At 35.5% G+C, this 288,358-nt stretch overlaps 18 protein-coding genes, 3 long non-coding RNA genes and 1 other non-coding gene across 24 annotated transcripts in view; 12 read left to right on the top strand and 10 right to left on the bottom strand.

Moving 5' to 3' along the window:
• LOC136801504 (sushi, von Willebrand factor type A, EGF and pentraxin domain-containing protein 1-like) overlaps nt 1–6,579 on the bottom strand; it is a gene marked incomplete at its 3' end in the record, with an annotated part of 11,254 nt that extends 4,675 nt beyond the window's left edge. Inside the window, exons 1-6 of the mRNA XM_067058143.1 lie at nt 5,696–6,579; nt 5,002–5,166; nt 3,463–3,639; nt 2,620–2,832; nt 2,074–2,286; nt 1,377–1,595 (exon numbers count right to left, since the gene is read on the bottom strand). Of these exons, the coding sequence (XP_066914244.1) occupies nt 1,377–1,595; nt 2,074–2,286; nt 2,620–2,832; nt 3,463–3,639; nt 5,002–5,166; nt 5,696–6,470 (1,762 nt within the window). The remainder of the gene's footprint in view (nt 1–1,376; nt 1,596–2,073; nt 2,287–2,619; nt 2,833–3,462; nt 3,640–5,001; nt 5,167–5,695) is intronic.
• Nucleotides 6,580–8,133: 1,554 nt separating this feature from the next.
• On the bottom strand, nt 8,134–12,191 carry LOC136801397 (uncharacterized). Its single transcript, XM_067058037.1, has 5 exons — nt 12,040–12,191; nt 11,335–11,809; nt 10,819–10,977; nt 9,537–9,723; nt 8,134–8,454 (listed from the first exon to the last, which is right to left on the bottom strand). Exons 1-5 carry the CDS (start codon nt 12,166–12,168, stop codon nt 8,262–8,264), a joined length of 1,143 nt encoding a protein of 380 aa, XP_066914138.1. The 5' UTR covers nt 12,169–12,191; the 3' UTR covers nt 8,134–8,261.
• A 5,181-nt stretch (nt 12,192–17,372) lies between these two features.
• Nucleotides 17,373–33,344, top strand: LOC136801388 (electron transfer flavoprotein subunit beta-like). The gene is made up of 8 exons (XM_067058029.1): nt 17,373–17,542; nt 28,499–28,585; nt 29,145–29,216; nt 29,513–29,671; nt 30,209–30,271; nt 30,463–30,581; nt 30,839–30,878; nt 31,955–33,344. The coding sequence occupies exons 1-8, from the start codon at nt 17,486–17,488 to the stop codon at nt 32,129–32,131; spliced, it is 774 nt and encodes a 257-aa protein (XP_066914130.1). The 5' UTR covers nt 17,373–17,485; the 3' UTR covers nt 32,132–33,344.
• A 7,457-nt stretch (nt 33,345–40,801) lies between these two features.
• LOC136801379 (dual specificity tyrosine-phosphorylation-regulated kinase 1A-like) lies at nt 40,802–59,959 on the top strand. Its single transcript, XM_067058021.1, has 7 exons — nt 40,802–41,069; nt 47,444–47,626; nt 48,550–48,697; nt 49,570–49,856; nt 58,240–58,386; nt 58,619–58,759; nt 59,001–59,959. The coding sequence occupies exons 1-7, from the start codon at nt 40,827–40,829 to the stop codon at nt 59,829–59,831; spliced, it is 1,980 nt and encodes a 659-aa protein (XP_066914122.1). The 5' UTR covers nt 40,802–40,826; the 3' UTR covers nt 59,832–59,959.
• Nucleotides 59,960–63,516: 3,557 nt separating this feature from the next.
• LOC136801369 (ubiquitin carboxyl-terminal hydrolase 15-like) lies at nt 63,517–88,636 on the bottom strand. The gene is made up of 22 exons (XM_067058011.1): nt 88,556–88,636; nt 80,056–80,287; nt 79,636–79,787; nt 79,370–79,498; nt 78,871–79,094; nt 78,340–78,403; nt 77,984–78,077; nt 77,266–77,326; nt 76,749–76,896; nt 76,285–76,417; nt 69,237–69,406; nt 68,618–68,905; nt 68,168–68,244; nt 67,987–68,053; nt 67,558–67,695; nt 67,197–67,334; nt 66,762–66,853; nt 66,314–66,430; nt 65,852–66,006; nt 65,085–65,164; nt 63,811–63,874; nt 63,517–63,605 (listed from the first exon to the last, which is right to left on the bottom strand). The coding sequence occupies exons 2-22, from the start codon at nt 80,249–80,251 to the stop codon at nt 63,598–63,600; spliced, it is 2,595 nt and encodes an 864-aa protein (XP_066914112.1). The 5' UTR covers nt 80,252–80,287; nt 88,556–88,636; the 3' UTR covers nt 63,517–63,597.
• A 15,179-nt stretch (nt 88,637–103,815) lies between these two features.
• On the top strand, nt 103,816–109,532 carry LOC136801349 (cAMP-dependent protein kinase catalytic subunit 3-like). Its single transcript, XM_067057991.1, has 8 exons — nt 103,816–105,286; nt 105,748–105,943; nt 106,476–106,739; nt 107,378–107,497; nt 107,905–108,003; nt 108,397–108,457; nt 108,810–108,887; nt 109,190–109,532. The coding sequence occupies exons 1-8, from the start codon at nt 103,846–103,848 to the stop codon at nt 109,328–109,330; spliced, it is 2,400 nt and encodes a 799-aa protein (XP_066914092.1). The 5' UTR covers nt 103,816–103,845; the 3' UTR covers nt 109,331–109,532.
• On the bottom strand, nt 109,422–124,640 carry LOC136801359 (endothelin-converting enzyme 1-like). Its single transcript, XM_067058000.1, has 15 exons — nt 123,896–124,640; nt 122,563–122,616; nt 121,962–122,102; nt 119,456–119,533; nt 119,162–119,298; nt 118,190–118,511; nt 117,673–117,750; nt 116,631–116,734; nt 113,429–113,542; nt 112,731–112,798; nt 112,351–112,544; nt 112,138–112,212; nt 111,757–111,852; nt 110,330–110,406; nt 109,422–110,061 (listed from the first exon to the last, which is right to left on the bottom strand). Exons 1-15 carry the CDS (start codon nt 124,526–124,528, stop codon nt 109,962–109,964), a joined length of 2,271 nt encoding a protein of 756 aa, XP_066914101.1. The 5' UTR covers nt 124,529–124,640; the 3' UTR covers nt 109,422–109,961.
• Trnastop-uca (transfer RNA opal suppressor (anticodon UCA)) lies at nt 119,856–119,942 on the top strand. Its single transcript has one exon. It is a non-coding gene; the product is annotated as a tRNA-Sec (tRNA).
• Nucleotides 124,641–143,522: 18,882 nt separating the features above from the next.
• LOC136801294 (uncharacterized) lies at nt 143,523–158,315 on the top strand. The gene is made up of 8 exons (XM_067057931.1): nt 143,523–143,682; nt 144,850–144,957; nt 145,351–145,509; nt 154,732–154,865; nt 155,256–155,352; nt 155,669–155,933; nt 156,456–156,596; nt 157,056–158,315. The coding sequence occupies exons 1-8, from the start codon at nt 143,587–143,589 to the stop codon at nt 157,154–157,156; spliced, it is 1,101 nt and encodes a 366-aa protein (XP_066914032.1). The 5' UTR covers nt 143,523–143,586; the 3' UTR covers nt 157,157–158,315.
• Nucleotides 158,316–163,291: 4,976 nt separating this feature from the next.
• On the top strand, nt 163,292–182,483 carry LOC136801280 (rhoGEF domain-containing protein gxcJ-like). The gene is made up of 9 exons (XM_067057911.1): nt 163,292–164,722; nt 169,765–169,941; nt 178,308–178,595; nt 178,739–178,918; nt 179,307–179,411; nt 180,247–180,342; nt 180,641–181,172; nt 181,409–181,474; nt 181,648–182,483. The coding sequence occupies exons 1-9, from the start codon at nt 163,328–163,330 to the stop codon at nt 181,992–181,994; spliced, it is 3,186 nt and encodes a 1,061-aa protein (XP_066914012.1). The 5' UTR covers nt 163,292–163,327; the 3' UTR covers nt 181,995–182,483.
• A 110-nt stretch (nt 182,484–182,593) lies between these two features.
• LOC136801287 (uncharacterized) lies at nt 182,594–183,521 on the top strand. Its single transcript, XR_010845831.1, has 2 exons — nt 182,594–182,992; nt 183,230–183,521. It is a non-coding gene; the product is annotated as an uncharacterized lncRNA (long non-coding RNA).
• Nucleotides 183,522–187,594: 4,073 nt separating this feature from the next.
• LOC136801269 (histone-lysine N-methyltransferase, H3 lysine-79 specific-like) lies at nt 187,595–191,055 on the top strand. Its single transcript, XM_067057899.1, has 2 exons — nt 187,595–187,886; nt 190,015–191,055. Exons 1-2 carry the CDS (start codon nt 187,865–187,867, stop codon nt 191,004–191,006), a joined length of 1,014 nt encoding a protein of 337 aa, XP_066914000.1. The 5' UTR covers nt 187,595–187,864; the 3' UTR covers nt 191,007–191,055.
• Nucleotides 191,056–191,401: 346 nt separating this feature from the next.
• On the top strand, nt 191,402–193,163 carry LOC136801257 (mRNA export factor GLE1-like). Its single transcript, XM_067057890.1, has 2 exons — nt 191,402–191,498; nt 192,004–193,163. Exons 1-2 carry the CDS (start codon nt 191,450–191,452, stop codon nt 193,059–193,061), a joined length of 1,107 nt encoding a protein of 368 aa, XP_066913991.1. The 5' UTR covers nt 191,402–191,449; the 3' UTR covers nt 193,062–193,163.
• A 4,861-nt stretch (nt 193,164–198,024) lies between these two features.
• On the bottom strand, nt 198,025–226,266 carry LOC136801327 (tetratricopeptide repeat protein 12-like). Its single transcript, XM_067057973.1, has 22 exons — nt 226,146–226,266; nt 225,686–225,852; nt 225,402–225,432; nt 224,937–225,136; nt 219,092–219,151; nt 214,802–214,873; nt 214,465–214,525; nt 214,241–214,293; nt 212,876–213,020; nt 212,267–212,321; nt 212,031–212,104; nt 211,048–211,219; nt 209,701–209,793; nt 206,437–206,500; nt 203,919–204,080; nt 200,431–200,535; nt 200,183–200,248; nt 199,468–199,569; nt 199,206–199,308; nt 198,860–198,949; nt 198,451–198,586; nt 198,025–198,239 (listed from the first exon to the last, which is right to left on the bottom strand). The coding sequence occupies exons 1-22, from the start codon at nt 226,195–226,197 to the stop codon at nt 198,161–198,163; spliced, it is 2,142 nt and encodes a 713-aa protein (XP_066914074.1). The 5' UTR covers nt 226,198–226,266; the 3' UTR covers nt 198,025–198,160.
• LOC136801317 (uncharacterized) lies at nt 215,245–218,912 on the top strand. Its single transcript, XM_067057963.1, has 3 exons — nt 215,245–215,343; nt 215,528–215,696; nt 215,935–218,912. Exons 2-3 carry the CDS (start codon nt 215,555–215,557, stop codon nt 218,175–218,177), a joined length of 2,385 nt encoding a protein of 794 aa, XP_066914064.1. The 5' UTR covers nt 215,245–215,343; nt 215,528–215,554; the 3' UTR covers nt 218,178–218,912.
• Nucleotides 220,166–222,969, top strand: LOC136801340 (uncharacterized). Its single transcript, XM_067057980.1, has 3 exons — nt 220,166–220,517; nt 221,234–221,938; nt 222,340–222,969. Exons 1-3 carry the CDS (start codon nt 220,178–220,180, stop codon nt 222,696–222,698), a joined length of 1,404 nt encoding a protein of 467 aa, XP_066914081.1. The 5' UTR covers nt 220,166–220,177; the 3' UTR covers nt 222,699–222,969.
• Nucleotides 226,267–226,482: 216 nt separating the features above from the next.
• LOC136801302 (universal stress protein Sll1388-like) lies at nt 226,483–241,948 on the bottom strand. The gene is made up of 4 exons (XM_067057943.1): nt 241,758–241,948; nt 227,734–227,826; nt 227,447–227,524; nt 226,483–227,161 (listed from the first exon to the last, which is right to left on the bottom strand). Exons 1-4 carry the CDS (start codon nt 241,942–241,944, stop codon nt 226,857–226,859), a joined length of 663 nt encoding a protein of 220 aa, XP_066914044.1. The 5' UTR covers nt 241,945–241,948; the 3' UTR covers nt 226,483–226,856.
• On the top strand, nt 230,037–230,569 carry LOC136801312 (uncharacterized). Its single transcript, XR_010845833.1, has 2 exons — nt 230,037–230,347; nt 230,532–230,569. It is a non-coding gene; the product is annotated as an uncharacterized lncRNA (long non-coding RNA).
• Nucleotides 235,867–236,632, bottom strand: LOC136801251 (uncharacterized). Its single transcript, XR_010845827.1, has 2 exons — nt 236,344–236,632; nt 235,867–236,049 (listed from the first exon to the last, which is right to left on the bottom strand). It is a non-coding gene; the product is annotated as an uncharacterized lncRNA (long non-coding RNA).
• Nucleotides 241,949–245,407: 3,459 nt separating the features above from the next.
• Nucleotides 245,408–258,923, bottom strand: LOC136801236 (rap1 GTPase-activating protein 1-like). Of its 2 annotated transcripts, XM_067057868.1 has the most exons (17): nt 258,122–258,923; nt 257,643–257,823; nt 257,160–257,444; nt 255,261–255,413; nt 254,993–255,064; nt 254,628–254,714; nt 254,290–254,402; nt 253,956–254,000; nt 253,561–253,682; nt 253,020–253,077; nt 250,993–251,278; nt 250,602–250,784; nt 250,130–250,201; nt 249,821–249,925; nt 248,302–248,362; nt 246,754–246,852; nt 245,408–246,648 (listed from the first exon to the last, which is right to left on the bottom strand). In XM_067057868.1, exons 1-17 carry the CDS (start codon nt 258,808–258,810, stop codon nt 246,623–246,625), a joined length of 2,637 nt encoding a protein of 878 aa, XP_066913969.1. In that variant the 5' UTR covers nt 258,811–258,923; the 3' UTR covers nt 245,408–246,622. The 2 variants fall into 2 exon arrangements, with proteins under 2 accessions (XP_066913969.1, XP_066913976.1); XM_067057875.1 differs by lacking the exon at nt 253,956–254,000.
• Nucleotides 258,924–266,912: 7,989 nt separating this feature from the next.
• LOC136801217 (ubiquitin-associated domain-containing protein 2-like) lies at nt 266,913–283,163 on the bottom strand. Of its 2 annotated transcripts, none has more exons than XM_067057854.1 (10): nt 283,063–283,163; nt 276,941–277,000; nt 275,946–276,073; nt 272,418–272,540; nt 272,142–272,251; nt 271,228–271,363; nt 270,917–270,970; nt 268,684–268,929; nt 268,236–268,427; nt 266,913–267,806 (listed from the first exon to the last, which is right to left on the bottom strand). In XM_067057854.1, the coding sequence occupies exons 2-10, from the start codon at nt 276,984–276,986 to the stop codon at nt 267,696–267,698; spliced, it is 1,146 nt and encodes a 381-aa protein (XP_066913955.1). In that variant the 5' UTR covers nt 276,987–277,000; nt 283,063–283,163; the 3' UTR covers nt 266,913–267,695. The 2 variants fall into 2 exon arrangements, with proteins under 2 accessions (XP_066913955.1, XP_066913962.1); XM_067057861.1 differs by lacking the exon at nt 283,063–283,163 and adding an exon at nt 279,630–279,717 and having other exon boundaries at nt 267,454–267,806.
• Nucleotides 283,164–287,201: 4,038 nt separating this feature from the next.
• On the bottom strand, nt 287,202–287,888 carry LOC136801208 (uncharacterized). The gene is made up of 2 exons (XM_067057844.1): nt 287,764–287,888; nt 287,202–287,571 (listed from the first exon to the last, which is right to left on the bottom strand). Exons 1-2 carry the CDS (start codon nt 287,803–287,805, stop codon nt 287,272–287,274), a joined length of 342 nt encoding a protein of 113 aa, XP_066913945.1. The 5' UTR covers nt 287,806–287,888; the 3' UTR covers nt 287,202–287,271.
• Nucleotides 287,889–288,358: the final 470 nt, after the last annotated feature.

The raw sequence follows: 288,358 nt of genomic DNA, 5'->3' as shown, positions 1-288,358 counted from the left end.
AAGTTGTTATCTATTTGGCCTTGTTGATGGTTGATGTTATCTGGTTTGTATAGTAACAAAAGAGGAAGTGCTTTTAATGGCAGACAAATTACTCTCAAAGGAAATATGAATACTGTTGCAAGTTAAGTCCATGTTGCAAGTTATGGCCGTTTACGGTACTATTCTTTTCACTTTTGATAGAATTATGCTACAAGTGGCAATACAGACAAAATTTGTAGGACACGTTTTTGTTGGAATACTCCTGATGTTGTGAATCTGTTCATCAAAGATCAACCGATCGGTTCATGACATGATACGATGCTGTTACAAAGCTTGGGCAATTTTTGAATATAAACTAAATCTTAGACTGTGTTGTATATAATCATCAAGATTTCGTGAATGGGCTATCCGTTGAAAAAACCATATTTTATAGACAGTCAACGGGGAAAAATTATGGATTATGTACGGATAAATTTGCTCTCACCGCAAATTATAAAACAAATGATCGTGGTTTTTCCTCACAAAAATTTACTTCTGAATAGCATACCCAAACTTATTCCTCCTTTTAGTTGAATTTCAAATATATCATCAAATTTTTTACACCATTGTTCTCCTAATTAATAGATCTTATTTTTTATATTTTTTATTGAGCTAAAAGCAGTATTTAGCAATTTGTTTTGTTAATCACAAATTCATGTTAAATATATAAAACTCTGTCCATAACAAAACAATAACAAACTGATGTATAATTAGCAAAAATGTTCTGATATTATTTATCTATCATTGCTTTGATGCATGGGAATTTCCAATGGAAAATACCTAGAAAAAAGGGAATCAGAACAATTCTTTAGGAGACTCCTTTTGTTTGATCATGATCCCTGTTTTCTTTGATATGATTATATAGAAAGACCCTAGTACAGCATTGTTTTTTTAAATGTGAACAATCAGGCGAAGAAGAATTGAGGACTTTTGATAGCTAAAAACCAGAAATATTTAGGTTTGTGTAGTAACATCCATGATAGATTTAGTTCTAAGTGGAAAATTATATTTTGACTGTTTGAGGATGAGTTTCAATCGAATTTTTAAAGGTTTGTTTACTTTTTGTGTAGACACGACGAGGGAGTGCTGGAGGAATCACCCTAGGGGGCTTGTTTTGCTCCGTCTCAGTCGGGTACAACTCGATAATAGTCCGAGGTCGTAGCTTACGGCTTTCCGAAATGATTTTCTAGTTGAGGCCGACTGCACCCCCGCCATTAGATATGCTCCGCTTACAAAATGGCGTCGTGAACCCCGAAAAGGCGTATAGGCAGGGAAAAAAGTGAGCCGTCTAAACTAGAACTTATGAACGTCAGATAGACGCTGTTTTGACATTGTATGCCAGTTGGTATAATTAATACCTTCACATTTTGGTAAATTCTTATCAATATCTTGTGACCATTTTCCAACAGCCAATGATCCAGGAATACATTCAATGAGTTGTTGAGTTAACTTGAACCCGGTATCGCATTGGAAAGAACATTGTTGTCCAACTTCAATTTGAGTATTGAAACAATCTGTGGAAGTGGCCTTCACACTGATGTGAGCACTTGAACGTTGAATCGTTGGACATTTACTGACTAAGAATTAAAAAAAAATAACAATTAGCAGCCCATTTTCCACTTTGAAACCCGTCATATTATCGCACAATTATCCACGTCGCGGTTAATTTTCACCTGGCCGATTGACCCGAATTAAAGACTTTCATAATAAGCCTCTAGAACAAGATTTCCGCACTGATACTCACTCCTGCAACTGTAACTTTTACTCAGGCGGAGTAAAAGGAATAATGCGGTAAAGGACCCACCAGGAGAAGACCAAAAAATTTGGTCGATCTCAAATGATGTCAACACAGCGGTATCAATTGATTAAAGGACCGAATTGTTATTTCAAGGGTATAGAATAGAGAATTTTTAGTTTCACACAACTTCCACTTTTACGGAACCAAACATTCGAATTGCGTAAGGGATCGCCTCTACAAATCTGAAGATTTGCTTCCATAATGGCAGATATTCCTTAAGTTACATAACTTTGCAAAATTAACATGTCATAAAATACCTTCACAATATGCTCTTTCATCGTCCCATTGACCATTAGGTTGACACGTGACTCTTGGAGAACCACTCTTTCGGTAATACTTTGATTTACATTCAAAATCGCAGAAAGTGCCGCTGCCGTATTTATCGTCGTCAATTCGTGTGTTATTACATGAAACCTTTTCAAAGCGAGGATAATCAGATGCTAATAACCATTCCGCAACACAAGTAATCCCTAAAATGTAAATTAAAAAAAAAATCGAATTGCCCCTAGTTGGAAACCTATATCTGTCTAGGTACAGTCCAGTGTGAAGGTACCGCTTACTAAAGCTGTGTATTCACTGGAAAAAAAAGAACTTGTTTGTCAACAAAAACACTAGACACACGTCTGGAATTAAAAATTGGAATTGGTTTATTTACGATATGGCGAAAATAGATAAGTAATGATTTTTGAATTTTTTGAAAAGGTTTTTTTGAGTCCTTAAAAATTCATCCATTCAAAATTATCCTTCCAACTAAGTTTATTTACAAAAGCAACGCAAATTAAAAGTATATTTGTATAACTTACTTTCACATTCTGGTTGGGGTGAGCTCCAGAAACCAGTGGATGTGGCAACTCCTTTCGATGCAGTGCAGGTAACGGTATTTTCTGATGGTTTGACCATTTTATAATTATGAGCACACTCATATTCACATTGCTGTCCGAAAACTGCATTTAAACAACTTTTTTCGTCTACTGGTCTGGCATTGTTGATTTTTGGGTAGGACCCACATGGGATTGCTATAATATAAGAAGTAGGGCAGATATAAGAACAAAACCTGCCTACAGAATTTAGGAAATACAAATACAATTCTTTGCCACGGACTTTGTCAAGTGACATCTTTTTCAACCAATAATATTTAATAATTTCGAGGGTAAAACATACACTATGGTTTAACTCACTAAAAGATTATGTTTACTGAAAACACATAATTTATCTTTAGTACTGTTCTGTTGTACCCCAGTACTGACGTGATGAACATAATTTCATTGTTCAATTGTCATTTTGAAATACGGTTAAAACTCTCTTTAACTTGTTTTTCAAGCGACCAAGAATCTTTTTCGAATTAGACAGAGATTCGAATTACAGAGATGAGTTTTATCCAACTTTACAGTTGAGAGGACAAATGTAGTAGTTCGAATTACAGAATTTCTAAGGTTCGAATTATAGAGCATTGACTGTTCCACTTTACAGGACATTTACGAATCAAATGTTCTGTTAGTAGTAGCAAAAAATTAGTTGCTTTTCCCAATGTCTTTCAAAAGTATCAAACTAAGGAAAGTTTTATACTGAAGAAAAAACACAAGGAAATTCCCTAAGAAAAAAGCTTCCAAAAGTCCATCTAGATCGAAAGAAAAGCAATAGCTGACCTGTGCATGCGATACCAGCAGCTGGGTTTCCAGAGTAACCAAATTTACAGGAGCAATATCCGACCGATAATGCCAATTCACCATCCTTCAATGTAGTTTCCGAGTTTGCGGGACATTTTTTACAATCTTCAGGTTTTTGATAACCTCTTCGTTCACCATAGGTGTCAGCAGGGCATCCTATGATGTAATCATGAATTTTCGAAAACTTTCTACAATTTTCTTGTACCCAGTTTTCCATGACATTCTTTTTTTTTTAAGTTAAAAGTCTTTCGTTTGTTTCAACAGGGTCCAAAGAGGAACGAAAATCTGAAATTTCTAAAATTATTTTCTGAGTTTTCTTGGCAAAAATACTTGGAACGCTAACATCTCGAGTTTGGAAAAGAGTAGGATTGAGGAAGTTTTGTCAAGGAAGTGGAGAGTGGTCATAGAGTGTCTACTAGAGGGGATGGAGGATTGGAGGGTGAGAAATGTTTTTGCCATCCTTAGGTGGGGGGGGGGGGGGTGCGAAATTTTTTTGACATCCCACCAGATTGATTCAAAAATGAAGTCTTTTATAACCATTTATCAGAGCCGATCAACTTTAAAACTTTGCACCAATCATAATCTATTATTTGTCTTTATTTGTCAATTTTCAAGAAATATAGCTTGAAATTTTAGTCTTATTTTCAATAACTTCCGCACTAACAGGAAGCCTCTAGGAGGTGCATTGTCGCTGAACTGTAGTCATTTTTAAATTTTGTGATAGGCTTTTCAAGAACATAAAATTTCAGGTTTTAGCTAATTAAGATGGTTAAAGATTTAAAATATTCTCTGTCGGCGCAAACCGGTTGCACCTCAGTTATAACACTCACAACGATAAAATTTGCCAAAAAAACACACAAAAATTTAAGTATATACAAATGAGATTGTAAAGTTCAGGAAGCGATTTCTGAAATCCAATTTCATATTTCAGCTACTTTCATCTAACTTATGAACAAGGCAAGTCAATTGCACGGAGGGGGGAGTGTTAAAGATTTTTTTCAGGGGGAGGGGTGCCAAAAACTTTTTGGCTTGGTTAAGAAGGAACGAAATATTTTTGGATATGTCTAGGGAGGGGGGGGGGGTGCAAAATTTTTTCCTGATTTTTGGAAAATCCTCCACCCTCCTCTAGTAGATACTTTATGACCATCTGATTGTTCGACTCTTCCGCACCGTTTTTTCTTTGTTTGGAAATTTTAACTTTAAAAGAGTTCTACGTCACTTATCATTTTCGGAAATACGGTATTTAACAAGACAAACTAATTCTGCAGACAACACTAAACGTAACGCCAGTCGGGCTGGAACGGTATTACGCGGTAAAAGTGAGCGTAGGAATTAGGTAAGCGTGAAAATAAAATTTGTTGGCGTCAAGGGCTTAAATCAGCAGCCTCTCGCTAACTTTTGTTCGTTCTCCTACGCAGCTCCTATTTTTTAACAAACGTCCACCGCCCTTAAAATCCCACCATCTGACATGATTGATGAACAGACTAGTGCGCTAGTCTAACGTAAAAGGAGTCTTACGTTTACATCCATCTTTTTTGTCTCCCGTTCCATAAAAACCACGCCTGCAAACACATCTTGGTTTTCCTTTCAATAAATGACAACCACAATCGGCGTTGGGTGAACAGGTTCCACAAATCTTACGATCAATATCACTGACATCATCATAATCTCTCTCATGAGGGTCTGGATATTGAAGAAATGTAAATTAAAGTTTAGAAAGTTGATTGATATTCCTACCAAAACACCTACACAACTTGATGAAAATCACCTTTTAGTGGTAACTATTCCGAATAAAGATTCTATTTATGGTAAATTAACTGAAATAAGAAATTCTTTTCAGAAGATAATTAAGCTCGCAACGTTTATATTGTTTATGTTGTTGCACATAAGATTCATCTAAAAATGTGCTAGAGTAAGGGCGCGAATACATTCACACGCCGTATCAGATTTTGATAAGCAAATTCTAATTTCTCCTTATATCCCCTGATTTCCCACGAATAGACGATATCGGCTTTCCAAATTCTCCCCGAATGATTACCCATGATGCATTGCGCAAAAAATTCACAGAAAGTCAATATCGTCCGTGAATTTTTTGACACAATGCATCATGGGTAATCATTCGGGGAGAATTCGGAAAGCCGATATCGTCTATTGCTATAAAACAGCGGAGGTTAATCGCAAAATCTCTTTGGTTAGAAAAATGTACACTTACCACCACGGATATTATGAGCCAGAGTTGCCATTCGACTAAAATCAGTGATATCTAAGAAAGCACTAGGATGACTGGCCCAGCTTTTCATTAGATTTTTGCCAAAATCACCGGCACCGATTGTATACACTAAACGGTGGGTATTACGTAACTGATTAGCTTCGTAAGATGCGTCCGAAGGTTTCCCAGGATTAGGACCATAATAAACGTTTGCATTACCATCTGATAGAAGGAGTACCACTTTATTTGATTTGCGACGATATCTATGGTCCTGAGGATTATCATCGAGTTCGGCAAAGATATCGTAAGCATCCTGCAATGCAGCTTTGATGTTGGTTGCGCCTGAAGGCCCTTTAAGTAATTTGTATTCGTTCTCGAACTTACACCTATTCTTATCATTTGTAGGGTACCAAATATAGTTAATATCTCGATGATACGAGTTCGTGAATGTACCAAGAGCTATTCGAGTCGCATTAGAAGAGATACGAACTTCTGATAACAATGCTTCGATGAACTTCTTTGCAATATCATAACGGGTTGTCCATGATCCTTTGAACTGAGATGAAGACCACATACTACCAGAACGATCGAGAAGAATGACCAGCTCAGATTGTCCGCTCTCAACGGTTTGGCCCAAACAATTGACAAAGTTCTTTTCACCAGTTTTCAAATCCTTCGTTACCTTCCGGTCATATTTCAAACATTGTGCATCTCCACCTGTAGCTATTGCCAATCTCAAACTCGCCAACAATAGCAGCAAAGCATGAAAACAATACATGTTAGCCAAGATTCTAAACCATCAAAAATTTCATATACATTTGACAACATAAATTCTAAATAACGTATTCACGACCCGATGGTCAGAAAAAAATTACTTCTTCAAAAACCCATTAGAATATCATATACTTTATCGATAGCTTACTATTTATTCAGATGCCAGGCTGACTACATACACTTGACCATCGCGTTTACTTTGATTCAAACTAATGTTTGTTGATTTTGAATAGAAATCGTTATGCTGTTACTGGCTTTCGTACATACATTATGTAAACCGATCTTTGTCATTTTTATATTGTTGTGTGAAAAAATAAAATATTAATACTATAAAACAATTGAGTATCTTAAGAAAGCTTTTTCAATATTGAGAGCAATGGAAAAATTTTGGATATAGGTAGTGCCGAGTAGGCACACTTCTTTCTGGAAATGTTGAACAATTTCTCGTTTTTATGTATTGCTTTGAATCTCATCTGAGCAGCAAAGAAGCGAAATAAAAGCAAAAAGGGGTACCAAGAAATGTACAATATGATAAAATTGGCGAACAGCATATTCTTTTTTATTAAAACAGCTGTTTAAAATTTACAAAGGCATTAAACACCCCCGTTTTTCTTTTGTTAACATTATTGTGAGCAAATAAAGTAACTGAAAACAATATTTTTATAACTTTGTCACCACTAAATTACTTTTTCCTTTTTTTTTAATAGATGAAAGCTATAATTACTATCCGACTCGAATGATATAAATCTGAGTCCCGGACGCCGAACTTACTGGTGGCGTCTCAAGATGATTCGTAATATCTATATAGAGTTAATGACCTACACGTTTTTTTTTTATTAGAACCTAGTTTATAAGAACATATAGGCTGAAATTCGTCGAAAAATTAAGAACATCTTAAGAACATGCCCAGCCTCAGTTTGGAAAAAAATGACAAGAAACTACTGTATAATTTTTTCCTCTTTTTAAGCAGTTTTAATTTAACCGAATTTAGGGGTGGATCTTCAAAAGTCGAGAGTCAAATATTGTCCAAATTTTGCCAAATTTAAGTGCTCTTTATTTTGTATCATATTGTTGATTTAGAGTAGTCTGAAAAATTAAGAACGCATTTAAGAACATTTTAGGCTGAAAATTGCTAAAAAAAATAAGCACATCCAGGCTCAGCCAAATTTTAGGTGTTCTAATAAAAAAAAAAACATGTATTGGCCAGAGAGAAGAAACAATACAATCGGTAGTCACTTTTTATACTTGATTGAGCATTGAAGTCACCTTGACTATCGTTATTCATCGAATTAAATCATCACATGATAATTACGTAGGCTTTTTTCCGAAATTTATGATCCTTTTGGCCAAAAATCAATATTAGTCATAGATATTTTGACGAAAATTTCTCGAAGTACCCCTAAATGGACAGTTAAATACATGATACTTTAAATGAATTTCAATTCCCAATATTATTAGGAAATTAAAAGGTGTAATTCTTAGAAAATAGCATTTTAAGAAACTGAAACATTGAAAAGAAACTTTCCGTGTTAAAACAGCTGAAAAAGGAAGTTTACTCCAGACCTCAAATTGGTCTCTCGCTGAATTCTGTAAAGAAGAACAACGTGAAGATTTATCCTTAAAATGGGACAAAATAAATTTTGGTAAAGAAAAACAAGCAATTGGTATTTTAAATCGTTTTGCGTATGTAAAAGACAAACACGATATATTTTTATAAAAAATTACCTCGCTTTATAGCAGAGACAGCAGTAAAATATCAAGGAGTATACAAGGTATATTCCTTTCGATTCTACTTTTAGAGTTCCACTGAAAGTCGTTTCCACACGTTCGAATCAATAGGAATCTCTTCTGTGTTACGAATTTTGTTTTGGATGAGCGAGCACAATTTGACTTCTAAGGATGGGTCATTTTGAGCAAACTTTGACAAGTGACTTTGCATCAAGAAAAAAAAGTATTTGCACAATTGTTCGTTCGCATCCTTATCCCTCCTGAAGAGATCAAAGTAAAATAAAAAATATCATATTTTATCAAGACAAACTCTAGGATTCTAAAACTGTCAAAGGTCTTGGTCCAACTTAAGATCATGGTTCAAAAGATCCCGTTTTCCGATTTAACTGAAGTGAGGGTGGTCAAAACTCATTCTTGTTTACAAAACTCTTTTAGTGGGCAGAGAACTACCGTATTACTTCGAATAAACGCCCGGGACGTTTATTCATTTTTTCAATTTTAGGAGGGGCGTTTATTCGAGGGGGGGAGGGCGTTTAAAAGAAGGGGGCGTTTATTGAATTATTTTAGTCTAAAGTCGAATATTTAGAGCAAATATACCCTTTTTTAGTTCTTTATCAGGATTTAAGTGCAAAATTTCTTTGGTTCAACGATTGAAATTGCATCGAAAACTGCTTTGGTTACAAGAAATGTCTAAAATCTTCCTTTTCAAACCCAATCAACACTGATATTGAAGTATTAAAAAGTCACAAGTTTCTAATAAACGCCCCTCCCCCGGAGGGAGCGTTATTCGAAGGGGGCGTTTATTTGAGGGGGGCGTTTATCAAATAATTTTCCTTTTAGGAGGGGCGTTTATTCGAGGTGGGCGTTTAAAAGAAGGGGGCGTTTATTCGAAGTAATACGGAATTTTGTTTAATTTTCCAATACGTTAGTAGAATAAGGTAATATTTGAGGCAAAAAAAAGACAAGAAGAAATCTAGGCTACATCATATCTTCCTTCGTTTCGAGCGTAAAACTCCTTCTACTCTTCGGGATATGCGCACTGCGCTTGTTTTGAATATTGAATTTTTCCGGATACATCGCATGCGCACTGAGGTTTTAATGAAACATAGAGAGCTTCGAAACCTAAGCCAATCAGCTGTGTTTTAAACATTCTTTTATTTGAAATTTCTATTGATAAATAAGCCTTTTAAAAAGCAAATTTCCGGTGGAGGCCACTAGTGGTCGCCTATAGCAGTGCCTATAGACCAAGAGTAAATACTAAAAGCCTGAAGCTGTATATTATGTAGACTACAAGAAACATTGCTGATTTAAGGAGTTTTAGAAAAGGGGTTAGTCTACTCACTTTCCAAGTAGAAGAACATAGTTATTCTTTACGAGCAATTCTTGAATACGATCTCCACACAAAATCAAAGTATCAAGATATGCACCACAAAATGCAGGATGTTTCTCACTACACAGACCATATAGGTTGGATAATGGGAATTGTAAGAAATCTTTCCAGTTAACCTTCCATTTCGGTACAAGAATATCTAAATGACAGATAACAAAAAAGTAAGGTTATGGTTAACTTTCAAAATGTATAATTCCTAAGTTGATATTATTGTTATAAATTTGTAGTAGAAGCATGTTTCATTTTCTTAAATCTAAATAAGTAGTTAAAAAGTACACATAATTTTACAGATAGAATTGTAATTACAGTTGACGCTCTCTTAATCGACTTTCTGTTATTCGATACTCCATTAATACTCGAAGTCCCAATCGACAAGAAACTCTCACAAACGACGCTCTACTATTCGATGCGCTCCCTTCCCTCCCATCTCATGGTTGATTGAAATTCGATTGACGTTTTTGCTTACGTTAATTTGTATTTCCTCCTAGCTTTTGTAATTTTGAATACTATTCAATTAAAACTCGATTCGCATTTTATGACTTTTTTGAGACCTCTTTTTAAAATTTCAGATTGATTTCAAGTGTTCAAGTTAATTGACGTCTTTCAGAATTGTTAGAATTTCAATCCAAACCATGAGATTAACCAGGAATCCCATGCATATTTTTATGAAATTCTGGATATAAAATTAACCTCGGTCAAATTTCCAAATTTCAAAAAATTTCAAAATTGACCTCGGGAAATTTATCCCGAGTTTTCCTCATAACCATTAGATTACTACATTATTTGAGACAAAGGGGATATCACGGCGAAATTTTAAACACCACAAATGATTTTCAAGCGCCTTAAACTACAGTTTGAAAGTAGAGTTTTAACATGAGACTTTAGACTTAGGACCTTAGGATCTCAGTACTTAAAAGCTCAAATTTGCTCCAATAAGGATTATAGCCACCTAACCCCTCTAAACTCGAAATATTCAATGAAAGAAAGTGGAAGTGCTAAAATAGCAAATCACACCCGAAATTTAAATTCTGAAAAACGTTAAAATACACTAAAATCTCATTGTAACCTCCTTCGCTCAAAATTCCCTACAATAATAGTTATATTTGTTTCAGCCCCACTGAAAAAATAAATCAAGTGCGTTCTAAAAGTCACAACAAACAGGGAAAAGCAATTAAGCTGCTTCCCTCCATGAAAGTTTAAACCAAATTTTCTTCTTTAAAATAAATTTACCAACCTTCAACAAATTCGAGTATGTATTTGGTAACATTTTCAAATTGGTCACTGTCTTCAATTAAAAGTGCTGAAAGTAATACATCCAACCCACACTCGTGTTTCAACATGCTGTCTAGTTTTGAGTGAAGTTGATATTTCTTTCTTTGAAATGCTGAATAATCTGAAAAGCGAAAAAATGTTTTAATTTATAAAATGTAAGTGGATTAAGTAAGAAACTTCTTCAAAAATTTTCAGATAATTAGCCCAGGTTAAAACATGTTTCATATTACTACAATAACATCTTTAAACATGTCCGCTTTAAGTCTCCTTAATTTCATTTCTGTTGAACCATAAAAAAATCAACCCATTCTATCAAAACAATCACTGTGTTAAAACCTTTTTCTTTCTTTTTTATTTGAAATTTACGTTGAGTTTTTTTCTAATTTTGGTATTATCTTTTTTTGCCATACCCGTACTTTTAAAGACTATGAATAAAGTGGTAAGGCTTAACATAAAATGGGGAAATTTTGAGCGATACCTGATCCAATGACATTGAGTAGACATTTTCTAAGGAGGGATGCGTTTGCAGTGATTTGTGATTTCTTATTGCCATGGTGATGTAGACAATCACTAGCAACACATTCATCTTCATCTTCATCATCCTCCTCTTTCAATTCTTCATCCTTCTTCTCTTGTTTCGATTCAAAACGTTTTTGGATCAATTGTAAAATCTGCAGAGTAGCTTTCAACTTTGACAATGTTTGCAACTGTTTCTTGTAAGTCACTTCCTGTTGTAGCGGGTCTTTCAACTGACTGATTAATTCAAGATAGAATTCGCTATTCAAGTGAGGGTTTTCCAAGAGGTTTTTGCGCAAGATTTGACTGACGTGTGGTAGATCCTCATACCGGATTGGTTGTAGGCCACACTTCACATCCACCTCACTGCATAGCATATCAAGCTGCTTAGAAATCTTTTCCATGATATTGGGCTTCGACCTTGTTTTCTTGTAAACCTATAAAAAAAGTTTTTTAGACAATATTTAAAACACATCCTTTCTCAAAATGCTGGAGAAGATATTTGACAAATCAGGACAAATTAACAAAATTCTTTTTTGTACTCTTAGGTTTCTGTCTTTGCAGGCTCCAAAAAATGACACAGGATTCAGGTGTCTCGGTGGGTGGTATCCAAAGGGGCTATCATAACAGAGAAAAGAATCAAGCTTGCACAAAAAATGTTTTTTACCTGTTCAAAGTAATGAGCCCATCTGAAAGCACGTTGGAAAGCTTCATGATCCCACTTTTGAACGGATGATGTCCTTGACATACCCATAATGCTGATGAAAAGTTCTGTATTTTTTACTATGTCATTCATTTTTGCTCTGAAACCAAAATGAATAAATGTTATAATATAAAATAACTTATTGAAAGAAATTCAAGGCAAGATTTTTTGATAAGGCGGTATAATAAATTATCCATACGAATCAACTAAAGCAAAAAGGCCTAAAATAGAAAATAAGATTTGAGAATAATGTCGTACTGGGAATTCAAGTCAGGAAATGGCTACAATATGGTGCATTGTTATTTTCTCCCTAATATAATACACACTACACAAAAAAACTAAAAATCAAAATAAAATCAAAAGTAAAAAATAGGCAATTATTCATTATTTATAAGAAAAACAAATAACTTAGGCAAGTGAAAATATTTAATAAAGTCGTAGAGTGTGATCTTGATTTGAATGACTGGATCCAATATTGAAATAATCTGCTTAGTCATCATCGTCATCAGGGACAAAGATATTCCATTCTTCCAAGAATTCTGCTCCACTTTTAGCAACCATTGCACCGAAATATATCATTGGGACAGAAACCAATGTAACAGGAAGCATGCCCCATTTGAATGTGTATGGACGTGAGCTCACATATTGACTTGTATTTCTCTTGTTGACAGTGTTTGCAATAACTTTTGAGGTTGAACCCAATGATCGCAGTCGACCAAACATTTTTGGTACTTTTTTAATATTTTTTACTGGAAAAGACAAAATATACATTAATTTGAATTAAAGGTTTTTTTTTCTATGGAAAATCCAAAGGTTGAAAAAGATACCATAAAAAATGAAGCTCAAAATTAAATTTATCAGGTTAACACAGAGATGTTTGACCAGTAGAACCGGTAAAATATCTTACAGAGGAATGAATGAATGAATTTTTTATGAGTGAAGTAAAGACAACATAGTTTATATCAATTTTATTTTAAAATCAATTTATGAAAATATATCTACAAACACACAAAAAAACACTAAGCTATTCAGAATCTTCAGTGCCTTCTATTTCAGCAATTCTTTTGAAAGCCTCTCTTCTTCCCCACACCAATATGCTTTCATCGGGTCGATAATAAGTTCCAACTGCTAAAATCAGTGCTGATGTTGACCATCCAACATACCAAATCTTTTGCCAAGGCTCCCATTCTCTTTTTTCTCCAGGTTTTAATGGTTTACGATTAAAAAGAAATCCATTTGGAGGTTCTCTGTATTTAGTAAAAATTCCTTCATGTCTAACAGACACTTTATTTAAATCCACAAGTTGTTTCTTTACCCTTTGAATCAAAGCACGACTAGCCATTTTTTCAAGATTTTGGCTAAAGATGATAACATACGATAAAATTATTAAATCCTTAATTAAAGTTGAGACATTAATCATTATTGATGGAGTTTAAAACAAGCAGTTAACTGACCAAAGGAGGAAAATTTCAAATCAAAATAATAAGAACTATCCATAATCTATTGAACATTTTAAAATTTCCATGATTTTAAGTTTGGCACTCTTCAGATAGGTATACTTATTATTCACTAAAATGTTCTTGAGTCTTGCCTAAATTGATGATGAAACATTGTGAAGTTTTTGCATTCAACAATTTCTCAACCGAGTTCACCTGTATTACCCTAAATAGAACAATCAAGGATTGAATACATCAGTGGCCTTTTTTTTCAGAAAATTGGGAAATAGCAGGGGGGAAATTTGTTTGATTTTTTAGGTTGCTCGACTTTTTTAGTCAAAGCACTTGTTATACACTTTTGGAAAGCTAAGGGGTAGGGGAATCAAAATAACATGGGTGCCAATTTTTTTCGGACACTTTGGTGTGTTTTTCGGACAAATATGACGGTCTTAGGCAAAAAAAATGTTTTCAAAGTTGAATGTTTTGTTTTTGTAAAGAACCATGGATAACTGGATAGAAAAGAAATAACAAGCCTTAAATTAGAGGTGAAAAATAACCAATCAATTTTTGCAATAACTAAAGTAGAGCAGAGAAAAAGTGTCTTGACTGTTTCCGAGTCTTTATCTAGAATAGAGAGATATACCCCAGGTTCATTGACAGCTTAAATAACCAGAGTTGGCATTTAGACCCACTCTCTGAAACGAATTCCAAAATAAGCCTAATTTAGGTGGTCACTATGCTAAAATGTCAAAAAAAAATTTAGTACATATGTGTACTAAAATTCCTTTTTCAAAAATTAGGTGGGGTATGTCAAAAATCGTCAAAAAAGCTTTTAGTACTCATGCGTGTCTTGAAGTTTAGTACCGACCCCCCCCTGTTTTAAACACCCAAGTCCTTTTGAATTTTTACTATGGTCATTGGTCAAAGCAGTTTTTTTCTGTGAGACGGAAAAATTCTTGGTAGAGATATTTTGGTATACAGTGCCACCCGCAGGCCCAACTATGGTTGGGGGCCGAGAGTCAGAAAACTTTCAGATTTTTTACCCCCTAGATTGGCTAGAAAGGTACTAAATTTGTTACCCCACCTCTCAAATTTTGATCTTCTGCATTTAAGGAAACAATATCAATCATAAAATCTCTCTGCACAAGCTGCGGCACACGGGAAGATATAGTGGTCAACTGCTCTAACTTGGGACTATTGACAAAACTAGGACGGCATTCGGCCATCATTTAACCAAACCTCCAAAGTCATTTGATTTCAGTTATGAAAATAGCGCATTAAAAAATACAGGATTTCTCTTTCGCACCGAGTAGGCTTTTAATTGAAAATTTGAAAAAAAATCCATAGTGGAACACCGCGAGTGTCTGGAACGAAGAACAAATTAGTGGCAAAATGATGTAGCATTTGACGTCACTTTGCGCTGCAAGTTACACACTCTATTATTTGTTAATCCATCGGGTGATAGGCGGTTAGGCGAGCGGTCGGTCTCTCTAATCTCCAAGTGGCGTCCGGGCATTTTGAAAAAAAAAAAAAAAAGTTTAAAAGGGCGCGCTATCAGTGAAAGTTATCATGACATATGATGACAGAGAAAGTATGATCGATAAACGTGGTAGAGTTATCAAAAAAAAGTTGTTGTCAAAGAGATTACAGTAAGTGAAAATACAGGCCAGATATCAACAGTCCCATGTTTCGACCAATTGTCCCAAGTTAGAGCAGTTGACGGTGGCCTCTACTATAATGAAATCAAAAAGGAAACCTAATTACACTTCACCATCAGGAGATAAAATTGAAGAAAAAGATTTTGTTAAAGAGTCCTAATTTCCAACGTTTGTCACTTCAAAAATCATATTGAAACAACTATTGAAGCAAAAAATCTCATTTCTTAGATATTACGAACCTTCACTTGCCGCTCATCTCATACTATGCTTACTCTATATAAATTGCTTGTTATCCCAATTCTGGAGTACTGATCAGTTTTATGGAACCCTGGTGCTGTTAGTGTGATCGTGTTACAAAAATACAGGTTGTTTGTTGCCTTATTTTGGTTTCACTTTCGACATAGTGGGGTCGTTGAGCATAATTTACGGGAAAAAAAATAAGCTGAAACTTTCTCCAGACCTTCTCTATAGGATGCTTATACCTCAGGAAAAAATCCCCTAAAATCCCACTGGTGGAACATCCCTTTTTTGGGCAATTTCTATTTTCCCCAGGCAAAATCCTAAGGGCAAATTTTTTTGAAAATTTCAAACTTATTTCCAGACAATATCATGCATACCATTCGAAAGCTCTCGAAAAACTATATAGAAGACTTTTAAACGGTTATAGCCGATTTCCTTACCTAACTCAAGATATTTCATGCGCAAGTTCCACTTTTCGCCACATTTTGGTCTAAATTTGACCATAAATAGCATCTTCTGCATTAATTATCTTGAATTAGGTAATGAAATCGGCTATAACCGTTTAAAAGTCTTCTATATAGTTTTTCGAGAGCTTGCGAATGGTATACTAATTGATAATGTCTGAAAATGAGTTTGAAATTTTCAAAAATTTTTGCCCGTATCGATCATCGTATATATAGAGCACTAAAAAATACCCCTATATGTTTAGTTTGTTCTACCTTGGATTATAACTGAAAATATCTTCAAATAACCTTTGTCCGCTATCAGCCCGCCCGGTAATCTTTGCCCATTCCAATTCTTAGATAATCAATAAGAGAGGTGCACTTAGCTGCGCTAAGCCGTGCTATGTTTACTTCTCTTGTATATTTTAGTGGTATTTATCCAATGAAAAGGATGTTGCCGAAATATGCACAGGCGCTGACAAAATATGCACGGCATTGATTATGACATCATTAAATATGTCAATGTCGATTCAACGCCCGTTAAAGAAAATAATTTGTAAATAGTTCTTTTTATCGTGAAATTTAGAAATACGAACAAAAAAAGAATCAAATTTAATATTTGTTTCCTATCTAGATTATATTAGCGTTAGAATACGGTAAATTTTCACGAAAAATATTTCGCGATGGCGGTACGCCCAATCGCGCCCACGCCCAATCGTGCCCACGCCCAATCGTGCCCACGGGAAAGTTCCAATTTTTAATTATCGGGAAACCGGTTCACCACGTTGATAAAAAACGTACTGGTCATTAAAATACAAAGTTAAATCAAAACAAAGATGGTAGAGTAAAGCTGCGAGCGGAGCTGCATAATTCAGTGACTGCAAATAACGGCCGGTGACCGGTAATTACCGGTCATTTTAAGCTAATATGTGTGTTTTTTCCCATGAAATTTTGATGGTTTCATTATTAGTACTTTCTAATTGAGTAATCACCGGCCAACTTGAAATTCTTTATTTGCAGCACTGTAGTTGTATTTTAATGAACAGCCAGGTCATTTTAGGGCCGATAGAAAAAGGAGAAAAAAATAAAGTTTACCTTGCATTTCTCACTCTCCTCATTTTTCTCACAAAAAGAGACTGGAGCCAAACCAGGAAGATAGAAAGAGTTCACAAAATTTAATATTGGTAATATAAAAACTAAACTTTGAACTAAACAATACCAAGTCATTTTGAAAGTAACTTGAATGCCTCTAAAAATATTTTCGAGTTCTTCTTCAAAAATTTTTCGCTTTGATTCAGGAAAAAAATGCACGGATGGCGATTGTTGTTGCAAAAAAAGTGTAAAATACAGACCATAGAACTTCGCGGCCTTTCGATTCGACGCTGAAAGAGATTCCATCGAAAATCCGTGGGCCGCATGTTGAAAAGATCAGTCTGTAAATTAAAATTTGCCACGTCAAAAGTGCGACTTTGCTTCCCGGCGACTGTTTTCTAAATTTTACGGTAGCCGAGCTTCGGTTAAAGTCCGCGAAGAAACGAAGCGACTCGGATTCCAAGCGAGTCAGGCGAAATTGCCATCAGGATCAGAGGACAACCCACATTACTCTTTCAAAAAGCTCAAATTTCCAATCAAAATGACTGGATTAAGAGTTTTAGTCGGATGTAAACGTGTAATTGATTATGCAGTGAAGGTAAATCTTTTTATATATCGTCTCCCTGAGTCGACCCAAAAGATTGCAAAATTTTGAAATCTGCATCCGAACACACACACACACACACCCTCTCCTCCCACCTACCTTTCCCAACAACTTTAAACAGGGGTTCCATTTTTACATGTGCAGAATTATTCATAAATCATAAATTTTCCGCATTCTTTGGCCTGTGTTGTGTCGAGTGAACTATAAAGTGCTTTCCAATATTGGGAATTTTGGCTGGACGCAAGTCAGACGAGGATTATACTTTAGATACCATCAACTGCTCTAACTTGGGACGATTGGTCGAAACATGGGACCGTTGCATATCTGGTCTGTATTTTCACTTGCTGTAAAATCGAAAGAGAAATCGTGTATTTTTTAATACGCCGTTCATTAACTCAAATAAAATGACTTAGGAGGTTTGGTGAAATGGTGGCCGAATTGCCGTCCCATGTTTTGTAAGATAGTCCCAAGTTAGAGCATTTGACGGTAAGAGAATGCCCAAAATAGAGGATTACCTATTCCTTTTTTAGTCTCCTATACTGTAGGCGGCGGCATTCACAAATATCTGCGTTTCGCGTCGCCCGACGACTGACTCTCAAAAATTGAGTTGAATTGAGTCGGTGAGTCGGTAAATTTGTCGGACTTTTTCTGTCGATGAGGTTTCCTTCATTCAAAAATTTTATTATTGCCAATTTTTTGCGAGCAATTTCTAGCGCATTTTCAGTATTTTGACATTGTTTATCATTACATGTGCTATTTTGGGTCAGAGGTCACAACACAGTGTTCAAAGGTCATAATTTGAAACCACCCTGGCTGGCAGTTTCCTTCAAGAATACACTCCAAAAATGGATGATGGAGGTCGGACGAGAAGAAGAAATTCATTCATTTTTATGACCGACTGACCAACTCATTTTTTAGACCCAACAGGGACGCGAAATGAAGATATTTGTGATTGCCACCTTAAGAGAACCATTCCTAGACTAGGAGAATCTGGCACATTTGACTGATTTGCTTTACGGTTAACTATTTGCGCAATATGACAGTATAGCTCTAACTTTTCATGTAAAAGTTATTACGGGGAATGTCTTGGACTTTGCACCCAATGCTGCACGCACGCACTTAAAAAGCTAAAATCAGTTTTTTTTTGCAAAAAAACGCCACATAGAAGGTCTTTCAAATTCAGTACAGTATGTTAATAGAGCAGTATGGTAGAGCGGTATGGTCACCTAAACTTCGAAAATAATGTTAATTTGATCGTGGGAGTACAAAGATGCGCCACAAGACTCGTGCCTATCTGCAAAGATAATGTCCTATGAAGAACGCTTGCGCATTGGTCTCTCCACACTTGAATTCAGGAGACTCTTTTGTGATATGGTCCAAGTATACAAACATCTCCACTACTACGATAAAAATACTCTCCCAAGTAAATTATCGACTCCAACACGTCTGACCAGGAGACACAATGATGAGCTGATACCAAATTTTGGTAAAGATGGATTCCGAGGCGCACAAACCAACTCGTTCTTTTACAAGAGTATACCAAACTGGAATAGACTACCAAGATACGTTGTAGAGGCAAAGACTGTCAAAATCTTCAAAGAAAGACTCAACGAAGCTTGGAAAAAACATCCAAAAAGATTCGAGACAAGACAATTGTAATCAAGATCCGGTTCTCAGAGGCCCTCGTGTGCCTTGAACTTGTATACATTATTATTATTAGTTAATTCCCGCGTCTCCAAGAATAAGTAATAGATCGAAATGAGAAGCTAACGAGGCAAAGGGGTCAAATCAAAAGGGGTGAAAGAAACAGGAGACATAAGGAGTGCCGAAAGAGAAAATTATATTTCGAAAGGTGAATGAAAGGGCAAATTAAAAATTGTACAAAACGGAATTTGGGATGACATTGGGGATGCATCAAGATAAGCTGTGACTAAACTTAACGCCTAACCCGTGTAGATGACGGGTACGACCTATGCCCGTGTAGATGACGGGTAGCACCTAAGCCCGTGTAGATGACGGTACGCCCTAAGTCCGTGTAGACGACGGATGCCTGACCTTAGAATAAGTATCTGGATAACTGACTAATAACTTGCCAGAGGTTACGTAGTAACCCAACACCCCTAAACTAACTGAACGCCTAACCCGTGTAGATGACGGGAGCAAGCTTAGCCCGTGAGCTCACGGGAGCGAACTTAACCCGTGTAGATGACGGGTGTGAGACCATAGCCCGTGTAGACGACGGGAGCAAAACTTAACCCGTGTAGACGACGGGATTGAACTTAGCCCGTGTAGATGACGGGAACGAACTTAACCTGTGTAGATGACGGGTGTGAGACCATAGCCCGTGTAGACGACGGGAGCAAAACTTAACCCGTGTAGACGACGGGATCGAACTTAGCCCGTGTAGACGACGGGATCGAACTTAGCCCGTGTAGATGACGGGAGCGAACTTAGCCCGTGTAGATGACGGGAACGAACTTAACCCGTGTAGATGACGGGTGTGAGACCATAGCCCGTGTAGACGACGGGAGCAAAACTTAACCCGTGTAGACGACGGGATCGAACTTAGCCCGTGTAGATGACGGGAGCGAACTTAGCCCGTGTAGATGACGGGAGCGAACTTAGCCCGTGTAGATGACGGGAGCAGCTTAGGCCCGTGTAGATGACGGGTAATTGACTTATAAACAAGTAGCTGGATAACTAACACAAAAAAACTTGCCAAAGGTTACGTGGTAACCGGAAACTAATTGGTATCTCGATGCATCCCAAATGGCCTAATCTCTCTGGTCGAAAAACCTTGCCTAGGGAAAAACCGTGAGATTAGGATCCAACGCTGCAGCTGCGATGACCACGCCTTGATAGCAGGATAAGATCTGAAAAGAAAGGAGAGAAAGGCAGAACCACAAACAAAACAAAGATAAAAAGGGGCAGGGAAGGGAGGGGAAGCTTAACTTGCAGATGAAGAGATAAGCTCAGGGCAAACACACCCTTGGAATATATATACGGGAACTCAGATAACCGGCAGCCGAGAAATACCTAATCCTAACCTTTTCCGCAACCCGATGTAACTCAGTCGACTGGGAATTAACCTTAGCTAAAGATTAGCTCCAATTAATTCCCGCGTCTCCAAGAATAAGTAATAGATCGAAATGAGAAGCTAACGAGGCAAAGGGGTCAAATCAAAAGGGGTGAAAGAAACAGGAGACATAAGGAGTGCCGAAAGAGAAAATTATATTTCGAAAGGTGAATGAAAGTGCAAATTAAAAATTGTACAAAACGGAATTTGGGATGACATTGGGGATGCATCAAGATAAGCTGTGACTAAACTTAACGCCTAACCCGTGTAGATGACGGGTACGACCTATGCCCGTGTAGATGACGGGTAGCACCTAAGCCCGTGTAGATGACGGTACGCCCTAAGTCCGTGTAGACGACGGATGCCTGACCTTAGAATAAGTATCTGGATAACTGACTAATAACTTGCCAGAGGTTACGTAGTAACCCAACACCCCAACATCACCCAAAAACCGCAGAGAGGAAAAAAGGTAAAGGGGGGCTATCTAGGGCAAAGCACAAGGTAGAGAGTGAGACGAGAAAAGGCAGAAAACAAAACCTTATGATTAAACGTAATAGCGTATTAGTATTATTTCGGTAGCAAAGAGCGTATTAAAATGTTTTTATGATTATTATTACTATTAATAAAAATAAAGCAAGCGATATTGTGAAGACAATCAAAATTAATACGAGCAATATATTGATAGTGCACTCAGCAAAAATAATAGCATGGTATGAACTAAAAAGACCGGGTAGAACAAACAAGTACCATAAAAAAATACATGACATTGTAGACAAATTACCACTTGTCGGGGTCCCAAGTAGACGACACATGAGATATCTTGGCCATATTAGCAGTGAATTTTTGAATATCAAAATCCGAAACACGAAGATAACGAAGGTAACAGTCACTGGACCACCTGCCCATAATGCGAATCATTGAGTCGGAGGCACCTGCGCTCAAGGCGGCAGAAGCACCACCAATACGAAAACTATGGGTGTTCAAGTCGGAAACAGACGGGAGGGATTGCTCGAGTAAGGCGTATAATGTTCGGCGGGTGAGGAGTTTACCATCATGAAATTGAAAGAGGGGGCCCGGTTTTGAACTTCGAAGGGCTAGGTAGTTTCTCATAGCGCCCACTGGGCAAATATTGTTGGAAGTAGCAGCAATCCTAATATTAACACCTTGGCGGAACGGATCGGTTTTGCTTCCTTTAATACGGATGGTCATTAGGGAGTGGTTGAGGTTGAAGGTAACATCAGACTTCATGAGGTGAATTGACGGGTCATATCGACTTTGAGAGGGACAGGAAAACTCGGACACACGAAGAAGGCCAAAAAAGGCGGTTAGGCATGCGGCTAAAAGCATGTACTTGTCTTGAGTGGGATGGCTGCAAAGTAATAAGAATCTTGAAATGACTCGAAGATGGGAAGTGGTGATGGGTTTACGTGGTCTGCGGGTAAGTGAATTTCCTTGGCGTCTACGAATGCCTCGAATGACACGGTGAAGTATGGGCATAAGGGCAAGGGGCAGACTTGAGCCAAGCATTGAATTTTGGTGTAGTACTCCAGTGATATAAACTTTTATTGTTTTGCAAGCAATGCCACGGTTAAAAGAAAACACGGAAAAGAAACACAACAAAGCTTCAGAACTAGGGAAAGGTATTAAGCCATGTGAGTCGCAAAAGTTGATGTAAGAACGGATACCACTCATGTATGTAGCTTGAGTAGATGGTGCAAGAGAATCCTTCAGGAGCCCAACAAGATCGTGGCCAAGAGATCCATTACAGAGTTGGGAACAGTTGACGGGAAGGGACAACACCCTGGACAGACTGATTTGAATTCTTCGACCTGCAAACGAGATAAAAGATCAGCAAAAACATTCTCAGAGCCAGGGACATGACGAAATGAAAGGTGGATGTTGTTTCGAGCAGTTAGGAAGAAAATCTTGCGAATGAGAACCATCATAGACTTATCCTTGGAAGAGGAAGATGACCAGACCGCGACGGTGGGCTCGTTGTCTGTGGAGACAACGATGCGGCAATTGCTGAAAGACTTAAGCCAGGTATTAAGAGATGCAAAAATAGCAAAAAACTCAAGGAAGGAGATGTGAGTGAGAAGAGAAACGTCAAACGGCCAAGCCTCAGAAATCCAAAGACCCTGGAAAAAACAACCAAAACCAAGAAAGGACGCATCAGTTGAAATCTCAAAAGGAGCTTGAAGAGAAATAGGTGTAGGAATAAAGGAAGAACCGTTCCAAGAATCGAGAAACTCAGACCACATCTCTAAGTCAAGGCGAACATCAGAAGTTAAGTCAATGTGATGGTTAAGGCGAACAACCGAAGAAGACAAGTCAATGAGACGACGCAAAAAGATACGACCTGGACGGATGACTTTACAAGCAAATGACAAAGAACCAATCAGAGACAACAACTCACGTTTAGTACACTTCCTCTTTGAACGCCAAGCAGAAACCATACCTTTCAATTCCACAAGCTTACTGGTAGGCAGACGAATAGAAGAGGAAACAGAATCAATCTCGATGCCCAAATACGTCATCACCTGGCTGGGGCCCTCCAACTTGTCCAAGGCAACGGGCACACCAACATCCTTGAAGAGAGCTTGAACGACATCCATCTTAAGCTGGGCTTCGTTAAAGGAAGGAGCACAAAGGATAAAATCGTCAAGATAGTGAGAGATAGCAGTGATAAGGCATTTCCGGACAAGGATCCATTGCAAGGCATCAGCAAACATATTGAAAATGCAAGGAGAGGAGCGACTACCAAAAGGAAGGCAAAGATCGAAGAAGTACTTACCCTGCCAGCAATATCCCAGGAGGGGCCAATCGTCGGGGTGGACTGGGCAGAGGCGAAAGGCGTGCTTGATGTCGATTTTTCCCATGTAGCAACCAGGGCCCATCAAACGGATCATGTCAAGGGCTTCGTCGAAGGGGGTATACTGGACATGGGTCAGTTCTACAGGGATGCCATCATTGACAGATGAACCAGGGGGGAAGGACAAGTCGAGGATGATCCGTTTTGTTCCATCTTTTTTGGGGGCAGCACCGAGGGGGGAACAAAAAAAAGAGGGGAGGGGGTGGGTGTCAAAAGGGCCAGCAGTATGCCCACGCTTCAATTCCTTCAGGATGGCTGTAGAGACAGCCTCGCAGTTGGAATCTGCTGAAAGGTTGTTACGTTCAGGGCCAACTGGTGGTGGACCTTGGAAGCCAATGTGAAAACCTGTAAGGAACCCAGACACAAGAAACTCAACGATCTCAGGGTCATACCCGTCGAGGAACTCAAACAAGACAAGGGGTTTAACAGGGGAAGCTGGCTTGAAGGAAGAAGGGAGAGAGGAACCTATTGGGAGGTTGAGAAGAATTTGGTGATCACTGGGGGCGGTAGGGACATTGCATGACAGGATGGGGATAGTTGCAGATGAGGCAACTGTGGAGATATCGACAGGAGGGTCGACACTGGATGTTGGAGTTAAAGTTGTGGCAGAAGTTGGCAGGTTTGGCGGCAGAGGCAGCTTGCTGGGGGGCAGGAAAGGGCTGACGAAGGTTAGGGTAGGGCTGGTAGTACTGAGCACGGGGAAAAGATGGGGGGCGAGGGCGGGGTCCAGGCTGAGAAGGCATCCGTGGGGCAGGAAAATGGTGCGCTGTCTGAGAAACAGAAGAAGGGCGGGCAAAAGAGGTGGAGGGGGCAGAAGAGGGGCAGCGGGGGGCGAGATGGTCCTTGCTCTGGCAGATATAACACTGGCTCGGCTGCTTGTGACCCAAGAGGTGCAAGTTAAAAAGATTTTGGTTGGACGTATCCCATCTAGCTACCGGGTTGTTGGTCAAAAATGTTCTAAAAGCCTTGTCGTAGGAGTACCAGCCAGCAAAGGAATAGTCATTAGCCAAATGGGCAATATAAATCTGATATGCAATCATCTGATTGGCCAGGTTGGGTCTAAAGACTAATGAAGCTTGGAAAAATCTGGACCATGCCATTAACCAAGAATTTAGGTCAATAACCTTGGCTTTCTTTGAAAATTGTTGAATGGCAGTATCGTTTTTTTGTAAAGAGATGTTGCCCTCCGAATCGAAGGCCAGAGATACAGCAGAATTAAGAGGCCGGCCAATGTTGGAAGGTAGAAGAAAATCAAAATCAACAAACTCACCACTCTTAATTTGTTTCAATATTTTTGCAGGTATCGCAGGGAGCTCGTTGTTGCAATTGTTGACAAAGTTGAAAGTGTTTTGATTTTGACCAGCAAGGTGTGGTTGCGAGGAAAGCGTGATGTTTTGATTGCCCATAGCGAGGGTACCATTATTAGCCGTGAGAAGGGCGTTGATAAGGGCGGAAGAACTATTCATGGGTGGCGTGTTGGTGGTGGGAGTTGAATCTTGTTGACTTGACAGGCTTGACGACGTCGCAATGGTCGAGAGAAGAACGTTGTCCTGTGATGTACTGGGCAGGACAGGGCTGGCCAGTTGGCTTGAAGATGATTGTGATGAAGCAAAAAATGAGTTCAGGCGGCTGTCGACTAATGAATTGACCAATGATAAAAGTTGCGTACTTTGATCAGTAACAGTAGTAATTGTGGACTGGACGTCATTATTTTGAGTGTTAACAGGAAAGATAGGTAAGAGTTGTTCCAGATTGACTTGGTCAGATTCCATGGTAAAATTTTCACTGAAGCTTAACTTGCAGATGAAGAGATAAGCTCAGGGCAAACACACCCTTGGAATATATATACGGGAACTCAGATAACCGGCAGCCGAGAAATACCTAATCCTAACCTTTTCCGCAACCCGATGTAACTCAGTCGACTGGGAATTAAACCTTAGCTAAAGATTAGCTCCAATAAAAAATACAACTTTTATATTTTTCCTTTTTTTTGCAAATGTTCCAAAAATGAAAATATAAAGCAGCCCTGTGAATTCAGACAAAATCATCATAGTTCGCACCCCCCCCTTTATAAAGGGGGGGGTAGCGATGTTCAGAAAATCTCAGAAAGGGGGGGTAAGAGAATTTTTTCTAGAAAGGGGGAAGTTTTCAGAAAGGGGGGGTTCATCAAGAAAGGGGGGGGGGTAAGAAAAAAAGAAAGTTATTTTCAATTTAGTGTATATATACCAGTTCTGGTTACACAGTCTGAAAGAAGTTCATTTTTACCTTTGATCAAAGCGTACACCACCAAATTCAGATTTCCTAATTATTTGCTTATTTACACTGAATGTTCTTGCTTTTTCACCGGTAGAATTATGGTAGGATTTTAAAATTTTGAGGGGGGTAGCATCAAATTTTAAAAGGGGGAAGAACCTAGGGTAGGGGGGGTAGCTCTAGGGTAGGGGGGGTAGTGACCCCCTTCCGAACTATGATCATATCGGCACGTGCCGACCAAAACCGACCTAGAGGTTATTTTAGGTCGGCAAAGCCGTCCTAAGTAGCTTGTTTAGGTCGGCAAAGACAATAAATTTCCTACAGTTAGTTTAACTATCATTAATAATTGTGTTAATAAGTTTTATGTTTTATAAAGAGAATGGAATGAGGCTCGATTATCATGTGTTATCAAATGATAACACAATTAGATTAACCTAACAAATAATATTTTTCCTCTTTAGGTCGGCTTTGCCGACCCAAAACATTTCTTTTGTCGGCACGCCGACTTAGAGTGTAAATTACCTTGGCAATTATTGCCGAATGCCGACCTGGATTCACAGGGCTGTATAAAGGGATAATCATAATTTTAAATACTATTGTAAAGCTAGAGTTGCTTTGGGTCTCTTCGCTTGAGAAAATGATTGACAGATTAAAGTTTTTTCACCCACTCAGGAGTGATCCCAATCAAAAATAGTGTGGCATTTTGACATTTTGAAAGTGCCCAAAAACAACTTATATATTCAAACACCTATATTTCACCTATTGACCTATATTTCCCTTGTTAAAGTCACATTTTTGCCCACTTAATAAACTGTAAGCCACAAATCAGTGCAGCTAATGAAAAATTTAGCCCTTTGCTGGCAATGCTGAAAAGAAAGTTTTTTTCTGACTGTTTCCATTACTGAGAACTCAGCCTTCAAAATTTCTTGGTAGGGAAGCCACATGACCAGTAAGCCACATTTTTTGCCCACACTTTATTTGCTTTTAACTCCCCTTTAAGTAAGCCACAAAAATTCGCACTTTATGTAATGGATAGCTAATTTCCTCAGCTTAACCATTCAAAGCAATCTTAAGTGTAAGCCACGTAATTTTCCCAAGTTATGGTCAATTTAGTGGCTGACAGTAAAAATGTCACAAAACAGGGGTTTATTTTTTATTGGGATGATCGAGTTCGAGGGCATTCTCGGCTCAATCCTCAGTGAGGTTAGAACTTCGATACTTGAGGATTACGATTTTACCAGCTTTTTAGCAGTTTTTGTCTTGCTAACACAAATCTTGCAAGCTCTTTACCTTAAAGGAAGATCGAAATTTCAGCATTCTGAAAAAAAAACGCATAGCAGAAATTTTTTCATCTTCACAGGATCGATTTTCAACAACAAAATACAATGGTCAATGGTTTTTTTTCTGACGTTCTTCTTTCAAAGAATATTGATCACTCTCATTTTCCCCTCGGGCACGCAAGAAAAAAAATGATTAGCTCACGTTCTCGCGTGGATGATTAAAGATGAAGGGGCAATCTTGTCCCGAGAACGCTACTTAGTTTCCACCTTATTTTGCACCCACGATAGAATGGTCCAAATACGAGGGTGTTACAAATGATAAATTCAAACAAATAAACAACACCAAAATTTTGATTTTATTGAACTAAGCTTTTCGAGTCTTTACTAACTCATCATCAGGTAAAAATGAAATTTCTAGGTTGAAAGATGTATCTACATATCAGACAAAAATTGATTCTAAAGTCTGTTTACGATAAACGTGTGCACTCTTTTTTCTTTTACCTATAACTTTTGAAGAAATTCTTCAATCTTTATAAATTTGGTATCGTTGGAGAGATATTTGTGAGTGGAACAATTTGAAATAAAAAAGTCTTTAAAAAAATTCTAAAAACAAAGATGAAAATAAAGAAGAAAAGATCTTGTAGAAAAGTGCTATAACTTTCATTTTCATTGGAAAGATTCTTTGACCTTCGGAGGTCATCAATATGTAGAAATTTCACTAAAATATTTATTCAATATAAAGTTATGATACAAAGTTAATAAGTGATTGACCCCAAAAAACAGCAGAAAACAGCGTTTTTAGACGTCAATTAGCTTATAACTTTGTTTGATATCTTTTGACTGAATGATTATTTTTGATTAAAAAACTACAATTGTTTAGAAATGGTATTACCTAGAGATAAATTTGCGCCATTGCGTCTTTTACGTCATTGATTCCCCAATGTGTTTTAGGCAATTATTTACAATTTGTTGCCTCCTTTGAGAATTCTTTTATTGTTTTAATTTTAGAGTCAATCTATAAAGTTAAAAACTTGCGCAAAATGATTGAAAAGCCAAAAACCAGCAGAGTAAAAAAAATCTCTTTAAGGTAAAGATATCTTCTAATGAAGAGAACTCTTCTCTTAGATAGAATATATCTCTTATAAGAATCCCCGCCTACTAGTGTGACTAACTTATATATCATAACTGTCTTTTTTGGGCAACTTGCGTAAATTGAAAATTAGGTAAAAAGGAATGAATGAATGTAGAAGTTGAGTGGGATAGTTCAGTGACTCCAAAAAGATGTATTTAGAAAACTAATTGGAAATTTATAATGCTTTTGGTTAACATACTAAACAGGATAGGATATACTTGTGTTTACTCCTATACTTAGATAGGTGTATTGTTGCATGAGGCAAAGAAAGTAAAGTATGAATTACACAGAATTACAAAAATTATATTCAAACCTTGTTATTAATTTCATTTTTTAGATCCGAGTCAAGCCTGACAAGAGTGGTGTTGTCACTGATGGAGTCAAACATAGTATGAACCCTTTCGATGAAATTGCAGTGGAAGAGGTGAGTCAAATTCATTGCATCATAAGCTTTCTTTTACGATTGTTTTCTTAATTTTTATTTTCCTATGAATTTCGTTTATGATTTCCCTCCGAACTTCTAAAAACTGTTACTGCCTAAAAAAATTATGTCGTCATTTTTATTTTGGAGCTCAAAACAGGTTAGGTTGTCTCTCAAGACCAAATTGTTAAAAAATAGTATCTGCCTGTTGCACTGATTTGATTTATTTTGAGAAATGTTGTACAGGGTTTTCAATATAAGTAAAGCGATTAGATTACAGTGTTTGAAGTAATATTTTAGACATAAGACTTTTTTCCAATCCAAAGTTTACCCTGACTAATTTGAAATTGCTCTTTTTTGCCTTAGAATAGCTTGTATATTAATGTTTCTTTTCCATCTTTTAACCTTATTTTAAAAGAGATGTAAATGGTGATTTAAATAGGCTTCTTTCTCTGCAAACGGGATATGGTTCTTATTGTTATTCAAACAAAATGTCCAAACATGAAGAAATTCAATTCTTCTGCATCAATCCTTGCTATAAGATCTTTTATTTGCATTCTAGGCAATCAGGTTGAAAGAGAAAAAGGTTGCCAGTGAAATCATCGCTGTGAGCTGTGGACCTAAAAAATCAGAGGTTTGTATTCCCTACCTATAAATCTTTAGTTGATAGAAATAGTTTTGGATTCTAATGTTGATTTCTAATGTCTCTGAAGAATTCCTCAGAAATAAAAAGTGTCTTCTTATAGCATATTTGACATGTCCATGCATTCAACTCTTTAGTATTTAGTACACATTGTTAGAGGTGACAAACTTCCACGATCAAAAGCCTTCACAATTTCTTTACCTAAATCTTTCTTTCCAAAACAGCTCTCTTCAGTACTTAGCAGTGCTCTAGCTACACGATGCTTAACTTTCCACTCTTCTTTAAAGGAAACCCTTAGAACTGCATTAGCCATGGGCATTGATCGTGCAATACATGTCGTTGTCGACGATAAGGAATACAGTAAACTTCAACCTCTGGCTGTCGCCAAAATCCTGGCTAAAATCGCCGAAGAAGAGAAAGCAGACATTGTTTTACTTGGAAAACAAGTTAGTAATCTTTCTTTCAATTATTTTTTCAAGAGCACAAAGTACTTAGTTTTATGTTGAGAAAGTGAAAATAAGACGAGATTTGCTCTGGAGCTTAATCTCAATGTTAGTAAAGTATACTTTGGACATCAGCTGCTTTTTACAGCCCTTGTTCCTTGTATACCCATATTATCCATGAACAGGACATTTTTTACGACCTTTTATTGTGTCCAGTAACCAGACGCTGTCCTTCTTAGAAACACTTAAATTTTGGTAAAAACAGCCTTTTTAGCGGAAAACACTAGAAAAAGTGATCTACGGACGCTGCCCTGTCTCTTTAGAATGTGGCCTTATCGAAATTGTTTTCAAAGGAAAACATTAAAACTAAAAAAAACATCACTTATAAAGGTATGGCGCAAAATTGGTCTGTTTATCAAGGTATTATTATCTTGTATGTATTTCGATAAAAAAGCTTTTTTCCGCTAAAATGCTTGGCCGAAATGAGTTAAGAGAAAACATGAACCAATATTTATCGCTATCTGCTTTTTTTGTGTCCAGGCTATCGATGATGATTCTAACCAAACTGGTCAAATCTTATCAGCTTTACTCGACCGTCCTCAGGTTAGTCCGGTTTTCTAGTTTTCCCCTATGATTTTCTTATAGGGGGTTCTCGCATTTTCAACCAATTTGATACTCTTTTTATAATAATGACATCTTTTTTTGAGCCATTTAACCGTTTTTCATACGACTGAGTGTTTTATGTTTTTTTCTTTTATAATTCACACACTCAAACTTTCTCTATGTCTTCTCAGGCTACATGTGCCTCAGAAGTTAGTGTGGAAGGAGACCGCGTGAAAGTCACCCGTGAAATTGACGGAGGTCTTGAAACTATCAATGTCAAATTGCCGTGTGTCCTAACTGCTGATTTACGGTTAGTATTATTTATTTAGTGCTCCGCGTTTTTACGTCTCAGCAAGGTACAAAAAGATTTTCTATTTCGAAATTCAGCAAAATCTCGGTTGGTTTTTCATTTTGAGCCCAGACAAAAAAACTTTGCCTTGACTTCACTCTTCATTAAAATGGATTTGGATGGCAACTGCAACCGAAAGGTAGAATCATGGTTCGGAGCGAGGGGAAGTAAACACTGTATTTTTTTTAAATTATGTAAGGCTTTTTTCAATACCTTAGATTGAACGAACCAAGATTTGCTACTTTACCGAATATAATGGTAAGATGGCTTTCCTTTTCCCTAAACTTTCCCTTCCTAAGTTGTTTTCTCATTTCTAAATAGACGATATCGGCTTTCCGAATTCTCCCCGAATGATTACCCATGATGCATTGCGCAAAAAAAATCACGGACGATATTGACTTACCGCACAATGCATCATTGGTAATCATTCGGGGAGAATTTGGAAAGCCGATATCGTCTATTGCTTGACTGTAAGACTGAAAAGAAGAAGGTTATTTGACACCTACAAAATTCACGGGAATGTCAGCTTTATTTTTTTCTCGCAAGTATCTTCGCTCGTTTTTTGAGATTTGGTTCCTCCATTTTGTCCCCACTGAAAAAGATTCTCACCAGGGCAGTGAGACAGGGGTGTTATATATGCCCAATGATAGACTCCTAATGCCTAGATGCTCGAAAGAGGTATTTTGTCCTACTATGTGCATAGTTCAGGGTGTCGCGTTATTATTTGAGTGTTCTTCTCCCTTGTGAACAGAGTACTGCTAAAGATTCTTGAATGCCCCTAAATCTCATAACAGATATCTGTTTGATTGTTCCTTTTGCATGACTAAGAAAGCAAAATTGAAAGCAAGTCGGTTTTAATGTTTATGATTGACGTTTTTTTTGTGTCAGCGATAGTTTTGTTATAGCCAATCAACGCGTTCAAAAGCTCATTTAAATTCATCAAAAATCTTGTTAAAAAATACGCTCTTGTGGAGCCATGGCCTTCAGAGTCCATACCTGCCAGCGCAGAGTAGTTAGAATCTAAGATTAGAATACACCTCCTTTAATGGTACAGAAGCCGTGACTTTTTTATCATGAAATTTGGTTGGTTGGGAAAAGGTGCGCGTTAAGCCTTAGAAGAGTTCATCTCCAGGTCTATGAGGTTTACATCCAGATTTGAAAGCATGATTTAGGGAGGTTGATCTAAAAGGGAGTGTTATTGAACTTTTAATCAATAGCAATATATCAATATAGCAATATTTAACTTTTTTATGTATATATATATAAGGATAAAGGACTTTAGCTGACGATGTACTATTCCCATAACCCTAAACGAACATTTATTTCGTTCATAGAAAGCGAAAAAGAAGAAGTTAGACAAGAAACCAGTCAAGGATTTGGGTGTCGATATCACGCCACGGTTTGACGTGTTGGAAACGTCGGATCCTCCAGTGCGGGAAGCCGGTATTGTTGTGGAGGACGTCGACTCGTTGGTAGAGAAACTGAAGGAACAAGGATTCGTCCAATCTTAGAGCTAGCAAAGGATTTTCATACAGAATCTACGACTTTTTTTAGCAATTGTTTATATAGAGTTTTGCATTTTCGTATCTTCCAATCAAATTGTTTTCAACATTCCAACGGGGCCGGTCCTTAATCACATTTCCAAAAAAATGAGACTAGTCTTCTTGGAAAACATCCCTATGTTACAGACCCAGTGGGACTCCCTACCCTCTGGAAATTGTGGTTCAAATTTCGTCCCCGGTGGGAAAAATACCCTACAATTTCAAACAAACTGGAAAATTGCCTTTGTTTTCATCCCAATTTTAAATTCAATGGAAAAGATTACACTCCAAAACCACCCCCAATGGATTTCTTGACTTAAAACAACCTATTCTCATTGGGGTTTTAATAGAATTTTTTATCCCCGCGGTGGGAAGAAGCCCCGGGGAAGAAGCTCTAGTGGGGCTGTGAGATGGGGGTGTTGGAAACTTCACCTTGAACCGTTCATTAACGGCATTGACCGTTTTATTCCAAAGCATCTCTCTCAGTTGACACTCTCCTTTTCTTTGAACAAATTGTTCACATTTTTTGCTCTAGCCTTCTCTTTGAGCAGAAATCTTGATCAAGTAAATTATGAGAGTCTTTCATATTTATTAAACAAACCCAACTCTTCCAAAGTTAACAAGTCTGAAGTAGCACTTTAACATAGAATATGCATTAAAAACGAAAGTTAAAGGTCATATTAAACCGTTCATGTTGTATATTATAAGAGCGTCGAAATCTCCATGAACACTGATATGTAATATATACAGTCACTTGTTAAAGCAGAATTTTTAAAAAGGATAATATCAAATGTGGATAATGATATATTTTACTCGATTTTTTAAGTTCAAATTTTCCTTTTTTCAACGATATTGTTAAAAATATGATTTTTTTAGAGAAATGTATATTTCGTATCTTCTTCCTCGACTCGCAGTTCCTTCAAAATGAAAGCGAAAGTGTGATTACAACATCCTACATTTCGTAGAATTAGACAACAATATTCAAAAGACACAAGTTTTTCTCTCGGAATTCATATTTTTTTTGTAGAAGCTGCAAGTAGAAAGATTTTCTACCTTGGTAACATGATTTTACATGAGACCTGGTTTCTATCCGTCTGGAAGTTTTATGTGGATCAGTTTATTTATCAATTAACGGCTGTAATCCATTTTATCGTTTTTGTTTAAAGAGACTCTAGTAAAACAACTTATTAAAAGAGTTTGTTTATAGATCTTCCGTTCATCATATAAAACAAAGAGGGTTTTCCCAGTCGAACAATTGTTTAGTAGAAACCAGTCTGTTTTATTTTTGTTTGCCGCGGTTTGTTTTGGTTTCGATTGATCAAATGTTGAATTCTCCCAACTTTCCCGGCAGTTTTGATTGTACGGCGCGTCATCGAACTATTTCTGGCGCGCTTTTTTGCCTTGTGATTTTGGAAGTAAATATTTTTGAACGAATATTATTACCTTATTATTGCAATTTTTTGGAATTTTGGATGATGTAAGTGTTTGAAATTGATACTCCTGGATTTCTTGATAAATTTTACGTGTTTTGATTATTTTTTCTAGAAATTAGGACAATTTTTGATGAAGTATTTTATAAAAAATACGAGACTATTTTGATCATGCTTCAGAACTTTTTTGAAAGTTTTTGACTGATTTCTCTCAATATTAGATTGTTCATCTGGTCAAATGCTGGTTGTATTTTAATGCTATGATAGGAGGAATTCTTTGGACTGTATTTCTGTAAATTAAGAGGTTTTCAGTTAATTTTTCCAGTGTTTACAACATAATTTGCTTTGATTTCCCTTTTTGTTGTCGTGCTCTGCTATTTGATACTTTTTGCTGATCATGACTGGTAAAGTCAAAATTAATTATGTTAGCTTCTGTCTTCCCATTTTGACCTTGAAGTCTGTATTCACACTGAATGATGCTGAGTTGAGAGGGAGCCAGTTTTTTCATGCATGCACTGACACTGTACAATGGCGATAATGTACGGCTCAAGCAAATGATCAATGTTATCATAATCAGCTCAGTAAATCGAGATGTTTTACCTTACATTTGCGCATACAGTAGTTATTAATGTAATACTTCGCAGCTTTACCGATGGATAATTTCGCAGCCCTGGCCTATGGACCAAAACCGGGGTCGCAGGGCATGGACCAGGGTCCCAAATAATGTGCATTTTGAAGAACAACCCAAAAGGAAACTTTTCACCCTAGCATTTTAATTTCCTACCTAGCGATTATTCACAATCATTCTTGGAAGAAATACTACTTTGTTAAAATACACCAGCCAGATTTTGCCTAATTTTGCTTCTATTTGTGAAAATTGGTCGTCATATTTGGTGTTCATAATCGCACACTTCCATTGGGAACGTTGCGAAAAATTGCAGCACATGCTGACGGAATGAAGCGTTGCGAGAAATACAACATTGCAGAATTTTGCAGCGTTCCGGATCTATGCAATTTCCCGGACTGATATTATGGAAATACGACTCAAATACTTTATAGCATGTCACGGGAAGATATGCAGAGTTATCACGTGCAAATTCGGGAGAATACTATCGTGCTGAAGTCGAGTAACTTGCATCAGTGGGGGGAACTTGCATAGCCCTCAAATGAATGACCTGGCTGGTAAAAATGCAAAGTTCAATCAAAACAAACCCGATTTACAAAAAAATTGTAGCTGGTAAAATGTAAAAATATCTCCTAATCATAAGTGGTGTCATGCATAATAATGTTTAATCATAGAGGTAATAAAAGTTAATGGAGTAACAATTTTTCTGTAATAGCCAAAGAAGTCAACTGTTTAGAAATTTCTTTCAAATCGGTCTCCTTTGATTACCAATCATTGATAGCAAAAATCAGTCAATATATAGACTATAAGAACTAAAAAGTTATTCTGTTCAACAAAACCTCATATTTATAGGTAAAATGTGAATTCTTTTGAGTAACAATTTCAATAGTTTTAAAAGAAGTTTTTCATTTTACTAGGGAACTTTCGAGAGGTAAACTTCTTCAAATTTTGCAACCTCTTAGTTGTTTGTGGCAGTTTCTCTGCTATAAATATCTTTAGATCTAAAATAGCAGTCGCCTCAAAATTTTGATGGAATATGGTTGAAAGATTGGCATTAGTAAATATGTGCAATAGTTTGCCATCAATGATACAATACAATCAAATAGTAGGAGTGGTGTCTCCATCTATATTTTTATTACCTCCATGGTTTAATATCGTTATTAAATTTGAGGTTACATACCATCAAGAAATGTCTGAATTCCTGCCATCTTGCATGATTTTTTATCATCAAACCACGCTGTTTTATTTACCTGCGATTCTGTCAGCGTGTAACTCACCAAAATACTCACGCAGCAAATATAAGATTCTAGAGTAGAGTAGAGTAGAGCTGCATAGTTCATTTTTTTTGGAATTCTGCTGCTTTGATCGGGCAGGCAGTTGATGGCTTTGCAAGTTTTCCTCCACTGATGCAAGTTACCCGACTTAACGGTAACCTTAATAATTGTTTTGAAGAATGCGACGGCCTATTAAATAACAAAGACAATTACAATAAAGACTTCAACTGGCGCGTAAGAGGAAGCCCAAGAACAAAACTACGCATTGTTAAAAAATTACAAAACCAAACAAAAATATCTTCAAATTATAAACCAAAATACTCTACAGAAGAAATCAACAGCGATTGGGCATCAACAGATGATGTAGACTATTCGTCTACATATGGTGATGAATGATTCATTTTGTAAATAGGCAGTCAAACTCTATTAGCTTTAAAGCTAGTACAGATTTGTACACATTTTCCGACTTTAAAGAATATACACATTAACATTAACATAACAAATTACTTCACATACATACATTACTTTCCCTCAGCCAATAAAATGTGCATAGTGTCCTCCCTCCCCCCTTTATAAAGGGGGGGGATACCATAAATTTAGGAGATTTTGACTGGGGGAACTTCACTGATCTCAAGGTGATCTTGTTGCAAAACCTGTTTAAGCAATAAAATCAGCAAATCTTTTGGGATAAACCAACTTTTCAGTACAATTTCATTTTTCCAGCACTTTCAAGGCTATTTTTTCAAGCTTTCCAAAATTTCAAACTTGATTTAAGGCATTTTTATGTTAACCATATGGGGAACCGCAAAATCTTCAAATAGCTGGGGGAATTCAAAAAAGAGGGGGGAATGGAGAAAAATTTTGATTTTTAGTGGGGGGAACCAACCCAGGAGGACACTTTGATGTGATAAATTATCTTGTCTCTAGGTAACTGTTGTGGAGTAATTAGTTATGAATAGGCCGTCACGTTCTCCAAAATAACTATTTGAACTAAACTTATTTACAAGGTAATATCTAATTTCCTACTGCAAGATCTGGTAACTTGCATCAGTAGAGGGAAACTTGCATAGCCATCAAATGCCTAACCAAACAAAGCAGCAAAAGTCCAAAACAAATTTTTTTGCTTGCAGCTCTACTCTACCATTTTGGAATCTCATATTTTGCCGCGTGAGTATTTTTGTTTGAGTTAGTATGGCTCCGCCCCCCCCCCCACTTATTTGGGTGGGGGTGTAAATCTAAAATCAGCCTAAAAGTGGGTGGGAGCTGTCTCATTTTTTAAACTAAGGGGTTGCCTAAAAAAGTGGGGGGACCTGAAGGGCTGCACTAAAGTTCTGGGGGCTAATTACAATAATTAAGAAATTGTAAAAATATTTTTTAGTTTGGTTCTAATATTCTGTTTTTAAATATCCTACCGTTTTATTTTTATCTGCGTGCGAGAGGGGGTGGTACACACACTACAAAAAGAAGACATTCCATTGTTGCGAAGCGATTCAAATGTTTTGCTTTGTTGACATTCTATTGTTGCGAGCGAAGCACTTTAAAATGTTTTAATTTTGATTTGATGGCGATTTATTTTTCTTTGCTGGGACCTGAACCTTGAAAGTATTTTTTGCAGGGACCTGAACCTTTAGATTTCAACTGGGACCTGAACCTTACTGAAAAGTGGGGGGACCTAAAACTTAGGGGGGACCTGGAACCTAGGGGGGACCTGGAACCCCATTCAGAGCCATGGTTAGTCAACAGAATCTCAGGTAAATAAAACAGCATGGTTGGGTAATAAAAATCATGCAAGATCATAAATTTCAAGATGGTGGGAACTCTGATGTTTCTCAATGGCTGTTGGACATGTAATCTCAGATTTATTAATGGTACTAACATCATAATTATGCATGACATCACTTTTATGATTAGGAGATACATCTTACTCGCAAGTTTTGTCAATCAGGTTTGTTTTGATATAACTTTCTATTTTAATGACCAGCCAGGTCATTCATTTTAGGGCTATGCAAGTTAGCCTCCACTGATGCAAGTTAGTTGATCTCACAGTACTGTTATTACTTCTATCTATCTATATATCTAAGTAGCATTAAACATGAATGTTCATTATCACTACAGATAGAAGCATTTAAAAATAAAAATAAGGGTGGTGAAAAATATATAGTCATGTTTTTTATTTTAAAGAATTTGTGAGTATTCTATTATTATTTGACTCGAATCAGGCAATAAAGTTTAATAAATTTGACGAAGTGTGATTAAAAATACAGTTCAATTTATTTGATTAAATTACATTTGGGGTGTTAGCAAATGATAAGCAAATATATAACTTTGAGATGACATTTAGGTCAATTGTTGCATTGGTTGATATATACATACTTTGCCTTGCTCACAGTTTAGCAGTGAGTCTGATGGTTCTGAACCAAATCCAGTCGGGTTTAACTGTAGCATAATAAGACCACAGAGCAGAGTATACTGTGGCTGTTTCAATAAATTTAGATTTTATAGTTTTCTATTGAAGAAGCTTGTAGTCTGGGATGCCTGCCTTAAGCCTTAAGTGTTCAATATTGTAGATTATGTAGTTATTTTGTTTCTAAACAACAAAAAGGGTAAATTTTGCGAGAAATTATTTCTTTATTTTGGATTCACTTTAAAAAACAAATCTTCGATTGAGTATTTTGGCTGGTTTACAGAAAAATTCCTGGTGGTAGTATACTAACAGGTCGTAGTATGCTACTCTCGGGTACCTAATAGCCGGGGGGGTTGGAATAAGCAGGGGGGTTGGAAAAAATCTCAAAATTTAATAAGCGGGGGGGGTTGGAATAAAAAAGTCCTTGGTGGAAAATGTTTGAAAAGGAGGCTAGTACAGCAGAATTAAGACAAAAAAGGTAACTTTCAAAAACATTTTCGAAAAATTAATTAGCGGGGGGGACAGCTATTAGGTACCCGAGAGTAGGTGGTTGATGGTGCTCCTAAGAGCGTGACAATTTGCTCAGTGACAAGACTTCTTAGGAGTCAATTTAGGTATCTTTTTTATATAGAATTACCTCTACTCAAGCAGAGAGCACAGAGTAGTTTGTTCAGGTAGAGCCGATCTTTACGCTGCAATCCTTAAACAATAGTCTTATGTCGCATCTTTTAATAAGTAGCACCTAATTATAGTGATCATTTTAAGAGACAAAGAAAATTTTCTCCAGAATCACTAATTTTTAGATTTAAGGATGCTTTTCCTTTTAATTAAAGGAGTAAAAATTTGTTTACTGGAATTTTTCAATGTTTAGGGACCCCTAAAAGGTTATGTTTGTGAATTGAATGTCATAAAGATGTTATAATGATGTTTTGTCTTAGAATACTAAGCTATACAACAAGGTGTTAGTATGCTTCAGCTGAACGTAACTGAATCAAGGGAAACCTTAAAGGTTTAGGAAACTCTTGCATATAAGTTATAAATTTATAGATGGAGAGTCAACATCTTTTTATTCTTTTTTTGACTTATCATCAAAAGCAAAACCGTTCTGTTTAGACATAATTTGTAGATTATGCAATATGAAATTGCAATAAAAAGACCTGTTACAAGTTCTTGCTCTGTCTTGCTCCACAATTTTGTCTAAAAACTTCTGAAAAGACTTAACCATCAATACAATGATTATCAGGCGAAAATAAAAAAATGTAGTGTCTCCGGAAACCGGCTGGGTGAAAAATGATTTTTTTCTGACCTGGCCGCAGGCTAGCAAGGTTCATCGATATGGTTCATCATAATAAAAATCAAGTTGACCATTCAAGCTATCAAACGTTGTTTGGTTAGATATTCCCGCTTGTAGATTAAGTTTTGTTCGTTAGTAGTTGATACATTAGTATTCAGGGCTTACTTCATACTGTTTGATAAAAGTTATCTTTAAAGTTCTATTTCAATGATCTTAAGTTATCAAAAATAGCAGTTGGGCCTTTTCATTATTTTATTTTTTGAATGTTTTTGTGTATTCAGGCATTATAAATGCTTTTCTTTATGCTGTAAACATTTTTTCCTTTGACTTATTAGTCTTTTAGCAGGCTAAAAAGTGCCATAAAAGTTACATTTTAAATTCAAAGTTTGAAGTTTTACAGATTTTCTATTTTGTCAAGAATTTTTTGTGAGCATAAACTTTCGCGAATGGCCCTTCCTAGAATTTTTAAAGACATTTACTTTCGCGAAAAGGGCCAAAATTTGCGAAAATCGCGAAAGTTTCTACGCCTAAAGTATTACCTATGAGCAAGTTTAGTTCAAATTTGGCACGCTAACATTCTCCCAAATTAGAACGTGATAACGCTGCAAATCTTCCCTTGTGACGTCCTATAAAGTATTAAGCTTGACAGGCCATATTTTGAAAAAGCTTGTGGGCCATTTTTCAAGCCCTTTTAGCATCCGGTTATCGGACGCTGCCCCTCCTGAATTTGCTAAAATTTTGGTTAAACAGCCTTTTTAGTGGTAAAACACTGCAGAAGTGCCCTTTTTGACCACTAACGGACGCTGTCCTGCCTTTCTAAAATATTGACTGGCATGCAGGGGGGGGGTCTTGCAGTTACTCCTTGACACTATGTGGAGTAACTGCAATTTTGGACATTTTCTACAGACACCACCACCCTTGCAGTTATTCCATAGTGTACTAACTGATTTTACCCTCAAAATTGGTGTATACCACCCCCAAAAATGCCAAATTTGGCAATTTTTTCACTGAATTCCTCATTTTTGATACCATTTTACTGGGTACGTCTTATTAATGACCGTTCAAGAGTTAAATATCTCAATCATTTTCCAAGTTTGTTAAAATATCTTTCATCCCTTGATTGAAGAAAAAAATGAGATTTTTTTTGACTTTTGAAAAAAATGTTTTGAATTTTTTTGCTTCCGGAATTTTAAAAAACCTAAAATTTTAAGTGAAAAATTGAAAAATGTGCTCACTTAGTACACCATATCCTACCAAAATCGACAATTTTGGGCTTGGCACCACCCATGTGGCAGTTAGTCCACTGGTGGAGTAACTGTTTTCCCAAATTTTGGTTTATAAACCACCACGGTAGTAATTGTCATAGTGTTTATATAATAACTGCATGACCCCCCCCCCTGTGGCATGGCAGCGTCCATTGGTAGCCAAAAAAGGCACTTCTATGTGAAACTGAGTCAATAAGTCGTTGCATTCTCCCAAACAACTATTCTAATAATCTATTACTTTGTCTGCCTTTGAAGCTAATACAAGCTCATCAGCAACTTTCCTGGTCACTAACTTAACTCTTTTGATGAAAGGAATGAAAAATTAGCATGTTTTTTACTCTTTATTCTAGGTGTAATAAAATGAAACGCTGGGATGACTCTTTTATCTTATGAAACCATTGTTGACTATAAAAACAAAAAAAGCGATATGGCAAAAACAAATTCAAATGATGAAAAATATGCACCATATCCAACAGCTCCAAGAACGACCAGCAGTCAGGAATCATCCTATGATTACTATGTACGGAAGATACCAACTACTTTTCGTGACCATCAACAGGCACCTTTACGAAAACTCTCAACAGACCTGATCAAAACTTACAAACACATTAACGAGGTATTAATTTATTGATTTTGATATTTAACTCTCTTTGAGCACAACTCCTATAACAGGGTTTCCAGTGGTCTGGAAATCCTAGAAAAAGCCTTCTCAGAGAAATAAAAAACAAGGAAGAAAATCAAGGGAAGTCAGGAAATTTTGGTTCTGCAACAACAGTCAATTTCTTTTAAAAATGGTTAACTACCTCACATTTTCCATAATTTTGTTTTTCTTTTTTTCTTCAACATTTTTTCATCTATTTTCTGATGCCATTGTTTCATAATCTTGTGCTCTTTTCTTAAAAAATTGTTTGATACTCTAAAAGCATCTTTATCTAGATTGAACAGTCCGTTCCTCTAAATGACCCTGCATTATAACACGTATGCGTAATTTCTTGTTCTTTTAACCTTTATCCTTTCCTCTTCATTGCTGAGTGTAACTTTTGATTGTCTGCTTGTATAGATTTCTTCTTTCTTCTTTAAGAGCATCCAGTGTTCTGCCTTGTGTTGCTGAGTGCTTTGTGCTTGCTTGTTTTGACCCATTCAAGTAATAGCAGCATTATAGTAACACAGTTCCTATATTTAAAGCATCAGTCTTTGTATTGCAGACAAAGCTGAATTCAATAGGATGGGAATTTCCTTGTAAAAGTTTTTGTTGATTTCAGCCATAATGTTGCATTCTCTGCAGCAAACAAAGACAACTACAACCACTGAATTAGCACATCTGACTAAAAATAACTAATAATATTTTATCCCCAGAAATTGAATATTAATTATCAATTTTTTCAGGGGGTACAGCCGCAGGGAGCTAACCCATAGGATGCTAACCCTGATTTTCAAAAAAAATTGTCTTAGTTACCACCACACCCTTTTTAGTACGTGGTACTAACTTTTTTCTTAGGAAAATAGGGACTCCAGCCCCCTATTTAGAAGCCGCTCCCCAAGGACAATAAGGCTACATAACTCTGAAAAAATGATAAAATGTTACCCATTTTACCCACCAAACATAAAAATTCAGTAGTAAATTCAAAGTGATATACCCACCCTGACCCAAATATTAATTTTTGAGATTCAAAATTATGGCTCAGTACCCTGTGGCTGTACCCCCTGTTTGTTCACTAGTTTATATCTTTTTGGCATTATTTTCTTCCAATACAATTCCAAACTCAACGCAAAATATTGATAACACAAGTGAAAACTTTTTTGTCATTCTTGGTCATTTTCTTTGTAAAAGAGAAGATTTATCTGTACTAAAACATGTCGAACGAAGCAACTTAATGAATTAATTTTAGTGTGCAGGTGTTTCAGAGATTGATTTTTTTATTCTGACCTACTGTAACCTACCTTAAAGAAAGAAATTTTTGCGCAATTTAATTTCTTGTTTACAAAATGGCCTATTTTGCCCTAATAGACCAATTTTAGAGATGATTTTTTAGATTCTGAGATTATTATTTGTGTTTCGCAGAATTTAATTTTGTGGATTTGTCAAAAAGCCACAAAATTAAATTCCACAAAAATTTGTTCCCGCAAAAATTTTTTGCCTTGAAGGTAAAGTAAAATTTGAAAAATAATTGAACTTAGTCTATTTTTGAAGGAGAATTGTGTATGTTTTGCATTATCAAACTATTATGTAGGATGCACCCATTCTCTCGGATATGTTTTGAAAAAATTATCGTCCAAGAGTTTTGGGGTAACCTGGAAAATCATTAGATTTGTGCCTATTTTTGATTTGATTTGTGGATTTTATGTAGGTTGAAGGAAATTCATTGTTTTTGCTTATATTTTTTGGAATTTTGTATTTTAATTAAGGAAAATCACAACTGCTTTTGAATTTTTGTATTTTTGAAGGCAAAAATGATAATGGTCATAGCGTCAACCCCTCCTGCTAGTTCGGGGGTTACACCCTAATTTTTTCCCAAAAAAGGAGGGGGCTGGAAGTACACCACTTTTTTGGGGGGACTGGAAGTACACTACTTTTTTGGGGGGACCTATGTAATTGGGGGAGTTAAAATCTCATCACTTAACGTGGGGGCTAAAATAATTCAGCTTAATAGTTGGCTTCAATTACCCAAATTGAAGCTCATGAATCCGAAAAATTTTCACTAGCGGCGCAATATTTTTATAAAAAGTGTGCAAAATATTTTATCTTAAACTTACAACTGAACGCAATTTACATTGGAAAAACCTTTTTTACTGGATCAATTTTTTGAAAGTGTTTAGGGTCAAAAGTCCTGGGGGCTAACAAAAAATTCATAAATCTTTAGGGGGACTTAAAACTCAGGGGTGACCTGATTTTTGCCTGGGACCTAAATCCAGGCTGACGCTATGATGGTTGTGCTTCTAAATAAGCTGTACTTTTGAAGGGAAATTGAATTGAATTCTGATTCTGTGTATTTAGAAGAATTGTGCCTAAATACTGGGTTTATGCACAAACCTAAATTATTTCTTAAAAGTTTCGTCCTACTGACACGCTAACCACTAGGCTACCCATCAGCTAGTTTCCGTAAATTGAGCAAATTTGTAAATTGACATATATAGTATATAATGGGTAACCAGACCTCGTGAGTTAGGATAACTGTTATGATTGCCAAATCCTTTGAAGGAGCCCCACTAATAAACACCACTGACCGGGTGTGGGGGGTTACTCCTTTATTCCTATAAAGGAGCGCTCTATATAGGCGCTGAACAACAATACTTGCACCAACTCTTAATTTAGGCGCTTCTATTTAGAAGGAAAATCATTCTTTGTGTATTTTTGAAGGAAAATTATCTTGAGTGTTTTTATATTTTTGTGTATTTTCGAAGGAAAATCATATTTAGTGCTGTTACATTCTTTGTATTTTTGAAGGAAAATCATAGTTAGTGCTTTTGCAGGCTTTTGAATTAATTCTGTGTATTTATGAAGGAAAATCATCCCAATTGTACTAATAAATTCTTCATATTCTTAAAGGAAAATCATAACTTCAACTTTATCTACAGTAGATTCCAGGTTATTCGAAGCTTCAAGAGGGATAAGGATTTTCTTCAAATAACCTGTAGTTCGAATAACTGAAAAATTTGTTTTCCTGCCAGATTTTCAACTTAATCTTCATGGGACTGCATGGGATGGATTTTTCTGGAATGATTGGGGCATTTTGGCCCAGTTGAGTGTAATAAACACAGTTTTTTTATTATTCGAAGAAAGAGTAAATTAAAAAAACTGCTATCAGCTTTTAAAATATGAAAGACCAAATGAAAATATTGAACTTTGAAAAATTGCTTGAATATTGTAAACCTGATTTTTTGAAGAAAAAATATTGTATTTATGGCAGAAAATCAATGTTTTATTGTTTTTATCACAGAAAATCAATGTTGAGCTCATCCGCGAAATATTATATTTTTCAGGGACTTAATTTTGCAGATGGCGCTATTGAGAGACAATATTTCATGATTTTGTTACTTTCACTGCCTAATTATGCATGTTAGCTGCTAAAATATTCATTATTGGAGCTTCTTTGATGCCAGTAACGTTTATTGAGTTTTGGTTATATTTCACGGATTGAGAAATTTCCATAGGGACTTGATTTTGCAGATGACATAGGATGACACCCAAATCAGTGAAATTTAATCTCCGCAAAATTTTATCTCATTAAAGTACTTGACACTAATAAATCTTTTAAACATGAAAACGGCCATCAGCGATCTGGAGGCCATACAGTATACACTGTAGTTTAGAATTTTGTATATTATTGAAGGAAAATTCTTTGTCTTTTTAAATTCTGTGTATATTTGAAAAAAAATATTTCATTCTGTGTTTTTGAAGGAGGGTTTTCATGAATTTTGTGTATTTTCGAAGGGAAATCGTTGTTTTCCTTTTTAATTCTGTGTATATTTGAAGGAAAATCATGTTTTTTCTTCTGAATTCTGCTGTTTTGAAATAAAATTGCGTGTCTGCGTGTGTATTATTACTTTTGTGTATTTTTGAAGGAAAATTTTTGTGTTTTGTTTGTCCTTTCGAATCCTTCTGTATTTTAGAAGAAAAATTGTACATTTCTTGTGTTTTTTAAGAAAAATCATTGTATGTACTTTTGAATTTAGTGTTTTTAAAAAGGTCATTTTACTTCTCTACACCTTTTCACAAGATTTAGTACATGCTTTTAGCATTTTTTGAAGCCGCCATAGAATAATATAAATTGCAAAATTTTCAAACTGGAAAAAACTGTGTAATACGATTTCTTTAAAGACCTTTTAAGACCTTTCAAATACTTTTCAAGTCCCTGCTTTATCTAAAGGACGTGAAATTTAAATACATTTAAAATAATTTTTCATTAGGAATCTCTGATTTCATATTGATATCGAGTTAATTACTTTGAAATTACAAGACATTGATCTTCAGGTGAATTGTTCCCTCGTTTTAACTGTGAGGTTTTGAATTATAAATGAAAGTGAAAGTGATGGAAGGGAAATACCAAATTAAACTAAATTCTGAGAATCTTTTCAATCATTGGGATCGTTTTCTTATAAGAAAACTAATAATTTTTGATAGAATTAGAACAGTGTTTGCACTTTCTTATTCTCTGATTCATAACTTCTTTCGAAGCTTCTCATCAATTATTCAGGAAAGGGTTTGCCCTGATTATGACATGGTTTCTACTTCATGTTTTGGAAAGTAGACAAAAGAATTCTTTGGAAAATCATGAAAATTAAGAAATAATTTATTCAACACTAGTGGTCGACCCCCAGAATACTGAAGCCACCAGAGTGCAATTGTAATGTTAAAGGCTGTATACAGATTTTTTCAGCATACTCTTGAAAATAAGCATAAATTTTAGAAAAATATAATGAAGATTTGCTGGTAATCACTAGATTCAAAGAAATTTTAGATTTCTCTAGATTTAAAACGATTTCTTTACTTTTTAACGTTAGTTTTAGTAAAGCGGTATGTTTCGTCACGTTCATTTTTGACTGGATACCGCCAGTAGCTGGACCTAGGAGTGCCAGGAGGCGGTTCAATCAGAGACGTGTACTTTTTAGTTTAACTTTTTTTTCTGTCAGGTGGGTGGGTACAGGTTTTTAAAACAACATAGAACCGAATTTGTTAAGTAGGTTTTTATAATACTTTTTTATAATCTTTTAAAAGAAGATTGTCGAAATGTTAAATCAGCTATTCATCAGTTACACGTTTTTTATAAGAGCAAACTATATAAGAACAAAAGGCTTTGCGGACTATTAAACACCCTATTTCTTAGTAAAATGCTCACTAAATGCTCACTAAATGGTGAAAATAAGAACATGTTGAGAACATTTTTCGGCTCAAAACATGAAGGGTCGAGAGCATCCGGAGGCTTCAAATATTTCGAATGTTCTTATAAAAAGAAGTGTTTCAAAAATCAATCACTTTAAAATTTTCCTAGTAAAGCCTTTTTTCACGTATTCGACGCAAATATCTGCAAGCAGTACGACACGGCTCCCTATTCTTAGGGACGCAAATTTTATGCAGTTCGTTTCACGAAAATGTAGATATCATATTTCTTCTCATTATATCTCAATATCCTGTAAGATCAGTGAGGAAACTGTCAGGGTCGTCTCTAAAAAGTTTGTCCTTAAAATAGGGTACTGCTTGAACAATTTTAAAAGAACAACGAGGTTCAAAAATGCCAGAGAACAATGCTGGACCTGGAATTTTAAGCAAATTAAGGGTCAAATAAGTAAAAACGTTCCCTCAATTTTGTCCTGGAAATAAGAACACGATAAGAACAATTTTAGGTTCGAAATGCTAGAATAATAAGAACAGCCAAGCCTCGACAAAAATTTACTGATTCTTATAAGAAAGAGTCATTGGTTAGGAAACTGTTTTCCACCACTATCATTGAAAAGAAAGGGAATTTATAAACATACTTCGATATCATCCGGGGGATAAATTTTTTGTCAGTTCCAGACATTATTGAATATAAATTTCTTTTTGGAAAAAAAACTTATTTCATTTTTCATCATATTTCATGAAACGATCCCACTTTTTATTATAATATCCCTAACGCTGAGTGAAAACTATTTCGGATTCCAAATAATATTTCCCTTTTTGAGGTTTTGACTGAAACTGAGGATTAAGTTGAATGAATTATGGGGGTATAATTTTCTTCTTCTCTCTACTTCCAACAATTTTCAATTTTTTCAAATTTTTTGTTTTAGGTTTCTAGATCTCGTCTTTTTCCTTCTCACAAGTTTCAAGAAAAATCATCAATCCATTTTTTAAATCCTCTTGAGACAGCCGAGTAATACAAAGTAATTGTTTAATAATACGGAATCCTTTACTGGACACGTGACAGGTGATTGAAGCCAATGTCTTTTTTCCTTCAAAAGTAGTTTCAAGATGTCTTGACGAGTTTAATCTAGATTTCATTCTTCTTTGGATAGGTTTATTACAGCAAAAAGAAGCGACGGGCGGACAAAGAGCGGGCGGAAGTCGAGTTCAACAAAAAGGGGCGTCACAACGATGGTTATGATGATGAAAATTACGACTATATCATCCGAGGTGGTGAAAAGTTCCTGGATCGCTATGAAATCGACTCCCTAATCGGCAAAGGTTCTTTTGGGCAGGTGAGCTATGCTGTTGTTTTTTCTTATCATTTTATAGAAATTATAGATTTCACACGTGCAATCTTCTTTTGGGGTTCATCGGTACTGAATCGATTGATAAGTTTTGACCTGCTTTTACAATAAATTTAATCAGTAATATGATTGATTATAAATTTAAACAGGCTTTATTTTTGTCTTCGCATTTGTAATTAGAGCAACTTTAAAGTTGTTCAAAAACTCCATAAAATGAGAACAATTTAAGAACAGTCCTTAGCCTGAAACTGATGAATTTTGAGCAAAATGATGGCTTAAGTAAAGTAAATATAAATGGATACAAGGTGCAGAGCTTTGAAATACCTCAACTTTGCCTCTAAAAGTTTGAGGGTAAGAACAATTTGAGGGGTCAAAAATTAAAAACAACCGAACCTCGACAACCGTCTGGTTCTTCTTGTACACGCCTCTTTATTTTGAGATGTCGTGTCGAGATGTCATAATGTAGATCTAATATTATACTTTGAGTGATGTTACTATAATTGAGCATCTCGTGTTACGCTGATGAGCTGATAGCTATAGTTTTCCAAATAGTTTTACCAGATGATTGAGAGATACACAAAGTTTGATTTATCTTTTTTCAAAGTTTATGAACAGGATTCATTTTAGTGATGTCTTGTGATGGAATCTTCATGCACGAAGAAGGAGTTTCGATATTTACATTTTACCGAGCCCTAAATTGTAGACTGGAATGAACAATTCCCTACATAGCAATTTTTGATCAAAAGTGTAGACTTTTTTGTTTGCTCTGAACAGATTGGTTTGTCTTTTAAAATGGAGCTAGTAGAGCTGTAGAGACTGTTGGATCGTTACAAACTTTCAGTCTTTATTTTCGACTTCCGTTGTTCTTTTCTGTGACAAACTCTTGAATTCTTTTTGTTTCATTTCTGCAGGTGGTGAAAGCTTACGACCACGAAGAACAAGAATTTGTCGCCATCAAGATCATCAAAAACAAAAAACCTTTCCTCAATCAAGCGCAAATCGAAGTACGCATTCTGGAACTCATGAATTCGCACGACCCAAACTCCAAATATTACATCGGTAAGCCCAAAGTCACGGTCGTTTTTCTTTTTATCTCTGAAGCTCTTTTTCTCAAGTTCATTTTTAGGCAGCAGAAGTTTGTCTGTTTGTGAAACGCTATTTTCAGCAAGTTTCTTGTATTAAAGGGACATGAATTAAAATTAAGTCAGGTCACGCGTGTATGTTGTTTTCTCGATTACCAAGACCTATCTATAAATAGTTCAGTTGTAAAACATTACATTCAGGCTTTGGTCCTGTTACTTTTTCTATCTGCTGTCTTAGTAAACAGTTTGCCATATGCGAGAAAAACGAGGAACGTTATTCTGAGCTGTGGTTAGCACTCTCTAAACCACGAAATACACCATAATTTTGGGGCCTCTGTTTGTGCAATTTTGAGCTTTCATCAAAACAAAGTAGTTCCTTTTAGTAGTAACTAACAATTTTTCTTGAAAAGTGAATTTCTTTTGAGGTGTCGATGGACAGCGAACATATTTATGCAGCCGAATTCTCATTATTTGTAAAAAGGGTTTTTATCTTCTAAATTTTGTTGACCCGTTGGCATAAAAAATAAAAGGTCTCAAAACTTCTAAATCAGTCTAAATTATATTTTGGGATGAAACATTGCACAATCTTTACGAGACTATTTTTGAATTTCCAACCAAGTCTTTTAATTTGGAATTTTTTCCTTATTGATCTGTATTGATATATATTTCCATGGGATTTCTCAGTCAGTAAACCATATTTTGTCTAAATAGTAAAGTTTTTAAAAGGGACGTCTTGGTTTCGTGAGAAGCTCGATTTTTATTATACCTTCGATAAAAAAGTGTGAAGTGTGTATAAATACTTTTGAATATTATTGTTGATTGCGTTTTTCTTTCCTTTGTCATTTTTAGTAAAACTAAAGAGTCATTTCACCTGGCGTAACCACTTATGTCTGGTCATGGAACTTCTTTCATACAACCTCTACGATCTACTACGGAACACAAATTTTCATGGTGTCTCGCTCAATTTGACGCGGAAATTTGCACAACAACTCTGCACCGCCCTCCTGTTTTTAGCCACGCCCGAACTGAGGGTGATACATTGCGACCTGAAGCCAGAAAATATTCTCCTGTGTAATCCGAAGCGGAGCGCTATCAAGATTGTGGATTTCGGAAGTTCCTGTCAGCGCGGCCAAACAGTAAGTTCGATTTTTCTGTTTTCGTATTGCTTCGTCATTCGTAACCTTTTTCGCCCGTTTCTTTTGTACTTTTTGAAGCCTTTTTTAAGCTACTACCAAAGTAACTTAAAGTTATAAGTGGGATTTTCTTCGACCCATTTATATTCCGAAAAAGTCGAATACATTAGTAAAAACTACAACTGTTTGTCGTCTAGTCTTTTGCACTATCTTGAATAACTTTGTTGTAGTTTGCTTTCTCTATCACCTCGCGTATATCGATTATGCATTAATTCAGTATGCATTCATTCGTCTAAGCCAATATTTTCCTTTCAAGCTCTTTTTTCTGCTAACATTTTTTATTAAAAATTCTTTCTTCGTTGCGAAATTCCGATAAGCTAACTTTTTCCGCCCGCGCGGTGTTTTTATTTCGCTCGATTGAGTAGTTGACTCCCTGTACAATATGACGTCACAATTGTTTTCTGAATTAGCCGTGGCGAAAATGTGTTACGAATGGCTCAGATTATTTACAACGTAGAGACGAACAGGACGTAGTACAACTTCAGGTTAAAAATTACATGACATAAAAACTAAATTATTCACTTATAAACTTATATTTTGAACGAGAAAGGGTTCAGCTTTGTTTAGACACATCTTTATAACATTTTACTTGCTGGTTTTGCTAAAAGATCGAGATGTTCCAAGTTTGTAATTTGACCGCACTGTTGCAAAGCTTCGCTTGACCATGTTGGGAGAAAATACATTTTGATATTCTTGAAATAACAGTGCGACTCAATGCGGCGAGTCATGTTTACAAAAGAATTAAATAAGAGACATATGTAAGGAGTTTAATGCCCTGAGTGCTATGAAGACAAAATTTTCTTGATTTTATGTTATAAAGTTATAAATTTTGAAAAAATTTTGGAAATTTAAAAAAAAATTTTTTGAAACAAAACACCTGCAATTTGTTCTCGCTTGAGAAGCTTTTCGTAAAACTAGCTCAGTTGAAGCATGTATTTTTTGAAAAAAATAGATTAATAAAACTTTAAAACTTTGCATTTTCACAGCAGTAGTGTCCTACTCCAAAAAAATCTCAAAAGTTGAAAAAATTTTGCCGCCAAAATATATCCTCTTTTGAATGGCATACCGGATAAGTGGGATGGGGGAACCTGGGAACCTAAAGTGGGAACCTAAATGAACACCTGAAAAGTGGGATGGGGGAACCTAAGTGGGAACCTAAATGAACACCGGAAAAGTGGGATGGGGGAACCTAAGTGGGAACCTAAATGAACACCGGAAAAGTGGGATGGGGGAACCTAAGTGGGAGCCTAAATGAACACCGGAAAAGTGGGATGGGGGAACCTAAGTGGGAACCTAAATGAACACCGGAAAAGTGGGATGGGGGAACCTAAGTGGGAACCTAATTTTTTATTTTTTTTATTTTTTTTTTATTTTTATTTTTTTATAGCAATATATTTCGCACGTCTATTGACCTCCTATGAAACAGAACTTTTGATTTTACATTTTATAAAGTTTTTTCTCCCTTTCTTTTATCAAACGCTCTTTGAAGACTTGTAAGGATGGTGCTTCAATAAAAACTTCTTCTAGATCATTCCAAGGTTTCACACTTCTGTAAAAAAGAGAGTTGCTTTGGTAGCCTCTCATACCGTCATTAGCAAAGTTCCTTTGAAGCTCGTAATCATGCTGACGTCGTGGTCGTGTTCGAGGAGTAAATTTCTCTGATCTTATAGACTCGTCATAAATGTGGAGGTTCTTGAAAACTTCCACCATATCACCAACTTGCCGCCTGGTCTTTAGGCTAGGTAGATTGATGAGTCGTAGCCGATCTTCGTATGAGTAGTTTCTATAGCAACTAACTAGCCTTGTAGCTCTTCGTTGGACGCCCTCGATTGCATTGATATGGTTGATTAGCCTTGGAGACCATACTACATGTGCATATTCCAAATGGGGTCTGACAAATGCAATGAAAAGCGTTCGAAACATATCTGGTGAGAGAAATTCGAAGCTCCTGCTAATCAAGCCAACGATAGAGTTAGCTTTCTTGATTTTACTGAATATATGGGCTTCAAAGGTCAGGTCACTATCGATTATCACTCCTAGATCTTTTTCTTGGTCAACATGTTCTAGAACAGATCCTGATAGGGATGGACATATTTGATGTTCCAAAATTTACCCAGTGTTAAAACATGACACTTGTTCGGATGAAATTCTAAAAGCCGGACTGGCTTTGACCAAATTTTAAACCCTTAGAGTGCACTTATTCTCATTTTTGCTAATTTCCACCCTTACAGTGTACTTTGGGAAGCTTGGAAAAAGGGCCGCACGTACGGTAGGTCGTTTACCTTGAGTGCCCCCCCCCCCGTGGATCTATGCTTATGTGTATTGAAACGTGGCAAGCCGTGCAATATGTTCTATTTTACTATCAAACATTTTTAATTAATGAAGTGTATTCACACGCTGTACTGTTTGGTTGGTACAGAAAGAAAAACGAGCTAGAATCCGTTAAATGCTAAGCGACCCCAGCCCTGACCCGAAAATTGGAGCTGCTAATAAAAAACAATGTGTATTGCATCAAGAGTGAACAAAAACTAGATCGTAAATAATGTTTTACTAGATTCTGTATTCAAGCAAATTAGATCCGTGCAAAAGAAAGAAGAGGCTCTAAGTTATCCATCGAGCTATGAACGAACTTCTAATTCCTTCTAGATTTGAAGATATGACGGTTTAAAGTTTAAAGTTTAAAGTCAATTAAGTCAATTTACTAAAAAGAACCTTTCAAAAAGATGCACTATAAAACTGCTGATAAATAAACATGCTTTTTTGAGCTAATTGAATAAATAAATTCCCTTTGTTTTATTTTCAACATTATTGTTTGCGAACCGTAATGTAAAAAGTAAATAACTGGTGTTCTTATTATGATAAAAGGTTTTTTCTTTCCTTGCATATAATATCTTTCTTATCTTTATGTATTTGTTTTTAAAGAAAATAATAATAATAACAAATTAGGTTCCCACTTTAGGTTCCCGGGTTCCCCCATCCCACTTTTCAGGTAAAAAATATGTGCACATCTTTTCAAAATTTTCAAAATTTGAAAGTAAACACAAATCGCCATTTCAATAGACCTATTTATTTAAACATAAAGGAATTCTTCTTAAACTACGATAAGACTTGCTATCGAGCAAGTCTTATTTTTCGCTTATTTATTTGTTTTTAAAGAAAAATATTCAATTCTATTAATAATTAAACAACTTAGGTTCCCACTTAGGTTCCCCCATCCCACTTTTCCGGTGTTCATTTAGGTTCCCACTTAGGTTCCCCCATCCCACTTTTCCGGTGTTCATTTAGGTTCCCACTTAGGTTCCCCCATCCCACTTTTCCGGTGTTCATTTAGGTTCCCACTTTAGGTTCCCCCATCCCACTTTTCAGGTGTTCATTTAGGTTCCCACTTTAGGTTCCCAGGTTCCCCCATCCCACTTATCCGGTATGCCCTTTTGAATAGAGGTTTTCCGTGACGTATATAATCATTCTTTAAAGCTATTTCTCAATTGCATAGCGACTAAATAGATGAAAGAAAACACTCTTTGCCAACATCTTTTATATGCTTTTATGAATGAAAAGCAGATCAGTTGTCACGGTTAAATATTTATTGATGATAAGAAGTAGGCCGCACAACACGGATTACCCACAGAACTTCGTCCAAAATCAACACCTATGAAATCCTGAAACAAACGTTCTGTTACAGGTCCCTACTAATAAACTCAAGTTATCAGCAGATAACTACCAGATCAAATAGCAAGCCTGCTGGGCCTGTAAATATCTCATATTACTCTTAAAAAGATTTCAACAATCTCATGATATTTCTTCAAGCCTTCCCCCATTAGATGGGATATTATTATCAGTAATCAGCTAAGCAATTACATCAATAAGTGGAAGCATTCAGTCCTATTAAAAATAATACATCCTGGCTCCCTCATTCGAAAACAATGTACGGCTTTCACAAGAACTTATCTAAGCTTAAAACTTGAGCCATATCTCTTGAGACTTTGAGACTTCCATTGTTTTTTATTTTTACCAGAAATTCTTTGCATTCCTGCCTGGCGGATTTCCGTCCCCTAGAAGCCACAGCTAATGAATGTTTACTTCGATGTTTTGAAAATTTTTCGTGAAATAACTTCAAATCTAAAGTGTGTCACAGCTTACTATTGGTGTTCAAGATTCTCACAGGACGCAGGGGGGGGTCAAGCAGTTAGTACAAGACATCATGCCTACTAAGTGATTCTTTGGAGGAAAGAGGCCACACCACCACCCTTTGACAGTTAGTATGAAATATACTAAGTGATTTCAAAGGAATTTCACTAAGGACCACCCCTTAAAACGAGTCTGCTAAATTACGTGGGTTACGTGCGTGTCGTGGGTTCGTGGGTCCGTGGGTTCGTGCCCTCGTGGGTGTTCGTGGGTTAAAATGTCTCGTGGGTTCGTGGGTTCGTGGGTCAAAATATCTCGTGGGTCCGTGGGTTCGTGGGTCCAAAAAAAAATCGCGTGGGTTGAAATTGCTCGTGGGTTCGTGGGTTCGTGGGTCCAAAAAAATCACGTGGGTTAAAAAATTCCAATAATTTTCCAAAAATAAAAAATAAAAATTCATATGGGTCATCGGGTATTTTTTAGAGTAGTCGAAAACGCTATCTACGACCTATAGTAAAGCAAAAATTGTAAAAGTTTAAAATTGAAAAACTTCCTCATTGTTCTTCGTTCTTCTCACCCTATAATCAACTCAATAGTTTTTATGAGAAGAAAGAGCGAAATGGAAAATGTCAAAAAACATTTCCAGCTGATCTGATTTTAATATTTCTACCGCTGACCTCAAAAAAACGACTTCCATCGAAAGCTTTATAATATATATAGCCCAATTAACGTCACTACGAGGAATCTTATTTTTATCTCCCTTTACGGTTTACCATGTTCCTCCTACCACACAATTAATACAAGAGGTCACAGTCTTTTAAAAGAATCGTTTAATTTATAATTAATAAAATAAAAACATTTCCTGGGTATTTATAAAAAGTCATGTCTATTGGTTATAACATTAACAATTCTTCTTTATCAACTTAGCTGAAATACGGTCCTTCGGACGGTAAAATTGTGCAAGGGTTTCAAATATCGAAACACGCGAATCGCAAAGAAATTTACAAAAGAAATAATTGAATCATTATTAAGTGTTTTACGGTTTTAGAAGATGATGGATTTAAGAATAGATATGAAACAGCGAAATGTAAACAATGTTTACAGCTCTCGCTGCTTAAAATATCATATCTTACACGATCTTACAGTATTGGGATTTTTGGAACATTTTGGACCCACGGGAAAATTTGGACCCACGAGCGATTTTGACCCACGAACCCACGAACCCACGAGCAATTTCAACCCACGTGATTCTTTTTTGGACCCACGAACCCACGAACCCACGAACCCACGAGATATTTTGACCCACGAACCCACGAACCCACGAGACATTTTAACCCACGAACACCCACGAGGGCACGGACCCACGAACCCACGAACCCACGACACGCACGTAACCCACGTAATTTAGCAGACTCCCTTAAAACCTATCAAACGAGAGTGTGATATTTACTTTTTGTCAAACCATGTTCCCAAAATTGTTTTGAAACAGTTATTGATTTGGTATGATGAATTAAAATGAATCAAAAATTTTATTTTAACACAACACTGTACAGCGATATATGTACAAGAGTTTCAAATAACGAAGTACTTCTCAATTGATACAATAATGAAACACCGTAAACCAAAAACATAAACATAATATGTAGCGTTCAATCAAGGCAGAAACAAATACTTTTTCATGATTTATAAAGAACAAGATTACGAACTTTTACAATTTCAAAATCGATCTAAGTCAAGAAAATAGTAGCTTCAATGTTCTACAGATTTAACCTAGCTTATCAAATCTAAACAGATAAAAAGGACAATTTCAGCGTCATTACTTTTTGTAAGTTTCATATAAATTGTTTTATAAACTACATTATACGATTTCAAAATATATGCATATTAGACAAAATAATCATTTAATTAAAAATTATCACTACAACATCAAGCTTTATTCCAACACCGCGTCTATTCTACTAATAACACAAATATCAAACCAATAAGTGTGACATCATTTAAACACAAAACTTTTCTTAAGTACAGGGAATTACCCTACGAACATTAGGGGAAAATCAACTGACTTTTTTCTTTTATTTATCAATCTATAGTTAGATAATTCCCCTGATATAGTGTTTAACTAAAGGGTAATACCAAACAAACTCCAAAGGGGAAGACTTAAATGTCTTAGGTTCTTTGATTTCTCTTATGGAGGGGGATTTCCCTGATTGCTTTTAGTATTTATTTTTAATATTTTTCTAGAAAAGGTAAAAAAGTAGCACTTAGTATTCATTTGTACTAACTGTTTTCCTAGATTTTTTACTTGACACCACCCTAGCAGTCACTTAGTACCATCAAGTACTAACTGATTTTTGAAAATTTTGTAGGTATACCACCACGGTACTAACCGGCATGATGTCTTGTACTAACTGCTTGACCCCCCCCTGCAGGACGCCATGTTTTGTCTGAAATTGTTTTTAGTATGCCTTGGACGTTAATACACTTTTTTATAAGAACAAACTTTATAAGAACATAAGGATTCGGAGGCCAAAATCTTAAGTTAAGAACATTTTAAGGCTTTGCTGACTCAAAAACACCCGATTTTTAAGGAAAATGAAAAAATACCTACAAAATAGTGAAAATAAGAACATGTTGAGAATATTTTTAGGCTCTAAACTCAAAAAGTTAAGAACATCCGAAGGCTTCAAAAAATTTTTTTTGATGTTCTTATAAAGAATGCGTACCTGTACAGTAACCAGTGGAATACAGATAAAAAAATAAAACCCGATTTTTATGGTAATGCTACATTTAGCCTTTCTTGGCTACCGTTACTGGCTATCAATTCTTAAAATAGGTTAAAGAACGATTACATAACGGTTAGTTGTTCCCCGATTTGATTTGTCCGAGCATTTGCAATATCATTTGAAAACAGCAAGCTCAAATACCTGTATAATTTGTCTATCCGGATCTCAAATCAAGCCCACCCCTATGTTTTTCTCTTCTGTCTCTCAATGTTTACAGATTTTTGAATGTGTCTCGATGTAATAAGCGCAAAGAATGCAGTATTTCGGAGAAACTTTTGGTTTCATTCATTTGTAGATATTTATCATCAAACATCGATTTCTTCAAACAAAAATGATAAAATAAATGAAAAAAAGAACGAAAAATGAACAGAGAATTCGCTAAGAACGAACAGCATGAGCTTATCCAATTATCAAGACTTCCCTCCTCCCCTCCTATCTATCTTTCATTCAGTATTTTTGTTCAAAATTCCATTCATTTATGATTGAAAGAAACGCGAATATCGTTTTTGATTGAAGTATTCATCCAACATACTCGAGGGAAAACATAAACAGCCCATGCGATATTTGGTCGTCTAGGATAATAGCAGACTGTCATTATGTACCCGAACTTTACATGCCATTTGACCGTGAGATATAAGCGTGATATTCACACCCCTGTTTCACAGACCTGGAGGAGGCCCCAACCATCTGGAAAATTTGGTCGACACTTCGTCCCCAGTGGGAGAAATACCTACAATTTCAGCCCCACTGGGAAATTGACTTTGATTTCATCCCCATTCGAAAATCAAAATTAGGAATTGCACACAAAAACAATCCCGCATAATTTTTGACCTTAAAAACGATGGAATTTCTATCTCCATTGGGATTTTGATAGAAATTTCCACCGGGGCTGTGGTGCAGGAGTGTTGTTCTCCTACCGTTTCAGAAGTAAATCCCTTTCTTTCCTTTTAAAAGACCATGGTAAATTATTGTGCCAAAAGATTCTACAGAAATCTGAATGTCGTCACTAGTTCTGCACTGCAAACTGTTTCTACGGAAACAAAAAGCAATCAAAATTTTCACATCTCCTTTGTATGAAATGATTTGCTTTAAATAGTCTTCCACTTTTTTAAACCGACTTGTGTTTACGAAATTTGATCAGGCCTCGACTAGTGGTCTTCTATATATATCATGAACCTGGATATAAATCCCTCATACTTTGTACTTCATATATAAAACTCTATTCTAATAAGTAACTGTTGACTGAAAAAAATTTGATTTAAAACCCGGAGTGAAATGAGATATGTTTATATGAGGGGGTCTATCTAACAAATCCTGCATTACTAAAAATAGACAAAAAGAACGACAAATTTCATATATTTTCATATTTACGTCTTTTTCGGAGAATTTACCCGCGTTTTTTTTCTCTTTTTTTTGTGCAGTTGTATCAATATATTCAGTCGAGATTTTATCGGTCACCAGAAGTGCTACTTGGTCTACCCTACGACCTTGCTATCGATATGTGGAGTTTGGGTTGCATACTCGTTGAGATGCATACCGGCGAACCGTTGTTCAGCGGCTCAGACGAGGTAACATTTTGTTAATATGCAGTCATATAATATGTGAATTTTAGTCCCAAAAGCAGGTTTGATTGAATGTTTGTCAAATTTGTTTTGAGAATAACACGCGATAAGGTTCTTATATCTTTGTTTCAGCACTTCTTGGGACCTGTGTTAAAATGTTTACAATTTTCCTGTTTTCCAACGTGTTCATTCTCACTTGGTCATAGTTGTGTTAACTTCCTTTTCGTTCTTTTTACAGATTGACCAAATGAACAAAATTGTGGAAGTTCTTGGTATCCCACCCAAAGTTCTTCTCGATAAAGCGCACAAAACTCGCAAATATTTCGAACGAACGTCCGATGGGACCTATCAAGTTCGACGCTACAAAGATAGCAGACGTGTATGTATTTTCTTTCTTTTGAAGGGGCCATGTTCATTGGTTTCCTCCTGTTACATTTATCATAACGTGATTTTTACCTCTTCATATCTTGTTACAATGTTGAACCAATTCTCAAGTTATCTAATCGAAATTCCACATACGTTTTCATTTGTCTTTGCTATTTCTCTCTTTGGTTTGATTTCTATCTCCAACTCATTGAATTAAATGTGATGTTTACAACTTAGTCTCTTTTATTTCACAGGAATATTCCGGTCCTGGAAGTAGACGCTTACACGACATTCTTGGCTGTGAAACCGGAGGTCCCGAGGGAAGGCGAAAAAACGAAACAGGTCATACACCACAAGATTATCATAAATTTAAAGACTTAATATACCGTATGTTAGATTACGATGCGACGACACGAATCACTCCATACCAGGCTTTGCAACACGCTTTTTTCAAACGCTCCTCCGATGGAGAGTCGTCGTCCAATTCACACTCCTCCTCACCGTCACCTAGGTTACAAAAAAGCGATCGTGACAATAATCCTTCCTATTCATCATCCAGTTCACGCACCTACCCTGCATCCATACCACGTCCTTCGTCCGATCCGACAGCGGGTGGGATGGGATACCGGTCCTCAGCATCCATGGATTGTGAAAACGACAGCCCGCAAGGACCAAAACCCATAAAAATCCGACACAATGTACAAATGCAAACGGATCCCATACCGGACGTAGCGCAACTCGAACACAGTAGTCGTCCGCCGGGTGATGAACAAGTTGAAATCGACGAGGATGAAAGAACATTAGCGAATTCTTTAACAAACGCACCGCTCGGTGCTTCTACAAGGACGTCTAAAAAATCGACTAATGAGTCGTCGGAAGTTGCTCCGGTCAGCAACATGCAATATTTTAATAACATATCGAACAGTACAAACTATCCTTTGAATTCTACTACAAGCAATGGTGTACCGTTTGGATCGAAAACAGACTATATTAAAACGCTGAATACGCTAAGTAATTATAAAGACGCTTCTTACAGTTCGTATTTGGTGGCTACTTCAGATTTGAATCCGACCATATTGAAATGAGATGAGATGGGGGATTGGTTCACTTTATTTTTATATTACTTTTTTTGACGATGATCCTTGCTGCTGTGATTTTCCTTTCAAATTCTTTATCAATTTTTATTGTTTCAAATGCCACATCAGAGATGTTATTTTTTTTAGTTTTTTTTTTGTCTCCCGTTTTTCGGTCATTTTAGATGATCGAGCTATTTTGTGGTGTCATTTACTGTATCTGTTACCACTGTAACTCAGAATGCCTGTCTTATCGAGCATGCTTTGGTACAGGCTAGTTATAAAAAACCTTCCATATGAAGTGCTATTTTCAGTAATCAATCATCTGATTGAAGTTATGTTCGACCATCAAAATTCTTTTACATGCAAACTGAAGGAAGTATACGTTTGCCTAGTAAATTTTTAAAATTTTGTGCTACTTTAGCACTGAAAAAGTAACTTAATAATGTAAGCACTGAATACCAAATAGCAACGTATCAATATTTTGTTTGTGTCTTATAAAAGTTTGTTCTAAAGCTCTTGTATGACACAGAATTTGAAATAAAAATTCTAATAGTCCTAGCCAGCATTGGATTGCTGTTGCTTATAACAAACAGGCTTTTAAAGTTTTCGAAAGGCTTTTCTTTCAGAATGAAGTTTTTTCAAAGTGACGCGATATCAAAGAGGTGTATTACTAGATGTTTCTAATTTCGATATTACGTTACTTTTTTTACGTTACCCCTTCGCCCATTCGAGAAAACTTTTTTCTGTCCAGTTCGATCCAGTTTTAAAACGGGATTGATTTTATTGTGAATATATCATTTAGATAGATTTGTTTTTTCTTTTCTTGTACAGTCGACCTTTTTCAAATAATAATTTCAAAACAAAATATTTGAATTCTTCTTCAAATAGTTATTGCTCCAATTGCTTGCTTTTTCGTGAAGAATGGTAACCACGTCCAAATACATAGTGAAAGAAGAAAATAAGCCAAAAGTTTTACTTTTCTTCTTTTAGGCGATATTGTTACTTTTTTAACTATTCTACCGGATTCACCAAAATTCTTTGCAGTTCACAGTAATTGAAGAATAGAGATCCATGAAGAAGACCCTTTCGTTATAAGGCTTCAACGAGTAGGATTGAGGTGTTAAGAGAGGCAGGGATGTACACCAAAGCCTCAATATTTGATAGTATATATCATTATTATTGGTGGAAAAAAAGTGACGATGAAATTCTTTGCACCGAAATTGTTTGATTGGTGATATAGATTTTTGATCACTTTGATCATTTTCTCGCGTTTAAAACTAAATGATTAGGTGGTAAATTTCGAGTTTCGGTACTCTTAGGACAAAAGATGCGAACAAGACTAAAGCGAATTTTAAACGTTTACCCGGTTTATTAGTGTTTTCCAATGTTAATTTCAACGTTTCTCCAGCCAAAAGGTGGCGACTTTTTTGTCGACGAATTTTCACTTGATGAGCAAAAAGTAACCAAAAACAAGAAGACTAATACGAATTTTCACCATTTCAAAGGTTTCGAATGTCTTACGCAAACAACTTGGCACGTGTTCAACTCAAGTTATGGAGACTCCACTGTATCGGTAAATTAATCGAGCACTGATAAATACTTTTCCAAAACTGAACTTTGAACCCAAGTCGAAACAAGAAGGACGTTTTTTGTGAGTGGCACACTGTTCAAGCTTCTTTGAAATGTTCTTGGCCCAAAAAAATCTGTGGTTTTCAAGATTGGAGGGTTATTATTTTCATGGCTCTTGAGATGGTCGAGGTCCCACAAGCAACGTAGATTGAAAGAAAACTTTAAGATCATCAAAAATTTTAATATTTTTTTAATTCAATCGAAATTGTTTATTAATACAATTTTTGAAGTGATTTTGATGAGTACTTCGAGAAGAGAAATTCAATTTTTGTTTTTGCTGGGTATTATTCTTTTTTGGGTGCACAAAATAATTTCAACACAGCATAGACCTTTTCATAAATTACGTCACGAACATCACTTGCGTCGTATTCAAACAATTACCATGGTGATGTCCCTTGAGACATTAAATGTTTTTTTTATGAATAGTTTTAAAAAATCTGCTGGGAGTGAATCACTATGACAATAATTTCAAAACGAGGCAAGTGATGTTCGTAACGTAGTTTATGAGCGCATTTTCTGAAGAATTTGCTTTGAGCACCCCTGATATTATACCATATCTTTGTGCCCATAGACCTTTTCATAAATTACGTTAGAGGGCGGTCAATGAAAAATCTCGTATAGTAAAGATTACATCATTAACAGCATAATTAATATAATTATGCTATCGTTTGGGTCTCCAACCCTAGCCCTAACTGGGATAATCGATATTCTTATAAAAAATGTTTCTTATAAAACATCGATATTTATAAGCAGTGTTTCTTATAAAACATCGATATTCCTATAAAAAATGTTTCTTATAAGGAACCTCCACAGTTTTTTTTAAAACTACTTTCTATTCATAAAAAAATCATTTAATGTCTCAAGGAACATAATCACCATGGTAATTGTTTGAATACGACGCAAGTGATGTTCATGACGTAATTTATGAGAAGGTCTATTGGGTCAAGCTTATCAAAAAATGTGTAGTTCAGCGAGTTCAGACATGGATTCATCGGAAGCAAGTGTACAGTATTTCAGCAAAATTGAACCATTTTTATTCACTGATTCTTAGTGAGAGTGAAGTATTAAATTTTGATCAGAACCCATTTTTTCCTCCAATGAGCAGATACAATTTTTCAGAATTTTCTTACTTTAAGCACTGCGTAAAATAAGATTTTCATGGTGAATTCGAAAACCACTTATATTCATTATTAAATTCTTCAAATTAGACTGAATTTTGTTGAATTTTTTGAAGACGGAAAACACGTGGAATGGAAAAAGTGAAGAACATTTAGTATGACAGAAGTTTGTATTTTATCTTGAATTTACTTATAAAGCTAGAACTTTTCTTTTTACAGCTACTTAATAATAATTAGAAGAACATTTACCTAAAAGTAAAAATATATAAAATGAACATAAAAAATTGAAATACAAAATACTTATTTTCCTATTGTCATTACATGAAGTCTACGGTCTTTTAAATTTTTTCCACTTACCATTATACGGATATAACCGTAAGGGAGCTGATCTCCGCAGTGCGAGCGTGTAAAAAGCGTGCAGATAGATTGATAAAGATTTCGTCGTTACATTTTAAAATTAGAGCTATTGCCTTGATTTCACAAGTTTTCCTAACTTTTATACATTTCCAAAATTTGTTGGCACAAAACGGATGACGTCAGCATTAAAAAAAGTGACTCAAATTCTATAGGTAAAAGGTTTGATTTTTTTTGAAAAATGCAAGCTCTAATAACTTTGGAACCAATTGACGTATGGACTTTCATGGAGTTCTTATAAAAAATGCTGACGTCATCAAAATATGAGCAATACAGAAGGTAAACCGTGCATCCATGAAAATTTTTATTGGGTTGCGTCAGTCTTTTCCACCAGGTTTGGTGTTTGTACATTGAACTTCCAGAAGACAGAACTGGTTTACAAAGAAAACCCAGAAGAGTGCAACAAAAAGATGGAAGCTAACAAAACAGTGTTCAATCAAAACTCTACCAAGAGAATTTCAACCATCAAAATGATGCTATATTCAAATGTCCAGCGAATGTATGTTGTTGAGCAACAACTCGCCTTATGTGTGTCCCGATCGTGGACTAGAACATGTTTTCGTTTTTCATTTAAATTCATTCCAATATCCCCATTACATTTCAACTCTTATTCATCACGAGTCTGAAAAAAGAAATTTGGAATAAATACTAGAAGCAAAAATCCTTGAGATATATGTACAAAAACATATTACTACCTATAATTTCTAAAACTTTAGTCGCCAAAATTTAACTAATCCAACAAGGAAAATTGTTCGTTTCTTTTAAAGAGGGGTAGAAAAGCAGAGGAGGAAACAATATGAAATTTTTTAAAACATTGGCTCCCTTACCTTTCATTTGGTAGAAGAGAACGTATCCTTCTTTTTGATAATCCACATCCTCCGTTGGGTGCATCTAAATGTTGTTGAAAGAAATGTCCGTCAATTTGTCATATTCCCTTGATCTCCCCACTAGCGGAATCTCAACATATAGTAAACTCTCTCTAATTCGAACCTCTATTATTCGAATCTCTTTAAAATTCGAGCTGGTCTGCTCAGCTGGAAAATCTTATAAATCTATCTCCGTAATTCGAATCTCGTATTCGAAGAAAACTCACGGTCCCTTAAAGATCGATTTAGAGAGAGTCAGCTGTACTTGACAATTGACTTAAGCATAAAACCAAATACTTGACAATTGGCTTCAGCATCAAATCAAAGTAACCACTTTATTTCAAACCAACAAACAACAGTAATGGGAGTTTCGCAAGTCTATTTTCTTCTTATCTGCCGAGAGTGCTCGATGATATCAGAGCTTGTTCAAATTAAAAGAAAGAAACTTTGATTTATTGTTTCAGAACTTTAAGATGGGAGTAATGGGAGTTTCTAAACGTCGACCAGAAATGGCGACCACGACCGGCGACCAGATAAATTTGGATTATCGAGTTTATCTGCTCTCTCCACCGTAGAGAATGTTTAAATCAAGTCCTCAGAATACTAAAAAGTGACCTTTTAAGTAACCAGTCATTTTCTTGACAAAGTGACACTATTTGACAAAAATATTGACAGGGTCATTAAGTATGATGTTTGTAAGCTTTGTTACACCAAATATTTTAATTATGCTGAATGAGATGCCTTTAGTATGAATAGATAGAACTTGTCAGTAGGAAAAAATTGGGAAGGCCAGTTTTAGAGATATGAATCTAATCAATTATTCTATTGTCTTTATGCTGACAAAATGACTAATTTCAACAGAAATAACAATCTGATGATGAAATACAAAGCTTCTCAAACCGTTTTCAAAATATTTTGTGCCACTAATTATTTTGAGGCTGATAATATAAAAGGATAGGAATTGACACCATAATCAAGCTCCAAGAACGTCGAAATGGTTGTTTTACGTATTTGGCACGTGGCTTTAAATAGATGAGACAGGGGTGAGCTTACTCTTCAATATGATATAATTTTCAAATGATTAGGAGAGACACTCTACGTTGGAGAAAGGGAAAAAAACTTGATAACTCAAATTTGTCTGGTCGCTGGTCGTGGTCGCCGGTCGTCATTTCTGGTCGACGTTTAGAAACTCCCAACAGTAATACAAACATTTGCACCGAATGATGATGGCTCACCTTTTTGAAAGTTTCGTCGTTGAAATTATACCATTCTTCTCTCTGTTTGGCGAACGCTGTGTAATGACCACCGAACAATGCTGTGAGGGTATAAAATACAGTTTATCAGAACCCCCACCTTAATTACAAACCGAAAAGAAATGACTAAAGAAAATCAGTGTCAATCGTCTTATTTCAGACTGGCTTCGACAGGGAACAAGAAATGAGGCAGTTAAAAGTTTATCGTTTAAAATATATTTTCCTTTGTTATATTGTCCTTTCTTCCTTTTTTTCCTCTACGTCTGTTAAATTTCTTTGAACTTATCTTTCTAAATCCTTTGTTTTATTTGATGAAAATTACTCAAGAACTTGACTTAGGCGTGAGGAGCATCAAATTAATTAGAAGAAAGAAAGAAAGCATTATCATTAAAAATATCTTGAATAATAATTAATTCTGGAATAGTTCCTATAGTAACATATCTAACGACGAGAAATCTCATTGCCATTTGATGAGAAAAAGTGGCTGAAGAAAACCTTTGAATAGACCTTATCGGAGTTTTTGATTTTTCTAAAAAAGCGATGCACTGCGGGATTGTTTCGAGCGTATTACAATAGAAATCTCTTAGGAATTCCTCGAGGGAGTTCTATTGTAATACGCTCGAAACAATCCCACAATGCATCGCTTTTTTAGAAAAATGAAAAACTCCGATAAGGTCCATTCAAAGGTTTTCTTCAGCCACTTTTTCTCATCAAATGGCAATGAGATCTCTCTATTGAAATGAACTTACATCCCATGTGATTGACGACGCCATATAAATCGTACACCGGGCAACAATTTACTTTCAACGCCTCCGGACAGGATAGCAGGTCGACGCGTAGATCGGACAAAGGGAAATCTATCGGACATGAAATCTTGGTACCTTGAGATTCTTCAAAGTGAAATCTGAAACAACCGAAAAAGCGTGTACAATCATTACTACAAGACTGAAGTTTAGGAAAGAAAGCGATTACAAAAGATCAAAAGCTATTTATTATACAGTGGTAACTCTCTGATCATAATCAATACCAAAACCGCAACCGAGTTTTTCAACTTACACACAATAGACTTTCTCTCCTTCCTTCCTTTTCATTAAAAAAGGGAAGCTCGATTTTAACCCTCGTGTCTTCATATTAAGTTAAAACCTAAAGAAAGTATGTTAAAAAAGCGAGGAAGGTGGTCTTTATTGATTATACACAACAACAAATTCTACCTTTTTAAATGAATGATGAGTGTGCCAGGCCACCGAGTGACCCTCATTTCTTTTTCGGACACTTGGTTGGATTGACATGCCGGACAAAACCAAGGGTTGTCTTCTGTTAATGTTTCTCTATGAGAATACGAAAATAAGTAGTTGTTAGATTAGTCATTGAAAACTGAAAAACACAGGTTGGTTGCATTAAAAGCCTGCAATTTCCATTTTTGTACCGATGGCTTCAGTGCTTTGATCCTAGGGTAGGATTCTCATTTAACGATGGAAGATTACTTAATACAAGTCCTGATACGAAATCATTTCTATGTTTTAAATGTATTTTTGAAAGAAGAGCCGTTAGATTGTGTTGTTTTAATATGAAAGTAGAAAATAGACTTTAGAAACACCCCTCCAACTCCCCCTCCAAGCATTCCTTGACACACAAACCTTCAATGAAGACTTTACTTACATTTGAGCGAAAGTTTGCATACATTCTGTCAGGGAAATGACATCAGAATCACGAAGTAGTTTCATTGTTTCGTCCTCTTTACAATAATTCAACTGCATAAAAAAAGGAGATTGAAAACTGTGAAAGCTTGCATGAAACTAATGTCAAGTTTGAAAGTTTGCAAGGCTCATCGATTATATAGTCAGGAGAAAACGATAGGAAAGAAGAGAAAATCGATACTAGAAATTATACTTTTGAACAAGAAACAGTAGGCTGAAAATTGCTGTTTACAGCTCGTTGTTTAGGCTCATACACGAATACACGCAAAATTTTCAAAAAATTGAGTAGCTATTTTTTGACTCGTGAAAGTAAAGAATTACATCAAGTGTTCAAGTTATAGAGACCTCACTGTTGTAGTAGCTCTGAAATCTGGATGACAAAGGGAGGGACACTCACTGTGTTCAGTACGGATCTATCTTCCTCGTAAAAAGTGATGGATAAACAACAACCCGGTTTGAGTTTCATGTCCGTTATCTCGTTGATCCGGCATCCCGTACATCCGGACGTATATTCACAAAAACCACAAGACGTACCCTAAAGATGAAATAAGAGAGAGAGGGTGATAGATTAGCCATTGTGCTACATGTTTAAAGAAAATTTAGTTCATATTGACAACTCCTGTTTTTAATAGAGGATTTTTGAAAGTTTGTAAAAAAGCTTATTAGTATCAAGGTTAATTTTCAAATTTTTTTGCAAAATCAGTCGACAAAATGAAGAAAATTAAATACGTGACGATTTTGTGTAATAAACGACCTACCGAGGAGTCGGTAATGAAAATATCGCTCTTTTGTTGAATATTATATTTCTGCAGCAACGTTGACGACACCTCCTCTACGTGTTGCGTTGAAAGTTCAGACTTCAAACAACAAATGTGCGGTGAGCCAAATAACGTAAACTAGAGGAGAAAAGCAAAATCGTGATGTCTACAAAAATTGAGGTCTGTGTCTAAAGAAAGAACAGATCGAAAAGAGGAAGGAGAAAAAGTTAAGGAACCAACTGTGCTAGGCTTCTGTATAAAGTTAAATGAGGCTGCTCTATCGGCCGAAAACTTGTTTCTTGCGTCCCTAACCAATACAACAGCTTCATGTTTAGCTGGAAAAATACGAAATCGTAACCAGCTATAAAAATATTGTGACCAGGCCATCTGGGTTAACGAAAGGACTTATCTGTTGACGGAAAAGTTTACCTTAATCTTGTCAGCTTTTTCATCAAGTGTTTGTTTGTATCGAAATAAAACGGGAACTATCACTTTCCTATTGGCAAAATGGGAAACATGTTTTAGAAAATGTACAACTACAATAACAACTAAGAGTATTCAGGATATAAAACATTAGGGTTAATTGGTCAATTATTTGCGTAATTCTCACCTAGAACGTGGCCGCGTATCTTCTTCATTCTCTGAAATTCGTGTATAGTCCTGACCGTTAATTAATACTGAGCATGTCTAAGAAAATAAAAGATATTGTTTAGAATAACATTCAAAGGGTCTGAAATAAACACATTTCTTTGCAGAAGCCACAGAACATTCAAATGCGGGATCACTGAAAAGATATACCAAATCGTTTTCATAAATTACACTAAGCTCTCATTCCTACTGATCATGATATCAAATTTTGTGAATCGATACTTGATATTTGAGTTGTAGACACTTAATAGAGTTTGGAATGGAAACCTCTCGAATCAACTGGATTTCCCTCCCCTTGTTCGCAACTTCTTAAGTTCCTAACTGGCCAAAAGGGTTCTCACTGAGTCGCTGATATAAAATTGAAACAAAAGACGGCATGGATATTCTAAATTTCGTAAACAAAATGGCTTACAGGACATTGGAAATTTTGGTTTTCATGGTATTCAGTCATGATAACAAGACACGCTTGACAAATCAACCCTCCACAGGTTGCGTGTATCCGTAGCTCCTCATTGAAAGTTTCGTTTAAACAAATACTGCATTTCCGCCATGTTTGCTGTTGTTCAGGGTCGTCGGTTGGCATGGTAGCAATAGTTTTGAGTGATAAAGGGTCGTTGTTCATCTCTGAAGGTTCCGACCTCCTGGGTTTCTTACGCATTGGTTCGTATCCTTCTTTGGAGTCAATAAAACGTTGACAAGACTATAAAGGAAGGCCAAAGAAAATAAGAAGGTCTTTTCGATGCCGGGAATATCCGTCCACTAAAAGAGCTGTATTTTCTGGAATTAGCGCAACCCCGAATTCTAGAATGGTTTAAATTGGTGCGCATTATATGGCTGATTATTTTCTGTCTATTGTTGAGTATCTCGTTTGATTAAAGAAAACGCGAGTTGAGTAGATCTAATATTCAAAATTTCATGCCATACAAGAAAAATTAACTTCTTTAATTTCTTTTAGATCTACAATAGCCTGTAACCCCTATAATGAAAATAGAAACGTCTGTGTTATGAGAATAGTAATATAAAATAATTACCGGACATGGAAAATCGCCAGACGTGCTCTGACTGTGTGTGATTGTACTTTGCAGACATTCACCACACAGTGTTCCGTTACAACTTCGATGGACCATCAAGTCCTCTTCGAATTTCTCTTCAAGACAAATATTGCATGTATGCCAAGTTGCAATCCCGTCGTCTTCATCACCTATTGAATACAATACCATTCACCTTTTTCATATTATTTACAGAAAAGCCTCTATATCTTTAGGAGCTGTTCAAAGGGATCAGGTATCATTCTAAAACCTAGGCTACGTCATATCTTCCTTCGTTTCGAGCGTAAAACTCATACTCTTCGGGATATGAGCACTGCTCTTGTTTTGAATATTGAAATTCTCCGGATACATCGCATGCGCACTGAGGTATTAATGAAACAATAGAGAGTTTCAAAACCTAAGCCAACCAGCTGTGTTTTAAACATTCTTTTATTTAAAATCTCTATTGATAAACATCTTTTGTGAAAGTTATTTATTATGTTTAAACCTATTAATAAACAATTCCCGGTGAGATTTTACTAGTGGCCGCCTATAGCAGTGCCCATGGCCTACTAAAAATACGGCCATATATGTCACATTTTTTTCAAAAAATTAAGAGGCCTAAATAATTTTACTATCGAATGGCACTGTAGACTTGAAAACTATTTATATTTTCTCTTTAATTATATTACCTATTGATTGACTGTTATAGATTTTCTATTGTTATAAAAGATTTATTAAAGAAATAACTTCATTAAAAATTCATTACATACAAAGTAAATAAACAGACAGGTACTTTACAATAAAACAATAGGAAAGAAAAACCGAGTATTGTGTGCGAGTGTGTGCACAAGAGGTTATCGTAGTTTGTTGTGTGAGATGTGTGGAGTGTAGTGTGTAGAAAGAAATTAGATGTGATATTTTTTTCAAATAGTTATTTGTTATTTCATCAGATTTCATGGATTATAGATATACTAACTGACTTTTTCATTTCAGAAGGTCAATTATATGATTATATGAACGATTTATGGTTACCAAATGTAGAGCACAACGAAATGCAAGACTGGGTATTCTTGTAGGCCACAAGCCACGAGCCTACTGGTAAAAGATATCTACATATCTACATTTCATTTTTCTTTGAGCAAACGTAAAGAGGAACTGATGAATAACAAATGGATTCGCCCAATCGTGCTCACTGGACTCCAATAAAACATACAGTTTTATGTGAACACACATTATTCTAAGTATAAATGTTTGACACAAAATCGCAAAAAGGGCTTCACTCAACTGGGATTTAGGTCATTTAGACCCTGTTGTTCCAACAAAACATTCTAAGGAGCTTGACTGAGCTTGAAAATCGGTGTACCAACTACAAACAATAACTTGTAAGCCCCTTGTAAAGCCTCCATCAAACGAAACTCACCAGAAGACCATTTAACAAGGAATTCAAATCCAGAGTCATTATTATATTTTAACTCGATTGACTTTAAACAAATCAAATCTCCATCAGAATTTACTTTTCAGATTTGAAAACACTGTCGTTCTCTGGCTTTCATATGGATTTACTATGTTTAATGTAGTTAGATGGAGTCACTAAATTTGTAGTAGTGCCAGTGATCGAACGACATTGTACTAATGAACGATAAAAGCTAGGTACATTCCTGTTGCAGAGTAAATGGAACTTAAGTTTATGAATATTTCCCATTTCTGTCTATATCTAATCGTGTTTTTGCTTTGTGGACTTATGAGAGATCAAAACCTCTTGAACCACTAGCCCATCACGAGCTGCTATCGTAAATAATGTGCAGTTGTAATTGTTGGCTACAATTTGGTTTTTAAAGTACGTTCAGGGGGGGGGTCAACATCCAGATACCAGACCCATAGCCGGGTGGTGGTGTCTTTTTTTCCTTTAAAAGTCTGAAAAGTCAAGTTGGTATTGATGGGGGTGGGTCCCCCTTTTTTTAGAAAAAAGAGTTATCCTCAGTTGGTATTGATACCAAAATAGGGGTGGGTACTCCTTTTTTTAAATAATATGATTCAGAAAGTTGGTATCCATATCAAAATGACAGCAAAACTTTCCTAATTTTTGCCCTTATAGCTAGAAATACCCCGGGGTACACATCAGTCTAAACAGGTTTCAATTGGATTTGTTTTAGCTTTTGAGTATAATGACTGTAAATGAGTAATAAGTTTAAATGACTTTGAAGTTTGTTTATTTTGGACTTTTTTGATATTTTCAAGTTTTATTTTTGATCAAACCTGAAGCAAAAGCATTTTTTCTGTGATAGCATTTGGTAATGAGTGAATCTATTCTGTTCTAGAATTATGTACTAATAATAGCTTCTCCTAGTTTTTGCACATCAATTATATTCAGATAATATCGATTCAGATTGATTTTGCTAGCTTCATCGTTTGCTTTTATTATATTGTCAGTTTTCAGTCATTTTCTATTTTAGCATATGACATTTTTTGTGTTGTGTTGAAGAAAGAGTATTTCAAAAATGAGTCTTTTTGAAGTTTCTCTTAGTACCCTGTTTGTGTGGGAGGGGGTGGGTTCCCTTTAAACAGTTTTAAACTCAAATTTGTCAGATTGGTATTGGTACTAAATTAGGGGGTGGGTCCCATGATATTTTGTCAAATTCAAAAAGTCATGTTGGTATCGATACCAAATTAAGGGGGTGGGTCCCCCTTTTTTCTGAAAATTATGATTTTCAAGTTGGTATCGATACCAAAATAAGGGGGTGGGTCCCCCCTTTTTCTGAAAATTATGATTTTCAAGTTGGTATCGATACCAATTTTGGGGTGGTGGTGTCAACTTAGCTCAAAAGGTCAAAAGTCAGGTTTTTGGGCTATGGGTTGGTATTATAAATGTTGACCCCCCCCCCTGGTACGTTTTCAAAAGTGACCCAATCGAACGTCGTATTTCTCAGTATTGTCAAATGAACGGTGGTAAATTTTAGGTGCGTGAAATGATATTACTTTGGAGAGAATTTTAGCATTTCAAGCTTAAAAATCAAAGAGGGTGCTAACTTCTTAGAGGATGATATGAAGTGATTACATGTATGAAATTTATGCTAATGAGGCTGTGAAGCTATGAAGTAGTAACCGTAGTAGTTCTGGTTTGCTTTTCCAGAGAAAAAGTGTTTGAAATATTTTAGGAGTCTGCAGGATCTGTGCCAAAGAGTGATGTCTTCCTTTTAATGTAGTATGGTTCAATGTGATATTATTGTTCCACTTTTGATTTTAATTTGGGTTTGACTTTGGCTCCCAACAGCCAGTTAAAAATAATCATGGAAGACTCATAATTCATCATTTTAAAGCTAAAAGAGCTCACAATAACTTGTCTTACAGCCTCTCGAACACCTGCGAACACTCTCGTTTTTAAACATAATATTTTCATTCTCCGGTATTTATATTATTCTGTATTGTTTGTTGGATATTTTGTTTACTGTATTTTGCTTTGTGTATTATAAAAGAAGAAGAAAAATCAAAATATAAAAGAAATATGGTTTACAAGCTTGAATAAACCAGCCGAGGCTGGAAGGTCAGCCAATAGAGCTTAACTAGATAGCTTTAATAAGTGGGTTAACAGATGTAAGAGATGTACTGAAGACTAAAAATGTTGAATAATGTACAAAATGTGAAACATTTGATAACTTGATTTAAAATTATTTAAAACAAGCCTGAGAGCTCCTCCAACCCCCCCCCCCACAAGAAGATCAAAGTATACTTCTTTTTAGCATTGTAGCACTGTTTCTACGACATCAAACAATTAAGCTATAGTTCATTACTATAAAATAAAAGAGAAACATAGTGTAATTAAACTTTTTGTTAATTTCATTCCAGTCAATTATGATACAATTTTTCTGTTTGATGTAGACAATATCCATATCTGACCAAAGTGTTATCTAGAAATAAATTAGAAAATTGCCAAAACGTCAGAACCGGATCCATCAAATATATAGAAACTGTACTTTTTGTTTTACTTGATAAAACTCCAATAACACTTCTAACAAGCTACAAACTTTAAGTCACAAAGCGCAAACTCCAGAAAAACACAATTTGCATCAAAATCTTTGCAAAACGTAGTTCATATATTTTATAACATTTCAACAGGAACTGTATTTTGGTAGACTTGACTGCTATTCAGTCAAAGCCAAAATTTGGCAAGGTCAGAAAAACATAATTTACATCCAGTATTCGTAAATAAATTTTGTAGTTTAGTACCGTCAAGTTACACAGCATGCACACTACCATCTTGAAGACTTTGCTGGTCGCAAATGATAATCGAAAGCAAAACTTAAAATTCCTAACTATGCAGGGAAGCTCATTTTTCCCCCATTTTGCTTTAAACTCCCTTTTGATTGGTCTATGAATTTGGGCGATCGCTTTACCGCCTTGGCGGAATAAACACACGACCATAATAAATAAATTCAACAGTGCAGCGGAGTAGCAATTAATTTCAACTGGGAGTCCTCTCTTCTGTGCCAAGCACTGGCAGTGTTTTTTAAACTTTAAAACAATGTTAAATGAAGACCAGATGGATCTGTTTGTTATGACTGTGCAAGTTGTGACGAGAGTGTGCATGTTGTGTAACTTGAGGGTATATATAATTCATTAAATTCTAGAAACCATTTTTCATAACTTTCTGCAGTCCACTTTCTGCAAGTCTGATAAGAGATATGTATGACATGTATAAACTGTTATCGCCATTCATTCCATTCCATGATTCAGTCAAAACGTGCGCCAAGGTTAGAAAAGGTTAGAAAAGCACAATCTGCGTCCGGAACTGCGTGAAAAATAGTTTGATCAACTTCAACAAGAACTGTATATATCAATATTAATATAATTGATCAAATTCCAAAGACCATTTGTCATAATTTTGCAAGTCCAATATGTGATGTCATCATTTCATTTGGTTCCCGTCATCTGACCGACCCTGATTTACAGTCAGCAGGTAGAGTTGGAGAGTAGTCGGAAAGCTTTTCCGTTGCTTTGCTGGATTTCCACTGTCAACCTCTGCACGCTCTGTGTTTACAAGTTTTCAAATCGAAGTAGAGAGCCGCATGCTAATGGAGAGTAAACCGAAAACACCAGTTTATCCACGGTTTCTCAATTTTAAAATTCGGATCAGTCCACACGGATTCCCTTTCAACAAGATGTAGCTGCTTCTTAACAGAAAAATATGACGACTCCCACTTTTTAAAGTAGAAATGACAGGAACCAAACAATTTTTTGCGATTCGCCTTATCACAATTACACGTCCAAGTCCAAAAAAGCACGATTGCATCCGGTCTTTATCAAATTTATACAGTAGCTGTACTTTTGTAAACTTTATCAAATTCCAATAACATTATAACACCATCAATCCCCCTAGAGGCAAACAACAAAAATATGTTTTTATTGCAAAAACTATTAAAAAGCAGCAATATCAAGGTATCAGAAAATTCAACATAAACAAAAACTTGAGCAAACAGCTTTAACATTTAAACCTTCAAAAGATGTAGAAAAAGAATCCCCTTGATGAAAATCCTGTGTTTGATTTGCCGAGTTAAAAAAATAAATGACAGAAATTGAAGCTTGCAACAGATTTACACTGGAAATACTTTGGTACAACACTGTACTGACTTATCACATCTAATTGAGCCGCCATCTTGAAACACTACATCATGATCAGTAAAAACAACGCACGCTAAAAGTACCCAAAATGTTAACCCGATCGGAAGAAAGTTTAGAAATCAAAGTGAGATCGGAAAATCGGATTTTTTTTTTGCCGTCTTATGGTGGAAAATTTTACCTATTTGAATGCTCAGCTTCGGCTGACCAAAAACAAGCCAAAACCCTGTGTCTTTCCAGCAAATATGACCAAGATTATAATAATAATAGTAATAAAGCAACAAATATTAGGCCTCTTAATTTTTTGAAAAAAATGTGACATATATGGCCGTATTTTTAGTAGGCCATGCAGTGCCTATAGACCAAGAGTAAGGCCTAAAAGCCTGGAGCTGTCTATTGTGTAGACTATCTAAAACCTTGTCAGGAGAGAATTTCAATCTAAAGATGTATCAACCAAAGTCTAATTATAAAAGAGAATTTAAAAAAAGATGATATAATTATACAGGCCCGATTTTCTGGCCAATACTGAATTTCGAAGATAAATGTTAAAGAAAAATAAATAAATTGGGTTATATAAAAGCTTTGCAGACAATTCAGGTTTTGTGCTACAATCAGTTCCAAAATACTTGGCACAAAAGGGAAATTCTCCACGAAATTTTATAACCACAAACAATTTGGAAGCACTCTAAATTAGGTTGGAAGGGTAGAGTTTTAACTCTGAGTTTTAATGCTAGACTAGACCTAAGGATCTGAGGATCCAAAAGTTCAAAAATGGTCCGGTAGGGCTTGAAATATAGCCTAGAAACCAATAAATCCCTCCCAGATTGAAATATTCGATGAAATCAAGTTGAAGGCCCAAAATTGACATTCTCGCTCGAACTTCAATTTTCGAAAAATGGTAAAATAGCCAAAATTGCCAATATGTCAAGGATATGTCTTGGGTCAAGCTGGAGTTTTTACAAGGTAGGTAAATTAAAAATTTTATTGTTGATATCAACACGTTTTCCATCGCAACATTAATGAACAAAATACTGACCGACTTATATATTTTGTTTTTCTTTGATCTTCAGCAAATAATAAAAAAAGGACTTTTAAATGACATAAATTTGTATTTAAATATTGTTGACTTCTCTATTTTATGAAAGAAAATTATTTAAGAGATCAAAATTGAATTTTAATTCAGTACTATTGGATCTTTAATTTCTGGATTTCGACCATGTGGTTATTTCTGTCTTCTCGCTCAAGCAAGTTCGCAGGAGATCCATGTGCGCGCGAACTGGTTCGGTAAAATACACAGAAAGAAAACTTTTGCCGACGTTGTAAAAAACTCCAGCACATCCGAATATGTTATGGCACTGATTGTACTTTTCGAAAATTGAAGTTTTGCTTTTGAAATCAACTGTACACACTATAAGATACAAACTTTTGTATATACCTGTTGATTTCATGGAAGTATCATGACATTCGTTCGTTTCATTGTCAGCGAACAGAGAGGTGTCATTGTTGATGGGCTCCATGGCGTACACTGTGCATGATTTCGAAAGGTACTGGATCTGTGTTTTGTTGTCCTAAGAACGAAGAAAAGAAATTTCAAGTAAAGCCCTTCCGTGGTCTCCTTCTAAGAAGCCTTATTGGAATGAAATAACTTCTAGAGACCGTCTTCAATCGTTGCATTAAATAGGGGCTTGTTTTGGAACTCAGGATTTTTTCAAATTTATTGATCAGACAAACTATCTGTGGTTTTAAGTTTTAGTTTAATGTCGTGTGCGCAATAAAAAGGATCTGCTTGGACAGGCAGCCGAAAACGAGAAATCCATCAAGGCTGTCGAGCTTCACATCAACATCATAATAAGAACAGTACGATTGAATAACAGCATATAAATAAAAAACTCCTCTTACGACTATTTTGACATTGGCATTGTTCTTGACCTCTGCAAAAACGATCGTTGATGGATTAATATCGACATCTTCCTCTGTTTTCAACATTTCGAAAAATTTGGTCCTCAAATCTTGTACAAGACCACTCTTTCTAACTGTCACCAAGTACCTTGAATTAATGAAAACAAGATGGAGATAAGTATAAGAGCTAGTATGGTGATCTCAGTACAGCAACCAGATTGTGTAAATCTGGACGGGGCAAAGGTCATGAACAACCTTGGGTTAACGAGCCGCTTTACCGTCCAATAGTGTTTGGGTAATCGTAAATGAATTTTATTGGTACGTGAAATACACCCCTTTCCCCCTGATCGTTCGAGTTATGTAAATGAAACAAAAGGAGTATAAAGCAAAGTTCTTTTCTCTCTCCTATTATAAATGATAAGTGTTGTAAAAATTGGTAGATGACCATGATATAGGATTGACGATAGAATCATTAATCAAATCATGGATAAAAAGTACAAATAAACTAACCACATACCTTTTGACACGCGGCAAACCAGGAGTAACGAACATCTTAGGGGAAGGTACCCATGTCACAACTAGAAGAAAGCCAAAAATTCTCTCATAAGAACATGTAGGCTCAGCTTCTGATGTTCTTATATTTCATTTAATCTGAATTTTTATCTAAAACATTAGATAAATCGCAGCACGTTTTTCTAAAAGAGCCCTCTCTCTCTTCTAAGTAGAGACTTAGAACCGTGCACAAAAGTGCTACTACAATCCTTCAATTTTTCTTAGGAGACCATTAAAACTCATCCAATAAAAGCATTTTAACAGAATAAGTCCAAGGCAATTGTCATGTTATACTTGAGTTTCTTTGAGTTTGAGACTGATAAATTCTTCCAGGTTTCCTTAAAGTAATTCAAACTGGGCTTTTCCAGAAATAGTCCGTGCCCACCCTGTTGAGGATATTGGATATCCAGGGGTTAACGATTTTTGTTCAAAAGTGGATGTCCAGGGAGTAAAGTGTCTTTTTAAGTAAAAATTATGATATCAAAGGTGTAAGCATCTTTATAAGAGAGGATATCCAGGGGGTTGAGCATATTTCTAAGAGTGGATATGATGTCTTTACTAATAAAGTAGGATATGCGGGGGTCCGATACTTCGAAAAATCAATATCCTCAACAGTGGGGGTAAAAATCTTTTCTGGAAAAGCCCATTAGAGAATAGAAATACATTTTCCATATGAACAATACCTATTTGTTTTTCCATGGCGTGAGGTATAGATAATGACAGCATCATGAACGGTTCGAACGTCGTCGAAACAAACCCACACTTCTGACAAGTCATCTAAAGTGCGAAAGAACGAAAGCGATTCTCAAAAGTTTATTCATGCCATTTTTTCTTAGATTTTGAATATGGAGTTTCATTATTTCCCCTTGAACACGTTTTATCAGAAATCTAATAATAGCTTTAGGCCTTTCCTGAAGCTAACACGCTCAAAAGATAGAGGAAAGCAAAAACTAAGAAAACACCAAACGTTTCGAAAAGCTATGATGGCCGACAAAGTAATGAAGGCTCAAGCAACATTCTAGAAAACAAACTTACTCACCACGCTCTGGTATTGCCCTTGGAATCTGTCACTGATTGCCGTTCTATTGGTTTTCAAGTATACTCTAATAATCAAGAACAAAGAAAAATGTAAATTTAAAAACACATTATTACTTCCAATCAATTTAAACAACATTCTTTGCCACAGAAAGCCACGTGATGTACTTTTCAACCAATAAGATTTCATAATTTCAAGGGGCAAATAAACACTATATTCAATACACTAAAATATTAAGTGTATTCAAAATACACAATTGTTCTATTTTTAAACCACTTCCGACTTCATGCAGTATTGAAGGAAAGGTTAGGAGACTAATCAAAATTGATTTCAATCCTTGCTTATGCAGCTTTTATTTGGCAGGTGTTTTGTGGTCACATGTTAAGAGAGGATCGGTAATCAAAACTACAAAAGTTGAGAATAGCAAAAAATAGGCATCTAGTAGAAAAAAAAGAAGACCAAACTAAAGAAACCATAATTTGTCAGAAGCTAGCTCAGAAAAACAAATCCTCTATTTATGCGAAAAAAAATTACCGCCAAGCTAGTTCAGCTTTAGTTAATGATTCTTCTTCACAATCAACATCCATTGAAGGAGAGGAAGAAGCAGAATCCATTTTCAGACGTTTGGACACTTCCCCTGTGATGTTGTCCGAAAAATCATCACTTTGTCTTCGTGATGCAGGAAGGGTTTCTTGAGACAGATTCAAAAAGTCGTGTATGATGTTGAGTACAAATGAAATGAACTCTTGAGAATCGTGCTACAGAGTAAAAGGGAAATAGACTTTTTTGTGAGGCCCTGACATTCGGTGTTGCATCGTTGCAATCTCAACAAGAGGGAAAGACTCGTCAGAACACTTAAACACAAGAAATTGACCAGGAACTATTACAATACCTTATTTAAAGTATAGATAATTGTTCCAGATTGTTCACAGCTCAATGAAGCTTTTCCCGTAGTAATTATAAAACAAATTTCTACAAAGAAAACGACAATTTTAGTTCGTTTCACGAATCATAAAACAAAGTAAAGAGGAACCTGTTTAAAGTCTCCAAAAAGAGGATGAAGGTTTGATACAGCAGTGTGCATTTCCTTTGGGAGGAGTATGGAGTACTTGCCACTGTTGATCTTCTTATGCAATTCTTGCAGCCTTTCCAGCAATGGTTGCTATGAATTTTAAATCAATTATATCATCATTTATCAATAAAAACCTTTTTATGCTAAAGCTCTCATAGTCTAGAAAATTTTCAACAAGTACACCAGTTGGGATTACATAATAAGGCAATTTAGAAAATCAAATTTACCAAGAAAGATGCAGCAATTGGTGTGTTTGAATAATCTCTCTGGAACACATCTTTGAGGGTGGGTGAAGCCAGAAGACATTGCAGTGCAGAATTCATGAAGCATGTGTTTCCGATGTTATACAGACCAACACAACCAGGTACTCCATCGTCAACTGGAAATCAAAGAAAAACATTAGCAAACAAACATTCATTTATAAAATAAAAAATCTTAAGATAATAGACTGCAGATAAGCAAACTGCACTGTATCGATTTGTTAAAAAGTAAACATCTAAATTAGGGTTTTACTTCTTATTGAATAGCTGACGATAATAAAATTTTGAATGTCAAAAGACTTGAGATCTCAAATGACAAAAAAGGTTAGTTGAAAACTTTTCAATGTCATCATGAAAAGAAGCATCAAAATGTCATTCCTATCAAACCTTGTTCATCTTTTCTTATATCTGCTGGTCCAGTTGACACATCAAAGTTTTCCACAGGTAGATTTGGTCCATAGTCACGAGGTGGTAGTGGAGGAGGCTCACAGCTACTATTTGTACTCAACACCAACGTGCTGTCCCCAAGTAACAATTCTGATGGCTCAGGAACAACTAATTGAGGTTCTGGATGGACTGTCATTTTCTCATCACCAGTAAAGTTTATTTTTCTTTTAAACTGAAAGAAATTTGTTCAGTTAGGGAAATTACAAATTTTCTTTTTCATCAACTTTTTTCAAAGTTTTTTCAATTCTTGGACCTTATTGTTCCATTTGACATTTGACTTCTTCAGGTAAATCGATTTAAAAAGCCCTCTTGAAAAATTAGGTATATTTATAATCCTGTATAGTCTGGATATATAATCGTTTTTTTTTGTTAATTTCTTAACAAAATAATAATAGCAAATAATCTAAAAAAAAAATGTTTCTGATCCTAATTTTTGGAGGCGAAATGGTATTGTGACTAAGAATCCTTTTTGGTAACCGCACACCTATCCTAACATATAATTCAATTGCTATGTTGATTATAGTACCTAATACTTGTTTTATATTCAATAACACCATAACAGTTAGTGGAAGTAGTTGAGTTTTTATCTGATAAAAATAAGTTTTTATCAGACACAGACAAAAGAAATCTATAAAAAAGACAAAAGAAAATGTTTGTCATACAAACATCTCAAGACTGCAACCATGGGTTGATATGAAACTTGTTTAACAAGCAAATCTTTAATAATGGTTAAGGAAGACTTTGACTGAAGAATCATGTCATCCAATAAAATGTGAGATAAAAAAAATGAAGAATGTTTGAAAATGTTCTTATAAAAATATGCTTCTAAACTATAAATATTTCAAAGTTTGACCATGATTTTCTCATTTGGTTGGTCCATGAAAACAGGATGCATCCAAACCATTATAATGCCTTTTAATTATGAAAAATAATTGTAAAAACAGCCTTTCTTATGAAAAACAGCAGAAAAAGTGCCCTTTTTGGTCTCTATTGGACGCTGCCCTGCCTTTCTAAAATTTGGCCTGGTCTACCTTGTTAAAAGGATTGTCTTTGGATGTCATTTCATTGATTTGAATCAGCCCCGAATCAGCATGCTCACACTTTCTTGCTACAAACAGCTACAAAAGGATTACATCATTAAAAAATGCAAACATAAATTTTGACAAAATAAATGTTTTTAAAAATCAGTCTAAAATCGGTTAGTTCAAAACGTAGGTCACAGGTCACTGGTTAAACATACTACAGACCGGAAATCTGTAACGCACATGTAACATATAATTCATAGTATATATATTATGTTGATAATCTGATAGTATATACATTTACAGACATTTAAACAGCTTTAAACTTATAGTCAGGTTGCTGGACCTCAAAAATTTCAAGTTTAGCGAAGAATCTAATTTGATGCACATTTTATTCTTCATACTTTACTTAAATCATTTCCCTTTACTGGACATTCTAATTCTACCTTTATCCAAAGTTACAGATAAAAGTTTTACACCAAATACTCTAAAGTGCTGTCAGTGAACTTTCTGAAGCCATATTGTCTTCCCTCTTTGCTTTTGTAATGGAATAGAATGTAAACATTAAAACTAGATACGAATGTGTAGCAATACATACAACTTTTCGAATGCGAAATGGTAGCTCAAGCTTTGAACTTTTTTTTATAAACAACAAAGCGGGTAACAAAGTCAACCCTAATAGCTGCAGAAGAATAGCTATCTAATATCGATTGAGCTTTTTTCGTATTGATATATTCTGATGGGAGGTCGTCAGTAGTCCGACACTTTCTAGTCCGACAGTAAAAATGCCCGATGTTTGATTTGACGAATGCGTCAGTATTCTGACAACAATTTTTCAGACAACAATTTTGTCTGACAACGAGTCAAAAAAAACATATAAAACGAAATATGAATCGCCGAAGAGGAGACACATTTTTTATAATCAACCATGTGCTTATAAAAATCCAAAGTTCCGACTTTAAGGTTGAGCCCTTAAACCCGACTTTTCTTAAATTTTGGGAAGCTTATTATTGGGATTAGGCTTTCAAGAGTCAAGAAATTGGATTTAGCTGTTTTTACGACCCTTCTTTTGAGGGGGGGACAACCCTTATAGCATAATTATGAACATACAAAAAGGGACGGCCCTAAGTGACTAAATTTTGACGAGGTGACTAAAATTTTAGGGCCGACTAATAATTAAGGCCAACTAAGTTTTGGCCGATAAGGTAATCAAATTAAAATTGACGTGTCCTTTGTTAGTAACGCGGCAAAAGTTCATGGGAAAAAAAAGTGTATGCAGGCAAAAAGTTGTTCGTAGACCAAATTTTGTAATCCAATAATCGAAATTTTTCGGACAAAGTCAAACAAATACTGAACCAAAAATCTAGCAGTCATCGCACTTTAACCCGATCAAAGTAAATTTGTCCCCAAAACTCATTATTTAACAAAAACAATTCAGGCTTTTAGAATCATGGCATGTGGTATCCTAGAAGATAAGAACACATCTGGGGTGTTCTAGGGTTGCAAGGCGACGGGGGTGTGCCACCTGACTTTTGACCCTCGGACCCTTAGCGGGACTTAAAGGGAGGGGAAAAATTGACCAAATTTTGATCATTTTAGAGGCAAGAAGTTGAAATTTTCCCATTTTCCCGACCCATAGTGGGGCTAAAATTTGAGTTTGTGATTCTTGCAACCATTAATGGGAGTTTGCAAGTCCAAGGCACGCACCCATACCCTCCATTTGCCCCCCCCCCCCGAGAAAAATCGTCTCTCAAAGGGTCACTTTTTTACTGATTTATCGAAGTCCGATGATCTGTATATATCACTTTTTCAGGGGTTTTTAGGGGTTACGAAAAATCAAAATATTCTCTCGAAGGGTTGGGATTTCTCCCATTTTGGGTCCTTTTAAGGATACGAAAGCCATGAGTGTCAAAAGAATCTCTCTAAGGGTGACTTTTTTGCAAAAGTTTAGCGTTTCTAAGGTCAGAGGACCGGTCGCGTCCGTAAATACCCTGATAGTCCCAGGGGCCATTCGTTTCAAAAAACGACTGTACGAGCGGCCCAAAATTAGGGCTTCGAATCCTGACCCTTACAATACAGAGAAAATTTGGGCGACACATCGACCCTTGCGGGACAATTTCTTGAACATTTTTTTACCATTTTAAGGTAAAAAAAGGTCTGAATTTGAATTAGAGAGTGATTTTTTTTCGACCCTTACAATGCACTTGAAAAGAAAGCTTGGAAAAGGAACCCTTAAGGGCCGCACTTACGGTATGTCGTTTTCCTTGAATGCTCCCCCGGGCTGAGAAAGTCTTGATAAAGTATCTAAGCCCAAATGGAAGGAATGATAACTGATAACAAAATAAAAAGAAAAGGGCTTTTTAGTGAAAATTCCTTCCCTTTGATTAATCAGCTAAATTGCCGTACCATAAATAAACGCTCTTCTTCACGAAGACTTCATTTATTACTAAAGTTATATCATATATCATAACCGAAAACATATTTATTATTTTTATATTTTATATATTTATAAAAACATAACATAATATACATATTTTAAATTATTTATTTGTAACACATAAGATTTACATATTCTAAATCCTCTTCATTAATTTCTCAGACACACTTTAATTAACCTAGCCTTAGTCTTATTTTGCATAAAACACATTTCGCCTTTGCAGCGGTTTTACTTTTTTGTTTCTTAGCCTGCAGGTCCACATCAGTTTTTACTGCCAATATATATAGAATTGTATATAGCTTGTATATATAGTTTTGTATATAGAACCTGACCTGTGTTGACAAATAAATTAATAATAATAATAATAATAATACTCTTGACTTCCAAGTATAACGTCTACAATCAAGGTCATAATATTTGAGAAAAAAGGGAAATCCACCGGGAAGTTTTTGAACCATAATCGATTTGTAAGTGCTCTGAAGTAGGTTGGAAGGGTAGAGTTTTAACTCTGAGTTTTAACATGAGACTTAAGACTTAGGACCTTAGGATCTGAGGATCCAAAAGTTCAAAAATAGTCCAATAAGACTCAGAATATAGCCTGGAAGTCTGCCAACCCCTCCCAAATTGAAATATTTGATTAAATTAAAAAGATAGCCAAAAATCGACTTTCTCGCTAGAACTTTAAATCTTGAAAAACGTTAAAATAACCAAAATTCTCAATATATTATGACCTTAATTGTAGGTCTAAGCTATTGAAGAAATCGAATAATCATTCTGTGATTTTGTAAGCAAAAATTAACTATGCCGTCATATTGGACGCTTTCTGCATTAATAACTACTTTTCACTTGATTTTTACCCTATGAGATAAACCTTTTTTGAAATCTACATCAAATTTCCAATCCAACGATGTATAATATGACCATATTTGTGGAGGTTCAAATTTCACCTTAGCTTGACCGCCCTGATGACATCACAAAATCTTAAAAAGGCCTGGAAACGAGTAAAGGAGGTGGATAGAAAATGGTCAGTAAAACTGTTCCGAATCCTTTGATGTTATATAACAAGTTCCAAAAGGTTTTAGATTTTTCGCACTAAGATTTCTAAAAAAGTGGTCCAGCAACCTGACTATTACCATGACTTGGTTTTGGCTATGACTAAAATAACTTTTCATACTTTAAGCAACTTAGAAAAATAGGGAAACACAAAAAAATAATCAAAATTTATTTTTAAGCGATAGATTTTTCAAGAATTCAGTCAAAATAACTGGCATTCTGCAGTACCCAACACTGGCATTTTGTAGTGCAAAGTTGCTTTTCCTTAAGTTAAATATAACTCGCTGACGCTGCACCATTTTAGCACATAAAAGAGGATTTAGTAAAATACATTCAGCCCAAATTTTAGGTTTGTATCTTGATAACTACTACTGAAAAAAATTACCAAATTGAGGGTTCTAGCACCAAGAAAAAAGGTTATAAGTATTTTTACCAGGGAAAACTCTGTTTTTTTCGCGTTTCAGTCATTTTTTGGCCTAAAAGCATGTTTTTGTAATTCTGATAAATATGATAGAGCTATATCATTGTTACATTCTAATCCTACTTTTTTCCAAGGAACATTTTAGGTCCAATTTGAGGGCTGTGGTACCAACACAGTAGGTTTTAGATTTTTTTCAGGCAAAACCCCGTTTTTCGCATTTTTTGTTCAATTTTGACCTAAAAACCTATTAGTTTATAATTTTCATATATGATAGAGCTATATCATTGTTATATTTCAATCCTACTTTTTTCCAAGGAACATTTTGGGCCCAATTTGAGGGCTGTAGCACCAACACAACAGGTTTTAGGGTTTTTTTTAGGCAAAACCCTGTTTTTCGCATTTTTGGCCTAAAAACCTAATTCTTTTAATTTTCATGTGTGATAGAGCTAGCTATATTATTGTTACATTTCAATCCTACTTTTTTCCAAGGACCCAATTTCAGGGCTATAGCACCAAGACAGCAGGTTTTAACATTTTTTTTTCAGGCAAAAACATTGTATTTCACAAATTTTCGAAAATATTGATTTTACAAAACCCTGGGGCAAACGGTCAATTTTGAGGATTTTGAGCTAATTCTTGTCACAGAAAGTCTTCAAATAGATTAAATTACCAGAAAAAGTTGTCCAAAATGGATTTCCAAAAATTTTTTTTGCCATTTCATCATACATCCTAAAAGATTTCAAGGAAAAATCATCATCGAAAGGGACCCAAAATATTGACAAAATGACTTTTAAACTATATATATAAATAATGATGTCACCACATGAAATCTTAGTGTCAGCCTGGGTTTAAGTCAGAGGCAAAAATTAGGTCCCCCCAAAGATTTATGAATTTTTTGTTAGCCCCCAGGACTTTTGACCCTAGACACAAAATTGATCCAGTAAAAAAGGTTTTTCCAATGTAAATTGCGTTCAGTTCTAAGTTTAAAAGATAAAATATTTTTCACACTTTTTATGAAAATATTGCGCCGCAGGTGAAAAATTTTCAGATTCATAAGAGAACATATACACGCACGGGTACAACAAAGTACAAACTTTGCGACAGGGAAACTTTGATGAAAAAATGGCGACAACTTTTGGTATACAGTGCTTGACGTTATCTGTGGGGGTGGGGGTTTAGAGGATAACGTCAATTTGACGTTATGCGTTGTCAAATATATATGGACGGTCCCCTAATCATAAGATCAACAAAACATTTTTTGAAAAATCTGTTTCACTCAGATCACACCTTTCCATGAGGGGAAGCTCTGTGTTGAAAATTTCAAGTCAATCGGACCATCCAATCCTGAGATATTTCCGCCACAAGATCGAAAACCCCTGGTTTTGCTATTAATTGTGTAAACTGGCTTTAAAACTATTTAGTGCTGTTAGAGGAAAAAAGCTTTCAATATGGGATTTTTGACAGATTTCAGTGTTGAAGCTGATGTACTAATCCAATTTTCATTTTAAGAAAGAAAGAAAAGCCTTTTTTTTGCATGTCATGTTTTTGCATTACTCCCTGAGATTACCGCAAACAATACAAAAAGTTGTGTATTAAACCTTAGCTACCATCAACTGCTCCAACTTGGGACGAGTGTACGCAACATGGGACTTGTTGATTGGCCTGTATTTTCACTTACTGTTAAATCTCTTTGACAACAAATTTGTTTTGATAACTCCACCAAGTTTATCAATCATACTTTCTGTCATAAAATGTCACAATAACTTTCACTGATAGCGCGCCCTTTCAGTGTAGCTGGTACCTCGATATTCCAGGATTAGAAAAAGCTATACCTGTTGTCTTTTTTTTTAAAGAATCAACAAGCCATCAACATCAATAAATTACACACATTTCCTCAGAAACTTTTAAAATTATCTGCCATTATGACTTTCTTGAAGCCGTTCCGAAATTAACCAATCGGGTTAGGTATCGGAATTCCTATGGGAGTTCTTTTCCGAGATTTGTAAAATAGCTAAGTTGGCAAAAAAACTTTTCCCGGGGGTTTGAGGAATAAACAGACTGTTATCATTTGTTTTTTAATTAACCATATATTTAAATATGCGCTCAAAAATACTTATATAAATAAGTTAATAATATTCAATATACTATTTGCATCTCTCAGAAAATAAACACTTACAGAACGACATAGTTTATCATTTGGAATACTCCCGTGTTTGGACCATTCTATCGTGGGCGCAAAATAGGGCGGAAACTAAGTAGCACCCTCAGTGGGCAATCTCTATTAACCTGACCTCGACCTTGACCTCGACCCTGACCCTTGAAAAAGGCCGACCCTCGACCCTTGGAAAAAAGCTGACCCACGACCAAAATACAATAAAAAGCCAACCCTGCGTAAAAAAAACAGTTTTTTGCAGTATTTTAAAATGAGATTGACATATCCTAATATACTAAAAATTGAGCAGACAAGCAGGGTGGGAAACTTTTTATAAAAATATGTCAACGCCTCGTCGTCCCCCCCGGCTGGCGGGTCACTATCATCTGCTTTTTGATGTTTTACTGTGAGTGGAACTGGAAGATAATATAATCTCTCTTGCGTCAACGTAAAACATAAGTTAAGCCTAAAATGGATACGAGAGGCTGATTATACATGTTGGTCAATAAATATGGTGCCCAGGGGGGGGGGCTTGTTAAAAATGGATCTCACCCTCCTCCCCCCCCCACCGACGACTATTCTTAAAGTATTCATAATAATCAGTTTACAGAATATTCATCCAAACAAATTCTTATAAAAGTCACTAAAGCATTTTTTTACCCAAGGGCAGCTTTTTATTGTATTTTGGTCGAGGGTCGGCCTTTTTCAAGGGTCAGGGTTGAGGTCGAGGTAACATTGGTTAAAGTAACCACTGTAGAAAATAAAATTGTTATCCCAATTACATAGCTGTCAACTCTCCCGCATTGAGCGGGAGACTCCCGCATGTCAACGATTTCTCCCGCGTGAAGAAAATTCTGCCAAATCTCCCGCATTTTTGGGATTTTCTCCCGCATCTCCCGCATTTCCAAAAATTTTCCGATTTTGGAAAAACCAAACGGCGAAATTTCTGGATTTTGAAAGATCGGAACAAAAAATTCCCCAATTTCCCAAAAAAAATTTCCAATAAAATCGGATTTTACCAGAAAATTTCCCCGATTTCCGATTTTCCGATTTTGAAAAATTGGATTATCAGGGAAAATTTTTTCGACTTGGAGCTCTCCCGCATTTTTGTGAGGCGAAGTTGACAGCTATGCAATTACTTGAAATACAAGCTACGCTCAAATCACATAGTATAAAGAGCACTTTCACTTTTTAGCAACAACCACCAAAAATGCACCAACATCAACTATATAAGAAAAAACAGCCAGTCTAGTCTGAAATTGAACTACCTACTTCCACTTCCACTAGCTATAAAACTGAACTGCTATAATACATTTTTTGAAAACATTTACACAAGTAAAACAATTAAAAATTACCTCTGATCGTTTGACTGATATATTATCGGTGTGTCTGGATAGAGTGATGCTAGAGGGCTTCAACTCTTTGCCCCTCAGCAATCAACCCCTCCCTGCACTTTCTGCTTTAATTTTTACTTTCAGTCGGGTTTAGATTCAGTTTACTGAGAATGAAAGCGCGGTAAAAAAGCAAGACCCGACTGATTTTTCTAATATCCCCGATTCGTAGAATTTTCCCCTATTCGGTTTACTCGGAATATATCGGCTTCTTGGAATGTAGCGGTGGCACGGCTTCCATCCCATATTAAGTTAGACTGTTTTTATTTTCGGGTGTGGTTTTGAATAGACTTGCCACCGCTCCTTAGGGTGGCGGGCACCCGAGGGGGGGGTACTACTACTGTTGCTAGCTGACGGGGGGAGGGGGTGCCACCCGACTTTCGAGCTTTGGACTCTTACCGGGACTAAAAAGGAGAAAACAAAGGAAAATTTTGAGAATTTTACGACCCGCCTGAGCGGGACAAATTTGACCAATTTTGACCAAATTTCAATCTTTCAGGGGGTAAAAAGTTGAAATTTTGTTGAGATGATTTTGTTGAAGTGATTTTTCCGACTCTTAGCGGGACTTTGGAAGTCCAAAAAAGTTACCCTTAAGGGTGGCACATACCGTACCCTCCATGTACGAATGTTGAATTTGTGGGTTTTTTGTTGAATTTGAATGGACCTCGACGAAAACCAACGTACTAAATCTTTGTAGAAATAATTACCCTTAGTAGTAGAGGAATAATTTTCGAGAAATTTCCTATTTTCATATATAAAGATCTTTTTTACTTTTCATGGTTTTCAAAATCAAAAGATCGAGCAAACAGAGGGAAATCCCGACTCTTGAGAGACTATTTTGACTTTTTTTTGCTTGTTTAACCCTAAGAGAAACTTGGGGAAGGTAAAAGAACTGACCCTTGCCGTACTCGCATACCCATCACCTATTTTTGCCTAATAACTACCACCCCTAAGGCAACTGCATGCATTATAATTTCTTGGTAAAATTTTTCAAAAGGTTTATTTTCATCTATACTCCAAGGAAAGCTATATATTCGAAAATATTAGACAGTAAAGAAGATAATCAAATGTCGCTATTTACACGCGTTGGATGATACGCGTTTTTATAAGAACAAACTATACAAGAACATAAGGCTTCATATATATTGGACGATGAAAAAAAGGATCTGAGGTTGTCTATGTGTATGGTATGGTGTTGTTTTGTATATTTCTTAAAGATCTAGTTGCTTGTATAAGTTGTTGTTTGTCGATGTTGTTAGTTGATGTTGTGTTGCTTCCAAGGATAAACCAATGGGCGCGGAAAGTGTTTTTACGAGGCCCCCCCAGCGGACCCAAAATTCACGCCATCACGCCAATTTTTTTTCGATTTCACGCCATCACGCCTGAAAAATTTGATTTTCACGATCACGCCAATTTTTTTCGATTTCACGCCATTTCTCCTAGAAAATTTTGTTTCACGCTCATATTCTCTGGATAAATTCAGTTTTAGACCACGTTTAGACCCATTGGTATGGATAAAATGCCGTTATATAAATTTAATTTTTCTGTCAACAGTTTTTCAGCATTCTCAAGCGCGCAAGTCAAGATTATATCATTTTTCCTATCGGAAACACCCGAAAAATCTTGAAGGAATTTGACCTCTGTTTTTCTATTTTTAGTAATACACAGGGGTCAAATTCTAGTTTTTTCGGGTGTTTCGGATAGGAAAAATGACGTAATCTTGACTTATGCATATAAAAAATTGTTTGACAACTGGTGGGTCACATCAAAGGGTCCCGGTTTTAGGGCCTGAGGTATATTCGAGTAAATTGACAAAGCCCACTATGATTGGGCAACGGAGAAAGTTTTTGAATTTTGAAGGGCTCAAAGTGCTATTTAGGACCCATTTCAATTCAATTTGAAAAAGAATTCATGTAAAAATAATGGAAATCTTTTAAACGTACAAGTAGCTTTTTTGGTAAAAACATGAGGGGCCATGCCCTCTGGTACCCCCCATTGACAGGACCCATAGGAATTAATTGTGAATTAGCGTGAATAGTTTTCAAAAGGGGAACGAGGAGGCGTAACCATGGTTTGCGCACGCCAGGAGAAATTTTCAATTTAGTACGGCTAAAATTCCGCCTCATTTACTCTCTTTTTTCCAAAATATGGTTTAAACATCACAGGATTCCTTTAATCAATGCCAATCTGCTCAAAATTGCACCTCATATTCAAAATAAACCTGTTGCTTCTTTCTGTTCTCAGGTGAGTTAAGGCATGTCTCAAACATATTTTGCGTGACGCGCACCGCTTCCCATTGTTCCTTAACTTTCGTATATAGCTCAAAAGAAGCGTATTAACGAGAGGATTTCGGAAAGTGCTGGGCCGAAAATTTAAATTAAGCCAATCTCAAGATATCGGCCAAAAACTGATTTTGACGCTATGAAATACATCGAAAAAACACGTCTTAAGTAAGATTCAAATGACGTCATTATTGAAAACAGCGATAACTTCAAGTCAATCAATGCAATCAACACCAAATTTTGACTGGAGACGTAGATTAACGATTCTAAAATATTTGCTGAGAAACATTTACTGTCGGTAAAAACTAAAATACGTCAAATAATGATGACGTCATCGAAAAATTTCAAATTTTTTTCATGCATTATTTCAAAATCAACAATTAACGTCTCCAGTCAAAATTTGGTGTTAATTGTAGTAATGGAATCGAAGTTATCGCTGTTTTAAAAAACGACGTCATTTAACTTGTTATTTTGACGTGTTTTTTCGACGTATTTCATAACGTCAAAATCAGTTTTTGGCCGATCTTGAGATTGGCTTAATTTAAATTTTCGGCCCAGCACTTTCCGAAATCCTCTCCTTGATACGCTTCTTTTGAGCTATATACGAAAGTTAAGGAACAATGGGAAGCGGTGCACTTCACGCAAAATATGTTTGAGACTTGCCTTAATAACTCACCTGAGTTTAAGGCTTTGCTACAAATATATATTTTCCTGAAATAAACAACCTGATGTCTTTGTTGATGCATCTAAGAATAAGAATCTAAGAAAGAGAGGAAAATGTTAGTTACGGAGGAAGCACAACCATGGTTTGCGCCGACGGGAGAAATTTTCAATTTTCGACCCTACTCATAGCATTCGACTTTATTTTGAAGACTAGCTAGCAACTGCTAAAAACAATTGGAAGTTACAAGGATAAATGGAAGATAAATAAAACTGTTTGTACCGTTTCTTTTATGTTTTAAAATGAGATCTATAGGAGACCCCACCATAGTTGAGGCCAATCAAGAAAATTTTGAAATTTAAACCCTCTAAATTGGACATAGAATTACGATCCAAGTAATAAATATAATTTTCACGATCACGCTGAACTGCAAATTTCACGCCATCACGCCTAAAAAAACTCGATTTCACGATCACGCCGGCACTTCATTTTCACGCCATCACGCCGTTTTTTCCAAAATTTCACGCCATCACGCCACGAAAAACCCTCCATCACGCCATCACGCCAACCGCTGGGGGGGCCTCTTTTACGGTAGGGCATTACCATTGTCAACCTCGTGTGTTGTCTTTCTGATGGTGTTTTTGCAACTGGTGTTCTTTCTTTGAAAATTGGAGAACATAAAGCGATGGCCAAAATATTAAGAAGAAGTTAAGAACATTTTAAGGCACGAAAACACCCGATTCTTTAGGAAAATGGGTTAAACAAAATGGAGAAAATAAGAACATTTCAGGAACATTTTTAGGCTTAAAACCCAAAAATTTAAGAACATCCGAATGCTTCAAAATTCTTTTGGATGTTCCTATAAAGGATTGTGTAATTTGATAGATTGCCATATCACTATCACCCCTGTATCACTCAGAAATCCTGTAAAAATTGGTCAAAAAGCAACGCAAAATCAAAGCAACTGATAATGGGAAAATTTTGATTTCAATACACAGCTCAATCAAACATCCAAAAAACCAAAATTTTCTGTAGCCAAATAAGTTGAAGGCTAAAATTTCATTACCAACATCAATGTTCCTCAATCCCATTGGAAACTCCCTCCCAACGACTTGAAAAAATAGGCTGAAAACCCTCTTGGTGAGATAAAAACCCTAAAATTCCATCTTCATTCTAAAAACTTGCCCCACTGGAAAAGTAATAATTTTGAGAATCTACGATGGATTGATTTTAGAGATCTAAAAAATGATCTTAAAAATCTACAACATCCAATTTTCCTTCATTTTCCCAACAAATAATTTTCATCTACTGATTATTACAGAGGTGATGGATTTTTCTTTCAATCAGGTGTTTGTGTGAATCCGTGCGGGTCACATGTGTTAGAAGAGAAGTAAGTGGCTTCATTGCCAATACAAAACCTAGCTTTTGTTCTTTTGGGTTTTAAACTCAATGGCCCTCGTTTTCAGTGATTGGCGGGCCCAACCGAAATATTTTCAGAGTTACGCCCAAGGTCAGTTGAATTCGACTCTGGATGCAGCATATCAAAGGCTAGAGACTAGAGTCTACTTCTGGCTGAACTTTGCTTTTTGATAATTTTTGATGACGCTGAGTCCAGTGAAGTAGACTAAAATAGGAGCGTTTGGAAATCCTACCTAAGTCTGTGCTAGGGATCGTTCGTAACCTAATTTATGCTTATAATTCAAAACATGGAATTTGAATTGAGTGTTACTACTGCTAATTATTTCAGGGGAATTTCATCATTTATATTTTTACATATTGTTGGCCTTATGAGTGTGTGACATGTGAATACACATAACACGCAGAGGTGATTACAAAAACCTGTTATTCAAGTTTGACAAGTTGATGTGTCAAAAAATGTCATTTCCTACTGCAATAGAATACTACCAAAGGACTTTGTTTACCGAAAACATGTATTGTGTAATTTTACATATTTCATGAGATGCAAAAACGTAGTGTATTTTATTATAAAAAGTTTTTCTGCATATAAACGAACCATGATATAGTTTGCTGTAAAGAGCTCAAGAACTGAAGTGACTTTGGATTTTTTTTCAAGCTTTTTGGGAATATAATCGAATTTGCGCAGGGCTCGAAAGCTGTTTTTTATTAGTTGGACAGTCTATTTAATTGTTGTAAAGATATTTCTATCAAATTGAAGATGTATCTTTCATCACAATATTCTGAAAGTCAAAGTCAAGCATCGGAGAGTACAAGTTTATTAGGCTCTGAGAAGCAGAACAAGAAATTCCGCCTGAACACAGAACCCACGTATGGTGTTTATAACAGGAATGACTATATGGCACGTTGTTATCGTAAGTGCTGGAAACTGAATTCCCGTATTGGTCCCGTATTACGGAAATTACTTTGTTTTGGTGGACAGTCAAGTTTATCTGGTGATTGTTGTTCATCTTTCTTCTTTGTTTTTGTTATCTTCTTCCCTATGTTATCCCTGGTGACGTTGTTTCCGATCAAGAGGCTGTCTTACCATGTGAAGATCGCCCTGGCAAGCTCTATCCTGACAATTTGTATGGTTCTTGCTATTTGGCATATCTTTTCACTTTACATCCTAACTCAAAACAAGAAAATCTGGAAGGACAGTTGGTTTACTTTCCAAGTTAGCGCAGACAAGTTTCATCAGCCACAAGTTCAAATTGCTGACCGGTTCTTTGACATTCGTAAGCATTTACGTTTTTACGATATCACGCGTGATTCTGTGCGTAGCTTCCCGTTGCTCGACGTCAAACAACGCCAAGATTTGAACCGCAAGTTTGAAATCGAACGGATTAACAGAGCTCGAGTTATTCTCTACACACCTAAATTTTTGGAATCTATTAGCAGTTTCTCGATGAAGATTGGAGTCTTTCTGTTATGTATTGCTTTACTCGCATCCGGCATCTCGGCATTTGAGTTGGTTATGATTGCAAAGAATTTCAAAATTCACAAATCATAGATGGAAATGTACACTCTTACCTGTTAACTCAACTGGATTTTCTGGCAAAAATCTGCAATCCAGAGAATAATTTATAAGGACTGATTTAATGGGATATGGTCGAAGGCTAGCGATTAATTTACACCTGTCTCAAAGCTCCAATGGGGCTTTTTTCCACAAAGGAAATCAAATTCTATCAAAATCAAAATTGGGGTTTCAAGTTAAAAAAATCCAGGAATGGTTTCGGAGTTCAATTTTTAGATCATGTAAGGTATTTTCCCCACTAGGGAATGAAGTTTTGAGAAAATTTTCCAGGTGGTTTTCCACGTTGATGTTATCTTCAACCTTTCAAAAGCAAGCAAAAACGATACCTTAAAATTCAAAATTTGCACCGTTTTAGGGATAACGGATTCTAATTAACACTTCTTTTATTTCGTTTCTGATGTTAACCAGGTACAAGTTTTTTTTATAAGCATATAAAAATCTGAAAACAGGCTCAGAGATGCTTAGGTCGAAAGCTTAATAAGGCTGAAAAAATGCTTGAGGGATGCTTATATCCAAAGCAAAAATTTAGGGAAATACTAAAAATCCGTAAAATTCCAGCCAAAAAGAGCCCAAATTAAGAAAAAACATTTTGCGTAGGCTCAAGTAATGCTTGCCATATGCTTGATTTTTCCCAATATCTGAGCCTAGATATGCTTATAAGTGCAATGCTTATAAAAAACACATGTAAGGTTTTCCCTCAAGCCTTCGACTTTATCTCATTGTTTTAATTTTACCACTGCATCTCATACATGACGTGACAATAAGCATATCTTTTTGCACGCGATACTTTGAACAACAACAAACAATGCTATTGAAACCAAATATCGGCTAAAGACAACATTGCATCATATGAGCAAACTTGATGTTTTTAAATGAAAACAAGAAACCAAAACTTGTTAATAAAAAAATTTAGAAAAAATTTATTTCATTTATCCAAGTATTTCAAAATCTTTACAAGCCATTTTTCAATAGGGAAAATGAAATTTTAGATAAATTTTAGCATTTTACGTATAATTTTTCAAAAATTGTAAAGTATTTTTATGAATAAAGCAATGTGACCGTTTCTAGGTTATTTTATGGCCAAAATATATATTGTGATTTTAGTGTATTTTAACACACCCCTTTCTCACAGACCCACTGGAACCCCTTCCCACTGGAAAAATTGGCCAAAATATCATCCCCGGTGTAAAATCATTCTCTAATTTTCGTCCCCACTGAAAATAATCGAATAAACCTATCCTTACTGCAAAATATTATGCTAATTTCCCCATCCCCACTGAATTTTTCTGACGTTTTAAATCCCCAGCCTAAAGCAATATGGGAATATCGATCCCCATCGAGTTTCAGTCCATTATCTTTACCCCCTATTGGCTGAAAAAAAATCCTACTGGGTCTGTGAGAAGGGTTTTTCGGAATTAAAAGTTCGGACGAGAACTACTCCCCTGTCTTCTCCCCAACGACGGGAGCCATGCAGGTCTTGGCTTCGTCCGACAACCGATTAGAAACTCTACATAGAAACTGAACCCCGGTGAGGGGGGCACTCATATGGTCCCACCCACGGCATGCGCCGCCCTTAAAGGTAGGTTTTTCGAGACCCTCGAAATGCACTTAAGGGTGTACTTTTGATAGAGTGCACTACAAGGGTGTTCTTTTAGCTGGATACACTGTAAGGGTGTTTTGGGATTGATGTATTGCAAGTGTGACATTAGAAATCTGATGTGTCTTTATGACTTGTACCCATTTTGATTTGTTTTGCGATTGTGCCGACATTTCTGGCTCATTTTTAGGTGGTGGCTACAGCAAAATAAGATATGAAATCAAACTGCACTATAAGGGTCAGAAACGTTCGGTAAAATGCACTGTAAGGGTACCTTTTCACTGGCCCAAGGGCTGCACTGTAAGGGTCCGATTTTGAAAGCCATTTTTGGCCACACATGCCGTCGTTTAGAAATTAATGGCCCATCGGGAACTGAACCTAAGACTAGTCTGAATGAATCAGAAAGCCAGTCCAAAATTACTACTTTCGGTTGCAAAGCAATAACAATAGAAAAATGGCTGTCACTCTAAAAATTGATAAGCCATTGGACATTATTAGTTAATTGGGCGTGCATTAAGATTAGCAAGGTCCTCGGTGTAAAGCAAAAGATCCATTGATTACATAATCTCTAGGTTGTAAACACTTTACCATAACCATATTAAAAATTGTTTGAGGAAAATCAAGTACGCCTCCTTTTTATCAAATGTATACCGCAAAGTGAATTTATGATTCTGATTTTTTGAGAAATCTTTTTGGTATTTATCAAAAGCTTCCTTCAATCATTCGTAGGATTGAAAGTGTGCATACATGAGCAACGAGGTTTTAAATGATAAATTTGCTAAGGTATAAACTTGTCTGTTGACTATCTAATCATGTCAGAGGGCTGGAACATAAGGGCGATAGGTGTCTGCTAAAATAGAACATGCGTAGGAGAACAAGCAAAATTTAGTGAGAGGCGCTGCGGACTAACACGATCTGCGAATGACGAATGACGAATGTTTCTATTACTTATTTCGCAGCTTTCTCAAAGTTCATTGGTTTCAACTTCGTTGAAGTGTGAGGTTGAGGCTTTAGCTTACACGTTTTCCTTCCTGGCATTTAGCTCTAGTCAGCCCCTCCCACCGATAAATTTCATCTCCTCGCTTACCTAACTCTCACGCTCTTTTTTCCGCGTGATATCATTCCAGACCGACAGGTGTGTCAGTCTAGTAAAGAAACTGGGGTATCTGCATCTCTTCCCTCGTTTCCACACTACCAACGAAACAGCTGATCATTAGACAAGATAGTTAATTTTCCCAGGATTAAGCACATTGGCCTTTTTAGAAATATGCTTGTAAATTGGCTTGCTTGTGACTCCAATCTCTTAAATTTAACAATCAATCTGTCTATCAACGCTCAGTATTAGTAAAGTAAATACATTGACAGACAGACAATTAAATCGTTAAATGGGAAAGAAATATACTTTCATATCTCTGTACAGTCTAATATTTTCAACATCAATGCACGCGGTCTTTTTAAGAAATCTTTTACTGCTTCACTTGGTCGAACAACAAAAAACGCTCGCTTTTTTTTCTTCTAAGCTCTCTGATGAGAAAGGCAAAGGGGCTCTTTTAACACTCGATTAAAGCTTCTAGAGAAAAATGAAAATGGTTGAAATGGAACCCAAGTCTTGGGTATGGTGTTTCTTATAAACACCAGTGATATTGCGCAAATATATTTTGATGATATTTCTTACAACCTGTTTTTGCATAAATGGGAATATTTTGTGTCAATAAAACCAATCATTTGTCAAACATTAAGCAGTTTGATTAAATATACTATTTCTTTGTATCGACTTTGTTTTCAAATTTTGACACAAATAATGTATAGTTTGTTGTGGCATCTTTGGAAAATCGTTATATCTTAATATACTTGGTTGTATAATAGTCCTTAGTAGTGGGGGACAAATGAAAGAAATGGTAGAGTACATTTAGCTTTGAAAGAAGGGTGTGCTGAAGCTTGTTTCGAGTAAAATTTAAAAGGTGAAGTGAGTCTGATTTCACCCCGTGGCTACCCCTTGACGTGATCCTCTAGTTCTTCACAAGGAGTGATTAAGAAGAGCAACTTTCGATTAAGTTATTATTTTCCAATGTTCATAATAAAAAGGCTTAAAGGTTTTCTTTTTACATAAGTGTTCCCGTTTCATATCAGACACATATTCCATATCAGGACAGTGTTTGCCTATTGTTATATTATGCTGATTAAAGCGAAAAATGTTTTTCTTTATTCTTCTTTCTGACCAATCTTGCTCCACATTCGTGTCAATCCAATGTGAAAAAGCTTGCGAATTAAAATTGATGAGTAAGCAAACGATATCACTCTTATTTAAAAACAAAACTTTTAAACTAGGCAAAATTAGGATTAATCAAACCAAGGATTTATTATACACTGGATATACAAGTAATAGAATTTTTGCCGATTTCTCGTGCACTAGCTATGTCCGCAGTGGCTGCGTTTAGACCAACTGGCATTTGTAATTTGGCATTTGCTCATGAGGGATTCGATTTTAATAGCTTTTCCGTTGTATTTTCTGTCATGGCATTTAAGGAATCGTCTTTTTAGAGTCATTACTGAAAAGGTGATTCCCTCAAGTTCAACTTTGACAGATCAAACAATGAAAAGCATGGAATTTCTCAAAAACTGCAGTCATTAAGACTGAAACTTTTTGCCGTAGGGCTATGCTATGGCAAAATTTGCAAATTTTACAATCTATAGAAAGAACTGAATAAAAAACGTGCAAATACTTTAAAAAATCAAAAATGTCATTTTTTCTCTTTGTTTTGGTTCCTTTGTTTGATTTGAAATGCCAGAAAGGGGGATTCCTTTGCTCAAAATGGCATTTCAAATGCCAACGTATTGCCAACACGCTGGCATCATTAGGCATTTGACAAACCGAACAATTGCGCGGAACAATAGAATTCAAAAGAATACTGCAAGCAATTACAAATGCCAGGCTGGTCTAAACGCAGCCAGTAATGATATTATTGTTCACTCTCCTTCCCTCATTAAATGATTTTTCGAAGCATTTTTATTGCATTTCTTATCGAAAATCACTCATCCAATTCCCAAAAGAGACTTAAAACATTCCTGTGAGAGTCAGATTCTTCCACTTAATTGCTAATTATAAGTCGTTATGACGTTTCAAGCTGTGAGAAAGATGCAAAGGACGTGTTGTGTATAAGAAATTTAATGTTGACACCGGAAATTTTCAAACTTCAACCTCAAAAAAACCACTTTGCCACCACGTGCCTCCAAAGGATTTTCATACCACACTGGAGCCAAGACACTCAAGTGTTATGTATGTTAATTTCAGCTCTTCTGGGGACAGTCTTGGAAAGATATTTCCAATTGAAAATTTCGTGTCACTATAAGCATTTTGTCTGAATTTCTTTTCTAATGATGTTTTTCTCACATTACATTTTACAAATGTATCCAGCTCGGAATGCTAGCCTTACTTTCAAACTTTTTTTCTGAAAATGTACAAAAAGAAAGAGCTAGAGAACTTTTTAAAAATAAGACTGATAAACATTTTTAAAAATCAAACATCTTCGAGCCGCCATGACAGTTGTCCTTTGCGGACAAAGCTAGAACATCAATTGTTTTCTGAAACAAAGGAAATACAATGATCGCTCTCCATCGTTTTATGAGTCGTTTATCCAGTGTATAATAAATCTTTGATCAAACTAGGCTCAAACCTCAAACCCAGAATAGTTTTTAAAGCATCGGTACCCTTGACTACGTTGGAAAGACGGGGTAAGTATATGTTTTATTTTTGGTCCAAAAGTCTTTCATTGAATTCCATTTCTGAATCCTATCTAGTGAAAGGGTAATCAAATTTTTGAAATTGTTGGAAATTGGTCAGTTCATTTTTAAAAGCTACCTTTGTTTATGTTTTTGGTAAATGCGTAAGACCTCGTTATAGTTCATTAGAACCTAAATCTTTGAGTCAATTTTGAAATCCTTAAGACTATATACAACAAAATCTATAGCATACTCTCTTGACGCATCCAGTCATCGTTTTATTGAGTTGAGATTTCAATGAGTAAACATTTCAACACTAAAGAAAGGAATTGATTTCACGTAGGCATTGATATTGGTAGGATCTCAATTAATGTTTTGAAGGTATTAATGCGTTGATATAATATCTTTGACATTCTGTCAGTAGACAGGAAACCAAGAAAATTAGATTTTGTCAAACTAGTTATTGTCAAAATAAATTTATGTGATATCGATTTTGTAAATCAGACTTTGGTTATTTAAAGTATTGGTTGGTTAGTATGGCTTTTGCTTTACTAAGTTGAGTATGAAGTTGTTTTATCTTCGATTTTTAAGCTCACGACGATAATTTCAGCCGGATAATTTTTATAGAGAAACAAACATTTTTAGAGGGTCATATTTAATGGAAACCTTATGGTTTCTAACCGAAAATTTAGAGACCCCCTGGTACCCATTGAATATTTTGTCACAATTTCACCCTGAGATTTTTTAGGGTTTTATGGCATATCCAAAATTTCCCCTCGGTAGAAAATATATCCTTTTCAACAAATAGGAACAAGGTAACATTTTGTCCTGTCGGCTACGACGGGCCAGTTCGTAAGGATTGAATCCCTACCATTTGAAATGGAGACTTGCCGTATAATGCTGGGCAATTTTAGCGATTAGTATCAAGAGTAAGTATCAATCCCGGATAAAGGGTAGTTACCTTAGGCTACAGCTTTTTAAAGAGGAGCCTATGCGTGTCGCTGCGATCACCGACTTACTTACAACTTGTTAGCTGTATGGAGGAGATAAAAATTTATCGGTAACAACGTCCTTATTTTCTTGACCTTTATATTTTTCGACATATCAAAAAATTGTAGTAGTGAGTAGTAATTCGTCTGGTATTTCTTATGCTCTATTTTATGGCACGCAGTTGCCAATTAACATAACAATTAGCATGAGGTCTTTACTAATTAACCTATCACAAACACGTTAATTAATCGAATACATAATTTGCATCATACAGGAGCGTTATATGCAACCTAGCAGGATAATTTAATGTCCGATATTTTGTTCAAAATAATAGCCCAGTAGCGTACGGATAAGACTGAAATTTTTCAACAAAACACATTGGAGTTATGAATAGATAAGTTTTTCTCTTCAAAAATCATCATTAATCCATTGGCCATTTTAGCATTCACAGAACCCACTCTCGGACCATCAATCTAAAATATTTCCTGTATGACTTATATTGTGAGATATCAAAACCACCAAGCAAGTTTTAAGGAATAAAACCTACTTTGATAACAATCCAATCGTACTGATTAATAATTTAATCAAAGGAATTTGTTTGACGTCAATGAAAAATCTTCTGATGGTTTTTTTTTGCCTTATTGATAATACCTTCCTTGTATCGTCCCACATGTTTAATGAGAATAAGTAGTTTAATAGTGGCTAATGTAGAGATGGTTGGTTGAGTGATGGTAAAATGTAACGGTCGGTTTAAGTTTATTAGTTATTTTCCATAAAGTTTTTGATTCAATCCTGTCTCATTGACTTTTAGAAATTGTTAGTGATATGAAGCCATTGGATAGAATGCCGATAGGGATTACAAACGCCTGTTTTAAGCGCATATGGATCTCAAATTCTATTGTTTACGGATTAGAAAGTCTAAGGTGGATTCTCTAAATAGCAGTGTCGAGAATAGAGAATAGTGTAGTTAGGATGAAGTTCAGGGAATTTCCCTCACCAATGCCGATTTTACCTGCTGTAAGCACTGACTTTTATGAACCCTGGACTAAGCTACATTTGCAATCCTTGAGCGAAATATTTTTGAAAGTTTTAATTACAAACTTAAGCTTGAACTTCTTTACATTACCACAAGTCCTTGAGGGAAGTAGATCTAGTGCTCGCGATGCATTTACATCACTATTGAGTTGTTTGCTACCGCTAGGAGGGTACCTTTCTAAACAAAAGCCGATCAAGGATTTTGGTTAGCTGGGATTGGGAAATTACCTTTCCGGAGTGTAAATCTCAGTGGTTCTTGGAAGGGGTTCTCAGCAGGTCTGGCACGGGATTGGTTCACCATTTCATTATTCTAATAAGTAAATCCATTGTCTCGACTGCGGTCGAGCAATGATGATGATGATTCTAATAAGTGATTTTTTAACAGGGCTGAATACGGTGCCTTGTATGAAATGATTTGATAATACCACTGACTGAGTGTTTTTTGTGACTTGGATAAATGGCAATAGACAGTACTTGAAAACAAAATATAGTCATTCCATAATGAGCTAATCTTCGTTAATCACTCTAAAACATCTTAACGTTTGAGAAATACATAATTAAAACGTAAAGAAAGGGGCATTGATAGCCATTAATTTGATGATCCCTCGTTAACGTTTTGTATGTTTGGGATTAGAAAAAAAGTTATTCATTAGATTATTAAAAAAAATTGTTTGAGTCGGATTAATGTTGGTATTGGATTAAAGGTGGGCATTACAAGGACCATATTAGCCGAATTGGCTATCGTGTACATTTTGTTGTGAGGTTTTATACTGTAAGAGAGCATTTTTTGTGGAGTGAATTGAGAAATGGGTCAGGAAAAGATTGGATGGGTGTCAATACAAAGGAGTTTTTAGCAATGAATATAATTTCAACTTTAAAGTTAAGTAAATCATGTTTGATGAGGACTCAGCCTTTATTGCCTTAGTACTTTGATTTAGGGTAACAAATAGGTTAAATCATAAGTAAGGATAGTAGTAGAGTAGAATTTTTAAAGTGAAATTAAAAGTAGAATTTGACGACATTTTACGACCCTACGACTCGTAAAAATTTGAATTTTTTCTAGCAAGTTAGATCACTTTGTATGTAGCTGATGATTGTACAGGTGAAACTAAAAGTACTACATACAAAAAAATAGTTTTTAATTTTTGTTTTATAAGGCTCCTTCTGGTAGAGCACTTTGTTGTTGTTGAGTTGTTGACAATCATTTTCAACTTATTTGGTAGTAGTAGAATAGTAGAGTTCTGAATTTTGGTCAAACATTGGTAGAATCCAGCCTGACCCATACGGGCAAGGCTCTTTCTCGACCCTGTTCTGAATTTTCAAAATTTTCCGCAAAATCCGGGAATTTAACTAACGCCAACTTGTCCTCTGGCTTTTGAAGTTCCACTTAAAGTTAAATATGCTTAATTTAAGCCTCTAAATTGCGATTGCTACACTTCATATTTATAAACAAAAAGGTTAATCAATGATTGTCAAAAACATGACACGTGGTTTGAGGATAAGATTGGATATTTGGAACTGACTGAGTTCATTCGATGCTGTAGGTTTTTAAACTGCTAATCAAATTTAGAAAAATTATGTGATGTGCATAGTACGTGTTGTTCAAGAGGCTAGGTATTTTATATAACGTTTAATGATGATCAGTTTATGAAATTAGATTTAGTGAAAACCTTTCAAAACAATCTTATCATAATTTTAGAATGACATAAAATTGTTTATCTTTAGTCGAAGTTAAGTTTTGAACCTAACAACATAAACTATGCCAGGTTCAGATTATGTTTTTAATCAAGAACAATTTTTTTCCGATTTTTCCAGTTGTTAGGAAAATTTAGAAAAAGTCAGAAAGTTTATGCCACCAGGTGCTTCCTTCCTCGGTTGTTAGTTTTAACATATCCTGTCATCTCTGTTACTTTGGATGATAAATTTCTGCAAAATTGTTTCAGGGCGGTAAATTATAAAAATTTGAATGCGACAAAAATGCCTGGTAAATCGAAAAGCAGCTCAACTAAAGAAAAGCAATCTTCAAGATCTCTTTCTTCCTTCTTCGGGTTCAGTAAACGGAACAAGAAAAGTGACGGTACCGAAAAACACGGTGAGAATAATAATAATTATGAAAGACAGTTTTCGGAGCCAGCAAAAAGACCAATCGAAAATCCTTCAAATAAGAACTTTTACTCTCTCGATCGTAAGCTTTTGAATCGTAAGAATAAAAAGAAATCTTCTAACGATAAAAATGAAGTAATAAGAAAATATGACTTGACAACGAATTCTGGTCCTCAAAATACACGTTGCAATGGAATTGAAAATGGTAGTTCAAGTAGCGACGAACCCTCCAATCACATTTCAGCACGTGGTCTAAAAAACCATATACAAGAGTGTAAATGTGAGAATGGGGAAAAAGAAAGGCTTGAGAAACTGAACGGTAGAAACTTGTTAACGAATTTACAACTGAAGCTAAATGGAAGTAAGGCTGTTAAAAATGTTGACAAAATGATAAATAGGAAGCTATCATCGACAGCCAATCGTCAGGAGCAGGGACTGGAAACCAATCTCACTCCAGTACAGTCGGTCCCAAACTTCCGGAAGATAAGCACAACAACGAAAACCATAGTTTTGAACAGTAGTTTTACTTCAAGTCCACAACTCCAAAGATGTTTAAAAGAAAACCGTTTCCATCGACAACATAGTGTCGTTGCAGTTGGTCGGGGCAACGACGAAGGTCGTCGGCGAAACGACTATCCTCGTAAATACTCGCTACCTCAACGAAAGATGTCGGTGGAACTCAATTACAAGAATATTCGTAAAGCAAGCCCCATTGTTTTGAAGAAATTCAACAGCCCAGCTATAGAGCGGGTCAAGCTGTTTGATATCGGTCCCCATCTTAGAACAATACAAAATTCTTCAGAAAGTGACTCTGAACAAGAAAATTCAACACATACACAAAGTCAAGACGATAAAAAACTTTCACCAGAGTTTCCTACCAATGAAGGTTCGAACGACGATATGAGCGATTCTCGGGTCAATGAAAACCTAAACGAACATGAAAATGAAGACAAGATTGAAAGTGGTCAAATAGAGCAGATAATTGAGATGAAAGTAAAAGAAAAAGTCAAATATAAGCGAAGTAGCAATGCTTTATTAGTGAATGATAGCAAAACTGGTGATCTATCTCCCGGTTTATTGGATGATGAGGAAAAAGTTGAGCAAACAAAGATTGGTTCAATGAAAATAACTGCAAACGAAAATTGCAAGGAAATTAAAGATTCATCTTCAATAGGAATTTCTCTTGGCAGCACCGATGATTCTTCTATTTGTGAAAACAATGACACTTCATGTCATCCAAAATCAACTGAAGGTCAGCTTACCCCAGTGACGAAACATTTTCATCTCAAAGACTTGGAAATATTGGTAACTGTAGGTACGTATATGCTAAATTCTACTTTCCTCACCCTAAGTTTTGTTTTCTTTTTTTCTTCACCCCTGTACCCTAGTGACCAGGTGAAAATCTCAACCCCAGTCAAAATCGCATTGATTAGGGTAAGCCAGTCAAAATAAAAACATGCTAGTGAATCATAAACCAGACACTCAAATGCTTTTTGTAACGAAAAGTCTTTCTCTACCCCGGTGAAAAAATCAAGTTAAAACTTCTCCCCCAGTCAGTCTCAAATTCAAGGCCGGTAATATTCATATTCATATTTTTAATTAGCCAACCCAGTACCGTGTTATTGAGACAGAAGTGTTTTCTTGCATGCCCCTTTCTTCAACAGTTCTTATTTTTGGTTTTGAAAGTCCAATTTTACTGTTAAATTAGATCTCGAGAAAGTATTCAACCCTGATCGACCTGAAATTATAATGTCTTATAAATAACTATCATCTTAGGAACTGGAACATTTGGTCGCGTTTTTCTTGTTGAAGATCGTTCACAACAACAACGAGAAGGAGAGAAAACAACTGAAAAACCTTATGCGATGAAAGTGATGAAAATACAAGATATCATACGTCTTGATCAAATAGAGCATGTGAATAGCGAAAAAAAGATATTGGAGCTTGTGAACCACCCATTCATCGTGCAATGGTGAGTTGGCATTACCTTTGTATGTTTTACTTGAGTAGTCTAAATCCCTAATTTGCCTAGAGATGAATCTTCAACCCTTTCTCAAGCACGAAACAGTAAAGCCCTAAAGTTTGCCCTGTATTTGGAATACATAACGGATTGAAACCAGCGCTTTCTTTGTTCTCGCCCGGCATATTTAAAAAAATAAATCTAGCTATGGATCTTTCGATATGGCGTTTGTGTGAAAACCACGCGGCTCACGCATTTTGTGCTTTAAATTTTTTAGACTGTATCTTATCGCGTCAATAAGACAAGAGTATTTTTAAAAATTTAGCACTAGTTGAAATTTAAGAGAGAAGAGATTTTTGGTAAAGAAAACTGAAGGGCATTATTATACAAATTATCCGCCCCTCGATAGTTATTTCATATCTATAAAACGTATTATAAACGACTCTTGCTTGTCGAGATGGTAAGGCAGAGATTGAGTCTGGAACATATGAAGACGCGACTTTTTTGTTTCAAATCACTCCATACGTTTTTCTTCTTTTTTCAGTCATTTTACAGCTCGTGACGACAAGTGTTTATACATGTTATTCGAATACGTGGCCGGTGGTGAATTGTTCACTTATCTCCGTAATAAAGGACGTTTCACACCTGAAGATACCAAGTTTTACATTAGTGAGATAATAAGCGTACTTGGTTACTTGCACGAAATGAGTATTGCTTACCGAGATCTGAAACCTGAGAATCTACTCCTTGACCATGAAGGACATTTGAAATTCACAGATTTTGGTTTTGCTAAAGTTGTTGAAGATATGTAAGTGTACTATATTTCACAGATCTGATTAAAGTTGTGATATCGTTATCTATCTCGTTCTATTAAAAACAAGCTCTATTGTGTTTTGTGATGCAGAAAATATGAGGGTCTTACATATTCTTCATTGAACAACCTGCTGATCAATGATTATTGTATCGAGTTCTATGTGAAGTGCCTTGTAAGCTCTTTTACACTGCTCCGATTTTAACGCACTGGTTCAGCAAGAACCGAGCCACCAAGATAGTATCTATACACCCTCTTCTCACAGACTCGATGAGATTTTATCAGCCAGTAAAAATAACGGTCTCAAACTCGATGGGGATTGATAGTCCCATGTTTCTAATGGCTGGGGATTTGAATTCAATTGTTTTCTAGCCAAAAAATGAGTGAAAAGATAGTACAATACTTTGCTGTGGGGATTTGCTCATCTGATTTATTTTCAGTGGGTACAAAAATTAGAGTATAATTTTCCACTGGAGACAATATTTTCGACAATTTTTCCAGTGGGTCTTTAAGAAGGGGATGTACCTATCGTCTCTTTATCTTATCATGAGGTAACTTGCCTGAGATAAGGACCTAAATCTTGATTAAGCTATTTTCTACAAGTAGAAATGAAAGTTCTTCTTCTTCTTTATTAGCACGTGGACGTTATGCGGTACACCAGAATATCTGTCACCAGAAGCAGTGCTTGGGAAAGGGTACGATGTGTCTTGTGATTGGTGGGCCCTTGGTGTTCTTACATTCGAAATGTTGGCTGGGTAAGTAAACTGGGTACATTTTTATAAGAACAAACTATATAAGAACACAAGGCTCCTTAAAACAAGTTGAGAACATTTTAGATTTTAGGGCCTTCTGGACTCTAAAAGACCCATTTTTTATTTCTTGGACAAAAAAACTCAAAAATTGGTGAAAATAAGAACATGTTAAGAACATTTTTACGCTTAAAACCCGAAAAGTTAAGAACATCTGAAAGCTTCAAAAATTATGGATATTCTAATAAAAAGGCGTGTAACAATAACTGCTGTTTGGATTCAAAGATCTTATTATATCACCTTCCACTAGTGTAGATCTGAGATCTCCTTTCGAATTCAATTTTTTAGAATAGGACTGATTCCTATTGAAAGGAAAGTTTGCTGAACATAACATAATCATATTTTTTTTGCAGGGAGGCACCCTTTGTTGATTCCAATTCATTCGTGTTGTTTCAAAAGATCTTATCAGGAGTCATCAACTGGCCTTTGTTTCTCAAGAACACCACTGAACAGTATAAATATATATATTCTTTAAATTTAACAGAAAATCTTGATTTAAAATACCCAACCCAGTTTGTTCGTAAATAGGAATTAAAAAGCGAAAAATACTCCTTGAAAGTTATTAGTGCGTACAGCGTCCTTTGCGTTAACTTCCCTTACATATAGATACTTGCAATATCAAAAAACGCAATAACTTTCATGGTTTATTAACCGTTCAAATGTACTGTGAGATTTAAACCCTTATAAATTCAAGCTAAAAGAAAATTTGACGTATGCGACGCGGAGTGATATAGGCCTGAAAATTTTATCAAATTATGGACCTGACAAGCCTCAAAATGAACAAGCAGTAGTATTTGTTAGATTTGGAAGTTGTTATGAACACAAAACACTTTGAATTTGTTTAGAGACTTCATCAAGCAACTAGTGGTGGAAAGAAGTGAGCGACTTGGTCAACGTAAAGGATTGGTATGTATCTAAATTCTTTAAGTAGCAATAAATAGCAATATTACCACACCCCTGTCTCAGTGAGCAAATCTTTCAGTAAGCTGGGATTAAATAAAGATCTTAATGTTGTCAATGGTGTGAAAAGAAACAAAGAAAAAGATGATAAATGCAGGAAAGGGGTCAGTGAAATTAATCGCAAAACCTTTTGGGGATATCTTCAAAATAGGTAAAAATCCAGGGAAATTTGACCTTCCAAAAATGACCTCTTGAATATATACTATATATTATATTCTAAGAATAAGACTTCTTTGGAAGCAAGACAGGGATGCTTTGGAAGCAAGACATTGATGTTCTTTACTTTCTTTACTTACAGGAAGGTGCAGAAGAAGTCAAAAATCATCCATGGTTTGATGACGTCATCTGGAAAGATGTAGAAAACAGACGGACAAAGGTAAGCGCTGAATGTCTATTGATCACTATAATAAGTTTTTATATAAGGGTTTAAAATCTAGCAAATGGCTATATTCAGACATCATAAAAAAGGCTGAAAATTTGGACGATCGATAAAAATATATTATTTTAAGACTACGAAAGAAGTTCTTTCCCATGTTACATATTTGATATATTAACGTGTCCAGGAAAAGATATAGGCTTAGGCTAAAATAAAATCATATAGTTGTTGATTTTGTTTTGGCTTTTGAACAAAATTACTTACATTTTCTTTGGAATCATTCTTCTTGTTTTTTTTTTCAGCCACCAATTATTCCAAAATTGGCCTTCAATAGTGACACCAGTAATTTCGATGACTTTGATGAAACTTTCGAGATAAATTCAGGACCAGATATCCCACAAAACATCAAACATAAATTCAAAAACTGGCACTATGAAGAATAAGCGTTGTGAAAAGATTTGAAAAACGCAAAATATTTTACGATGCTTGATACTTGTCAATTTGTCGACTCCAGACGGAAAATTCAGTTTTTTTGTACAAAATTTAATATTTATTTCTGCATAATAAAATACAAGACTATTTACTAAAATTATATACTAATAAAAAACGGAAAATTGCTATTACTATAAATATTCTAGGATGATCTAAAAAAGGAGGATTTATATTCTTATTCTAGATTCTTAGAATTCAAACCAACTTTTGATTCAGTGCTGAGTTCAGATGAACGATGTTATAGTTTGTTATCCTCCTGTGCCTTGATTTCAAAGATTGTAAATCAAAAAACAAAAACGTCTAACATGGTAAACCACTCGGTTTTTAAGGTATCTTCGTGTCTCCTTTCCTATTTTATCTTGCCTACCTTTTATTTTGAATGATATGAATGACTATTCATCCCAACGAATCGATTCCAAGCCTTTGTAAACTTTTTTAACAAGTTTCAACTATAGTCAGAAAATTAGAATACTACCCCTTAAGAGTGCATATCTTGATGCGAACTAGTATTCCAGCAGCTTCATTTTAGTCAAGCTAAATGGTTCTTTGGTAGATACTGGTGTACGCTGGTGTATATATCAACTACCAGATGGAAGTCTTATTCTGAGGGTTCATTGTACTAGTAGCAGAGCATTTGAAAGCTTTTGCAAACTCTACCGAATTGCTCATCGTCCCGGTAATCCTGTAATGGAAAGAAAACTTATTTAGATAAACTCAAATTTATTTAGAAGAAAAAGGAGCAAATTTTACTACAACTTTCTATCTTTTGATATGTTAGATGTTGAATTTTCAATCTCTCTTCAAAAATCGAGTCTGGTATTTTTCTTTAACCATTCATAAAGAAAAAAGTATCAAGGAATTTGTTTAAATTGAGCCCAAATAAAATATATCCACTGAGTATTGGTCTGTATTTGGGCAAACCCTATTCTTCCTCAGTCCTCTCAACCTACCTGAACATGGAAGGAGCATGGACATCATCTTTGATTGCATCAGTCAAAGCTTTCATTGTTGATAAATGACATTCTTTCTGTAGAAGAAAACGAAAACATACATAATTTGATAATATCCTTTCGCAACAAAAATGATTATCAAGCATTATGAAGTTTTCCAGTCAATCTCTTTGTCCAGTGGTGCTTTGTACAATTCGCTATGGAAGGAAACCGTTATGACCACTAATACCTTTGTGGGTGAAAAGCTACTGCTAGGCCAAGATAGACGCTGGAATACTATTGGTTTCAACAAGGTTTTATTATAAGAATACGTAGTGTTCTTTCAATTACGAGAATCACTGTCTGAATTTTAATCTAATCAAATTTGAGTGAAAAAACGTCTCAATAAATGACGTAAAAAGATACGTGTCTACGTATGACTTTCACGGAAGGATGTCGTTAAGCGTAAATGGTTTTTCTATCGAACTTTCCGTTTCTTATTGATTTTTTTAGTATTGACTGATCGAAATAGTGTTCAGTATGTGAAAGCAATTGTTCATGTTTAAGCTACCTTAAGGGAAGAAATTTTCGCGAGAAGAAATTTTCGCGGAAGAAATTTTCGCGGAATTTAATTTCGCGAATTTGGGCATAATTCGCGAAATTAAATTCCGCGAAACATACCAAAATGGTTAAACCACGAAATTAAATTCCGCGAAACACAAATATTCTCACAATTAAAAAAATCACCCCTAAAATTGGTCTTTTTAGGCCACAATAGGGCTTTTCGTAGACAAATAATTCCCTCAACCGCGAAATTAAATTCCGTGAAACTTTTGAAATCGGCTCATTCGCGAAATTAAATTCCGCGAAATTTGCCATTTTGAAACTCTGATTCGCGAAATTAAATTCCGCGAAAATTTCTTCTCGCGAAAATTTCTTACCTTAAGGTAGTTATTGGTGCTTTGGTGGAGATTGGTTAAGTTGTGGTAAGAATCATAAAATATTTACACAGGTTGCAAAATTAAAGTCTGAAGAAAAATTACGCTTTTACTCGAAATTTTTATGTACTTGCTACAGGACATTTATTTCTGATTGGTTCGAAATTATTGTCACTAATAAAGTTATCAGCTTTAATTTGTTTAGCAAGTAACATGGGAATGAAATCACGTGAACTTTCTCGAGTATGTTTTGACTGCATACACCTTTTCGACCGTAGCTGCCAATTGCCGCGCGGGCATTTTTTTACCACCCTAAACTCGATCCAATCCTTTTTTACACTTTTTTCTATTGTCTTTCGGTGCGAAAAAAAGACTGGGACGGTTTTAGGGTGGTAAAAAATACTCGCGCGGCAATTGACGGCTACAATCGAAAAGGTGTATTGATATAATTTTGCAACCTGTGTATTGACTGATTGAAGCGACAAGGAGAAGAAAGAACCAATCATTAACCTGTGCATAACCAATGAAAAAGAGTTCGTCACTTGTTTTGTTGAGTTTGGGAAGAACATATTCTTCACCATTATCCTTCACCCAATTACGGTATGCCTGAAATGTTCAAGTATAGTATTCAGTTTAGTTTTTGAAAGTTTGTAAAGAGTTTGGGAGAGAATAAAGCGTTCTCTAACAATCAGATAGTGCGCCATCCACCTTCTTTAGCTTCAAATCGATCTTAAGAATCAATCGAATTTAGAATCTTTTAGAATAGCTCAAAAGTCTGAAACATACGGATGGACATACTAAATGGGCGTTGAAATTTATTTTAAGCTAATCCTTTCATTAGGGCGGTCGCCTTTGGGGGCGTTCAATGGCGAGATAGAAACAATGTCTCACTTTGTAAGCCATTTTGACACCTCCTGCATCGGCAATATTTTCTCCAAGTGTATTTTCGCCATCGATCTGAAGGGACTAAAATAACAGATTACGGAAAAAAGTTAATACCTGACAGTGTATTTTGCTTTTTAGTCCGTGAAAAGGTCCTTGATGTCGTCGGTCCCCTCCCGAGAGACTCTAATCTTTTACTAAAAATTTACAAAGTTAGCTTACGTTTTTATCTGAATGTTCATCGGTGATTCTGTATTTGTTGAATTGTTCTTTGAGACTATTTGTGCGACTTGAAAACCTGGCGATGGACTCCTTACTCCACTGGTCATCCTTGTTTTTTGCCAACACTGTTGCTCGCATCAACGGTTGAAGTGAACGTTTGGCAATAAGTTCTCCGTTTTTATTGAATTTTCGACCTAAGAAATCGAAATAAAAAAGTGTTTTGGGTTTAAACTTTTTAGTTTGATCAATGAGAACTTTTTTTGCCAGAGCACGGCTGATCCAAAGGACTAAAGAGACTAAATAGGTGACATGGACTACAACACAGGATCAGATATTATTTTGGAGCACGAATCCATCTTGTAAAATAAAGATTTTGTTACCTAGAGTATCGAAACCGTGAGTCAATTCGTGTCCAAGAACATGGCCAATAGCGCCATAACTTATCGATCTATGAGAAAAAAAAGGGATACAAAAATTGATTAGAATCAGCTTAAAAAGACTTTTTTGCACGTCGGCTTAAGAATTTAACTTGGCTTTTTTGACACCTTCCGAATAATGTTCGAAAATATCTCATGAAATCTATTTTGCAAAAACTATGCTTGAAACCTAAAGTTGGAGGATTTTAACATGACTTTCATGAAAATTTGAAAAAACCCCAAAACTATTTTAAATTGACTCCAAGTCATATCTTGTGATGAAAAACACCCGTAAGAGCTCATAAAAACCTTTTAAGACGTCGTTAACACTACGGGTATACTCGTAGTAAATGGGTAAATAAAATGTAGTACACAAGTACTAATTATCACATGACTTCGGGTGTGACAAGAAGAACCCTTAGCGGGATTGATTTTTCCAGCCTTTACAGGAACTACCAGGTTCCAAAAAGATACCCTTAAGGGCGGCACATACCCGTATCGTCACTCTTCATTTGCCTTTAAGTACATCACCCCGGGGAAATTTCCAGTGAAATCTCGGCAAGAAAAAAATATTGAGTGCTCCACGAGAAATCATTCCTGAGAAAGCACTTGGAAGACTTTAGCTTTTAAAATAAGTTTGAAGTTTTGAGAAGGGCACTGACCTTGGAAGAGGTTTAGCGTAGAAGAAGGGTGGTTGAAGAATACCAGCAGGAATCACAATCTCATTCTTGGTCACCACATAAAAAGCGTTCGCCATGTGTGGAACACTCACCCATCTAAAGAAAAGAAAGAATAAAGTGAAGATACACGATTTTTTATAAGAACAAACAATATAAGAATATAAGGCTTCGATGGCCGAAATGTTAAGAACAAGTTAAGAATATTTTAAGGCTTTGCGGACTCTAAAACATCCGATTTCTTAGGAAAAGGGTCAAAGACGCTCAAAAAATGATAAAAATAAGAAAACGTTAAGAACATTTTTAGGCTTAAAACTGTTCTTATAAAAAACGCGTACAGCGGTATTGTCAACATTCTAACAATCTTTTTCATAAAGTTTGCGCGAAATGTGCATGGTTAAGATTTAATTTATCACACTCTCAAGATATACCACGTGATCAAACGCACACGAGTTAAAATTGCAGTGAAAAGTAAACTGTGACTCTCATACAGCCATACAGTACTAAAAACATCACTGGTTAGATTAACTCATAATTACGAGAATTCTGCGTCAGTCAGTTTCAACATTTCATTTTTCAAGAGAATAACTCGACATTTCATTTTTCAGCGTAACTATTCAATGAACTAACAAAGCTTAGAACGAGGCTTACTAAAAAGCTAAATGAATAACGTGAAAAGCACAGCTCAAAATCATATATTTACGCTGTGCCGACGAATCGAGATTCTATTCATCGCGCAATCAGTGAAGACAAAAGTAACCATGACGACCATCCAAGATCTTGGATGAGCGTCATAGTCGATATTTTTATTCCCGTCGTTGAAAACACAACTTACAAAAAGTCATCAATGCTTTGTAAAAAGAGTCAGTGATAGAGAATCATAACATAAAGTCTGTCTATTATTTCGATTCAATTAAAGTGACATTTCCATAATTAAAAGTTTAGTAATTACTGTTATACATTTGGGGATCATGTAAAAGATTTCTTTCGAAATAAACTCATTTCAACTACACTTGGAGGTTTCTGGGGAATTCGTAAATAGTAAACTGCATACTGATACAGTCTGCTAGACATTGATATGGTAATATTTGCTCTTCATCTTTGATTTTTTCTACATGTGATTAGATTGACACATGAGCGATGAAATTTCTATTATTTGTCTTCAGAGGTTACTATTTTCTTTGAAAACTTAACCTCTGATACTCAGGGTACTAAATGAACGGTAAAATTACAAAACTGCGCAAAAAAATTACAAAACTGCACTTTTTGAAATTTCAAAACTGCGCAGAAAAAAATTTCAAAACTGCGCAAAATTACTAAAGAACGTAGAAATTGCACAAGTGCGCAAAAATTACAAAACGGCGCATAACAGTCCCTTGTTATCTCACCGCTATCACCCTATTGAGTCTTATATTGGATCTTGTCGATGTACAGAAGCTATACACATCGATTTACAGAATACTCCTTTTCTATTTTATTTTTCACACCATAATGGCGCCGCAAGGGTGGAATCGAACCACTACGACTTTCATCGTCTACAGGTTTGGAGCCTGCACTCCAGACCACTGAAGCTCATTGCGGCGATAATGAAGAGGATTTCGTTAGCTAACAACCTGAACACATTTGTGTCAATAACTACTTGTGGTTTCATTTTACATTTATTAGAAGAATATTCTTTATCAAAGGAAGATATAATGTCCATATTCTTAACACAATGCAATGGACAAGCATATGAAAAATTTTATCTCGAAAATTAACAGAAATTATTCAAAATTCAATTGCCCTTTAATTGCTCTTTTAATGGGATTATAAGCAGAGCTAATTTGATAATTCTTGTTCTTATAAAGCTTAAATTTAACAGACATAAAAAGTTGAATCATTTACTATCACTTTCCGTCTTCCGAAAACCTCAGTTTAACTTTCTCTGAAATTTGACCTGTGGCGACGCACAATGAAATGTCTCAATCACATAACTATCACCTAACTATCAAAGATGGAGAGTAAATGTCCTCATGTTAAGCTCTAGCAGATTCTATCTTTACATATATCTGCCTAGCCTGGGTGCAGTATGCAGGGCTGGCGAGTCCTAATAAGGACGAAATGCATATGCTGCTCTGCCACCCAAATCTCCTGAGTGAATATAATTGGACAGAAATTCTCCGAATTTCTTCAAATATATACAGTTAGAGCACCATTTATGGAGACAAATCAGATTCAGCAAAATATATATTTTTAATATGTAAGGGTTAGGAAACCCTCCACGATTGTTAGAATTTTCTACATCCACATTAGCCATTGAGTATTTTAAGCTGAGAAGATATATTTTGGAGAATCTGATCTTTTTTTGTCTTAAAGTTGATATAAAACTTACGAAAAATGTACCGTGAGGGTAGGTTTTCAACCAAATTTACTCAAATTTGGCTAAAATTTCTCCTTCACTGTAACCATAGAATAAGAAAGCCGCGGCTGGAATGATGACGCTATTGTTTTTGTCGTAAATGGATGTTCTATCTGTGTCTCCGTGGTTTATAAGAACTAAGTCGAAGGTAACAAAATCCTTAACCTTAAAAGTGTTCATAATATTCAATTGAAGAACAACTACTTTTCAAGTCTCAAATTTTTCTCACTATCCTCTCTCTTTACCTTATTTGAAGTATATTTTTATAAATTCCAAATAAATCTTTATAAATTTAGGACCAAATAACACACATTTTATTAAAAGAACTAATTCTCAAATGCTAAACTTTGAATGCTTTCTGTCACCTCAATACTGTTGTTTTTCGAATGGAATTTTCACAGAATGCAGCTTGAATATTTATTTACTAATACCAGTAATAATTTTTCAGAATAATCAGGAAGGCATTTCAAGGCACTCAATTTTCTTCAAGTTCTTAAAGCACTGACATTCTGACGTTCTAGTACTTTTAAACCAAGAGTCTTTTCTTTTACTTTGATGTTATGAATGCGTGAATTATCAAGAGACCATGAAAAAATTTGTTCTTACGACATAGATAGAACAACAGAAATTCAGCTGTACTCATTCCAGCCGCGGCTTTCTTATACTATGCTGTAACTATATGGTCTAATTTTTTGAGACCCTTATTTTTGTCCGCACATACGTTAGTTTTCAGATCTACCAATTGATGATTTTCCACAACCCAACAATATATTTTAAACATATACTTACTGATGCGGATCGACATCTAGAGTGATTTTCTTGAATGTGCGATGATTTGAAAAACGATCGATACTGACTACGTTCTCGAAGAATTTATTGTCGTGGATTTCAATCTGTGGGGTAAAATATATAAGGAATTCAAGAGATCTTTAGTATGTTTGTTTATATGGGTTTGATCTTAGTATCTGTATCCTTGGATGATGGTATTATTATATACAACACCCCTGTGTAACAGACCCACTGCGCACTGGGATCCCACACCCACTAGAAAATATGGCCAAAATTTTTATCCCCATTCAAAATTCAATCTAAAAAAGTGCATTCCAAAACCATCCCCACTGGATTTTTTAAGTTTGGAACAAGAAAACTTCTATCCCCAATGGGATTTCGATATAATTTTGTATTCTCACTGTGGGAAAATGTTCCACCGGGGCTGTAAGACAGGGGTGTTATACACTTTTCTACAAGAATAATGCATACTATAAGGATATTCATGATAAAATTAGGTAGAAAATTAAGGGTATTCAAAGAATATCACCATAATGGAATTCGGCAACCGAACCTAAGAATGTCACTTTTAGAGCATTTTTTACCGTTTGGCACTTATCCCTCTGCAACGCAGATTTTTTTTCCGTACATGGACAGGAGTATCATCGACGGTCGGGAGTATCCCATCTTTGTTTGGATAGCGCGCTGGGCTTCTGATAAGAAACTCTTTCATTTGGTGGGTTCGAACCCCGGTCGGGTCGATATTTCAAGGTTTAAGATAAGTTTAAGATACTCCCACCGATGATACTCCTGACCGTCAAGATGAGATACTCCCGACTGTCGATGATACTCCCGTCCATGTACGGAAAGAAAATTGCCTCTGCAACAGTCAAGACATTTACGAGAACTTTTTTGCCTGAGGTGCCTATTACATGTTAAATTTAGATTTGCTTTGAATCTTAATCTAGGAATACTGTTTAAAGAAGATTTTTATCAAAAGAATAATTCCTGATTTCAATTGGGTTCGATAATAACGGCAGATTTTGTAGCAGGCTTTACTTACTTCTTTATATCTTTGCGAAAAGACTGTTTCATCGAAGAGATAATTTGGATATCCAACCTTCATCACTACTGCTTTGGCCTTAAAATAAGAAAATGAAGAATGGAATATCGTGAGAAGTGGTTAGCAAACTAAGGAAAGAATCACAATGTTTTATTCTCCTACATCAGACTCTTGTTTGGAAATGAACCAATAAATTTTAGGTATAGATCGTCAATTGAAAAAGTTTTTTATTTTGATATCGCAGTCTTAGTCAAACCGTAATATAGTGCTGATATCGGGTCTATTTACAAGACTCCAAAATCATACCTAGTCCCTTAGCTCGCTTTTTGATAATTCTAATAGTGCTCACCAAATTTGATTATATCATGTCCATCAGTAAAATCAGAAAATGGTGTAAAGTGGCTCTAGGTAAGAGATTGTCAAGACTCAAAATCAAATCAAAACTGAAATCATCATAAAATTAACAAACATTAGCTCAAAACTTAGGAATATATACTTATTTTATTTCTATGTCTACCTTTTTTATGATAGCGTTTTTGGTATGTTCACTAATCCAATTCACATCATCAACATTTTGAATAAACTCGTCGATAATCAATTCCATCATTTCTTCAACCTCTTGTTTATCAGCCAAACAAAACGCATATCGAATGAAAAGTGCTCCAACAAGTGGCCCAAGGATCTCATCAGTATATTTAAAACACATTTCTTTTCTTGATTTTTTGTGTGGTACACCAGTGAGCTCCTTTCGGAACACATTATTCCGGTCTGTAAAATCTTTGTTCAAGAAAGCCACCATATCTTTGACCATCTTCCACATAATGTAATTGCTCAATACGCTTAAGTGAAATGGAGGATATAAGTGGTTTAGTGGGTCAGTGTTATAAAAGGACAAGGTCCACAGACGTGTTACTATCACACTTTGGAAATATACCACCCCTGTATCAGTGATTCTATAAAATTACTTTCCTCATCGGGGATCAATTTATAAACCTAATTGGGACAACTTATCAGGGCCGGCGAAACGGGGGGGGGGGGGGGTTCGCAAGCAAGGTTTTTTTTAAGCTTAACAATCTAGATTTGATTCCCTACCCATCAAATAGTCTCTCCTTGCCGTTGAGTGGGTGGCACTCAATAGGTAAATTTTTCTATCAACATGAGGGTTCTACAAGATGGGGTCTTTGATACTTTGGATTGTAATATCATTTCTCTTGTAGATAATACTCGATTTGAAAACGACCGTATGTGCTGCCCAAGATAAGGCCTTTGAAATCGGAACTTTACCCTTGCCCCTGTAAAAAGTCAATCGATAGGCTCCTTTATTCGATGAAATTTAAAGTCCCCGTTAACAAGAAACTCTCATAAAAGACGCTCCTTTATTCGATAAGCTTCCTTATTCGATGAAAATCCAATTCTCCTTGAATATCGAATTAGAGAGCGTCAACTGTATTTTCAATAGTGCTACACCCACTATATTAAGTTTACATACTTTTTGGGTGTGGCTTTGATTAGATTGATCATTTCTTCAATATACGAGTCACTTGACAGAACGACAACATGTGTATCTTTTGATATTTCAATGTCATAATCTTTAAATATTGTTGTAATGTGCTCCGTCCAGTTGAACTTAAAAAGATAAGTATGACGTTGATTGGAAGCTACATGGACAAAATATTTGAGATAAAATGGGATTTTTCTGCGAAATTTTAAACACCACAAATAATTTTTAAGCGCGTCAAACTACAGTTGGAAAGTAGAGTTTTAACTCTGAGTTTAAATATACTTGTGTAACTTTTGTTGCTTCATTGAGTTTCTCCAAAGTAACTCTTGTGAATCTTTTGGCTGACTTTGGAATGAAAATCTAAAAGAAAGAAGAAAATTGATATTCTTTATGTTCGATATGGGGGGGGGCAATATATTCTTGTGCGAAAATGCGAAAATGCTTTGGTTATCAAGTTTTAAAAGTCTGATTGCTTTTACAACGCAGCTGAAAACAAAAGTCTTCTTCTTACTTATCAGCCGACTAATAACCCTAATTACGAGACGCTTTTTTAGAGGTGTTAATTGTGTTAATCGTTTTTTTAATCTCTTTATCTTAAAAAGAACATGCGTAAATGAACCACAAGTAACTATCGAGATAAAACTGTTCAGATTGCTAGCAAACAAAACTCTTGCTTCATATCGCCGCAATGAGCTTCAGTGGTCTGGAGTGCAGGCTTCAAACCTGTAGACGATGAAAGTCGTAGTGGTTCGATTCCACCCTTGCGGCGCCATTATGGTGTAAAAAAGAAGAAAGAAGCACGGTTCTCTATCTCGAAACAAAGAAGGAATCATTACTCTCTACAGTATGTGGCCCCCAAAACGGCGATCAAATTTGAAATTTCTCTCAAATCTAGAGGAAAGGAGATTTTACAAAAACTTTTGCTGCATGAAAACCTTTAACATCTCTACTTTATTTCCTGGAAGTTCTTTTTCAAAACTTTCAATTTCAACAATATTTTTCAATCGCTTAAAGATAGGTAGCTTTTTTCTAATGGCCCCCAAAACGGAGGTTTGAAATTTTAGCGATTTCTCGAGATATCTTTAAGATATGAATACAAAATTTTGACCATAGTTTTGAAATATGATTTAGAGGGGTTTGGGCATAAATTTATTTGATAAAATTTTTACAGTATACCCCTGCTTGTCAAAATGCAGGTTTGGGGCCCCCAAAACGGAGGTGTAGTTAAAATCAAATTATTAAGCCCAGTGGTAATAGGGGGGAAAACTATGAACACATTTGTGTTTTCCCTTAAATTTACGACCCGATGGTTGTAAAATTTATGATTTTTATGAAATATTTCAAGATTTTCGATACACGTTTTTTTTTTTATAAGAACGTCAAAAATTTTTGAAGCCTTCGGATGTTCTTAGTTTTTTGGATTTGAAGCCTAAAAATGTTCTTAAAATGTTCCTATTTTCAGCATTTTTTTAGCATTTTGATGTAATTTCTTAAGAAAATGTATGTTTTTAAGTCCCCAAAGCCTTAGAATGTTCTTAGAATGTTCTTAAATATTTGGGCCTCGAAGCCTTATGTTCTTATATAGTTTGTTCTTATAAAAAAAAAACGTGTATTGCAAAGTCCAAACTGAAAATTTAGAAATTTTCAAAATGACAATTTTGATTTAACAACGTCTTAATCAAGTTTTTGAAAACAAATCTTTTTTGAAAATAGTTCCATTCATGTGTGGAATAAGCTGTGAAAATTTTAGAAAAAAGCTTAGCTAAAACTGAAAATTTTAAGCTTTAAAGATATTTTTCTCCTATATTTTGCAAAAAAATGACAGAATTTGCCGTTTTTGCTGATTCAGCGAAAATTTTTATATATAATGTTAATTTTTTGTTATAAACTATTAACTCAAGGTGATAGGAATAGAATTCCAAGATTATTTGCTTTTTCTCATATTTAGAATTTTCGGTTTTGTCAATGCTGATTCTAGGGCTCCAAAATACTGGTTGACCTTCAAGATGCTATATCTTTTACCCAGCCTCTAAAGTCACAGATGTATTTGCATTTTCTGAACGGCATTAGGTGTAGAAAGTTTCCTATACCCCGTTTTCATAACTTATTTTCAATATCCAAGGAGCTAGAGTGAGTTATATGCAATTTTTATCTAATTTTGGTGTTAAAATATTTCCTTTAGACGCAAATATGTTATTTTGAATCTGTCTCAGACCACCAAAAACATGTTTATTTTTAAGTATAACCATCATTCTTTCAAAATAAACAAAAATCGTTTAATTCTGATAAATCTACAAGTCAGAATCTTCATTTTAATGAAAACCTCCGTTTTGGGGGCCGTCTCCGTTTTGGGGGCCATATACTGTAATTCAAATACATATTCATTACACTCAGAAATTGTGAATCGTTGTAAAACAAACGTAATAGACCATGGTCAGCTGATTGCTAAAGTTTCAAAAATAAAGAAAAAATTCAAAATGCCTGTGAACAAACTTTTTGATATATTTCTTACTCAATTTGAGGGTGCCGATTCCGAATTTGAATGTTACCAAGCTTGTCCCAAATAGTAGGGGGTCAGAATAAAAAAAGGTCTGAATTTTTTTTAATATCATAAACGGGAGAAGGGGGATCTAAATCCCAGGGAGCTTGGAAATTGTACCTCCAAGAGCCCTATGATAAGTTAATATAGTATATTACAACCAGGCTATTTAGAGCAATTTAGCTTTTGATAGCTACAAATATGAAGGGGGTCCCAGAATATTTTCGAAACCGAAGGTAGTAGGTATACCTTAGAGATTGCTGTTTCGAATTCAAAAACAGCCTTCATTTTTTGGTGAACTTCTTTCTTCTTATCAACTTCGTCATCTGGTTTTTCTTTCAAAGTTTTCATCGCGATTTCCGTGGAATATTCCACTAGCTTCACTAGTGCCTGAAATTATCGAAGATTAGGAACATCTTAAAGTATCTTTTAACATTTGTTTACACAAAACGAAGTAAATTTAACGAATTTCTCAATATCCGCTTCAGCTTAGCCTAGGGCTAGAGCTGAATCATTAATATTCCCATGCAAGAAAAAGTTATATTTTAAAGTTTGCGCCGCATTTAGGGTGACGGATTGTTTTTGCGTTTAACTTTTTTCAATTTTGGTGTTTAATACTACTTCCAATCCAGCATTTGTATGAAAAACCATGCGGGCCGCACAACTTACGTAGAAAATGAGGGGTTTCAAATCCTAAAAAGAAGATTCGATGTAGCCTACATTTAGCCTTTGGATTTCTTGGGTGAAGCCAGAGCTTTGCAGCAAGTGAACCATTCGAATAATCTCACCACAAAAATCATACTTGAAAATCTTGGTAGCACATTATAATACAAGAAAGATTGTTGTTTACCTCTTTGTTAGTGAAATATGCGATTTGTGGCATCGACAATTTAGCTTGATCGATCTAAGAAAGTAGATGAAAATATAGTCAAAAGCGTAAATAGACAATGAATAAGTATATGGAAAAAATTCACTTTAAGGCCTCTGACCATAGTGAATTTTTTATATTTGCCATGTACAAAATAGAAATTTTTACTTGATGTAGCATACAAAACTGTGGCATGTTATACATTTTCTGTTAGGCTAATTATCCTTGAGTCTTAAAATTTAAGAATTGCAATGAAAAAAATTGACTTGTACGACGAAGAGTATTTGAACTTTGAAGAGCTTTATTTTCGGCGAAGAAAAAATATTTTGAATTTTTTTTTGCGGAAGATGGTGTAATTTTTACCGAACTAAAAATAAATTTTCGGAAAATCTTTCTAAAAGCTTGTTTGTCCCAAGATCTTGAAAACAGTGCTGTTTGACCAATTTTTTATCCCAATTTTTCATAGAAAAACAGCCATAACTTTTGATGCATTAATTTAGAAAAACTTTCCGAAAAAATTTTAAACAGTTCAATTCTTTGCAGACAGTTTGAAAAAACTTCGAAACAAAAAGGTTAATTACCCATTAAAACTTAGAATTTTCTATAAAACAAGGTAATGCAACATATTATTAACGTATTTTTAAAGTTCATAGCGTCATTTTTGAAATTAAATTCTTAATTAATCTTAAGGGATTTGATTAAAAAGCAATCTATAAAGGCAATTCTTTGTTAAAAGTGTTAAAGAACCTAAAACATAACTTTTATGTTCAAATGCTAAAATCAATTTTTCGACTATGGTCAGAGCCCTTAAGTGCACCCATAGAACGTCTCTTTGAGGCATCTTTCGAATACCTTTTCGGGGAAAACTTCGTCGGGGAAAAGTGACGAAATTTTGGACAAGTGACGAATATTTTCCCCAACGAAAATTTTCCCCGGCTTTAATGCGTTTACCAACTACCAGCAAGTGACGAATTTTTTACCGACGAAAATTTTCCCCGACGAAAATTTTCCCCGACGAAGTTTTCCCCGATAAGGTACTTCTGTCTCGCAATTCCAAACAAACTCGTCTTTAGTCCCTTTTAGCTTGCTTTTTGTTGATTGCGCTCACAATTGTATCAACAAAAAGTGTTGCAAGTGACCCTGGGTACAAGATTGTTATAGTTCATTAAAAAAAAGAACGCAGTAATCTGATTTCAAAACTGCGATAGAAAAGCAAGCAAGAATTTATGTATCAAAAAAATATGGCAGTTTGAAGTCCCACCGCTTATTTTCACCCTCGCTGGAACGTGTTTAAAATCAAGAGTTTTCTTATTACCGTGATGATATTCTTCTTCTTATTTTTGGGATCCACATCGACATCAATTGTGAAAAAGATTTCAGCCGGATACTCCGCATGGACTCTCTGTAAAGTCTTCTTCCAGTCCCACGTGTCTACATCGAAGTCATCATCCACATCCCAACCACCTAACTTATCTATAAAATCACGAATTGGTTTTGAGCCCCGTTTTTCTATAAGCTCTTCATTCATACACGAGGTATAAAAATCTTTCACTTTCATAATAGTTGGCGAATCTGTGGGATGCTTTTTATCGCATAATTCACCTTTGTAAGTGCCTTCTAAAAACTGACGTAATAATTTATCGTTGTTGTCTGAAAGTTCATTAATAGCAGAGTATTCTTCTTTTTTTTCAGGAATTTTGTGCGATTTTTTCCACCCACCGCATGCATATTCATAAAAATTCTCACAAGGATCGTAGGCATCATTTAAACCCTTTTTCATGTAGTCCGCCACTCGAACACAATGATTATCCTTACAAATACCATCATTTTCGTCATTGGCTAACGTGGAGACATCCTTGTCTTCTCCACAACTATATAAGTTCACACAGATGAATAATATCGTCAGAATCTGGAGCATTTTGCTCGAATATAAAGCCTTGAATATCATGCCTTAAGGTGAGCCTAAAATACAAAATATTGAGTGGAATCTTTAAATTAAGTCATTGTCGACAAAAGAATAACAGTCAATTTCAATAGAACCAAGATATCAGAAATCGCTTATTCTCGGCATCAGCTTGCAACAGTAAAACACCAAGAAAATGCATGGTTGGGTGCACAATTTTTTGAAGATTCTCTTCTCCTTTATGCACACTGTGAGTATTTTTCACTTCTGTTTGCGGCTTTTTTTAAATATTGGATTTATTTTCCTTTTGAAAGCTGCTTCATATGTCAAGTAACCTCAAAGGGGCATACTACACTGAGTATCAGAGGCCGAGTTTTCAAAGAGAATATCAACCTCTGACGACCAAGTGCAAGAATTTTATGCACATGTGTCAATGTAATCACTGTAGAAAGAATCAAAGATGAAGAGCAAATATTACCATATCAATGTCTAGCAGACTGTATCAATATGCATGTTTCTATTGACAAATTCTCCAGAAACCTCCCAGTGTAATTGAAATGAGTTTCTTTCAAAAGAAATCTTCTACATGATTCCCAAATTTATAAAAGTAATTACAAAACTATTAATTATGGTAATGATACTTCGATGGAATCGAAGTAATAGACAAATCTTCTTCAGATGTTACGATTCTCCATCGCTGGCTCTTTCTTAAAAGCGTTGATGACATTTCTGAGTTGTGTTTTCAACGACACGATTAAAAATATCAACTTTGAAATTTATCCAAGATCTTGGATTGTCGTCATGGTTACTTTTCTCTCTGTGTTGATTACGAACTGAATAGAATTACCATTTGCCGTCACAGGTCGGAAAATGATTTCGGCATGTGATTTTCAAGTTAGGGGCATACTGGTTTCACGAGGCGACAGTATTAGCCCTTTCTTTTATCGTTTTCGGTGTTTCAAGAAAAAATTACGGTAAAATGTCAAAATGTGCCACATGGTGTTAAAAGAAGTAGTTTAGCAATTTTGCTGTCTATGTTCAAAAGTGCCTCCGTTTTTTTATTTCGATTTTTGGAATTTCAAGGTGAGTAGGGTGAAAAACAACTGATCAAATTGGTCTCGCCTTACCTAAATATATTTTGAAATTAACACAAATCAACATCATAAATATACCTAATCGCACGATGTGTTATTTTTTCTTATTTGGCACGCCCTCAAAGAGAGCAATTAATCGTTAATTGCATCCTGTAGAGAGCAATTAATCGTTAATCACACTCTCCAATGCGGCGCCAATGTTTACAAAATTGATTTTAATGTTTTTTCTTACATTTGCATCGAACGTTTTAATTGCATTCGAAATTTATTTTGTGAGAAAAAAAATCAATAAACGGCAATAAAAGAAAGACATAAAGACAAGAGAAAAATATGAAACTGTCAGTGTAATTTCTGTAATTTACTTTCCTAACTGGGAAAAAGTAGTTAAAGCCATTGTGCGATTAGCTCGTAATCACATAATAACTGGTACACTTCGAAAATTGCACTCGTGATTCTTTTGTTTCAAATTTTCCTCGTCCTTTCGAACTCGGAAAATTAGGGTGCTTTTTCACTGAGACTGTCTGGCGAAAATCGATTAGCTGAAACAAAGAAAATTGGTAGGAAAGCATTACTGACTCCCAAAACAGTTGTCAAAGCGTTTACAACCCTTTGAATTTGAAGAAAATTTTATTAAAGATCATCAACTCGCATATCAAGGGATTTAGAATTACAGCCTTCTAATGAACATTTTCTGTGACAAGATTCCTCGTCTTTTGTATCAAATCAATACAGATGAAAGTTTACTCTTCAACTCTATCGGGAAAGAAAACACTTTTCCCATACGACCAATTTTTTACAAAAGAATCCCTCTGCACATTCTGCTGCTTTTATGGGGCTCCCCCAGGGGTTGGCGTGAATACGTGAATTGGACTTTTTCGGCGCGTGAATACGTGAATCGAGATATCAGCGTGAACGTGAAAACAAGATTTTTCCAGCGTGAATTCGTGAATCCAGATTTTGAGCGTGAACGTGAAAAGCAAATTATTGTCTAGAACAAATCAACCTAAATCTGTAAAAAATTTTTGCTCCCTTCGCTCGCATAATTTTCCGTATCATATTGACGTATTGTCATTGTAGCGTTATTCAAAATAATCAAAACTTTATAAAATTCAAAGAAAAAAATATATATAAAAACATTTTTTCCTTATTTTCCTGAGGGCGCATTTTATAATATTTAATGACAACTTTTGTGATGCAAATACTGCATCTAACCAGAGCGTTTTGAGCCAAACAAAAGTCTAAATGATAAAATTTTCTCCGTCAGCACTACTCCGGGGCGCTACTGATGTAGTAGTCACTTATGTTGTTACTAAATGCAGTACACAAAATGATACCGCACTAACTTGGAGACAGGGAAGGGTATTTGCCCCCTCAATGAGTAGGTAATTCTAAAAAAACTTGTATGAATGCATCATCAAGCATTCAGAAAAAAACTTTTGTGACGCCGCTTCGTGTACGACAGGTACTTCACTCGCCGTACCAGGTTTTTGCCAGTAAATAGTCAGTGTTGAATATAATCAAAGATTTTGAATGAATTTTGTGACCAAGATTGCATACTTGGGTAACAATAGCGTGTTAAGACCGTTTTCTTACCAATAAAAGAGCGAAAATTGTCTAAATTTTTCGCGCTCGCTTCGCTTGCGTTCTTCTTTCCAATTGATATTTCCTTCTATGAGACAAGGATCAAACTCTGGAATTTGCGCCCTGTGGTTGCACCATCTCTTTGAAGCCTGTGACTTTCCAGATCATGTTTTCGGCCTTGAACCTCGATTTGACATTTATTTTCAAATTAAAAGATTTTTATATGGGTATTCGACGAAGAAAATTGGGCGGGAAATACTTAAAGCTAAGGCTTAACTTTGCATTTGCCTTAACAAGTAAATCCAGGCAGGGTTTATACCACCGTGTACGTCAGAGAGGTAGTACATCCCTGTCTCAGTACCCCGGTGGAACCTTTTCCCTCAGTGGGAATGAAAATTTCTATCGGAATCCCAATGGGGATAGAAACTCTATTGTTTCCAGCTCAAAAATTCCAGTGGGGATGGTTTGGGGGCACCATTTTTTCCATTCAATTTTCAATAGGGATAAAACCCGAGCAATTTCGCAGTGGGGTTGAAATTGAAGGATCTTTTTTCTACCGGGAGCGTTTTTTTTTTTCAACGGGGTGGCGGGGGGTCCACCGGGTCTGTGGCACAGGGGTGTGGTTCTTTCTAGGGTAGACGCTATCGAAAATAAGATCACAAAACTGCAAAAACTTCATTTTGGCGAAAATGTTTGGCATAAAAATAAGTCGAACAGCTTTAAAAGAGGCCATAAAAATGCCATACTTAGCCCAATAAGGTCACAATCATTTAACAAAAGATTTAACAGCAAAATTATCACGTGAACGTGAAAATGGATTTTTTCGCGCGTGAATACGTGAATTGGCAAAAATCTGCACGTGAATACGTGAATTGAGGGTCGACTGGGGGGCCTCTTTTATGGCAACCAATTTATTTATGCTGCCTTTTTCGCTTTATTGGTCATTAAGCCAAGAGAGGTCTAGCCCTCTCTTGGAGGACAAAAGGTTTAATGACCAATTCCCAACGTTAAATCTGGAATGCTGATATGAAGCGATCAAAATCTGATGTTAAGCACGAATTTTCATTGTATATTTTTTACAACCCTTAGAAATTTATGAAAAGGACCGTTGATGAGAACTAGTTATCTATCTTGCGTGGTGAAAAAGCACCCTCAATAACAAAAAACCACTCGTGCAATTATATTCGAATTGCACTCGTTATTATGTGATTACATATACTAAACAACCCTGTCTCATGCATAACTGTCTTTCCAAATTATTAAATGATTTTATTGGTATTTAAATACTTGGTGATATTAACGTTCATTGAATTTGAAAGATATTTTATTACACATGCCATTTGGGTACCAGCAAAAAATAATTTATGTCGAATTTATTGACGTGCCTAGAAAAAGAGGTCAAATCTGCCTGCCTGAAATCATTATATACTTTTTAGAATAAAATCATTCAAATTTGATAAAGCGAAAGATGACTTTTTTTCGCATTTCAACACGTGAATCTCGGGGAAATGATAGGAATTTTTGGGGCTCCAAATCTTTAAAATCCTTTTCAGGGATTGCTTCAATTCTAACAACGCATTGTATATCTTTCCAAAAGCTGTATGGACAATCCATTCAGTCGGCAATGACCACCTAGTGACAGTGCGTAAAAAGAATTTGAAAGAAAAATGGACCAGCGCAGATAAAAAAGAAAGACATTAATGTGACCTCGTGACTACCGTTGTTTTATAATAAGTTACGTAATTTTTCAAGCGCCTGAAATTCTATCTAATACAGCGAGTAATGTAGTGTCACGATATTGTCACGTGATGTTATATTTGAAAATATAACGAATTTCGAAACTACCCATCGAAAAATCCTGTCACGCTGGTTTTAACAAAGAAAATCGCCAATGAAAATACAAATCTTGAAATCCGCGACTTAAAAATATCTAAGGATTCTCGAGATTCTTGAAATTCCTCTCGAGAAAGGGTATAAAAGGCTTTGATTTGTCAATATGGTTTTTTAGGATTTGTACATTTGTATGTATCAGATATGAATGATTATTTTCGAGACAGAGCTTTTCTAGATAAATAGGTTAACAAGCCTCTACTAGTGGCGATTTCTTAATGCTTGCATTTTATCATCTGAGAGCTGAATAGCATCGTAAGTCAACTATGCAAAACTTCATCTAGGATCAAATCAGTTCCTTATGGTGCAAGTACACAGTCGTAAACATTAACTCAATTGATATTAAAGACACACAAAGTTGTTCCGAAGCTCATAGAACATCAATCTCGACTTCATCATTTGTCAGTTGTAGAAAAATTCTTTTCTCGATGCTTAATTTCCTGAATATTGTCTTGACCAATAGGGGAGAATCTCCTCCCTTTATCAGTGAATCCTAATCTAGCATTCGTTCCTGGATTAGGACAGGATAATACGAGAGAATAAAAATAGATGGTTTTAATCAAATATATAGAGAATCAGATATTGATTTGATTTGAATATTAGAACTAGACATTATTTATTATCGGGAAAAAGTCACGGTCAATAGAATGCCTTGAGTGAGGATTTAGCAGAACAACATTATATTTATCTTACATGTTGTCCAAATCATTCAACTCAAAAAGGAGTCATGTTACATTTTATGATTGCCAAAGTCATTTGATCAATGTAGACTAAGACTGAGAAAGAAAACAGTAGAAAATGCACCATGTTGAGTTTTTGATTTTGACAAAGTCAACTTTTGATTTGTGCTACTAAGTCTGGAAAAATATTTGGTATTTTTTTTAGAGCATTTACAACGGCAAATCTCTTGGTTTTCCAGATATCAAGTTTAGCTGTAAAAGCTTCGTAATAGTTGAAGAATAGCATGTGGCCACTATCTAGTATTGGAAAACCAAATAGTCAGGACAGGAAGTAGTCAGTTCGATAAATTTAAAATCTATGTAGGTATTCTTTTCTTTTTTAAGGTAAAATCTTATTTAAAAACTTCAAGAACATAGTATGCTTCCCAAGATAACAATCACTGTTAATACATCATCGTCATCAAATACAAAGAACTCTATGCGATCATCTAATTCATCATGGATGAATCGAAAGAACATACATAAGAACGAAAAACTAAAGACGGGCTCCGTCTCTAAAAAATGTGGTGGTAACGGCATGGATAATGTAGAATGGTCTGTACTGGCTGGCATAAATTGAATGTGACTTGATATTTGAATATACATTGAACATTTATTGACTTTGAACTATATTTATGAACTTTGAGCAAATGTGATATGAAAGTTACAGAATCATTGGATTGCAAGGGAACATTTGCTGATTTGACATTGAACTTGGTGCTAGTAGGATCGGTTTTGTCAAGGAAGTGGAGGGACGTCATTGGTTTTGTAACTTTGACATCTTTGAAAAGCAACCTCTAATATTCAAGTCATCGCAACCACCCCTGAGAAAGAATTTAACGAAGACATTATTTTACTAACGAGGAACTAACGATTTTACGCTAGTCAACATTATTGTATCATTTTAACAGATTTTTGAAAAAAAATCTAAATTCTGAGAGTTTGAAATCATCTCTTTTTAATAAAAACACTTCTTTTACCAACTAATTCTGCCTCCCTCTAACTCTTATGAAGAGATCGGTAGGAAAACACCAACAATATTCAGTATTTCTCTAAATTGGCTGTCAGAGGTCAGATCAACATACTGAACATGACATAGTTCTCACTCTCACTCTCACCATATGCATATCGAGGGAGTTTCTACGACCAGTGACCACGACTGGCGACCAGATAAATTTGGGTTATCGAGTTTAACTGCTCTCTCCACCGTAGAGAACGTCCAAATAAAGTCCTAAGAATACTAAAAAGTGACCTTTAAAGTAACCTGACATTTTCTAGACAAAGTTACACATTAAGTATGATTTATGTAAGCTTTATTACGCCGAATTTTAATTATGCTATAAATATGATATGCCTTGAGTATGGGATAGATAGAACTTGTCAGTATGAACAAAATTGGGAAGGCCAGTTTTAGAGATATGAATCTAATCAATTATTCTATTGCCTTTACATTGACAAAATGACTAATTTCGACAGAAATACCAATCTGATGATGAAATACAAAGCTTCTCAAACCAATTAGTTTTACGCATTGGGCTGGTGGCTCTAAATCCTGGGGGGGGGGGGGGTGATTTTTTCGACCCTTAGCGGGACTTTGGAAATCTAAAAAAGATACCCTTAAGCGCGGCACATACCATACCCTCCATTTGCCTAAGTAACCCCCGGGCTCTAAAAAGATGAGACAGGGGTGAGCTTACTATTCAATATGATATATTCAAATGACAAGGAGAGACACTTTACGTATGAGAAAGGGAAAAAACTCGATAACCCAAATTCATCTGGTTGCTGGTCGTGGTCGCCGGTCGTGGTCACCGTTTCTGGTCGATGTTTAGAAACTCCCGCATATCAAACCTATATTTCTGTATCACGCCTTATCCACCACAGAAAATCATTCGAAAATGCGTATTTAATGTATAATGGCCAATATGAAGCAATACGTATGATCTTTCAAAATTCGAGCTATGGAGGAAGAAAGTTACCCACAAGAAACTAGTTGATCAAATTATTCACCGAAATATAGTCATTGAAATTGTATGTATACTGTAACAATATGTTAAAAATCTGATTTAATTTCAAGAATTCTCAACCATTTCCCGTTTTGTTTTCCCCTTTCCACTGTAGTCCCAAAAATTGCTTTAGCCCTTTCGGATATGATTTGGGAACCTATACTTTATATTATTAAATTAGACCCAGGGCGGGGGGGGAGTACTAGGCTTACGAGGTGGCGGGTATAATAATAAAAAAAAACGAAACAAGGGACTGGAAAATTATCCAGAAGTTACGAAAGTATCACACGTGTACGTGATTGTTTTTACAATACACCGTGGGTATTATCAATTATAGCTATAGACGATGTTATCGTCCGTTACAGTGACAGTAAAGGCGGGAAAATATGGCGGTATGCATAGCGTTATGGCGGTATACAGGAAAAAATCGGCGGGAGAGTTTCGAAGAAAATCGTATAGTTTAAGATTGGCAACTCTACCTACCCTGAGTATCAGAGGTTAAGTTTTCAAAGAATATATTAACCTCTGAAGAACAATAATAGAAATTTTATCGCACATGTGTCAATCTAATCACTGTAGAAAGAATCAAAGATGAAGAGCAAATATTACCATATTAATGTCTAGCAGACTGTATCAGTATGTAGTTTACTATTTACGAATTCCCCAGGAACCTCTAAGTGTAATTTAAATGAGTTTCTTTCAAAAGAAATCTTTTACATGCCCCAAATGTATAACAGTAATTAATAAACTTTTAATTATGGAAATATCACTTTAATTGAATCGAAATAAAAGACAGACTTTTTATGTTATGATTCTCTATCACTGACTCTTTTTAAAAAGCAATGATGACATTTTTGAGTTGTGTTTTCAACGAAGGGAATAAAAATATCAACTTTGAACTTCATCTAAGATCGTGGATGGTCGTCATGGTTACTTTTCTCTGCGTTGATTGCGCGCTGAATAGAATCTGGATTGGTCGGGTCGGCACAGGTCAATATATGATATCGACCTGTGCTTTTCACGGTAAACTCTACCGACTGTAAACTCATTTTGGCAAAAAAAAAACCGTTTGCGAATTTTCTTCGGCTGTGGGCTTTTTTCTTAGATAGTGATTCGTCTTAGACTATAAAATAGTCTATAATAGCTATTGTACTCTCTCTACACCGCAAAGAAAATTTTCCTGAATATGTACCCGAAATATAAAAGGGTCAAAAATTTTATATAGTCTCTGGGTGTACTTAGGTAACAAGGGGTGGTACGGAATGTGCCGCTTGTCAGGGTACCTTTTTCCTCCACCATGAGTCCTAGTATCAAGTAGCATGGTCGCAAAAATACCCAAATAAATAGAAAAATCAGTCCTTCTTCGGGGGAATTTGGAAAACAATATGGAACGAGAGGCAAATCACTCGAAAAATGGTGTACGAGATTTATGATTTATTTTTGATTTATGATTTATTTTTGATTTATTTTTTTGATTTATTTTTGATTTATGATTTATTTTTGATTTATTTTTGATTTATGATTTATTTTTGATTTATTTTTGATTTATGATTTATTTTTGATTTATTTATGGTACTTTATGATTTATTTATAAAATTGTGTACGAGATTTATTTTAGTGATTTGCCCCTCGATATGGAACATTTTGAGAATATTCTGGAATTTCAGTTCCATTCAGGGTCACTTGAAAATAAACTTGTTCTTTCCTTGACTGATGAGTACCACCTATGTAGATCGCCACATCAATTTTGCTTGTTTTACGTCGGAGTTTGATGATTGGCTTGTGTAATGCATCCCTTGGGGGGGGGGTACTAGGGTTGGTGAATGAGGGGTATGTGCGGACGGGACCTACGAAAACCGACCCTTAGAGAGACCAAATTTTAGTGAAAAAGTGACCCTTAGAGAGACTTTTTCGAAAAATTTTCTCTGATTTTCAAAAATTTCCTACCCTTAGTGAGACTTTTTTGTAATTTTTTCCCTCAAAATCAAATTTATTTTCTAAAAATCGTGATTTTTCCCACCCTTAGAGAGACTACTTTGAAATTTCCTGATTTTTGTAACCCTTAGAGAGACTTTGAAAGGTGAAAAACCCGACCCTTACCGTCCGCACATACCCAGCACCTATTTTTGTCTAAGTACCCCCCCCCCCCCGGGAACGCATCACACAAGATAAGAGCAAAAAAGGGAGTAGTAATTGGTTGATGCGATTGATGGGATTGCTACACATTTACGTCAATCCATTCATGACGTCACCAAAACATCAAAACAGGCGGAAAATGGCGGGAGATCATTAACACGACGAAATCAAAACAAACCAAAATGGTGTGCTGAATTTCTAAGAAAAAATTAATTGAGGTACCTATTTTCTATCATGTGTTTGTTTTGTTAAGCTCAAAGATAAGGAATATATTGATTTAGATTTAGCTATTCTTTGAGTTTTTGTTTGATTGGGCGTATAAGAAAGGTCTGCTTTTCTTTTTGTCATTTGTCAGTAGGTATTTTACTATTTATTCCTTGCACCAAGCTCAAAGCTTGGCTTGACAGCATGGGCCATGGCGTGATGGTGGGATGGGGATGGGAGTGGGTCTTGTGTTGAAAGTTTGGCATTTCACACAATACAAAAGTACTGTAAATTTGTGCTAATGTCAAAAACTCACTTTAACACTGTCCTCCTTATAGACCTTTTTTTAAAGAGGCAACCCTGTTGAATAATTATGTAGTCCAGCATAAAAACAATGATACAGCCATGCATAATTACTGTTTCATGCATATTATAATAATTATGCATGGCTATATCATTGTTTTTTTTGCTGGACTACATAATTATTCAACAGGGTGGCCTCATTAAAAAAAGGTCTATTAGAGATGAGGAGGATTGAAAAAATAGACCTTTTGCGAGCTGTGACGTGATGCCATTTTGACTTCATGCTGATATAAATGACTGCGTTTTTAGCTCTAGCTACTTTCTAGTTTAGCAGGCAGAAACTTGTAGAGCAAGATCAATAAAAATTATGCACTCAAAAAGAAACAGATCCGCTACCGTAACTTGGTCTAATGTCAACACCCCTCCTCTAATTCCGACACCATTCTTTAGAGAAAGGAATAATATGAAAGCTTGAACCATTGATTGAAAAAGGATTATTCTTCTCTGATCACTAATCAAAGAAAAACAGTTTCAACCTTTCTATAAATTTCAGCTGATAAAAAGGGTGTCGGAATTAGAGGAGGGGTGTCGACATTAGGCCAAGTTACAGTATTCAACTACTGTCAATTCTGCTCTAACTTGGGACTATCTGATAGAACATCTGACGGTAATAGGTTATGTCATATTTCTCTATTATGTAATATATTTTTGTAGTTATTCTTCTATTATGTAATGTTCTATCTATCTATCTATTATGGTTGAGTTACAGGAGGCTCTCTGAGCCCATTCTCGCAACTATAGATGCTTTAAGTAAGCATCCCGTCAGCACCTTGAACTGACTACCCAATTCCCCTCACATGGCATGGGTTGACCAGGGCGAAGGTTTGTTCACTTGCCAAGTGAACCGTTGTGAGTGGGAATCAAACCTTGGTCGCCTGTACAGAAATCAAGGTTGATGTCCACTATACCACAACCCCTGTTTTCGCTGCTAATTTAATATATGGAGTTAAAATGGCATCACAGCTGGTTAAAGGTCTAATGTATATGTACCGTGAGTTGATTTAGTGTCCACATCCCTCCTCTAATACCGTACATTGGTCTAATGTTGACATCCATGGTTGCCAGAGACCCTTGAAATCCTTGAAACCCTTGAAACACCCTTGATTTTTTTTCTACCTTTGAAAATTTCCTTGAAACCCTTATATTATGATGATTTTCTAAAGACCCTTGAGTTTTTAAATTTACACCCTTGAAACCCTTGAAATAGTTGTTTTGGAGAACGCAATAGCCTATTGAATAACTAATTACTCCACAACAGTTACCTAGAGACAAGATAATTTATCACGTTTTTATTGGCTGAGGGAAAGTAATTCATTTGGAGTAATTTGTTATTCAATAGGCCGTCGCGTTCTCCAAAACAACTATTTAGAAACATGGAAGGGATTTTTGCTCATTAAGAAAAAAGTGCAAAATTTTCCCCACTTTGTGGGGATAAAAGTAAAAAGAGCCTAAAAAGTCACATGAAGAAATTGAAGCTATAAAGAAGTCTAAAATAACATGATTGTTTAAACAGTGGTGTGGTTGCAGAAGGGGTCAGGGGTACCCAGGCCCTCAACAGAGCTACTTCAAGGGGACGCCAAAAAAGAAAATCTTAATAATTTCATAAACTCAGCTAAGGGCGCTCATTTTATGAAAATGGCGCCTGCTCACGCAAGTATCTTGTATTGTATAAAATTGCTAAAAATTGTTTTTTTCCTGCTCCCTTTGCTCACGATTCAAGTTACTTATAGGAGCTAGAAGGGGTGCTGTGAATAAAGGTATTTAAGTGCATAACCAATATCTTTATGGAATTTATCTTTGACCCTTTTTATGCATTATACTCACATAGCCATACTTTCAGATTTTGATTACTGCCATTTCTTGAAAGCTTGAAGTTCTATATGACATTTTTCAGTACTACAGCTTTTGTAGCATTAAAGATATATTTTGCCTTTTAAAAAGACTTTTTGCTTGAAACCCTTAAAAATTATGTATACCTCTCTCAAGAATAATAGGAAGGTCGAGATCACTTCTAGACAAAAAATTTTCTCCTCTCTGATCATTAATCAAAGAGAAACAGTTTCCATTAGTGATTCCAACCTTCAGTAATTTATATCTCTAAAGAAAGGTGTCAAAATTAGAAGAGGGGTGTTGACATTAGACCAACAGTAGACCTTTTGCTACTTAGGATATCATTTTATTAATTAAAATTAATTAGCGGTATAAATATTACATATATTTGATAGTAGATTAACTTCCTAGCACTTAATTTTTCTCTGTATTGATTTTGGTAATTACTAGTGTCCACACTAAAAAGTACATGCACAGTTGCTACAGCCTACTTCAGGCATTTTCACAAATTTCAATGGATTTACATAGGATATGTCAACATTAAACCAACTTATAATACCTAGGGTTTTGAAATCACTTTAGAGCACTAAAAAAATCATCATAACGTTTCCTTTTTCTGGCTAGACAATCACGTGCAAACTGAATCAGCAATCTAATTATTTCAACCAAATTAGATGCAATCTGCAGATTGAAATGTTATTGCCAAGTAGGTTTTTGAAATTTGCCTTGAAGTAGCCTGGGAATCCAAGTTCAAAATTTCAACAACATACAAAGTTCTTAAATAATAGAGCTTGGTACAGGTAGATTATTTAGTCTGATACAGAATGTTTGAAACAGTCTGTATGTGAACCCTTGTTGACAGACTTTCTGAACTTTGGAAACCCACGCAGACACGCATAATCAACATAAAAACTCTTTCACAAGCTTTTAAAACTATTAAAAACCACATCAGAACATCAGCCACATGTATTTAAACTTCCAGCCAACAGCCATCTTGTTTATAAATAAATCTATGTTTTCATTTTCATTTGTTTTCTTTTTTTCTGCCAATCAGTTTTTTCCATAAATTATGTGACCGCATTGAAATTATCAAAATGCACCCAAAAGTACTGCTAAGTAATATGCTGAAATCTGGCCTATCAGACTGAACCTGCAATACAGGAAAAAATCTCCCTGCAGTGTTAAACAAGCAGCAAAAATATCATAAACTAGACTTATGAACAATGTTTAATATAATGATATAATAATAATATTGTTTTACAAATTCGCAGGCCACCGTGCGGACACATGGGCCTCTATGAATCGCTCATACATTTTGGGTTAATTATTTACATTTTTAATATAGACAGGTATGCAACAATAGTGACACTTTCAATCATATTCAAACTTTTTACCTTTCCAGGCCACACTAAGGGTCTCTTTAAATTCTTCCACTGAGGATGAGTTGACTACTTTAGAAGGCAAACTACTGCTTAATGCCCCGATAGTATAGGGAGTTACTCTGCGGACCGCGAACACCATCGTTCCCAAAGATTACTACTAATTCAGAGTCGTGCGTTCTCATAGGTCTCCCTCGCTGGTTACATTTCTTAGGGATGCAAGATTTGTCATAGTAGTTTAGATGTTTAAAGATCTCAACCATGTCACTTACCTCGCGTCTGTATTTTAGACTAGTTATTCCGATTCTTTGCATTCGATTTTCATAGCTTAGCTGTCCACATGTCTCAACTGTTTTAGATGCGCGTCGCTGAACACCTTCTATCAATCTCGCGTGTTTTTTCAGTTTTGGTGACCAGATAACCTGGGCGTATTCTAAGTGTGGTCTGACAAATGTTACGTATAGTTTTCGAAACAGTTCTGGAGTGAGGTACGTGAAGGTCCGCCTGATAAGACCAGCCATTGAATTAGCTTTTTCACCTGATTTGATATGTGTTGGTCAAAGGAGAGATTCTTATCGATGATAACACCAAGATCTTTTTCGAATGATACACGTTCAAGAATTTTATCCCCTAGTGTGTATTCGTGTACATGTTTGATATTATTTGGCTTTCCTAGGGTTAGCACATGACATTTGTTAGGATGAAAAGTTAATAGCCATGTTTCGGACCACTTTTGTAGTTGGTCAATATCGTTTTGTATTACTAGTGCATCCTCAACTGATTCCACTTTATTGACGAGTTTGGTGTCGTCAGCAAAAAGGAATAGTTTTGACTTAACGGATTCTGGTAGATCGTTGATATAGAGAACGAAAAGGGTAGGCCCTAGGACACTACCTTGAGGTACTCCACTGAGCACTGCTTTTTGCACCGATTCAACTCCGTTTACTTTGACAATCTGGGATCGATCCTTCAGGAAGTCTTTGATCCATTCAAGCAACTTGTTTTTTATCCCATATGCTTCCAGTTTGATTAGGAGACGTCGATGAGGAACTGAGTCGAATGCTTTTGCAAAGTCAAAGTATATTGCGTCTACGGCTTTACCGTTTCCAATATCTTCGGTGCAAGCATCTAGGTAGTTTAGTAATTGTGTTACAGTTGACTGGCGGTTGATGAAGCCATGTTGTTTGCTAGATAGTAATTTCTCTTGATCAAGATATGTCATAATATGGGTTTTGAGAATCTTTTCCATTATTCGGCAAACTATAGATGTTAAACTGATTGGACGATAATTTTCTGCTATGTTTTTGTTTCCTTTTTTATAGACAGGTGATACGTTTGCAAGTTTCCAGTCCTTCGGAAGACAACTCTCATTGAAAGATTTTGTCATTATCAGGAAAATCGGTTCTGCGATGTATTCGGCAAGCTCCTTGAGCATCCTTGGGTGAAGCTCATCTGGGCCGAGGGATTTATTTGGATTTAACTTTTTTAGTTCTTTCCTTATAGTTTCAGTGAGTATGTTGATCTCAACTTCTTTGTCCGTCCTAGGATCAAATTCAGGGAGCTCCTCGAGTGGCTCACGCGTAAAAACACTACAGAATTGGTTCTGGAGAATGTCAGCTTTACTTTTATCGTCATACTTAATGGAGTTTTCGTCATTTGGATTCTCAAGCAGAGGGTGGATTCCAGATCTTGCCTTAAGGTTACTACGTATGTATTTCCAGAATCTTTTTGGGTTTGTTTTGGACTGTTCGCTGATCTTTTTCTCGAATTCTCTTTTGGATCGAGTCAGGGCTCTTTTGGCGAATTACGGCTTGTTACATACTCTCTTCTATATCTTTCAGTGTCTTCATCATGTAGAGAGTTGATCCATTTTCTATGTGCTTTTCGTTTCTCATTAATTAGGTAACAAGTGTTTGAATTTAATGGGCATTTGCCTTTTTTGATCTTATTTGACAAGTCTTTGTTGTTATTGTTGGAAGTTGGCACATAAAGGTTTCGGAGCTCGATCATTTGCTTTAGGAACAGGTCCCAGCTCTCATTTACATTTAATTCTACTGACCGCTGGATGAAGTTGGTGGACCAGTTTATTTGGCTCAGATGGGTTCGCATTAGGTGGTAGTTAGCTTTGTTATATTGATATCTATTTAGTTCATCCTTGAGAGTGAAGTAGCCATAGAATTTAAAAAAGAGGACACTATGATCACTGAGATGGAGTGGGGCAAGATATTTTATCTCAGAGACTTGGTTTTCTTCCCCTGTAAGAATGAGATCGAGTGTCGATGGCCTATCGGTTCCACGTCGGCGTGTTGGTTCGAGGACATGTTGGTATAAGAAAGAGTCTCTTAGAGCATCGAGAAATCTTTCCTCGTTGCTATCTTCTTCGCATGGGGAAGACCAATGTTTCCAATCGATCTTTCCGTAGTTAAAGTCTCCTACAAGACATAGGTGAGTGTATTTTGGGTTTAAGCAGAGATCTTTTATGAGCTTGTTCATGTTCTTGTTATTTTCATCGTAGTCGTTTGTATCGGTTTTGGTCGGGCTTCTATAAAAGCAGCCAAATAACATTGTGTCTTTGTTCTGCATTGCTATTTCTATCAGGCAGACCTCTTCAAATCGAATTTTTGTTTCTATTTGTAGGATAAGGTGTCTTCTTCTTTTCAATGGAGTTGTGAACTAGTATTATAATTCCTCTTCTTTTTTTCATTCCAATATTTGTTTTATATGGTGTGGAGTAATTTTTGAAAGAGTAGTCTTGATCTTTTCTCTCGGAGACTCGTTTGGTGTTTACCTCAGTGATGGCAATTATATGTGGTTGTTCTGCGATTACCGTTTTTAACAGTTCATTTTTCTTTTTACTTGTCATTTGGTCAGCGTTTGTGTAAATTATCCTAAGTTCTCTAATTGTTGAGGTTGTTTCTGTAGGTTTATTCATGTTTTGGTTTGATGGTTTTTCATTTGAGCTATCGTCGTTATCATTCTTGTTTGGCCTTATTGGCTGGTTGGGTTGTTGTCTGTTACGTTGGTTTGGCTGTTGTTTAGTGTCGTTTTTTTGTAAACCTTCTTTAGGTCGAATCCGTTTTTTGAGGATCCTCGGACTCTCCAAATGAACTCATTCGTGGTGAGATTACGATTTCGGTCTTTAGCCTGCTGGGACAGTTCTTTATAGCATTCGCGGTCGGATCTACAGAGGTCTTCCGTGATGCTCATGCCCTTATACTTTTCGTTTCCCTTTAGTGACGGGAGATTTCCCATTAGCTTATCTTTATCTTCCTCACTATTGAGGCATATCAATAGTGGACGGTTGGGCTTCTCCCCTATTCTAAAAACTTTCTTTATCTTAGAGGTGACATGAAGATCTTTTACTAATTGTTCACTCCATTCACAGTCCCTAGTATGATTGGGTGTGTCACTATTATCACATACCTGCTCTTGCTCTTTCATTCCATGCACAATGATGTTTGTACATCTTCTTCTCTTCTCCATCTCGTGGGCTATCTCTTCGTCTCTTGCTTGTTTTATCGCAATCTTGATTCCGTTTGTATCACTCGTCTGCTGAGAAAGACCAGATTTGGTGACTTCTGAATAGGACTTCAAAGCTTGCTGGCATTCATCTTTTATCGTTGATAGGATACTGTATTTGAATTCATCAAGTTTTCTTTCAAATTTCTTTTCCGCAAACTCAAGTGTATGCAGGCCAGGATCAGCTTTAAGATCATTTTTCAAAAGTTGGAGATCGGCGTCTTTGTCCTCGAGCTGTTTTTTTAGGTGATCTTCGAACTCTCTACTGCTCTTTATTAATGCTTGGATTCCCAGGATAATTTTTAAGTTTCGATTATCCCCGATATTATCTTCAAATTGTGCTTGTAACTTCTTGTGCTTTTTTACACTAACACAATCAAGAACGGTCATGTTTTATATTTTCGAAGAAAAGAATATAATGATATATGAGTCCAGTCTAACTTAGCTTGCAAATAATTAAGATGAAAATTAGGTGTATAGAGATCGATATATTGATCCACTAATGCCAGAAATATCAGAATTTGACCATATTCTGATTGGTTTAGAAATCTTGAGAAAGCTACCATGTACATGTACTGTATTGACTTTTGGGGATTCCCAACATCATGTCAAGAGACGAAAGATTCTTCTGAGATGGGAAGATAAAAACAATTTCAACGAAACCTTTAGAATTGTGTGACGTTACCAAATATTCTAAATACTCAATATTTAAAATTGGGTGATCAAAATGTGTACAAATTAACCACTTCGAATTGTAAACAAACTAATGAGAAGCAAAAAACTTCCAGATGTTTTTTAAAATAGGGATTATTAAGATATTCTGATTATTTTAATGACGAAAAACAGGAGTTGATAAAAACCCCTTATTTGCCTTAAATGGCCTGTTTATAATTTTAATTGGACCCTAATTTTTTTAGGGTTGGTTAATTTCAAAAGCCTACCTCAGGAGAGCTTTAGTCCTCAACTACTCTCAATAGTTGAATAAATTTAACCTAATCAAGATGGCAACCTAAGGCAAAGCTTAATACTTTAAGTGCATTTTTTTTCGCATAGAATATGTGAGTAGGAATAAAGATGAAAAAGATTCAAACCCTAGAATTAGTTGTTTTCAGCCAAAAATAGAAAAATAATCCAACATTTTACTTTTAATAAGGGCACCAAAATCCAAACTTTCTAAAAATGCCTTCCCAGTTTGACCTAATTTTGGTCAACCCACCACGCTAATGGTACTGCTCGGAACTGTTTCACAATGATGAATTTTTCCTGTTTTTGACATTGATGAAATCCTTGAACTTTTTTGAACCTCTATTTTGACAAAGTTTAATCCTTTATGAAGGGGATTTCTTCAAAGAATTGATGAAATACTAAAAGTTTTATCCTGCAATAGTAAATACAAGGTATGATAAACAAGTTTCATTGGAATTTCCATGTTACACTTGGAATTTTTCTGGGTTTTTCTTTTCATATTATTAAAGATTTTATACTATAGATTTGCAGAAATGAGATGAGATGAATTGAGTGCTCCTTCAAGTTATATCGTTTATTCTGCACAGTATAAGTTTCAATCAATCAAATCATGATCAAATGGAGTACTTTTTTAGAAATCTTTATACTAATTAAAGATAAATGCCGCATTTAAGATGTTATAGTATCTTTTAACAAGATTCCTTATTGAAATTTTTGTTTTGTCTTTTGCATTAGTCTGGTGTAAAGAGAGGTTAAAAATAGGTCAACAATTAGTGCTTAGAAATCCGTTATTGTGATTTTTTCAAGAGGATGAAAGTGTGAGCTGTTCTTATGAACTGCATTTGAATATTTGATGAGCCGAGAGATGACTTTCGATTTTGTTTCTACTTGATTCAAAATTGACTGAGTTGATTTGAGTATAGAATACGATGTGACATTAAATATTTGATAAGTTGGATTTAGTTTGTTTGCTTAATATGGGGAGAGGGTTCTAAAAATAAAAAGATTACAATTTATTCCATCTGTAAACTTATCTTCATAACATAACAGTGATTAACATAGAAATGGACAAAATATTTGAAAATCAGAAATTGAATTTCGTTTCGTCGTATTCTTTGTTATTTTGATTTTTGATCATTTTCTTAGAATAAGCTGACTTTCGCAGACTATTGTAGTTTCACTTTTGATTTCATTGAAAATGCAACAAAACTTTAATGAACTTGTAAAATACATGTTTATACAAGGAGGTCGAGATATAGTTTAGAAAAATGTGTTATGTTTTATTCTGATTGTTGGATTACTGGATTTATTTTTCAGTTATTGTTGTAAATGCAAATACTAATCCTTTTTTTAGCACTCAAACACATAAACACAATATAACCAAAATTCACTCCACTTCACTTCCACCCAAACATAATGGCTGCAACAAAGAGAGCTCTCAGCCTTCTCAGAACGTACAATGTTCCTGGATGGGCTTCCAAAATAAGATGTGCACCAAAGGATTATGTGGAAGTAAGTATGATGCAATACTATGAAATTTAAGTGGAATACAAATGGGTATTTGTTTTCGGAAATTCATTCCAATCCTATTTAATGTCTTTGGTTGAAATATTGGTATTCAAAATTATTTTTAGAACAAGATGTAGATATTTTGGTTAACAATTACTCTTAAGACTTCAAGTCTATCTAATTTTAACAGGCATGTATACTTGTCAACATTTTGTTCTACTGTTTGCTATGATTGTACCCTAAAACAACCATTTTTCTCAAAGATTTTTAAAGGAAAGATGAACAAGGAAATTAAAATTCTCTTAACAGCTGTTTACATTCTTTGAAGTGATCACAAGTAACGATCGTTTCCATTGACAGATTAATGAACGCTAATGACAAACAAATTGAAATGTCTTTTTGCGGTTAGGAACGTCATATTTGTCAATTCCTGTCATCTGTTGTAAAAGTTGTTCTAGGGTAAAGAAACGAGGTTTATTTGCTCGTATCGGTAGTTGTCATGGTATGAAATTCTGACCTAATTCATGCGTACTTTTAATAAATGCATAGAATAAGGATCTAGTATGTACTGTAGTAATGATCGACTGACTTGGTTGGCTATTTTAAACCCTCGTTCGGTCTGCAATAAAACTTTCAATTAACGGACACTCTAAAGGTACTCCTCGGATAATATCATTTTCCCCGGCCGTTTCCTACCTAGTCAAATCCTTATGGAAAATATTTCCAAAAGGCAGACACTCAATTATTCATAAGCTTAACTTGTTCTTTAATGTGCCAGTTTCTTTAGATGAATACTTCAGACTGAAATCTGAGCTCCTAGATGAAAAGTTTTTAAGTCGGACACTTCTAATTAGCGGTCACCAACCCGTTTGAATGATGATGTCCACTAATTAGAGGTTCCACTAATTAGAGGTTCCACTGTCTTGTATTTGGTTTGAACCTTAGAGATATTCTAGGGTCGGAGTAATAGCGAGGTTAAGCAAGTGTTTATTTAGACCGTTCAATGCGATATCGTAGGCCTGTACATAAGATTTCACTCGCATGGTTTGCTTTGGCAAGTTATGTACAGGCCTACGATATCGCACTTTACGGTCAAAATAAACCCGTGCTTATAACCTCGCTAATATAACAGCTAACAATAGATGGTTAACGAGGAAAATTTCATTTCAGCTTGCGCGTAAAGGGACACCGATACATCGATGGGAATTACCAGGGGTTCCTGACAGTTTCGAATTATCCATCAAACGAGACGATTTGACCGGCTACGATGGTTGTAAGGTAAGATTGCATTTTGTTTCTTCATTCTTGCTCCATTTTGTACTGTTCTCGTACTGTTTCTTTCAAGCTGAAGTTTCCTTGTGAATACCCTTATTATTAAAATGATTAAAATCAATCGTCGATTTCAAAATTTTAGAAACTCCTTTTCGAAATTACAAACATTTATAGCGCACTTTCACATAATATTTCGGTCCAATTCTCTTTGGAAATTATGCAGAATATTTCGTCGTTCGATTGAGATTCGATTCTCTTCTACAATCGAATTTCATTTGGTCGATTCCACTCGATTATGATCGTTTGCTTATTTTAAAAATGTTGGATATTTTAATTTTAATGTTTTCTGGAATGGATTTTTACCACAGCTCTCCCATCTTTCATCAACCTTTCATTTAGATTCGAAAATTGGAGTTCATCTTTGCAGAAGCGTTAGAACAGAAGAGCACGTGTGTGATCACGTGTGGTTCACTGAATTCAAACCATTGTCGCGCAACAGCGGTAGCTTGCAAACGTCTCGGACTGGATTGTCATTTATTGTTAAGAAGTCATGATCAGGTATGTTGCGTTTCTTCCAATGAAGTAAAGCTGAATTTAGAAGTGAATGTCCTACGTAGAATTTGAAGCCACTCATTTTCTAGTTGAAAGTACCACTGCTAGATTTTTGAAAACGTGTCACGGACAAACAAAGTATTTGCTACATTCAATCTCTTATAAGAGATAATCTAATCTAAATGCGGCGCAAATCATAAAATCCTTTGTCTAGAAATTATTGTATCATTTCTAGCCTTGTTAACGATTACACAAACTCTTAAAATAATACAAGAATCGGCATGAGCTTCGCGATTCTTGAAATTTCAAACCTTAGCCCTGATTTGCATCGAAAATAGTTTAGACTGATTCTTAAAACTTCTGGTGTCTTGTAGAGCCCAAAAAGGTTACGTAGTTTTTTTCGGCTACGTCAATTTTTTGAATAAGCTATATAAAATATTTGACGTCACATTAGTTTTCAGTTTCTTTCTTTCCTTTTTCGAAAAAAGGTGTCCAGTCGTTTTTTCTAGAGAAAATAGCGATTTTAAGTGAAAACAAGTGAAATATATTTGTATTTATTGTAAAAATGGAATTTAGCAAGCCGCTAATGCTTGCAGAAGGCATTCGAAATATGCCAGATTTATTTAATTCCCCGATCGGATCAAAATCGGTTGAAATGAAACCGATGGGAAGAAGACAACGAAGTGCTCGCCATCATTTATTTACTGCAATGTGGAATGAAGAATTAGAAGACCAAAACAAACCCAACTCTTTCGGGGATAATTTTATTGCAAGGAAAATACATTCGGGTCCTCAAAATGTCGGACAGAATTCTGGCGCATCGCCAAAACAACCTTACTTCAAATTATCTCCAATGAAAAGAAACACAAATCTTCATTCTCAACAACATCAAGCAGAACAATGGTCATTGAGATCGTTCACCAAAACGTCCACAACACTCGAATGTCATTTGTTGGATTCCATTGACCAAATGAACCAAGATGAAGACAAAGGTTACCAAAAACCATCTTCAGATATCGATCGGTTATCTTTCTTGTTCAATGAAATGTCCATCTTTGACGACACAAAATATTCAAACTCTCGTGGAAAACCAAAGGGTTGCTTTCACAAGGTCCGTAATGTGAAATTGAATGACCATCAACGACGAATGACTAAACACCATGCTTCAAAAGAACGTCGATCCATCATTGATGAATTGAGAGAGATTCGAAAATATCAACAAAAACCATCTGGATGTCTTGGTGAAGAATCTGGAGTGGTCAAAATAAATGGAAAACGTCGAGCGAATGATTTCGTTGAAGAAGACATCCTCGTTGATGATGTCTCTGGCAAATTCTATCGATACCATCATTAATTAAAACTTTTTTGTATTTTTACTTAGATATTTCTAACAACCTAAATATTCTCAAAAATATCTTATTTTGTTACCACTCTCCTTTTGAAACTTGAAATACCAGCGTTGCAAAGTATTCTTTCGAAAGGGAATTTTTGTCAGAAAGAAAAGTCTTTTTCAGTAAATACATTATGTTTTCCGTTCGCCTATCCAAAATTTGCAAAGTAGTCAGAATTTCTATATAGTTAAATTTTTGATTGACTGGCAGGTCCAGGGATAATCCTTCGAGCATCTTCCCTTTCTTACTTGGAGAAGCCTCCCTAATAATCTCAAGATTGACAAGTGCAATGACCTTGGTATTGTAGCTCGATCATACTGTCTGGTTGTTATTTTACAGGAATAAAATGTAGATCTGGCTACAAATCACGTATTGGGAGATTGGCTAGTTTGTTTTCACTGAATTAGTTTCTGAAGGCTTATTCGTCAAATAAGATAGTCCAGTTACGAAAACAATTGGTCTCGTGAGTACTTGGTACTTTGCAGACCGGTCTGTAAAATACGCGTTAATGCCTGCTGGAAATCAGAAACTACTGGGGCTTTATACTAGAGTCTACTTTTGGCTGAACTTTGCTTTTTGATAATTTTTTATGACGCTGAGTCCAGTGAAGTAAACTAGGAGCGTTTGACGAGGTCGCTATTTTGAGAGAAAATGTTTAAAATCGAAATAACAATAAAACTACTTGGAGTTGAAAGATATAATTAAAAATGAGAAATAAACATCAATACAGATTTGCAATCCCTTATTCTCAAAAAAACATTGCTTTATACCATTTTTACCTTCCAACAACAACTAAATCTGGTGGATTATTTTTACAGTCCACCTAAGAAAAAGCATAATTATTATCCATATTAGCGGTCATTAAGTAAGCCATTAAAGATTCGAACGGTGGGCGGTATTGAAAGGTTCTATGACTCAAATAGTCATACCCGCGCTGAGAAAAATAAAGCGTCGCGCTTCAAAGGGCTGAAATATCATTAACTGCCCTGACACTTAACACTTTTTGGTCATTTGCGGCCCGCTCGCAAGGGTACTCAAAACTTGTTAAAGTCATTGCATTGAAGCGAAAAGACTTGGCTGACGCTAGAAAAAAACATTGTTTGAATGTCCGATATGGATAACAATAGTAATAGCGTTAAGCTTTCGTTCGTTGTTGTCATTAATTCTGCCCTTGCAGTTTGATTATTAGCCCTCTAGCGCCATTTACGCCCTCCGCTTCGCGTCGGGCCCAAATGACACTCTCGGGCTAATAACAAACTACGCGGGCAAAAAATAACAGCAACAACCTCAAACTGAACGCTATTGTTATATTACCATGTACTACCGGGCCACTTAATCGCGCCATCCAGTCTATAAGTAAAGTTTTAGGTGGACCCCGGGCTACTGGAGCTTTTTACTTGAAATCTCACCAGTGATAGATATTGACCATCTTAGACAGTGTGCAAAATTTTAGTTTGGTCTTCGGCGTGATCGGTATTTTGCGGACCGGTCCGTTTTTACCTAATATGTTTATCTTCAACACAACCGCTCGTCTGGTTTTGCTGAATTTTTTCTGCAAGCTTGTATCATTACTCTCGGGTACCTAATAGCCGGGTTTGGAATAAGCGGGGGGGGGGTCGGAATAAAAATGTCCTGGCTGGAAAATTTTTGAAAAGGAGGCTAATACAGCAGAATTAGGACAAAAGAGGAAACTTTCAAAAACATTTTCCCAAAAATTAATAAGCGGGAGGGAGAGGGGAGGTTGGAATAAGAATGTCCTGAGTGGAAAATTTTCGAAAAGTTAATTAGCGGGGGGGGGGGGGGTGGCTATTAGATAGCCGAGAGTAATACTCAAGACTTCAATTGCATTTCCCAATTCCTAGGTAGAGTAACCTAATTTAGGGCTGATTTAGGCAAACAAGGGCATTTTTGGGCGGATTTGTAACATACACGATATCAGCAGGTGACAAATAATTGATCCTATGCCCCAAAAACTCATATTATGTGAGACTACCTCATACCATTTGGGCTGAAAAACTTCGTCGACATCAGTTCAACCTGTACTTCGGGAGACAGGGGTGGTGTCGGTGGAGTGAAAGTAAGCAGGAAAGGTTGACGCGTACCACATAGCCACTCGCCCTCTCAGACTGCTGTGTATGGCGAGAGCTAGTTGCCTTCACGTGGTGCCCCTGTTTGGAACGAAACACAGCAGATCTAGAGGAAGGAAAATCTCGATAAAATAACCCAACTATTCGTTACGGGTAGTGCGTAGTTCCGGTGGCGATCATCAACTGACCGATGCTTCGGTACCAAAACAACGTGGCTTCACGGAAGATCGTCTTCTGATGATAACGGGAAGGCATACCGCCCTAGTACATGGGAACCGTATCAGGTGAACCGGTGTGGCGAGCCGCTCACTTCAATCTTAGCCATTAGAAAAAGCATGACAAAGTCCACTAATAGCACCAAGGTTAAAGCCCTTGACTCTCAGCCATTAAACCGATCCGACCCTGTTGCAAATGTAACCAATGACGAGACTATCCTCAACCATGATCGGCGGAGAAACTCTGATGCTCGCAATCGTAAAAATGGCCTTTCAAAACCTTCCAAGATGTTCAAAGTCGCATCATTAAATTGTAGAACACTACAAACCGACTCGTCTATAGTTGAACTCAATAAGCTCCTTCATTCACAAGCCATTGATATTACTTGTATTCAAGAACACAGATTTGCTCATAAACCTACAGACCCTGACATCGTTGCTCATAATCTTGGCTCATCTACACTGTTCACTGCTTCTGCCAAACGTAACGATCAAGGTGCTGCTATTCATGGTGTTGGCATCGCCATTAACTCTAAACTTCTTCCCATTCTTTTATCAGTAAAGAAAATCAACGAACGTATTGTTATCGCAACCTTCCAAGGAAATCCCAAAACTGTCATCATTTCATGCTATTCCCCACATAATTCACTACCCGAAGAAATGGTTTCTGATTTTTACGATGATTTATGTCACATCGTTGATACGATCCCTCCCCACCATATGCTGATCATTGGTGGAGATATGAACGCAAGAACTAACAACAGATTTTCTTTGCACACTATAACCGACAGAAATGGTGTTTTCCTACAAGATTTTACTAATCAATTCAATCTAATCATTGGAAATACGTCCTTTCAGAAACATACGGCGAAACTTTGGACATACAGATCTCCAACAGGCTCACTGTCCCAAATCGACTACATCATCTATCGAAAAAGATGGAGAAACAGTGTCCTTGATTGTCAAGCATTTTCGTCTTCTCATCCTGTTGGCAGTGATCACAGAATTGTATCGGCAAAAATAAAACTTCGCGTCCGTCGCCCTCCTCCTACAACTGTGAAGAAGTTATACTGGCAATATCTACCTAGGGACAAAAATCTCTCCAATCGTGTTGATAGTTCAATTAAAACCCAGTTTGATAACCTTCCAAGAAACCAACAAACTTACTCTTCGTTCGTCAAAATTGCCAACAAAATAGGTTCTCAACTTCTCCCGACAAGGGATCGTCCTCCTCAAACAAACTCTGCTGACGTTCACGATGTAGTAGTTGCTCGGAAAGCCACTTTAAGAGCATCAACCAGAGCTATTCAAAGAGCTCAAATCAACCTAAGAAACACTTACGACAGATCTGAAGACACTCGCATCAATGATATCTTAAAATCATTTGAACACCCTGCATCACCCTCATCAGTGAAACATGCATGGGATCTTGTAAAGAAAATCTCTGGCAAAAAAGCTCGCAGTGTTATCTTCATTGAAGGAGAAAATCGCCTTAAATGTTGGGAAACTCATTTCAAAAACCTTTTGAATTCAGAACCTCAAAATCGGACTGCTCCTGATCCTGTGCATAAGGTTTTTGATGAATGGAATGAAATCCCATCTGGCTTATTTTCTAAAGAGGAAACAGACAAAGCAGCTCAACAATTGAAAAACGGAAAATCCCTAGGTTCCGATGGGCTACCTCCAGAGTTTTGGAAATTGCCTAAGACTAGAGAAAAACTCCATCAGTTCTGCAACGAAACCTTCCTTGGCAATCGCCCTCCTGAATGGGGAATCGCAAATCTAATCCCAGTCCCGAAAAAAGGTGATCTAACAAAAACAGACAACTACAGAGGTATTGCACTATCGCAAATTGCTGCCAAAGTTTACAACCGTTGCATCCTGAATCGAATTCGTCCTGTTATCGATAAGGTTCTCCGACCCAATCAAAATGGATGTCGTCAAGGCCGCTCGACCTCTGCTCATATCCTTGCCCTCAGAAGAATCGTCGAAGAACTGAAAAACCACAAGAAAGAAGCCGTCATATCATTCATTGACTTTCGAAAAGCCTTTGACTCCGTTAATCGTTCAAGAATGTTTGAGATTCTTACCGCCTACGGAATTCCTGTTACTATCGTTAATGCCATTAAAATCTTATACAAAGACACAACCGTTTCAGTTGTCACTCCAGAGGGAGAAACCGAACCTTTCTCCATTAAAACAGGTGTTCTACAAGGCGATCCGCTCGCACCCTTTCTTTTCGTCATAGTCTTGGATTACGCTCTTCGAACTTCGGTTACTTCTAACTATGGTTTCACACTTAAACGTCGTCAAAGTCGTCGCTACCCAACTGAACGTCTCTCTGACTTAGATTAGGCTGACGATATCGCTTTAATCGAGGACGAAATAATTGCTGCTCAAGAGTTGTTAACAGCTGTTGAAAAAGCCTGTCAAGACGTTGGTCTCTTTCTGAATGCACCAAAAACAAAATACATGCATATCAATCCCTCTTCGAACACACAATTAAACTCATCCGATGGATCCAAAATTGAACGATTTTAAATATCTCGGGAGCTTCACTGACACCAACCACGACATGGAATTACGTATCGCTCAAGCTTGGAGCGCCCTGCATTCCCTATCTAATGTTTGGAAAGCTCCCATTAAAAAATCTACAAAAACTGATGTATTTAAAGCCTGCGTAGAATCAATTCTCCTCTACGGATCCGAATCCTGGTGTCTCAATGTCAAACGAAGTAAACGACTTGATGGAGTTTATACTAAAATGCTAAGGCGTATATACAATATTTCTTGGCAACAACATGCTACGATCCAACAAATTTACGGCAATCTTCCCCGTATCACATCGGTTGTACGCCAACGGCGACTCAAACTTGCAGGTCATGTCTCAAGACATAACGAACCAGCCGGAAAATTGATAACATGGCTTCCAGATGCCCCAAGACGTGTCGGTCGCCCCTATGTCACCCTCAAATTGATTATTGAAGAGGAAACTGGTCTTGCCGGTAAAGATTTGCTAACAATCATGTCAGATCGTCAAAAGTGGAAAAAAGACTTTGTCGATGCTTCACCTCACGGATGAATCAAGGCAAGGCAAGGACCTCATAAAATTAGAATGAAAAGATTCAAGTGAAAATGCATGGATTTAGAACGCCTTGGTACACTTTTATCGCCACCCTATTTTACTTTAATGGGATTAACTTTCGCGGGGATTAAATTTCGCGGATTTCGCGGATTTGGGTGTCATCCGCGAAAATCCGCTAAATTAAGTCCTGTTGGAAATTTGGAAGGGCCTCACCCGCGAAATATTTCTAAACAATACTTAAAATATGTCAAATAAATATTATTTGAATGGTTACTTGCATCAAAGAAACGCAAATAATGTGTATTTCAACAGTCACAACAACTTGGGTTAGAAGAAAGGTGGTCTTTGCTCTTTTGAGTTCAGTTCTCTTGTGCCTTCGGGGCAGTCGAACTCCATGGAGCAAAGATAACCTTCCTTCACTCTCCAAAAGTTCAAGCGACTGTGAACATTTATGTTCTATTTGAATTTATTGAATATAAGATATAACGAATTTTGTTAGGTGACAACAATCAAATATCTTTAAAATTTGTCCAAAACCATTGTGAAATTTAACAGTATATCCTACAGTATATATTAAAGAATGTTAATTAATAATTTAACAGAAATAAACCAGCTGCGCTGGAAGCTCCGGCTTAACTGATTTGTAAACGAAAAATAATGTGTATTTCAACAACCAACATTCATGCTTTGACAGTACAGTAGAAGTCACAAAATCGTGAAAATATTGCCACCCAATAGTGCCACACTAATACCATCGAATACCATGAATAGGCTCAGCCGCGAAATTTAATCCCCGCGAAAGTTTATCCCATAAAAGTATTCGCTATGTTGGTAAACCTCGCTACGTCACTTTTTGTATGGATTGTACTTGGTATAAAATATTTGACGTCAAAATCAGATTTTAAAATTTCTTTCTTTCATCTTTTTGAAAGAAGGTGTCCAGTCGTTTTCTCGAGAGAAAAAAGCGATTTTCAGTGAAAAAAGTGATAGATAGTTGTATTTATTGTATAAATGGAATTTAGCAAGCCGTTAATGCTTGCAGAAGGCATTCGAAATATGCCTGATTTACTTAATTCCCCGATCGGATCAAAATCGGGTGACATGAAACCGAAGGGAAGAAGACAACGAAGTGCTCGCCATCATTTGTTTACTGCAATGTGGAATGAAGAATTAGAAGACCAAAACAAACCCAACTCTTTCGGAGATAATTTTATAGCAAGGAAAATACATTCTGGTCCTCAAAATGTCGGACAGAATTCTGGCGCATCGCCAAAACAACCTTACTTCAAATTATCTCCAACGAAAAGAAACACAAATCTTCATTCTCAACAACATCAAGCAGAACAATGGTCATTGAGATCGTTCACCAAAATGTCCACAACACTCGAATGTCATTTGTTGGATTCCATTGACCAAATGTACCAAGATGAAGACAAAGGTTACCAAAAACCATCTTCTGATATCGATCGGTTATCTTTCTTGTTCAATGAAATGTCCATCTTTGACGACACAAAATATTCAAACTCTAGTGGAAAACCAAAGGGTTGCTTTCACAAGGTCCGTAATGTGAAATTGAATGACCATCAACGACGAATGACTAAACACCATGCTTCAAAAGAACGTCGATCCATCATTGATGAATTGAGAGAGATTCGAAAATATCAACAAAAACCATCTGGATGTCTTGGTGAAGAATCTGGAGTGGTCAAAACAAATGGAAAACGTCGAGCGAATGATTTCGTTGAAGAAGACATTCTCGTTGATGATGTCTCTGGCAAATTCTACCGATGCCATCATTAATTAAAACTTTTTGTATTTTTACTTACATATTTCTAACATCTTAAATATTCTTGAAAAAATGCAAAATCTTAACTGTTGCCGTTTTCTTTTCAAAATTAAAAAAATACACCGTTCGGGAAGATGTCTATTTTTCGACAAAGCATTTTATGTTGTTTTGTTTTATTTGCACGAATCGAGAAAAAGCTAAATCTCACTGTTGCCGTTATCCGAATACTTGAATTTTCGACTGATTAGCAACCACAGTTTTGGTACTATCTACCCCTTCGAGAATCTCACCAATGATGACCCATTTCCACCTAATTTTATGAATTCATCATTCCAATGTGATCTTCTCCCTGAATTTAAATCGACTCGATTGAAAATGATGAAAGATTTTTCACGATCCCTTGTTCTGATGTTCTGACGTATTCCAGTTGAAATTTTAGATTAAAAAGATTTTCGGACATTATTTCCTCAAGAATCCTTAAACCTTCTCAAAAACAAGGAAATTTTGATCCCTCCACTAAAGTTTGATATTGAAGTCCAGACAGTTTTTTGTTAAATCCCACTCTCACACTTCAAATCACAGGCATTTAGAGGTTGACATAGCGTTAATATTCTAGCTAGATTTTCAACCTTTCTATCGTCTTTTCATTTCATTTTCTCTACAGGAGGGAGATTCGAAAAAGTTGACATCAAATTTACTTTTGAATCGTTTACACGGAGCCAATTGTTATATGGTGCCATATGAATCTTTAGACGGTGGCTTGAATGCAAGATTAGAAAAACTTTCGAAGGAGCTAAGGTGAGAATCAGTCATATAATTCTGCCCCTCCTATTTGCGATGTTAGTTTTTAAGGCCTATGCAAATAAATGTATAGAAATAGAAACCTAACTGACTACTGTATCTTTCTTTGCTTATTTTCAAACTCGCTTTCCTTCTTTTGCGTTAATTCGTTTTATCTGATTTTCCTTTTTGCTTCTGCTCATGGCTTTCTGAATCTTAAATTTTATGCTGAGTCTGAGTTTCTTAGAGGTTTTTTTGACTTATTTCAAAGTGAAAATCGTATCAATTGTTAAGAAGTATTTAAGATTCTCTCTGATATTTTCGTTGTGAATGTACAGATAACGCGTCCTAGGAGGTTTTGGTATTGAATGATGAGATGTAGGTATAGAAATTTTTTTTCAATTTCAGTAAACAAGGAGAGCGACCATTCATCATTCCTTTGGGAGGTTCAAATAGCGTTGGAACCTTTGGTATTCTCAATGCTTTTCAAGAACTTATCGAACAAGTTAGTATGGTCATGCAAATTTGTATTATGGTATGGTTTACATGCTTTTAGAATACCGAAGACCATCTACGATCCAATGATTTTTAGGGGATTCCATGAATTCTTATCAAGAGCATAGTTTATCTTATCTGTTTGTCTTTATCTCACCACGAACCTTAAGCATTTTGCTGCTTTTTTTTTGCTGTTTTTTTTTTTTTTTTTTGCGCTTAAAGATTTCTCCTCTCTTCATCTCTTCGTCTAGGCTACGTCACATCTAATAATTATATTATTTCAATATCTATTCTCCTATAATCAGTAAACTCTTATTACATTCCAGGGTGTATTTTCAGACTTCGATGATATCGTCCTTGCCACTAGTAGTGGTGGTACTCTGGCTGGAATGGCTATCGCAAACTATCTGACCGGCGAAAAATTGCGTGTTCATGGCATTTGCGTCTCCGATAATTCTGATTATTTCTACGAACATATTGCGAAGTCATTAGAAGCGTACCACATACGAGCGACTAAAACACGACAAATTTGTGACATTATGGATGGGTACAAAGGAGAAGGATATGCTAAGATAACACCGGAAGATCAAGGTAATGAGAACATTTCAATACTTAATACTTCAATACTTACAGGAAAATTTCATTCATTTTAGTCATTTTATCTAAATGAAGTCTTAGGATCGGTTGATTTCATTACCAATGTTTTATTCTTACTTAAAGAGCACACTATCTAAAAGGAGCTAGTCTCTACCCTAACCTTGATCCGTTATTTCAACTTATTGAATTGTGGCTCAAACAGTCCCCTGTAAAAATCTATATCAGAGTTCCGACTTAAATTATTTTTAGTCACGATTCAAGTGTAGTCTCGGCCATTGATTTAAAAACCCCGAAAAGCCTAGATCTTTTTTTCCCATCCAAAATGCGTAACCCGCGTGGTTTTGACACAAACATCGGATTGAAAGTAAAATCCGCGCAAATCTCAAGGCTTCCCTTTTTTTTGCTTGAGAAAGGTTGAAGATTCAAACTCAATGGGTCCACACCCAGGCTACATGTACGGTAACTTTTGAAGTATCAGAAAATAACAAATAAAACTCCATCTTCATTACACTACAGATACCTTAGTGGAGATTTGTCAGACGACAGGTGTTTTATTAGACTCCGTTTACACTGTGAAAGCTGTCAAAGGAATGGTAACAGAAATGAATGACAATCCAAAACGTTTTAAAGGAAACCGTGTTCTCTTTCTACACACTGGTAAGTCTGGATATTTTTAATTCAACAAATCAAGTTTTTGATGGATACAACTTACAGTTACACTTTTCGACTTTAAAAGGAAATAATTAGATGGTGTGAGATTTTTGGCCTCTTCAAATCTTTTTGGCCTAATTTTTTTCGAGACATGAAAGTTTGAAATTTCAAAAATGAATGGGCTGCTGGCATCTCCCAGTTCTATGATTTAGGCTATCCAAACATAATTTCCGTATCAACTCTAGTTTTTTGGAGATTCTTGTTTTTAGAAAATAAAATGTGTATATTGTGTTGCTATCATTTTTATCATCCGAAAAAATATTAGGCAATTCTGACACAAGAAAGGCGAAAAACTTTTAGGCTAGATTAAAGGACTTACCTTGGGTTGGGGAGTATAATACTTCCGCTTGATAGGTTTTATGCCACTCTTAATACCACATTTCATTGTATTTTCTTTTATTTCAGGTGGTACTTATGGTATCTTTGATGGATCGATTTTACAATCGAAACGGTTAACAGAAAATAATGCCAAGGTTTGGAAAGATATTGACGAGCTCACTCTATAGTTGGCTTTCCACTCTGTCTATTTTCTTTATGGAATCGAGTGTTTTTATTTGTCCTTTTTTGCAATGAACATGGGTGACAAGGGTGGTAATTTCTTTTGCGCGCCTTTTTCAATAAGAACCAGAAAATTTTGGCTCGACTGGGCTGTTCTTATTTTTTTGAAATTTTCAGGTTTATAATGTTCTTATGATGTTCTAAATACAGTTCCTTTACTTTAAAAGCTTAAAATAGGTTTTAAATCTGTTAACATCAGTACTGTCTTAGTAATTTCTGAGATCTGAGGCTCAGACCGTTCTTAATTTGTTCTTAGGTTATGCCAATTTTCAGCCTCGTGCTCTTATGAAATTGTTCTTATAAAAAAGAGTGTACCTTAAATTTCTGTACCATCACTTTTCATTCATGTTTTTCATTTTCGATGATTTTTATGATTACCTGAAATTATCCGGGTCATTGCATAATAATTGCAGTGATGTTCCATTCAGTTATCAAATTATAGTCTTGGAGAGCATTTGTGGTTTTGTTCTCTAACGATATTACCAATGCTTATGTGCTATCCACAAAAATGATGAATAAGCAGAATTAGATTAAGAATGACCTTAAGAATTCAAATTTGATCATTTTTTTTGGCAATATTTCAGTTTTGGAAAAATGCCTTCTATGAGTCTCAAAAATTTACTAGATTATAAGTTTTAAATTTTATTTGTAGATAGGGCATATTATTTGTATTTGCACTACACTCAACTTGTCATGCATTTAATGGCTGCTTGAAATTTATTTATTGGGTACTTAGAAACTTACAATTCGGTAAGCCCTGCCTCAAAGTCAATTTATAGTTAATCACAATTTTATTTTGTTGAATAATTTTATGATTTCTTCTGTTGCGATTTTGTAAAATTAAGGGTTTGCACCAAAGTAAATACCAAGGGGGTCTGGGTTCTATTGGAATTATCGTTGAATTTGAAACTATTATTTTCTTTTGATTTTTTTTTAACTATTTGGATATATATTTTATTTTTGTGTTTTTTTCTTGTTTTTAAAACGTAACCATACAATATGCATGTACTTTTTTAATGTATGATATTTTGGACTATTTTAATAGAATTTTATTGCATTGTTTTCAAATGATTTTCAAAAAAAATTGCCAATTATTTAACCATAAAACTTTTTGTTTTATACTATATCTAGAAATAAGGAGGTATCCAAATAAGGTTTTGCAGTTTCCGATAAGCTTCGATGATAAAAAACACTATAGGATATCTGATTTTTCCATATCAATCTAATAAAAAGTTTTCGTGATCTTTCAGAAAAATCTATCTCTGTTTTCCTTTGCATATAGGAGATCTGCCTTAATCATACTTTTCTTTAATCTATCGACATTTCTTAAGAGATAATTAAAGATAATTTAATGACATTGGTATAATTTCAATCATCCACTGATACTTCTATACATTGCGTGGAAAGAGAATGTTTCATACTAAACGATGAAGAGCAATTTTTTACCAGTCTTCCTTGTAAGGAAGTGAATACTCTCCTCCGTCAGTAGTTTTGAACGCACTCCACCCGCTCACTTCTTTGCGTAAGAGGCCCGGGGGGGGGGCAGCTGGGCAAAATGACCGACGGGTATGTGCGGGCCCTAAGGGTACCTTTTCCAAGATGTTTAAAATGCACTGTAAGGGTCGGAAAAACTAAAGATGCACTGTAAGGGTAGAAATTTCAGAAAATTCTTGAAAAATCGAGATATTTTGCCCAAAAATGCTAGACTTTTGACCATTTTTTGCACGAAAAGGATTGAAAATTTGGGGGAAGATGCACTCTAAGGGTATGATTTTCATCGAATTTTGCTGCACTGTAAGGGTGCAATTTTAAAAGCCAATTTTCGGCCCGCACATACCGTCAGTCCGCAAAGCCAGTGCCCCCCCCCCGGGGTAAGAGGTCATCTTCGTTTTCCTGTCTATGTTCTCTTGGCGATTAAAGAATTTTCTTGTGTTGATCTCTACTGTTTTGTTGTTGTTAGACATCTATAACATCCTTAGTAATTCATGTTATTGTTCAGATGTTATATCCAATATCCTGTGTTATACCTTTTTGTTTTTGTCAAGGAATCTTCTATTGAATCAAGAGGCCTTTGATGGGATGTGTAGTGTAAGCAAGTTTTGATACTACGTGCCATTACATTTCATTATGTAATAGCATTCATCATAAACAAGGGTACAGATACATATGTTTTTAGAGAATGAACATTTTTTTGATCTCGTCGTCGCTATATTGTCTTATTAGAGAGACTGTTATGGGAAACATTGTTGTAGCTATTAGAAATTGATAGAGTATGACATATATTGGAAGTAATCGATGTACAATATTTTTTGTAAGAACCAGTAAACTTTTGTTGAGATTCGGTTGTTCTTATTTTTTCAGCACTTTAAGCCTCATATTATTCTTATTCTATTCTTAATTTCAAGGTGATTTTCAATTTTTTTTAGCTTTTATTTCTATTTTGACAGTTAAGAAGGCCACCAAGCAGTTTTTGTGATGGCGTAATTGGCGTTTTTCAAATTCGCGATTTCGTGATTGAAGATTTTAAAGTGCGTGATTGCGTGATCGACGTGATCGTGATAGAAAGGAAATTTAACTCGTAATAACGTGATTTGGAAATTTTTTGCGTGATTGCGTGATTTGAAAGCTGACTGGGGGCCTCGTTAAGCCCTTGATTTTGCTAAAGATCCAGCTATTCCAGGCTGAGGATTGTTCTTTTTTTAGCATTTGGCCTCATTGTTCTTATAAAAGAAAAAGGATGTGTTGATGTAGTTGGCTGAATAAGCAATACAGCAAACCATCCAGGCTAGACACCTTCTATGGTTGATTAAAGAGTATCCAGTGACTCTCTATTCAATTTTAAGAAAAAAATCTGCAAATAGTTTCTCTATAGTTTTTCATATTCAGACTTTCTTGGTTTTGATGGATTGAGTAATTCATATGGTGGAGAATGATTCATTTATTTACTGAATTATCGAATTGCATTGATTAAAAGGGAAAATTGTCAGCAAACTATTTTCAAATCCATAAATGAATGTTGTCGAAAGTCGCCTTTAGTTTGGCTATCAAATGGTTCTTATATTCAATCTTGTAGTCATTGGTCATTTTATTTTGATTGTGTGAATTCCAGAATATTTTACCAATATTTGATGATAGAATGTACTTGTAGAGATAGAGAAAGACACCCTTTCCCTTGCTCTGCAGTTAAGCACTTAATCGATTATGATGTAATGTGAAGTCATTAAACAGGCTGAAAGAAAGTCGTTCTTCCATGCTAATTAATCAATGCAAAGTTAAATGCTAATTAAATGAAGTAAGAGTGTTAATGAAAGTATCATCAGCTGGGGGAAAGAAGAAAACTTTGTTGAATACTCTGGCTAGTACATTGTGTTGTTCAAGCTTCTGACTTGGAAGACCAATCGGAAAATGGGCAAGTTTAGCAGCCCATAAAGTTTAGAAATGATTTATGTGTACTAGTTGGCTAGTTGTGAAACGAAAAGAGTTGCTAAAATTAGTAATATAAGGAGCACTTTTTTACCCTTCTTTAGCGTTTAGGGCTACCAATAGGGTACCAATTTTCTAAAAAATCTTATCAAAGGTGGACACAGTTTGATCCAGGGCATATAAAGATTAGTATAGCGAAAACATAAGTATTAAAAGGTTTTCGAAAAGACGATGTCGGTTTTCTCTTCTTACTCATCTCTGTTTAAAGTAGCGTCACTGTAATACCTTCCCTCTTGAGACCATTGACGTAAGAAAATTCAAGTAGGGTGCCAATCCATAAGTCACTTTGTTTTTGTTAGGATGATGCGATGACCAGAGGATCGACCAGGATTTGAAAAGTCAATCAAAACAGATTATTAGTATGTGTATATACGATTGCTACTTGTGGCAAACTTGATAATGATCTGAAATTTGATGTCTCCTTTATTCATTTTATTTTATAGTACGTTTTCTCCGTTTTATCTGGCACCCAGATGGTGAAATTTTCATCCGACACGCTAAAGTTCTGAAGGGTCGGGAAAATTTTCAACATCTGGAAGGTTTACATTACGGAATTTTGCGAGACCGCGTCAAGAATTTTGCAGCGGCAGGTCTGGTAACCCAGCCCTCGTTTTTTTCGGGGATTGGCGGGTCCAACCTAAATACTTATAGGTTTATGCACTAGGGCTGTTGAACCCGACTGGGGGTGCGGCACATCAAAGGCCAACTATCATTCTTCTCCGATGGGAAATTGGCCCGCTCCTTTAGAGCTTTAGCGTGGGCAGCCGCCAATCCACCATCGGAATATATCAGATAACTTGCGGCTACGCTCAGTCGGGTCCAACAGTCCTTGCCCGTAAAGCTAGAAATATTTCGGTTGGACCCGTCAATTAAATCCCAACCTTCAATCCCCGAAAACGAGGGCTGGGTTACCAGACCTCTACCCTTGCGAGCCAGGGCCGATAAACGATTCTGCGACTTAAAGAGGCCAGTACCGTATAATCCCCCCGTATAATCCCCCCCCCCCCCCGCGTCGCGTCAACGCGTCTATTAGAATCTATAGGCCATTTCACAGTCGCAAAGCGTAATGGGTAATCAGGACCACTGCGCGCTAATAACGACTTACTATTGGTCCAAAGTTTTGAAAAAAATTGAAGATTTTTGCGTCTAGCCAACGGGAAGCCGTAATGGAGGCGCAATCAGTCCTGATTACCCATGATCCATTTCGACCGTGAAATGGCCTATTAGAATCATCATTCCCTTTAGAGCACATGCGTGGAATGCGTGGAGCACGAAGAGCTGCTTGGAGGTTAGTTTGGGCCGAGTCGTTGGATGGTGCCGGTTCGCCGTCATCTGCAATACTAAAATTTTCTTTTGTCTAGCTACTACGTCACAACTTGTCTCGTTGTCTCGGCCGTCTCGAGTATGAAAGTGAACTCTGTGCATACGAGGGAAATAAATCAAAACATGAAAGTCCGCAAAAAGAAATGAGCAGCTTTCAAAATATTGAAACGAAAAGCACTTGTCAAACTCTCAACAGCTTTATTCATTGTTCTGGAAAAATGTGTGATTTCAAGCTAAGCTGATTCATGTTTCTGTCTTTTCAGATGAGAAGTAAGTATCACTGGTCTGGAAAAAAGATTTTTAGAATATCTTTGATTTTTTTTCTGACAAATGGGCTATAATATTTTCACCAAAATGTCTTTACAAGAGTAAAGAGTAATTTCTGAACTTTTAATGTCAATGCTCAACCAACAATTCAAATCCTTATTGCTTTTTATGATATTTTAATAATTATAAACTGATTTTGGTTAGATTACAACTGACAATTTGTCTTTTCTCCGATGTTTTAAGCATTCTTTTGCTGGAGGTTTTTTTAGTTTTGATTATTTTCAGGTGGCTGACCCAATCCACGTGATGTGCTTTGTTGACTGTAAAATTGATGGGCTAAAACTAATGTCATCTTTTTATCTAGACATCGAGCACTTCATCCCAACACCCTCCTAGACTTTCTTTACACCTACATAGACAGGGAAGATTTTATTTTTCCATCCGTTATAATATTCCATCGGATCAAAATCTAGATTATTTTAGAAATAAAACCCTAATACTCGAGCTAATACTATATGGAATGTAATGCGGGTATATTTGAAGCATTATCGCTTGCTACTTCTGGAGAAAAGTTAGCATGCCCAATGGGCCATCCCAAAATTTGTCTGTAACAGGGGGCGGACGACACATGATTTCTGAGGGCAAAAGTTTTCACCAAAATGTATGAATTTTCAAGGTAATTGGGACATTCCAGAAAAAAAAACATTACCCCCTAATGGATGACATCAATTTTTGAAATAAATTTTTGCACGGAATTCCAGGCAAACTTAAAGAGAAAGTATCGGAATTCCATGAATTTTACTTAATTTTGCATTAAAGTATTGGAATTCCATGATTTTTTTAGGTTACAGTAACGGAATTCCACGGTTTTGATAGGTATTTTGTAAATTTGTTACGGAAATTCTGGACTTTCTTGAAAGCAATTTGCTATGGAAATTAATTAAAAAAGGCAAAAAAGAGTGGAATTTTGATGCAGTTTGACAATCAAACTAATTTAGCAGGATTAAGGAAAGATGGTATTTTTGATTTTTTAGGGAGAATAATATATGATAATGATGAACAAAAAATCTAAAAAAGTAAAGAAGACAAAGGATTGTTCCACAACATCTAAATCACCTACAGACTCACCTTCAAATTCAAGTTTTGCCCCTTTTACAACTATTCGCAAAAGCTTTAAACGATTGAAAAGAAAGAAAGAACAGCATCAAAGGGTTCTTTCGGCTGATTCAGTGTTTGAACATAATGATGGAGTTGAAGACAACATTTCAAAAACTGCTATTGCAAATAAACCCAAGGGAAGCAACCAGGACAGCAACCAAAATATATTGAAACGTATTGCTTCAGGGAAACGCTTTCGTATAAAAAACAATCACAATTCAAGAAATGTTTCAAGTACAACAGATATTCATAAATTTGATGTAGTAGAATGGTCATCATGTGAATCCCTGAATGAAAATTTTGAAAAAAGGATGAGAAAACATAATTCTTTGAGACGTTCTAAAGCTTCTCTGTTGATGCCATCTTCAGGAAAACAAGGGAAAATAAGTCCTCCTTCTACAAAAATTACACGTTATAGCAGTCTCAACAATATTCTTGACAGTAAAACTAAACCTGAAGTAAAATGGAACTCTAACCAAAATGTTTCTTCAGCTGACAAAGAAAACTGTGGTATTATTAGACTTTCACCCCCAAAGGACGAAATTAACGGAGAGAAACGTAAAAGACCAAGACAAAAAGCAAACAGTGCATCACTGCCTAATATTTGTGAAGAAAAGCTGAAGCCAATTTCAATAGAAATTGAGATTGAGACAGATGATGTAGACACTTCTAAAAATAAGGATAAAATTTTGAGGGCTTGGTTGTCCAGCTCAGACATAAAATCAGAAAAAATTGATGTATTGCTTGGTATGAATAGAAAACGCTGTTCCCTTATAGTTCTGGATGATTCAGAAGAAAAGAAAAAAATCTTTGGTTCAACTCCATTTTTGGATAGACCACCAATTCCTTCTGATCCTAAGCCAACTTTACGCCGTGATCAAGTTCTCAGGAGATGTGTTTCAACAGAGGGATTAAGTCCTAAAAAACGAAGATCAGAAATGGAGGGGTACCAAAGGAGAACTCACAAAAGGGCTTTATCAGATTGTCATTTCATTGCACAGATGCCAGCAGAAATGAAAACGTCAGCCATCGAAATTAAAAACACTTCAGATAAGGATCTTAACAATGGTGCTTCTTCAATTGATAAGGAACAGGAAGAGGAAGTAAAAGACTGTTTGAGTCCTCCAGCTACACCTACAGCTAAATCGTTATTATCTTCAGCCTCAGCTATCAACTTCACAGAGGAGAAGAATTTCAAGACGTGTGATATTTTCTCAAGTATTCAAAATATACCATCGTTTTTCAATCAGAATGAAGAAATTTGGATGAAGACAATTTCTGACGTAAGTTTATTTTCTTTAATTTGGTAAAATTGTTTACTTTTTGTTTGGGTATCTGGGTTTGATTGGGGGATTGTAGATTTAATTTTGAAAGGCTTTCCTTATTACTTGATATTAGTATTCACACGTAGGTTTCAAAAATATTGGCATAGAGATATTCTTTTACTGAACACTTGAACCCGATCTCTTATTACTCATTCTTGCATTCTAAACAGTTTCTGAAAAAGTGTTGTTTTCTCAAAGATTTTTATAGCCCTCAGTATTTGAAGCCAACGCACTATGTTTTGTAAACTACCTATTTTTTCTTTCTATTTCATTTAATAATACCATAAAAATCGATGGTAATCAGCTTTGACCTTAACAACGGAAACGACTCTTTTTATTTGTGCTAATCATGTTTATAAATGACCTTTGATACCAAAAGTACGTCTGTGTTTAAGGCTAGTCAAAAGAATAGAGAGAGGGTAAACTTTTGAAACTCATTCTTAATAATGCTTTTCTGTGTTTGTTTATAAATGATGTTAGTCTTTTTCCCACTGATACTGCTGATTTTGAGACAATACAAAGTCGTTCTGAAAAACCTATTAAGGGGTGTTTTAAAACATGTTGTGCTGTAGTGTAAATAAAAGCTTGTGCAAGGTCAGCTCTTTTCCATCAACGAGTGTCTCCTTATCTTGATACCTTTCGAGAGCTTGAGGGAACCCTCAAATATTTCATGCTTATCAAATAATTTGTTTGTCCTTCAATTTGATGTTTATCTTCCATTACCCTATTGACTTTTTTCATGAAAGTTTATCTTTGTTTTATTTTTTCTCTTTTTTAAAATTAAATCAGTGTGGGAAATTTGTCAGAAACCTCAAGTATGCTTTTACAAAAAATTATCTTTCTGTCTTATTTTTCTAAGCAGGGCTCTTAAAGATTTTTATTCAAAACAATAAAGAACACTTTCTAGACCAGATTTTAAAGGAACTAAGAAAAGAACATATTATCTAAGATGAGCTCTAAAGTAGTGATATAAGTAGTGAAAAATGTTACTGCTAGCTGCTAAATAAATTCCTTTAGAAATTGATTGATACTGCTTTTCTTATTATCCTGGCATATTTGATAAGAACCTTTGTCTTTTGAGCCCTATTCTTTGAGCCGATGATTAAAGCGAACCTGTAAAAACTATCTGCTCTTTTTGTACGGTACGAAAAGAAAGTTTTGTTTTAAAAAGCTGTTATATCAACAAAATTTTATAACTGTTTTTAAATAACACATAGAAACTGCACCTTTTACAGTCATGTTTTCCCGAACAGGAAAAGAAAAAATAGAGACCCCTATCTCGTGGAAAAATAACATGCAGTAATCAAATAATTTGTATCAGAAATATTACAGTTTCCCTTATTATTTCCTTCAGATCATTTTTTTTCGAATTCGGTGAATCAGGCTTTGATGATAATTGCCTTGTGAATAGATCAAAGAAGTCCTATAGAATTGATGATGTAATATATTTCATAGCTCGTCAAGAGTAAGGCACTCCCTTTGACATGTTATTAATTTGTCAGGAATGTATACAATATATTTCTTTTGTCCGTGATGAAAACATCAAATTTTAAACTGCATACAAAAATTGCATAGCTAACGATTTTATGTGTTGCTAACCAGGTTAATAAAAACGAGCTCTAGTGATTTACCATTTGTTTGGGCTTTTACAAAAAAATACAAATGCTAGTCAAATTCAGCAACTTTGCATTGTTGAATTGTGGAATGAAAATTTCGAAAGGCTATTATGTACGGATAATTGGTCCTGAGACCTTTTAGTACAGATTCCCAAACTGATATACTTTCGGTTATGCCAAATATATTGTTACTGATTGAATGTTCTTTCGAACGTTCAAATTGTTTAAAGGGAAAATACTCAAGGGTATGAAATTATTCTTAATTTTTAATCAATATTGAAGAGACTATAATGAACATATAAAGAACTTGAATCCTAAAAAAGAGCATGATTAAGTTGGATCAATGTTACTTAGGTAATCGAAAATAAATATTATGCTAAATATAGTTCAAACAAAGGTTTGCCAAAGAAGTTATCCTTTTGATTTTTTTTGTCTGGGAAACCTGACTGTTTTTATAGCAACCGCACTAAATGTTTCTAACCACTAATTAATGACCACTATTAGACAGATTTAAGATTTATCAGGAAGCGATATGGTAATTTTCTCCTTGTTTTTTTAATGGCTTAATGTCTTTACCATACGAACATGACGTTTTCTTTCCTTTTTTTTCGAAACAATTGCAATAATTCTTAATACCATTTTGATTAATCTCGATCTTATAAAAGCTCAGACACTTTAATGCCGATTTTTCTGCTTTTTTACTTTCTCAATATCTTGAATTACTTCTATTTCCATTGCTTTAGAGTTAATCTTTGATTTGAGAGGTTAACGACCTAACAAGACACCTCCTAATCGTTTTCTCATAAGTCATAACCTGATTTTCCCAAAAAGAATAAGGTTTGAGCTCTATAATATATTTGCTATTATTTTCTCTCTTTACATGGCAAATTTTAACGAAGATGGGATCTCTGAAAGACTAAAAACTTTAAACGTCTCGTGCACGTGAAAGATTCCCATCCAAAAAGTGAAAAAATTGGACCTTCTATACACGTTTTTTTTATAACAACAAAGTATATAAGAACATAAGGCTTCGATGGCCAAAATATTAAGAACAAGTTAAGAACATTTTAAGGCTTTACAGACTCTTTAAAAACAAAAACTACTCACAAAATGGTGAAAATAAGAACATGTTAGAACATTTAGGCTTAAAACTCGAAAAGTTGAGAACATCTGAAGCCTTGAAAAATTTTGTAAAATTTTGAAAAATTTCTTTTGTATAGTTTTTGACCACTATCCACGTTATTCTAATGTCCTGCAAGGAAATTGACAAAAAACGTGACTCATTTGTTTACCGTGTCAAAGAGTTTCAGTAATCGATACTATTTTCTTCAAACATTTATTTTTGATCACTTTTAACACCAATGATCTCAGATTTTCAAGCTTCCTCAAATTTTGCAACGACAAAACGCCCATCATGAATATCGTGTGACTTTGAGTCATCATGTATTAACTGAGTTTCTTATTACTTTTTATGATGGGTTTGCTGCTAAAATCTTTCTTTTTCGCCTTATTCATTAGGTCTCTATTTGTTAAGTCTTTTTAAGAGGTGGATGTCCTCATACTTCCCGTTTAAATCGATTGAGAAAGATGGTTGACGTAGCAGGAAAAACTGAGGCCTAAGTTTTAACGACTGATGATTTGTTTGGTCATCTGTACGACCATTTGTAGAGAATTCAAAAGATACTATGATATAATTTTTCTTTTTTTCATGTAAACCCTGTAAATTTCTGCTGAAATGACATTTTTATAGCATTCATTCTCTTAACACTTAATCCGTAATTTCCTTCTTATCATTTTGCAAGTACTTATGTATAATATCTGTAAGATAAGTCAATTATTCGATATTACTTTAAAAAGAAACGTTATCAATGAATCATGGCTATGACATAATGCACTTGTGATGAGGTGCACAGTATTCAGGCACTGAGTGCTGTCTCGACACAGTAGGGAGGGGTTAACTTTCTTCCCGTCGCCTTCTCACTACGGGTGGCTAATATTAGTCATGTGACCCCTGACCAGGAGTTTGAAGCACCCTTTCTTTTGCTTTTGACTTTACTCTTGTCATCCAATTAGTATTCTGTTCTTGTTTTTCTTTTGTCTATCTTGTTCATGATGCAAACATTAAGTAGACCTAACGAGATATGCTTCCGCCGAAATTACACCCCTGCCTCGCGTTCATACCTTGAGCTCAAATACTCGAAACCATCTAAACTCATAACAATGGATGAAAAAAAGGGCAATCAAAGCCATTCAAGCTTAAAATTAGTTTAATACTTTTTCCACTTTGTCCCCATCAGAACTAATACTACACGCTTTTTCTTTTATAAGAATATACTTTATAAGAATATTTATGATAAAAATATCCGAAAAATTAACAATATGCTATATTGAATAAGAATACCAACCTAAGAATGTCAATGTTAGAGCAATTTACCTGTAAACTAAGAATTATTCCCAAGCAATGCTAAAATGTTTCCCAAAAATGCCAAATTTTAGCTTGAGGTTTGTATTGCATGCTAGATTTAGGCTGGGTTCGGATTCTGGCCTAAGAATACCGTAAGAATATTCCCCATAAGTTAAGAATATTCATGATGAAATGGAAAAACACTATTCTTATAAAAACCGTGTATTGTAAGTCCTGAATAGCCGTGTAGATTTTAGGTTGTTTTCCTTTAACCCCCCTCAGAATTTATATTTTTCCTCTGACTAGCTTTTTCTATATCAATTGCATTGAGTTAGATAATCCTTATCTTATCAATCACCTATATTATATCATGGTGCTAATGATAGTTATGGCGTGCCTCAAATGAAAGCACGTTTCACTTTGACTCTGCTTTATATAACGTTTGTGATCATTGCAAGTATTTTCATAGCAAGTATTTCCATAGTATCGATTACAAGAAAAATCGCTAAAATAGATAGCTAAAAAGCAACTACCTTTGGGAAACTTCCCTACAGTAATAAACTTTGGGCTTATGTAGCTTGAAGGCTGCGATTTATTCGTAGAACTCAAATATGAAGAAAAAATCAAATAATACTAACTCTATAATGAAACTTTTGTTTTCGATGAGAAATTTCAGAAGTTAATTCGGTTAAAGCGAACCGCTAATCACTGCGCCGCATCAAATCAAACGAGAGAAAAAATTAATGACTTTTGTACCCTTTAATTGCATCTAGGAAAACAATGCCTTAACACGAAATCATCTACTTAATTTTTTTTTATCTACCCTCTTCGATCAATTGTTTAGTATCTCTTAATTCTTCCAATTCTATTTTAGTAATGCCACCCTTATTAATTGTGTAACCTCTTTTAAATACTTTGACGTCAATTTTCAATTTATGGCATCATCCTATCACTTTTTCTTCCTTTTTTTCTTTTTATAGCAATTACCATTAGCTATTGCAGAAGCTTTGTGGGACCACACTGGATTGAATGAAGATGATTTGGCATTCAGTTCAGGAGATGTTATTTCGGTCTTGTACATGGAAGATGAGGCCAGTTGGTGGTGGGGTGTACGTAAAGATGGCAAAGAAGGATGGTTCCCAGCCTCCTATGTCCGCGTAAGTGACCATTTAATTATTAGTTTACTTGTTTGTTTTACCCTCGATCTGTAAATTCATGCTGACGAGTATGGTTATTTGTAAGATCAGGAACAGATTTTTCGATATCCATCCATTTCAGGATCGATGATGGTGATGTCAACTTTTTGATTTGCCAAGTTGGTATGATGCATAAGCATTTTGAGCAACAACCTCAGAAGAGGAGAAAAACCAGTATAATTCAAGTCTTCAAACCAACCAAAAAACTTTTCATGCATAAAAACAGACATTAATGTGTTGAATTTAAGGAATGCTTGAAGCAGGAAATTCCCTGGCAATTACTTTTAGTTCATTGTGGAATTAAATTTGAAACATGGGGTAAATCCTGTCTTTCCTTCTGGAGAGCTATGTGTGATTGACAGTTAACCTTTGATGGTCTATCGCCTAATCTAGTATTTCTTGTGTGTCAAGAATTTCCTGCCTAATTAACCAGAGCTGCCGAGTTATATGAAACATTTTCCAGCTTTCGAATGGCTATTGGAGTCTGAGCACATTGTGTATATTTGAGTATTCAGATTTATGGTGTTGACTTTGAATTCTGTTTTGTTTTTGTTTATGGTATAATGAAATACATTGTATCTGCGTCAAGATATCATCCGAGGTGTTTTGTAGGAGGAAAAATAGTTGTTGACATATTTGTCTATAAATAGAAGATCATGGCACCATATCATGTTTTCTTAAAAGCTTTTTTTGCGGTGGTCCCTCTCACCTTTTATCTACCTTGCGTTCAAAATCACTGTAATGCTTTTCTTATCTTAATTGTCATTTATGAAATTCGCAAATCGATATCCCTCAAAGCAAATCTAGACAACTAGCTTTAAAACCTACTATAGAGCTTTTCTGAAAAATAACGAATTGTTAAGGAACTGTTCTGGCTGAGAATAAGAAAACAAGTTAAGGAACAGTAAAGAAATAAAATTTTGAACTTGCATACATTTACATAAATCTGAACAAAAGTATGATAAATCCAAATTTAACAGCTAAGTAAATAAGGAAGTCTATAAAGAACTTTGAGTCTGAAATTTTTTTGAAAAACAAGGAGCTCCAGGCTTGAAGCCATTCATTAAAAGTTGATGATTCACATCACTAGATAAAGTTGAGATGAGAAAGGATGGAGCATGGATGTACAACGGAGGTGCGGAGCTGTGTTTTTTTAAGTGAAAAGTCTGGATGCTTTGAAAATCATTTGTGTGCGATGAGCAGATCAATCTCGAGCTTGTTCTTTTCATTTTTCCTACAACAATATTGCAAGTTTCTGTTCGAGAGCTTTATACAGTGCAGTATGCTCTGAAGTCTCTTACATTATTTTCAAGTAGCGAAAATCTTGCGAAAAAGAAAATCGTTGTTGCGGTTGAAGTACTGCTTATTTATAGGCCCTCGGGAAACTTGTAAAACGTTATGTTTACATTCATCGGTAGGTACGAAAAACGGATATTTATTTAAAAGGCGTCCATGTGATATACTCTTCTTTTTTGATGGATGGTCTCGTATTTGTTAAAAGTATGACAAAAATACTCAAATATCCCCTTATTATTGCATCATCAAATTTCAAAATGGACAGCGCGCTTGTTGAGGTCAAATTTCAAACATCTCAGCTCAACTTGGTTTGATCATGTGAATATCTATTTTAGCCTATCCAGGCTATTCCTTTTCTTAAAGTTTTGAATGTATAGCAGCTTCTAAATATAACTGAAATTTCAAGCTAGATATAAAGCCTAGACACCGCCCTTCTTTCTAGGGTGATTTCCATGTATCTAAATCATGTGGAAATGATCAACCGTCAAAACACGCCCTCTCATTTAGAAAAAAGAATATTAGAAAATATATGTACAATGATAACTACTAAAATTTCCAAAAATTGGTGCTTTTTTAACAGCAGCAACGTTTGTGCGTACTATCAACAAGGCTGACTCCGATCCCCGGGGGGGGCAGCTGGGCAAAATGACCGACGGGTATGTGCGGGCCCTAAGGGTACCTTTTCCAAGATGTTTAAAATGCACTGTAAGGGTCGGAAAAACTAGAGATGCACTGTAAGGGTAGAAATTTCAGAAAATTCTTGAAAAATCTAGATATTTTGACCAAAAATGCTAGAATTTTGACCATTTTTTGCACGAAAGGGATCGAAAATTTGGGGGAAAATGCACTCTAAGGGTATGATTTTCACTGATTTTTGCTGCACTGTAAGGGTGCAATTTTAAAAGCCAATTTTTGGCCCGCACATACCGTCAGTCCGCAAACCCAGTGCCCCCCCCGGGCTCCGATCTTATCTTGAGAATTTTTAGAAACTTATCTTTCACCTCCACCACGCCACGCCCACTTTGGGCTTTTTTAAACTCTACTTAATTAAAGGAATCTAGTATTTCATCCGATACTACATTAATCTTTAGTTTTAGTCTAACAGGAAGAAGGTTTTGCTTTTAAGCTCTCGCAGAGGAAAAGCATGCAAAAACGCGTGCATCGCGTGGTCAGTAGAAAGAAAATTTATTGAAAACACATGTAGTACATACGGAATAGATTAGAATTTCACTTTACAGTGTCAAAAAGAAACATGTAAAATCAGTAGGGAGTCGGATTAACTTTGCAAATACTTTCGGCAAATAAAATAACACTTTGTGATGATGGGCTTGAAAAAAAAAGATGGTCCAATTTCATTTGTTGGCTTACTTATGGTTTGATCATGCGATCATTTTTGGTGATTTGCGTGTCTATTTATTCTTGGGACAGTTTGATGACCCCTTTTAAAAGGGATAATTTCTACTTTGTAATCTTGAAGTTAGTATAGTCTCTATAATTCGAACCTCTCTAAGTCGAAAGATTTCTTCTTTCCCTGTTGCCGTTTCAGCTCATAAGACTACTGTAGCTGTTTTTTTATAATAAATAGTCAGTACATTAACACCAATGTTAACACGCCACAGTTTGCTGGCGTTTCTCTCTTCTTTTTAAATCACCCTTTCTTCTCACAGTGAGCCATCAACAAAATTTGATTCTTCCGACGACCGTCAAAATTTCTGCTTCCGATCTCAACATAAATGGTTACATTTTTTTGTGTGTTGAGCTTTTCTCTTTTTTCTACATCATCTTGTACTGTTGAAAAAAACTAAATTCGATCGATGAGTAGTGAGAGCCTTTTTATGCGTGAGTATTTAGCTGGTAACTTGTAATAATTGAATTGAATTAAAATTAAAATCAGTTTCTTTCAAAGTGAAAGGGTACAACATCTTTGCCACGTTACTTCAATTTTTAAACCCCTTTACCGTTGCAATATATTTTCAGATGAATGGATTAAATGTACAATTTTCCATCATGGTAAATATATCTGAAGTAAATTTGTTTTTTCAATATGACTGAGTATTGTTTTTTACTTTATTACCCAAAAAAGAAAAAAAATCGACACGAAAAATATTTGATTGGTAATTTTGCTATATGAATGCTTTTGTACGGATAAGAGATTGGAAAAAGGACTTGATTGGTATACAAACAATGGGCGTATTGGAACGAAAAACCAACTCTCTTACTGACGTAAGTTCTATGTTTGGTGATGTCATAAAAAATAGATTGGGCTCTAATTACTTCAATCATCAATCTAGCAGGTGTTTCCACCAATATTTATTTCCATTGTTCGTTTCTATCATTTCAATCATCAACTCAATCAGACGCTTTCTTCTAAACTACAATATAGAAAGATGGCGTTTATGAGGATACTGAAATGTCGACTTTGATTTTTACCAAGAAAGTTGGTTTTAACAGTTTTCAAGGGATATGCTTTCTTGTTATTGGCGGATTTCTTGTGTCACCCAAGCACAGTGATTGAACCATCTATAACCTGATATGATATCTGACATTTGTTACTGTCAGCACATTTCTGCTTCTTTATCTATGAAACGCACATTGTCATTAATGTGTGTATCTAGCTAAGAAACTTTTAAGTGAGGTGGGTTCACATGCGACAATATAGTTGAGAGTTAGTACCTATGCCTTTTTCTTAACTATATTTATTTACTAAATCGTTTCCTTGGCAGGTACGAGCTTTTTTTAATCCAATTATGTTTTATTTGACCGATAACATTTGTTGAGCTACTAACTTCGGTTACTTTGCTTTATTTCACTGTTGTTCTTATTTTTTTTGCAAGTAGGCTACACTCCGCACTTTTTTTATAAGAACCAGTTTAGGCTGAGACTCGACTGTTCTCATTTGTCGGTCATTTCTAAAATATGAGTGTGGTTTTTTTAATTTGTTTTAAGGATTAGTAGAGCACAGTTGAGCAACGTGTTCTTATAAAGCTAGTTTCTAGTTTAAATGTCGTAAATTTTCACATTGTATCTCCATTAGTTTATTGCTAATTAAGTTAAGATCATAAATTTCCATATAGCATCAATAAATGATCTGTCATTTGTAATATATTGATTATATTGTTTGTTTGCTCGTTTCTTCGTCGTATCATTATCCTAATAGGATTTGCGAGAATCCCTTTGTTGACATATTTACATATCAACATTGAAGATGAAATTAGAACCCACTTGTTGACTTTTTGAGCATGACTGGTGCCAAAGATTTCTTGTCTCATTCTGTCTCATTCTGTAACTAAAATTATTTTTTGGAAGTTTCAAAGGAAATTATGGCTTGTTGAGCAGGAAAGCTGGAATCGAGAAAACCGTTCTTATTTTATTAAAGTGCTTTTTCCGATCTTAATTTCCTTTCTGTTTTAAAATTATATTTTTCACAAAATAATGTCTTGCAAAATAAAATGCTCAATGCTATCACTGTAGGTAACTAGTTGAATGTTTCTATAATTGGTAATTAATTAACAAAGTATGTTTGGCCTGCCCTACTAATTGGTGATAAACGTCTTATGCATCAAAAGGGAACCAAATTCTCATCTTTTGAATCTCCTTTGAAAAAAATTGATCGATATTGTGCATTCTTGTTGTTTTTGGGTGTATCAGTGAAAAGGTGATTTCAATTTTAGATTTTTTGGGTGATGACAATTTATGGTTTTGAAACTGGACAGGTACTGTGTGTTTCTTTTGTTTCTTCGTGTTTCCTGAGTGAAGTGAATGAAATCTTCACTCAATTAATTTGAAGTCTTTCATTAATAACATCACTCATTTGAAGATTTTAAGCATGTTAGACTCTAGCTTGTAGCATTTTGTATAGATGAATTGTTTCCACGTTTGGATTGCATTCGGAATGTGAGAGTGAATAAATCCAACCTAACAAAAAGAGGGAAGTGATGGTCTTTCAAGAATGAGATGCTTTAAAAGCCGGAAGACGTTCCCAAATAAAGCTTTACCCTCAAAAAGGTTGTTTTTAGAAAAGCTATTTTTAGTTGTGTTGTGATAAAAATCAATTCTTATTTTTGTGTAGGATCACCAGAACCATTATTCGTAATTATTTATGTTTTTTCCATCAAAATATTATGTTAAGTTTTCCTTGGTAACCTCCATACCATTAGGCTTTCATAAGCATCGAGTAATAGTTCTATCTTTGTATATCGTGCTTGTGAAATCCTAACAAGTAGGGGAGGGGGGTATTTGACAGTTACATTTTTTCAATATGGGGATTTTATTTTAAACAGTTCTAAAACGAGTCTTCAAATGAAGTTCATTGCAGCAAAATGTATACCTTGTTAAGTACTTCGTCGCATCAATATTCTTATAACTCACAGTAGATAACCCAGCAGTATTGGTTATTTGTTTATTATCTATCTTTACTTTATAAATACCAAATCGATGCCATTTCTTTCCTGTTTGGTTGTACGTCAATAGGTCACGATTTAATACATGCTGTGATGTTTTATTTATTTGTTTTTATGATTTCAATTAACATCATTAGCAATTAAAACATGCCATATACTTTATGTTTGATGCATTATGTATACTAGTTTTACAGGTTTGTTCTTTCATTATAATCCAATGTTATGATAAACTTTATTTTATGCATGGGTTGCCTTTTTCAAACGTTAACTAATTTTATGTTTTTTTATGGGATCTTATGTTCGTTTCATTTTGCAAGGAAATTGTGTCCGGCTATCTTATGATGCGATTTGTAAGTTTTTTGTACATCTCTAATAATTTTTTTTACATGTCACATTTGAGCTATGATTAGCAATTTTCAATTGACAGCCGTCTTAGACTTCTAGATAAGGAGTTCTTTTCGATTTTTTTCGTGGTTATTGATTGTGTATTGTCTGTATCCACTTGTCATCAATGATGTCATTGTGTTTGGTCGACCTTGTCTACCCTTAAGGGAACTTATTTTGGCGGGAACTAATTTTGGCGGATTTGGCGAATTTAGACGAAATTTGCCAAAAATAGTTCCCGCCAAAATTAAATATTTTGCTCACTCGCCAAAATAAGTTCCCGCCAAAATTAAATTTCTTGTTTCCTTGCCTAAATAACCCCTGAAATTCATCAAAATTGCTCAAAATAAGGCAAAATAGAACAAATTTACGCTGTCATTCGCCAAAACTAGTACCCGCCAAAATTAAAAATTTCGTTGACTCGCCAAAATTAGTTCCCGCCAAAATAAGTTCCCTTAAGGTAGTAGATCGAGGTGGCAAATCTAATAGCTCGGTTGTTGAACTGAAAGACCTTTTGTTCTTTCTACTATTCTTCAAGAAAAAGATATCTGCCTTGTAGTGTCTTTTTTATCTAGCCCGATATAACTGTTATTACTGTATTGTGACAAAGTCACTCTGATTTTTCGTTTGAAATGCAAAGTTGACCTACCATACGTTTACACCACAACAGGAATTTCTTGGCATTCTTGATAAAGACATATTAATTGGTTCTGAATGTTCATCCAATTATTTTTTTAGACATGCTCTTGACTTCTCAAGTCGCCTTTCCATAATCAACGGAGTCTTTTTGCGCTATTTAAGTATTTCATAATGATGTTACCTTGCTGGTTCTGATTGGGATGTTGAAAAAATACAAGATGAATGTCACAAGCTATCATCCACTGAGGGTCTATTGAGTTATATAATGTTGATGTAACTTTTGATGTCATTTTTGTATCCCTTCTATATATCTTTCGATCCCTATAAAACTGATAATATAATGAATGTGAGAGAATCTAGAACAGAAAAAGTAAAATGTGGCTTTTCAAAGTGGTTAGCTATCTTTCAATTTTGTTTTTTCAATGCTGCAATTGAGAAATGAATCTTTAACTGTCCCAACACCATTGGCTGATTTTGCTGCTGTTTAGTGCTTGAAATTTTAACATGTTCTTTAGTTTTAAAACAAAGAAGAAAAGTTATTGGTTACTCAAATTATCTTATTTTGGGTTGTTATTGAGGCGAATATTTCAAAAGCGAGTAAGTTGAAGCGACCATCTTTATTGTCAAGCCAAGTACTCGTTTTTTCCGTAACATCGGTGACCAAAAACTCATAGCAAATAGTTCTTCTTAGCTTCTTACTAAATTTTTCCATCAAAAGAAAGGCAGGTTTGTAGGCCAGGTTTCAAGCAGCTTAAATTTTTCTCTCTTGCAAAGGCCATATTTCTAAGCGCTTGGAGGGGCTGATTTGTCAAAACAAGGCCTTCTTTTCATCGAAATCACTTAATCTTGACAATAAATCCTTCAAAATCTCAGGCTACTGATGTCATTAAGTCCCGAAAGAACTGAAAGAAAACATGGTTTTATTCTTTTTCAAAAAAAAAGAGAAGGTGTTGCGAAATCACTTGGTGATATTTTTCATCCAAATTTGAAACATTTCCGTTGTTGGTGGGCAGAGGACGTTTTATGAGAAAACTTTTTGAACTGTTGAAGTTGACTTGGTTATAACCCGAGTGACGTTTCTATCTCATTCATCTGTGTTATTGTAGGAGAAAGTAGTTGGTTGTTGTTTTACATATTCTGAAAATCTTTCTTCTTTGATATGGTTTGTTGGGATGGTGAAATGTTGCATGTGATTGAGGTACTACAGTTGAAGTCTTCTATTCGAGCCGTTTTCCTTTTAGAAACAGAGAAAGGGATTTTATCTCAACCGTCTTTCCAAGTAAATGCTTGACTATCATTATTTCGTTGTGTCATTCAGTATTTTGATTTGGTAGGAAAAGTGTCAAACACGTATAACTAATTGTCATGTACCATTTGAAATGCCATAGATGAAAGTGTATAATTTTAGCATTGACGTGTTTTTTACTTAATGGGAAACAATTTTTGAAACTCCATCCATCGGCAATACTATCTCCTTTTATAGAATGTTTTAATTTTCAAGCTTAACAGAATTTCCCATGCGTCTACGAAGGATATCAGTTTTTACGTCACAGCACTTTGATGGAAATTGTTTATAAAGATGCGTATTTTATCCTTTCTCATTTCCAGTTGAGAGTTGTCCAGGAAATTGATGATGAACTTACTGAACAAGTACAAAAAGAAGAAAGTAACACAGATACAAACGAGAAGTCATCGAGTCAACACACACCAACACGAAGTCGAAGTACCCGGGGCAATACTTTCTTAACAGCCATGGGTTTACAAACTAGATCATCGTCACTGACTCAACACCATCACAAAAACATGGAACATCTGATGGCAGTCAGAGCGAAATGTGTTGAAGAGCTGGTCAATACAGAGAAAGATTATGTACAAATGCTACGCAATATCATAGAGGTACGTTTTGTAAATGACTTCTAGTTACCTAAAATTCAGACACTTGCTAATAATGTGGCTATGGCTATATATTAAAGTTATCTAATTTGCACGATTGAGTACATCTGACATCTCTATATCAATCGCTCTTTTTTACATTGCAGGGATATTTAGAGAAAGTGCGTCAAGAGAAGAGCCTTTTCACTGCAGCTGATGCAGAGACCATCTTCGGCAACATCGAAGAACTTTATCACTTCCATAAAGAATTCTTGAAAGAACTTCAACAAGCCATCAAATTCGATCGAATGGAGGAATCCATTGTCGGGCATCTTTTCATAAAACACGTAAGTTGACTTTTGATTAATTAGTTCGTCCTCTCAATCTACTGAGCTCTGAACTGGGTGTATTTCAATTTCTTTCAACTTTAATGGTAAGCAGGGTGTCACTTTTTCATTTTTTTGACGAAGTGGTACATTAAGGAAAACTCTAATCCACCCGTGACCCCGTTATTATTTCTGGTGCTTGAGTTTAGTAGTCAAGTTCTGCTCCGTCAATCTTTTGACTACGAATTTGTTATGGGAGATTCTTGTGAGAAACATTATATAACAAGGAGACCTCCAAAACATATGTCCTTGGATTATAGCTTCTCAATTTCACAGATTATAAGTTTTCGCACGACTTTAGATAGAACTGACCCAGTGATGTGACTTTTATTTATTGTTTTGGTTATAGAAAAACAGATTCGAGATCTACTCAAAATACTGCAACAATCAGCCTCGTTCCAGTGCTAGAATCTCACGGTTGATCAAAGAAAAGAAATACGAATTATTTTTCGAAGTAAGTAATAGACCCTCTAGGTGTTATTATCGGATTCTGTTTAAATATTTGGGGAATTTCTTGAATCTCAAACATTTAGAAACCCGTCAATCTCAACTAATGTCCCTGAGGCGCCATAGGATTGATGAAGATTTGATAGGATCACTTCATTGAGACTCCTTTCTTGTTTTTTCTGCGGATTTATAAGATTTAAAACCTTCGATTCTCATGTGCTCGAGTTATGTGCCTTAGGCAGATTCATCCATTAAAGAATTTATACCGCTATTTTCTTGTTAATCGACCATTTAGCGGTGGAATTCTGATCGAAAAAAAAATCTGACAAAACTCTTCACAAATATGGTTGATAAGATGATCGATAGATGGTCACATTTTTCTCACTGTTCGACAAATTCTTTTTCATAATCCAAATATAAGACCGTTGACTTAAAATTCTTTTTTACCTTGCAACTATTTTAAGAAGATTTATCTTTTTAAAGCTACTTTTAAAACCTGCGAAATTTTTATTCAGGTCAAACAGCATTTTTGATATTGTTTCATCTGCAGTAGAGGATTTACACTTGGGTGTTTATGAGAAATTCGTGATCGACGCATACGATTAAAAGTTTTTTTCATTCGTTTTCGAGGCCTCTAACTGCTTATTTCCCGGATATTTTCTATTATTTCGAACCGTTTTAACACCTAACGGTCCCGGATGACGAATGCTCCCGTTTGAAAAAACTCGAACGTCCTCATTTAAACCACTTATAAAGGTGTCTCAAAGTACCACAAAACTTCCTTTAATGATGAAATAGCGCGTCATATTTATAAATACTTTTTATTTCTTTTCTTTTTATAGACGTGCCGTTTACGTCAAAACATGATACGGCTTTCGTTGGACGGATTTCTTCTTTCACCCGTCCAAAGAATTTGTAAATATCCACTACAATTAAAAGTAAGTATCAGGATGCTTTGTCTATCTATATATTTCGTACTAAAAGGTCCTGGGAGCCATTATCCGTACATTATTACAAAACAATTGATGTAAGGTATTCGCTTACGCTACTCAGGTCATTTGTAGAGATTGTTGTCTCTAAATCCTTGTTTACCTTTTACCAATTTTACCCATGATTCATAGCGGTCTAAAAAGATAGAGTTTTGAATATTAGAAGGTTGGTTGCTGACGAATATTTTGTAAAAGGAAACTGTACCTGTATGCTGGATATCATTTTATTTACTTATTCCTTTTCCAGGAATTATTGAAACATACACATTCTGAACACGAAGATTATAATACGCTCAACGAAGCGAAAACATGCATGCAAAACGTTGCTGCTGTCATAAACGAGCGAAAAAGACGCTTAGAAAATGTAAATAAACTTGCACGGTGGCAATTGACTGTCTCTAATTGGAAAGATGAAGACGTGGTGATGAAAAGTAGTGATTTATTGTTTAAAGGACCTTTACTGAAGATTAATAACGGTCGAGAATGCGAACGTTTTGTGTATTTATTTGACCATCAGTTGTTATATTTCGTCAAAGAGGAAAACAGACGACAGCCATTATGTTACCGAGGACGCGTTGACTTGGATACGGCGATAATAGAGAACTTGGGAGATAACCATGTTTTTATACGAGGTGATACTGTGTCAAATGTGTGGCGGATATGGAACACGAGTAAAACGAAATGGTGTTATTTCCGCGCGGACACAGCGGAGAAGAAAGAGAATTGGTTGAAAGCGCTTGAAAACGAAAGAGAACATGTTAAAGAAGAACAAAAGCAAGGTACCTATCAAGTACCATTTTTAAATTTTTTAAATACCTTAATGCTTAATGTTCTTGTCATTTGAAAGACTACACCTAATTTCATAGGGGGTAGTCTCAAGCCAGCCCCTCATTTTCCCCTGTATATAATTCATAAGTGCAGTCAAGGCGACCATCGAGCACTTCGTATATTTTGATCATTTTAAGTAGAGCATGATTTGGAATACTCATTATTTATATTCTCATTTCCCGTTCAGGTTTTACAGTACTACCAGAAGTTCGAAGTGCGGCCATGGAAAGCGCTTACACAAAACATATAGCAGGTAAGATTCCCTTTTTAATGGATCAAGGCATCATCAACTTTATAAAGGTCATATCTGAATGTGGATTCTCTTATTGAGGGCGTAAGGGTAAATCGTTCAAATAATCTCGCACCCTTTTTAAATTAAATAAATCAGAACATGAAAATTCAATTTATCTTTCCTCCATTTTTCAGGTGTGAAACGTGGTCGGATGAGACGTAAATCCATTTGTACAAATCATCCGGAGCTGGAAACAACGTACGCTTCCGGACCGTTAGCTGGCCCCATTAACCGGACTTTTTCTTCGACTCTCGCTACATCCTCCTCCTCATCATCCACGAGGTCTTCCAATAACTCAAAATCATCCCTTTCAACGTCACCTTCAAGTCCAACGAACAATAATAATAACAATAATATGACGTCATCGTACTCAATACAAAGCGAAGACGGGCCAACCGTTCGGAAAAGGGTCCATAAACCGAAACGTAAAAACTCTTTTCGATGGTCATTAAATAGTACTATATTTGAAAAATACTTTTGATTTTTTCGTATACCTTTTCTTCATCTTTTATATGAAAATGACCTCTCTCGTGACCTTTTGTCTCATTTTTCTTTGAAGTCGTTTTTATGTATTCAATTTCATTTGTTTCGTTTTTTGTCATTTTTTGATAACAATTTTTTTGCGAATATTTTCTTTTTACACCTTCGTCACTTTTGTCTGCATCCACCTACATATAACTGGGAAGATATTCTCGAATATTTTACAAGGGACCGAGTTCAAACTTAGGTTTAGTTTTTACTCACGATTATCAAACTTTGAGGTTTCTTTGAACTTAAAATATATTTCTTACACTCTTTTTTATGATTATTTTATAGTTTCCATGTTTTCTGTCCAATTTTTATGTGACCAATTTTGTATAAAATTTTACCTAAATTTAATGATTGCCCCTGTTTATACTATTTTATGCCAAACTGAATATAGAGATAAATTTATTTTTTATATGAATAAAAGACAGAAATTCTTTAGTATAAAATGATTACAAAGTTTCCTTATCCATTTTCCTAGGAAATATTTTTTCTCGAAAATTGTTGCTTATATTAGATGAATCTTTCTATGTTTGGCTTATCGCGGAGATTCAATCGAGCACAAAGTAACTTCTTATCTCTTTTCATGAAATATTAGGTTCCAAAACACCTAAATTATTGATCTTGAACATCTGGGTCAGCTTCATGCAGTGACCTTGGGATTTTTTCAGAAAAAATTATTAATTTTCAAAGTTTCTTTCTTTTTCTGACATAAGTTTTATTTAGTTAGTTATACTTCTCGAAGACTCATTTACTGCTTGTTGATGTTGATATCAAGTTGTAAGAAAAATTCTTTAATTGGGGAGCGTAAATAAAAATTTTCTTTCATTTTTCTAACTAAAATGGTGAATTTGAAGACAATATTATTGTTGATAGCAATAACACAACCCACCGAAGCACTTCATTGCAACGTATCACATTCGCCAACTACTCGTACTAAGAAATGTCTCCCAGGTTCGTCTATCACTTTTCGAAAGAGAAAACTTCCATTTATAGTTTATCTTAATGCATCAATTTTTCCCTTTACACCCGGCCTTGACTGCGTTATTGAAGTGTTGAAGTAGAGTCTTCTTTTCTTAGTCTCTAGTCTCAACATTCCAATTCAGCTGATTCGATGAAAAACATTTTAAGATAGTGATTCCATTTAACCAATCAGGGCTTAGTATATGATACTTTTTCTTTTCTATCCAGGTATCACGAAATGTTCCGTTCAAATCAGTGAGTACGCACTCTTTCGGAAATGCTTACCTAAGAACGAGGAGCACTTATGCGGGAAGAGCACGGAGAGCGGTGTGTCGGTGTGCTGTTGTACGGACAATTTTTGCAACAATGATGCGCTCGCCGTGAAATGCTCAGCAGTATCAATGACCGCTAATCTACTGGTGATATTTGTCACGGTTGCTTTTATTTTCATAAAACTCTTGTAGCAGTATTTATGCAAATTTTAGTACTGGGAATAAAGAATTTAACGAGTGTTCCAAAATGATGTTTCTACGTATTACGAGAATAACTAGGCTACGTTCTATCTTCCTTCGTTTCCAGCATAAAACTCTTCGGGATATGAGCACTGCTCTTGTTTTCAATATTGAAATTCTTCAGATACATTGCATGCGCACTGAGGTTTTAATAAAACAATAGAGAGTTTTGAAAACTGAAAAGTGAAATTGTTATAAATCTGTAATTTTAACCATCAGAAAGAAGAAAGGCTAACTAAAAATTTTAGCTACAATCTTGGTTAAAATATTTTGGGAATTTTGGTTAATTCCTCGTTTTTAGCAATTTAAAGTTCGGACAGAAAAGTTGCTTTTTGGCAAATTGATGAATTTATTCGATTTTTTCAATTCGGGAGGGGTTTTGGACTTCCAGGCTAAATTCTGAGCCCTATTGGACCAAAAGTGAACTTAATTTGAATTTTCTGTGAAACTTTTGAATGTGTGGAGCAAATCTTACTCTCGGGTACCTAATAGCCGGGGGGGGGGGTTGGAAAAAATCTCAAAACTTAATAAGCGGGGGGGTTGGAATAAAAATGTCCTGGGTGGAAAATTTTTGAAAAGGAGGCTAATACAGCTGAATTAGGACAAAAAAGGGAACTTTCAAAAAAATTTTCCCAAAAATTAATAAGTGGGGGGGGGGGGGGGGGGTTGGAAAAGATGTCCTGGGGTGGAAAAATTAATTAGCGGGGGGGGGGGGCGGCTATTAAGTACCCGAGAGTATGTTATTCTTTCCTCCTTCGAATGGCAAAAAGATTGGATTTATAAAATTTTTAGTTTTCTCACCTCACTTAAAACTACACTTTTTTTGAAACACCCGGTAGAATATTTCGGTTTTCAGGTATTTTATCAGTTTTTTCTGTACACTTTTTGCACGTCCGATACAATATGTGGAACCGCTGATTTTACTGTTTACCTATGTAGCTCATTCATTCGAGGTTTAATCATCGATGTTTCTTTTAAGTGTGTTGCTTTTTTCTTTCCATTTCTTCAAGTTTTCGTCTGAAGTCTCCTCGATCTTCGTGCATTCGTCGTTTCATGGGGGGGGGGTATGGTTGGCGGAGGAGCGAAATCGGCCTTTCTTTGAATGGAGTGGCGGAATTTGGCGAAAATTTAGACGGAATTACGGAAATTGGGTTTTCCGACGGAGACGGAAAATCAGACAATTTTAAATGGGGAAAAAGGGAATTGGCAAAAAATATTCAAAATTCGCGGAATTTTTATCAAAAATCTAGAATTTCAAAGGAATTTTTGGTGGCGGAATTTTGGTTCATTTTTAGACGGCTTTTCATGGCTTCATAAACCTCAATTGAAACATTTTTTTCCTGAATCTGAATCTTGGGTAGGATATCAACATCTACATCATCCTCTCTCTTAAAGTCTCAATGAAAAAAGGAAGGGAAGAGATTTGTCCACTCGGTTAGCCTGGGAATGCAAGCTCAAAAGTTTGGCGAGTTACCTGTGCCAAACGCTAAGCAAGCAACAAAAATATAAAAAAACTAGACCGTGAACAAAGTTAAATCCTTGGATTCCCAGGCTAGCTCTCGGTTAACTTATCACAACTTGATCCATCAAAGCCATTTTCTCTTCATTTTTGTTTTCATCGAGTCGTTCTTTATTTCTAGCATGGAGGTATAAAGAAACAGGAGAAGTATGCTATTGTAACCATGCTCGCCCTACGATTAAAAAAATTACGAGGTATGCATGCTCATAATCTCATATATCGTGCATTTTTAATGAGCTCTTTTGTTGATAGGTGAAATCTTATTGGCTAACTTAAGTGTTGGAAATAAGATGAGACGAGATTCATTGTTTCTGACATTGGTGTAAGAAAATATTTGGATTAAAAAAAGACCTGTAAACTTGGCAATCCTTCATCAAATGATTTTTCGATCAATGTTTTATTTGAGGTGAACTCTTTTGCTTGATACTTTCCTCCAAAATTCTCCAGGTCCTCCAGCGACTTTTTGTCCACAAATTGGGTCTGAAATTGTGTTAGCCTGGGTATCCAGACTCAAAATTTCAGAAAAAAACACTCTTACCTCAACATACAAAGTTTCTAAAATTATAGAGTCTGGTGCAACTAAAAAAGTCTGATACAGTTTTGAATGACACAGTCTGTGAGTGAACCCTTGTTGACAGAATCTCAAAACTTTGGAAACCCAGGCAGACACACATAATTACTTACCATAAAACCTCTTTTACAAACTCAAAAGCCTTTCAAAACTAATTCAAACCACATCCAAACGTCAGCCACATTCATAAAGGCTCCTTTCCATCAGCCATTTTGTTTCAAAATGAACCTGTGTTTTCATTTTCATTTGTTTATGTTTTTTTGCCATGTCAGCTTTTTCCATAAATTATGCGCGCGCATCGAGAAATATCGAAAAGCCCGCGAAAATTCTGCTCAGTGACTGGGCGCGTACTGACCAATTAGAGACACTCGCATATGCAGGGACAGATATCCCTGCCAGACGAGTTACTTGAACCAGACCGTAAACCTGAGACAAGATTATAAAAAACTAGACGGTGAAAAAGTTTACGGTCTGGATATCCAGGCTAAAATTGTGTGTGCTTATAAAGAACTTTTTATTTTCTGGCTGGAGAAAATATATTTTCAGAAAAAAATTTAATGGATGACAAAATTTAACGCAAACTTATTTCGTGGAGCTAAATTTTATTTTATTCTCGTATATTAGAAGGCTAGAAACCCTCTATGCTGGTAGTAAGAATATTCAGAGCAAACTTGAGTTCTACTAAAAAGTCGTATTTCATCGGGCGAGCCTAGAATTTCTATTTAATTTATTACATAAAAGAAATCAAAAGACTTTAACGACCAATTACCGACAAATTCATCTCCTGTCTTTCTTTATACCTATTCTCTCTCAAAGCCTTGGTGATGGCTTCAACAGCTTGTTTTCGTTTATTGACGTCATCCAGACCTGGAGTATCCACAAACTTCTTTCTTGTCCAGTTGGTACGTCATCCCTGATGCAATTGTCTGCACACAGACTAGTCTAGCAAGCTAGACGACTAATTTATACATAGTAGAAATAAACAAAAAGTAATGAAGAACTAGTCGACCTTGTGCACTATCCAAACAAAAGAAAAGTGTCAATATTGCAATTATAACTTTTTGCTCTTCTGAAAAAAAAATATGTGTGGATTTGGTATTGAAAGTTTTTCTGATTTCAGATAAATTGTTTTCTCGCTACGCCTGTATAGCCCTGTATCTATTGAACAATCCAGTGTTATACACATCTACACGCACGACTCCAGTCTACACACAGACCGTATCTACGGCTAATTTCAAAATTCATTGCCGTAGAGGGTCTGTTGTCATTGTCTTTTCTCATTTGAGATTTTTCAAACCAACCACTGCGATGGAGTGTTAGTGAGAGAGGGGAGAAGGCGAGAGAAGTGTTGCTATTTAATTTATAAATCATACTTCATCGAAGACGTCTTCGTACGGGCATTTTTTTTTTATAAAACAGACAAATGCGCGCAGAGTGTACTACACTCTGGTACAGAGTACTGATGCAATAGCTACACCGGATTTGAATCTCTGGCTTTCAAGCTTTCCATTTTCCATCAAGTTTCTTGATAATATAACACAATTCAATAGTGTGTTTCTACCACTACCTAGGTTGCAAATCAAAAGGACACATTCTTTGTCTACAAAAGAAAATTCGAATTTGAAGCTGAATGTTTTACTGTAACGTCTTTTATTCATTGAGCTTTATTGCTCAATGTACATTTATTTTAAAGAGTTGATGTAGAGCCTGGGATTACATAGGCAAGTTAAGGGTTCGAGTATGAGCGGTCGGAAAATTTCACCTTTTTGCCCATTAAAATATCGAAATTTGGGAAAACTAAGGACTAGTCCAAAGGATATTAAAACATGCGTAAAAAACACGGCAGACTCACAGAAGAAGATCATGAAAATTGAATTTATAAGATAATGTGCTCGCTATGAAACACTTGTGTAAAAATAAAACTTTATTTGAGCAGGGAAAAATCTCACGAACTTACAGCACACAGAGACAAACAACTATCAGCAGAAAATATTCTGAGAAAAGTTTTCGAAGTTTCATGTTTCAATATTTCTACCAGCGTTTCACTTGCAGAGTTTGGTACAGGCTGAAGTATTCCAAGAAATTGGTTAATCTGAAATCGACACCCATTTTTTGCTGTTATAAAAAGACAAAACAAAAGCGATATAATACATGTTCATAGATGTTGTGTTCATGTATAAGGTGAAGAGTGCTTTGAAAAAACTCGAAAGTGATAGTAGTTACTACACGTAAGCGAGTAAAGTAGTGTTTTTCAATTAATAATGGCAATCTCTAAGAAAGTGGGTAAGTTTGTTGGAGTATATAAACTTTTATATAAAAGGGCGTGGCCTCGATGCTAATTAGGGAAATTCCCTTTTTTAGGATTCAAAACACAAAAATTGCAAAGTTTGGCAAAGTTTGGCTAGTTCTCAGATCCCTCGTTGAATTTGGATCAATTTCTAAACACCTCATCTTATGACCGGGGAATTTCCCTAATTAGCATCGAGGCCACGCCCTTTTTGTCAATGAATTTTGTCCACAATTATAATCATTGACATGTCCGGTCATAAGATCAGGTGTTTAGAAATTGATCCAAATTCAACGAGAGGACTGAGAACTAGCCAAACTTTGCAATTTTCGTGTTTTGAATCCTAAAAAAGGGAATTTCCCTAATTAGCATCGAGGCCACGCCCTTTTTGTCAATAAATTTTGTCCACGATTAATCATTGACATATCCGGTCATAAGATCAGGTGTTTAGAAATTGATTCAAATTCAACGAGGGGACTGAGAACTAGCCAGACTTTGCCAAACTTTGCAATTTTTGTGTTTTGAATCCTAAATAAGGGAATTTCCCTAATTAGCATCGAGGCCACGCCCTTTTTGTCAATAAATTTTGTCCACAATTAATCATTGACATGTCCGGTCATAAGATCAGGTGTTTAGAAATTGATCCAAATTCAACGAGGGATCTGAGAACTAGCCAAACTTTGCCAAACTTTTCAATTTTCGTGTTTTGAGTCCTAAATAAGGGAATTTCCCTAATTAGCATCGAGGCCACGCCCTTTTTGTCAATAAATTTTGTCCACGATTAATCATTGACATGTCCGGTCATGGTAAGATCAGGTGTTTAGGAATTGATTTAACCTCAACGAGGGGACTGAGAACTAGCCAAAGTATGCAATGGGCTGGAAATTTGAATCCTAAAAAGAGGAATTTCCCTAATTAGCGTCAAGGCCACGCCCATTTTTATATCAATTTTTGTCAAGAACTGCTCTATGTTATGTAATCTTTCAAGATCTTTTGGTTTGAAGTCAATATCTTTTTTCAATTTTTTTTTACAAAGCTTTTTAGGGGCTTTTTACGAATCCTGAATCCGAATCCGAATCCTTGAATCCCAATCCTACAATCCAGCGAATCTACCCTTCTTTTCTTGAGGAAATATGTTCTAAAGATGGTCAATTCTTTCAAACAGAAGATGAGATTGAATTCTCAATGAATCATTTTCTAAGGTCTAAGATTTATAACAGTTGACACAGGGACAATTAATGTTTCCTTTTTTTTTGGAATCAGCAAAGTTCAAAGTATACTCGTGTTACATACATTATGTCCCTAAATGCAATAAATTCGGCGCAAAAAAAAACTGAGGGACTGCATGACGTCATAAAACTTAAAACCTTAAAGGTTTTGTTTTGAAGTACAATTCAACATTTTTTTAAAAGATCCAGTAGATTTTTTATGAGGCTCACATTTGTTCTTATCCTGTTCTGAGGTATTCAAGGATTTATACCTAATTTTTACAAATTTGACCCCTAAATTGCTTGAAATTGAGTAATTTCAGGCTCAGCATCGTTCTTAAACAGTTCTTATTTTTGAGCAATTTTTAGCCTCATTGTTCTTATAAAAGGAAAAAGTGTGTAAATATGAAATTTGGTCCTTTGACAGGTATTCGGGATCCCTAATTTTCGAAAAAAAATGACGAAGACAGCAGAAATCGAACATTTTGCTAAAATTTCTTGAAAGAATGCAAGAAAATAATTAACAGTGATTTTTGAATTTCTACATCCTAATACGCTTTTTTTGAAATGTAAATGACCAAAGACCCTCAGCTTTCTGCGCCAAACTTATGTTCTTTTTGGGATATGTGATAAGTAAACCAAAGTAAAAAGTTTTTCATCCTTTTTTGAGAATTCCCTCTTAAAAATCATAGCGTATGAAATATTTTTACAGCAGTAGCCAACTTATGAACATTAAATTGTTGAGATACGAAAAAAGTAAGAGTTAGTACACTTGTGAAATACTTCAATTGCGACCCATACAACTTGTTTTAGTCAGTTTTTTTTCAACCTTATTCTTCATCACTTTGTTCAGTTTTTCCATTTAATTGTTCGTCACAACATTCTATATTAACTGTTCTCCTTTTTTCCTTGCTAGTTTTCATCGGAAATCCAGGCGTTGGAAAAAGCACTTTGCTAAATTGTTTACTGGGGCGGAGCGCATTCAAGAGTGGCGTTAACATCGCCACTGGAATTTCATACCAATTGCAAACAGAAGCTGATGAAGTGAGGGGCGTCACTTTTTGTGACACGCCCGGTCTAAAAGATGTGGCAATGCGAAACAAAGCAGCTATTGCAATCACCGAGGCGTTGAAACAAGGTGGAGAGTTTCTCGTTACGTTTACCATCACTTTGGAAGCCGGAAGAGTCAAACCAGAAGATATTTCCACCATCGAAGCGGTTGTCAAGGCAGCCCCTGAAATTAGGGACTTTGGTTTAGTGATCAATAAACTGTCGAAGAATCTTTACAATCGTCTCTCATCGAACGCTTCTCAAAAAGAAAGTGTCATCAAAGAGGTCACAAAATCCTTGACATGCAATCAACCCTCTGTTCTCCTTCTACAAAACAACGATAATCTTGAAGGTGAAGAAAACGCTCACACCAATTTACCATCTTTGTCTGATTTTGTGTTCCGTACCATGAAATCTATCGTTATTCACACAAACAATGTGCAAGATGTGAACGCTGGTCAACAATACAATGTCGCTTATCAAAGGGAAATGGCAGCTAAAATGAAGGCTGAAAAACAAGAAACCGAGCGCCTTAGAAAAGAGAGAGAAGAGGAGGCTAGGAGACAGGCTAGACAGCGTCAAGAAGCGGAGGATAGAAGGAGACGACAAGAGGCTGAACGACAACAACGCGAATGGGAATATGAACAACAACGGAGGAGGGAGCGTGAACGAGAACAAGAAAGATTACAACGTGAAAGAGAGGCTAGGCAAGCAGCAGAACAAAGAAGGCGTCAAGAGGAGATAGAAAGAGAAAAAGTGAGACAACGACAGGAAGAAGAAAGGCGTCAACGCCAACTAACATACCAACGCCAGCAAGCAGCCGCCCGCGCACGTGATGACGGCTGTATTATATTGTAGTATGAAATAAGAATAAATCTTTTTTGTTAAAAAGACTTTTTGTCACCCATATACTTGTATACACCTTATTTACTCAAGGTAAGATGGAACATTTAATGTTCAAGCCCAAAATTGAATGACTTTTAGCCAAATCCGAGAAAATAGCGAGTTTATGTATCTACCCTTTGAGAACGAAGTCTGAACAACTCGCAGTTGTGTCCCACACGATCGAGGATGGTAAAAGCACTGATTCTTCTCCTGAACAGGATTTTGAAAAAACGTTTCCGCTGCAGAAACCAGTGTATATAAACTGGCTAATTTCATTCAAGGTGAAGACAAACAGTAGAATTGTAAGAAAATAATAATATAAGTGTTTTGTACAGTTCTTAATGAATTTCATTTCATTTTCATAGAAAACAAAAAATAAAAGTGACAAAGAAAAAAAAGATCGAATAAACAATAAAATGGAGAAGAATGGAAACAATCACAGCGAAACAAGAAGAAATCCATCAGGTATATAAATCAATTGTTTATTCATTTTCCTTTATAAACTAGAAAATAAGCCCTAAGACTAAGAATATGAATTCGTTCTTCGTACATCATACTCCCGAGCTTATTCGGTATTTGTAGCGGCCGTAGCATGAAGGTAAGCTACGGTGGGCAAGGTTGTGGGTTCAATCCTCAACCGGTCATATCAAGACCTTAAAATGCTACTTGGTGCCTCTCTACTTGATACTCAGAAATTAAAAAAAAGGGTCAAGGGTGAGAGGAGAAATCTAGGGAAAGGAGAGGCGACAACAAGAGACAAGGGAGCCTACGGGTCACCCTCCACTGCAAAACTTACTTACTAGTAGCTAACAGCTGCAATTCAGTATAAATTCTGTTTTTATAATGAACACGTTTGAAAGAACAAAATTCAGTGCTTCGGACTATTTCCCCAAAACCTTCTTCAACACAAAGGTAATAAATCTGGAGCCATTAGACCTGCAAACACTCTTAAGCAATGCCTTTTCTTTAGGGAATGGTGCCACAAACAGAGAATATGTCTTATTTGCTGGTAACCCGGGGAGTGGCAAAAGCACAATCTTGAACTGCTTGATGGCATCAAGAAGTCCAGACCCTCTTCATGAAAGCCAGAGATTCAAGTCCGGTGTAGCTATTGCATCAGGGATGACGTACCAACTGGACAAGAAAGAAGTTTGTGGAGTTACTTACATGGATACTCCAGGTCTGGATGACGTCAATAAACGAAAACAAGCTGCTGAAGCCATCACCAAGGCTTTGAGAGAGAATGGAAAATATCAAGTCATTTTTGTGGTCACTTTGGAAGCTGGTCGAGTGAAACCGGCAGATGTGGCAACCATTCAATTGATCCTTGAAAGTGCAAAAGAGATAACTCATTATGGTGTCATTTTCAACAAGCTGAGCAAGCCAGTAATGAAAAAGCTGACGGCCAAAGACGGCAAGATGGCGCTGATCACTCAAGTATCTATTCAACCAGAAAAGGGAAAACCGAAGCCGCTACCATTTCCTTTGTTTTTGAAGAAAGATGGTGAACTTGAAGATGAGGATGATGCAGTTGCTGAATTCCCTGAACTGGATACTTTCTTCGGTGGGTTGCCTTACATTGACATCAAGAAAGAGAACGTCCATGACATCCCAACTGAAAGTTTTGAAGCTATGAAAAACAAGCTTGAAGATGCGCTTGACCACATGAAGAAAGATCGAGAGTCCATGAAACGACAAATGGACGAAGATCGAAAAAACTTCAGACGAACACTTGAAGAAATGAATAGAAAAGAGCAAATGGAGAGAGAGAGATTCGAAAAGGAGCGGGAAAGATCGGAGAAGAATCATGACAGTCAAATGGATATGATGAAAACACAAATTAAAGAAACAAAAGAACAAGCAGCCAAGAGTGAGGTAGCATCGCAGAAAAGCCATGAAGCTCAGATGAAGAAAGATCAACTTGATCATGCGTTGGCAATGAAACAATTGGACCAGGCACATCAAAGAAGAATGAAACAAATCGATAACAACAAAAGAAGAGGATTCTTCAGCTTTCTATTTGGCTGATATTTCTTTCACATTCCTGTGGACTAACAAGAAAAACTATTTTACAGTTTATATTTACTTCATACGAATACCATTTTCTTACAATAAAATGTCAAAAGTATACTCACCATTGATTTCTAAAGCCCTAAGGGCTAGATGGCGTGCTTCGGCTAAAAAGTGTGCCGTGGTTAGGTAGAAAATCCTACCTAGGTCACGTGACATTACATGAGAATTTCAGCGCTTGACCAATCAGAAGCTTCGCAGGTTTTCGAAAACAATAGTAACAATATTTTTTCCGATAATCATTTTTTTTAGCCTGCGATGGCTTAAAGCACGGCAACTAGCTCTTCGGGGCTTCGGATATTTTTATTCCCATTGTTGAAAACACAACTCAAAAATATCATCAATGTTTTTTAAAAAGAGTCAGTGATTGTTATGGGAAAAGTCCTCCAGAGAACCCGGGGCACTCATATGATCTGGCCTACGTCATGTGCCGCGCTTAAGGGTGTGTTTTTCAGCATCCCAAAATGCACTGTAAGGATGTGTTTATGTGAGATTGCAATGCAAAGGTCGAATTTTAAAACAAATTCAAAATAATTGATAAAAAGAAAGGTTTTTACTTCTCTCTAAATAGTAACCTGCATACTGATACATGGTTATATTTGCTCTTCATCTTTGATTCTTTCTACAGCGATTAGATTGACACATGCGCGATAAAATTTCTATTATTGGTCTTCAGATGTTGATATATTCTTTGAAAACTCAACCTCTCCTCTGATACTCAGGGTACATGTTCATCAGTTATATTTAAAATTTCTGATCCTCATGGATGAAAAACATGAGACGCTCCTAGCATACGAAATTTTGTTAACTCTCTTTTTTTAGTGCGCAAAATAAGTAGAGCTGAAAATACTCTTATAATGATAGGATATTAAGCAGATATTCGACAAGAAAAATCGGATATCGAAAATTATTCAGTCGAGCTTGATGATATTCGACGAAGCGAAGCTGAGTCGAATATCATTAAAGCGAGACTGAATAATTTCGATATCCGATTTTTCACGTTGAATATATGGTTTATCGTTCACCAATTAGCATGAAAGCATTCTAATTTTCCCTATTGCGTATTGCATTCAGTCTTTCTCTTTTTTTATGACATTTTCGAACGTTTTACTATCTTATTTAAGGATGTCAATTTCTTGTTTTTTTTTCTTTAATTACAAAACGTTCGAATTTCCTTTCTGTTTTGTTAAAAAGAACGGCATACAGGGAAACTGGGAGCCGGGAGGCGGGAGGCTGAACCGGGAGCCGGGAGTCGGGAGGCTGAAATCGAAAGTGGGAGGCGGGAGGCGGGAGGCTGAAAACGAAAGTGGGAGGCGGGAGGCTGAAATTGAAAGTGGGAGGCGGGAGGCTGAAAACGAAAGCTGGGAGGCGGGAGGTGGGAGTCGGGAGGCTGAAATCGAAGGTGATATAGGCTGAAAACGAATAGACGAAAGGCCGAAAGCGAGAACCAAGTTGCAAAGATAAACAAATCTTGTGAAGATAAACAAAGACAACGGTTTAAAAAGCACTCTCACGAGTTCCGTATCGTTTGTTAGTATACGCTTTTTCAATTATAATAAGAATCCTTACGGAGCCTGGAGTATGTAATTGATCTAAACAGTTAGCCTAGCCCATGAGGTCCAAGGTCAGTTCACCCGTATATGCAGTAGTGTTTTTTATAAGGATTTTTGAATTACGCAGATTTGCATCGGCTCGATAGTACATAGCTAGCGTGCCGGACTCAGAATCATTGACAAGAGACTTTGGTAGTTCAAGCCGGGGTCAAATTTTCAGTTTTGAAAAAAAAATTCTAAGTCGCAAGGTGTTCTAATCATTTAAAGTCTGTCTCGAAATAATTTGCAGCTGGAGACAAAAATGGCTGTAACTTTTGATAGAATTCGAATCAAGTTGCGATTAAGTGCTTGTTAAAAAGATATTCGTGAGTGGAATATTATCAAGTAAAGAAATTGAGAAAAAAAAGGAAAATGAAAATGAAAAATGAAGAAGAAAAAAATCAACTTTTTGTAGAAATGTGGTATAATTACCATTTTCACAGGAGTGATTCTTCAATCTTAGATCATCATCACCGTCAAAAAAATTTTCAAAAATATTCATTCAATCAAAAGATATCAAACAAAGTTTATTGCTGGTTGACTCTATAAAATAGTAAAAACTGGTAAAAAACGACAAAAAAACAGCCTTTTGTCGATCAACCAGCAATAAACTTTGTTTGATATCTTTCGATTGAATGAATATTTTTGAAAAGTTTTTTCACATTGATGATGATCTAAGATTGAAGAGTAACTCCTGTGAAAATGGTAATTATACCACATTTCTACAAAAAGTTGATTTTTTTCTTCTTCATTTTTCATTTTCATATTCCTTTTTTTTCTCAATTTTTTTACTTGATAATATCCCACTCACGAATATCTTTTTAACGAGCACAAAATCGCAACTTGATTCGAATTCTATCAAAGGTTACAGCCATTTTTTTCTCCAGCTGCAAATTATTTCGAGACAGACTTTAGCTACATTTCACTCTTGGTGTTTTCAAGTTAGTCTTTAATTATTGGAAATATGAACTAAAAAGGAAAATACTTTCATTTGTCTTTTTTTCTACGCTCAATGTCAATTTTCAGGATAGGACTCGAGGTTTGTTTACATCAGAGGAAACCCCGTTCTATTTAATTGTTAAAAAAATTTTCCCTATTGCGTATTGCATTCAGTCTTTCTCTCTTTTTATGACATTTTCGAACGTTTCTTTTTATCTGTTTTTGTATATGTGACATTTAAATAATTATTAGATCAAAAATGCTCGCTTTTACAGAAGAGATATTTTGCTATCGGATATCTAAAAATATTCGACAGTGCGTTTTGCCTAGAGGTGGACGATAACAGGAGATATTCTACCAATCTGAAAGAAAAAAATCAAGAACCTTGGGACCCAAACATATAAAAAGGCTGTAAGTTTTGATAGAATTCGAATCAGATAGCGGTTTTGTGCTCGTTAAAAAGATAATCCGGAGTGGAATATTATCATTAAAAAAAAATAATTAAAATATGGAATAACGAAGATGATTAATGAGAATGACGTGAAAAAAAATTCAAAAAAAATTCATTCAGTCCTGTGACTTAAAAAAGGGCTCTTTTTTTGTTTTTTTGATGGTTTTTGCAGGCAATCAATGACAAACTTTGGACAATATCTTTCGATAGAATAAATTTCTTTGAAATCATAATGATGTTCTAAGATCAAAGAATCACTCGTGCAGACTCGTGTGAATGATCTCCAAGTTATCCATAAATTGGCAGAAAATCTTTGGTCTAATCTGGATCTACCAAGCGCCTGGAGAAACTCGAGATGGAAAACGCTTTGGAAAGGGAAAGGTTCCAAATCCGACCCAACCAAATATCTGGGAATAAGCATTGGCTCGACTGTATGTAAATTGATGATAAATATCATACTGGATCGAATCAGACCGTGGTATGAGGCACAAATCACAGATGAACAAAACGGATTTAGAAAAAACAGAGGTACAACAGACGGAATTTTCACTATCAAAAGAACACAACAAATATCCAATCGAAAAGCGCAACCACTCTACTTACTGTTTGTTGATTTAACGGCTGCATTTGACCATATACCCAGAGACTGGCTATTTCAATCAATCACAATTCACTTTCCTGATAATGCTGACCTAAAACTATTCGATATCTTAGAGAAGTTATACAGTCAAATATCCTTGACCTTCTATGAAGCAAACACTTCATTCTATGTATCATCAGGTGTTCGTCAAGGAGGACCTGACAACCTCTACATTGACTAGGTCATGCGAATTTTTATTAAAAGATGTAACTTTACTGACGAGGTTAGTTTCTTTAAACATAAGTATCGAATCAATCCAAGATCGATCTCTAGAGCAGAACGACTTCGAATGCGAAATGAGAACGAGAAGCTATCAGGTGAATCATCATTCCCATGGTGTGGGTACGCAGACGACCTGATACTTTTCTTGACTGATCTTTCATCTCTACAATCAGCGTCAATACTGCTAGACAACATATTCGTTAAATTTGGTCTTCGAATCAACGAAACCAAAACCGAGACGATGATTCTCAATCACTGCTACCTCGAGACAAACTATCCTGATGGCATCATTGATATTCGCAATGTCCCGTTGAAAAATTCAGGCCAGTTCAAATATCTTGGTTCGCACATCTCTCCAAATGCGCCTAATACCGTAGACATTGAAATCAACTATCGCATTCAGATGGCACTTGGAAAATTCGCAAGTATGACAAACCTCCTTCAGAATCATGGAATTTATCTATCTACAAGAGTTAAATTTTTTAACTCCTTTGTGAAAAGTAGACTAACGTACTCTTGTCAGAATTGGAATTTGACCGCAGCGCAATTTGATAAGCTTGATTCAACGTACAGAAGTCTACTTCGCAAAATGATACGACGTGGTTTCAGTCGAGTCGATACTGAAGAAGGAGACTTTCGATTAAAAATTAATAACGCTAAGCTCCATTCTATTTGCCATACTGAAGAGCTCAGTAGTTTCATTGGAAAACAGCAAAAGATGTCGTTCGAATGTCTGTAGATCGTGGTATTAAACAGTTAATGTTTAATTCCGATAAATATCATAGAATCGGATGAACAACTCCCTCTCTTCTAGACCAGGTGTTGTCAGATAACAATTTAACTGTCGACATATTTATAAATACTTGAATATGAAATAGTGATTTTTACCTAACAATTTTTGATGATTAAAGTTTGACTTAGGTCCCATTTACTAGTTATAGTTTATATGATAAAATAATATATATAAAAGAATTACCAAACTGTAAAATAAAAGATATCAGCAAAATTTGAAAAGTGCTGGAGGAATGTACTGGTTAATTTGGTCAAAAGAAAATGATCAAGGCAGTGACTTGACAATTACTTTGTGTTATGAATCTATATTTACGAATTTCAATAAATAAATCTACATAAAAATTTCTAATATATAATGGACGAAAAAATAAAAAAAACGTTTTAGACGCACCTTGTACACGCGGGAGGGTGAGTCTGTATTTTATTTATTGGCGCCAACTTCCTTCATAATTTGGTGCAAAATCTCCATACCATGCAACTCACGTAATCGCTCCAAATATCTGTGAATACAAAAAAAAACTTTAAAGTTTGATGGACTGTTTCCATCTAATCGGAGAGCTTCAAAAGTTCATCCGTCCAACGCCAGACTTTATAAATCAGAAAGAAACTTTTCAAGTAAATTTCTAATCATTTGAGTCAAAACAAAAAAAAACAACAGGTTTTTCGCTCCAACCAATAGCGCAATCACTGCCAAGTATTGAGAACCCTTACCTATGATCTGCGGTTCCAAATTTTCCAATGGTAACAGCACAATTATATCGAACTTGCTTGGGAAAGGTTTCGTCCCGTACGATGTTTAGTAGGCAGCCCACTAAATCGTAATCGGCTAAGTATTCTACAATGGTATCTAAATCAAAGAAAATTTGATCATTATGTTTCGCCAGAGCCAGCAGGTCTATTGGAGGAATCGAGGGCTGATTAATTAACAAATCAGTCACAAATTCTCGTGAAAGACACACTGAAAATCATGAACTATCGAGGTAGAAAAAGCATCAACGACAGAAAGAAGATTTGCTATTATGAAAACCCAATTGCAGAGGATGAGAGAAATCTAGGAAAAAGAAAGTTTAAGACACAGCATTTGTATTACTTATTGTTAGCCCTAGTAAAAAGAACTCACTTATTTTGGTGAAAGAGTTCAAGCATTGCGGGATATTACCAACGATTGTTGAATTCTTCGACGTCAATAAATCCAGCAACAATGGAATGGCTAAAGGAGGAAATAGAAATTCTCGATTTCCTTAAAACGTAAGTGGTTCTTCTACATATACTGTGTATAATAAACGTTGTTAGTTTGAGTTTAACGCAAAATTTGCTCAGTGTAATTATAACCTCCAAACTAAAGAAATATTAATTAAGAATTTTGGACGTGCATGTGTAAGGGAAGAGGTTTTCACTATTCTCACCATTATCCGTTAGTGGATAATCATTTTATTTAGTCGAGAAAGAGAGAGAGAAATGGGTACCTTTTTCACTGTGCAACAGCAGTGAAACATTATTGTTTTGATTGGCAAAGATGGCTAAACACCTGATGATATGCTTCACTATTTCTTCTCGTCCCTTGTGCTTCTAAAAATAAGATGTGTATAAAAATTATTCGGGAACAAACTGGCGTCAAAAACCTGCTCATGTCATTTACCGACTGGATTTTGCTTCTTTTTTCGAGAATGCAATGTATTCAATCAATGGTACAAGACCGTACAAAATCGTATCAATCTCCAAACTTACCTTAAAAACCTTGATGATGTGATTGGGCAATTTCTTTTCGATGGCTATTTTAACCAAGTCGGTGTTGTCCTTCATAAGGTAACTCCAAATGCACATACATCGCTGAAAACAAAAAAATTAAACGAACTAAATTTCAATTTTTTTTCTTCTAAATAGTTTTGTTAAGGTGATCAACTAAAAATTACTGAAAAACAGGAATTTTTTGACAACTTTCTCTCTACCTGAGTGCTCGCATTGATCAGAGATAGGGTCGAAGGTAAGTGTTGAGTATTTTAGGAACGAAAGTGGATTGTTCTGGATTGAGACATCAAAACATACCAGAAAAATTATATTAAAAAAAAAATAAAAAAATTGGCAGTTTGGGCATATTAATACATCGCTCTTGAAGGAGGAAAACTATAACTACAATTCATGCCTCGTTCTAAAGATAATCTTAAGTGGATCATTTTAAGACTTCAAAACCTTTCAAATTTCGAGAATGAAGACGAAAAAGGAAGATGGCAAAAATTTGACCAAAAATTTCGAATTTTTACTTTTCTGAAGCTTTGACCTTCGCTGATTTCAAGTATTATGTTTTCAGATTTTTTAAATCTCTCTTGGAGCGAAAGTCACAACATGTGTCCATGTTGCCGATTTTTGGCCATTTTTTAGCCTTTTTTGGAGAGAGTGTGCAAACTACCATTTTTTTTGGAACAGACTTTTGGTTTTTACTGACCTCGCATTTCATGACGTCTGATGACAAAAGAAGTTGTGACAGATCGAGAAATAATTGGTAATCATTCTAAAAGAAAGGGAGAGTATATCTGTAAAAAATTATCAAGCGTATAAAACCAACTTTGGTGTCTCAACCTTGCTGACGGCTTAATTTGAGATTATTGTTATAGCTGGAAAGATTTCATCGTCTTAATGTTAAACATGTTTTTATGAACGTTCTTGGTTTGTGGAGACCCTCACTTCACAGACCTTGGGTAGATGAAATCCGTTGATTGACAAGTTAACAAACATTCCCAGGGTAGTGTCGACGATCTTTTGTTTGGTGACGTCATCTTTTTCACTGATGTATTTTGTCTGTTGAAAATAAAAATGAAGGGGATGTGCTTGGATGGTTATTGAGAGGGCAGTTTGAAAGGATCATCAGTATTCATATTTTCCCAAAAGGATGGGAAAGAGCAAATGTAATTATTTCCATAATATAATAATACAGGGTGTCCCTAATAAAAGTATCGAGTTTGAACATGCGATTGAGTAAAAAAGTTTGTGTGTGTTATCGCTAAAATATAAGAACGTTCTCCATCACATAGGCTCATTACAAAAGCTAGTTACAACGTATAAATTAATCAATAGCCCTTTTTACTATTCCCCTGTTGCATAAATGTACGTCTTTAAAAATCAAAATTAATAAAGATTCAAATTTTCTTCGTTGCATTTGTAAACAGGCAGAGTATGTTTTTATTGTTACGTAATGACAAAGAAAAAAGAGGGAGAGCTTAAAATACAATTTTGTGAATACACACTTAAAACTTTCTACTCAATCGCATGTTCAAACTCGATACTTTTATTAGGGACACCCTGTATATTGGGATTGGATGGAATATTTAGCATAGGAATTCTAGTTTATATCCCTAAGACTATCTGGAAACAAATTCTCTAGCAACGATTTGAAGATATTTATCTTGAACAAGACAATTCACTTACATACTTCGAAAAATTTATCGAGAAGATTTAGCACGTCAGGCATCATTCATAATTGGAAAAGTTTTCGCGTATTTTGATGGAATTCAATTTCAAAAATCAGCAAGACGATTTCTCCGAAATTAAAATTATCAGCTTTTATGAACGAAATTTATCATGTTGTTATTACTGTGTTTCATGGTAAAATTGAAATTTGTCAATTGGGAAAAACTTCCGAAAATGGGTAAATTTCTACTAATTATACCGAGAAGAAAGTCTTTTGAGGAGAAGCAGACGGAAGCTCGTTGTTTTTAGATAAAATAGAATTTAAACAGCAAAAGTTTTGTATTTTTGAGATTATTTGAGATGTTAAAAATATCTAAGTAAAAATACAAAAACTTTTAGTTAACAATGGTATCGATAGAATTTGCCAAGGACACCATCAACGAGAATGTCTTCTTCAACGAAATCATTTGCTCGACGTTTTCCATTTGTTTTGATAACACCAGATTCTTCAACAAGATATCCAGATAGTTTTTGTTGATATTTTCGAATCTCTCTCAATTCACCAATGATGGATCGACGTTCTTTTGAAGCATGGTGTTTAGTCATTCGTCGTTGATGGTCGTTCAATTTCACATTACGGACCTTGTGTAAGCAACCATTCGACTTTCCACCAGAGTTGGAATATTTTGTGTCGTCAAAGATGGACATTTCATTGAACAAGAAAGATAACCGATCGATATCTGAAGATGGTTTTTGGTAACCATTGATTTCGTCTTGGTTCATTTGGTCAATGGAATCCAACAAATGACATTCGAGTGTTGTGGACGTTTTGGTGAACGATCTCAATGACCATTGTTCTGCTTGATGTTGTTGAGAATGAAGATTTGTGTTTCTTTTCATTGGAGATAATTTGAAGTAAGGTTGTTTTGGCGATGCACAAGAATTCTGTCCTACATTTTGAGGAGCAGAATGTATTTTCCTTGCAATAAAATTATCCCCGAAAGAGTTGGGTTTGTTTTGGTCTTCTAATTCTTCATTCCACATTGCAGTAAACAAATGATGGCGAGCACTTCGTTGTCTTCTTCTCATCGGTTTCATGTCACCCGATTTTGATCCGATCGGGGAATTTAATAAATCTGGCATATTTCGAATGCCTTCTGCAAGCATTAACGGCTTGCTAAATTCCATTTTTTACAATAAATACAACTATATATCACTTTTTTCACTGAAAATCGTTTTTTTCTCTCGAAAAACGACTTGCTTCTTCTTTTTGAAAAAGCGAGAAGAGGCGAACTCAAAAAAATTAAATCTGACGTCAAATATTTATACCTTTCAAACAATCAAAAATTATGACGTCAATTCAAAGAAAAATTTTTCGATCGAAGAAACTCCCCAAAGTGCTCAAGTGCTTAAAATATTTTAAGTTTGAAATATTTGATTTTACTATCAGGTTGTTTTTTTTATTTTGGCTACCTATGAGCTTTTAAATCCATTTTCCAAAAAGTATAAAAGCACAGAAGCGTCAAATTTGCGCCGATGAGCTCAAGATTCCGCCTATGGCTCAAGATGAATTTTGTCTAATGGATGACTGGATTCCTTCATTCCAATGTTTACCCTATTGACCCCAAGATTTTTTGTATCGATTCTTGTATCCCCAGGGGGGGGGTTAGAATCTACCACCCTCGATTATTTTTGATCTACAAGAGGTATGGTCATGAAATTTGGTACGGATGTTCTTCATCATAAAACAAATTTCAAGGAAGAAAAAAATTTAATGATGTCATTCAAAAAGCGATGACGTCATCACAAACTTCCCACATTTCGGAAAAAAACCCAAATATATGGTTTACAAAAATGTCTGTCGCAGTCGAACCAATAAAGATATTTAGATTCTGTTTGAAGAATCTGAAAGATAAAAGGCTGCCTTTCAACATAATTGATGGTTTTGCATTTTCCATGAATATTTTTTACTTAAAATCTATGCTGAAGATTAGTAGAATTTTCAGAATTTGATGACGTCATCAATATTTCTAAATATTTCTAAATTTTTTTCTTAATTTTCAAATTCACATTGTAAATGCCTATCACGTGTCAAAATTTGAAAATGATTGAATAAATAGTTCAGAAGTTATAAGCAATTTTAACTGGGTTTTATGTCATGTTTCACAAAAAAGTCATAAAACCTGATCTGGACAACCTGCGACCCTAAAATTTTGCACAAATTCTCTTAATAAGATTTTGTTAAAAGTCAGAAAATTTCAAGTCGTTTAAAAGATTTTTATCCGAAATATACACAAAAGAACTCCAGCATGGTAGATTCTACCCCCCCCTGGGGCTAATAGAGTTATTCAATAACTTATTACTTATTAAAAGCTTTTGACTGAAAATTTCGCCGGAAAAGTGTGGCCTTTCACAATAATTGATAATTGCAAAGTATATGAAACATTTCTTTCTGCATTCCGTGTGTTTAGACAAAGCAATCAAGGGATTTTAGATAGTTCAATCTTTTGCAAACAATTTATAAAAATTGGAAACAAAAAGGTTTGTAACCCATTAAAACTTTTTTTGTAAAAGAGTAAGAAAGTAATATAACATTATATTAATGTCTTTTTAAGGTTCATAACGTCATCTTTGTAATTACTCTAGGAATTTGAGAAAAAAAATCTCATTTGCTCAAAGTTGGGGAGGCTAAAGTCTCCCCAGTCTCCCCACTTCCGCCGGGCCTGGATAGGTAACTTAAAAAAAACAAACAAGTTTTTAATGTTGAGACTTACCATCAGCGATATGGAAGGCCTCCACAATTGTTCACTTTTGAAACGATTTCGAATGGCAGGTGTGAGAAAGAGGTTGGATACAGTCGTGATACTGGTGTTCATTACGGAAAGAAAGTTCAACGAAACTTGTTGCTGGCTCTCGAACGGTAAGCACAACAGCTCCTATGGTAAAGAGAACATACTTTCTTTAATGTTATGAACATTTCACAAGTTTGAAAAAAAAAATATTCATGCAGTCAATATGTTTATTGGCCCAGCGCTAGCGAGTGGGCCTTTAAAGAGAGTGTCACTATTTTTTTTCCGTGTTTCCTTCTGTGTGTCCGTTTTGGTAGAAACGGCGCTTTATACCAGTAACACACTTTTTGCCGTCTGGAGAGGGAAAAGCTTGCGAAAGTCGGGTACTGGCTAAAAAAAATATATTTTCTGATTTCGCGCTCCTTAAACAACAAACGTTTTCAAAACAAAACAGATACAAGATGGCGGTTGAAGCGAGGAGATTGATTTCATGTGTTGATTCTTACTTTCTTGAACATTTTCTTTGCTTTAGTGGTCAAGAGACTTTCAAACCAAAGAAACTTTGTAGTGATTTTTTTTTGTAAACTTTTTCAACATTCTGTCATATGTTATAGTTTTCATAAAGCTTTCTGAGTGAAAATTCTATACCTTAAATCAATTTCTGACTTTCACTTTTAGTTTCTTGTTTTCAAAAAGACTTGATTCTGGAATTTGCTGATGAACACTAAAATGGAGTTCATGTGTAAATTATAGCAAGATTGGAACTTTTTCAATCATACTACGTGTGAAAATGGTTATTTCTAGATCTGTCTCGTTTAACGAATTGGTGGCTTGATTTTTCAAACTCAACACGGAATTATTTCAAATACCGATATTAAATGGAATATGGCAATGGAGACTAAAATGCAGCTCATGTGTAAATTTGAACAAGATTGGAACTTTTTCCATGATGCTACGTGTGAAAATGGTTATATATATATTTCTAAGTCTGTCTCGTTTAACGAATTGGTGGCTTGATTTTTCAAACTCGACACGGAATTATTTCAAATACCGATTAAATGGAATATTGCAATGGAGACTAAGATGCAGCTCATGTGTAAATTTGAACAAGATTGGAACTTTTTCCATGATGCTACGTGTGAAAATGGTTATATATTTCTAGATCTGTCTCGTTCAACGAATTGGTGGCTTGATTTTTCAAACTCGACACAGAATTATTTCAATTACCAATTAAATGGAATATGGCAATGGAGACTAAACTGCAGCTCATGTGTAAATTTGAACAAGATTGGAACTTTTTCCATGATGCTACGTGTGAAAATGGTTATATATTTCTAGATCTGTCTCGTTCAACGAATTGGTGGCTTGATTTTTCAAACTCGACACAGAATTATTTCAAATACCGATTAAATGGAATATGGCAATGGAGACTAAACTGCAGCTCATGTGTAAATTTGAACAAGATTGGAACTTTTTTCATGATGCTACGTGTGAAAATGGTTATATATTTCTAGATCTGTCTCGTTCAACGAATTGGTGGCTTGATTTTTCAAACCCGACACAGAATTATTTCAAATACCGATTAAATGGAATATGGCAATGGAGACTAAACTGCAGCTCATGTGTAAATTTGAACAAGATTGGAACTTTTTCCATGATGCTACATGTGAATATGGTTGTTTCTGGATCTGTTGTGTTTTACGAATTGGCGGCTTGATTTTTCAAACTCGACACAGAATTATTATAAATACTAATTTTAAATGGAATATGGACATGGTAAATGTAGACTAAAATGCAGCTCATGTGTAAATTTGAACAAGATTAGAACTTTTTTCATGCAATGATGTTGTTTCTTATGGAAGTTGAATTTAATGATATTTTGAATTTGATTGTTTACCTTCGGGTAGAAAGTTTCGAGCTTTCAACATTCAATTTATTTTTGATTGACTACTGTACATTATGTTTCGTTTATTTTTTCACTTCCCTGTTCTAAGAAATGAAGAAAGGGAGAATTATCCTTGTCGACTTATTTTTCATTTTATTTTGCTCGACGCAGTAAAATTTTAAATCCTTTGGACATCCCTTTCCTGAAATCTTGTTAAACATTTTTTGGAATTTTTGGAAATCGCGTAAATTACGCTTTTGCTGGGCCTTCACGCCTAACGGGCTTCTTGTTAGCGTATTGAGGCAAGACAGAAGCTTTTTTAAACTGGTACGGCAAATGAGGAAATTTAGGCGGTTTTACCGACGAAGAGGAAAATTTCGGGTTTTTTTTGTAAACATCTGGTACGGCGGCCGCCGTACCTGCCGTCATGCCTTGTAAAAATAAAGGATCTTGGATTGTCACGGGTGGGAAAAATGAATTTAAAAGGTTGGTTACTTACTAGACTGTACCAAACTCTTCTTCGCTGATTGAAAACATAACGCGAAGTTCTACACACGGCAAGATTTTCGAAAGTATGAAAAACACCCGTTGGCGGGTTGGCACAGGCTAGTTACTTACCATCATTTTAAAGATTCCAGGTACAAAATTCTCCGAAAGTTTGTCTTTGAACTTTATCACAAATCTAAATAATAATGATACAAATAATACGATGACTGATTTGACAGAAAAACGAGCAATAATCAATATCGGAAGGGATCACATAATCGGACCTTTTTACGCCAATTTTGAGCTTAGCTCAAAGAGAGGTGCTGAAATCATCCAACATATAAACGACTTCAAAACTATATCTGAACATTTGGAAGCAATTGGTGATCCAATCGCTGAACATGACTTGGTAATCATACTGACCAGTAGTTTGAATGATGATTACAATTTCCTGATAACCGCATCGGAGACAATCGCTGAGGACAATCGGTAAGAATATGTTAGGGACCGTTTGATTCATGAAGAAGAGAAATTTAAAAGCCCAATGTCGAAAGGGAAATGTGACGATGCATTTCTGTCGAAAACTCCGAAATTCAAAGGTCGAGATCGTAAAAGCAAGGATAAAAAGTCGAAGGAGTTAACCTGTCACTACTGCCATGAGAAGAATCACTTTGCTCGAGATTGCGCAAAGAAGAAAGCCGACGAGAAAGCCAAGAAGGAAAAGGCTAACCTTGTAACCGATCAACAGCCGGAGATTGCCTTGAAGTCGAACCAAGAATCGAGCGGCAACGAATGGTGGATCGATTCCAGAGCATCACAGTATATGACTTATGAACGAAAGAGTATTGATAATTAAAAGAAATTTGATCAACCGTTAAACATTCAATTGGCGGATGATAGTCAACTACAATCGTTTGGAAAAGGTCAAGTACGCGTGACTGTCTTGAACGGTAAAGAGAAAGTCGACATTCTTATGAATGATGTCTTATATGTTCCAAAGTTGAAAAATAAACTGTTTTCACTTCCATCCGTAACCGAGAAAGGAGCTGCAGTCGAATTCAAAGGACAATCATGTAATTTGAAAATCAACGAGAAATATTGCACGATTGGTCAAAAACATGGAAAACTGTACAAACTGAATACTGTCGACGAGGCTTGTTATGTTACTCAAGCTCGACATGAACGTTTCGGTCATCTAGGCTACGAAAGCCTGAAGTTCTTGAATGAGAAAGAACTTGTCAATGGTTTGCTCATCAATCCTGAAAAATCGGTCGATTCCAAATGTGAAAGGTGTGCTCTCGGAAAGCAGCACAGAAATTCGTTCACGAAGAGTTCAGATTCTGAGACAACCACTTGAGTTAATGTGACGTATGTGGACCTATGAGTACCGAATCTGTCGGAGGATCAAAGTATTTCGTCACGTTCATTGATGATTATTCAAGATACACAGTACTGTATACAATGACAGCTAAAAGTGAAACTTTGTCGAAATTCAAGGAGTATGTTAGTTTGATGGAGAATACCACTGGTCAGAAAGTGCAGAAACTGCGAACAATTAAACGTCTTCGTATCGACAATGGTGGAGAGTACACGTCCACAGAGTTCAATCGATACTGCAAAGACAAAGGGATTCAACGTGAGTTTACAATCCCTTATTCTCCACAACAAAATGGTGTTTCAGAGAAGATGAACCGTACTATCCTCGACCTCGCAAGATCAATGCTTCATCAAAGCAACCTTGGATTAGAATTCTGGGTTGAAGCCGTCGCAACCGCTGTCTACATTCGAAATCGCAGTCAGACATCGAAGCTGAATGATCAAACGCCTTTTGAATGCTGGTTTGAGAAGAAGCCTGTTGTTAATCTACGTGTGTTTGGATGTAAAGCTATGGTTCACGTTCCGTCTGAGAAGCAGAAGAGTAAGCTTGACAAACGTTCCATATCGTGCATCTTTGTTGGTTATCCAAATGACAGCAAAGGATACAAATTGTTCAATCCTGAAAACCGGAAAGATGATCAGCAGTAATGATGTCCTGTTCGAAAAGGAGTTTCCACTCGTTACCAGAAATTCTAAGGAAAAGGACATAGTTGATGAACAGTGCCAGTTTTATTTCGATAATGACATTGACCCTCCATCGCTCCTGTAGTCGTGCAAGAGGCTGTACCGGAAGCTGTACCAGAAGTCGTTCCTGATCAAGCTGTTCAAGAAGAACCTGTCGAGGTTCCTCAACGTACTCAACGTGATCGTAAGGCGCCTGATCGTTTAGGTGTCATCACTGGCAATTGGTGGAAATTTACGAATGTTGCTGTTGATTCCAATGAGCCCCAGACCTACTATACACAAGCAACAACCTGTGAGAAAGCTGAACACTGGCGGAAAGCTATTGATGATGAAATAAATTCGCTAGGTGTAAACCATACATGGACTTAGTTGATTTACCTGAAGGCAAAAATGTTGTCGGTAGTCGATGGGTCTTCAAAGAGAAACGAGGTGCAGATGGCGAGATTACGAAATACAAAGCTCGTGTCGTCGCCCAAGGTTATTCTCAAGAGAAAGGGAATGACTATGATGAAACCTTCGCCCCTGTCGCCAAGTACAATTCGTTAAGAACTGTTTTAGCTGTTTCCAACGAATTAGATCTCGATAAACATCAGATGCATGTCAAAACTGCATTTTTGAATGGTGAATTAGATGCTGAAATTTTCATGAAGCAACCAGAAGGCTTCGTGAAAGATCCTTCCAAAGTCTGTAAACTGAACAAAAGTATCTATGGACTGAAACAATCTGCTCGTCTATGGAATGTCACTATTGACAGTTATTTGAGATCAAATGGGTACACAGTTGCTGATGCTGACCCATGTGTTTATTCGAAATGTATCAAGGAAGACGACACAACCTCTTTGATCATTATTGCTGTATACGTCGATGATTTTACCCTCACATCAAACGATATCAATTTGCTCGAACGGGAGAAGAAGAATCTAGCTGAGAAGTTTGATATGGTCGATCAGGGAGAGATTAATTACATACTTGGTATGAAAATTCGTAGAGTGGGATCATTCGAATTGATCAATCTGCTTATTTTCGCTATGTTCCGCAACGATTCGGTATGGCCGAATGCCGAAAAATCTCAACACCAATGGAGACAGGAAAGTCTTTCGAAAAACTTGCCCCTGATGAGAAACCTGTCAACATGAAGAATTATCAAGCTGCTATCGGTTCCTTGATCTATGCGTCGATCGGAACTCGTTCAGATCTGTCTTATTCAGTGGGAGTATCGAGTCAATACATGTCCCATCCAAGTGAAGAACACTGGAAAGGTGTTAAACGCGTATTTCGTTACATCCAAGGAGCTTTGGATCATTGTTTAGTTTATGTTTTATGGGAAAGACTTACTCTTTGACCAGAGCTAGATTGTTCAACAGTCCGATGGCAACGATGGCCATCTCTCCGCCTTGTCCAATCAGTGGAAGCAAAAGGTTTAGTAATCTGTGTGTGAGAAAAAAGGATGACAGTGAAGGCACAAACGAAATCCATTTAAATATTAAATTAGTAACGCTACGCTAGTTTAGCTATCATCCGTCAAAAAGTCGAGACATTGACAATTTAAAGCTCGCATGAAGATCCTCGATGACTTAAGGGCTCTGACCATAGTCAAACGATCGAATACGCAGATTTGGAGAAAAAAACTTTTGTTTTGAGTTCCTTGACACTTTTAACAAAAAATAAGTTCTTTCTGAATTTATTCTATCAAGAGTAATTAGCAATTAAATTACAAAAATGACGTTATGAACCTTAAAAAAACGTTATGAACCTTAAAAAAACGTTAATAAAATGTTATATTACCCTCTTTTACAAAAAGTGCTAAGTTTTAATGGGTAATTTTTTTTTAATTGTTTGCAAAAGATTGAACTATCTAAAACCTTTCGGAAAAATTTTCTAAATTGATCTTTCAAAAGTTCTCTTTTTGCGCAAAAAATTGGGACGAAAAATTGGTCAAAAGCCATTTTCAAAATTTTGAGACAAAGAAGCTTTTACAAACATTTTCCGAAAATCTATTGTTAGTTTGGTTAAAGATACACCATCTAGTGCAAAAATCTTTTCAAAATCTTTTTTCTTTGCCGAATATAAGCTCCTCAAAGTTGAAATACTGGTCTTCGCAAAAGTCTTCATTTTCTTCTTCATCAAATTTTTTCAATGCAATTTTTGAATTTTCAGATTCAGGAATAGTTTGTCTAACAGAAAATGTATAACATGCCCTAGTTTTGTTGGTTACATTAGTCAGAAAACACATTTTAAACACGGCAATAATGATAAATTCACTATGGTCAGAGCCCTTAATTGAGCCACACAATTTTTTCACATCTAAGAAATTTTCACTTTTCATGTGTGTGTGTGTCAATTAAAAAGTGTCAACTAAGGATTATTCCATCTTCTATCTTTTTTTTTTCGATTTTTAGCTTAGGATCCTAAAAAATTCAAAAGATGACGTACGGAATGGTCAGAGAATATAAATGCAAGTTCTTTATCTTTAAGGTTTTAAAAAAGCTGGCTTTCGCTCATTCGACCTTATTCGAAAAATCCAATTCGCTCGAATTACAGAGAGATTCTAATAATAGAAAGCACTTTACGAAGGGGTTTCCTTAACGGGGATTCAAAATGAGTTCGAATTATAGAATGATTCGGATAATAGTAGTTCGAATTAACGAGACTCCTTCTTTCAGTTAAAACATTCACTCTTACCTTTCCATTGGACAATTTTGGTTCATCAAAGCAACTGATTGTTTGTGGACAGACAGTCTGTTCAAGAATTGCAACGCGTCAACTTTATGTTCGATTGGCGATTGTTCGTCTAACATTTCCACTGTTACATACAGTGCACCTCTCATTTCACCGGCCATCTTCGAATTTTGCTCTGATGTAAGATGAGAAGAAAAGGAAAACCAATGTAAGCAATTTTTCCCTTCAGGAAGTCGTCAGGTATTAGTTCAGGAAAAAAAGCCACTTTGAATAAAACCATAAAAGAGAGAATTTAAGGTTACAGTACCTGCAATAGATCATGGATCGGGGTATTTTTCAGACTGAACAGGTGATAAACGCTCGACATTTGGGTTTTCGAAGTGTCTCAAAAATCCTTAAATGAGTAAACTGACTTTCGTTCAAAGTAGATAGAGTACAAAAAGAAACAAGGAAATGGGGTCATGTATGTTTGGTTTAGACCATTTGGAACGGAGTTAGACCACGTAAATTTGTTATAATGGCCGTTTTAGTCCTTTTTCTGCAATATTTTTGTTTCAAATTTTTAAAGATTCTAAACATCCCTAAAGCCCATTCATTTGAAGTGTGCACTAATGCAATAGTGCTTGTTTTGCTTTCCATTTTCAACCGATACTTCAATTCTAACATATTATGTATGTAACGTTACAATTCCTGGGAAAAATAATTTATAAATATTTAGAAAATGAAGCTGAAGATGAAAAATGAAGAATAGAAAATTTTTATCTTTTATTGCATGAAACTTAATTTTCCCGTAAACTTCTTGTATCGAAAATTACAGAAGTAGAAGTTTTCTCGTTGGGTTCGAAAAACATCGCTTGCTGTTTTTTAACCATACCCCTCACCGTTAGAGTTTTCAGTTGAGGTTTAGAAGCTCCCTGAAATATCAACCACTTGCTTTTATCAAATTGACACCAAGGGAAATAGCAAACAATTAGGTACAAGCTTACCGTCGTCAAGGACAAGTTGTGACAACAAACAAATGCATTTGTTTTTTATGCTGACGTCATCAGATTCCTCTATTCTAAGAAAATAGAAAGGAACGATTGTTTGAGAAGTGTGCAAAAACAGTTTCACTATAAGACTTTCATTGCAACAACCTTTTTTTCATTTGGTTATTAATAAAGAAAACATACTTAGTCTATGGTTTGATGAGAGTGTACACTCTGATAGACTTTTCTTTTACCTTTTCAAAGTATTGTTCTCCTTGAATATCTTAAATCCTTGAAACTGACGAAAACCTGAGACAAATTAAGAAAAATGATTATGATAACGGAAGTAAGGCTACAACAAATCTCATGCATCGTAGTTGAAGTTCCCGAAGTAAAAATTTAACCGATTCTGATAAGTGATTTGTTAGTTGTTCGAGACAAATAAAATTATAAGACTTCTCCCATGACTTTTTTAAGAGGGGAGTTTAGCCAAAGAGAGCTACCTAGGAATTGCATAGCGTTTACGATGACACTTAAACTATACGTGAAGTCTGCATTCAAGAAAATACAGGTGGATGCCACGTCATATTTAACTTCACTTTGGTGTAAGGATAATTCCAATTCTAGCATTTTCGTGACTTGTTTTTGTTAGGTAGAGCATTCTTGAAAAGCACTGAACATACAAGAGTAATGGTTACCAGGTTGCCCTGACAATTTAAGAGACGTTACACCCGCTTACCAACTTAATCGAAGTAAGGCGATCGATATTGATGTTACTTGAGGACATAGGCGAGTAATACAACTTTTTACTATCTAGATCACAAAAGTGACCGAGAAAAATATCAAAAAGAATTATTACCTACCTGATCTGAAAGTTTCGTCCCGACAACACTTTGCAAGGACGGTTAAACTTTTGGTGATATCTTTACATGAACCTTTCCTTAACTTATCAATCTCATCTTTCATCTGTCGCATGCCATCGTCACCTTCTGTCAGTAGGTTGTTTGCCTTCACGAGAAGAAAAATGTTTTGGAAAGGTTAAAATTTTGATTCTAAAGTCTATTCACGATAAGTGTGCACTCTTTTTTCTTTTACCTATAACTTTTGAAGGAACTCTTCAATCTTTATAAATTTGGTATCATTGGAAAGATATTAGTGAGTGGAACAATTTAAAATAAAAAAATCTTCAAAAAAATTCTAAAAATGAAGATGAAAATGAAGAAGAAAAAAATGAAGATCTTGTAGAAAAGTGCTACAACTATCATTTTCACTGAGGTGAATCCTTGATCATCGAACGTTATCACTGTGAAAAAAATTCTCAAAAATAATCATTCAGTCAAAAGATATCAAACAAAGTTATAAGCTGATTGACGTCTAAAAACGCTGTTTTTTGCAGTTTTTTGCGTTTTTTGGGGGTCAATCACTTATTAACTTTGACTCCTAACTTCATATTTAATAAATATTTTAATAAAATTTTTTCACAGTGATGATCTCCTAAGATCAAAGCATCTCTCCAGTGAAAATGAAAGTTATAGCAGTATTCTACAAGATCTTCCTTTTTTTCTTCTTCACTTTCATCTTCACTTTTAAAATTTTTTAAAGATTTTTTTATTTTAAATTGTTCCACTCACTAATATCTTTCCAATGATACCAAATTTTTAAAGATTGAAGAATTACTTCAAAAGTTATAGGTAAAAGAAAAAAGAGTGCACACTTATCGTGAATAGACTTTAGGTCAGAGTATTTTGTTTTTAATATTTCTGTTACCCTTTGAGAGACTTTCGAAGATTGAGAACCCGACCCTTATCGTTTGCACATACCGAACACACATTCGCCTATACTGCTGGCATCCACTAACGGATTCGTGCTTCAGACTATTATTTGCCAAGTACAAGCTAAGATAAATAAACTATTGTAATCAAGAATTAAGTTTAAATTCTTTTTGTCCCCCAGCGGTTTACGTAAATGCGTGAAATGGCTCTTTCACTTGCAATGCGTGAAAACTAAAAAAAAAGCTGCGTGAATGCGTGAATTAGAAACTTTGTGTGAAGAACAGATGTCTAAGTTGCGTGAATTTTGAGAAAAAATTGCGTGATTGCGTGAATTGAAGGTCCGTTAGGGCCTCTTTTATGACGATTAGGGGGAAAATTCTTGAGTGTAAAAAATACTTATCTGTAATCGTTAACGATTCGTTAACAAAAAGTAGACGAATGTGAACAAACTCTAACCTTTTCTTCATTCTGATGATCCAACCTTCTCTTTTCCACTTCCTCCAAATATTCTAAAATATCATTGATAAAAATAATTGGTTTGAAAAGTAGGTAAAACAAAAAGGGTTGCCATCGATTGGTAGGGGTTAGATGACCCAAAGCCTTTTGTTCACTGTCACGACACAAGAAGGAAAGTGACGCAGCTAAGAGAAAGCAATAACTGATCATTTGGCATCACCTACCGTCCGCTAACTTTTTATGTTTTTTATCCATCTTGATGAGGAACTGAAAAGTTTCTATAGCCTGCAAGTAAAAGGTAAATCAATCATATCAACACACATCATCTTACTTGACTTTTCAAAAATCTGTTATTTTATTGCATATTTGTCTTAGACGGGACGGGAGGTAGGTAAATTTGCTATTGTCTTTATATACGACTTTGGACCGAGGGCTAAGGGTTAAGCAATAAAATGAAGAAATATGTATCATGAGTAACCATCGTCAGGGGGGGGGGGTAATCAGGTTGATGAATGCATAACGTGTAGAGAAGCGAGACATAATCAATATGAAGGGACAAACCTCTTGGAATCGATTAAGATACATCAATGATCTCCCCTTGTGCACGTATAACTTTACAAATGTCTCGTCCAACTATAAATATTGTAAAAAATATTGTATAAATATCTTGTATAAATATACACGATAGGTTAATGGACACATCTCAAGTGTGGCTTTTATTCTTTTCCTAAATATGATCACTTAGCTTAAGGCAAAATGGGTATTGGGTAAGTAAGGGTTACAAAAATACCCCCTCCTTGACAAAGAAAAAAATCTTGGAAGTAAACAAACTGTAGAAAGGAAGTTGGGAAAAACCTAACCAACAGTTATTCATTGACTTTTTCTGGTAATCATTTGAAAACAGCTTAATATTACAACATTGCCATGGTAACTTTTTATTCTCCAATTCAAAAAAATATTAAACACTTCTCAAAAATAAATCACGTTGTCGAGCCAAACCAAATCAAACTACATTGTGTGTATACGAAGTTTTTGAGAGTAAGAAGGAAAGTGTTTTTCACTGCAAACTAAAGTGAAAGCTTATCGAAAAATAACGAGGAAAGGTAAAATAAGAAAAAAGTTTCATTTCTCCTTATACATCATAGCTCATCTACCATTCACGCAACATAAGAGCATAATAAAGGAAGCATAAAAAGTTGACCAATTGCAACTGCTAGTTTGTACAGTTTTCAAAACACGTCTGTGGAACTGAGCCTGTATAACCATCTAGCTCTTCTTATTTTTCAGTAAAGAAGACCAAGAAGGGGAACCATCATGGAAGAAGTTTGTGATCGTTTATTGGAGCGAATACAGAGCGACCCCAACGTTCGTGGATACAAAGAATCTCACGTTTTATTGGCGAACCTTTGTGAACTGTTCAACGAAAGATTTGAAGAGACGGAGCTCATGATTACAGGTTCTTTGCATAAAGATTTTGAGTTTCTCTCTTGACTCCCTCATATTACGAAACAAAATCCATTGGGTATTTGTCGATTTGTGAGCCCTCTCCAACTTCGAAATTTTAGGATTCTCGAGAAAACAATGTCTAGTGCCAACATTTCCATTTTCACGTAAGAAATTGAAAAGTATCGATAAATTGAAAAGTATTAGAACAAAGAGATCATATTCATATTTGTTTATAATTCAATTCGTAGGGAGCACCATGGAGAAAGGGAAGGTGGTGTGGGCCAATGATGTGGGAGATTTGGATATCTTGGTATTCAACAAAATGCCTCAACATCTCATCGATACCCAACAAGTGAAAGACGTCCCTCGGCATCCTGGCTTCGTTTACATCATGCGGGACGGTGAACACATCACCACCAAGATGCTTAAAGATGGTACACCAAAGGTGATGGACGAGACCATCATGCCCATGCTGCAGATCGCTTCCATTGAAGGGAAAGGTCTCTTCAAAGTTGTGCACGATCCCAACGGGCCTGCTACAAAGATCATTCTGCTCAGTAATCTACAATCTTTGAATGAACAATGGAAAAACATGGGTGATATTAATTACAACGAAATAGCACTCTTTCAGAACTTCGTTCGCGTTGGATTGCCTAGTGGCCCAAACAGACAAAACCTTACGAGCGAACAAGAGGAGGAACGGATCGAGAAGGCTACTTCAGCGTTGAAAGAGATATCCAAGCGAGAACGTAAAGATATATTTGAATTGAAAGATCTTTTAGTCAATGTTGTACCCCCAATTTTGGGGATGGAAAGTTTAAGTGAAATGTCGACATCTGCACCGAAGAGCACAAAAGAAGATTTGAATGGAAGTAATGAAGCAGAAACCAAAGATGTCGAATCGACTAAAACAAACCCGCCTACCATCATCCACTATGAAGAGAAATTAGATATGGCGTCTTCAATTCCAGAGACAACCACCCGACATGCCAAATCGGAGGAGTCGAATCCATCGAAAAATGAGGAGCAATATTTAAGCAACAAAGTCATGAACCATGTAGACGAGTGTGTAGAACCAGTACCAACCACGCAAGATCAAGTAGGTATGACGGAGGATGAGATTTATGCTGAAGAGGGGGTGCAACCGTCACCGAGAACTTCCTCGGTAACCAGTCAACAAACTGGTAAATCGACTGAATGTAAAAGTAAAACTGAAGCGTATATGATAGATCGTGTTGCAAAAGAGGTATTCGGTGCGATGAAAAGAAGAGCAAATGAAATGACAGGATCACAAGCCGCCAATGATGAAGTCAACGCAAACGTCGATGATGGAGAGTTCTCACGTGAGATTGGCATCGATATCGTCATTGCTTACAAATTGACCGAGTGGCCATCAATCGCCACCGGATTTTTCCAGAGAACGGAACGTCAATGGCCGTCTGTTGAGACAACTGAAAAATTGAAGATGAGCTCAGTCTTTGTTGTGGTTAAACATCCAAAGACAGATTTAGCAGAAGAAATGATTCCATACTGTTTCCGTTACTCTTTTTCACACGGTGAGAAAATCCTTTGTCAAGACATGAATGAGATCCAGTCAAAATGTTATCGACTGATGAAACTTTTTCACAAGTCCGTGCTCAAGAAAACGTGCGAAGGGAAGACGTCCTTTTCTTCGTACCACGTAAAGACAGCAATTTTCTGGGTAAGTGAGATGAACGGTGAGGAGATTTTCCAAACAGAGAATTTAGAAATCTGTATCACACTCATCATATCGTTTCTGTTGACCGCTGTCCAAGAGAGACATTTGAAACACTTCTTCATCGAGCAAGCTAACCTCTTCCAATATTTCAGTAATAAAGAGTTCGAAGAACTAGAGATCAAATTGAATGAAGCCATGACCAATTTAGAGGAAGCCTTTGAAAGCGTGGAATGTGAGTTCATTGCAATCTCAGAGGATGTAGAAACCAACACCGTGGTACTATCAGCCGGAGAACAACCAGAAACGAAGGGAAATGCGGCGAAGGATGACCGATATTTCACTTTGTACACACGTTGGTCAGAAACGTACGACCGATTGACAACACATCTAGCACAAGAAGTACACGATCCAACCTCTGATAAAGAGGGAAATGCGAAATTTCCAATGGAGCTGAAACAATTATTCAGAGACAGTAAGATGACTTATGAGAGCATGTTGAATACATTTGCAACCATCAAAACGAGCATGTACACAAAACACAGCTTGAATCCCGCAGACGCGCGACGTCCCATCGAAGATGTAGTCATGGAGGATATTCAATCCATGAGGTCCATTTTGAAATACGTCCTGAAGATTCCGAACATCGATCAAATGGCAACCTCCGAAGAGGCGCTAGAGCAGCAAATGTGGAATGACATACAAAGTAACGATGGAGATTTGATGAACTACATTGCAGGATCCATGCCTGATGGAGATCAATTGCTTAATTCCCTTCTCGGCGCCTTCAAGTGAACTACGAAATTGTTAAGTTGTTTATACTCTACGAATGAGCTGGTAGAAATGATCGATCGTCAGGCCAATATGAATTTTTCTTAAAAACGAATTTCTTACCTTGAAAGCAATGTTGGTACACGACATTTGTTTGATATTTTTATTCTAATGTTTAAAGTTTTGGTGGACAGTGCTTTTCGACGAAAATTTTCTTTAAAATCGATTCATAGACGCATACAATGGAACAGCAAACTTTATTACCTTGAACGGGAAAACTTAGTCGGGATAGCGACAAATCATTTGGGCAAGTGAAGAAACTCTCCTCAACGAAACTCTTTTTTTTCTGGTCCACTTCAGGGGGGTGGTGAAAAAGAGTTTTTCAAATGGACGAAATCTCCCTCCCCCCCTTTGAAGGTACCCCAATTTCAAGCTCTTTAATTTCCAGTAAATTGTGGATAGCCTTGCCTATTCGATGATCTTCTTTTCGAAATTGCTAAACTTTGAATTTTGGTAAATACACTTTTTATTACTTTTTAATTATTTTGGGCTTAAATTCAGCATTTGAGCCCCAGATTATTCTTCAGTTTTTTTTTTAATTTTAAGTTTCGTATTTTTATAGATCTTATGTATTTGACTTTAAAAACTTCCTATCGTTTTTTGAAAAAGTGACAAAGTTTTTTCCTATACCATGCCTTAACTTTTGATCTGGTTGTTTTTTTTTTGAATGAAATATGACACACAAGATCCCTCTCATATAAATCGTCCTTGTTTTTAGTTGTCAAAAATTACTTTATTTTGGAGCTAAATAAAACCGTCGTAAGGTTTATTATTCGAGGAGATTTTAACATTAGTTTCCCTTCCGAACAGAAAAAGCCCCCCTTTCGGTAAGAATAGGGTTAAGAGCACAAAATATACTTCCAAACAGAAAAACTTACCCTCAACCCGATATCACAATCATCTAATGCCTTCTCGTAATGGTTAGCTTTGATGTACGCCTGAAAGGATTGAAGGAGGATATTTTTAGTTAAAGTCAAACCTTTCTTTCCAGACTCTTTTACAGAGCTCGTACCTTGATTTCCAATTTGAAGCGGACCATACAGTGACTAAAGGAGGCGCAACTAATGGTTTCCACTTACGGGAGAATAGCTTAGAAAGGGCATACTTTATGCCGATAGTGAATTACAATTTAAAAGAAAACTGCCATGGGACGTTTCCTTTTAGGCTTCTGCTCATCCTCTAGCGAAAAATTCTTATAGTTATATAGTAAGTATATCTACAGAGGTCTGCGATTCAGACTACTTTCCTTTGGCATAAAAGATTTATCAGTTTTGAAAAATTAGAATAGAAAAATGTCATTTTTCCAAAAAAGTTTCGAATTACACGTTTTTTATAAGAATGGTTTCATGATGGGTATTGTTCACTTTTTTGAAAAAAATCATCCTAATTTTATGATGGTGATACTTTACCATATTCTTAAATTGTTGGACAATTTCCCCATAAATATTCTTATAGAATTCTTATAAAAAGCGTGTATATTTCTTTTTGTGATCGAATTCTAATAAATAACTTTCAGCATTAAAGTTTGCTGCCATTTTTAACCAACTAAAGTGGCTAAGCAATAAACATCTTATGATATAGAAATATGATTCATGACATATTGCTCGACATATTGTGTGATGACATTTATTTGAAAACTAACAATGGACTTCTAAGAATATTCATGTCATATCATGCCATGAAAATGTTTGCAGACGTGATTGACTTGTATGCATGTATGCATTTGTGTGGAACGCAGAGAGTAAGAGAGTTGTTGTGTTGGAAACGGATCGAAAAAAAAATGGAAACAGTCAAAAATACAACTTGTAGTTTCTCCCCATCTTTGTTCGAAAGAAAAACTATGTGGCAAGCGTCTGTGTGATTTGGGAAATATTTAGAGATGTTTGTGGTGGTATATCGATGATAAAAAAAATTTGATTACACTATCGTTGATTTTCTTTCTTTACAGATAAATAGAAAGCAAAATGTCGGATGAAAATGAAAACAATGTGAAGGACCAACCGATCGAGGCTGTCGAAAAAGTTAAAGATAGTAAAATCTTGTTCGAAATTGAACAAAACCTTTGCGATGTCACCATTGCAGCTCATGATAAAAACGTTTTGGTAACGTCCAAGTTCTTGAGATACCTTTTCAGTGGACGTTTTGAAAGTTTGGTCAAAAAACAAACAGCAGAAGAAGTTGTTGATGAAGAAAGCAAGCATATGGAATATATAGTGGAAGTGAATGAAATAGGAGCTGACGTCATCGAATTCGCTTTATCATTTTATCAGCCAATGTATTTCAATTACGCAGATACAATCAATGGTCAGTAAAGATATATATTGATTTTAATTTTTCCATAAAAATTCTAAAACTCAATTCTTAATTTAAAACCATCTGAGCAACGGATTAGAATAGGTGGATTAAACTCTCTTACTGCTCCCAAGAGATATCCGTCGTCTTTCTCTTGACACAAAACATATTTCCGAATAACTTTGCACAACAACTCACCAAAGTTTAGCTGCTAGCCAACACGTCAACAAAAGTGATGAGTGTCTTATGTGAGTTGTTAATTCACCTAAGGTTGACTCTCCCTAATTCGAACTCAGAGAAATAATCTAATCCGTTCGAGTTATAGAGAGATTGTATTACTCAGGTATTTCCTTGCATGGGAATAATAATAAACAATTCGGAATATAGAATGATTCGAATAAAAAAAGTTCGAATCAGCGAGAGTCGACTGTATTCTAATCAGTTGTATACAAGTCTATTTTCTTCTATCTGCCGAGAGTGCTCGATGATATCAAAGCTTGTTCAAATTAAAAGAAAAATACTTTGATTTTTCGTTTTAGAACTTAAAGTTTCATGCCAACTACGTATGGACGACGAATTTTAGTCAGTTGGACAGACAGGTTCAGGTCCAGGTTCAAGATTAAAAGACTCTTTTCGCTTTAACATGCATGAACTTTCAAGAGGGCAGACAAAGTTTTGAGCTTTCTTATTATAACATTACATTAAAATCCCTCGAAATTATATTTTAGCCTCGACAAAGTTCAACAATTTACTTGAATTGTCAAATCAATGGGGTTTGGAGGTCCTGAAGAAAGAATTGGAAAACTTCTTGCTGTTGAAACATCCTGATGGTCCATCACAAATCTCAGACAATACCCAACTCAATGACAAACAACTGGATATCCTACTTAAAGCCGATAAGTTCGAATTGAAGAATTTGTATCGTACCTTACTGAGAAAGAAACCTCGTATGGAGCTTAGTACGATCTCCAAAGAGAATAAAACATTCATCGATATGAAGCCAATCACAAGATATGAATTGATCAGAAATTCCTTGATCGAAAAATCCAAAAGCCACACGAGTGATAACAAATTCTTAACTGAAATAGAGGACATCTTCAAATTTTGTGACGTCATTTTGTATGAAGACAGGGTTATCGATCTTTCGGCTAAAAAGGATTTTGAGAATGCTGACCATTTCAAATTTGACGGTAACGATAAAAACAGCTTCTTAGCTGAACCGAATAATGCTCATTATGCAATTCTCATTGCTGAGGATGTCAAGCTTTATGTGGATTCGTTTGTTTTGAGTGAAGCATCTCCTGTGTTCGAGGAAATGTTAGAGACCGCTTCGCGAGATGTAAATGGAAAGAAAATTCTGGAATTACCAGGAAAATGTTTCGATCAAGTGGTTCAATTTTTGACGTTCCTGAAGAAGCCAACAATGATCAGAGGTAAACATTGTTATAGGATCTAACTTCGCACGGTGTCACCTCTATGTGCAAAACGTCTCTAAGTTTAAAAAAGGAAATGTCTTCAATTGTATAATTTCCTTTATCTTATCACTTGCTTTTCTTTCTAGATGCTTAACTCTACTAGCACCAACCTTTTTTGATTTTTGTAGTCCCAGGGTCCCCCAATAGAATCTACCCCCTTCGATCATTTTTTATCTAGAATCAAAAGAAGCATCATCTACAACAGCATGGTTAAAATTGAAACCCAAAAAGGGGAATAGTGGCTCGCAGCTAGAAGCCAGCATTTCTGCAAATCGGGCTAAAAGAATTTCATATTTTATCTTTATTTAAGATTCTTTTAGAGACATTTCCAATCTTTATAACTTCTTTAATTTCTCTAGAAGAAAAAGTTGACATGCTTTCGTTGGCGACTCTTGCAGCCGAATATAAAGTTGACCGACTATTGAAGAGAATCGAAGAATTCATTCAAAAAATTGAAGAAAAACGACCAAAAATCCTATTGAAATATTTGAAGCTGGCCAGTGAGATGAATTTCTCAAAAGAAGCCACGGAAAATATACTGAATCAAATTGGTAGAGGTGCAGCAGTCTTTGGAGAATTTCAATTGATGAAAGATTTTTCTCTTTTAAATTTTACGATAAAAAAACGATTGACAAAGTTTCGATTATGGTTCCGTATGTACAGCATGTGTAGCGGTGCATATAAAAAAAATCGATGCCCAAGTACGCATTGTCCTTGACATTTGAAATATTTGAAGGAGGACCTGCATAGTAACACGTGGCTTGCAACAAGGTTAGTATAGCCTCCTGTTAGTAGATTTACGAAAGAATCTTCTTTTAAGGGAAAATCATAAAACATATTAAGTTGAACTATTTTTAATTACACGCTTTTTTTTTATAAGAATAGTGTACGTTGGCTGAGGGTGAGAATTATTCTTATTTTTCTATTGTAATAGGCCTATTATTCCGAAATCTCACCCTGATATTCTTATCTAAATATTAATAACCGTAGTCTGTGTGTCTGTTTGTTTGTTTTTTTGTGTGTCACTTTCGTTTTCGCAAGCAATATTTTTTTTTGTTCTCGATAAGTTTGTTTTGATTGACGGATCGGATAGAGCCTGGTTTAGACTTTATTCAGCCTTTGTTTTGAAATTTAAGGCCCGTCTACATTTAGTAATTTTAATTTCTGCCCAGGCTTGCCCACCAACGGTTTTTCTCTTTTCTTTTGTCCCTCTTTTGTTTTAAATGTTTTCTTTTCTACAGGCTAACCCGAAAGCTAGGCAGACATACCCCGGGCAAAAATATCGGATTTGCTTTAGAACGAGAAACTGAAAGGAAACGTTCTAGAGCAAACCCGATATTTAACCTCGCTATTAGTTCTTTTCAAAGCAAGTAAGGAATTGTGTTTAATGTCAGCATATTTATTTTTCTTATAAGCATCTTCTTTATAAGAAACCAATCAATAACTTTTGATTTGAGGGGATTAGGCTTTCGGTAAGCAGTATTTTCAAAGCAAGTAAGGGACTGTGCTTAACGTGGGCATATTCATTTTTCTTATAAGCATCGAAGAAACCAATCAATAACTTTTGATTTGAGGGAATTAGGCTTTCGGTAATTAGTTCTTTAGCAAAGCCAGGAAGGAATTGTGCTTAACGTGAGCATATCTATTTTTCTTTTAAGCATCGTCTTTATAAGAATGGTTTCTCAATAACTTTTGATTTAAAGCAAATTTGGCCTTCGGTAATAACTTTTTTCATAAATCAAACATAGCATACTTGTTTTTACAAGCATCATTTTCGTAACAAAACTTTCAATTAGTTTCCTTCAATCTGAATCTCCTATAATTCCTAAAAAATTTTCTTTAATTATGTGATGCCGAAGCTCTTGTCAAAAATAGTTTACTTCTTTTTGAAGAATGGTAGAATATGTATACATAGGCATTACATTATTATTGGTCAGATAGGGCTGATGCGTAAGCATACTTTTAAAACTATTGATTTAAAGATACATGGTAAGCTTTGTCAAGTAGTATTGATTTCCAAATTAATTTGTCTGATTTATTTTTCTATTTTATCTATTTTTTTTTTTGTTGAATTTTTTTTCCAAGAGTGGGTGGGTTTTTATTGGTTGATCTATTCGATTGGTATCATGAAATTTACAAGGTCGATTTTTAGCTTAATCATGATGGTGTGTGCTTGTGGTCGTCAAAGATAATCGGACAACATTGAACATAAATTTCATAAATGAAACTCCTACTAGAATATTTTCATTCGAAAAATCCATGAAGAAAATCATACAATATAAATTCAGGGTTTGATTGAGGTCGAAGAAGTAAAATATTCAACAAAATAAAGTTTGGACTCGTAACACTTTTTTCAATTATCTTTACAGAGGCGCTATTGATAGTAAAAAGCCCATAAAACACCTAAAAGAACAGTACAATGCCTGTCAAAATAATAACATATAAGATAACATCATAATTTATCTGGTAATAAATCAGAAAAAATGAAATGAACCGCCGTTGTTGTCGTCTTTTTTTCTGAATAATTTTTCGCAGAACATTCGCCTTTCACGTGCCGGGGGGCAATAAAAATCACGTCAAAATTTACAAAAATTTAAGGTAGTAATACTGTAAGGCACGTCAAAAATTTAGGGCACGTTGATAATAAGGCGCGTAAGAGGGCGCGTCAAAATTCAGGCGCGTAAGGCGCGTCATTTAACAGACTCGGTATAAGGCATGGCGTTCTAAATTTGACGAAGGCAACTGTTTGCAACTGTTTTAAAGCGGCTATATCCAGCGAACCAAATATAATTTGGTAGAATTTTATTGGGTGATTTATTGACAGTTTTTATTCCTTGTTGTTTTTTAACATGTTATAGTAGATGAATATTTCACGAATATTTTGGGATTGGGATTTGTATGTATCTTAATGAAATAAAATGTTAATATAAAAATCAAAACAAGAGAAAGTTCTGACCTGTGTACGATTTGAATAATAGGTGACTTGGTCGGGCGACAGACTGATGGCTTTGGAGTACCATTCGATGGCTTCAGTGAAGTGACCACTTTTGAAAGCACTGTTTCCTTTCTCTTTGTATGAAGTACTAGTGACAAGATTCTTTTGACGTCGTTCAGTCCTTTCTGTTGCATCTCGCTCCACTGATGCCATGAAAGCTTCTATGAAAGATGTTTGTTAACCAAAAACAAATAAACTTTCAAATCCTTTTTATGTTGACTTCCTTAAGATAATTATTTTTCAATTTTAGACCACATTCATAAAGTCTCTAAAAAGAGAATTTTCTGCGAACTGAAAATCAGCTCAGTTGCGTTTTGAGTGAATGAGTACTACATTATTATTCATTTTATTATAATGATTCAGAAACATTAGTGCATTTCAGCATTTTAAGGTAACTTGTCTTTTATGTTTTTACGAAAATCTTACCTTGGCTTATTTCATTCCTTTGAGATGTCGGCTGAAAAATGAATACCACTTTTGTTACAACGGTCGTTTCAAGGTGCCCGAAAATTCAGACAGATATTGAGTTCAATCTTCCTTGATAGATTGACAATATGAGACCGTTTTAAAATTTTAAAAGACACATTTTTCTTCCTTCTCAGTGCGGTTGTGCCAAGCGAGCATGAATTACTGCAATCAGCTTAGCCATAAAAAACTCAGAGAGCTGACATTCAAAGGTTATTATTTTTGTTAAGATTATCAAAAAAAACCTTTTGTTCATCATCTGTGTATTTGTTGATAACAGATCGGTTGACGGCTGAACTTCCATCAGATGAATGTTGTTGTTGACGATATTCAGTCAGAAATTCGTCAGCTTTCTCCATTGCTTTACTTCTCTTCTCTTCGCTCCCTGTGTTCATGTCTCGAATCAATGAACCTGTAAAATAAATCGCTTAAAATTAAAAAATGCTGTGAAAACACCTCAACAAAACAAAAAAGGGCAATTTCAGAAACAAGGAGCAATTGGAGTATTACCAGGTGAGTTATTTGAAGTTATCAGCTAATGCCCTAACGATAAACTATGCTAAGGTTTAAACTTTCGGCCCTAATTTGGAATAAGCTATTATTAGAGTTAATTGCTATGTAATAACCACCACATAGCTATTTTTGGAAGCATTTGAATTCTTGATGTATAACAATATAGCTGTTAAGGAAAGTATAACTTCTTACCAACGTCATCAATTTTCTTGAGGAACGAATCCAAATCTTTGTCTCCACTCATAGTTTTCTTGGGGTGTTTTCTGCTTAGTTGTCACTTTTTTATTTCATTGATTTGTTAATTGTATTTACTATTGAATAGAATAAAATATTGCATATGTAACAAAAGATTATTGGAAAAACTTAACGTGGATCGAAAAACGTTTAGAATAAAAAATGTCACATGAAAGAAAATCGCAACATGGTGGTTCTCTGTTGTTCTCATCGTTAAGATGAGCTAGTAGTTATCCTTCGACAGATTATCTAATGTAGAATATATGGTTGTCTGAAGGACTACAATAAGGTAACATCAATTAAATAGTAGTCTGTCAACTCATTCAAAACAATATATTATTCTCCTATCATTACAAAACATATAACCAAACATAACGCATTCAGTACAATAAATAGTAGTTATAAAAATCAAATTCAAAGAAAATCAAAACAAAAACATTAAAAAACGAATCGGGTACAGAAAGAAACGTGGTGTCAGAGTCAAATTAATATTGGTAAAAGCTCTAAAAGTAGAATAAAAAACAGGATAATTTTAATGGCAAATAATAAATAATTTGAATGTGCATTTTATACTCATTGTGATCTAAACCTAAAATTCATATGAAATAATATATCACAAAATTCACACATTATCACTCGCAAACATTTTCATTATGGGACATTTATGTATCATTTTTGAGGAGGTACAACCATGACTGGCTTCCTGGCGTGATGAATGACATAATCACTGACTGAACCTAAAAAAGTTCTGCGCAATTTATTCAAACCTCTTGAACCAAGAATGACTAATGAAACATCACGTTCTTCAGAGATTTCACATATAGCTTCACCAGGATTTCCAGAATGCAAAATAGAATGGCATTTGACTTGGTTTTCTACACATTGCTTTTCATATACGCTCAGATATGTCTTTAATTCTTGAACTTTATCTTCCACTGTTTTCCTCCAAGCAATCCAATGTTCACTTTTTGGATCTTTGAAAAAATTATATATCATCTTTAAATTCAGTCTAGCCTGTTTCAGGGCCATTTTTTCTTTCTAATTACAATATGTCCTGTCATGTGACATTTATTATGGGATACGCTGAGTAGGGATCTATTTCATTTTTTCTATTGTAGCAAATGTTTAAAAATATTGACTTTTAAAGATAGATATAAAAACACTGGATTTATTTTCAAAAATTTTTAAACTAATCTCTTTGCTATTGGAAACCCAATTCTCATTGATCCCATGTGAATAACATTATAAAATCCTCCTACCTGAAAGGAAAAAGTCAGAACCAAATGGATGAGTGTGCTCTGCTCCATGCATCCCCATGCCCATGTGTGACATTTTGCCTGACATAAAAAGTTTTAAAAGGCATGTAATAAACGTAGGAGAATGTTGAATTATAAATATGTACAACCTTTTAATAGAAATTCTCTTTGATCTGTACCTGTATATGTATCTTTATGTTGAAAATAAGTTTTTTGAACGAACAAAAAGTCTCATGAAGTACTCTTTTTCATCAAACAATCAAAATGAAAATTCACCCTTAAAAACAAACCTTTAGAAGACAGAGCTGGTGGAGGTGGTGGATTGAAGATGTGTAAGAGAATCAAAACATCTTTATCTTTCTGCGCAATATTCCTCAAATAATCTAAAAAGGTATACAACATAAATATCTCAATAAGAATTTGGGGTTTCAAATTCTTTCACTTACTGAAAGCTTTTTGAAATAGGATTACTAACTTAATGAGAGATGCAGTTACCTTGAGCAAATTACAGCTACTTATTTCAGTTATTTTTCCTAATCTTCTCGTCCAGTTGCATGGGGCAAGGTACTGTGACTTTAAAAAAGTTATAGCCTGGGAAAATCATTTCCAAAAGATGTGCTTTGAGTATCTCCTAGCGAAATGAATGACGTTGGACATTATCTTTCAATTGTAGATGTTAAAGTTTTTTTTTTTTTTGTTTTTTTTTTTTTTTATCTAGAAGTATTAAATAAACTTGCAATTAATCGTCCGGTTTTGATTTCTCAAGACATCAGTAGTCTGAATTCTCAAATGAACATGAAGTCACCTGTCATTTCTTTCTGAGGATAAAGGATTTTTGTTAGACTATTTTTGCAAATGAGTTTAAACTGACCACCCTTCTAAAGGAATGAGAAGACGTACCTAAAGTCTTAACAATCTTCAATATTTCAAGCACCAGCTGAAAAAAACCAGCTTTTTTTACTTTTGTCTTGCTTACCCAAATGCTGTAAGCCTCCGTAGGCTAGGGAATCCAGATCACTTTAGTAGACCGAAAATATTCTTTGCAATCTTACTCACCAGTAAGCTTGCGGGTGATAAATTTATGTTTACTTATTTTGTATAATATTAGTGGTATTTAGTGGTATTTATCCGGTGTTCCTTAAAGGTAGGGTACCCCAATTGGGCTACTTATTTGGGTACCCCTTTTGCCCTAAATTTTACAAACTGATGCTTGAGTTCATGATAAAATGATTAAAAACCTTTGATTGATCATTTACAAAAATCAGATTTAAGATTGCCATAAAAATTAAGTCGCAATAGTCATTTTGCCAAAGGTACAGAGATCTACTATTTTTTTATCATGGTCAGGCACCATGTTGTCTTCCTTCTTCTCTTACTCAAAAAAATACGGACCAGAATAAAATTTCTGAAAAACGCAGAACAATGTATATTCTGTTTGGTAAAATTAAGGATGTCGCGAAAATATCATTTCCTTTTATTTTTGGCCCAGCGCTAGCGAGTGGGCCTTTAAAGAGAGTCTCACTATTTTGTTGTCCGTGTTTCCTTCTGTCTGTCCGTTTTGGTAGAAACAGCGCTTAATTAGCAGTGCTCCTTAACCACAAACGTTTTCAAAACAAAACAAGATGGCGGTCGAAGCGAGGAGATTGATTTTATGTGTTGATTCATACTTTCTTGAACATTTTCTTTGATTTAGTGGTCAAGAGACTCTCAAACTAAATAAACTTTGTACTGTAGTGATTTTTCTTTGTAAACTTTTTCAACATTCTGTCATATCTTATAGTTTTTGGTCAAGTTTTCATAAAGCTTTCTGAGTGAAAATTTTACCTTAAATCACTTTCATTTTTAGTTTCTTGTTTTCAAAAAGACCTTATTTTAAGGAAATAATGGCTTCTAATATAGAAATAAATAAACAGAAATACAGCTCATGTGTAAATTTGAATAAGATTGGAATATATTTCTTGATGCTACACAAGGTTACTTCTGGATCTGTCGCTGTTAACAACGGTCAGTCATACATCAGTGACAATGGGACGTGGCATGATTTTTAAACTCGACACAGAATCATTTCAAGTAAAACTGATTCTGGAATTTGTAACCTGATAACAGCTGTTCATAATTTTCTTACGTGCACGGTAAACCTCTGAAGGCACTTGAAAATTATACATCTGAGGAAAATAGTCCTCCCGCGGAAAATTTTACAACAAGAATCTTGCTGTGCGCCAGAAAGTCAAAAACTGATACGGCGCCCTATTCATAAACACAATCACGCAACTTTGTTGTCATACCCAGTCCTTTTAGACGAACGCGGTCCTTACGATTTCGAGATTGCATATTCGTCAGATTGTATGTTTTCACCCATCCCTTTAGAGCTTCAGCGTGGTGGGCAGAAATCAATTACAATCTGATCTCTGTAATTTGACAAATATTGAACTTATTGAACTGCAAAATTTATCAATATCTCAAGTTTGAACTCATTTTATCTTCAATCTCTTCCATTTGTTTTTGTATCTATTCTGGTTCCTTTTAAGTGCATTTTTCAGTATTTTCAGTGAAAACCAGGTTTTCTGCATAATTTATGATAATTCATTTTGTATTTTCTAGTTTATATCAATTTTAGTTTGATAGCCAACTTGGTTCATCATATTTACATTTCCTAGCTATTTTTCATAATTTTAGTATTTATGGCCAACTTGGTTTAGATTTTCTATAAATATGGCAGCTTGTCCACTTTTCTTCAGAGTTCAGTTGACATGTAGCACTCAGAGAGTCAACACCTCAGGACTTAGTCATTTTCTCAACATAAATATTAAATAATGTAAACAAACATAAGTCAATCAATGATAGTCTTCAAATCATTTTGACATTTTGGATTCTCCTTCACAGTTCTTTCACTCTGGCAAGCTGGTAAGCATTATTTATTATTTACTATTCAATATATTTCCTCTTGTTTACTTTAATGTATCCTCTCTTGTATGTATGATACCCTAGTCTCATATACTCTAGACTTTGTTTGATATAGACTTAGTCTTAGAATTTATTCATTTTTGTTTTTCATATAAACTAATTTTGGATCTTTGTATCTATTTAGTTTGAATCCTTGATTACAAATATACGTCAGTACGAGAATCCTCAGTGGTGAACTCCATGCAACAATCTCAGGTTAGGAATTTGTTGATGGACACTAAAATAGAGTTCATGTGTAAATTAGAACAAGATTGGAACTTTTTCCATGCTGCTACGTGTGACTGCGTGTGAAAATGGTTATTTCTAGATCTGTCTCGTTTAACGAATTGGTGGCTTGATTTTTCAAACTCGACACAGAATTATTTCAAATACCGATTAAATGAAATATGGCAATGGAGACTAAAATGCAGCTCATGTGTAAATATGAACAAGATTGAAACTTTTTCCATGATGCTACGTGTGAAAATGGTTATTTCTAGATCTGTCTCGTTTAACGAATTGGTGGCTTGATTTTTCAAACTCGACACAGAATCATTTCAAATACCGATTAAATGGAATATGGCAATGGAGACTAAAATGCAGCTCATGTGTAAATTTGAACAAGAATGGAACTTTTTCCATGATGCTACGTGTGAAAATGGTTGTTTCTGGATCTGTCTTGTTTTACGAATTGGTGGATTGGTGGCTTGATTTTTCAAACTTGACACAGAATTATTTCAAATATCAATTTTAAATGGAATATGGACATGGTAAATGACTAAAATGCAGCTCATGTGTAAATTCGAACAAGATTGGAACTTTTTTCATGATGCTACACATTAAATGAAATGGTCATTTCTGGAATTATTCAAACTCGACTCACATAATTGTTTTCAAGTCGAATTGACCTTGATGGAGGAAAGAGGGAATAGATGAACAAAGACAATACAACGAAGAAGCTCAATAAATCGATGTGTCACCATGATAACATTTTTTGATTTTTTGATTGTTTACCTTCGGGTAGAAAATTTCGAGCTTTCAACATTCAATTCATTTTTGATTGATGACATTATGTTTCGTTTATTTTTTCACTTCCCTCTTCTAAGAAATGAAGAAAGGGAGAATTATCCTTGTCGACTTATTTTTCATTTTGTTTTGCTCAACGCAGTAAAATTTTAAATCCTTTGGCCATCCATTTCCTGCCAGCAGTGAACGATGATATGATGATATGATATCTTTCTTTTTTCAGGTCTATGTACATTTAAAAATATCCTAAATGAAAAATAACGAGTATAATTTGTTCACCATGCTTTCGCCAAGCGATTCCTGTTTTTACGATATCAACACTTTGCTCGGGTTTTCCTCTGGATTCGGGTCAAAAGAGACATTTTTGCTTTGTTTTCAGATTTTCTTTAAAACTTTAAATGTTATTAACTAATTAATTATGCGTGGATGTTTTGAAAGCCAAAAGCTTTTCTTTTTAAATGTGAAAACCGTTTTTCAATATCTTTTTCACATCATTTGTAGTAAACAAAAGTTTGAAGCTGGTTGACTGATTTTCAAGGCTGCGCAAGGTAAAACCCCAATTTTTGGTTTTCGCACCGAGATTTGGTCGAGCAAAATCGAAACTGAGTGCCAAAAAATCGTGGAATTTAGCTGGGGGGTCGTGTTACCAAAGGAGCTGTAAAATTGGAACTTCAAATTGATATTATCTCAAGAGCTAAAACTTTCTGCCAGGTAAATGACCCCTCATTCTTCTCTTATGATAAGGGCTTTCAAATGGCATAAGGTTTTGAATTTGAAAACTAAGATTGAGATTTTGACTGGCAGCTCTATAGAGGTCCAGAGGAGAAGAAATAATACTTTAAGGCCAGGCCCAATTGATAGTTTGGTTTGTGTCCTCTGGCCAAAAAAATTTTACCTCCTTTTCACATGATAACTGCTTTGATTCTTCTATAAACAATATTCACTTTGCACACAGAAAATGTCCTGGTGTAACCCGTACTTAAAAACAAATATTAAGCACCTAAAAGCAGAAAGTTGCAGCTGTATTCCTTTAAGCTCAGGCTACGAATCTCAGGGTACTAGGGTTGCAAGCTGACGGGGGGTGCCACCCGACTTTCGAACTTTGGACCCTTACCGGGACTAAAAAGGAGAAAACAAAGGGAAATGTTGGGAATTTTACGAACCTTAGCGGGACAAATTTGACCAATTTTGACCAAATTTCGATCTTTCAGGGGGGAGAAAGTTGAAATTTTTTTATATTTTTCCGACCCTTAGTGGGACTGAAATTTGATTTTCTGATTTTTCGACCCTTAGCAGGACTTTGGAAGTCCAAAAAAGGTACCCTTAAGGGCTACAAACGCATCTCCAACTAGAAGTTATTTTGCGATCGCGGCGGGCGCGTGCCACGTGCGTTTGCGTAGGGTAAAATGGGGAAATGCGAAAATCGATTTTGGCAAAATTCTTTTGAAAAATAACCCTACAAGATTTGACTATATCTTTTTATTCCATGATGATGATCTGAAATTTTCAGTAGGGGTGGCCAACATTGTTCCCTTGCTCATATCAGGGGGGCCCGCGACGAGGCCTGGAATTCCCGAGTTATTTTTTCCTAGTTAATAAAACCGAGTTAACAAAAAACCGAGTTATCCCGAGTTATGACGTAATTTTTGGAGTTTAGTGACGTTATTTTTCATTTTCTAACTCGGGAAGTTTTACTTCCTTTAACTTTCCAAGTTATTTTCCATTTTTTAACTCGGGAATTTTTGCTTCCTTTAGCTTTCCGAGTTATTTTTCATTTTTTAACTCGGGAATTTTCTCTTCCTTTAGCTTTCCGAGTTATTTTTCTTCATAAAAAAACACCAGCTTTAATCTATTGATCGAAACCACAAGCACACCACAAATTTAATATTTGCTTGAATATCTAGAAGAAGAGTTTTGTGATTGAGTACTATGGCACGTACGGGTATGCCGCCCTTAAGGCTGCCTTTTTTGGACCTTTGAAGGGTCGTAAAAATCACAAAATCTAATTTCAGTCCCTTGTAAAAACAGCCAAAAGTTCCAATAAGGGTCACAAAATCCCAAAAAATCAGTTTTTTCCTCGATTTTTGCAGCAAATACCCGTTAGCTCGCAATCCTAGTACCCCCGGGCTTCTATGGAGCCGAACAGGTCTTACACGATTCCTCCATACCTGCTGTACTTTTTTAGATTTACACAGTATTTATGCTGTAAGATTTTTGAAGGGCTTACACTTTGTTTATCTAGCAGGTTTTAACTTCAGTTCTTGTTTTTCAATTATTCACTTGTTTGTTGATTATTCATTTTAGTCAAAGCAGGCTAAGGTTTTTCTAGTTGGTAATGGGAAAAATAGGTAATGGATGGTTATGTCTTTGATTTTGGTTGGTATTGGATCAATAGATTAAAGCTGGTGTTTATTTATGAAGAAAAATAACTCGGAAAGCTAAAGGAAGCCAAAATTCCTGAGTTAAAAATTCAAAAATAACTCGGAAAGTTAAAGGAAGAAAAAATTTCCGAGTTAAAAATTCAAAAATAACTCGGAAAGTTAAAGTAAGCAAAAATTCCTGAGTTAAAAAATGGAAAATAACTCGGAAAGTTAAAAGATGTAAAAATTCCCGAGTTAAAAAATGAAAAATGACGTCACTAAATTCCAAAAATGATGTCATAACTCCGGATAACTTGGTTTTTTCTTAACTCGGAAAAAATAACTCAGGAATTCCGGACCTCGCCTTAATAACCTCCTTAATAGGACCTCCTTAATAATTGTGTTAATAAGTTTTATGTTTTATAAAGAGAATGGAATGAGGCTCGATTATCATGTGTTATCAAATGATAACACAATTAGATTAACCTAACAAATAATATTTTTCCTTTTTAGGTCGGCTTTGTCGACCCAAAACATTTCTTTTGTCGGCACGCCAACCTAGAGTGTAAATCACGTCGGCAAATAAAAGCCAACTTCAGCTCAGGTTACGTCAGCTTTCAGGTCAGCATTGCAAAGTTATGATTCTATCATAAGTTATCGGTCCACTTCAAAATTTGTCAATCTGCAACAAAAGTATTGAAGTGATAAACTCTACAAAATGTCTGGGTGTAATAATTGATGATGAATTGAAATGGGATGTCCATGTTCAAAAAGTTACAAAAAGCTTTATTGTTAAACTTAAAAAGCTATATCAAATGAGAGGAATGCCAAAATCTACTCTATCTACTATTTATTTTCAAGGTATCCTTCCATCTGTTCTTTACGGTATCCTTATCTGGGGAAATTGTTCAGACACCCTAGATTGTCCAGTATTGAAAAAGTCCATATCAGAGCAGCTCGTTTCAGCAATCGTTTGAAGAAGTCTCTGATGTCTATGTTTTATCTTTTACAAAATTGGAAAAGAATTGCTTACTACTATAAAAAGAGTATAGCTTGCAAAGTGTATAAAATCTACAAGGTCCGTGTCCACCCCTCTTAACAGATCACATTACAAAATCAGTTGCTCGTGGTAACAGAAACTCATCTAAAATTAACCAAGCACGCTTTACTTTTGTTGACTATAAACGCTCTTTCAAATATAGAGCTGCTATTGTGCGGAATAATATTCCTAATTCCATCAGGGAGAAAAATACTTATGATGCCTTCAAAGAGGCCCTGAAAAAGTCTGACTGTCTTGACAAAATAAATTTTAATATGACTGGGAGAGCTCTCCAACATGAAGACTACATATATTTCTAGAACTACTTATTTATTACTTATTCTAATGTCTAAATACTTATATCACATTATTTTATACATACCAAACGTACATTTTTGAGAAAAAGTGTTTCACTTTGAGTCGGAAAAATCAAAACAATTTTACCTCCTTTTCACATGATGACTAATATCTCTGCGGTTCTTTTTTTATAACTGACTGCTTTGATTCTTCTATAAACAACATCCACTCTGCGCACAGAAAATGTCCCGGTGTAACCTGTACTTAAAAACAAATATCAAGCACCTAAAAAGCAGAGAGTCACAGCTGTATTCCTTTAAGCACACGCCGCGAACACCTTAATCTCCAACTAGAAGTTATCTTGCGATCGCAGCGGGTGCCTTTGTGGATCCGGGCTTTTAGGCTATTTCTTTACATTCGTGGTTGGATTCTAGAATTGCAACGATTGCTTGAGGGATTTCAAAAATGGAGGTTTTTGGTGGGAAAATGAAAAAAATGTTCCAGTTTTAGCTACCGACCGACCGACCGATGCATTTTTCAAAAAAATCAATTGGGCCTGGCCTTTTTTAATTCAATTGCCTTAGAAATTCATACATTTTCTTCTCTCACCTTGGAAATTTTGAATTTTGGTGAAAACTTTTGCCCTCGGAAATCCTGTGTCGTCCGCCCCCTGTTTTATATTTGAGTATTAAAAAGGCATGCATTGGGCCATTCCAGAAAAAAAACATTACCCCCTAAATGTAGGGGGTCAGTCGAAATTTCAAAATCATTTTCAAAATGTCAAACCAAGTTTAATGAAAAGCCCTTATTCTCAGAAAAAAAATGAGGAGTCACTTATCTTTCAACCTTTAGTAGTTTTTCAGATATTCCATTTTGAAGTTCCATTTTTTTGAAGATTCCTGTTCAAAAACCTCCTGCCATCTTGTAACATGTCCACGGCACTGAAATCGAAAGTGTTTTACAAAAAAATCTGCGCGGGAAGTTTGGGGCGAGAGTGTTTTTCCGTAGTGCGAGCCATAGAGACGGGGGTCACTATACCATTAAACTTCTCTTACAATGGAGCAGATATAGATACAAGAAAGATAATTGTACAGCATGAAAGAGGAAGGTCTAAGCTCTCTGCTGTTACCTTTCGCTAAATATGACGGATTCTTCGAAAAAATTTAATTCTTTGATTTACATTTGCTGGAAGACAATGCACGACCCCACAGAACGAAAAAGAAAGCTTGATATACCATCTTTCAAATACAAAAAACCGTTTGTTACGGGACCGATCTGCTCCTTCGTGATCTTAACAAAAGTAACCATTGTTTTTCCAAATTGGCAGTGTCGTAATCTTGTTCACAACAAATAGGGCAACCCAAGCTCTGAAAATCGAAGATTACAAATGAACGAAGAACGTTAAAGACTTCTGGTTTTTTGCACTGTAAAGGTGAATAAATTATTTTCTTTTTGGAACAAAAAATCATGCAGATATCTTTCTTTATCATTTAGATATTTAATTCTGAATTTTATTTTTATCCTTTTTTTGTTGCCCCGTCTTTTGTGTCGCGCGGGAAAATACACGACTTCCGACCGCCCTACCTAATGGATGACATCAATTTTTGAAATAAATTTTGGCACGGAATTCCAGGCAAACTTTTAAGAGAAAGTATCGGAATTCCATGAATTTTACTTACTCTTAGGTTCCAAATAAACGGGGGGGGGGGGGGTTCGAATAAACGGGGGGGTTGGAAAATTTTCTAGATCTTAATAAACGGGGGGGACCTAATTGCCGGGGGGTTAGAAATTGTATTTCTAAAACCCAAAAATAAGGTAAAAATAAGGCTAAAATCAGGCTATTTAGAGCAAAATAAGGGGCCTTCTCTTGACAGCTGAAAATATTCTTAGAGATTAATAAACGGGGGGGGGTCCTAATAAGGTCCGGGGGGTTGGAAAATTTTTGAAAAATTAACAAGCGGGGGGTATTGGAATTCCGTGATTTTTTTAGCTTACAGTAACGGAATTCCACAGTTTTGATAGGTATTTTGTAGATTTGTTACGGAAATTCCGGACTTTCTTGAAAGCAATTTGCTACGGAAATTCCATGTTGTCCATTGGGGGGTAACAAATAAAAACTGGAATGGCCCATTCAAATAATAAAGGTTTAAAATTTTTCTCTGGGCTAGTTAGTAAAATATCTCAAATAGGCTCTGTGAAGGAGTGCAAGGCCAGTCAGGATCTCATTCCACTTTATCGATATTACACGAACGGCAGTGTGCGCTAAATTATCTTGGTTTCACTTTCGATTTCAAGCAAAGGTTTTAGCAACAGGGCGCGCGTACATATAGCAAAGGGCTGGGTAGAAAAATCTAAACATAGAAACAAAAAAAAATAGCGATCATCGTATAGAGCACTAAAAAATACCCCCTTTCTATGTTTAGTTTGTTCTACCTTGGATTATAACTGAAAATATCTTCAAATAACCTTTGTCTGCTATCAGCCCGCGCGATAATCTTTGCCCGCTTCAATTCTTAGATAATGAATAAGATAGGTGCGCTTAGCTAAGCTGTGCTCGCAGGTGATAAATTTATGTTTACTTATCTTGTATATTTTAGTGGTATTTATCCAAGGAAAATGATGTTGACAAAATATGCACGGCATAGACCTTTTTTCAAAGAGGATGTCATGTTGAATAATTATGTAGTCCAGCCATAAAAAAATGATATAGCCATGCATAATTACTGTATCATACATATTGTAATAATTATTCATGGTTTATCACTGTTTTTCTGCTGGACTACATAATTATTCAACAGGGTGGCCTCTTTGAAAAAAGGTCTATTATGATTATGACATCATTAAATATGTCAATGTCGATTCAACGCCCGTTAAAGAAAATAATTTGTAAATAGTTCTTTTTATCGGGAAATTTAGAAATACGAACAAAAAAAGAATCAAATTTAATATTTGTTTCCTATCTAGATTATATTTAGCGTTAGAATACGGTAAATTTTCACGAAAAATTTCGCGATGGCGGTACGCCCAATCGCGCTCACGGGAAAGTTCCAAGTTTCAAGCGGTTCACCACGTGGATAAAAAACGTGCGGAATGAAACCTGATAGAAAGTTTCAACCAGATTTATTCAGATAAAGCTATAAGAGGTTCATTACTTGTGGATTTTAAAACCTACATAAGCAAAAACGAAAGTTGTGGGAAGGAAAGAGTAAACGCAAGACAGAAGGTTTGGTTATGTTGATCATGTATGTTTTTATTCTATCCGAACTAATATTATAAAAGACCGATGAGGCCCTGACTGTTGTGCAAGGCTGAAAGCCACACGAATATGGTTCATTACGCACGAGCGAGCGCAACGAGCGAGTGCGATTCTTTTGGCAAAAGCGCGGGAAAAAAAGCTGATATGCGGAGTGATAAAATCGATTTTTACCCTTTTTCAGCCTCGTTTCCATTCAGACTTTCGTCGTCGTGTGCAACTGTCTTAAGTTCCAATATGGAGAATTATCGCCTGTACCCGACTGTCTGTTGGAAGCATTACGTAATGGATTTTTTTCCAAATCTCTGTTTAAATCGAGCTCCGGCGTGAAAAACAGTAGGATGTTTTTCATACAACGATAAATACGTCATTTCTTCGAGAAACGTCGGAGGAAAATATAAGTATCCTTCTCGATCGGGAAACGTCGCTCGGTTCGGAAGCGTATTGTTGATCGGACCATACTGCCTTTTAACAGTCAAAACAAAGATGGTGGCAAAAATAAACAACTGGTTGCTACCGCTCTTTCGCTATTTTTCTTTGGTTTTTATGCTTTAATGAGTTGAATTGGATCATGATTTTTGTGTGATTGTTACAAGAAATGGTTGATGATGAAGTTTTCTTATTATTCCTTCCTGAATTTGATGTTTCGTTTGGTTTGGCATGAGAGATTGGTGCAATCTCTTCTTGAAAAACAGGATATTTTATCCGTTCGATATTTTATCAACTTTCACAACAAACTAACTTCAATTTTGCCCGTATATTTACACAATTTCTAACAAGGCAGTTGACTGAATATTTGTGGATAAATCTGACCATGCTATATTTGAAAAATTTTGCGACATCAAAAAAGTTTGAACTCACTTTTTTATGATGGTCAGATGGTAGATGCGGCACCCAAGCCAAGGAAATGGTTGCGGTTGGATATGAACTGGTTAGCTTTAATGTAAAAATTTAAACCCAGAGCAAAATTTACTGATTGATGATTGATGTTTTAAAAATGCAACGTGGAAAACTTTTGGTTGTGAAGTTGGACATTTTCTTGCATGCGCGTTTAAAACGTGGAAATTTTTGCTGTGAATTTAGACATTTTCTTCTACGTGCGTTTTAAACGTGGAAAACTTTTGGTTATGAATTTGGACATTTTCTTCCACGTGCGTTTAAAACGTGGAAAACTTTTGGTTGTGAGTTTGAACATTTTCTTGCACGTGTGTTTTTTAAAACGTGGAAACTTTTGCTGTGAATTTGGACATTTTCTTCCACGTGCATTTTAAACGTGGAAAACCTTTGGTTGTGAATTTGGACATTTTCCTCCACGTGCGATTAAAACGTGGAAAACTTTTGGTTGTGAATTTGGATATTTTCTTCCACGTGCGTTTAAACGTGGAAATTTTTTATGTGAATTTGGACATTTTCTTTCACGTGCTTTTAAAACGTGGAAATTTTTGCTGTGGACTTGGACATTTTCTTCTCCGTACGTTAAACATGTGGAAAATGTTTGTCGTTAACTTGACATTTTCTTCCACATGCATTTAAAAAATGTAGAAAAGTTTTGCTGTCAGGCAAAAAAAAAAAAAAATGTAGTGTTTCCGGAATGCGGGTGAAGGAAAAAAGCTTTGATGCGGCCGGTCAGAAAAAAAAATTTTATTATATTTTTTTGATGATTTAAGTAATATATAAGATCATTGAAATAGAACTTTAACAATAACTTTTATGTACGAACAGTATGAAGTAAGCCCTGAATATACTAATGTATCAACTACTAACTAACAAACAATTCTTGATCTACGAGTGAGAATATCTAACCAAACTACTTTTATAGCTTAAAATGCTCCAACTTGATTTTTTTTATAATGAACTATATATAGATGAACCCAGATCAGAAAATTATTATTTTTCACCCGGTTGGTTTCCAGAAACGCTACATTTTTTTATTTTCGCTTCAATTGAAAATTTTTTCAAGCAATATCCTGGCATGAAGACTTTTTTTCTTTTTGGAAATTTTGGAGATTATGATTGCCAATTTTGTGACATTTTTTGCTTTTGCAGCATGCTTTTGAAAATTACAAAATGCCTTCTGCTAGGGGGATTTTTTCCTTTCGACGTTCTTTCAGATTATGAAAATGTTTCCCAGTATATATGAGATTTCTTTTGCATTACACTTTTATAAGAACCAGTAAAATTTTTCTGAGCCTCGACTGTTCTTTTTTTTTTTTTTGCACTTTGAGCTTCTATCAATCATATGTTCTTATTAATAGGATGTAAGTCAGGTATTTTAGGAATTATACCCAATTTTTATCACTTTGACCCCTAAATTGATTGAAATTGAGTAGTTTCAGGCTCAGCATTGCTCTTAAATTGTTCTTATTTTTTGGCGATTTTGAGCCTCGTTGTTCTTATAAAATCGTTCTTATATTAAAAAAAGTGTATGTTTGAAATTATGAAATTGTTTCCCTGTTTTGAAAGTTTTTTACTTTTTTTCAATATTTTATATATTTTACCTTTTCTCCAATATTTTATATATTAAACCTTTTTTCCAATATTTTATATATGAAAGTATATGCAAAATATTTCATCTATTTTGAAAATATAAATTTTCCTTTGGTTTTCTTATTGTAAAATATTCTCAATTTTTGATGAACAAGATCAATTTTTGTAGATATACATTACCCCCTTGATTTAAGAAAACGAGAAAAGAGAAAAAGTTTTAGGTTGAAATTTTAAGATATTTGAGTTAAAAAAACTTCAAAAAAGCAGTTTGTTTTGAAAATAGAATCAAAGTTGTTTTGGTTCACCAGAGTTTGTACATGTTTAAGATGCATTGATAGAAATTTTCCTTGCTCTCTTGACGATCATGAAAATTACCAAAAAAGGTTTGTTCACCATGCAAATATCGCGAAAATAGCCCAAATCATGCCTCGAATTATTTCCCGATCACACATCACCCAAACGGCTGGGTACAACTTTTTAAAATTGTATCATAAAATGGCTAACTTTCTCATTCCCGGGAAAACATACCTGCCCCGTCTCCGGGATCTTTTTGCTTCTAGGCGTCTCCGGCTAAAATCGGTGTTAAATCTACTTTTGTGGCGTTTTGGTCCTTTTCCGATGTACACTAGTAATCGGAACATTTCGCTTGGAATAAGGAAGTTTAGCAATCCTACGGTATGTAGTGTAAAAAACCTTTCGCTTGCGAACACGAGATTTTCGTATCGTGCGTAACCCCTTTTACAATTGATCCTATAAAAGGAAGTTCATTCTATGGTGGCCTATCTTGAAGTGAAGGTGGTTGAACAAAATATTTTTGGCATATTGATGGCATGGAACTGAGTGGAATTGGATGCAGGTTGACGACGCGTGCCAACTGGACCGACACATAACAATTAAAAAAGTTCTTACATTCAAAAGCTCTTTTGCTGTGTTCACTTTCATCCATTGCAATAAGAACCTTCTTTTCAGTTTGAGAAGCCATCGTTATTCTTTGTGAAACTTGAAGATCCTCCTGACTGAGCTGAGAGATGTAAAAAATAAACCAACTCGTCCAAGATGTCCAAATGCAGTCGTCTCCTACTGGAATATCTCCCATGATTTAAGCACAAAGTATCGTACTTGTTAAAGACGACTGGATTCGAGCGGCTTCTTGTTCAAGGATCACGAAAAAGATTTAAAACCCGAAATAGAACTCGGTACTCTTAGGTTCCAAATAAACGGGCCCCCCCCCCCGCTTGTTAATTTTTCGAAAATTTTCCAACCCCCCCGGACCTTATTAGGACCCCCCGTTTATTAATCTCTAAGAATATTTTCAGCTGTCAAAGAGAAGGCCCCTTATTTTGCTCTAAATAGCCCGATTTTAGCTTATTTTTACCTTATTTTTGGGTTTCAGAAGTACAATTTCCAACCCCCCCGGCAATTAGGTCCCCCCCGTTTATTAAAATCTAGAAAATTTTCCAACCCCCCCCGTTTATTTGGAACCTAAGAGTAATATCGGGGAATATTTTTTTCAAAAAAGGTGAAAAGTTCAATTTATAGCCTCCCGCCCAAATTCAGCAAATTTGGCTAAAGTCTATTCACGATAAGTGTGCACTCTTTTTTCATTTACCTATAACTTTTGAAGGAATTCTTCAATCTTTATAAATTTGGTATCATTGAAAAGATATTAGTGAGTGGAACAATTTGGAGTAAAAAAATCGATAAAAAAGTTCTAAAAATGAAGATGAAAATGAAGAAGAAAAAAATGAAGATCTTGTAGAAAAGTGCTATAACTATCATTTTCACTGAAGCAAATCCTTGATTATCGAACGTCATCACTATGAAAAAATTTCTCAAAAATAATCATTCAGTCAAAAGATATCAAACAAAGTTATAAGCTGATTGACGTCTAAAAACGCTGTTTTCTCCTGTTTTCTGCTGTTTTTTGGGGTCAATCACTTATAAACTTTGTATCATAACTTTATCTTGAATAAATATTTTTGCAAAATTTTTTCACAGTGATGACCTCCTAAGATTAAAAAATCTCTCCAATGAAAATGAAAGTTATAGCACTTCTCTACAAGATCTTCATTTTTTTCTTCTTCATTTTCATTTTCGTTTTTAGAATTTTTTTAAAGACTTTTTTATTTCAAATTGTTCCACTCACAAATATCTTTCCAACGATACCAAATTTATAAAGATTGAAGAATTCCTTCAAAAGTTATAGGTAAAAGAAAAATGAGTGCACACTTATCGTGAACAGACTTTAGTTACTCTTCGCTTGTTAATTTTTCGAAAAGTCCCCCCCCCCCGTACCTTATAAGGACCCCCGTTTATTAATTCTTAAGAATATTTTCAGCTGTCAAAGAGAAGGCCCCTTATTTTGCTCTTAATAGCCTGATTTTAGCCTATACTTACCTTATTTTTGGGGTTTCAGAAGTACAATTTCCAACTCCCCCGGCAATTAGATCCCCCCCGTTTATTAAAATTCGAAAATTTTCCACCCCCCCCCCCGTTTATTTGGCACCTAAGAGTAGTGATGCAGATTTACCATTTTTGAAAAATTTCATGAACAATTTTCAAACTTTTTGGATGACGTTATTTTCGTACGTTAAAATGTGTCGACGGTTATCCACTTACGATTAGTTAAAAGGAAAAGGCAACTCTTCTCGCCTGACTAAAATTTGAGAAGAAGGGACCTAAAGGAATAAAGATTCTGAATTTTACCAAATTTTCTGCGTCAAGCTGCAATCATAGTCGTAATATATTAGAAAAAAAATTTCCTTCCCGGGTTGGAACATTGGAATGGTAGAGTTTTAACGCTAGACTTTAAAAATGGTCCAGCAAGGCTCAAAATATAGCCTTGAAGTCTATCAACCCGTGCCAAATTAAAATATCCGACAAAATTTAAGAAATTGCCCAAAATCGACTTTCTCGCCCAAACTCCCAAATGTCAAAAAGTAAAATAAGATTTTGACCATGATTGTGGGTTTTTTACAAGTTCTTATTTGATAAATTTAGTTCAGTTGGTTGGTAAACATATTATAAAACAATAATTTTGCTACTTTTTCTAAAGAACGTCTCTATTACTTTAGATGACCAATGAGTGAAACATCTTATAAAAACTCCAGCTCTTCCCAATTTTCTACTCAAAATATTTTTCAATAATTAAGTTCTGAATTAATAAAAACAAGCAACATGCTGAATGGACCTACCTAATGATAAAAATCAGATGAAAATAAGAAAAAAGTGACAATAATTGTACAAAAATTCAGAATGGAAAAATAAAGCTTGTGTGTTGAATAATGTAAAATGGTAAAAAGGAATGTCCCCAAATACGAAAATCACTTAAACCATCCAGACCCAAAAAACCTTTTAAGCTGTTTTTGCCCCAAATTTGCCCAAAAAAATTTTCCTTAAAAAGCTGGCTCAGTCACATTTTGGGCATTGTCATTTTGCATCATTGTGCAAAAAATCAGAAAAAAAATATGAGTCAACATTATGAAAAGCTATATTTTCTTATTTGGTTAAAGGGAATTTCCCCAAAATACGAAAATCCGTTTTTTAAGGCGAATAAGAATTTTCCAGGAAAAAACACTTCAGCCATTCTTTGAAGAATCTTGCCCTCCATCTTTGTACAAAAAATCAGAAAAAAGTAATGACAGGATTTTGCACAAAGTCCAAAAAACCCTATTTTTAGGCAGTTTTTGGCCCAAATTTGCCCAAATATATTTTTTTTTCGAAAATCGGGCTCCGTCACACTTTAGGCATTGCCATTTTGCATCATTGTACAAAAAATCAGAAAAAAATAATGAGTCAACTTTGAGAAAAACTATATTTTCTTATTTGGTTAAAGGGAATTTCCCCAAAATACGAAAATCCGTTTTTTAAGGCGAATAAGAATTTTCCGGGAAAAACCACTTCAGCCATTCTTTAGAGAATCTTGCCCTCCATCTTTGTACAAAAAATCAGAAAAAAGTAATGACAGAATTTTGCACAAAGTCCAAAAAACCCTATTTTTAGGCAGTTTTTGGCCCAAATTTGCCCAAATATATTTTTTTTCGAAAATCGGGCTCCGACACATTTTAGGCATTGTCATTTTGCATCATTGTGCAAAAAATCAGAAAAAAATAACGAGTCAACATTGAGAAAAGCTATATTTTCTTATTTGGTTAAAGGGAATTTCCCCCAAAATACGAAAATCCGTTTTTTAAGGCGAATAAGAATTTTCCAGGAAAAACCACTTCAGCCATTCTTTAGAGAATCTTGCCCTCCATCTTTGTACAAAAAATCAGAAAAAAGTAATGACAGGATTTTGCACAAAGTCCAAAAACCCTATTTTTAGGTAGTTTTTGGCCCAAATTTGCCCAAATAAATTTTTTCTCAAAAATCGGGCTCCGTCACGTTCTGGGCATTGCCATTTTGCATCATTGTGCAAAAAATCAGAAAAAACTAATGAGCCAATCCTGAGAAAAGCTGGTAACAGACGGACGGACGAACGACGAACGAACGGACGGACATGGGTTAATTTATAGAACATCCACCGGGGCACCCGGAGGTAGGTCCAAAAATAATTTGCTTTTATTTTTATATTTCATGTCTTTATAAATAAAAAATTTTCTTAAAAAACAAAAGAGTAAATAGTAATAAAACTGTAAACAAATAGATCTTATAAATATATGACATATATAATAAGAAAATTAATACTAAAGTAACGAGCTGATACCTTAAACAAGGCGTATACCTTGTTTAGGATGTACCTTAAACAAGGTACATGCATATACCTTGTTTAAGGTAGGGGTACCTTGTTCAAGGTATTTTTAAAGATTTCTTGAAAAAACGTCGGGTACCATTTTAAATTGTTTTGTATTTTTTGTGTACACCCTTTAAAAAAGCTGATTTCGTTTCATGTAGACTGGACTTTAAGGTTGTTTTAAAATTGAAGATTGTGATCAATTCCGGCTGTGGAATTTTCTAAAAATCACCATGGGAATTCAGTTTTTCGTGCTCTTTCCAATAGTATAGACGAGAGAGTGCCCTTTTTCCTAGTTTGGAAAATATTCCCACTACTTCCTAAATAGGAAGTATCAAACAATAGAAATTTTGAATTCTTACTTGAACAAGGTATACGCCTTGTTTAAGGTATTACTCCTGACTGTCAATCAAGTCATAATAAATACTAAGGGTAAAAAGCCAAGGGTGAATAGACAAAAATATAAAGAAATACAGAGATCAGCTAATTTACTATTATTTGACTTTACATTTTGTTCTTCTTCTCCAGATGCCTCGTTTTAGATGCATTTGATTGCTATAGTATTGGCATGAATTAGGAACCCCAAAGAATAGCAATAAAAGCTTAAAATATCTGCTAGCCAACGTTACTGTCAATAATGACTTTTTTTCGAATCATAGAAAAGCATTTCCGAATATTGAAGAAGAAAACAACGTGGAGTAAAGATAATTCCCGATATAAGTATCCGTAGTTTTCGTCTTTTTCTTTTCACCCAAAAAACCCCGAGAATTGGCCTTTATTTTGCTTCATGTATATATTTTATGAAACTTACACATTATCACGAATTTTAATATTACATGTAAGCGCCGTAAAGAGATACTAACATTAAAAGGACGCCTGATCATAAAAAATATATTTTCATATAGCAAAACGACAACATGTTCTAAATAAAAGCAAAGCAAGGACGGATAAAAATATTAAAAACGCGGGACCCTTTTAAAAGCAGAATAAAAGTGCAAATAACTGAGCGATTTCCTTTGGAAACTTTTGATTTAATCTTCAATCAATCAGGTATCGAAAGCTTGTTCTCTAAAAGAAAAAGGAGGTAAAATAGGAGTAATAGCATGGGTTTAATACCGTTCCCGTTTTTCACGAAATTCGATGGTCAAAATAATAAATAATATTAATAGTCACCGCATATCATGGTTTCTCCCTCGTCTTTAAGTTGCGTGGAATCGATGTCTGCGTGTTGCAGTAGTAAGTCTTTCAAACGCACGCTTTCATTGGCGTTCACTGTGTTGGAAAAATAATAGTCATAAATATACTCAGTTTTTCATCAGCCCTGAAAATGGCCAAAGAATGAAGCAACTTGGCTTATCAACCATAGCCCATACTGAGTATGAACTAAAAAGCAACCAATATTACCTTGAAAATCAGAATTATTTTGCCTAAATTGGCATCAAATTGCCTACCTAAGGCGAAACAAAAAAAATTTCTTGTTTCCGGAAACCGGCCGGGTGAAAAAAAAAAATTTTCTGACCCGGCCGCAAACTTTCGTTCGTTAGTAGTCCGTACTTGTTGTAATTTAGGGCATAATTTATGCTGTATTTATACATAAAAGTTATTCTTAAACTCTATTTCAATTAGCCATAAATTATTAAAAATAGCAAAAAAAAATTATTTTCCGGCCGGCCGCATGATAACTTTTTTCCTTCACCCGCATTCCGGAAACAAAACCTTTTTTATCATTCGCCTAATTTGAGGTATTTTGGGCATAAAATGAAGTAATAAGTGAAATTTTTTGGAGCCGCTAAGCAATTTTGGCTCAAAATGCATACTCTCGGGTACCTAATAGCCGGGGGCTTTGGAATAAGCGGGGGGGGGGGGTTGGAAAAAATCTCAAAACTTAATAAGCGGGGGGGTTGGAATAAAAATGTCCTGGGTGGAAAATTTTGAAAATGAGGCTAATACAGCAGAATTAGGACAAAAGAGGGAATTTGAAATCATCTTCCCAAAAATTAATAAGCGGGGGGGGGTTGGAATAAGAATGTCCTGGGTGGAAAATTTTCGAAAAATTAATTAGCGGGGGGGGGGCTACTTTAGGCGTACAATCTTTCGCGAGCAGAAACTTTCGCGAGGACGAAAAATCGCGAAATTCACGACATTTACTTTCGCGAATTTAACGAAAAAATATTTTTCGCGGGCATAAACTTTCGCGAATAAAGACGTAAAATTGAGAATTTTCACATGAAAAAATGGCTTAGATAGGGACAAATACTTCGTGGATTGGCTTGAAACATTTGTCCTTTGACTTATTAGTCTTTTAGCAGGCTAAAAAATGCCAGAAAAGTTCCATTTTATTTAAAGTTTGAAGTTTTACAGATTTTCTATTTTATCAAGAATTTTTCGCGAGCATAATCTTTCGCGAATGCCCTTCCTAGAATTTTTAAAGACATTTACTTTCGCGAAAAGGGCCAAAATTCGCGAAAATCGCGAAAGTTTCTGCTCGCGAAAATTTGTACGCCTAAAGTATTAGGTACCCGAGAGTAAGCAACTTTTTGGCTAAAATCATGAAAATCTTTAGCAACTCCAGCCCAAAAATGTGTATTAATTCCTCACAGTTCAATGTTTGGAAACCCTTTGAAGCACAAACAAAAGCAACACAAAATCAAGGTCGAATACGTGTAAATAATATGTGCTTTGATCGTAGTAACAAAGGAAAAATTGAAGTTGGATACTTACGAAATGTAGAAAGTCTTTCGTGCCATTCTTCTATTGCCTCCCTCTTCTTTGAATCGTCAACCTGAAGAAAATAAATTACTCTTAATAAATAGTCGAACGTGCGCAACGCACTGGGCTCAACTTCAGTAGCTTCAAGTTATTTATAGGCCCAATTGTAGACCCCAAGATATTCATCAAAGGAATAAGTGTGCCAAATTTAAGCCAAATCTGACAATTTTTTAAGTCTCCAGGCTGCCCAAAGGTTTTAGCCTCGTTTTGGCGAAATACTCGTCCCCAGGCCCCAAAAATCAAAAATTTTGAAAAATGAAAAATGAAACCCCAGATATTCACCCAAGGACCCAAGGAACAAGTGTGCAAAATTTCAGCAAAATCGAACAATATTTGAAGTCTTCAGGCTGCCCCAGAGTTTTAGCCTCGTTTTGGTGAAAAACTCGTCCGCAGGCCCCAAAAATAAAAAATTTTGAAAAAATGAAAAAAACATCCCCAGATATTCACCCAAGGAACAAGTGTGCAAAATTTCAGCCAAATCGAACAATTTTTGAAGTCTCCAGGCTGCCCCAAAGTTTTAGCCTCGTTTTGGCGAAAAACTCGTCCCCAGGCCCCAAAAATCAGAATTTACAAAAAGTGAAAAAAACACCCCCAGATATTTACCCAAGGAACAAGTGTGCCAAATTTCAGCCAAATCCGACCATTTTTGAAGCCTCCAGGCTGCCCCAAAGTTTTAGCCTCGTTTTGGCGAAAAACTCGTCCCCAGGCCCCAAAAATCAGAATTTACAAAAAGTGAAAAAAACACCCCCAGATATTTACCCAAGGAACAAGTGTGCCAAATTTCAGCCAAATCCGACCATTTTTGAAGCCTCCAGGCTGCCCCAAAGTTTTAGCCTCGTTTTGGCGAAAAACTCGTCCCCAGGCCCCAAAAATCAAAATTTTCAAAAAATGAAAAAAACACCCCCAGATATTCACCCAAGGAACAAGTGTGCCAAATATCAACCAAATCCAAGCATTTTTGAAGTCTCCAGGCTGCCCTAAAGTTTTTGTGACAGACAGACAGACACACACACAGACACACAGACACACACACAGACATTGTCAGATTGTAGCTCAACTGAAGTTGAGTGAATCGTCAACCTGAAGAAAATAAATTACTCTTAATAAACTTCAGTAATTGGTTCACGGCTCTACGCTTATTGTATAAATATCATCACCTCCTTTTCTTTGAAAGAGAAGTAAATCAGCTTTTTTTGATAAATTGGATGATCAATACTGATTTTTTTACACGTGAAAATATAAATAACTACAGTTCGTTTTGGAAGCGTTAGAAGTTGAATTAAGCATGAAGAAGAGATGAGCCTATGGCCAAACATCAATGATGAAACTAAACTAGAAATTGAAATGATAGGGTTTCAATCTGCAACGTGAGCTCTGGCGGGAAAAGAAACTTTTATTACAAGCCATTCAAAATAATCACATTTATTTTGAATGGCTTGTAAGTGGAGTTAAGAGGTGAAAACTAACTCACCCCGAATGTCGATGTGAGCAAACAGTCGAACACTTCATGGGACAGAGACGAAATGTCGAAAAAATCAAATAACTCGTTATTGCAAGATTCCGTGAACGACTTCACCTGTAAGTAAGTAAGTGAAAGATAAATTGATTGTTAATTAGCATTTGATTTAGACTGGATGTCTAAAATAACCGTGACAAACACGAAAGCATAGCTGGCCAATTTCAGATTCGAATCTTTTAAAATTCATTTGTTCCTTAAATTTGGACGAATAATAAGGGCATTTGTGAGAAAGGGAGCAACTACTGTATGACAGACACTTACATATTGTTCAAGCTTGATAGCGATGGAGTAACGCAAAATATGTTGTCTGATTGACGTCAATAGAACTGGTAGCTAGAAGAACAATGAAAAACATGAAGCATGAAACTTCAATTCAGTGTCGAGAACAGTTAGTTGTATGTCAAAACAATAGCCATGTCCTATTTTTTTACACTGCAATTTCCCTAATATATTTGAACCAAGAGATATACATTAAAATAAATATAAATTTTATTAGACTAAATTAGTTAAAAACGAATAATAAGAAAGACTGAGAAAAAGGCAAACAAATCTGAAAAGTATCACAAATCCACATCGAAAGGGTGTTCTATTGTCACTTTTACACCAATGATACAAAGACGGTAAACCGTGCGCCACTTTCGTTTCGTTTCTTTCTTTCATTCTAGATCCTACTCTAAAATATTGTTTTTCACATTACATCAAATCGATGATTACCGTGATCAAGGCGACTTACGTTTCTTATATCACACATTTGTTGACAAGAGCGTTCACAAAGGTCGATCAGCTCGTCCACTTGGTAATACTCAGCAGCACACGCCAAACCCACCACAGTTTCTGGTGTGATCACACACGAACCTGTTTGGATGTATTCGATCAACGCCGAGAACTCCTCCATGTCAAATTCTGTGACTTGAAGCTTAGAAGGAAAGTTAAAAAATAGTTTTTTATAGCTGGGTTATTTTTATGTTTAGATCACATATGAGAATCTTATTATGATAAGATATAACAATGTAGAAGCGAAAAGACTCTAAAAGGTGGCAAGCGTACATAAGTGAAACAAAATGAACAGTCGAAATGGGCAAAACATGAATAGTGAATATAACTTAAAGCTATAGCAAGCTTACCTTAGAGGACAGCTGACCTTCCTTTATATCAACTATACTCGATTCAGGAGAATGGTTATTGTTTTTAGAAGGAGAGGAATCATTTGATGAGGAGGCTGTCGTTGTTGATGTTGTAGAACCGTTGTTAGCTGTCGTGTTGTTGTTGCGTTTCCAAAAGTCTGACAGTCGTTTGCTGCTACGGAGGTGTTGCGAAAGGTAGTGAGGAGAAACGCGCGATAAGACGGACGAACGACGACGAGGCGCGGAAGATTGATACGAACCAGGGAAAAACATCTCGTTGAACACTCTGAAAGTTGAAAAAGGTAAAGCAGAGTTAACTAGAAAACACCAACCAAATTTATCGGATATCTCTAAGTCCGGGCACAGTCGGGGAACAATCCGTACTCTTAGTACTCCCCCTGCTTGTTGATTTTTCGAAAAATTTTCCAGACCTAATAAGGAATAATGGATTCAGAAGCGGGCGTTCATGTTTGAGTCAGCCTTTGGAACAATATGACCTGATACTAAATATATTGGACGAAGATGCTAATGCGGATGTTGTGTACCTAGATTTTTCAAAGGCTTTTGAAAAAGTAGACCATTCAATTGTACTACGAAAAATAAAGAAACTAGGAGTAGATGGAAAATTATTACAGTGGCTAAAGTCCATCCTAACAGAGAGAAAACAATCAGTGCTAGTGAATGGTGTCACTTCTGAATCACAACAGGTCATTTCAGGAGTCCCTCAAGGTAGTGTTTTGGGACCTTTGATTTTCCTCATATTGATTGGGGATATTGACAAGGAAGTGGTGCACAGCTTTCTTAAATCCTTCGCTGATGACACTCGCGCCACAAAGGAAGTCAAAACTCTAGAAGATGCTGTCCTACTTCAAAACGATCTTGATAGAATATATAAATGGACGGATGACAACAATATGAAGCTAAATGATATAAAATTTGAACTCTTGCGCTATGGAAAGAACCATGAGATCAAGACTCAAACAAGCTATACATCACCGTCTGGTGTTGAAATTGAAAACAAAGATGTTGTGAAAGACGTTCGAATCCTGATGGACAGTAATTGCACATTTCAGAAGCAAATTACTGCAGTAATCGAAAAGGCTAAAAACTTAACATCTTGGATCCTGAGAACTTTTTCTTCACGGTCTTTAAATTGTATGATCGTACTATATAAATCATTGGTGATACCAATATTAAAATATTGCTCCGTTCTGTGGAGCCCAAATGCAGTTGGTCTCATTCAGAGACTTGAAGATATTCAAAAGTCCTTCTTACAAAAGATAAATGGCACCCCAAACAATTATTGGGAGTGTCACTTCAAAGGCGAAGAGAACGCTACAGAATAATGTATGTCTGGAAGGTGATGGAAAAGATTGTACCTACTGTAAATGGTATCAAAACCACTGAAAAAAACACTGTCAATTCCAAAGAATCAAACATCAAAATTTAGAGACAGCACACTTGCAGTGCAACGTGCAAAACTTTTTAATGCTATGCCAAAGAGCATCAGAAACCTCAAAAACATTTCTATCGATAAATTCAAAAGAGCCCTGGACACACACCTTAAGTCTATCCCAGATGAACCCCAGATTCATGGATATACTGGATGCAGGAGAGCTAATTCAAACTCAATAATTGACATGAAAAATATCTGCTGAGATTCTTTTTCTCTCGACAGATTAATCACACGGAGGCGTGGTTCACCAAGAACCTTACCTGAAGCAGGATGCTCAAACAACTACACAAGTAACACAAGTAACAAGTAAGAATTAATTTTTAATAATATTTTCAGCTGTCAAAGAGAAGGCCCCTTATTTTGCTCTAAACAGCCTAAATTTCCAACCCCCGTCAATTAGCCCCCCCCGTTTATTAAAATCTCGAAAATTTTCCCCACCCCCGTTTATTCCAGCCCCTCCCCCATTTATTTGGAACCTAAGAGTAATTTTCCTTACCATTGAAAATACGCAATGGCTGTATCAATCATAAAATCGAAATACGATGAACAGTGGCGACAATGTCTATCTTACCTGCTTTTCATAGCCAAAAGAGCTTTTACAGCGGGAACTGAGCCTCCCCTCTCTTTACCTGGAAAAAGAATATAAAGCTAGAGAGGCGGCCTCTCCCTCAGGAAAACGGATTTCAAATTCGGGAGGAGCTTGATAAATTTCATTTTGAGTCCCTTGATATTACGAAAGGCACAGCTGATGTGGCCTTTTTTTGGGACCTTTAAACTAGGAAATGTAAATCTGATTGAGCAACGAAGATTGGTGGAAAAACTGACTTTTCATATCTAACTAATCGCAGGGACCATAGTGCAGTGGTAGAGCATCCGATTACGGTGCGCGAGGTTGTGGGTTCAAACCTCAGGTCATACTAAAGATTCCAAAAATGGTACTTGATGTCTCTCTGCTTGATGCTCAGCAATTAAGAGAAGGATCAAGGGTAAGTGGAGCCATCCAGGGAAAAAGAGTGACACCCTCCCCTACCTTCGGGTAGATAGCTATCGACTGCAGTCGCAGACTTACTTATCATCAATCGCAGGGATCAGGAGATTTTGTGGAAACTTACCAACGAGAAAGATGACGTCATGATATTGACTGATTCCACAGGCTAAAGAGCGTTTAAGATCACGTCGTAGCTGGTCAGCCGGTGATGTTATACCAATATGGTCGGCTGCAAAACTCATCGACCTAGTTATTGAGAAGAGAAAGCTACAGTATGAGTAAAACAATATGATGTGATGAACACACGATAGATAAACCAAAAAAACTAAAACAATTAAGTTTCCACAGAAATAAACCTCAGAAAACATCCGAAAATTCATCTGAAAATAAAACCTCCCTATTTCAGATACTATGTATAATAGCGTTGATTTGAGCTATATAGATTAGAGTGTGGGTTAGTTAGAGCGAGCGAATGAGTGAATGAAATGAATGCATGAATGGCTTGTTTTGTCCTGATACCTTTGCAAGGACGGAGTATGTGGCGACGATCGAGTGAAACTGTGTCTGTGTAATGTAGAAAAATTCAAAATCAATTATCAAATACTTTTAAAAACCATCTTTGATGATGGTTAAAACACACAAATTTCTGTTAAGTTTACAAAACAGTAAGTAAAACAAGATTTTTACATTCTCTTCTATTGAAAGAAGCTTGGTGAACTTATTCCTAAAAGGAGTTCTTTGTTGTAATGAATCTATTTGGTTCTAACATGCAGGTTAATACTATAAATTCCACTCGTTTCCACTTATTTTAACTGATTATAATATATTGACATGACGAAATACGTAAGCTTACCTAAGGGGAAGAAGCCGTTGAAAAGGATTCTTCGAAAATTTGAGGGACGGCTGAACTTCCTTACAAGCTTGATCATGCACTAACTCTTCTAAAAGTTGCCGACGAGTACGTTCCTGAACAAAAACAAGAATAATATAATATGCGATTGTCATAACCAGCGAATACAATCCCGTTTGATTCTTTTCAACCCGTTTTTTTCGTCTTGATACAACTATTGAACCAGTCAAACTATTACCTACAAGTGTCCAACACAATGAACATTAATTGGACTTATTGATCAGTTCTAACACCTTCCATATCACCAAGACAGGGTGAAGCAGAAATAAAAACTTCTTTACCTGCATGGAAGCGAACTTGGGTGAACGATAACTCGCTCTTTCACCGTTGATTATCTTCGCGTACAGCCATCGTTGAAAAGATGAATCCTAAAAAAAAATAAATAAAGAGAGATTATTGCTTTTCATCCCTCATGATCCTCAGGATCTAAGGCTAACGCTGGAAGCAGTATTTCCTTCTTGATGAGCCTCCAAGAAAAGGAAGAGACTTTGCTCAAAATATTACCTACATCAATACAATATTAAAGGAACCTTTGAAAAGATTTTTACAAGAGGGTGGAGAACTTGTCAAATAATCTTACAACAAATTTTAGGAAAAAAGAACGTGAACAGCGGGGAGAGGCTGTGAAATTTAAAGCCAAACTTACATTTTTGAACAGTTTATTCTTGGGAAGTGGCGGTCCATAATTTTGGACAAAATCTCTCGAAGCAACATCGACCTGAGAGTGAAAGAAATATCAGTGAATTGTTTCATGTTTCAAGAATTCAATTGTACAGTGTACATTCGAATTTATATATAAGTAAAAGTACATTTCGAATAGCTCCTTCTACTACATAGTGATGAGGTGAATAAACGACAAGCAATCGGTCCACCTTACCATTTAATAAAGAGTGAAAAGAAAATAACATTGATACCTTGTAAAATAGTTCTCCATGTAAAATCTGTGGTTGAATTATGATGAAAACATGAAGGAAATTTGATTTGATCGAGTTTGGGTCGAAACGAGCGCCAGGTGCAAGGAAAATTATACAAACAATATCATTCCCAATATGTCTTTTCCTTTGGAGCTGGTGAACAGAAAAAACGAAATGGCTTTCGTTAAGGTTTTCTTGGAAAATACGAGGATACAAAGCGAACTTTCAACAATTTAGAAACAGGGCTAGTATGTAGATAAGAAACTGTAAAATCAATAAATGGATCTCATTAGACTATCGAAAGGATTATTTTCATTGGTCTTTAGAATACTATGTTTTTTGTTAAATTCGAACTAGAAATATAATTTGAATGTTCGAATTACTGAAGAGAATCACAGAAAGTGATCTTTGACAGAGATAGGGATTGAAATGGTTAGGAGTTTGTATACAGGAAAATCACTGCACGCCACTTGATATTTCCTAGGTTCAAAACTCACTAATGTGGTCGTTCAAAAGAGCTAATCACCACAGATAAATGATTTTAGAAACATTATTGCAGTGTTTGCATAATTACTTTTACAAAAATAAAAAGATCAACGCACACAAGGCAATTTGTCAAAAGACAATGCTTAAAATGTATAGATAACAGGTTATTCTTTTTCGAAACAAGCTAACCAATCAATTAACTCTTAAAAAAGTCACGAGCACTCAATCACTGCAATTATGATGAAAGATGATTTTTTTCTTCTCTTGATGGCATTTTTTGCAATCATCAAACAGCATGTCTTGGCATGTGGCACAGTACATGTATGTTAATTATCTGAGCACACAAAGCAATCAACAAACTTAATCATTGTATGGTTGAACTATAAACCACGTACAAGAGCAGACAAATTTTTCTCAGTGATACAAATGAATCATGGAAACCTCACATATCTGATTCCTCTTTCGTCTACTTCCTCCTTAACCATAAGATACTCAACAAACTCAGAAACTGAAGCAATGATAAACTGACAAGGGATATTGAAATTCTTCTTCAGCGTGCTCTCAAAAGTACTAAAAACTTTTAAGCTATATAACTGGAGTTGACATAGCAGCTATTTTACGTGTCAAAAAGAAAATAACTGTCGAAAACAAAGAAAAACTCTTGAGAATTCTTCCTACTCGAGATAGAATTGCTAGTTTTTAAAAAGGAAGTCTGGTGAATGGGTATTAGTGATGTCACCAAGATCAGGGATTTTAAGAATTCTGCTGTTGTGGAAATTCAAAACACCAATATAAAATAAGGATAAATGCCTCAAAACACAGGAAGTAAGACAGAAAAAGAACTGGTTGTCTCAAGTATGGAACCATGACAACGAGTAAATCTTAACTATTTTAAAACTTTGAGACGGAAAAATTAGTCAAAGAGAAAGTCAGACTACCTTTTATTGCTGGTAATGTATAGTAAATGAAATGGCAATATCATATTAAAATTTCTAAACAATTTCCTTCGCTAGGTATCCTGTTCAAATAATATCAATCATTTTCCTTTGGAAGGAAATGAAATATACTTCACATGTCTGCCAAACTTTTTTTCGACGTGACTAAACACAACATAACAAGGCTTTGGTTGGAATTTCATACTTTGGTAATACTGTCTTATTGATTAGTACTTTTGATTAGCAAAGAGCTATGAATGTCTAAAAGAAAATTAATTGAAATCTCTACCCATACACCTTTGTTAACAACATTCAGAAATTCATTCATTAAAAAGTTCATTAAAATCTCTATAGTTCAAAAATTTAAGAAATTTTGTAGGCAATTCTGAAGTGAAAGCATAGAACCAAAAAACTGTCTAATTGACGAATCAATCCACAGAAGCCGGGTTTTTAATCGAATTCAATCTTAATATATTACCTTCTGGTCATCATGCTCTTCCATTGGCAAGAGAGTTGAGACGTGAAACATCATACGGAAATTGTGGTACTCTTTGTAAATGGAATGCTCTCCAGTCAATCCATTGTCAGTATCCAGGCCACCGCTGTAACCATTGAATCCTTTCAATGATATCTTTTCGCCTAGGTATGTAAGGAATTCCTCGAAATCGTCACTGTGTGTAGTGTTGGTAAAAAATTGCTCCTCTTTGAGCTGATCTTTGTCCACGAAAACAACACCTATTTTGAATTCACTTTTCAACATCACCTGGAAAAAAGAAATTATTTTTACAATTTAAGATTGCAAAGTCAGATTTAGCAGAATAAAAGATACCAATCTTATTTTGGAATATTGGGTTGAGTGCAAATACTATTACATATACCATTGGACTATATTGACCAATTGGCTGAGTGCTCATCAAATACCATCATATCAATGGACTATAATGATCAATCTGTTTCTTACTTTATCCAACAGGAGCAATTTGGTAGGTGGAATGGAATCATTGAATTGTCTCAAGTCTGAAGTAAGGTCCAATTCTCTACTGATGACTTCCAGTACTGCATTATCATCATAGTCATTTAAACAGAATGAGGTCGTTGGGATTAAACCTTCTGTGATGTGTGATGAAGATCGTAGAAGAATCCTATTTAAATGAAGAAAAAAAAAAGAATCAAAAAGAAAAAATTCAAGAGATAGACTATATTTCTATATCAGTTTTGACCAAAACTGATATAGAAATTTTATCAGATCAGTCTTTCTTGGTCCTGTACAGGTAGATAGGTGTATGGTTGATACTCCAGGAACACCACAATCTATGCCACTGAGTGCATTATCTGTCTTCTGAATAAAATTTTTTTTAATGCATTTGAAGATATCTATCAGCTAGTGGAGGGTAGACCCTTAGTTTGTGACTCAAAACATCTGTAAGGGGAATTAATTACCTGTAAAAAGGGATTTTCATGATAGATTCATGCTTCAAACTCAATACAATAGGACCAATACGTTCATCTACAGAATAAAAATTGGCATGTCTCTGTCCATGATAGCACATCTCATAAAGTTCTTCTTCACTGTGTTCAATTTGTGTTGTGCTTCTACCAGATGTGATCTTCCAGGTTGCCACATGAAAATGTTTAAAGTCTCTCGATTTAAGATAACATTGTGATGAAGGACAATTTCTGAAAGTACACTCATACCAATAACCTGAAGACTTTCCACTTGAACATTTGCAATCTAATTTCACGAGTCCATTTTTTTGATAATGTTGTTTTACAGGGGAGGTTTTCCCATTCACTGTCGAAGTCTTTGATTTCTCGATAGAATATTTACGAAATTGTTTAAGTTCCCTGAAGAAATGTCCATGCTTGTCTGGGCCATCATGATCATAATGTTTAAAACAATAAAATTGCTTTTTGTTGGTTAAAAAATAATTCCTTGGATTTAAAGGTACTTTACAACTGGAGCATTTGAAACAGTTGGAGTGGTAAGGAACATACCACTTATCAACTTCACCATCAATTCTTTTACCACAAAGTCGACACTTATCTTCAGCTCCATCTGTTGCCATTAAAGTTACTGTAAATACATTAGAAGTGTCAGTATTAACTTTGATTTCATGTAAATACTTCATCCTAACCAAAGGTTCAAAAATATGCCTCTACATTTCAATTAAATCATCATATTTTTAAACTCAACCTTCTAACTGATGACTGCTGTCTTTCTTTTATTTACAAACTTAATGTATTCAAAAAGTCGATTTTAAAAGAGCTTTCCTTTCACAACAAAACAATATTAAAAAAGACAAAGCCCATTAAGTGATATCCCCCCTTTGAAAAAAATTAATAGCAAGTTGAATTGATATCCATTGTTGACAGTTTCAATTAGAAATTCCTTTCTTTTTTGATAATTAGAGAAAAAGAAAAGTAGAATGATCAATGAACAGTAGGTTGCTCCTGGAGGGAATAAACCAAAGCAGCTCAAAAAGGCTAGATAGTTATAAAATAACAAAAATTTAGATTTCGAAGAATAAAAATAATGCAACACTTTTTATGAAGTAATAAAGTTGTATTCAACTTGTAATTTTGAACGACAATTACTTTTTGTAAGGGTTCAATTTGAATATTATTAACACATTAGCATTAGATGAAAGTTAAATGGTGTTTTATCAAAAAGGATTAAAGGTATTGCACAATTTTCTTCTTTGCCTGTATCTTTCTTTTAATAAGCTTAAATTCTTACTGATGGACAATAACACTGACTGCAATCAAAGAGAAATTTATGTTTTTAATCTTTTATTAAAGTAACTTTTAGTTAAGGAACAGCCTTATCAAAATCCAAGTTAGCTTTGATATATTAAGAAAAATTAATAAAAATCAAAACTAAAGTGACCTTCTGATTCTGTTTGATTCCTCATTTCCCACTCAAAAAAATAAGAGAAATATTCCCTGAAAACATTACCAAAAATGTGTTGAATTAAAAAAAAGGCTTTATTTTTTTTGGCAATCAGCCGGTTATTTGTTTGGTGTAGCCCAGTGTAATAAAAGTAGATGGAAAATAGAGTGGAAAAAGTGCCGACAAAAACTGTAAACAAATTTCCTTTGCTACTGGCCGATTGCTGGGTATTTTCTTTTTTGTTGCCGGCAGATTACCCCTTTAGGCAAAATCCTTTTCTAAAAAGAGATTTTACACAATTGTTGCTGGCCAACTGTATACCAGCTTATTGGCGGCTGTAGTTAATAGATTGCTAGACTCAACAGTAGTGTAGCCAGCAAGATACTGATATGCTGAATTCTTATGTTCTTAAAATTGCTTGGAGATTCACATTATATTGTAACCTTCAGCAGAAACAAATAACTTCAATACCACAATTTCAAATGCCAAGTTTATTAATGACCAATACCTCTTTCTTTCTAAAAACATTCCATAAATATTTTTTTTTCGGTTAAAATACCAGTTCTGGAACAATAAATTTAACAATCTAACTTGTAACAGCTAATTTCTAATGCAGTTAGCTAAGAACACCAGCCTGCTACCAGCAATGCTACAATTTCATAGTGTCCTCCAGGGTTTGTTCCCCCCACCAAATTCTTGATTTTTTTTAATCTCCCCTCTTTTTTTTCCCCCTATGACTTTTCAGTTTTTTAGTTTCCCCCCTCTTTTTTGCTTTCCCCCCAGAAAATTCTGAAAATATCAGTGTTCCCCCCATATACCTGTGTAAATTTCTCAAATTTCAACCTGACACAAACGTAAAATTTTGCTGCAAAAGGAATAGTAGACAAAATAGAACGAAAATTGGTTAATCTTTAAGTGATGATCTAATCACATGATATCATGTGACTGACCTTTGTTGCTCAGATAAAATTGAAATGATTTCACACTTCCCCCACCAGATTCGCCAACTTTCGATGTTTTCCCCCTCTTTTTTTCCCCCCTTTACTTTTCAAATTTTTATTCCCCCCCTCACCCATTCAAAATTGGAAAATTGGTTCCCCCCCCCCCCTTTATAAAGGGCAGCCCTGGCAATTCAATTTTTTTTGCCTCAGCATTTTTTTGTCAAGGCAAATGGCTAAATTTGCTGTTTGCCTCGGCAGAATAGGATTCTGCCTCGGCATTTTTCCCAATTTAAAGGGAGGTCGGGGGACGTTACACTGTTACATTGCAGTTCTTCGATTGTTTCGGCAGTTATCATTTTTAGTAAAAGTCTTTTGAAAAATTTGCCTTGGCATTTTTTTTGCCGACGCAAACACACTATAATCCAATTTAATTCAGCTTTTGCCTCGGCATTTGCCGTATGCCGGCGCCAATTGTCAGGACTGAAGGGGGGGGGAGGACACAATTTTATGACAATTTCTGGTAGATGATAATTTTTGAAGGCAATTAACTCCATTAGAACATCTGTCTGGTTGGTATTTCAAAGATATTTCAAATACACAAATGAGGAAATTGGGTCATCTGGATTAGCTGAGAATTGCTCCAACTAAAAAAGTATTTTAAAGAACAGTAGACTATCAAATATTTCTTTTTCAAAGTAAATTACACTTTACCTTACTTGTTGCATATATATGAATGGCAACTTTAATGAGCTAAATCTTGGTATCATTTCCAACTTTTCCCCATTCAAGCTGATTCAAGAGATTCATACTCAGATTTTTCTGAGTTAAATCTTCTTCATTCTCTTATCTGAGCAAGGTTTCAGACAGAAAATGTTAATTAATAAATTAATTTTTTGAAAAAAACTGTCTCAAGAAAATTGAACTAAAGTTATGGTGGAACCTTGGTCCCTGGACCAAGCTATATCCGCCATCTTTGATGGAAGCTTTTTTAAAGGGGGACCAGCAAAGAAGTCATTGCAGTGTTGCAAGGTCTAACGGCGCTACATCATCAAAAGTATATGAGGGAGCTAGACCTAGTGCTCTCGATGCATTTACACCGCTATCGAGTGGTTGCTGCCATTAGGATACAATTTTTCAAAAAACATATATCAAAGATTTTCCTTGGACGGGATTGAGAAACTTGGTCCAGGGTATATAAAGCTCAATGCATTTACCTAATGCAAATAAATATACAGGGTACTGTAATCCAGTCGAGGAATTCCCTTGACTAGTGTTTGTAGTATTTTTTACTGCAATTGAGGTATAAACTGCTGTACTTCGCTTTTTTACATTTTTCATACCACAGCCAAACTTAATCGAACTTTGTTGGCCGATTGATGTTCGACAAAGTTCGGTTGTCGAAATTTAATCGAATACTCACAAATTTCTCAAAATACAAAGTTCGATTAAGTTCGATTACTGAAATCGAACTTAATCGAACTTTTTTTAAAGAGACCTCGACAGTTCGATTAGTTTGATTACATTATTCGAACTTAATCGAACTAGTGTAATCGAACTTTGTCAAGTTTAATCAAACAAAAATTTGAGAAAACCCGAGCAACTGAAGGCCGCTCCACTTGCGCGTAATTCGATTGCACTTTTTACCGGCCTTTGACGACACTTTAAAGGAACTTTGAAGCACTCCCGCTGGTGCAGGCGTGTACCCTCATATCCCCCTGACCAGTGGGCACCGATCAAACCTCCCGGAACCCCGGCCGGGACCCCCAGGGGCCGTCCACGGTGGTACCCAAATGATGAGGTCATTTTTCCCAATTTTTCCCAATTTTCGCCAATTTTCCAATGTTTGCCGGTTTTTGACGACACTTTGAGGAACTTTGAAGCACCCCAACCGGTTCAGGGGAGTACCTTTACATCCCCCTAACCAGTTGGCAACAATCGAACTCCCGGAAATCCCTGCCGGGACCCCCAAAGGCGTTCCACGGTGGTACCCGAAGGAAGTCATTTTTTCAAATTTTGACCGATTTTTGCCAATTTTCAAGCATTTCTGAGCCTTTTAAAGGCTTCGGAGCACTGATGGAGGGTGCTGGCATTGAGGGAGAGCAAGGCTGAGGGTATCCGAAGGGGTCCGAAGGGATACGGGGGGCTGTGGAGGGATGCAGAGGCCTCGATTGGTCCCACCAGGGCCGGTACCCAAAGGAGGTCATTTTTCGTAATTTTTGCCAGCTTTTGACAACACTTTGAGGAACTTTGAAGGACCCCCAACGGTGCAGACGTGTACCCTCACATCCCCCTGACCAGTAGGGCACCAATTGGACCCCTCTAGACCTCGGCCGGGACCCCCAGGGGCCGTCCACGGTAGTACCCAAAGGAGGTCATTTTTTTTTGGCGAACTTTATCGAACGGAGTTTTTTGTCGAATTTGTCGAACCTTTCTTGTTGTCGAACTTTGTCGAACTTAATATGATTTGTCAAACTTAATCGAATACTCACAATTTTAGCAACTTTTGAAAAGTTCGATTAAAGAATTTAATTGAACTTTCGTCGTTCGATTAAGTTTGACAAAGTTCGATTAGTTCGGTAATCGAACTGTTCGATTAATTACGTCAGGTCCTACACGTAGTAAATGGAGTAAAGACTTTGGATTTCATAATAGGCTTACTTCAAGGCTACGCTGAGAAATTCTCCAGCTCATAGATATTCCCTTCTTTCAAGACTGGCATTTTTGTTGAGTAATGACAATCCTTCCTTGGTTCCCTTTTCAACCACGCCACTGGTTTCTATCTCAGTGACCCAAGCCGCAAGAAGCGACAAGAAGCACCAGCAGAGGCAGGCCTAGCCTTCCCGATCTTCCACTGATAGATTCTATAAAATGAACTTAGTAAATGGCATGGAAATTTCAGGACGGGTTTCCGGTGTAAGGCAGGCCCCGCACAGGCGCAGCGCAGGACAAAACAAAACGGTCTTTGAACTCTGATCTACTACTTTATATAAATGCAAATGATAAATACTATAGATTGAAAACGATACTATAAAAAAATCAACAACTTGCCTGACTCCTTAAAGGGAATAGCGCTAGGCCAACCCTAAAAATATTTTTGTTTCCGGTCCACCGGGTGACGAAAAAAACACTCACCCGGCCGGCCGCAAAAAAATTTTTTTTCCTAAATTTCAATCCCAAAAAATCGATTTTTTAAAGCACTCGTGTAGAAGTGCTTCGGCATAAGAAAAATTCACGTGTGATCATCGCACGCCTAGATTTTGATTTATAGTGGTCTAGACGTGTGATTATTCAAATACTTAATTTTCATCGTTTAAATTTTCAATTGTGTTACAATATCTCTAAGAACTGGACACTCTCTTTCATTTTGAATATTTTATCTTCAATTGCTAAAGGCTCCAAACCGTGATTACGAAGTGAACTTTTTTGAGAAAAAAGCAAAGTGAGAGAAACATTTCCCCAATTTTTTAAATCCTCACTTTATGAATGTTTCTTTTTATTTTACTCACAAGTCAGCATGATTCCTTTTATAAAAACAAAGCTGTTTACTTACTGAAAAGTCCCCACTTTGTGAATGTTTCTATTTATTTTACTCACAAATCAGCATGATTCTTTTATAAAAACCAAGTTGTATATATAAAAAAAAACATTCTTAAAAGTTGAGTTGCAAGCAAGAATTAACAAAAACAATGCAGGGCTTAGTTTGAGATGAATAAAATTTCATTTTTATAACAATGATCAGGATAAAACCTTCATTCCAAGTGATTTCTAGGCGTGCATTTTACAGTAGAATATAAAATATCACGTGCGATAAATCACACGCCTCAAAAACTGATTCACTAAAGTTTTCCACTAACCCTAACGATGATGTACGAAAAAAAATGCGGCCGGGTGACGACGAAATAAATTTTCACCCGGCCGGTGGACCGGAAACAAAAAATTTTTTCGGGTTCGCCCTATACTTATAGTAGGGGTCGGAGTTGCTGGTAATTCCATGGTATACTCTGAAATACATGCTGATGTCAGCCCGAAAGCTGATTGGCTTAACCGACAGTTATACGTGGTTTGAGAGTATAGCTAAAACTTTGTTATGTTTCCAACAGTAAACGAAAGTGAATGAAGACAAAATGTAAACAAAAAGATTGCAAAGAAGTTTTCGAATAAATTCACAATAGAATGTCTTCATTTAAAAATAGAAACACTCGATTTCATTCAAAAGAAAAAGACATTCTTTTTTTCTTTCAGTTTTATGTAAGTCTTTTTGTGTTGTTGTTGAACATTATAGTAAATTATATTCACTTTTTTGAATATATTTTTTGGAATAAAGTCACTTTTGGTTTTTGTTATGATCCAGCACTCCTAAATACCCCTCTGTATGGGTGTTTGTGCCAATGCTAGATCCGCATTTCATAAATATACCATGCGTCGTTCCCTTTAAATGAAATGTGAAGTAAGTTACCAAAAAGGCAAATAAAAAAAGACAGTAAAATTTAAAAAGACAGCAAAAGTTGGTGGATGGTAAAAATTTCGCCAAAATTCGAAAACAAAACATTGAGAAATTCGGCTGCCGTATAATAAGTAGGCCAGAGGGCGTATAACCTATACCATCCCGCCCACATTACACCCACCTCCTCCCAAAACACATGGCGGAGCGAGATATTCTTTCCCTTACTCTTATCAAGGACACTTTTTCTCCTAATTCTACTTATTTTCTTATTTTTTTTCCTTATCCTGGCCCTTCTTTGGTTTCTTCGAGATTCGTGGTTTTAAAGAAAAAAGATATAAACAAAAAAATGTAACCACCCTTCTCTTGGGCGGGACCTAAAATCTCGATCTATCTGAATTTGACAAAAGATGGGTTCTACAAGAATGCACACTTGATGACACTACACGGGCTAACAGCAAGTACAAGTCCAGAGTGGTTGACGTCAATGAAGTATAAGCCCGACGGGCTAGAAGTCAATCTCCTTGGTAGGATCGTAGGATTTGAAGCCAACAAATCCTACCAAAGTCGCACAGCCTTGAGCGGCTCGCCTGGTTTTTACACAAATGAAAGATTGAAACTAAGATTTACCGCTAAATTTCGAAAAAAATATCAATCGTAAACAAAGGAATTGCTAGATTCAATCCGTCGTCAAAAATGCTGTGCATTTTTTAACGCTTCACTTTTTCTTGCCTGAGAAAGGTTAGAGATTGAACTCTAGCCCTTCGGGGGCTTTAAACTCAATGGTTGACGTCCCTTTTCCCTTTTTTGATAAGAGCAGAGTAAAAAAAAACCTAAGGGAGTAATTTTTAGCCAAATTGTTCCTGCGCTATACACGTTTTATTTTTTATTAGAACCCAGTTTATAAGGAACATTGAGGCTGAAATTTGGCGAAAAATTAAGAACATCATAGGCCATCATAAGAACATGCCCTGCCTCAATTTTGAAAAAAATGACAAGAATACTACATTTTTTCCTCTTTTCAAGCAGTTTTTTTAACCGAACTTAGGGATGGATTTTCTAAAATCGAGAGTCAAATATTGCCCAAACTTTACTCTCTTTATTTTGCATGATATTGTCGATTTAGAGTCGTAGAATAGTCTAAAAAATTAAGAGCGCATTATTTGAGAACATTTTAGGCTGAAAACTGCCAGGAAAATAAGCACATCCAGACTCAGCCAAATTTTAGGTGTTCTAATAAAAAAAAAACGTGTACGGTTGTTTTGAAATTAATAAATGCTGATTGTTGCATTAAAAAGTAGACCAAGTCTCGATTAAACTGGTCTGAATCGCAGACTTCTATAAAACCACATGTGGCTGGTAAGTATAAGGAACCACGAATTCGTTAGGCACCGAGAGCCTAGACTTACAAACCTGTTCTTTGAGAAAGTTAATTAAAAAAATGGCTCGGTAATTCGAGTAAGAGACTCTAGGCTAACCTCTGGAGGTTGCTGGCAATTTCAATCTTAGGCTATGTCACGTCTCTTTGGTTCCGAGCATAATGTTCTTGTTCTCTTTATAAGAAGGAGCAAGGTCTAAAACTAGGCTCCCCCCACACCCGCTTATTCCAACCCCTCCGTTTATTACTCAAGAGGAAAAGTCTAGAGTTGAAAACTGGAAAGCTTCCTTTTTGGATGGATTGAAAAAAGAAAGTGGTTAATGAAAATAATATAACAATATTTCTCCAATTTTGTACAATCTTGAAGAATGAAACTGTGCTGGTAAAAATGACAGCCTTTCTTCGACATAGAAGCATCAATAGGGGAATCCAATTTCTTATAGTGCATATTTATCTCGATTTTAACTATAAATGAAGAAAATCGTGTCATCTTTTTCCATTTACCTTTTTGCATAATAGAAACCTTAGAAAATTTGACGCAGCAACCCATACATGGATCTAAAGGAATTTTCAAATGTCTATGACGTGATTATCATTATTTTTCTTGGAAGGAAAAACATTTTTCGAGAAATAAGGAAATTGTTTATCAATTTAAGCTTATCCATTTAGGTCTTGTCATGGAATCAGTTTTATCCGATCCATCAAAGTTTTCGGTATTTTTATGAATTCAAAAAAAAGAGAATGAAATATTTACAATTTCTTACAAGTGTTCTATAAAATATAATCCAAATAATTATATACACAAATCAATAACAGAATATATCTATTATAAAAACCCATAAAAAGCATCCTAAGTCAACCAAGATAATCCTTGACACAATCATCTATTGCCTGGGAATATTTTTTCAACAGCAACCAGAAATTTTATCGATTGTTTATTGCTATTCAACAAATTCTTTAATACTTGAAAAATGTACAAAACCAATTAGCTTCAAAATTGCCAAATAAAGTGTGCAAAGGCATAATATCAATCATGTGATTTCAATTTTACAAGGCACTACGCTTTGGCAAGAAATGCAAGCAAATAATAATCAAATTAACTTAAATCTCTGTTCCCAACAAAATAATCCACGTTCGACTTTGTTTATTTATCGAGGAAAATTCTGAATTTTGTCCGGTGCGTGCAAAAGGAAACCTCAAAGATCTTCCAGAACAGTCAATCACTGTGGACTGCTCACTGGCTGATCAACTTGATAGTAGAGAAATTGTACCCAGCCAAAGCGTTACACACTGTGTCTATGTGAATGGTTTTCCACACCAGCTTCTGTCTGTTCCACCCTAAATTACTGGGTACCGCTTAGAGATCATGAAGCAGAGAGGAGAATGGCAGTGGCTTGGTTGACATCATTTTCTGTACTTGCCAAAGCATTCAGCACTGCATCACGATCAAATCCCATATCAACCAACGTTTGAACCTATATTAAAATAGAAGACGAAATTCAAATTTCTATTCTAATGTGATAGCTTTAGACCGATCTCACAAAATTCGGTTAAGGAAATCTTCAACCAAAACTCAAGCAGGCTGCTGTTCCTAACTGATTTGAATTTCACCCACAAAACAAGAACAAACAAGAACGAACAACAAAAACCTTACCCGAAAGGAATGGGAAATAACTTTGAGCTAAAGCAAGGCGTGACTTAATCCCCATGTACATGTTTTCTTACCATTTATAAAGTTATAAGAAAAATAGCTGACCGCGGGTAAAAATGACGTCAAACGGAAACGGTCAAAATAAACCTTTACCATTGCGCAAAAATTGACATCATCGAAAGTCTCAAATTTTCGTTTTTATATGCAAAGAATCACTGGGTTAAACATTTTCAGATTTGAAGTATCCTAGTACCTTTTCTTCTGGCACATTATCAGTTTGTGGGCTTGAAATTTCAGCTTGTGGAGGCTGAGGATTCTCGGGTGGCGTGGGCGGTGAAGGGATGCGTGGCGGTGGCGGTGGCGGTGGGGATGGGTGTCGTATGAAATTGAAAGGGGAAGAGGGGTTCATCACTTCGGCATAACCTTGACCAATCTGTTCACGATTCTAAAGAGAAAATATCAGTAAACACAGTTTTTTAAGATAAAAAAGATTGTGTTAGCGTTTAGTGTACTTTGAGATTAATTTTTGGGGAATTCTAATGTAAGATAGACTAAAAAAGAATCAAGATAAAAGTAAAAAAAACAAAATAACTTTTTTTACAACGTTAGAATCATTTTTCAACAAATGATAATGTTTAAGCGAAAAGGTATAATAACAACAACAGATAGCTTTCATACTGTTTTGGTACAAGACAACTTACATTATCATTTGAAGGTCCAAATCTTCTTGGCATCATTCTCCCCCTCTGCATCGCGTAATCATAAAGCATGTCCTCGTGAATCTCTGGCGTGGCTCCCATCAATACTGAGCGCGATGAAAACTCCTCCGAATTGTCAACTAAACCCAGAAAACCGAATACCTTGCTGCTTGTGCGTGATAACCATTTTGGTATTTTAAACCAACTTTGAACACCAAGGAAATTGGATCTTTGCAGTATGCCAGCTACCTATAATGATAAAGAAACAGAAATTATTCTACGCCTACCGGTATCAAAAAACGAAGAACCATTTTAATGAAAAGTTAAAACAACACATATTGTAGAAGTGAAGAAACTTTGGATGAATCAACCGCACAAACTATTTCATTTGTTTAAAGATGTAATTATATGAATGATTTTATTTAGGTTGCACACTTTTATCCTACCACGGGGTATTATTTTGTAATGCCAAAAATAATGATACGCCCACTTTTCCGCCGTCCCGCCACAAACAAGACGCAGTGTTTACAACGGGTAAACAACAAAACTGTTGAACCATTCAGGAGAAATTAAAATTCTACGTTTCAATTTTAGAAGAAATATTTTTGATCAAAGCTGTTTTCTCCTAACATAATTTCACGCGCCACGTAAGTGTTCGAGTTTCCAAAACATTTAATTATTTTTGGGCAACATTCGATCACAAAAGTAGACAGGTTTTAAAAAACTAATGCAAATATTTTGAGTAGCTGTCCGGTCAAAGGAGACGAAAAATTCGAGCTGTTGGATGATGATGTTATTCTTTTATTATGGCAAAACTTTAAAAACACAAACATTTCGATAAATGCTTTCAAAAATGGACGAACTTTCGAAGACTGGATATAATTTGAACACTTCATTTACGACCATTTTGAATGGAGATACAAAAGAAGAATATAGCACTATGATTATTATAAACCTGACTCGCTGATGATAATGCAGGCGTCTTTGCAAAGGAGCCGAAAATACAATTTTTATGAAGAATCTTCCTCCCAATGCTATTGTTTGAATGTTTGTATTGTGGATTATTTTGGATTATCGTCCACCTCTAAACAAAACGCACTGTCCAATATTTTTAGATATCCGATAGCAAAATATCTCTTCTGTAGCAGCGAGCATAAAGAAAATAGTTTTTTGATCAAATAAATATTTAAATGTCACATAAATAAAACAGATAAAAAGGAAGTGCTTTTTAACAAAAGAGAAAAAAACCATGAAATTGACATCCTTAAATAAGATACACGCTTTCTTTTTTATAAGAATGGTGTAAATCCATTTCATCATGGATATTCTTAACTTTTTTGGGAAAATCATCCTAAAATATTCTTACAGCATTCTTATTACTTGGGGGTAATTGGCAATTTATGATTTAGAATGCTCTAAAAATGACATTCTTTGTTTGAACAGCAAAATTCGATGATGGTGATATTCTTAGCATATTCTTAATTTTTTGGCCATTTTCATCATGGACATTCTTATAAAGTGTATTCTTATAAAAAAAAAAGCGTGTAGTAAAACGTTCGAAAATGTTATAAAAAGAGAGAAAGACTGTGAATGACAAAATAATAATGGGACAAAAAAGTAAAATACATTTCTGCTCATTGGTGAACGATAAACCATATATTCAACGTGAAAAATCGGATATCGAAATTATTCAGTCTCGCTTTAATGATATTCGACTCAGCCAGACTCAGCTTCGCTTCGTCGAATATCATCTAGCCTGTTAGACGAAAACCGCTTTTTTATCGCGATTTAAAAAACAAAGAAAAAATTTGGTTTGTGGGAAGGTACTGGCTAAATATCATCAAGCTCGACTGAATAATTTTCGATATCCGATTTTTCTTACCGAATATCTGCTTAATTAGTTTTATTGTTTGATATTATATTTATTAAATATCTGCAACAATTTGAAAGTGATATGGAATGATTTGTGTTTTGAAGCAACTCATCATATCTCTATAGAGCCCTATAGAAATACATCATAAATTTTTTGTCTTACTTCTGGAGACCTCATTTCGGATAGCTCTTTAAAAAATAACAAAATCAGTCATATAATTAACCAGGAATGATATGGCATTTCGTGAAAAATGTCATATTATTACTATTACTAATCTATCAAACGAGACTTATTTAAAAAGGATTCGGTTTAGAATGAAACGGGTCCTGTATTTCCATTTTATCCAAAAAGAGGGCAACTTACAATTCCACATAGCGATAGGAGTGGTACCTTCGGACTATCAAGTGAAATCAGCATCTAAATGCAACAACATAGTATACAACCAAAACAAAATCAGTAGATTATATATAATTATAATTATAGTTGGGTTGACAATGTAATAATAAGACATCTCTAAATATCACTTGATCTTTTTTAAATTCATTAGAAGGAAAGCTTCAATGACAAGAAATAATCAATTTGGAATTGCTTTAAAATGTTTCCAGACCCCCTTTTCAAGGCATCAATAAAGCCACTGTAAAAACCTCTACCAAAATAATCATTATAAAGATTACCTTTAACATGATCAGGCAGACAAGCCAGGTGTTGCCAGTGGGAAGGGACAATCTGTTTGTGTTTGTTGCTCGTGCATCCGATGAAGGTGGAATGTCCAATAGAAAGTGAACGAAGGTTGCAAATAATGGGCCATATCTGTTTTCATGTATGTTACTTATTTGATTAAGGTAAAATATGTGAAAGGTTTTTGGATGAATTATTAGTTCCTGAATGAAATAAGGGTGGACATGTAGGAAAATAACACTTAGCACGATTGAGTTTTTAATGTCTAGCGACTCTAATAAAGTACTTAATGGTGAACAACAAATTTCTTGACAAGCCTCTTTCAAAAATACTAGCAAATTTTTATGTATTAGCATTTTTGACTACGGCGGAGTAACTGAAGCGTTTTGGAATAACTTGCAATTTTGACCTGCAAAATCGAAGACAGTAAAAGTGCAGATTAACTGTCGTCCTCAGTCAATTTAGATTGATTTAGAAATATCAGAAGCTTACTGTCTCCGTCGCAGAATAACACAGATACACGTTTTTTTAATAAGAATAAAATATATAAGAACATAAGGCTTCGATGATCAAAAAGTTAAGAACAAGCTAAGAACATTGCAAGACTTTGCAGACTCTAAAACACCCAATTTCTTAGGGAAATTGACAAAAACGCTCAAAAAATGAAAATATGTTAAGAACATTTTTAGGCTTAAAACAAAAAAAGTTAAGAACACCCGATTCAAAAATTTGGATGCTTTTGTATCGATATTTTAAAACTTATCTTCCATTAAAAAACTAAAATGATGTTCTCATAAAAAAACGTGTAAACTTGCTACTGGATAGCTTTTGAAAGATTTATCCAATCGTCAAAAATGGATTGGAATTTTTATTAAAGATAATTTCAAAAACTAATGAACGAAAAAGATACAGTCCAGAAGGGACATTTTGTAAATCCAGCCCAGTGTGTTCAAGTAATCTGCTTTTGTAAATAGCATAGTAAAGTGATAGTGACAGCGACCAGCTAGATAGAAGGTGTGACTAAATACACAAAAGAAAAATATGTTTTGAAGAGCAGCAAAATATTATCCACACAAACCCTGTGGTCTGGTTTAAGTTATCAAAACATGTTCCAGTATTTACAGTACGTCAAATTATGACATATAAATAAAATGATAAGTGAGAGATAAAATACAAAATTAATTACCATAAATTTAGAAGTACCCCATCTTCGTTCCAGTATACGGAAGTGATAGATCAGAAACAAAGTGGATACTGTATCTGTCAACAAATATTCTCCCATGAATTGTGAGCTCAACAGTCGCCAAACCTAAAGAGAATTTAAAACAATATCCCTTCAAGTATTATGTACTAAACAAAAACTGTTCTAAAATTAAAAATTTGAGAGTAGGAAAAATCTTTTAACCTGACCTGACTGTAAGAATATTAAATCCTTAAGGCTACATCTTTCTAATTATTTCTTAGGAATTTAATGCGAATTTTAAGTACTTTTAGGGAGGTGCCTAATAAAGCCGTGTTTTTAGGTTGTGGATATCAATCATCTGTCTTTCAGAAAAAAAATCACCCCCTAGTAAATAGTCCTTTCAGACTCTCAAAAAACAGACTTTCTAAATGGCCATGTTCAAGGTGGGATTTCAATCATATGACAAAATACAACTAAATAAGTCCTACACTGACATTTTTGTCTCTGTGTATACCACTCCTAAGAAAAATTAGCCGAGAATTTACTATTTTATATTATAAAAGAAATATCAAATTTTGCAGATGATAATACCTTATAATCGTCTGGCCCCAGCATAGACGATGTGAATTTAAAACTTTTGCGTCAACTACGCATAGTTCTTGATTGGTTTAAGCATAACTCAATGGTTGCAAACCCCTCAAAGTTTCAACTCATATATCCTGGCACCTTCAACCTAAATCTTTCTTCTTTCTTTTTTCTTTCTTCCGATAGAATTAAAAATAACATCAAAAGCGTTGATGTTGTTAAGCTTTTGGGCATAAAAATTGACAGCAGACTGTCATTCATTCCTCATATCACCGAGTTATGTAAGAAATCAAACCAAAACTCCGGGCATTAAGAAGGGTAAGAAATTTCTTATCGGAAGACAAAGCAAAGCTTCTCGTTAACTCTTATATTTTTTTATCCCTTTAATTATTGCCCACTTGTTTGGATGTTCTGTGGAAAGGGGAAAATAGCCTGATTGAGAAATGCCATCACAGAGCACTTTGTGCTCTGAAAAATAAATCAATCTCGAACTATGGTACTTTATTAACTGATTGCAACTCTGTAGATATTCATGCACGAAATCTTAAACCCCTCATCACTGAAGTTTTTAAATCTACGCAGGGCCTTGGGCCGCGTACTCTTAGGTTCCAAATAAACGCCCCCCCCCCCGCTTGAAAATTTTCCAACCCCCCCCGGACCTTATTAGGACCCCCCCGTTTATTAATCTCTAAGAATATTTTCAGCTGTCATAGAGAAGGCCCCTTATTTTGCTCTAAATAGTTTTTCGTTTTCTTTTTCTTAGGATTTTATTTTAATAGCTTTTATATAATATTTTTACAACAGTTGGACTTAATTAGAATTTACTTTTGTATTTTCTAGCAGGTTTTTACCCAACTTTAAATAAAGAATAAATAAAAATAAAATAAAAAGGATGAAAAAAAGAGTAACTCTATTGACTTGAAATCACATTTAACTACAATATATTTTTCATTCTCAAGTCTAATTGTTTAATTGGGTTGGCGGTATCGCCGGGATATTTTAACAAAAAAGCTTGAATAGTAGCGAGGTTAAGCAAGAAGCTATCTATTACGTACGGAATCTATTACGTGAGTTTTTCGCAGGCTAGCGCCCAAATTTCAAGGCTAACTCTGTCCCGTGAAATTTGACCTGTACGTCATAGTTTGAAGAGTGGATCTATTGCGCGAAATTCTCCAATCTCACGTAATAGATTTCGATTAGGATATAAGCATGATCCAGGGAAATTTACCTTACGGAGATTGGGCTGAATCGTTTAGGAAAAAAAAATCACCCGAAAAAAATGTAAACAGAAAAGAAACTTTGGTAGATTTTTTTTGACTGTTCTGACAAGTTTGAGCTGACAGAAGAAAGTTTTTGAATCTCATCTGTGGAAACAAACTATGATGCATACAAACAAAGTGAAAGAATTTATTGCTCAAAAGAAGGTCAAGATGTAAGTGTAATTAAATAACCTTTGCTGACTTTTTTATCAAACCAAAACAAACAGAAAGTTTCTTCTGGTTCTTTTTTCTGTTCGTTTTTCTTCTCTTTTTTATCTTGCTTTTTATATGCTCTCAAAGTCCAAATACATCCAAAGTAACCTTTACAATGAACAGCATGTAACCATATTTCTTTTTCATGTTTTTTAGTGTTTCTGACTGTGGTGCCAGCCCATCAAGTGCGAAGAAGCCAAAGTTATAATGTCACCCACCCAAAACAACAAACACGAAAAAGACACTCTGCCAAGCTCAAAGAAATTTACCCCTCCACCCGAAGCAAAACAAAAGAAATCTTTATATATTTTTCCAATTTCAACTGCTACAACTATGAATTAAGTAACGAGTTTCAATTCCTGCTCTTCATTCATCATCAACTATCTGACTAATATTGTACGTACAAATTAGCCTGCTAAAAACCTGATGTCACACAACCGCTGAACTTCAAACCGTTCCCCAAAATTATATAAAGCTCTTTATTCTGGACACCGCTACTGCTTCAAGTTCTCAATCCTTTGCTGAAAAATTTTAACTGACTGGTCATCCTTCAACTTCTTCAACATTATAACGTTATAACGTTTGGTTTGATTGGTTGGATTCTAAAGAGACATCTCCCTTCCTAAAAAGGTGATATCGGTACCTTGAAATGTAAAGAAGCAGAAGAAGGAACACCTGCCAGATATGAAACACGAGACCAGGTTTGCACACTTTTTATAACAGTGTTTTTATTGGTAATGGTGAAGCATTCATATAGAAATTCAGCTAAATAAGGATGACATACTATGACATACTGTACACTATGTCTATGCTCTTACAGATTATTTTTTGTTTATAAATAAAGCAGTAATTTTTTATTGGTACCTATGTAAACTAGGAATGAAATTATGAAATTATATATTTTTATTGCAATGTTAAGAATTCATTGAAATGATAAGTCAGAGACATATTTTTTGTTTATAAAAATGTTGAATAAAAATAGTAAAAGTAATATAGAGAAAACTCTGACTATGCTTTCCTAGTTTTAATTTTTGTGAAAACATTTGTCTTGGGGAAAAACTAAGTAGATTAAGATTGAAAGTAAGGGGATTTTATAGACCAAACTCCCAACAAGAAAACTGGAAAAGAAAAAAAGAGGTAGAAAATTTCAGAAGTAGGGGCCGAAAGTGAAATATGGAAAAATCGACATTACGTCATACGTAATAGATCGCCTTTTTTGCTTAACCTCTTTTTTCTCTATGCCGTGAAGCTTTAGGAATCAGGCTAAAACACCTCGGATCCAGTCTAAAAACTCACGTAATAGATTCCGCACGTAATAGATAGCTTCTTGCTTAACCTCGCTAGTCACAGAATTCTTAAAAAATCCCATCCTGAAAAAATGATTGAGTGTATTTTGTCAAAAACGACAGAAAGAAGCTATCAAGCACCGGGGCCTCTGTAAAGCTATTCAAAGATTTTAGAAATGAAAACTCACCTGTCCCTGATTGATAATATCTGTTAGATTTAACGTCAACCTCTGATAATATTTGGTTGGCAAGAAATATACGCTAACTGATCCTATCCCAGTTGCTATCATCATCAACTTGGAAGCACTTGCATTTGCTAAAAATAACTTTTCATCGTTAGCTGTCGTTAGATATTCAAACTGAAAAATAAAGCCCTAACATAAGTTTATAATCAGATTATCCCAAAAAACTGGAACGTATCCTTATATAAATAATCGTATTTTTAAATGAAAGTTTGGAATAACTTAAAAGTTAGATAGGAATTTCTTGTTTACATCAGTATCAGTATCAATTCTCAAAGCAACACACGCAAAATTATAGAATTGTGCAGCCAAAACATGTGATTACTCGAAAATGTTCACGTGATTTTATTCCCTTGTTACTTGGTATACAACTCACATTTAATTACTTTATTCGTATTAATGAATTCGAACCAATCAGAAATGAAGGTCGTGTAATAAGCACATGAAAATTCGAGTAAAAGCATGATTTAACTTCAAACTTTATTTTTGCAACCTGTGTATTTAAAACAATTCAAAAAAAGTCAATCCAGTTAGGTCATTACATTTTGGCATAAATTGTGAAGGTTTTTCTCTTTACCAGTCCTGTTCGATATTTTTCAAGACAAAACGAACGAACGAACGAACGAACGAACGAACGAACGAACGAACGAACGAACGAACGAACGAACGAACGAACGAACGAACGAACGAACGAACGAACGAACGAACGAACGAACGAACGAACGAACGAACGAACGAACGAACGAACGAACGAACGAACGAACGAACGAACGAACGAACGAACGAACGAACGAACGAACGAACGAACGAACGAACGAACGAACGAACGAACGAACGAACGAACGAACGAACGAACGAACGAACGAACGAACGAACTTAAAGAACCTCTGAGGTAGGTCCAAAAAATTATCAAATCTTATTGAAATGAAAAAAATCCATACCGAATCCAAGAGTTGAAATAGAATCTGGTTTGACTAACCCAGCCATGATGTTAGTAGCACCTAGAAAATAACAGTAAAAAAAATAAAACAACATATCAACTGATAAACAAAAATCCCCCTTTTTTATAATTCTATAATTCTACTTAGTTTACCAGGATGTTAGCCATTTCATGATTTAGTTTTTCCCTACAGCATGTTTTTTCAGGAATTTTCTTTTCTTCCCCTTTTTTTCTAAAGTTTGTTTATGTTTTGTTTTGAAAGTTGTCGTCTATGGTGTGGTTTTCAGTTGAGAAAAATACGGGAACTTTTTACATCCATCCGGAGATTCAATATACTGGTTTACTTTGTTATTTCAAACCTGAGCTAGAAACTTTGTCCATCGGATGTTTTGATCGCAATGCAAGGTCTTCTTTCTTCCCTGTGTCTCAAATGTTTTGATCGCAATGTAGAGTCTTCTTCTTTTCTTATTTTCTTATACGACTAATTTCAAAACTGATTGCATCAACTTTTTTATCAATATTTCAGAGGAAGGAAACTGTATCACGCTGATTTTTATGGAAATACTTTCTAACATACTCGTCATTTTGGACAAGTATTTTTATGAATGGTAGTTAAAGTGTTTTTTCTTACGAAGCTTGTTTGTTCACTTTTTTGATTTGACAGTGAGGATCTTATCATGATTCTCAGATTTACGGAAAACACCAGCTTTTTGCTAATTTTTGCCTCGATTAACCAAACCAAATTTTTTAGCTTGATGGAAGAAAAAAATTAGAGTTCATGGGTTTGCCAAAAAATGCCTTGTTAAAATTTTTTCATCTTCGCAGGATCCATTCCCAGTCTCGCAAGACGTCTTTTTGTCAATGGGTTTTTTTGGCTAATTCTTCCTTCGAAGAATATCGATCGCGAGACAAAAATATCAGGGCTCACGCTCTCTAGACGGGCGGCCTAAACTCGCTTTTGTTTGGTATAATTTTTATAAGGTAGTGTAATTTATGCAAATGAAATATGATGGTAATCTTTTTGTTTATTTTCAGGTATGCCGCCAAACATTGACGTCATTGTGTATGGATTTAGCATGCAAACAATAGGACAACCTTAGAAACTTATAATGAGAGCGCTGAGTCTCCGCCTGATTTCACGCCCACAGAAGACGCAATCTAAAAGCAGGGGGTAAAAATGGTAAGTTCAAAGTAATATGTTTTTATACGACAATGAAGACGTCATTTCTTCGAGAAACGTCCGGGGAAAATATAAGTATCCTTCTCGATCGGGAAACGTCGCCCGGTTCGGAAGCGTATTGTTGATCGGACCATACTGCTTTATAACAGTCAAAACAAAGATGGCGGCAAAAATAAACAACACTGGTTGCGGCACCCAAGGAAATGGTTGCGGCTGGATATGAACTGGTTAGCTTTAGTGTAAAAATTTAAACTCAGAGCAAAATTTACTGATTAATGGTTGAATTTCCCTTGGTGTTTTAAAAATGCAACGTGGAAAACTTTTGGTTGTGAATTTGGACATTTTCTTGCTGCACGTGCGTTTAAAACATGGAAACTTTTGCTGTGAATTTGGACATTTCCTTCCATATGCATTTTAAACGTGGAAAACCTTTGGTTGTGAATTTGGACATTTTCTTCCACATGCGTTTAAAACGTGGAAATTTTTGCTGTGAATTTGGACATTTTCTTCCACGTGCTTTTAAAACGTGGAAATTTTTGCTGTGAATTTGGTATTTTAGGCATTATACCCAATTTTCATTACTTTGACCCCTAAAATGCTTGAAATTGAGTAGTTTCAGGCTCAGCATTGTTCTTACATTGTTCTTATTTTTTGGCGATTTTGAGCCTCGTTGTTCTTATAAATTGTTCTTATATTAAAAAAAGTGTATGTTTGAAATTATGAATTTGTTTCCCTGTTTTGAAAGTTTTTAACTTTTTGACATGCATTTCAAAAAATATAACTTTTGGATGCTATAATTTTTTACCTTTTTTTCAATATTTTATATATTTTACCTTTTCTCCAAGCAATATTTTATATATTAAACCTTTTTTCCAATATTTTATATATGAAAGTATATGCAAAATATTTCATCTACTTTGAAAATATAAATTTTCCTTTGGTTTTCTTATTGTAAAATATTCTCAATTTTTGATGAACAAGATCAATTTTTGTATATATACCATTACCCCCTGATTTAAGAAAACGAGAAAAGAGAAAAAGACGGAACGAAATTCTGTTACTTTGCGCAAAGTATCATAAGACATTTTTTATACCAAAAAATCCTTATTATGTTCTTATTTTAGGTCGAAATTTTAAGATATTTGAGTTAAAAAAAACTTCAAAAAAGCAGTTTGTTTTGAAAATAGAATATCAACTTTCTTTTGGTTCACCAGAGTTTGTACATGTTTAAAATGCATTGATAGAAATTTTCCTTGCTCTCGTGATGATCATGAAAATTACCAAAAAAGGTTTGTTCACCATGCAAGTATCGTGAAAATAGCCCAAATCATGCCTCAAATTATTTCCCAATCACGCATCACGCAAACAGCTAGGTATAAGTTTTTAAAATTGTATCATAAAATGGCTAACTTTCTCATTCCCGGGAAACATACCTGCCCCATCTCCGGGATCTTTTCGCTTCTACAGTGTAGCTGGAACCACGATATTCCAGGATTAGAAAAAGCTATACCTGTTATCTTTTTTCTTTAAAGAATCAACAATCCATCAACATCGATAAATTCCACACATTTCCTCAGAAACTTTTAAAATCATCTGCCATTATGACTTTCTTGAAGCCGTTCCGAAATGGGCTCTTCCAGAAAAAATCCGTTCATGGGGGGTGGAGGATGAATTGTCCAGGGGTATTGAAAAAATACCAAAAAATTGCAATGTCCAGGGGGTAAATTCCAATGTCCAGGGGTAATTTTTTGTGTCCACGGGGTTGATTTGATGTTTGTCCAGGGGTATAACCCGTGTCCAGGGGGTTAAAAATCAAAATGTCCAGGGGTAATTCATGAAAAAAATAATATATCCTCCACCCCCCATGAACGGATTTTTTCTGGAAGAGCCCAATGAACCAATCGGGTTATGTATCGGAATTCCTATGGGAGTTCTTTTCCGAAATTTGTAAAATAGCTAAGTCGGCAAAAAAACTTTTTCCGGGGGTTTGAGGAAAAACGGAACTGCTATCATTTGTTTTTTATTTAACCAGATATTTAAATTTGGGCTGAAAAATACTTAAATAAATAAGTTAATAATATTCAATATATACTATTTGTATCTCTTAGAAAATAAACACTTACAAAACGACATCGTTTATCATTTGGAATACCCCCGTATTTGGATCATTCTATTGTGGGCGCAAAAAAGGGCGGAAACTAAGTAGCACCCTCAGTGCAAGATTGCCGCCTCATCTTTATTCGCCCGCGCGAGAATGTGAGCTAATCATTTTTTTCTCACGCGCTTGAGGGGAAAAGGAAAGTGATCGATATTCTTTGAAGGAAAAGCGTCAGAAACAAACCCAAAGACCAAAAGATGTATTTTGTTGTTGAGAATCGATCATGTGAAGATGAAAAATTTTTTGCTTTGCGTTTTTTCGGAACGCTGAAAAACTCTAATTTCGATATTCCTTAAAGGTAAAGAGGTTGCGAGATTTGGGTTAGCGAGGCACAAATCGCTAAAAAGCTGGTAAAATCGTAATCCTCAAAAATTGAAGTTCCAGCCTCACTGTTCTTAACCTCCAAGCAGCTCTTCGTGCTCCACTCATTCCACACATGCGCTCTAAAAGGAATGGTTCTGCAAGAAGACCTGCAAAGGTTCTCGGGTTTTCTTTGATGGCCGACACTCTGAAATTTCAGAGTACAGTACTTTTCACGATTCAATCGCGGCATTCGCATAAAATTTATCGATTTGCTCGGGCCGTCTTTGGATGCGTGGGCTAAACAAAACCGATTCTACTGCGACCGTGGCTTTCTTGCTCCGAACCAAATCCAAGATGGCGCCTGAAATTTACGTTTTGGCTCTTGGTCAATGTTTTGAATTTTTTATGGATTTTGAGACTTATAAAGGAAAGTTCAATGTTTCAAATGTTGTTTATTTATTTTAGTGTAGCTCTGAAATACACCCACAGAAGTGGCTGCTCATACTTATTGACCTAAAAGCTTTGAAAGACTGTTTTGAAAGTTGTATTTTGTACAACTGATTTTGCTTGGATGTTTTCTTATTTTTGTTCAAGATGAAGGCTCAAACACCAACCAAATTATTACAGGTATGTTCTCTTATGTAATGATTACTTCTCTCTTGCTATCTGCTTGATTATTAGGAGGAATGAAGCATTTTATCAGAACAATTATAACTTAACGTGTGCGAAATGTCTGTCAGGCATTCAACCGACAAAAAATTTGATTCAAACACTAAGAGGTTGACTAGTTTAGGCTCTCTTTGTATTGTTGGATATTTGGATACTCTTTTTGGATAAAATATTGGTGAAATTTTATGTTTGTTGAGCTTTTTTAAGCGGTTTCAATGATCAGTTTTTTGGGTTGATACTTTTTGCAATCAGACTTCAAAAAACTTTCATGAGAACTTTTTAATAGATTTGGAAGATAAACAAATACCAACTCTAAGTTCTGGAAATTATTTTCTGGCTTGAAAAGGTCTCAAAACTCCAAATTAAATGATATTATTTATGATTTTGTAGCCATGATATGTTCAGGTGCTCAAAGGGCATTCCAACAGGAAAAAAGTTAGTATTTTTGACAGGTGAAGATTCAGATTGTTCCATGTACAATTGCCTGTTATCATCTGAAAAAGTTCTTGGAAAATATTCAATTTTTCAAAAGATACAGGTTTTTGCTACTTTATTTCTTACAAAAAATTGTTTCCTATAAAATGATAAATAAATCTTGAAAACTGCGGGCCAATCGGATACCGGTATCTGGTCACGTGTCATAGTTTTTCCCAGACCCCGCCGAACGCGGTTTTGTAAAATTCCGCTGGAGAAACTTTTCAGATCATCATATGCCTTAGCAATGGTGATCGGTTATGAGATTACACTGTTAATGTTCTAGGCGTCTCCGGCAAAAATCGGTGTTAAATCTACTTTTGTGGCGTTTTGGTCCTTTTCCGTTGTACACTAGCAATCAGACAGTTACATCAAAATGCCTCGAAAATGTCAATATGAAAATTGCGTAATCAGAGAACGTATGTCTCGCTCATTATGAAAAGGCCGACACAAACTTTCAATAATTGGATTGTAACATCGAGTTAAGTCCCTTTTGTTAAGTCACCAGGGGGTAAATAAAACAGACCTTGATACATTTATCGTTCGTTTCAACTTGACAATTCGTTTAAAACTCAGCCTCCTAAATATTTGGGGTAGGTAAAATATGTACAAAGAAATTCATACTTTTCCAACCCGGCGAATCTTTAAAAAAGAAGCGAACAATAAAATATAATTACCCTTTCCAAATAAACCTCTTCGGTGGCGAGCGTTATCTACTCTGACGTAATTGTAAAATTCATGTTATGGGAGTTTGACATAGTAATGTAATGTTGTTTGGGGAATTTTGAAGTTCTCTGGAATTTCGATTGCCTTTATTCAGGTTGATTTTTTATGACTTCTAATGGTACTTTTTCTAACGAGTTTGATTACTCTGTTCTCACACTTATGTATTTTTTTTTCGCGTCCTTTTCCGTGATTACTTTTATTTATATTTTTAAAGACAGGTAAGAAGGCATATTGATGTAACTGTCAGAAAGTTTCGCTGGGAATAAGGAAGTTTAGCAATCCTACGGCTACGGTATGTAGTGTAAAAAACCTTTCGCCTGCGAACATGAGATTTTCGTATCGTGCGTAACCCCTTTTACAATTGATTGTCTTTTTTCTAAAAGAAGAATTAACTTTCTGCTAGACTGCCAAACAGTGGAGAGAAACAAAATAATGCATGTGCATCTGTTTTGTGAATTATGCTATGGGAAAGATGTATTCTTCTAACGTTTCTTCCTGTCTTCTCTAATCTCATAAAATAGATAAACAAACAGGTCCACCAATGTACAATGAATGAATGAAAGAGGTGTTACGGATACATGCATGAAGCAGTTATGATGAACAAAGCTCTTACCCCTTTCAAGCTCTTCTTCAAAAAGTTCCAGTCAAGACACCACAGTTCAAGTCAGTCACTGTCAGAAAAAAAGTCACTAGTTCTGCAGTCGGGTTGGTTATAATGGCCTAATTTAACTTGAGTCCCGCTCGGGACTGTCCCGAACTAGAACGACGTAAATAGGAAGTCGAAAACGATGAAAAAAAAAATTGATCGATGGTTTGATTTATACTATTATATAGTAAATGGGGACTAAAAGTTTCTCGTTACTATATATACTTTTACTTGAGTCCCGATTTTGCGTACGAAATGTTTGGATTCGGGACTAAATTAAAATTCCCGATTTGGCCTACGAAATGGTTGAATTCGGGACTCAAGTAAAAGTATATATAGTAACGAGAAACTTTTAGTCCCGATTTACCTTATGAACATATTGGATTCGGGACTCAAGTAAAAGTATATATAATACATATTTAATATCTGAGTCACTGAAAAGATGGATATGGCGGCTTGAATTGAAAATCAGGGAAGTGTGGGGCAGATCTTTATTTATACGGGCTAATTATAGCTTGTCTTGAAAATGTAAATTTCGGGACGGTCCCGAATCTGTCTATATAATGGTTTGATTCGGGACGGTCCCGAATTGGTCTACGAAGATGTTGCATTCGGGACTCAAGTAAAAGTATATATAGCAACGAGAAATTTTTAGTCCCGATTTACCTTACGAACATATTGAATTCGGGACTCAAGTAAAAGTATATATAATACATATTTAATATCCGAGTCACTGAAAAGATGGATATGGCGGCTTGAATTTGAAAATCAGGGAAGTGTGGGGCAGATCTTTATTTATACGGGCTAATTATAGCTTGTCTTGAAAATGTAAATTTCGGGACGGTCCCGAATCTGTCTTTAAAAAGGTTTGATTCGGGACGATCCCGATTTGGCCTACGAAATGGTTGAATTCGGGACTCAAGTAAAAGTATATATAGTAACGAGAAACTTTTAGTCCCGATTTACCTTACGAACATATTGAATTCGGGACTCAAGTAAAAGTATATATAATACATATTTAATATCCGAGTCACTGAAAAGATGGATATGGCGGCTTGAATTTGAAAATCAGGGAAGTGTGGGGCAGATCTTTATTTATACGGGCTAATTATAGCTTGTCTTGAAAATGTAAATTTCGGGACGGTCCCGAATCTGTCTATATAATGGTTTGATTCGGGACGGTCCCGAATTGGTCTACGAAGATGTTGCATTCGGGACTCAAGTAAAAGTATATATAGCAACGAGAAATTTTTAGTCCCGATTTACCTTACGAACATATTGAATTCGGGACTCAAGTAAAAGTATATATAATACATATTTAATATCCGAGTCACTGAAAAGATGGATATGGCGGCTTGAATTTGAAAATCAGGGAAGTGTGGGGCAGATCTTTATTTATACGGGCTAATTATAGCTTGTCTTGAAATGTAAATTTCGGGACGGTCCCGAATCTGTCTTTAAAAAGGTTTGATTCGGGACGATCCCGATTTGGCCTACGAAATGGTTGAATTCGGGACTCAAGTAAAAGTATATATAGTAACGAGAAACTTTTAGTCCCGATTTACCTTACGAACATATTGAATTCGGGACTCAAGTAAAAGTATATATAATACATATTTAATATCCGAGTCACTGAAAAGATGGATATGGCGGCTTGAATTTGAAAATCAGGGAAGTGTGGGGCAGATCTTTATTTATACGGGCTTATTATAGCTTGTCTTGAAAATGTAAATTTCGGGACGGTCCCGAATCTGTCTATATAAAGGTTTGATTCGGGACGGTCCCGAATTGGTCTACGAAAAGGTTGCATTCGGGACTCAAGTAAAAGTATATATAGCAACGAGAAATTTTTAGTCCCGATTTACTTTACGAACTTATTGGATTCGGGACTCAAGTAAAAGTATGTAAGGCAACGAGAAATTTTTAGTCCCGATTTTCCTTATTTCAAAATATCAAAAGAAGGCGAAATACTATATTAGAACAAAAAATCCAAACAATGTATTCCACCTTTTATAAAAAAATTCCCTTTCGAATGTTTCTAAAGAAGGCGTAATACATTACTATGGACTTACTGCCCTAACATAGTATTCCGCCTACTTTAAAAAAATTCCCTTTCGAATGTTTCTAAAGAAGGCAGAATACAGTACTATGGACTTACTGCCCTAACATAGTATTCCGCCTTCTTTAGAAATATACGTTTTCGAGTGTTTCTAAAGAAGGCGGAATACACTACTTTGGAATTACTGCACTAAACATAGTATTCCGCCTTCTTTAAAAATATACGTTTTCGAGTGTTTCTAAAGAAGGCGGAATACACTACTTTGGAATTACTGCACTAACATAGTATTCCGCCTTCTTTAAAAATATACGTTTTCGAGTGTTTCTAAAGAAGGCGGAATACACTACTTTGGAATTACTGCACTAACATAGTATTCCGCCTTCTTTAAAAATATACTTTTTCGAGTGTTTCTAAAGAAGGCGGAATACAGTACTATGGACTTACTGCCCTTACATAGTATTCCGCCTTCTTTAAAAAAATTTCCTTTCGAATGTTTCTAAAGAAGGCGGAATACACTACTATAGACTTACTGCCCTTACATAGTATTCCGCCTTCTTTAAAAATATACGTTTTCGAGTGTTTCTAAAGAAGGCGGAATACACTACTTTGGAATTACTGCACTAAAACTAGTATTCCGCCTTCTTTAAAAAATATACTTTTTCGAGTGTTTCTAAAGAAGGCGTAATACATTACTATGGACTTACTGCCCTAACATAGTATTCCGCCTTCTTTAAAAAAATTCCCTTTCGAATGTTTCTAAAGAAGGCAGAATACAGTACTATGGACTTACTGCCCTAACATAGTATTCCGCCTTCTTTAGAAATATACGTTTTCGAGTGTTTCTAAAGAAGGCGGAATACACTACTTTGGAATTACTGCACTAACATAGTATTCCGCCTTCTTTAAAAATATACGTTTTCGAGTGTTTCTAAAGAAGGCGGAATACAGTACTATGGACTTACTGCCCTTACATAGTATTCCGCCTTCTTTAAAAAATTCCCTTTCGAATGTTTCTAAGAAGGCGGAATACACTACTTAGACTACTGCCCTTACATAGTATTCCGCCTTCTTTAAAAATATACGTTTTCGAGTGTTTCTAAAGAAGGCGGAATACACTACTTTGGAATTACTGCACTAACATAGTATTCCGCCTTCTTTAAAATATACTTTTCGAGTGTTTCTAAAGAAGGCGGAATACAGTACTATGGACTTACTGCTTCCCCTACATAGTATTCCGCCTTCTTTAAAAAAATTCCCTTTCGAATGTTTCTAAAGAAGGCGGAATACACTACTATAGACTTACTGCCCTTACATAGTATTCCGCCTTCTTTAAAAAAATACGTTTTCGAGTGTTTCTAGAGAAGGCGGAATATACTACTATGGACTTACTGCACTAACATAGTATTCCGCCTTCTTTAAAAAAATTCCCTTTCGAATGTTTCTAAAGAAGGTGGAATACACTACTATAGACTTACTGCCCTAACATAGTATTCCACCTTCTTTAAAAAAAATACGTTTTCGAGTGTTTATAAAGAAGGCGGAATACACTACTTTGGAATTACTGCACTAACATAGTATTCCGCCTTCTTTAAAAAAATACGTTTTCGAGTGTTTATAAAGAAGGCGAAACACTTTGTTGGGACAATAAATCTAGATAATGTATTCTGCATGTCTCTTTAAATATTTGCTCTGTTAGAGTGCATGTAAAGAATTCGGAATGACGTAGGGGCAAAAATACGCATAGTATATCTATATCTTTTCTTCAAGAAATTCGGAGGACTTAAAAGCTTTTATTCGACTAGGTATAGTTTGTCATTAAAAAGCAAAGACAATTATTTTCTACCATTAGTACTATTCAATTTTATTATTGTAAAGCGACTGTTAATGCAATGTAACAAATACAAGTGTCGAATATTTCAAATAAATGTTTTTCTGTTTAATCGCAAACTGTTCACATACATACATATATACAATAACAATTATTTGTGCATGGGAAAGCAATTAATGTAAAAAACGATATTCTTTTAACAGTAATGTGATTCCAAAAATGTATTAAAAAAGTATGAAAAGTTACAATGGTGTGTAGGTACTCGTTGTATGATATAGAACTTATGAAATCAAGCAAAATCGTCCATATCCGATGTGGTGTCGAATGAAGTGATGAAATCTCGGTATTTAGGATTTTTCACCTTTTTTCTTCGGCGTAGAGTTATGCCAGAAGGACCTGGCCTTGGAGTTGAAGTTGCAGATTGACTTGTTGTACCATTTCCAGTCTCAGAGGTACGTATATTGGCGATAAATTCCTTCTCTGTTAGACCAGCATATTCCAATGCCTCTTTATTGCCCATTTTTACAAGGCTGCAGTCTGCTGGCATGTACACATGCTTTCGTTTTAATGCTGCACGTAATTTTGTTGCCTAAAAACATAACAAATTTATAACGATTGAAAATAGAATATCTCTGTCTCGCTTCTATGTAAATCTAATTTTGACGAAGTCATGGCTTCTTTTAATTAATACCGTTTGTTATAAAAGCAAGTTTTCAGAACTTTCTGTACTGTATAAAAAAAGTGCTTCAACAAAGGTTGTATCTGTTTCGAAACTTATTACCTTCTCTTTTCCATTTTTACTTGGTGCTTTCTTGGATTCCATGGCTGGTTGCTCAATGACCGAATCAGAGATGTCTTCTACCTGCGCACTCGATGGTTTTTGATCTACGCTTATGTTGCCTTTGTGGTAAGTAACGATGGCCTATGATGGTATTTTGAAAAAATCTTGTCTCATAATAATAATAACCATTTCATTTTACAATTTAAAAATGTATTTATAAATTTGCTAGATTTCATTAGTTCTAGCTACATTTTTCATGATTGACTGTAAAATTTATTTTTGTTACCTTTCCTTTTGCATTTGTAGTGATTGTGGTTACTCCTTTTGGCTTTTCGATGACTATGTCAACCAATTGCGAACCTTCTTGATCATTCATTTCATCGTTATTGTTGATTTTTGAAGACGTAGCCTGAAAGAGTGAGTAAAAATGAGTTTTTATAAAAGCAATGAATAACTTGCCCATTATCACAAATTATTGACCTTATCACAAATAGTTTCTTTGTTTTCAATATAACTTAGATCATCACAATATTCAATGGAAAATAGTATTCTGAAGTTGGACACACACAACATGAACGGCAATATTCCTTTACTT

Source organism: Clytia hemisphaerica, unplaced genomic scaffold, assembly GCF_902728285.1.
Source record: "Clytia hemisphaerica strain Z4C2 unplaced genomic scaffold, Clytia hemisphaerica genome assembly, whole genome shotgun sequence".
NCBI lineage: Eukaryota > Metazoa > Cnidaria > Hydrozoa > Leptothecata > Clytiidae > Clytia > Clytia hemisphaerica.
This window is presented reverse-complemented; position numbering and strand designations above follow the sequence as displayed.

Excerpts from the sequence above, each read along its gene's own strand:
- LOC136801317 (XM_067057963.1), top strand. The coding sequence starts at position 215,555 with ATGGAAGAAGTTTGTGATCGTTTATTGGAGCGAATACAGAGCGACCCC. Across the intron at positions 215,697-215,934 it reads GACGGAGCTCATGATTACAG|GGAGCACCATGGAGAAAGGG; the intron begins GTTCTTTGCATA and ends TTCAATTCGTAG.
- LOC136801280 (XM_067057911.1), top strand. The coding sequence starts at position 163,328 with ATGATAATGATGAACAAAAAATCTAAAAAAGTAAAGAAGACAAAGGAT. Across the intron at positions 181,173-181,408 it reads TAAAGAAGAACAAAAGCAAG|GTTTTACAGTACTACCAGAA; the intron begins GTACCTATCAAG and ends TTTCCCGTTCAG. Across the intron at positions 181,475-181,647 it reads TTACACAAAACATATAGCAG|GTGTGAAACGTGGTCGGATG; the intron begins GTAAGATTCCCT and ends TCCATTTTTCAG.
- LOC136801349 (XM_067057991.1), top strand. The coding sequence starts at position 103,846 with ATGCCTGGTAAATCGAAAAGCAGCTCAACTAAAGAAAAGCAATCTTCA. Across the intron at positions 106,740-107,377 it reads GCTAAAGTTGTTGAAGATAT|CACGTGGACGTTATGCGGTA; the intron begins GTAAGTGTACTA and ends CTTCTTTATTAG. Across the intron at positions 107,498-107,904 it reads ACATTCGAAATGTTGGCTGG|GGAGGCACCCTTTGTTGATT; the intron begins GTAAGTAAACTG and ends TTTTTTTTGCAG.
- LOC136801294 (XM_067057931.1), top strand. The coding sequence starts at position 143,587 with ATGGCTGCAACAAAGAGAGCTCTCAGCCTTCTCAGAACGTACAATGTT. Across the intron at positions 144,958-145,350 it reads CCGGCTACGATGGTTGTAAG|ATTCGAAAATTGGAGTTCAT; the intron begins GTAAGATTGCAT and ends CCTTTCATTTAG. Across the intron at positions 156,597-157,055 it reads TGTTCTCTTTCTACACACTG|GTGGTACTTATGGTATCTTT; the intron begins GTAAGTCTGGAT and ends CTTTTATTTCAG.
- LOC136801236 (XM_067057868.1), bottom strand. The coding sequence starts at position 258,810 with ATGAAGTATTTACATGAAATCAAAGTTAATACTGACACTTCTAATGTA. Across the intron at positions 248,363-249,820 it reads TGCTCACATCGACATTCGGG|GTTGACGATTCAAAGAAGAG; the intron begins GTGAGTTAGTTT and ends TATTTTCTTCAG. Across the intron at positions 246,853-248,301 it reads CGAAAGACTTTCTACATTTC|TGAACGCCAATGAAAGCGTG; the intron begins GTAAGTATCCAA and ends TTTCCAACACAG.
- LOC136801327 (XM_067057973.1), bottom strand. The coding sequence starts at position 226,197 with ATGAGTGGAGACAAAGATTTGGATTCGTTCCTCAAGAAAATTGATGAC. Across the intron at positions 204,081-206,436 it reads CTGGAATCTTTAAAATGATG|GAGCTGTTGTGCTTACCGTT; the intron begins GTAAGTAACTAG and ends TCTTTACCATAG. Across the intron at positions 198,587-198,859 it reads GAACTCTTTCACCAAAATAA|ATACCATTGTAGAATACTTA; the intron begins GTGAGTTCTTTT and ends TCTTTGATTTAG.
- LOC136801257 (XM_067057890.1), top strand. The coding sequence starts at position 191,450 with ATGGAGAAGAATGGAAACAATCACAGCGAAACAAGAAGAAATCCATCA. Across the intron at positions 191,499-192,003 it reads AACAAGAAGAAATCCATCAG|GGAATGGTGCCACAAACAGA; the intron begins GTATATAAATCA and ends CCTTTTCTTTAG.
- LOC136801208 (XM_067057844.1), bottom strand. The coding sequence starts at position 287,805 with ATGGAATCCAAGAAAGCACCAAGTAAAAATGGAAAAGAGAAG. Across the intron at positions 287,572-287,763 it reads GTAAAAATGGAAAAGAGAAG|GCAACAAAATTACGTGCAGC; the intron begins GTAATAAGTTTC and ends TTATGTTTTTAG.
- LOC136801379 (XM_067058021.1), top strand. The coding sequence starts at position 40,827 with ATGACTCTTTTATCTTATGAAACCATTGTTGACTATAAAAACAAAAAA. Across the intron at positions 41,070-47,443 it reads CTTACAAACACATTAACGAG|GTTTATTACAGCAAAAAGAA; the intron begins GTATTAATTTAT and ends TTCTTTGGATAG. Across the intron at positions 58,387-58,618 it reads TGTTCAGCGGCTCAGACGAG|ATTGACCAAATGAACAAAAT; the intron begins GTAACATTTTGT and ends TTCTTTTTACAG.
- LOC136801269 (XM_067057899.1), top strand. The coding sequence starts at position 187,865 with ATGGCAATCTCTAAGAAAGTGG. Across the intron at positions 187,887-190,014 it reads GGCAATCTCTAAGAAAGTGG|TTTTCATCGGAAATCCAGGC; the intron begins GTAAGTTTGTTG and ends TTTCCTTGCTAG.
- LOC136801369 (XM_067058011.1), bottom strand. The coding sequence starts at position 80,251 with ATGACAGTCCATCCAGAACCTCAATTAGTTGTTCCTGAGCCATCAGAA. Across the intron at positions 76,897-77,265 it reads GGTTTGCCGCGTGTCAAAAG|GTACTTGGTGACAGTTAGAA; the intron begins GTATGTGGTTAG and ends CATTAATTCAAG. Across the intron at positions 69,407-76,284 it reads TACTTCCATGAAATCAACAG|GTGATGAAGACGACGGGATT; the intron begins GTATATACAAAA and ends TGTATTCAATAG.
- LOC136801388 (XM_067058029.1), top strand. The coding sequence starts at position 17,486 with ATGACTGGATTAAGAGTTTTAGTCGGATGTAAACGTGTAATTGATTAT. Across the intron at positions 17,543-28,498 it reads TAATTGATTATGCAGTGAAG|ATCCGAGTCAAGCCTGACAA; the intron begins GTAAATCTTTTT and ends TTCATTTTTTAG. Across the intron at positions 28,586-29,144 it reads ATGAAATTGCAGTGGAAGAG|GCAATCAGGTTGAAAGAGAA; the intron begins GTGAGTCAAATT and ends TTTGCATTCTAG.
- LOC136801302 (XM_067057943.1), bottom strand. The coding sequence starts at position 241,944 with ATGGGAGATATTCCAGTAGGAGACGACTGCATTTGGACATCTTGGACG. Across the intron at positions 227,525-227,733 it reads ACCAGCTCTGTCTTCTAAAG|GCAAAATGTCACACATGGGC; the intron begins GTTTGTTTTTAA and ends TTTTTATGTCAG. Across the intron at positions 227,162-227,446 it reads TTCTGACTTTTTCCTTTCAG|ATCCAAAAAGTGAACATTGG; the intron begins GTAGGAGGATTT and ends ATTTTTTCAAAG.
- LOC136801340 (XM_067057980.1), top strand. The coding sequence starts at position 220,178 with ATGTCGGATGAAAATGAAAACAATGTGAAGGACCAACCGATCGAGGCT. Across the intron at positions 220,518-221,233 it reads TTACGCAGATACAATCAATG|CCTCGACAAAGTTCAACAAT; the intron begins GTCAGTAAAGAT and ends ATTATATTTTAG. Across the intron at positions 221,939-222,339 it reads GAAGCCAACAATGATCAGAG|AAGAAAAAGTTGACATGCTT; the intron begins GTAAACATTGTT and ends TAATTTCTCTAG.
- LOC136801359 (XM_067058000.1), bottom strand. The coding sequence starts at position 124,528 with ATGATATTCAAGGCTTTATATTCGAGCAAAATGCTCCAGATTCTGACG. Across the intron at positions 122,103-122,562 it reads CATATTTCACTAACAAAGAG|GCACTAGTGAAGCTAGTGGA; the intron begins GTAAACAACAAT and ends CGATAATTTCAG. Across the intron at positions 111,853-112,137 it reads GTGTCAAAATGGCTTACAAA|GCATACCGTAATTGGGTGAA; the intron begins GTGAGACATTGT and ends TGAACATTTCAG.
- LOC136801217 (XM_067057854.1), bottom strand. The coding sequence starts at position 276,986 with ATGGCTGGGTTAGTCAAACCAGATTCTATTTCAACTCTTGGATTCG. Across the intron at positions 268,930-270,916 it reads TCCTATCGCTATGTGGAATT|GTAGCTGGCATACTGCAAAG; the intron begins GTAAGTTGCCCT and ends TTATCATTATAG. Across the intron at positions 268,428-268,683 it reads TTGGACCTTCAAATGATAAT|AATCGTGAACAGATTGGTCA; the intron begins GTAAGTTGTCTT and ends TTTTCTCTTTAG.
- LOC136801397 (XM_067058037.1), bottom strand. The coding sequence starts at position 12,168 with ATGAATGACATAGTAAAAAATACAGAACTTTTCATCAGCATTATGGGT. Across the intron at positions 11,810-12,039 it reads GGGCTCATTACTTTGAACAG|GTTTACAAGAAAACAAGGTC; the intron begins GTAAAAAACATT and ends CTTTTTTTATAG. Across the intron at positions 10,978-11,334 it reads ACTCAATGTCATTGGATCAG|ATTATTCAGCATTTCAAAGA; the intron begins GTATCGCTCAAA and ends TTCGCTTTTCAG.